The 268,000-nt window shown below is 45.9% G+C and overlaps 2 protein-coding genes and 3 pseudogenes across 5 annotated transcripts in view; 1 reads left to right on the forward strand and 4 right to left on the reverse strand.

Annotated features, from left to right (window-relative positions):
* The window catches only part of LOC134908894 (cytochrome P450 2K6-like), an 81,390-nt pseudogene extending 29,699 nt beyond the window's left edge, over nt 1-51,691 (forward strand).
* A 5,732-nt stretch (nt 51,692-57,423) lies between these two features.
* LOC134913715 (5S ribosomal RNA) lies at nt 57,424-57,541 on the reverse strand (annotated as a pseudogene).
* A 149-nt stretch (nt 57,542-57,690) lies between these two features.
* Nucleotides 57,691-57,808, reverse strand: LOC134912073 (5S ribosomal RNA; annotated as a pseudogene).
* Nucleotides 57,809-101,198: 43,390 nt separating this feature from the next.
* Nucleotides 101,199-212,043, reverse strand: LOC134908895 (cytochrome P450 2K4-like). 4 transcript variants are annotated; one of them, XM_063915118.1, is made up of 11 exons: nt 211,692-212,043; nt 200,481-200,686; nt 194,489-194,562; nt 187,111-187,273; nt 180,056-180,205; nt 156,326-156,486; nt 154,050-154,223; nt 152,373-152,514; nt 113,380-113,564; nt 106,622-106,763; nt 101,199-103,863 (listed from the first exon to the last, which is right to left on the reverse strand). In XM_063915118.1, the coding sequence occupies exons 1-11, from the start codon at nt 211,727-211,729 to the stop codon at nt 103,682-103,684; spliced, it is 1,617 nt and encodes a 538-aa protein (XP_063771188.1). In that variant the 5' UTR covers nt 211,730-212,043; the 3' UTR covers nt 101,199-103,681. The 4 variants fall into 4 exon arrangements, with proteins under 4 accessions (XP_063771188.1, XP_063771190.1, XP_063771189.1 ...); XM_063915120.1 differs by lacking the exons at nt 187,111-187,273; nt 200,481-200,686 and having other exon boundaries at nt 211,692-212,038; XM_063915119.1 differs by lacking the exons at nt 200,481-200,686; nt 211,692-212,043 and having other exon boundaries at nt 194,489-194,737.
* Nucleotides 212,044-259,775: 47,732 nt separating this feature from the next.
* LOC134910834 (cytochrome P450 2K1-like) overlaps nt 259,776-268,000 on the reverse strand; it is a 66,970-nt gene continuing 58,745 nt past the window's right edge. Inside the window, exon 9 of the mRNA XM_063919218.1 lies at nt 259,776-259,837. Within this exon, the coding sequence (XP_063775288.1) occupies nt 259,776-259,837 (62 nt within the window). The remainder of the gene's footprint in view (nt 259,838-268,000) is intronic.

The following is a 268,000-nucleotide window of genomic DNA, read 5'->3' on the forward strand; positions in this document are numbered from 1 at the left end:
ACTTTCCTATCCATTGTGCCAACTGTATTCTTTATTTATCGAACGTCCTAGTGGATACTGGGATGACATTAGTACCATGGGGTATAGATCAGGTCCATTGGAGCCTGACACTTTAAGAAATCAATAGTGTGTGCAGGGTCCTCCCCTCTATGCCCCTCCTGCAGACTCAGTTTAGAAAAATGTGACCAAGGAGCCGGTGCGTTCTGTTGCTCTCCAGAGAGTTTTCCTCAGAATTTGTTAGTTTATTATTTTCAGGCAGCACTGGTTGGCAACTTGGGGAGGGGGGACCGAACCAGCTTCCTATAGAGTTAATGGTTGGTATGCCCAGTGCCCACTGACAGGACACTGAGCTCCTGAGGAACTATTTCTCATGCCTCAGGGTGTGAGCCCACGGCAGCAGCATGCTGCCACCCCTAACAGATACCGAAGTAGACGCGGTGCGGTGAGTACTACACCGGGGTCCCGGTTAGCGGGTCCCCGGTGACAATGACTGCATTAGGGCGCAGCGGTCACTGAGCCTCGAGCTGCGGTGCCCGCTGAAGACCCACACTGGCGCTGAAGTAAAAGGGATTGTGTGCTGGTCCCAATCCTCTCTGTGTCACTCCATTCAGGGCTGTCTGGGGTTATTGTGCTGTTTCACTAATGTGTTGTCACTGCACTGTGTTACTCATTAACTCTGTTTTCTGCTATAAGCATGTCTGGGAAAAAGTCTGTGTGTCCCTCTTGTAACACCAAATTTACATCCTCTTCACAAGGGTATCTCCTGTGTACCCAGTGTTCTCTGCCTTCACAAAGTAGTGGCTTGCAGGAACCTCAGTGGTTAGTATCATTTAAAACAATGATTACTAATATAAATTCAGAGTTAGCTGCTGCAAAGCAAGAAAGGCAGACCCTGAAACAGTCTGTAGATGATTTCTTGGTTAAGACTGCTGACCACAGACAGGCTACTCAGCCCCCTCTGGTGGTCTCTCATAAACGCACACTCCCACAGGTGCTCCAGTCTAACTCTGATACTGAAATACTGGAGCTAGATGAGGGAGAACTGGAGGTGCAAGATGACAATGTTCTGTCTCCGGGCCTTTATTTATTATTTATGCTATTAGAGAAACCCTCAACATACAGGATAAAGAGACAGAACCAGAAGAGGAATTGTTTTTTAATGTGAAGCCAAAATCCTCTGTCACCTTCCCTATCTCAAGGGAATTAAACTCCCTTTCTAAAGAGGCGTGGGTGAATCATGACAAAAATTGTATTACTCCTAAACGGTTATTAAATTCCTTTCCTGCTGAGGATAGGAAAGTTTGGGAAAACCCACCGTCCGTGGATACTTCAGTGTCCAGGCTGTCGCGTAAAATCGTACTGCCTGTACCTGGGGCTATCTCTCTCAAGGACCCAGCTGACCGCAAAATTTAAACTACACTCAAATCAATCTATACTGCAGTGGGCGTAGCCCAATGCCCCACTATTGCTTGTGGCTGGATTTCAAGGGCCATGGTAAAATGGTCTGATAATATAGTAAATGGGTTTGACTCCCTACTTCAGGATGAGATCATTCTACTACTGCAGCATATCCAAAATACTGCAAATTTTACAAGTGAGGCAGTTAAGGAATTATCTCTCATTAATGGTCGTGCCACGGCTATGGCGGTCTCGGCTCGTAGAGCCCTCTAGCTGCGACAATGGTCAGCAGATGCTGATTCCAAAAGAGGTCTTGAGAACCTTTCTTTTACAGGGGATGCCCTGTTTGGAGAAGAACTGAACAAGTGGATATCTCAAGTGACTGCAGGTTAAGTCTACCTACTGTATCTGCCGTCTGCTGCACCTCCTGCTAGACGTCCCTACCCTGGGCCCTCCCTGCAGTCCTTTCGTGTGGCAAAATTCAGAGGCAGAGCCAGAGGTGCGTCCAATGCTGTTAGAGGAACTTGCTGTAAGTCCCATAAACCAGCAGCCGTGGACCAGGCTTTCGGATCCTCATCCACAAAGCCCTGCACGTGACAGTTGGCCCCAGCAGCAAGGTGACTTCCAGGTAGGTGCTCGCCTTCAACACTTTACCCATATATGGGCAAAGTCCTGCCGGGATCCATGGGTGAGGGATCTCATATCCCAAGGATGGTATCTGTTTGGATGGTCACCATGTTATGGTCGACAGTCATTAGGTCGCCCACTATTGGTAGACACGGACAAATGGTCGACACATGAAAATGGTCGACATGGCTTTAAAAAAAAAAAAAAAGATTTTTAACTTTTTCATATTTTACCATCCACATGGACTACGATTGGGAATAGTAACCTGTGCCGAGCGCAGTAGTAGCGAGCGAGGCACCTTGCCTGCAGCATGGTGCGCAAAGTGATTCATGCAAGGGGATGCGGTAAACTAATTGGGATTCCTGGTCATGTTACAGAAAAAATGACACCAAAAACAGGTCAAAAAGCCATGTCGACCTTTTAATGTGCCAACCTGTCATGTGTCGACCATTTGTCAATGTCGATATCGACCAATAGTGGTCGACCTAATGACTGTCGACCTTAACATGGTCGTCCATTCATACCGGAATCCCCAAGGATACCGGCTGGAATTTCAGGAATTACCTCCTCTCAGATACTTCAGGTCGGCCTTACCAGCTTCACCTGTAGCAAGAGTTACCTTGCGAAAAGCCATTCAGAAACTGCTTTCAACAGGAGTTATTGTTCCAGTACCTCCTCTGCTGCACACAAAGGGATTTTACTCAAGTCTCTTTGTGGTTCTGAAGCCGGAAGACTCGGTATGGCCGATCTTGAACCTCAAATCCCTGTTCCTGTATCTTCGTGTATTCAAATTCAAGATGGAATCCATAAGGGCAGTGATCTCCGGTCTGGAGGAGGGGGAGTTCTTGGTATCTCTGGATATCAAGGATGCATACCTTCATATCCCTTTATGGCCCCCTCATCAGGCTTACCTTAGGTTCGCTGTACAGGATCATCACTTCTAGTTTCAGGCCTTAAGCTTTGGTCTCTCCACAGCCCCAAGGGTATTCACAAAAGTCATGGTGGAGATGATGCTGCAATTGCGCAAGATGGGAGTCAACATAGTCCCATACTGAGAAATCTCCTGATAAAGGCAGTGTCCAGGGAACAACTGCTACACAGCATCGAATTGACTACTCGCCTGCTCACGACCATGGATGGATCATAAATTTCCAGACGTCTCACCTGGAACCGTCTCAGTGATTTTAGTTCCTGGGAATGATCCTGGGCATGGTATCTCAGAAGGTATTCCTTCCGATGGTATAACTTTCTCCAAAAGCACGGATCTCCCTGTTATGGTGGCTACAAGTCTCTCACCTTGTAGAGGTCGGACTTTCAGTACCCAGTCACCCTCCTGACAACGGATGCCAGTCTCAGGGGTTGGGGTGCTGTGACCCAGGGGCCCCAGTTCCAGGGCAAGTGGTTGAGTCAGGAATCTGCACTTCCCATAAATGTCCTGGAACTCAGAGCAATTTACAATGCTTTTCTGCAAGCCTCCTATCTCCTTCGGAATCAGGCCATCCAGGGGCAGTCGGGCAACGCCACGGCGGTGGCGTGCATCAAACGACAGGGAGGAACAAGAAGCAGGGCCGCAATGTGAGAGGTGTCAAGGATACTCCTCTTGGCAGAAGCCAACGCAAGCTCCATCTCAGCCATATTCATTCAAGGAGTGGACAACTGGGAAGCGGACTTCCTCAGCAGGCACGACCTCTATCCGGGGGAATGGGGCCTTCACCCTCAGGTGTTTCAACAACTGGTTCACCAGTGGGGCTGTCCGCAGACAGACCTGATGGCTTCTCGTCTCAACAAGAAACTCTGTTGTTACTGTTCCAGAATGAGGGATCCGCAGGCTGCAGCAGTAGACCCTTGACGGCGCCGTGGAACTACCAGTTTGTATACCTGTTTCCTCCAATCCCTCTCATTCCAAGTGTTCTAAAAAGACTCAAAAGAAAGGGATAGCGTTCAGGCAATTCTAATTACCCCGAATTGGCCTTGACTGGCTTGGTACGCGAACCTCCTGACCATGTCTCTGGAGAAACCCTGGCCTCTGCCGCTACTCAAGAACTGTTCGTCTATCCAGACTTATTGCGGCTACGTTTGACGGCTTGGAAGTTGAGAGGGAGATCTTAACTAGAAAAGGTCTCCCATCCAAGGTTATTTCCACTATTATCCAGGCCCGTATGGTGGTCACATCCAAACATTACCACCGTATCTGGAAGAAATAGGTCTCGTGGTGCGAGGGTAGAAAATATTTTACTGCGGAATGTCGACTTGCCCGTTTTCTGCTTTTCCTGCACGCAGGTGTTAATAAGGGCCTACGGTTAGGCTCCATCAAAATTCAGATTTCATCTTGCTCTATCTTCTTCCATAAACAACTAGTGGTACTACCAGAAGTACAGACTTTCCTAAAAAGTGTTCTTCACATTCAGCCACCCTTTGCCCTCCCACGGCTCAGTGGGATCTCAATGTGGTCTTGACCTTTCTCCAGTCGGACTGGTTTGAACCCTTACACAGGGTAGACTTGAAATATCTAACGTGGAAGACAGTCACGTTGCTGGCTTTAGCCCCTGCAAGACGTGTATCAGAATTGGGGGCCTTATCCTGTAAGAGCCCATATTTGATATTTCACGAGGATAGGATGGCGCTTAGGACTCGCCGGCAGTTTTTGCCGAAAGGCGCATCGACTTTTCACATTAATCAATCGATTCCGTTACTGTCGGACACATTGGTTGCTCTAAAGTTCTTAGACGTTATGAGGGCTTTGAGGATTTACGTCAAGAGGATAGCTTGTCACAGGAAGTCTGACTCCCTTTTTGTCCTTTATGACAAAAATTGGTCGTCCTGCCTCTAAGCAGTCCATTGATCGTTGGCTCAGGTTGACCATTCATCAAGCCTATTCTTCGGCAGCATTGCCGTTACTGAATTCTATCCAGGCCCACTCCACAAGGTCGGTGGGTTCTTCCTGGGCAGCTGCCCGGGGGCGTCTCGGCCTTACAGTTGTGCCATGCAGCTACTTGGTCTGGTTCGAAAACATTCGTAAAATTCTACAGGTTCGACACCTTGGCCAGAGATGACCTTCAGTTTGGTCAGGCGGTTTTGCAGGGGTCTCAACACTCTCCCACCCATTCTGAGAGCTTTGGGGCTTCCCCATGGTACTAATGTCACCCCAGCATCCACTAGGACGTTAGAGAAAATAGGAATTTAAAACCTACCGGTTATTCCTTTTCTTGCAGTCCGTAGTGGATACTGGGCGCCCGCCTCATCAGTGCTTCGAGTTCCTGCTTACCTGGTTGTAAGTGTTCTTGGTTGGGTCTGCTGTTGCTGTCCCTGTTTCATGTTTGGTTAGCGTTGCTATCTTTTATTGTAGTTAGCGTTGCCTTCCTCTGTTCTGGTTAGCTCTGCTATCTTTGTTATCGTTCTGTGTTGGTTCGTTACCTTACCGCTTTTTGTGTTTATATCCTTCTCTCAAAGTATGTCCGTCTCCTCGGGCACAGTTTTCCTAGACTGAGTCTGCAGGAGGGGCATAGAGGGGAGGAGCCAGCACACACTATTAATTTCTTAAAGTGCCAGGCTCCAATGGACCCGATCTATACCCATGGTACTAATGTCACCCCAGGATCCACTACGGACTACGAGAAAAGGAATTACTGGTAGGTATTAAATTCCTATTTTCAGTGTTATGCTCAATAAAGACTTGTTTTAAAAACAAACAATGGATATCCTAAAAACCTGGACTGTTAGGGTACCTTGAGGACAGAATTTGGGACCCGCTAATGTTAACTATCCTTTTTAAGTATGAAAATGAATAATTTAAGGAAGTAAATCATTTATTATCCAGTAAAAGAACTGTCCTAACATATTTTCATGTTCTCTATTTTATTTTCTAACACGAGGATTCATGATGGTTTAAGCAGAAGAATTGTATGCAGTGATACATCATTAAGAGGTATGTGGCAACAGAGCCGGATTAACAGTAGGGCACGAGGGGAGGTCACCCAGGGAACCCACCCCCACATAACTACATCCCCATCCTGGGGGCAGTAGCGGATCTTGCCACGGGCAAGCAGGACTTTTGCCTGGGGCGCCGCCTTCCGGAGGGTGCCGGCGCCATCCGGAGGGCGCCACACCATGGCAAGATCCGCTACTGCTGTGCCCGCTGTGTCCCGCTGCCCGCTGTGTCCTTCGTGGAGAGGACCTTTACTGTGCGGTGCGCGATGACTTCATCGCGCACCGCACAGCATTTCAGCGGTGCTACTCTACTGTACAGGAGGCGTAACTGACTAAGCCCCCTGTATGAAGCCACGCCCCTATTTCCCGTCCGGGGCGCAAAAAGGGCTAGAACCGGCCCTGCCTGGGGGCACTAATTTTCAACACATTTGCGTTGCTGGGAGTATACATTTATAATAACAATGGCAGTATATCAATTCAATCATTTTATTGGCAGGTTTTTCCGCAAGTTTGTTGTGACCCCCACTCCCCCCCAACATCGCCACAGACCATAGTTCCATAGTCCAGCACTGTGTGGCAGTAAATTTAAAGTGTGCATTATCATACAGGTTCTCTAGTACAGAAATCAATATTTAAAATGCAGTATTGGGGAAGCATTGCCTTTTCAGATGTGTTACACAAAGTGGCTGACTTGTTTATTTGTACACAAATGAATATGTTTTTAAAGGAAAGCACACGGATTTGCCGGACAAGGCGATGGCATCTGTAGGGGGGCACCATTTAGTATCGCGATCAGAGAATTGGGCTGATTGGGGAGGTTCATTACTGAGTATTTGTCAGAGCATTTATACACCTATATAATGCACTGGGCACTATTCCAAACAGATACAGTATATCTGAAAGCTTGACAGGTTCTTTAAAACAAACACGCAGTGGAATGAGAGGGTTGCACTGAACAGTGTATTTTACCATAATGAGTCACACTACTTTGTATAAATTGGTCAGCTGTCCTGGCATTTTTTTTTATTGATAAATTGACCCTTCCCTCTCAGTCTATTTTTGTTATTGGACCACAATAATAATTGGGCTCATCAAAAAAGGAGTGGTATCCCTAATATATTTATAGTTGTTTTGGATAACACGGGCTCGATATTACCTGGTTGAGGCAGGATACAAGGAATGCGCTTCTTGCTCTTACACCAACCTTCAGCAGCGTGATAGTTTTTTCCTCTCCACACCACAACAGAGAGGCAAAGACTCCCACCCCCAGACACTGTACATGCGCAACCAGTGAAAAGTATAGTGATTTACTCTTGGATTGGGCAAATACAGAAACACTGGTATTATTTCACCCTTTCTGATGTTTGCAGGGGTAGATGCATTGCCAATGTTTGTGCAGTTGGCCATTGGTTTTTGTACTGTGCATGGGTCTGTAACTTTCCACTACACTAACTGAATCAGCTCAGCTTTAATGGGGTCCTCCTTAATACCTCTGTGACTTGCTCTACACTTCCATTCACTTCACCATTGCTTGTGTCAATTCTCCCGACAATGGTCACTCCTATCCTCCCGACAATGGTCACTCCTATCCTCCCGACAATGGTCACTCCTATCCTTCCTCCAGTGGTTACTCCTATCCTCCCTCCAACTGCCACTCCGATCCTCCCAAGAGTGGTCACTCCTAACTTTTGCCTGTTTTATCTTTGAGCTCCTGCAATCCATGCGTTCTGGGGAGTATAGTTTCTGACAGGCGTGGCTCCCTGCAGTCCCAATAGTCATGGCTGAATCGGTTGCTAGTGAAAGTAATACCTGCCAAAATGTTAGGTATCACAAAATCGCAATTTTATTTAACAGTGATCCCAATCAATCAGATCATGCTGTGTGTGTGTAGGGGGAAGGGGGGCTTTAGAGACGAAGGGCCTAATTCAAAGATATATTATACTATACCTAAATTCAATATTTATGCAAATCTGTACATTAGTCACCATGCCCCAAAGCCATAGGGTTTATTGAAATCAAATAGGAGCAGTGACGGCTCCAGAGGTGGGGCTGCAGGTCAGTTCAAAATTCAAATAGTGGAGCCACACCAACTGCCTCCTGTCTGACTGGCAGTTGCTATGGCTCCCCTATTTGAATTTTGAACTGACCTGCAGCCCCACCTCCGGAGCTTTGCAAGGGGTCTCTAAGCCACTAGTAACAACACTGCATAATACTTGTTGACACTGGGGCATGAGTAATGTAGCAATCTGGTAATTACCTTTGTGCCGCTATGTGCTTCTGTTTAGCTCTGTAAATGGCCTCTAACTGGTTTTCTCATTTAGTCTCTTTTCAGGTGTCTTGTTTTCTCATGGCGAAAACTGGAAAGTGATGAGAAGATTTACTATTTCAACACTACGAGATTTTGGGATGGGGAAGAAAATCCTTGAAAATAAGATTATTGAAGAGTCGGACTTTTTAGTACAAAAGTTTCGGTCCTTTGGAGGTTAGTGATTTCTCTGTCCACTCGACAGGGAAGGATTTGACTCTTTGAGCAGTATTCAATTCTTTTCACCCCCTTCCATACCTGTTCTGTTTCTGCTGACGGGTGTGGTATAATCATTTCAGCTCGCTACCCCGTTTGTGTTTTGTCATTTAATAGTTTTCTCATTCTAGGAAAACCATTCGAGAACTCCATGATAGTGAACGCGGCTGTAGCCAATATAATCGTGTCCATAGTAGTCGGCCATCGCTTCAGCTACGAGGATCCAGTATTTCTGAGACTGATGTTTTTGGTAACTGAAAACATACGACTTGCAGGAACTCCTATGGCCATGGTAAGCTCAGTAGGCGTTTAGCTGCCTATTTATCATTATGCAACGATGAAATAGTGACCACTACCACCGATGATACTCAGTGATAGCCAAATTTGATAAATATGAGCATAAAAATCAGCTGGTTTATTTATTGACAGAATTTAGGGTTATCACCCCTTGATAAATAGACACTATATTTTCTATCTCTTGCCTACTGCAATTCCTCTGGACACCATTGTATGCAAGTGGTTCTCAAGAATGGTCCTCATGATCCCAAACTGCTCACGTGTTTCAGGTCACCCAGCAGGAGCACAGGTGTATTCATTACTAACTGACACATTTAAAAAGATCCACAGGTGGAGTTAATTATTTCACTTGTTATTATGTGAGAAGACCTGGAAAACAGCCACTGTTTGGGGTCCTGAAGACCAAGTTTGAGAACCTATGCTCCCAGGTTTTAAGGATATCCATGATTGAGATGGTTAAATTAAATTGACTGAGGTACTAATTAAGTCACCTGTGCTCAAGTATGGCTTACCTTAAAACATGGACTGTAGTGGCGGAGTTTAGGAAACTCTGCTATACACAAATGAGGCCCAGCAGGGCAGGACAAGTCCCTGTGGTAGAGGTTCTCAAACGCGGTCCTCTAGGCACCCCAACGATTCAGATTTTAAGTATATCCATGGCTCAACACAGATGGGTTTTTCAAATTGACTGAGGTGCTAATTATGTCATCTGTGACCAAGCATGGATATATAAACCTGGACCATTGGGGTGCCTTGAGGACTGTGTTTGAGAACCTCTGCCCTATAGGCACTAGGGTTACTTTTTCTGCATTGCCTAGGCCTCTTCCCTGCCCTGATCTCCTATTATCACCTTTTTTTATTCTACATCCAGGGGTGGATTGGGAATTCAAATTGGCCGTGCCAAATACTTTGAAAGATGCCCCATGTGGTAGGTGCAGAATATTTGCAGGTAGGTAGGATCAGATTAACAGGAGGTGGGCCGCCAGTGTGGGTGACGGCATGTAGATGGATGTGGAAGCAAGCCCATGTCAAAGTCAGAAAAATATCTCTATGCACACTACCATATTTGCACCTCATACAGGTCCGTGCTGCGCATGCGTACACTCTCCCGTGCGTGCGCATACTCGCTGTCGCGTGCACCCGCAGGCGCACGATGTGCGCATTTACGGTAGAGTTTATGTGATCGTAGCGTGCGACTCAATCGTTACATATTTTCACTATATAATGTATTTTGTAGATCATGGTCCCTTTGATAGATTCTGAAAGTTTAGTTAATGTAGCATGTTCCTGGACAGAGAGATCCCTCTTTGTATTGTACGAAGGGTCCAACAGGGGTCATACAGTGATGTTTAGTATCCATCGGAAGAGTATTTAATTAGCAATATTCCGGTGTTGGTTTGAAGCGGATTAATCGCTCGTGCGAATAGTTATGGACATAAGAAGTTTATGTCCATTTACTATTATTTGCACTTACTTATCCATGCGGCGGGAAACCTAGTTTCCCACCCACCTGAGCAGTTGGAAATCGTCACAGCCCACCTGTATGAATCAACCTATGACCTTTTGTTATGATGCGAGGAGGAATTCCTGTGTCCAATGAACAATGAGATTGTAGGGACCATTGAATTGTATTGTGTGTGGGGCATAAATAGACAAGCCGATCACATCCAGCTCACTCTTCAACGGTTCTCATTGCTGAAAATCGGGAGCTGGATGTCCAGAGGCGCATGCGATCGTTCCCCTTGTGCGTAAGTTTTCTCCGCAATCATATTGTCTTTCTTGTTATTATGGGCCATATCTCTCTCTCTCTCTCTTCTCCTCTTTCTCTTATTTTCCCTTAAAACGTAATTGTATTGTATTGTATTTCCCGTGTAGTTATCTGGTTAGTTAGTCTATGTTATATTGTAGTGTATGACTTGTATTGTATTAATTCTTTTGCAAGTATAACATTCATAATATATATATAAGGCGTTGGACCCTAAGCACGGTATCTGTGTATTTCTTATAGTGTTAAGTATTCTCAGAGCGTCGGTGACGCTCGAACAGCTTTTAAGTTAATAAGGTTATACTGTGCTGCATTTACACTCTATCACTACACTAAGGTCTTACTGCATAATACACTGTTTATGGTTTAGATATAAAGGTTTAACATTGTGAGCGTCAGCGCCGCTGGTGATCTCCTCGTGGTCCCGAGCGTCCGCTACGCTATAGCGAATCATTACGTTAGTCGGCAGCCAATAGCGTGCCTGCCTGTGATCTCTTGGCCGTGAGCGAACGTGACGCTTAAGCGTCTCGACTACGGCTAAGCGATTGTTACGCAACGTGCGTACCCTTACGGTACTCCATACGTAAATAGCGTACAGTGTTCTTAGACCTCATAAAGGGTATTATATAAGATAAATATTTAGCTTTATCAATTGGCTGCTCGTCCAGTCCTTCACATATCTCTGCTAGGTAATTTCAGCAGACATTATCCATCAGCAAAGGGCGGGAGATCATATTCTTCGCAGTGCTGACGGGATAAGCGTCTGCTTCGCTTAGTAAAGGGTGCTGAAGGAATCCGGGAACCGGAGGTAAGAACAACACACTAGTGTCTTTTAAAACTGTTTATTTCTGTTTTGTATACACGCATATATCTGCATTCCTTTTTCGTGTATATTCATATCACTCTCCTGTTTGCCATTGTATAATTGATAAACGTGCTGAGAAAGATTTGTTGCTATTGGTAGTTAAAGAGTAAAAACGATACATTAAGGGGTAATTTGTAAAACACACGCACAGCTTCGCCTGAGATACAAGGAAAGACCTGTGTGGTGCTTGGTAGATGATTACAGTTAAAGATCATCTACATTGATAAACGTGCTAATTGTATTTTTGTATGGCCAGCGTACACGTGTCTCTAACAAAAGGCTGAGACTCGCGAACGCAACACAAAGGCCGACGCACGCAGCGTATATTACGCAACGGAGCGTCTGGGTACGCCCACCGAAACTCAAATCGCACAATAGCATTGTTTTAGTGGGGGCGGTATAGCATAGCCACGTGATAATAGCACAAATTGATTTCAGTTTTTCCAAAACTTAGTTTAAATACCTTACTTTACTGTAATGCCTCTGGGGACAGCTATCAGACTACGGGAAATTATTTTTCTGATCAGAAAACTATAAGAATGATAGTGGGTTGAAAACGGTATGAGTGTATTGAATCCCGCTTTGTGAACTGAGTGATCTGGGTGATCTTTGGTGGAACGTGATGAGCACGGTCTGAGTGAAAACGTGCAACAGAGTGTGATAAAGTTTTCGTTGTATTACGCTCTGGCTGTTTTGGAGCACAGTAGGGAGACTCCAATGATCCTACCATTTATGGGCAACAAGTGTCTATAAGTGGTACGATTGGACCGCACGGTTGTATGTGTGACCAATAACGCAACGCGATATGAGGTAGTATATCCATGCGTAAATCTTGCCCTCATACGTGTTGTAGGGAGCACATGCAAGCGTGATTTGTGTAAAGAAGGGAATTTTCACTGGTCTCTCAGGAAAATCTCTAGAGATAGGGCCTGTAACGGTTACACGTGTCTGCTAAAAGGGGCGGATTCGTTGTACTCGGAGCAGAAGGAGTTCAGTGGAAGAGCTTTAAGGATTTCCACCGTAGACTTCTGTGTTTGGTGCATTTTAGGAAGTTTTTCTGTGTTAAAAAAGGTCCACAATGGAAGCCAAGTGCACAACACAGGGACGTTCAGCAGTCAGGGTTCAGACTGCAGAGGCTTGCAGACCCCGAGGGTCTGCTCGGTTAGTAATGTGGAGGAGGTATGGTCCCCACACTGAGACCTTTTGTGATGAATGGACACGAATGACTGCGGGGGATAAGGCACCATTTCCCGGGATAGGTAGTTTTGACTTAGAGGTATTGCATAATTTAAGGCGAAGGATCTGTCTCATAAAATCCTGGAAACAACGAGTTAAACATAATGATTGTTTACAGATATGGCTACAGGAAAGTGACATGCAAAGAAATGTAACTTACATACCTAACTTTCATCCTGAGAGGAGAGACATGGCAATGGAGAGGATTATGGTTGCGGAGAAAGGCACAATGGGGTGCGATAAAAGTGCACTTAGTAACTATATTAAGAATGAATGTAACAAACGTAATAAGGTTTATAAAAATGAAAGTGTTAAATGGACAACTATTAACCCATGCAAGTCGCACCCCTTGTTAAACTTTCCTCAGGAACACCAACAAGAAAGTGAGCCCAGCACAATGTCGGAGCCTTTTCCAGCAGCCATCACACAAGACATCCAGGTGGACGCGACCAAATCGGTAAAGACTGTAATCAAACCCCCTAACGGAGGGTCAGGTGAGGTCGTGTCCACAGGTACGTATGGTATTATACATCACACACAAACAAATGTACCTCATATCGTGGAATCAATTCAGAATGACGTTACTGGACTTAATCCTGTCAGGGTAATTGCAGTACCAAATGGGAAAACTGACTCTTCAGGAGTCACTCCTGTCAGGAACATCGCCATGTACTGCCCCTTTTCCCGAACAGAATTAAGAACAATTCTGTCTGAATTTCCTGATCCCAGGAAAGACTTAGTTGCTTGTCAAAAATACATTAGAGTGCTAGGAAACACTGCAGAGCCAAATAACAAAGATTGGAGGACAGTTTTGAGGGCATGTTTACCCCCCGATGTTGATTCATTGAAATTTATCGCTGATTGTAAGCTAGATGAGGAAGTACCACTAACAGACAAGTATAACCAAGATAATGTAAAAAGAATCAATCTACAGTTAGGAGTATATTTTCCTACAGTAGTAAAGTGGAATAAAATCTTTACAATAAAACAAAAAGAAGGTGAATCCGCATCAGAGTATTTTCACCGGGCTCTGCAGGATATGGCTAGGTACACTGGTATAGATGACATTGAAACTAACGTACACCACAGAGAGGTAGCTGTGTCTGTATTAATGGACAGCTTAAAAGACACACTAAAAATTAGGGTACAAACCTCTATACCTCATTGGAGAGGTATCTCGGTGGCTGCATTAAGAGAGTCCGCTATCGAGCATGACCAAAATATCCAAAGAACCAGGGAAGCACAGGGAGAGCGGTTGATGGTACTGAGCATCCAAGCACTAGAGGAGGCATCAAGTCGACCGGAACCCCAGGCCCCTAGCACATGGAGAAAGCCAAGGATTTGTTATCATTGTAGAAGAGAAGGGCATTATGCCAGCAACTGTAATAACCCACATAAAGTCAGACCCCCTAGACCAAGAAATGAGCAAAATTATAACACACACAATTATAATCAGGGATCTTTTAGGAAGAATTTTGGGCCACACCCATGATATGTAGTCAGGAAAGGTGATCATTAGGACTGATGGTAAGCCTGAGGTAACGGTTAATAAATTGGGAGGTCATTCACTGAAGACACAGGAATGACAAGGTGAAACGTTGTAAATGTATTTGTGAAAAAAATTTTTTTTCTCTCTCTCTCCCCATCTCTGACGATTATTGATAGGACTCAAACATTGCATATCTACTTGGTCTTTGCAGAAGTCTACCAAACCCCAGCATGACCTATCCGCATCAATGTATTCTGGCCAGATACAGAGGGTGGAGTATGGAGGTGCTGGTGGGAGGGACTGCGCAAGGAAACCATTGGACATGTAGATATGACAGCCTGATGATCTGACAATGTTTTAAAATGTTTGAAATTTTTTTTTTTTCCCTGTTGTTGTTCTCTGTTGATTTATGTGATATATACATATATGAATTGTTCTCTCTCTCTTTTGTTTTTTTTTTGTTTTCTCTCTTCTTTCTCATGTTTTCATGTTTTAAAGATGGTATGTCACACATCAGTTAGACAAATGGTAATGCAAGATTTTTGCTCCTTACAGAGAGATCGCTGGTTTGGAAGGAATATTGCATCACCGGAATGTTCGGTTGGAAGACTGAGAGACAGCACCTTTGAGATGACGACAGAACAGGAAGAACGACAAAGACTAGAGAACTTAATTATCGTAACAAGTTTCTCTCCCCCTCAAACTGGTTTTCCTGTACCCCCATTACAAATTTCTCCTTTTCTCCTCCTGTAAGATGGACTCGCCTCAAGAGACTGTGATCCGTGTTTTCATGTTGACCCTGATGTTGACCAGAGCAGTCTGTTTCGGTGAGAGTACCAGTGAGGTCGAGAAAGAAGTTTTGACACCAGAAAGGTTCCAATGACTAAGACGGAGGTGTAAATTTCCAATAGCAACACAAGCACCGAACAAAGGCGAGTACCGGAAACAATCTAACAGCCATGTTATTTGTAAACATTTTTTTTTTGGATTGTTAGCTGAAGAAAACTGTATCTGTAGGCTCTGTGATAACGTAGTTGAGGACGGGTGCATTAAGAAATGCCAATCCAGTTTTAATATCCACATGGACCGGCATCCATTGAGTGACTATCACTCCTTAGTGGGTAGTGAGTGTTAAATCAAACAGATTGTTGGGTATGCTCTCAAGTACCTCAAGGTCATAGCAAATCAGGACTAGTACCATTTCCTTTAACGGTAGGGGAGGTACTTGAGCTAAAGGGTGGGAGACCGGTGGACAGGAGGTTTAATATCTCCAGTCCTCCTAGTTTGAAGCTCCACCAATATCATGTGGATAGATCCCTAATATGTTTTAACATTACCAATCCCCGAAAGCCGGGAAGTTGGGAAGTGTCATGGAGCAACCAAACCATGACCTTTTCATATAGAGCAGATAGAATGCCTACAGATACAGAACTTATACGCCACATAGCCAGTAGAGAAAAATCTTTCCGATATAGGTATACCCTAGGAAGTAGGATTACGAGAGTTGGAGAGGTATCACCAGGATACTGCGCACATATCGTACAAACTGATACGTGTACTAAACAAATGGGAGAATTAGGGTTAGGAGATTTCACATGGAAGATGTGTAATATGGTTATGTCCTACTCCGTCCCATATGTTCTCCCCGATGATGCATATTTCATATGCGGGAGGAAGGCGTATAAGTGGCTTGCCCCAAACTCTGAAGGATTGTGTTATATTGGAAAAGTACTGCCTGAAGTAATGACTGTATCACATGCCAAAATGAAAGATATACACCGTGTTGCCCAAGCTCCTTATACTCACACCCATTACGAGCACGTAGTTAAACGGCACCTGATAGAAAGAACAGAGCATCCGGCCTCTGACATGATCCATGAATCCACCGGGATTCAGTTTCTAATCGCATTAGACATCACTCGCACCGCCAGAGGAGTGTTGAATTATAAATACATATCTGCGCTCGCAAATTTGTTAGACAATATCACAGAAATGTATGATGACACGTTTAGGTATACTGGAAGAGAACTTCAAGCTTATAAAACAGAACTGGTTCAGCATAGAATGATTCTCAATTATCTCACGGCAGTGACAGGTGGATATTGTGTCACACTGGCAACGCAGTACGGCGTGAAATGTTGCACATATATTACAAATAGTACCGAGGACCCGGTCGAGGTCATAGACCAAAAGATGGACGATATTCTCCAACTGAAGTGGGAATTTCGCAGGAGACACAATCTCACTCTTGCTGCTGTAGGTAATGAGCTGACTGGTTGGGTGTCATGGTTGAATCCGCGAAATTGGTTCTCTGGTTTAGGAGAATGGGCTCAAGGAGTCATAATGGATGTTGGGAAGTTTCTCCTATGTATCTTAGGTGTTATCATAACGATTGGCTTGATATTTAGATGCGGTCAGGCTTTAACGAAGTGTAAACGAAGTACCAGGGTGATGAGTTTAAGGAGTGAGGAAATTGTAATTCCAATGGATTTGATTTATGACCCAAATGTAGAAACAATGATGTGATGAAAATGCGATTTCTATGGTCCGTTTCTTTCACCTGTTTTTCCGTTTTCTCCAAGGTAAAAAGACCCACTTGGACGAGGAATTTGATGATCCTGTATACAGACAACTGATGGATTAAAGAAGAAGTTTTGACAACCTTATACACAGATATTTGATGAACTTTGCCATAGATCCCCAGTTTCCCTAGAAATTTTAAAATTACGCTAGCCCAACACTTTTGTAAATCTATGGACATTGACAAAGCTTTTTGCCCACACGCCTTTTGGCAAAAGCACAAAGAAGACTGCATTCAACAGACACCGAACAAGACTTCAACCGACAAATGTTCATTTACCTGACATAGAATACCACTGCATTTACCGTAATTATGTCTTTTCTTCATCTCTACAACCTTCAGGTAATTACACACATAGTCGATAGGGAATACAGGCACAGATATCAGCAATCACATATTCCCCCATTCATGTATCATCAACTAAAATGTGCTCCCCATTTGTTACAACCACAGCCGAAAAGAGCTCGGTAAAGTTTGACAGCCCATCCACAGACCCGTACCACGGGATAAGAAGGAATTCAAATGTATACTTCGCAATGCCTCGAAGCTTGATTTAAAACACGTACGGCACGATGATACATGACCCTCAAACACGGATTCATACACACATGCTTCTGCTATCTCACTAGGTCATACCCTTTTCCTACCTTCTCCTCTCCTCCCTTACCCAACCATGGAAATGTATTAACCCCTGACATATATTTTTCTCTTTTTGAAATGTTTTAGAAGGTGGCAGTTATTGTTGACTGCCAAAGGGTGGACTGTCAAAGTCAGAAAAATATCTCTATGCACACTACCATATTTGCACCTCATACAGGTCCGTGCTGCGCATGCGTACACTCTCCCGTGCGTGCGCATACTCGCTGTCGCGTGCACCCGCAGGCGCACGATGTGCGCATTTACGGTAGAGTTTATGTGATCGTAGCGTGCGACTCAATCGTTACATATTTTCACTATATAATGTATTTTGTAGATCATGGTCCCTTTGATAGAGTCTGAAAGTTTAGTTAATGTAGCATGTTCCTGGACAGAGAGATCCCTCTTTGTATTGTACGAAGGGTCCAACAGGGGTCATACAGTGATGTTTAGTATCCATCGGAAGAGTATTTAATTAGCAATATTCCGGTGTTGGTTTGAAGCGGATTAATCGCTCGTGCGAATAGTTATGGACATAAGAAGTTTATGTCCATTTACTATTATTTGCACTTACTTATTCATGCGGCGGGAAACCTAGTTTCCCACCCACCTGAGCAGTTGGAAATCGTCACAGCCCACCTGTATGAATCAACCTATGACCTTTTGTTATGATGCGAGGAGGAATTCCTGTGTCCAATGAACAATGAGATTGTAGGGACCATTGAATTGTATTGTGTGTGGGGCATAAATAGACAAGCCGATCACATCCAGCTCACTCTTCAACGGTTCTCATTGCTGAAAATCGGGAGCTGGATGTCCAGAGGCGCATGCGATCGTTCCCCTTGTGCGTAAGTTTTCTCCGCAATCATATTGTCTTTCTTGTTATTATGGGCCATATCTCTCTCTCTCTCTCTTCTCCTCTTTCTCTTATTTTCCCTTAAAACGTAATTGTATTGTATTGTATTTCCCGTGTAGTTATCTGGTTAGTTAGTCTATGTTATATTGTAGTGTATGACTTGTATTGTATTAATTCTTTTGCAAGTATAACATTCATAATATATATATAAGGCGTTGGACCCTAAGCACGGTATCTGTGTATTTCTTATAGTGTTAAGTATTCTCAGAGCGTCGGTGACGCTCGAACAGCTTTTAAGTTAATAAGGTTATACTGTGCTGCATTTACACTCTATCACTACACTAAGGTCTTACTGCATAATACACTGTTTATGGTTTAGATATAAAGGTTTAACATTGTGAGCGTCAGCGCCGCTGGTGATCTCCTCGTGGTCCCGAGCGTCCGCTACGCTATAGCGAATCATTACGTTACTCGGCAGCCAATAGCGTGCCTGCCTGTGATCTCTTGGCCGTGAGCGAACGTGACGCTTGAGCGTCTTGACTACGGCTAAGCGATTGTTACGCAACGTGCGTACCCTTACGGTACTCCATACGTAAATAGCGTACAGTGTTCTTAGACCTCATAAAGGGTATTATATAAGATAAATATTTAGCTTTATCACCCATCATCCACACTGCTCACATTACTGCAAGGCTTCCCCATACAGTAGGTCAGTGTGTAGAGGAAGATGCCTCCTGACTTTATAGTCTGGATCGCTGAGTTTGTGTGACAGTCCCTTCACAATCAGGATGGTTGTCTGACAGTCTATCTCCTACTTGTTCCTGCTGCTTTTATTACCTGCTAGTGACTTAAACTCAGCTGCTCCTTAGTTGGATTCTGGAGTATTGGGCTCTGTTTGGAAAAGAACTGATAAATTCATCTAAGGAAAAAACAATGTGTTCCCTAATGCACACAGAGTGAAAAATATTACTACATAATAGTCAGATAATACTGAGATCTTAGTTGCGTATATCTGCAGATATAGGGTTAAGCCCCCAGGCCGATCGACAAGGCTTCTCCGTCACTGAGGGTCCCTAATACTAGGTATGGGTTCGGGGTGCAGGACCCCATAACGTCGGCACAGGTCGGCTACCCCAGGTCAGCACACAGGTGAGAGTTAATAAGGGTTAATAAGAACCACAGAAGTGCTATGTAAGTGGTGTGATTAAAATAATACAAAAATATATACGAAGTGATAGGGAAAATCATAAGTGTTAATAAAGTGTTGGGGTGTGCCGACCTGAAGCAGCCCAGCCATACCGACACAGAGGCCACCGCACCCCACACCCACCCCATAAATAATTACAAATATGTCTGGGTTAAATTCCCAGTGTAAGGCCACATGGTAATGGCTCCTACAGCATCTGAGAGCCAGCTTGCCTGGAGATACCCCTAGCTTCTCCTATGGCACTCTGGAGTCAGCAATCCCTCCTAATGCTGACCCATCCATGCCTCAGTCTAAATACAATGCACAAAATGGTAAGCTGCTCAATCAGATAGTGATGTCACTCAGGTGCTAAAAGGGAGGGGTAATTCTGTGTAGGAAAAAACAATGTGTTCCCTAATGCACACCGAGTGAAAAATATTACTACATAATAGTCAGATAATACGGAGATCTTAGTTGCGTATATCTGCAGATATAGGGTTAAGCCCCCAGGCCGATCGACAAGGCTTCTCCGTCACTGGGGGTCCCTAATACTAGGTATGGGTTCGGGGTGCAGGACCCCATAACGTCTGCACAGGTCGGCTACCCCAGGTCAGCGCACAGGTGAGAGTTAATAAGGGTTAATAAAAAGCACAGAAGTGCTATGTAAGTGGTGTGATTAAAATAATACAAAAATATATACAAAGTGATAGGGAAAATCATAAGTGTTAATAAAGTGTTAGGGTGTGCCGACCTGAAGCAGCCCAGCCATACCGACACAGGGGCCACCGCACCCCACACCCACCCCATAAATAATTACAAATATGTCTGGGTTAAATTCCCAGTGTAAGGCCACATGGTAATGGCTCCTACAGCATCTGAGAGCCAGCTTACCTGGAGATACCCCTAGCTTCTCCTATGGCACTCTGGAGTCAGCAATCCCTCCTAATGCTGACCCATCCATGCCTCTCTAAATACAATGCACAAAATGGTAAGCTGCTCAATCAGATAGTGATGTCACTCAGGTGCTAAAAGGAATGGTAATTCTGTGTAGGAAAAAACAATGTGTTCACTAATGCACACCGAATTAAAAATATTACTACATAATAGTCAGATAATACGGAGATCTTAGTTGCGTATATCTGCAGATATAGGGTTAAGCCCCCAGGCCGATCGACAAGGCTTTTCCATCATCTAAGGGAAAGCCCAGCAAGTAACAAACTTTTCGGTCCCCACCTAGCTCCAACATGAAATGAATAGCATTCACAAAAAACAAATAGGCCTTTTTCCCCTAATGTCTCCCAATTTTATATTATGCACCCACATTCCACCACGAACATACTGCAGCCTCATAAAGACTTCTCCACAGTATAGCAACACTTCCCCCTAGGGGTGGACATTGACCATCGATGGTTAGCAACATTTGATTGACTGATGGTGAGTGCATTAACCATCTATGAAATGCCACTGATGGAAAAATGTTTTTGGGCAATCGTATGTGTGAATGTGATCTGTGTATGTGCATAGCCTAACTATCAGGACAGTATAGATGGTGTAATGGTTGGCATTACTGCCTCACAGCACAGTGGTCATAGGTTTGATTCCCACAATGGCCCTAACTGTGTGGAGTTTGTATATTCTCTCTGTACTTGTGTGGGTTTCCTCTGGGTACTCTGGGCTCCTCCCAAAATCCAAAAATATACTGGTAGGTTGTTTGGTTCCTGACAGAAATTAACCCTAGTGTGTAAGTGTGTGCGTGTACTTGTGTGTAGGGCAGACTAGATGGGCCAAGTGGATCTTCTCTGCCATCAACTTCTGTTTCCATCAATGGTCATTTGCTGATGGTGAAAAACTATTGCCCGTCATGGCTCCCTCCATGTTACAGCACTCCCCAGCCCCTCAATATTATAGATCTTAACCACAGCCCCTCCACATTTCAACATTACCCCTCAGCCCCTCCACATTTCAACATTACCCACTAGCCCCTCCATATTTCAGCACTACACCCTATGTCCCTCCACATTTCAGCACTACGTGGTGCCCTGCCATATTTCCCCCAGCTCCCCCACATTTCAGTACTACACCCCCAGCCACTCCTCATTTCAGTGCTACACCCCCAGTCCTTTCATACATCAACACTACACCCCCAGTCACTCCACACTTCTGCACTATACCCCAGCCACACTACATTTTAGTACTATACCCTCAGCCCCTCTACAGTTTAGCACTACACCCTCAGCCCCTCTACAGTTTAGCACTACACCCTCAGCCCCTCCACAGTTTAGCACTACACCCTCAGGCCCTCCACAGTTTAGCACTACACCCTCAGCCCCTCCACAGTTTTTAGCATTACACCCTCAGCCCCTCCACATTTTAACACTTCACCCTCAGCCCCTCCACATTTCAGCACTACACCCTCAGCCCCTCCACATTTTAGCACTAACCCCTGCCCCTGCGAGAAAGACATCACACAGAGGTGGCTTATCCGTGTATAGGGGCTAGTCACCGTGAAGCAAGTGATTATAGTGGCCACCACTACAAGGCCTAGGCTGGCCCATTTACCACAGCGTCCCTTCCTTTTAAAGTTGATGTATTTGCCACAAAGTCAGTAATTGCGCAATGTTTAAAAATGGCGGTAGATTATTGTTTTGGTGTAAACGGTGGCTAGAGTGGTTGAAATGCTATATACTGTACATGAGCTTTTAAGTATTAATGAACCGTTTCTTCCTCCCAGTTGTACAATACCTTCCACTCTGTGATGCGCTGGCTACCGGGTAGTCACAAAACCGTGCGAAAGCACGCTGTAGAGACACAGAAATTTATCAGAGAGACCTTCACAAAGAGCAAGGAGCAGCTGGACGTCAACGATCAGAGAACTCTTATTGACAGTTTTCTCATCAAGCAGCAAGAGGTACTAATGAGTTTTTATTATTATTTGTTCATTTCTTATTTATTTTTGATATGACTATATATGAATAAATAACGGTTATTTATTGCTACTACTGTTATTACTATTACCCTTTATCTATACCCCAACATATAGGGGCGCATCTGCAACCACTCTGCCTCAAGCTGCCTGTATATGCTGTTAATTCGCAAATGGAAGGCCCTGTTTTTATTCTTTGGCGCACGCGCTGTATGCTAATATCGGTGTGGTATGTCCGCTTGTCCAGTTGCGTCTGTCTCGGGTGCTTAGTGCTGTGCTACTGTTATGTATACCGCCCGTTATTTCATAAACTCATGGAGCTGAAGGTACTGTCTGCCCCTTTAGCAGCTCCGCTGTATATGTTCTTGGAACTCAGTCGCCCCCAGGCCTTGTGCAATATTATAGCTTTATAAAGTATTACTAAGCTGCTGCATCCAAATAACATAACGAAGATTAGTATCCGGAAACACAGCGAGAGAATATTGGATGACAAATGGTAAGTGAACATAGATGGCAGGTTAGTCCGTAATCATAGCGGCACATGGCAAACAGGAGGTAGGGTCACATGCTATCGCCAGGGCGGCCGCCAGACAAGGATAAGCAATACTCTGTTATAGATCACACAACAGCACTTGATAAACTCTTAGGGGGTAATTCAGACCTGATCGCTAGGCAGCGATTTTTGCTGCGATCAGATAGTCACCGCGTACAGGGGGAGGGAGAATTAGCTGTGTAAGTGAGCGTTCGGATGTGTAGCAGAGCTGTACAAACTGATTTTGTGCAGTCTCTGCGCAGCCCAGGACTTACTCTGCTGCTGCGATTGTATCCTCCTGATCGGTGGCCGGAGATGACGTCGGACACACTTCCTGAAAACGCCTGATCCCGCCTGCGTTTTTCCGGACACTGTAAAACGGTCAGTTGCCACCCACAGACAGCCTCTTCCTGTCAATCTATCTGATTTTTTGCACCATCCATCGCTGACTGGCGATCCCCCTTGCTGCCGTCTGCCACGCCTGCACATTGTGGCTCAGATGCATGCGCAGTTCAGATCTGATCACACGTTGTGCAAAAACGCACTGCAGCCATCAGGTGTGAATTACCACCCTTAGAACCAGAACCTTTAACTACTGTACATCTACAGCAGTCGTCTTTCCCGTAAAGCTTTATGGGGTTGATGTACTGTATCAAGCAGGGAAAATAGTGCAGAAGTGGGCCAGTGAAGAAGTTGCCCACAGCAACCACATTTTCTACAACGTGATTCATTCCATTAGGTACAAAATGCTCTGTTCCTGAACTTCCTTGCCAGTGGTGGCTCCACAGGTGGGGCTGTAGCATAGTCCAAAATTCAGATGGGGAGACACACCAACTGTCACCCTAAACTGCCAAACATTGCCTGCAGGGACTTATTGGCAGCTGGTGTGGCTCCCCTCAAGCCCGGCGCTACCCGCTCAGCAAAGGGAGGCAGAGCAGGCAGGCGCCAGGCTGGAGAGGCGCTCTCCCTGCTCTGCATCCCCGCTGCTGCACCTGGCCTCCCTACTGCTGCCGGTTGCTGTGCCTGTCACTGTATGACAGGCAGCAGCGCCGGCAGCGTAAAGCCCCCCCCCCCCTCCTGTGACCGTGACTGATCGGACAAAAAGGTGCGGAGCTACACGAGTGGAGGGAGTGGGGCTACATGGGACAAGCAGACTGCAGTGCCACAGAGGAGGACCTGCTGCTCCAGATCCTGCCAGCCAGGAAGAGTAAGTGAGAAAGTCTGTGTGTGTGTGTGTGTGTGTATTTATGTATGTGTGCAGGGGGGCGGAATGTGAATAAACTGCACTTCTGTGGGTGTTACGTGTAAGCGGCGCTACTACTGGGGGCGTTACGTGTAAGCAGTGCTACTACTGGGGGCGTTACGTGTAAGCTGCGCTACTACTGGGGGCGTTACATGTAAGCGGCTCTACTACTGGGGGCATTACGTGTAATTGGCTCTACTACTGGCGGCGTTGTGTAAACTGCGCTACTACTGGGGCCGTTACATGTAAGCGGCGCGACTACTGGGGGCATTATGTGTAAGCGGTGCTACTACTGGGCACGTTATGTGTAAGCGGCGCTACTACTGGGAGCGTTATGTGTAAGCGGCGCTACTACTGGGGGCGTTGTGTGTAAACTGCACTACTACTGAGGTCGTTATGTGTAAGCTGTGCTACTACCGGGGCATTGTGTGTAAGCTGCGATACTACTGGGGCATTATGTGTAAGCTGCACTACTACTGGGGCATTATGTGTAAGCAAAGCTACTACTGTGGCGTTTTAAATGGGGGTACTATTGTGTGGCGACGCCCCTTCCTTGTGAGACCACATCCCTTTTTTGATGCACGCTGTCCCTTTGCAAAGTATGGGAGGGCGCAAATGTATAGTTTGCAGGGGGGCGCCGAACATCCTAGCATCGGTCCTGGCTCCCCTATTTGAATTTCGGACTGTGCTGCAGCCCCACCTCTGCAACTGCCACTGGCAAGGAAATCCAGGAGAAGAGCATTTTGTACCTAATGGAATGGGTCATGTTGGAGGATATGTAACCAATGTATAAACTGCCAGTATGATACAATATGTAAACAATACGGATGGTAGTAATGCGCTAATACACCCAGGAGTGAATGGGTCTCAGTATGGGGTGTGGTATTGAAGGTCGACAGTAAATAGGTCGACAGTGTCTAGGTCGACCACTATTGGTCGACAGTAACTAGGTTGACAGGGTCTCTAGGTCGACAGGCCAAAAGGTCGACATGAGTTTATTTTTTTGGGTGTCGTTTTCTCAATACAGTGAGCGGGAACCCCAATTAGTGGACCGTGTCCCCTCGCATGGCTCGCGGGCTTCGGGCAAGGTTACTATTCCCAATCATGGTCCACGTGGATCGTTGAGTATGGAAAAGTAAAAAAAAAATAAAAAATGTGAAAAACTCGAGTCGACCTAGAGACCTTAATATAGAGAAAATTTGAATGGTTCACCTACGTGGCGCAAGGCTGCCCGTACACTGAAAATATCAACGTAAAAATCACCGTTTTTACAAACACAATATGCAACAAAAAAAGGGGATGATATTAATCTATGTCCAGGGCGCATATGAAACAATCAACATAAAAAATACATCCCTTGTTATTGTGGATGGGTGATTTCCTTCTAATGGAGACAGAGAATGTTCCTGTTCAGAAGGGTCTTCTCTTAATATTTCATGGATTTCTCCCAATTCATGTAAAAGGATAAGGAACTACAAAAAAAAAACGTGTGTAGAGCAATTTCACATGGGTCTAGAGACCCTGTCGGCCTAGTTACTGTCGACCCAATAGTGGTTGACCTAGACAGTGTCGACCTAGTTACTGTCGACCTACAGAACCGGATCCCCTCAGTACAGTATGTTCCTGCAGAGTCCTCTTAGGGAGAACCAGGAAATGTTCTATCCATGTGAGAAACAACTCGGTGGATTTCCAAGAGTAACATAAGACATCCAGATATGCATACACTTGGCTGTATAAATGCTAATTTAAAGGGTTTTAATTGTTAAATTGTGCAACCCCCCTCTTTTAACCATGTGAATATATTTTTAATTTACACTCTGGGGGGTAAATGTACTAAAGGTGGGAGGTTTTTTTTTTTTTAAGAACTGGTGAAGTTGCCCATAGCAACCAATCATATTCTATCTATTATCTTCTAGAAGCAGCTAGATAAGTGTTAAGTATAATCTGATTGGTTGCTATGAGCAACATCACCAGTTCTAAAAAAACTCCCATCTTTAAATTTAAACACCCCCCCCCCTTCCCACCACCGACTCCCATATATATTATTTTGCATAGTTCCAGCACTTACAGTACAATTTTTAGAAATGATCCGTGATCGTAAATATCAAAACTTTACGGAGTGTTATTAAATGGTGGAGATCAAGGTGGACAGTCCCAAAAATACTAACACAAGTGAATTGTGATGGATTCTAAGAATTATTGTTTGGTTGCTATGGGAAACTTCTGCACTGGTCCACTTCTCTCTTTTCACTGCTCCAGAAATCATTGCCTACAAGTTAAAACAAAACCTCCCTTAATCCAACATTTTGGCCTCATTTGAAGATTTCCAACCAGTAGATGCATAATAATGACTAATCCATAATTTGCTTTCATTGTTACAGATGACTTTATTTGATTCCCTTAATGCTGGACATCAGTTCTTGTTGTTCTGAGTTCAGTCTTGAAAAAAAAAAAGATTAATTGCGTTTTATTTTTTAATTTTTTTTTAGGAGAAACCAGAATCTGTTAAATATTTCAATGATGAAAATCTTACAATGATCGTCAGTAACCTGTTTGCTGCAGGGATGGAGACCACCTCAACCACTCTGAGATGGAGTCTCCTGCTCATGATGAAATACCCAGAGATCCAAAGTAAGATCACTAGTCCTGCTTATACGTATACCATGGTACAATGAGATATCTAATAGCATAATAGAGTGTTTCTCAAACTGTGTGCCGTGGCACCCTGGGGTGCTTTGGAACACGTGCAGGGGGTGCTTTGGATTGGTGGTCCAGGTTCACTTCAAATTATTTATGGTCAATGTAATAGGCAAAACCAGTGTTGGGGTCTGTCAAACAGAAGCTACAGTCATCATGTCCCTCACCACACAAGGATGATCTAAATTACTTAATTTAATACTTCTTTCTGAATTTCTCAAAAAAATTAGGGGGTGCCAAGAAAAAACTTCTGATACTCTAGGGTGCCGTTACTCAAAGTTTGGGAACCACTGGCATAATTAATGAAATCAAGTGACCTTGGGGGTCATTCCGACCCGTTCGCACGCATCAGTTTTTCACTACGGTGCGAACGGGTGTGGAATGCGCATGCGCGGCGGCCGCTGTGCGCGACGTTGCCCGGCGACAGGGGCCACCGGGTTATGTTGCGGCTTACGACGGAAGTGATCGCAGCGGCGGCCGCTAAGAAGATTGAGAAGAAGGTGGCGTGGACGGGCGGATCCGGACCGTTGGAGACCGTTTTCGGGGAGTGGTGAGTAAAACGCAGGCGTGTCCAGGACAACGGAGGGCGGAGGAGTGACGTCAAAGCCGGGCCCATCATCGCTGGATCCATCGCACAGGGTAAGTATGTCCAGGGCTAGTCTACTTCTGCTTGATTTCTTTTTTAGCTTAGCAGGGCTGCACAAGCGATCGCAGTCCTGCTAAGCTAAAATACACTCCCCCATAGGCGTGGGCTATTGATCGCAGCAGCAGCTAAAAGTTGCTGGCTGCGATCAACTCGGAACGACCACCCTTATCTCAACATTTGCAAATGTAATTGTCACTAACTCCGATTTATGTAGCAATGCAATTAGAAAAGTGGGAATTACACAGGGTGTGATTTATTTATAGTGTGATATTATTGCACAGTGTTTGCCAATATGTTTCTTTGGGCCTGATTAAGGGCAGAATTCAATTAGCTATGGTAGATTACCACGAGTTAATTGACCCCCCCTGGGGCTCGCCACAAAGCCAGGAGTTATTGGGGATTATTTTTTTTACCTGCTTAGCGATTCAAAAAATTTTTCCCCAATAACTAGCGGGTTAATGAGTGCTGCAAACTTTTCACGGATTCTGTGGAGGATATTCAATTACCCACGATCATTGATCGTGGGTAATTGTCTTGCTGGGGCCTATTCAATTAGTCCCAATAAGATGGCGTAAGACGCTTCTTATCTAGGATTTGTTTCACCTGCCTCAGGCAGGCAAAATAAGATCCCCGCAAGCAGGGCTGTCTCTTCCGAAAACCCACAGGTTTCGCTGAACCTGTGTGTTTTTGGGTGAAAAGGATGTGTTTTTTCCAAGTGAAAAAACATTGAAGAAACATCCGGAAAAGTCAAACATCCGGAAAATTTAATACACCCCTCCTGTGTGTTTAAAGCACTACTTTAATGGAATTTAACAAGGCTATCAGGGAAAATCTGTAGCCCAATTAAATAGCCTCAGGCGTTAAAGCCCACAGTAATTTTCTGTGGGTAATTGAATTCCCCTATATGGGGGTGGGGGGGTATTCAATTACTGCCGAAGAAGCTTTGGGTGATTATTCTTGATGTTTATTTGATGTGTTCCCCCCCCCAAAAAATAAAAATAAAAAAATTATCTTTTCAGGTGAAACAAATCCCTGATAAGCCGCGTTGGTTTATCAGGGCTAATGGTCCCCGGCGAGACAATTGCCCATGATCAATGTTTGTTGGTAACTGAATATCCCCCTATGTGTTGGATGCAGTGACAATGTTGTACACAGTTAACAATGGTGGTCATTCAGAGTTGTTCGCTCATTGACGATTTTTTGCTATGCTGCGATTTGTTGCTGCATGCGCATGCGCTTAGTTATTTAACTAAAAGCTTAGCAGTTTTGCTGTTCTTGCGGCGCTTTTCAGTCGCTCTGCTGATAGGTGAGTGATTGACAGGAAAGGGGCGTTTCTGGGTGGTAACTAAGCGTTTTCCGGGAGTGTGCTAAAAAACGCAGGAGTGTCAGGCAAAAATGCAGGCGTGGCTAGAGAAACGGGGGAGTGGCTGGCCGAACGCAGGGCGTGTTTGTGACGTCAAACCAGGAACTAAACGGACTGAGGTGATCGCAACCTAGGAGTAGGTCTGGAGCTACTCAGAAACTGCAAGAAAATATTTAGTAGCAGTTCTGCTAATCTTTTGTTCGCTATTCTGCTAAGCTAAAATACACTCCCAGAGGGCGGCGGCTTAGCGTGTGCAATGCTGCTAAAAGCAGCTAGCGAGCGAACAACTCGGAATGACCACCATTGTTTTTCTTGTACACTGGCATCTGAGTCGCACCGCGCATGTGTCCCAAGTTTCTCTGTTTAGCGTTGCAGTTCAGATTTAAACGCACGGTAGCAGAAGTGTAGTGAAAATGTATAAAGGGGTCCCTGTGCACTGAGTGGAAGGTGACAGGGAGTGGCTAATCGGACACACGGAGATGTTTCATCTTATGGGAGTGTAGCAGGGGTGTTGCGGTCAGTGGTTGCCTATGGAGATGCAGAATTGTTCACATAGGAGGCCGTATTAAGATGAAAAATCTGCATCTGGTCTGATGCAAAATAGATTTGGACACCAATCTTAACGGAGAGCTTTGTCATTTAGTTACATTATCCTTTATTTTAACAGTCATACCCAGGACCTTCAGCCACATCCTCCTTTATTTAAAGCACTCATTTCTTAATACTTTCATACCCAGGATTTGAACCCATTACCTTCCATATTGCAGTCACACACCTTAGTCATGGAGCTGTTTGCTCCTGTATGGGAAGTATGAGAGTATTTTGAAACATGTGCCTTAAATAAAGGAGTTTGTGACTAAAGGTGCTTAGGGAACGTGAGGGGAAGATGGGGGGGCCAAGTGATGCTGGAGATTAAATAAGAGCAAGCTGCAAGAGAGTAAAACAGGAAATTAGCAGGTGCTACAGAACAGCGCCCCTGCCTTGTGGTGCCCTGTGCCATAGCCGTGTCGTGCCACCCTAGTTATAGCACTGGCCATTTGCATAAAGTCGCAGACGAGACTGATACTGAAGATGCAGACATTGGCACATCTGTGGCCGAAACAGTCAGGCCCCATGTGTCTTACATGCTACTGCATTTTATATATTGGGGGAAGGAAGAGGAAGGGGGGGGGGGGGTTTCTTGCTAAGCCACTCCCCTGTAGTGACATAACCCTAACTCTATTGCTGACCCTTGACCCGAATTCTAATGCTATCCCCAATGTTAACGTTTCCACTGTCAACGTTTCACATGTCAGTATTTTCCAGATGTAGACATTTTAGCTGGTGCGTACAGTATGTTGGGTGTGTTACAATCACTACAGGACATACTGTCAATAGAACACTTTCTCCTGAGAGTACAGCTAATTCTGCCTGTTACCTCCTTTCTTGACTACAGAGAATGTTCAGAATGAAATAGAAAAAGTCATTGGCTCGGCAGAACCTCACGTAGAGCACCGGAAGGAAATGCCCTACACAGACGCCGTGATCCATGAGATTCAGAGATTTGCCAACATAATACCAACTAATATCCCTCATGCCACTGCCCAGGATGTCACCTTCAGGGGGTATTTCTTACCAAAAGTAAGTGACAGATACTGTACACACACACTAGCTGATGTGCCCGGTTTCACTCCGGTAGACCTTAGATATTTACTGTTTCCATTTCCTTCCTTATCTTATTTGCTTAGTTCATTTTATGCCTTTTGGGGTAAAGTAGCATGTAAGAATAAAGATGAAATTAAGATATTTAAACATTTTGTAGTATGAATGAATTGAAGGTGGGTTAGAAGACATGCTTAAACCTTTTTTTTTTTCTCTACTGGAGGATCTCTTAGTAAACCACATTGGTGGTTCTCCCTTCAGGTGCTAGGATCTCCAGGCTGCTGGGTGAGCTCACTTTAGCAGTGAGTACTTTGAAAAGCATATGTTGAGGAAGACCTGCAACTTCTTGAACTTAAAGGGGCACTCTGATGGTATGAGTGGTATGAACATCGACTCCAGACAGCCGGTGAACACTGTGGCCTCGCTCACGTTCCTGTGAAGTGCCTTCACTTGCAGCCTGGTGCCACTACAGAGTTTGGTCAGGTTGAGGTTCCACAGTGACATCACTGGAATTCCCACTTTGAGGAGAAGCTGGTTGGCCAGGAGGGTTGAGGGTGTTGAGAAACTTCATGGGGTAGTGGACTGCATAGAGCAGAGGTTCTCAAACTCGGTCCTCGGGGGCACACACAGTGCATGTTTTGCAGGTCTCCTCACAGAATCGCAAGTGAAATAATTAGCTCCACCTGTGGACCTTTTAAAATGTGTCAGTGAGTAATGAATACACCTGTGCACCTGCTAGGTTACCTGCAAAACATGCACTGTGTGTGCCCCCGAGGATCGAGTTTGAGAACCTCTGGCATAGAGCATTTGCATCAGACTCCTCAGACCTGTACTTCATTGGTGCCCCTTCGAATGACTGAAGTAGAGTGTCATTAATGATGTAGCCTTGTCATTCATGGGGTCAGAATAGCTTGCTCGCACAGCAAGTCCATGTACTTCTTTTTCATATTGGCTATATCCTGGCTGTGAGGTCTGCTAGGGTTGTCACTACTGCGCCTGCAGGGATGGTCATGTTTCCCTCAGACGTGGGATACTCTTCATCCAGAAAGATTGCTCTTCCTTCCCTTTAGTGGTCACCCCACTACGTTCTGGGAGGTCACCTGAGCTATAAACCTAAGCTATAAGTGGTCAGCAAGGAACAGTGAAGCCAGTGAGGGAGTCCAAGCAGTGGCTGACAGTCTGCTGTTCCCCCGCTGCTCTTACCTGTAGGCTCTGTGGCGCTGCCTTGCATAAGAGCTATGCAGTGGGCAGCAGCTAGGAGCCGGTATGGAGAGTAAGGCCATGTGGAATCTGGAGGTGTTGAGGTGCTGGTGATGAGACAGTCGGCGGTTGGCAGTTGTTGGGAGAGGCTGCAGTTGTGTGAGTTCTGGCAGCAATGAGGACTAGAACGGGGGCTGGCTGACTGCTTAGAGACAGGCAGATGCGGCTGAGTGACAACGGGGAAGCAGAGTGCAGGGTCACAGGCAGAGAATCATGTAGCAGGCACCTGATGACAGCCGGGCTGGTGTTTGGAGCTGAAAAGGTGCAATCCAGATTTGCCACTTTAGGGGTATATTAGGGCAAAATCCTGAATTATGTTTTTAGATATTAGTGTGGGACACCTTTTATAAGCCAAAACCAAGTCGATATCTCAACCGGACTAAAAGATATTGAAGAATCCATAAAAATACATTTTACCCCTTTTCAGTTTTCACCCACTTAGGGTTTGAATCTCTAAAAATCCCTGCTTGGTGGGTGCTTACGTGAAGTTAGGATTATACTTCCAGAATTTCATGTTTCTAGGTTCAGGGATTTGGGCTGGGCGTTGATGAGTCGGTCAGGACATTTGTTTTTATATATTAAGATATCTTCATCTCTACATACAGTAGTATAAAATAAAGTCACTGGTAGGCATCTGTCTGTTTGTTCGGGCTAATGTCTAGAACCACTGGATGGATTTTGATGTGATTTACACAATTCTATAGAGCATTTGTTGAAGAAAGGATTAGGTGTATGAAGCAATCTATGACAAAAGGGAGCCGAGCAGTGATGATTTTAGTGTCGCAGGTCTGGTTTTCCACACCAAATACAGAGTTTTAAAGTGACCATTTCAGATTGTAATGAAATCTGGTATATTAATTGATGCCTTTGGAATAAAGATAACTTCAAAATCTTAGGCTGATATGTACACTGGCTTTGAAGTTATATGCCTTTTTAAAGCTACTTTTTTTTTCCAACAAAAAATGTACTATTAACATTTTTTTTATTGCATTTGCAGCTCACCTAATTGAGCAAGAGTTGGGTGATGTCTCATCTTAAACCTCTTTTTATGGGCTGTCACATGACATATAGCACAGTAGTATGTTTCAATAAAAAATTAAACATTTTCAAAACCAACATTTTTTTCTCTCTCAAAAAGCCAAGTTTTTAACATTAACAAAAAAAAATCTCAGAAATTGTTCACACTGTTGTTAATAAATCCCCGAAGTTTTTTATTTTGGTATCATGATGGGATCATCTGCTACAAGAGGTTTCACTTTGGACTTTTTGTTAAAATAATGAAAATGAGAACTATCTAGGCCACAGGTTCTCAAACTCTGTCCTCAGGACCCCACACGGTTCATGTTTTGCAGGTCACCTGTAGATTTTTAAAATGTGACAGTTGGTGATACTAGAGATGAGCGGGTTCGGTTCCTCGGAATCCGAACCCGCCCGAACTTCAGTTTTTTTTACACGGGTCCGAGCGACTCGGATCTTCCCGCCTTGCTCGGTTAACCCGAGCGCGCCCGAACGTCATCATCACGCTGTCGGATTCTCGCGAGGCTCGGATTCTATCGCGAGACTCGGATTCTATATAAGGAGCCGCGCGTCGCCGCCATTTTTCACACGTGCATTGAGATTCATAGGGAGAGGACGTGGCTGGCGTCCTCTCCGTTTATAGAGATTCGAGAAGAGAGTGAGACAGAGAGAGACACAGTAGTAATTTGGGGAGCATTAGGAGGAGTACTACTACTACTAGTACTTGCTGAAGTGATAGAGAGAGATAGTGTGACTGTATTATCTGACTTGTGGGGGAGACACTGACAGTGGGGAGCAGTTAGAGTCTGAGAGCAGGACTCAGGACTCAGGAGTACATATAACGTACAGTGCACACTTTTGCTGCCAGAGTGCCAGCCACACTGCCATTGTTTGTGACCACACTGACCACCAGTATAATATATATTGTGATTGTCTGCTTAGGACTCAGGAGTACTACTTGCAAGTTGCTGATAGTGTGACCAGTGACCTGACCACCAGTTTAATAATCACCACCAGTTTATGAGTTTAATATATATTATATATATATATATATATATATAATTGTATATAATATATATATAATATTGTATACCACCTAGCACCTACCCGTGTTTTTTTTTTTTCTTTCTTCTTTATACATACTACTATAGTAGCTTACTGTAGCAGTCTGCGGTGCTGCTGAGCTGACAGTGTCCAGCAGGTCCGTCATCAGTCATTACATAATAAATATATAATATATATACCTGTCCGGCTGCAGTACTAGTGATATTATATATACATATATATTGATTTCATCTCATTATCATCCAGTCTATATTATCAGCAGACACAGTACGTTAGTCCACGGCTGTAGCTACCTCTGTGTCGGCACTCGGCAGTCCATCCATAATTGTATACCACCTACCCGTGGTTGTTTTTTTTTTCTTTCTTCTTTATACATACTACTATAGTAGCTTACTGTAGCAGTCTGCGGTGCTGCTGAGCTGACAGTGTCCAGCAGGTCCGTCATCAGTCATTACATAATAAATATATAATATATACCTGTCCGGCTGCAGTACTAGTGATATTATATATACATATATATTGATTTCATCTCATTATCATCCAGTCTATATTATCAGCAGACACAGTACGTTAGTCCACGGCTGTAGCTACCTCTGTGTCGGCACTCGGCAGTCCATCCATAATTGTATACCACCTACCCGTGGTTGTTTTTTTTTTCTTTCTTCTTTATACATACTACTATAGTAGCTTACTGTAGCAGTCTGCGGTGCTGCTGAGCTGACAGTGTCTAGCAGGTCCGTCATCAGTCATTACATAATAAATATATAATATATACCTGTCCGGCTGCAGTACTAGTGATATTATATATACATATATATTGATTTCATCTCATTATCATCCAGTCTATATTAGCAGCAGACACAGTACGGTAGTCCACGGCTGTAGCTACCTCTGTGTCGGCACTCGGCAGTCCATCCATAAGTATACTAGTATCCATCCATCTCCATTGTTTACCTGAGGTGCCTTTTAGTTGTGCCTATTAAAATATGGAGAACAAAAATGTTGAGGTTCCAAAATTAGGGAAAGATCAAGATCCACTTCCACCTCGTGCTGAAGCTGCTGCCACTAGTCATGGCCGAGACGATGAAATGCCAGCAACGTCGTCTGCCAAGGCCGATGCCCAATGTCATAGTACAGAGCATGTCAAATCCAAAACACCAAATATCAGTAAAAAAAGGACTCCAAAACCTAAAATAAAATTGTCGGAGGAGAAGCGTAAACTTGCCAATATGCCATTTACCACACGGAGTGGCAAGGAACGGCTGAGGCCCTGGCCTATGTTCATGGCTAGTGGTTCAGCTTCACATGAGGATGGAAGCACTCAGCCTCTCGCTAGAAAAATGAAAAGACTCAAGCTGGCAAAAGCACCGCAAAGAACTGTGCGTTCTTCGAAATCCCAAATCCACAAGGAGAGTCCAATTGTGTCGGTTGCGATGCCTGACCTTCCCAACACTGGACGTGAAGAGCATGCGCCTTCCACCATTTGCACGCCCCCTGCAAGTGCTGGAAGGAGCACCCGCAGTCCAGTTCCTGATAGTCAGATTGAAGATGTCAGTGTTGAAGTACACCAGGATGAGGAGGATATGGGTGTTGCTGGCGCTGGGGAGGAAATTGACCAGGAGGATTCTGCTGGTGAGGTGGTTTGTTTAAGTCAGGCACCCGGGGAGACACCTGTTGTCCGTGGGAGGAATATGGCCATTGACATGCCTGGTGAAAATACCAAAAAAATCAGCTCTTCGGTGTGGAAGTATTTCAACAGAAATGCGGACAACAGGTGTCAAGCCGTGTGTTGCCTTTGTCAAGCTGTAATAAGTAGGGGTAAGGACGTTAACCACCTCGGAACATCCTCCCTTATACGTCACCTGCAGCGCATTCATAATAAGTCAGTGACAAGTTCAAAAACTTTGGGTGACAGCGGAAGCAGTCCACTGACCAGTAAATCCCTTTCTCTTGTAACCAAGCTCACGCAAACCACCCCACCAACTCCCTCAGTGTCAATTTCCTCCTTACCCAGGAATGACAATAGTCCTGCAGGCCATGTCACTGGCAATTCTGACGAGTCCTCTCCTGCCTGGGATTCCTCCGATGCATCCTTGAGTGTAATGCCTACTGCTGCTGGCGCTGCTGTTGTTGCTGCTGGGAGTCGATCGTCATCCCAGAGGGGAAGTCGTAAGCCCACTTGTACTACTTCCAGTAAGCAATTGACTGTCCAACAGTCCTTTGCGAGGAAGATGAAATATCACAGCAGTCATCCTGCTGCAAAGCGGATAACTGAGGCCTTGACAACTATGTTGGTGTTAGACGTGCGTCCGGTATCCGCCGTTAGTTCACAGGGAACTAGATAATTTATTGAGGCAGTGTGCCCCCGTTACCAAATACCATCTAGGTTCCACTTCTCTAGGCAGGCGATACCGAGAATGTACACGGACGTCAGAAAAAGACTCACCAGTGTCCTAAAAAATGCAGTTGTACCCAATGTCCACTTAACCACGGACATGTGGACAAGTGGAGCAGGGCAGGGTCAGGACTATATGACTGTAACAGCCCACTGGGTAGATGTATGGACTCCCGCCGCAAGAACAGCAGTGGCGGCACCAGTAGCAGCATCTCGCAAACGCCAACTCTTTCCTAGGCAGGCTACGCTTTGTATCACCGCTTTCCAGAATACGCACACAGCTGAAAACCTCTTACGGCAACTGAGGAAGATCATCGCGGAATGGCTTACCCCAATTGGACTCTCCTGTGGATTTGTGGCATCGGATAACGCCAGCAATATTGTGTGTGCATTAAATATGGGCAAATTCCAGCACGTCCCATGTTTTGCACACACCTTGAATTTGGTGGTGCAGAATTTTTAAAAAAACGACAGGGGTGTGCAAGAGATGCTGTCGGTGGCCAGAAGAATTGCGGGACACTTTCGGCGTACAGGCACCACGTACAGAAGACTGGAGCACCACCAAAAACAACTGAACCTGCCCTGCCATCATCTGAAGCAAGAAGTGGTAACGAGGTGGAATTCAACCCTCTATATGCTTCAGAGGTTGGAGGAGCAGCAAAAGGCCATTCAAGCCTATACAATTCAGCACGATATAGGAGGTGGAATGCACCTGTCTCAAGCGCAGTGGAGAATGATTTCAACATTGTGCAAGGTTCTGATGCCCTTTGAACTTGCCACACGTGAAGTCAGTTCAGACACTGCCAGCCTGAGTCAGGTCATTCCCCTCATCAGGCTTTTGCAGAAGAAGCTGGAGACATTGAAGGAGGAGCTAACACAGAGCGATTCCGCTAGGCATGTGGGACTTGTGGATGGAGCCCTTAATTCGCTTAACAAGGATTCACGGGTGGTCAATCTGTTGAAATCAGAGCACTACATTTTGGCCACCATGCTCGATCCTAGATTTAAAGCCTACCTTGGATCTCTCTTTCCGGCAGACACAAGTCTGCTGGGGTTCAAAGACCTGCTGGTGAGAAAATTGTCAAGTCAAGCGGAACGCGACCTGTCAACATCTCCTCCTTCACATTCTCCCGCAACTGGGGGTGCGAGGAAAAGGCTCAGAATTCCGAGCCCACCCGCTGGCGGTGATGCAGGGCAGTCTGGAGCGACTGCTGATGCTGACATCTGGTCCGGACTGAAGGACCTGACAACGATTACGGACATGTCGTCTACTGTCACTGCATATGATTCTCTCACCATTGAAAGAATGGTGGAGGATTATATGAGTGACCGCATCCAAGTAGGCACGTCACACAGTCCGTACTTATACTGGCAGGAAAAAGAGGCAATTTGGAGGCCCTTGCACAAACTGGCTTTATTCTACCTAAGTTGCCCTCCCACAAGTGTGTACTCCGAAAGAGTGTTTAGTGCCGCCGCTCACCTTGTCAGCAATCGGCGTACGAGGTTACATCCAGAAAATGTGGAGAAGATGATGTTCATTAAAATGAATTATAATCAATTCCTCCGTGGAGACATTGACCAGCAGCAATTGCCTCCACAAAGTACACAGGGAGCTGAGATGGTGGATTCCAGTGGGGACGAATTGATAATCTGTGAGGAGGGGGATGTACACGGTGATATATCGGAGGATGATGATGAGGTGGACATCTTGCCTCTGTAGAGCCAGTTTGTGCAAGGAGAGATTAATTGCTTCTTTTTAGGTGGGGGTCCAAACCAACCCGTCATTTCAGTCACAGTCGTGTGGCAGACCCTGTCACTGAAATGATGGGTTGGTTAAAGTGTGCATGTCCTGTTTATACAACATAAGGGTGGGTGGGAGGGCCCAAGGACAATTCCATCTTGCACCTCTTTTTTCTTTCATTTTTATTTGCGTCATGTGCTGTTTGGGGAGTGTTTTTTGGAAGGGCCATCCTGCGTGACACTGCAGTGCCACTCCTAGATGGGCCCGGTGTTTGTGTCGGCCACTAGGGTCGCTTATCTTACTCACACAGCTACCTCATTGCGCCTCTTTTTTTCTTTGCGTCATGTGCTGTTTGGGGAGGGTTTTTTGGAAGGGCCATCCTGCGTGACACTGCAGTGCCACTCCTAGATGGGCCCGGTGTTTGTGTCGGCCACTAGGGTCGCTTATCTTACACAGCTACCTCATTGCGCCTCTTTTTTTCTTTGCGTCATGTGCTGTTTGGGGAGGGTTTTTTGGAAGGGACATCCTGCGTGACACTGCAGTGCCACTCCTAGATGGGCCAGGTGTTTGTGTCGGCCACTAGGGTCGCTTATCTTACTCACACAGCTACCTCATTGCGCCTCTTTTTTTCTTTGCGTCATGTGCTGTTTGGGGAGGGTTTTTTGGAAGGGACATCCTGCGTGACACTGCAGTGCCACTCCTAGATGGGCCAGGTGTTTGTGTCGGCCACTAGGGTCGCTTATCTTACTCACACAGCTACCTCATTGCGCCTCTTTTTTTCTTTGCGTCATGTGCTGTTTGGGGAGGGTTTTTTGGAAGGGACATCCTGCGTGACACTGCAGTGCCACTCCTAGATGGGCCAGGTGTTCGTGTCGGCCACTAGGGTCGCTTATCTTACTCTCACAGCTACCTCATTGCGCCTCTTTTTTTTCTTTGCGTCATGTGCTGTTTGGGGAGGGTTTTTTGGAAGGGACATCCTGCGTGACACTGCAGTGCCACTCCTAGATGGGCCCGGTGTTTGTGTTGGCCACTAGGGTCGCTTATCTTACTCACACAGCTACCTCATTGCGCCTCTTTTTTTCTTTGCGTCATGTGCTGTTTGGGGAGGGTTTTTTGGAAGGGACATCCTGCGTGACACTGCAGTGCCACTCCTAGATGGGCCCGGTGTTTGTGTCGGCCACTAGGGTCGCTTATCTTACTCACACAGCTACCTCATTGCGCCTCTTTTTTTCTTTGCGTCATGTGCTGTTTGGGGAGGTTTTTTTGGAAGGGCCATCCTGCGTGACACTGCAGTGCCACTCCTAGATGGGCCAGGTGTTTGTGTCGGCCACTAGGGTCGCTTAGCTTAGTCATCCAGCGACCTCGGTGCAAATTTTAGGACTAAAAATAATATTGTGAGGTGTGAGGTATTCAGAATAGACTGAAAATGAGTGGAAATTATGGTTTTTGAGGTTAATAATACTTTGGGATCAAAATGACCCCCAAATTCTATGATTTAAGCTGTTTTTTAGTGTTTTTTGAAAAAAACACCCGAATCCAAAACACACCCGAATCCGACAAAAAAAATTCAATGAGGTTTTGCCAAAACGCGGTCGAACCCAAAACACGGCCGCGGAACCGAACCCAAAACCAAAACACAAAACCCGAAAAATTTCAAGTGCACATCTCTAGGTGATACACAGTGCAGCTGCCGGGTGACCTGGAAAATGTAAACCGTGTGGGGTAGCGAGATGATTCATAGCCTGTATTACTTGGAGGATCTCAAGGATCATTTCAGTGAAACCCATTCAGTAGTTCTCGAGTTTATCACGAACATGCTATGATAAAAGCACTGGTAAATGTTATAAATTGATAACCAGGAGCATGGTTTGACGGTCATGAGTGAGAGTCGCACGCCATGCCGATCTTCACGCAAATTGCCAATGTTTTTTCCTTCTGTGCATGTGTCCGAGATGCAGCACACGTGAATCCGATTTTGTTCTTACAGAGTCACAGATCAATTTTAGACACACAGTAGCTGAAATGTGAGGAGTTCCTGGGCAATGACTGGGAAATATAGGGTTTAAAAGGAACGTTCCGATGTGTGTATGGGAAATAGGCACTACAATATACCACAATTAATAAACAATCATTTTAAAAAGACAATTAGAACACTTAAAAGACTATAAACATTATTTTATAATAATATGGTTGTTTATTGTGTATTGTTGGAGAGCCGGGATTGTGTCAGTCCAGTGACGATAACAAAAGCAATAGTGCGGAATACATTCTATTCTATTTCAGGTGAGAGAGAGGTAACATGGGGCTGACTAAGAATATCGGAGATGTTGCGTCTTGTGGGTGTGTCGCGGTGTACAAAGACGCTCAACCGCTCACGTAGAAGGCAGTACTTAGGCACGGTAGACTGCGTGCACGGACGCTAATAGTGGACGTCTCAGTCCTTGCACATTGGGGCGTATAGGTGTATACCACGGAAAGGGCTTTGTAATGGCATTAACATAGAGACACAGCTGCGCCAAAGATGCGTGGTAATGCCTACCAGAGATTAGGGGCTTGAGCCAAAGGTGGATGCAAATGCCGTCACAGTTCCAATCCCGTATGCAGAGCATCTGTGAAAATATACTAATGCAGCCATGGGGATTTGTACAGATTGTCTCTGAGGGTAATTCAGACCTGATCGTAGCAGCAAATTTGTTAGCTAATGGGCAAAACCTTGTGCACTGCAAGGGGGGGGGGGGCACATATAATATTTGCAGAGAAAGTTAGATTTGGATGGGTTATTTTGTTTTTGTGCAGGGTAAATACTGGCTGCTTTATTTTTACACTGCAATTTAGATTTCAGTTTGAACACACCCCACCCAAATCTATCTCTCTCTGCACATGTTATATCTGCCCCCCCTGCAGTGCACTTGGTTTTGCCCGTTGGCTAACAAATTTGCTGCTATGATCAGGTCTGAAATACCCCCTCTAATCTGCCGCCTGGAAACTATCAGCAATATCAGTTTGACTTCAGTCTACCGAGCAGCCTTATACCCGAACTCAGATGCCAGGGTCAGTACAACAGCAAACATAGTTGCAGCCGCTGGCTGAGACACACCCAGATAATGCTTGCGATGCGCCCACGTTTGACTAGCCACTCCCCTGTTACCTCCCATAAATGCACACTGGCTGTCAATCACTTTGCAAATAAATCCTCATTGTGACTGGCATCGCTAATTAATTGCCATGTTCCGGAGACTGATTTCACTACTGCACATGCGCGTCAGCCATTTTGGCTGTGATTTTTGCCGCGGCTGCAGCGCCTGACACGGGACTCCAGAAAGGTAAGTATTAAAATATGGGTGAAATGTGTGCGGTGAGGGCCCCCCTGGACCCAGGGCCCAGAATGCAACACTCGCATTGCACCCATTATAGAAACGCCAGGATAAACCATGGACACAGTATGGATCTCTGTAGTGCATCCGCCATATTTTGCCCTAAACAGTACTTTCCTTGAATTTATTTATTGTACCTGCTGTGCTATCACTGAATGAAAATATTTTATAGAATCCCTGAAGTGCTCGGTGCTGGTGGACATTTCTCAGCCATTTTATTTCAAACTTATTGTTTTTGTAGGAATTAAAAACTGCCACTAGATAGCGTACTGTACCTTCAAGCTATGGTAGACACCTCAGAAGAGAACACAATGCACTAGTGGTGTCAAAAGATAGTTTCTGTCACGATCCGGGTATCTGGACGCCATTTCTTACCTATCAGATGCCTCCTAAGGCTGGCTCAGCGCTCCAGGACCGGATCCCATCTGTCATCCTGATGTGCACATTCCCGCATCCTCGCCTGTCTCTCTGGACGCAGTCACAGTAACGCCTTATACATCTGGCATGGCGTCTCCCGCGGCCTCCACCGCCGTCCCTGAGCTTCTGCATTCAGAGTGGCGATTACGTCAGCCGCGGCCTCCGCTGTGTCCGCGTGGTTGGATGTGCATCTGTCAGCCTGGCGTCTCCTGTCTCTGGTGGCCGGCGCCGCCATTACTGTTTTCCAGACCACATGGATTACAATCCAAACTTCCCTCCAAGTGTCTGCATGGGCGCAGCCATCTTGGATTCTGTCAGCTGATCATTCCTACCAATCCATTGTCAGTATTATTAATTTGCATAATTGCCTAGCCAATGCCTTCCTTGCTGCAGGTATAAATAGGTTGTGCCTGAGCAAGGAAGGCGTCAGTGCTTTGGTTGTCAAACCTAGTTCCAGTTTGTCTCTCTTCTGTGAATGTCTTCCAGGTTCCAGCTCCTGTCTCCAGACTTCTGCTATAGAGACCCGCACCAGCATTCCATCTGCGGTGTAGCCTGACTCTCCGATCCATTCTGGACTCACCTGTTTCCAGCTACTACATCACCTGCTTCCAGCTCAGCTTCCAGCAGTGTACAGCTTCTCTTAAAGGGCCGGTGTCCTTTCTGCAGTTTACCACTCTCCACCGGTATTATTATTTCTCCGCTCTCAAACTCTACATTTCATCTATATTGCATCGCTCTCAAGCTCTATTTATTATTTAACTGGTTCCAGCCAGTATCCACTCCGTGCCAACACCTGTCTGGTTCTAACCAGTACCCACAGCAGCATTTTATCTACAGCAGTCCAGCTTTCCCTGGAACACCAGCTGGTACGACCCTGGGCTTTCCTCATTGCTACAGTTGAGCCTGGTAAGGACTTTCCAACTTGCAGATAATAAGAACTGTCTCATACCACCAGAGCTCTGTGGCCCCTGCCATCCTGTAGTACCCAGGAACTGTATTATTATATCTCTGCTGATTTTTATGTTACTTTTTACTGCTACTGTGATGCATGGAGTTTGTTATAAATAAATATCATTGACTTTTACTCAAGTTGTCGTGGTCACGCCTTCAGGCGGTTTCTCTTCATGTTACTTACATGTCCAGGGGTCTGATACAACCTCCCAGGTTCCGGTACATCTCAGCCCCTACAACTGAGGCTGCCTTCCGTCAGCTCAGGCCCTCAGTTGTGACAGTAAGCACTGACCTAATGAATCCAGCCGGAGACCAGGATCAAGCGGCCAGGCCGATGCAAGAACTGGCAGCCCGACTTGAACATCAGGAGGCTGCACAGGGCCACATCATCCGCTGTCTCCAGGATCTCTCTACTCGGCTGGATGGGATTCAGACAACTCTCCGTGGATCAGGCGCATCTGGGGCGTCAACCACAGTGACTCCAACTATAACCCCACCCACCTTACCCGTTTCTGCTCCACGTCTTCATCTTCCAACGCCAGCAAAATTTGACGGATCTCCAAGATTCTGCAGGGGATTTCTCAACCAGTGTGAGATTCAGTTTGAGCTACAACCTGGCAATTTTCCCAGTGACCGTACAAAAATTGCCTACATCATCTCACTTCTCAGTGGCTCAGCCCTTGACTGGGCATCACCGTTATGGGAGAGGTCCGACACCCTGCTATCTTCTTACACTGCATTCGTGTCAACATTCAGGCGCATCTTCGACGAGCCAGGCCGGGTAACTTCAGCTTCGTCTGAGATTCTCCGTTTACGCCAGGGATCACATACTGTAGGACAATATCTTATACAGTTCCAGATCCTGGCATCTGAACTGGCATGGAACGACGAGGCCCTGTATGCTGCATTCTGGCATGGTTTATCCGAGCGTATTAAAGATGAGTTAGCTACCAGAGACTTACCCTCCAAGTTAGATGAGCTAATCTCACTTTGTACAAAAGTTGACTTACGTTTCAGAGAGAGAGCAACTGAGCGTGGAAGATCATCTGCTCCAAAATCTTCTGCTCCTCCTCCTCGCCAACTGTCACCAACTAAAGATGAACCCATGCAAATTGGCCGTTCCCGTTTAACTCCTGCTGAGCGCCGAAGACGTCTCTCTGAGTCTCTCTGTCTGTATTGTGCAGCTCCGTCTCACACTATTAATGCCTGTCCCAAACGTCCGGGAAAACTCCAAATCCTAGCTCGCCAAGGAGAGGGCCGGCTAGGAGTAATGATCTCCTCTCCATCTCCTCAAGATTGTAATCTCCCAGTCTCGCTTCAAGTTGCTCAACGTTATCAGAACGTCATTGCCCTCCTGGATTCCGGAGCAGCTGGGAACTTTATTACCGAAGCCTATGTTAAACGGTGGTCCCTACCCACCGAGAGACTTCCTTCCTCCTTTTCCTTAACTGCCGTGGATGGCAGTAAAATTTTTGATACAGTTATTGCTCTAAGGACTCTACCAGTTCGTCTGAGAGTGGGAGTTCTTCATTCCGAACTTATTTCACTTTTAGTGATTCCAAGAGCCACACATCCTGTGGTCCTGGGCCTTCCATGGCTCCGTCTTCACAATCCTACAATTGATTGGACGACTACGCAAATCCTGGCATGGGGTCCCTCCTGTGCTGAGACATGTTTGTTTAAAGTGTTGCCTGTCTGTTCTTCCTCCCCCAGGTCGTCTGATGTTCCACCTCCTCCATATCAAGATTTCACGGATGTGTTCAGTAAAGCTTCTGCTGATATCCTTCCTCCTCATAGAGAATGGGACTGCCCGATTGATCTCGTTCCAGGGAAGGTTCCACCTCGAGGCCGAACTTATCCGTTGTCTCTGCCCGAGACGCATTCTATGGAGGAATACATTAAAGAGAACCTAGCAAAGGGGTTCATTCGACCTTCTTCTTCTCCAGCCGGCGCAGGCTTCTTTTTTGTAAAAAAGAAAGATGGTGGTCTGCGGCCGTGCATCGACTACAGAGGTTTGAACGACATTACCATCAAGAACCGCTATCCTTTACCCCTGATTACTGAGCTCTTTGACAGAGTTAGCGGAGCTACCATCTTTACAAAGCTGGACTTGAGAGGTGCATACAATCTCATCCGGATCCGTGAGGGTGACGAGTGGAAGACCGCATTTAACACCCGTGACGGACATTATGAGTACCTCGTCATGCCCTTCGGATTGAGCAATGCTCCAGCTGTCTTCCAGTATTTCGTCAATGAGATCTTCAGAGACATTCTATACCGTCATGTCGTGGTCTATCTAGATGATATCCTCATTTTTGCCAACAATTTAGAGGAACATCGTTTTTGGGTAAAGGAGGTTCTGTCCCGTCTCCGTGTCAATCATCTCTATTGCAAATTAGAGAAATGCGTCTTTGAAGTCAAGTCCATTCCGTTTCTAGGGTACATTGTGTCCGGTTCCGGACTAGAGATGGATCCTGAGAAACTACAAGCAATCCAGACTTGTCCGGTACCCTTAACCCTCAAAGGGGTCCAGAGGTTCTTGGGGTTCGCCAATTATTACCGAAAGTTTATACGAGACTTTTCCACCATTGTGGCGCCTATTACTGCTTTCACCAAGAAGGGTGCTAACCCGTCCAAGTGGTCTGAAGAAGCCATGCAAGCTTTTCATCTTTTAAAACAGAGGTTCATCTCTGCGCCTGTCCTGAAACAGCCTGACATCGACTCTCCTTTCATCCTAGAGGTGGATGCCTCCTCCGTTGGAGTAGGAGCGGTGTTATCTCAGAGGGCTAAAGATGGCCATTTACACCCTTGCAGTTTCTTCTCCCGGAAGTTCTCCCCAGCTGAGCGCAACTATGCCATTGGCGCCCAGGAGTTGCTAGCCATCAAGCTCGCTCTAGAAGAGTGGAGGTATCTGTTGGAGGGAGCATCTCATTCAATCACCATACTTACAGACCACAAGAACCTTTTATATTTGAAAGGCGCACAATGTCTCATCCCTCGTCAGGCCAGATGGGCACTTTTCTTTTCCAGGTTCGACTTTAAACTCCAGTTCTGTCCGGGCTCTCAGAATCGCAAGGCCGATGCCCTTTCCCGCTCATGGGAGCAAGAAAATGAGTCAGAGTCTTCAGACAAGCATCCTATTATAAATCCGTTGGCATTCTCCACGGTAGGGATGGACTCTACGCCCCTATCAGGGAAAAGTTTTGTGAAACCGATGCTAAGGAAGAAGCTCATGCATTGGGCCCATGCTTCCCGTTTTGCCGGACATACAGGTATCCAAAAAACCCTGGAGTTTATCTCTAGGTCCTATTGGTGGCCCACTCTGAAAAAGGACGTCTTGGAGTTTATTGCATCTTGCCCAAAGTGTGCTCAACATAAGGTATCCCGCCAGTCGCCTGCGGGGCAACTGGTTCCACTATCTGTTCCCCGTCGACCTTGGACCCATTTGTCGATGGATTTTATTACAGATTTACCCATGTGCAACAAGTTCAATACCATCTGGGTGGTAGTTGACCGGTTCACCAAGATGGCACACTTCATTCCTCTCACCGGTCTTCCGTCAGCTTCCAAGTTGGCTCAAGTATTCATACAAGAGATCTTCCGACTCCACGGTCTTCCTGAAGAAATTATCTCAGATCGAGGAGTTCAATTCACAGCCAAATTCTGGCGAAGTTTATGTCAAGTCCTTCAAGTCAAGCTAAAGTTTTCCACGGCTTACCATCCTCAGACCAATGGTCAAACTGAGAGGGTGAATCAGGACTTGGAGGCCTTCCTCCGCATCTATGTGTCCTCCTCTCAAGATGACTGGGTTCAATTACTTCCCTGGGCCGAGTTCTGTCATAACAACCAGTATCATTCTTCATCTGCTTCAACACCATTCTTCACCAACTTTGGATTCCACCCTAAAGTCCCTGAGTTCCAACCGCTTCCAGCAACTTCTGTTCCCGCAGTGGATATCACCTTGCATCAGTTTGCCAATATCTGGAAGAGCGTACGATCAGCTCTGCTCAAGGCATCGTTCAGGTACAAGAAGTTTGCGGATAAGAAGCGTCGAGCAGTTCCTGCTCTCAAGGTGGGTGATCGGGTATGGTTATCAACGAAGAATTTGAGGTTAAGAGTTCCCAGTATGAAGTTTGCACCTCGCTACATCGGTCCTTTTAAAATTGATCAAGTCATCAATCCTGTTGCTTACAGACTCCAGTTGCCTCCCTTCTTAAAGATACCCAGGACATTCCATGTTTCCCTGTTGAAACCGCTAATCTTGAATCGGTTTCATTCCTCACTTCCTCCAACTCCGAAAGTCCAAACTCAACGAGGCGTTGAGTATGAAGTAGCCAAGATCCTGGACTCACGTCACCGTTACGGTCAACTTCAGTATCTTATTGACTGGAAGGGTTATGGCCCTGAGGAACGTTCATGGACCAATGCTTCTGATGTCCATGCTCCTGCCTTGGTCCGGAGATTCCATTCCAAGTTTCCTCAAAAGCCAAAGAAGTGTCCTGGGGCCACTCCTAAAGGGGGGGTGCTGTCACGATCCGGGTATCTGGACGCCATTTCTTACCTATCAGATGCCTCCTAAGGCTGGCTCAGCGCTCCAGGACCGGATCCCATCTGTCATCCTGATGTGCACATTCCCGCATCCTCGCCTGTCTCTCTGGACGCAGTCACAGTAACGCCTTATACATCTGGCATGGCGTCTCCCGCGGCCTCCACCGCCGTCCCTGAGCTTCTGCATTCAGAGTGGCGATTACGTCAGCCGCGGCCTCCGCTGTGTCCGCGTGGTTGGATGTGCATCTGTCAGCCTGGCGTCTCCTGTCTCCGGTGGCCGGCGCCGCCATTACTGTTTTCCAGACCACATGGATTACAATCCAAACTTCCCTCCAAGTGTCTGCATGGGCGCAGCCATCTTGGATTCTGTCAGCTGATCATTCCTACCAATCCGTTGTCAGTATTATTAATTTGCATAATTGCCTAGCCAATGCCTTCCTTGCTGCAGGTATAAATAGGTTGTGCCTGAGCAAGGAAGGCGTCAGTGCTTTGGTTGTCAAACCTAGTTCCAGTTTGTCTCTCTTCTGTGAATGTCTTCCAGGTTCCAGCTCCTGTCTCCAGACTTCTGCTATAGAGACCCGCACCAGCATTCCATCTGCGGTGTAGCCTGACTCTCCGATCCATTCTGGACTCACCTGTTTCCAGCTACTACATCACCTGCTTCCAGCTCAGCTTCCAGCAGTGTACAGCTTCTCTTAAAGGGCCGGTGTCCTTTCTGCAGTTTACCACTCTCCACCGGTATTATTATTTCTCCGCTCTCAAACTCTACATTTCATCTATATTGCATCGCTCTCAAGCTCTATTTATTATTTAACTGGTTCCAGCCAGTATCCACTCCGTGCCAACACCTGTCTGGTTCTAACCAGTACCCACAGCAGCATTTTATCTACAGCAGTCCAGCTTTCCCTGGAACACCAGCTGGTACGACCCTGGGCTTTCCTCATTGCTACAGTTGAGCCTGGTAAGGACTTTCCAACTTGCAGATAATAAGAACTGTCTCATACCACCAGAGCTCTGTGGCCCCTGCCATCCTGTAGTACCCAGGAACTGTATTATTATTTCTCTGCTGATTTTTATGTTACTTTTTACTGCTACTGTGATGCATGGAGTTTGTTATAAATAAATATCATTGACTTTTACTCAAGTTGTCGTGGTCACGCCTTCAGGCGGTTTCTCTTCATGTTACTTACATGTCCAGGGGTCTGATACAACCTCCCAGGTTCCGGTACATCTCAGCCCCTACAACTGAGGCTGCCTTCCGTCAGCTCAGGCCCTCAGTTGTGACAGTTTCTACAGTACTGGCTCAATCCAGCTGTCCACTGTAGTGGCCTCTATGCATGAAAGGGTTAAATACATTTATATTTCCCTTAATTATATAATTAATGTTTTAACCATACATCTCATTAAGGATGTTTTATTTTATTATACTACAGACTGTGTGATAGTCTTTGTTAACTCCACTAGAAATGTTAAGCTCTGTGCATTTCTTTTAGGGGACGTGCGTCATCCCGTTGCTGACCTCCGTCCTCCGCGATGAGGCTCACTTTGAGAGACCGTACGAGTTCTATCCTCAGCACTTTCTGGACTCTGATGGGCGTTTTATGAAAAATGAGGCATTTCTGCCATTTTCTGCTGGTAATTAAGAAGCCATTTCCATAACACAAAGAAACACTAGAAGTGTAGTTTTCTATTCCATCTACTGTACCTACATAATTATCTCATACTGTAACGCCCCTTGCAACCTCATCCTTTGCTGCCCCAAATTCCAAACTGCTCTGGGAGCAAAATGACTTCAGTCTCCAGCAGTGACAAGTGGGGGGCTTTGACTCAAGGTAAAGTTGACAAATGTCTTGTGACACAGGGGGAGATTTATCAAGCCTTGGAGAGAGGTAAAGTGGAGGAATTGTGGAAAGCTAGCAGTCCGTTTCTAACTGCCAAATAATGAGCACAGTCTATGTAATGACAGAAGCCGATGGGTTCCTTTGAGCAACTTCTCCACTTTATCTCTCTCCAAGGCTTGATGCATCTCCCCGCAAATCTGTCTTCTAACATACTCATTCCATAGTTACTCTACAGAGACATTACTCACCTCGTACATTAGCAAGTCTGCAGCGTTGCCTACATATTACTCTAACCAGGCGTGCTAATGTGCACTGTTGGTGAAACACAAGTCTGTTGTTTCTCTGAAGTAAAAGATAAGCAGGTCACGCTTAATGCTGCCTATTGACCTCTCATTTGGGTACTATTGCCTGCTCTGCCTGTTTCATGTCCCAATCCTGCCTACAAGTCACATTTTAAAATTCAACATGAAGTATTGATATACATTTAGTTACCACGAGCATAGGAAGTGCTGACATTGCAACCCTTAAACTTTGTGTTATAGTGATCTCTTAAAGACTGTAGTTATGAATTGCTGCATTTGGTCTGTAGCAGTTACATTATTATTATACTGGCAAATTATGCAGTAGACGAGAATATAAAAAATAATATAAAAATTTGATAATATTATGGGTGTAGTACAACTATATTATGTTGACAAAGAACGTCAACAGCTCAATGTTGGCAGGACCTTTAATCTAGTCCTAACCCCAGTTGCAGCCTAACTCTAACCCTAACCATAACACTTAATAAATCCTTATTTTACCCTTACTGCAACTTAACCCTAATCTAACAGTAACCGAAAGTGCATCCTAACTCTAATCTAACAGTAACCGAAAGTGCATCCTAACCCTAATCTAACAGGAAACCCAAATTGCATCCTAACCCTAATCTAACAGGAAACCGAAATTGCATCCTAACCCTAATCTAACAGGAAACCTAAATTGCATCCTAACCCTAATCTAACAGTAACCCAAATTTCATCCTAACCCCAATCTAACAGTAACCCAAACTGCATCCTAACCAGGGCCAGACTGCCTATCTGGCACTTCTGTCACACAGACAGCCGGGAAGGCAATGCACCGTGCAGGCTCTGGCTCTCTGGTCTGGCCACTCCCCAGCGCCCCATTCCGTCTCCATGATAATGGAGGTGTGTCGCGATTCCATGCCCCCCTAACTCGCTGCATGCCCCAGTGTGCCACGCACCCCCACTCGTCTCTATGTAAATGGGAGCGCTGACTCGCGGCATGCCCCCGTTGGTAGTGTCTGTGCGCCCCCTTTCACGGCGCGTGTACGCACTTGCATGCCAGGGCCGATTTCAGCCCCCAGTCCGTCCCTGACCCTAATTGAAGCCTAACCCTAAATTCATATGTTGACATTTAGACCTAGTCAATATAATGATGTCCACATTCTGAATGCCGTCAGAGTGACTTTATACAGACATTATATCTTTTTCCGGCAGGTAAAAGAATTTGCGCTGGTGAGAACATGGCTAAAATGGAGCTGTTTCTCTTCTTTACACGGCTGCTGCAGAACTTCACTTTCCAAGCGCCTCCGGGGGTTGAGCTGGACTTAGATGCTGCGGTTGGATTCACCACGCCTCCTAAACGCCATTACATTTGTGCTGTGCCTCGCGCATAAGACCAGAGCCAGAAACTACATTGGATCGAATTCACAGATGGACGCAGAAGCTACAGACGCTGTATTGTACGTAGCGGCTGTGGTAAAATATGCTAATGCCGCAGGAGGCATCTGGTGTAAATAGATGACTCGTGTTGGCTTCTCTGATCTGCTGCTATGTCTGGAGATGCAGCAGCGGATCATCTGCAGGATCATCAGTCATCGGAGTGACCCTCAAGTTATTCAGGGTGGCCGGTGTTTTCATGGTGCGTTCACGGACACAGCCACTGGCCTCTGCACACTTAGAAAATGGGGCAGAAAGCCCTCTGTTTTCTGGAACGCAGGCCGTCACCACTCCCTCCCCCGCCCCCAAATGCCTGCAGCTGTAAATTATGGGAATCATAGGGGGCACGGCGACTTTTGGGTTTGCGTACATTTCTTAATTAGGCCCTTTGTTAGCAGACTTGCTACGGTAATTTCTATCACTCTTGACCAAAACATCACGTACTGTAGCTCCCTGTATGTACAGCTCTTTGTGTGCTTTATAAAGTCTTTGGTGAAAAGCACAGCATGAAATCAGAGAGCTGAAATGAATGATCCATTTCTTTCAATCAGTCTATTAGGATCTATTTGTAAATAAAAAGTACAATTTGAAACAAAAATATATTTTATAATGCTATTTTTGTACAAATCCTATTGGTATATTACTGTACGTATCAAAAAGTAAAAACAAGAAATGCGCAGACACCATCACAATCATTGTATATATTACTTTTACTACAGATGTGACTTACAGTAAGTAATCAAAAGGAGATAATTGTGAATCCTCTTACAAACTAAATCTCAGGAATGTACTGTAACCACGGTTACGCAATACATTTGGCAAAAGTTGCATGAAAATGTGTAAATAAATGAAATGAAATAAATCAAATTCGGACATATTCAGACAATCCCTTTAATAAAAAACATATTTTTTTTTCTTTTGATCAAAGAAAACCTGGCTTATCGTGTCCTAAATGTTTGTTACTGTTTGTGTATCACGTATACAACAATAATTTTTTTCCAGTTTTTAGTTTTTGAGCTGTTTATATAATATTGTAATACTGAATCTCAAAATCATGGTCTTGTGTAAAAAATAGTGATCTTTAGGGCTTGGTCCCACTAACATTATCAGTGTGTAGGCAGTATCTGATACCTCTGACGGCAGCAATTGGTGGCAATGACTCTTTCGCAGTGCGTTCGGTATTTCACATATCTGTGAACAGAAACCGACATAGCATGACGTGAAATGGGGCCAATAGTGAAGACTTCTCATCTGGGCCTGATTAAAAATGGGCATTCCACTTGGAACACTTGTATAAGGTGCCATCTTACCATATCCAGAGGACCGACCTGTGAGGTAACCAATCAGGGCGCACTCTGTCCACAGCAACCAGTAAAACAGAATGGAGGAGTCAGCGCCTGCACATACTGCCAGCATAGGAATGCATGGCACGCCCAATAGAGGTATGGCCAGAGGTTAAAGTGAGCCGGAACGGGGCAGAACTGCGTTCCGTCAGTTCCATTCGGAGCTGGAACGCAGTTCCGGCTCACCTAACCCAGGGAGAAGTCGGACGCCCGCTGAGATTTTGTTGCCAGCGGGCGCCAGCTTCTTCCTCTCAGTGGCTGCTGGAGCTCACTCCTGAGCTCCGGCTTCCAGCTCAGGCAGTGTAAGCGTGTGGCGCTATGGGAGAGACGTCATGACGTCTCCCATAGATCCGAAGAGCGGCCGGCCAGGTGGAGGGCAGCAGTGGTCTGGAAGCAGGAGTGGGGCTGGTGAGTATTGTGTTTTCTCTTACGCCCTAGAGGACACTGGGGTCCACATTAGTACCATGGGGTATAGACTGGGCCACTAGGAGCCACTGGCCCTTTAAGAGTTTAATAGTGTGGGCTGGTTCCTCCCTTTATGCCCCTCCTACCAGACTCCATTTAGAAAATGTGCCTGGAGGAGCCGGTCACAGCTAGGGGAGCTCCTAGAGCTTCTTTTAGTTTTAGTTTTTTCTAAGAGTATTTTAGGCACAGGGAGGCTGCTGGAAACAGCCTCGCTGCTTCGTGAGACTTAGGGGGGGGAGTAGTGTCCAACCCTGAGAGGTTAAGGGCCACTATCTCCGCTGACAGGGCACTGAGCTCCTGAGGGTGATGATCGTTAGCCACCCGAGGCATCCGCTCACTCCCGCAGCATGCCGCCACCCCCTAACAGAGCCAGAAGACTCGTGTGGTGAGTGAGTCACCGGCGTGAATGGCGGCACAAGGGTAGGAGCGCAGTACTAACTGTGCTCCGGAGAGCTTAACGGTACACAGTGTGGCGCTATGAGGGGCGCCCTGAGCCAGTGCAGATACCCAACACTGGTCGGCAAGGCTATCGGGGACCTCGGTAACGCTGCTAGCAGAATCCTCAGGCCAGTATAATCATTTGAAAGTGCGGGAAGAGGCGCCATGTCCAGGGGGTGGAGCTTCTCAGAGCGGACCCAGCAGCATTCAGCTGCATTTTCTTCCGCCAGGTGGGTTATACTGCCTGATTCAGTGCTGTGTGTGTGCTGGCTCCAAGCTGTGTGCTTCTCTGAAGGATGTGCTAAATTTAGCACATCTACGATCATTTACTCTGACATGCGGGGGGATGCCCAGGACAGGGCTAGTCCACCCCGCATGTCAGGCTCATCGCTGCAGCACTGCAATCTGAATTATCCCCTTACTTTGTTTAGCAATTGTAGCTTCCCACTTAGATGGACTCCACTATCCTACACTGCTGCCAAGAAGCCTTATGCCAGGCATTCCCAACCACGGTCCTCAAAACACACCAACAGTGCAGGTTTTAGTGATATCCAGGCTTCAGCACAGATGGTTAAATCAAAATAACTGAGGTGCTAATTAAGTCACCTGTGCTGAAGCCTGGATATCACTGAAACCAGGACTGTTAAAGGCCCTACACACTTAAAGATTATCTGTCCAATCTGGCTGATTGGAAAGAAAATCTGGCAATGGCTGGGAGCAAATGACAATCAACAATTTGTTACCAAAATCAAGAAAATGGACAAAACAGTTCAGATAAATTGGTTTAATGAAACAAACTTAACCAATTTGTCTTAAAGTCCATTTTTGTCTATTGTCCAATGTTTGAGAGCAAATAGTGAATTGCCATTTGCTACCATACATTGCCAGATTTTCTTTCCAATCAGCCAGATTGGACAGATAATCTTTTAGTGTGTAGGGCCCTTTAGTGTGCCTTGAGGACCGCGGTTGGGAATGCCTGCCTTATACCATAGGTCTGCAAACTCGGTCCTCAGGACCCCACACGGTGCATGCTTTGCAGGTCTCCTCACAGAATCACAAGTGAAATAATTAACTCCACCTGCGGACCTTTAAAAATGTGTCAGTGAGTAATTAATACACCTGTGCACCTGCTGGGTTACCAGCAAAATATGCACTGTGTGGGCACCTGAGGACTGAGTTTGCACACCTATGCCTTATACAGTAGGTGAAGTAAACCAATCAGAGTACAAGCCGCAATGGCTTTCTACATTTACCAGTGCTTGTGGATCTTCATTATTATTTAACTTTGAAACAAAGGTTTGTGTTATAGGCTCTACACACTGGCCGATCCGCAGCCGAGCTGCCCGACGGCGGATACGGGCGACCCGGCGGCGGGGAGGTAGTGACGGGGGGAGTGAAGTTTCTTCACTGCCTCCGTCACCCGGCTGCATTGAAGTGCAGGCAAATATGGACGAGATCGTCCATATTGGCCTGCATGTACAGCCGCCGGGGGACCAGCGATGAACGAGCGCAGGGCCGCGCATCGTTCATCGCTGGAGCCTCCACACTGCACGATATGAACGTTCATATCGTGCAGTCATGTCGGCCAGTGTGTAGGGCCCTTTAGAGTACTTCTATTAGACTGCTGCCTTTTCACTGTAAAATTAATCCTAAATACCCTAAATGAAAAATGTGAACTCTTTAAGTAAAATAAAAATACAGCACTGTCACATAAAACAGTGGTTCCCAAAGTGATGATCAAGGAGAACTAACAGTGCAGGTTTTAAAGTTATCTATCGCTCAGCACAGATAGTTAAATCATATTGACTGAGGTATTTATTAAGTGACCTGTAACCAAGCATTAATATAGTTAAAACCTGGACCGTTCGTGATCCTTGAGGACTGAGTTTGGGAACCACTTGCATAAAATATAAAAAAATAAAATAAAAACCATCCAACAAAGAGCTCAATCTTCTTTCCTTCTTCATCTTTATTAAACTGCATTTTAGGAATTGTACTAACAAAATGCAAGTGAGATATCAATGATGCAAAGAAAAGTTATACCACGGTACTGTATGTTCGGGCGCTTGATGTATGAAGCACTCTTGCTAAGCTGCAGCCAAGGATAGGGGGAAATCTCTCCCTCAATAATACAAGATAAAGTGGAAAGGAGGCTGCACTCTGATATTATAAAACAATGGTTGCTAATAGCGATTGCATATAGTTAAAAATAACATTTTAATAAAAATAAACATATACATTTCTGTGTTTTTTTTTGTATTAAAATGTTATTTTTAACTATACGCAATTGCTATTAGCAACCATTGTTTTATAATATCAGAGTGCAGCCTCCTTTCCGCTTTATCTTGAAATTTCAGTGATGAATCAATGCAGTCTTTACTTGTAAACTCCAGTGTCGGAACTTCTTTAATTTTAGCTTTATTTTATCGTCAATCTATATTCTTGACTACTCCTTTTCATTTATTTCTTATTAGATGGTAAGTTCCCCAAAACAAAAAGAAGTAGATAACCTGGCATATATATGCAAGATCTTTATATAAAGGAACACTGTAGTTTCCTTAATGCAGGTACAAGCCCTGTGGACGCTTTGCATTCTGGAGCTTGATAAATTAGACAGCCTTGCAGCCCTGATAGGAAGCTATGGGGGCTACTCCTGCTGTTGGAAGTGGAGGGATATCTGCTGTGGTCCATCCATGGTCCATCCAGGAAATTGTTAATAGTTGTGGGTACTCTACTCTACTTTATCAAATAATATTGCCGGATATACCCCAAAACACTTGTTTTTGGGGTATATCCGGCAATATTAATTGATAAATAGACCCATTGATGTCATTTTATTTTGTTCAATGCTAAGTTAATGTTAGTCAATGTTTTTTTTTTATTATTGCAAACAATTGTAACTTTTAAAATGATCCTGGCTTTTTAATGCTGCTCAGACTTGATGGCTATCTAAATAAATAAATAGACCAAAGATCATGTACTGTAAATAAATGTTTTAATGTGACTGATGTTTTTAGTTAAAACTAGTTACTGATTTATAGCTGCTGTTTGATTTTAAACGAAAGGGCACGTTAACGAAGAGTGTTACAGAAGAGAGAGAACATATTTATAATGTCAAAATAGTTCTGTAACTGTAGGAAGTCCTTTTGAAGTTGGTCGCTGCGTACTACTCACCTCATTTATTCACACATGAGTGCAATTGTATACAACTGGAGTACAATTGGACTCATTCATTATACAGATAAACCAGGAGCCATTACTGATACCTCCTGCTTACATTACTTGTATGGTCTCCTGCTTACATTACTTGTATGGAGACCTTCATTCATCAAACACTGAAACTAAAAGTTTGCAGAGTTTGACTGCAGGAACATATATATGCTATCTTCAAAAAGTATTAGCTTCCGGACCCCCCACTCTTTCCTATTGTGGCATTTTTCTCTACAGTTGAATCAGTATGTCTGGTCTAGGTGGGGTGTTCATTAAATAAGATTCTGAGAGACCGGATGAGTGGAGAGGGTGCAGCCCTGAAATGTTGGGAGAAGATACTGGCGAGACATTTTATTGAGTGTGAAGCCTCCGAGACCTCACCTATTATTATTTCCTTTCGTCAGTACACCGCTCGGGCTTGGCCACCTACCTGGAATGATATCAATGTAGCAGTTTTTCACTCCATCTTGGGCTCCAAACTGGAAAAAGCAAAGTGGCTGAATATGTACAAGTAGCAACCCAAGGTAGGAGGGGAATATCTGATATCACCACCAGTAGAGAACAGTAGTTTGGGCCTGGATTACTACTGGAGGAACATGTTTTTTGTGGAACCGCACTAGTTAAACAATATTACTAACGTACCAAAATAAATTTTAACAATGACATACCAATATACATGCAGTTATTAAGTAGTTCTAGAACTGCTAATGATTGGCGGTGCTCCCAGGAATTTTGTAGGTTATACTACAATTGGAAAGGACAAGAGGAAAAGACAAAAAACCCTTGTTTGGGAGCACTCATTTGAAAAGATAAGGATAATATGTATAGTGAAAGATATTAAGACATAACCTTTATTTTAATCCTTGAATAAAAAGAAATTTTGGACAAAAAATTGGGACTCGTGTGTGTAAAAATCTTGTTTAACCTTTTTAGCAAATGAGGTACAAGATGATAAAGATGGTGAAAATATCAGTGGAGTTGTAAGGGATACCAAATGGTCTCATTGAGATACAGGGTATCCAGAAAATCACTGTACTAGCCTGGATTATGGATATCACTGATAGAGGCAGTATGGGCAAAATTCTGAGTTAGGTCAAGGTAGATCTCAAGGGGAATGCGAGAAGGGTGGAGCAAGGAATGTGATCGAGCTTCCCTTGGTGGAAGGGGTGGGGGGTGGGGGGTTTAATGTGGTGGGGTGGGTAACACTGAGCCCACTGCACCTGGTATTCTCAGGAGGTTTCCCGTCCTAGTACTGGCCAGGCCATGCCTGTTTAGCTTTCGAGATCAGATGTAATCGGGCGTATTCAGGGTAGTATGGCAGTGGGCCGTTATCAATAAGAAATGGAAAAAGAGAGGGAGAGACACTTCTATTTTCTGTACTCTAATGAATCAATACCATGATGGTCTGAGATAGTTTTTCCAGATTAGAGAGTGTGTATAGGGGTTTATAGGATGTAGGTTTCTCCCTTAAAAATGGCCCACTGCACCTGGTATTCTCAGGAGGTTCCCCTTCCAAATACTGACCAGGCCATACCTGCGTAGCTTCCGAGATCGGACAGGATCGGGCGTATTCAGGGTAGTATGGCCGTGGGCCGCTAATAAGGGGGAACAGAGGGTCACACTCTCCTTACTGTGTTTTACATAAATCAGCACAAAAATGGTATGAAATGGTATTTTCAGAAAAGAGTATTAGGCAGAAAAAAATGTGGTTAACAGAAATAAAAAGGATGCACAGTAATGGACTAGTATGTTATGTTCTGCGAGTGCAGGGTTATTTGCTACATTGGAGAAACCCACAATACAATTTTATGAGCTCAAGGCTGGCTCACAGAGAATTTTTAAACACAAAATGTGCAATATTGCTTGCTCCGAGTGCAGGGTTGTTTGCTGAATGGGAGAAACCCACAATACAATTTATGAGCTCAAGGCTGGCTCACAGCTTGCTCCTAGGAAACAAAAATCAGTAAATAAATATAGGTTTTAGAGCTCAGGGCTGGCTCACAAATAGATACATAATTGCATCCTCTTGAGGGCTGACATGACAATACAGAATAATAAAAAGTCTTTTGCACTTAAATGCTGCTATTCATGAAGACCATAAAGAATAGAAAAATAGAAAAAAATATAATACACTAATGTAAAAAGTAAATGGCAGGGCTATAAATGATATCCATAGAGGCATAGGCGGGGAAGTAATAAGATGTAGAAAATAAACAATCTTATTGGTTCTATTTATACTGCTCGTATTGCTATACAATTTAACTGCAGGGAGCAGGTTGTTTGGAGGGGGGGAGAAGTGAGTGAAGTCCTGGGTGATCTACAGTATATTACTGCAGCCGCAATGTGTGCGGCCAGTGTTCTCCAGGGATCCCCCGGCGTTCACCCGCTGACAGTGAAGGACGCGGCCGCCCGCTTCCGGACTGGGCGTTGCCGCGATGACGTCACCGAAGGACGTCTCTCTCGACGTACGTTTCACCTGGGTGGGCTTGGTCACGAGAGCCTCATATGCTATCTTCAAAAAGTATTAGCTTCCGGACCCCCCACTCTTTCCTATTGTGGCATTTTTCTCTACAGTTGAATCAGTATGTCTGGTCTAGGTGGGGTGTTCATTAAATAAGATTCTGAGAGACCGGATGAGTGGAGAGGGTGCAGCCCTGAAATGTTGGGAGAAGATACTGGCGAGACATTTTATTGAGTGTGAAGCCTCCGAGACCTCACCTATTATTATTTCCTTTCGTCAGTACACCGCTCGGGCTTGGCCACCTACCTGGAATGATATCAATGTAGCAGTTTTTCACTCCATCTTGGGCTCCAAACTGGAAAAAGCAAAGTGGCTGAATATGTACAAGTAGCAACCCAAGGTAGGAGGGGAATATCTGATATCACCACCAGTAGAGAACAGTAGTTTGGGCCTGGATTACTACTGGAGGAAACCGTAGTATATGTGCCTGGATTACTACTGAAGGGAACAGTAGTATATATGCCTGGGTTCCATGAGCGGAGAACAGTAGTATACGTGTCTGGGTTACACCTGGAGAAAACAGTACTATCTGTACCTGGGTTTTTCCTGGAGAGGACAGTAGTATATGCTCCTATTAATATGGAGAAAGGGTGATTCACATTTGCGCCAGACTTGTTCCAGTTGTACTATTGGATGAAATTCTTTCTCCTCTCCAATCAAAAGAACCGTAAATCCTCAGGAAAGTTTATATGGAAGAAAGTAAAATAATAAAAAACAAACAAAATAGAAGTGTGATAATATAATAATAGACACTTGATTTATAGCTTCACGTGGGTATGGGAACATTGAATTTAAACAACGCTATTTTCTCACATGAATATGTTACTACTGGAGAGGATAGTAGTATACTGCATGTGTCTGGATTACTCCTAGACCAAACAGTTTATGTGCATAGGTTAGTGCATGTGCCTGGGTTACACCAGGAGAGAGCAGTAGTATGTGCGCCTTGGTTACACCAGGAGAGATCAGTAGTATATGTGCCTGGGTTATACCAGAAGAGAACAGTAGTATATGTGCCTGGGTTAGACCAGAAGAGAGCAGTAGTATGTGTGCCTTGGTTACACCAGGAGAGATCAGTAGTATATGTGCCTGTGTTATACCAGAAGAGACCAGTAGTATATGTGCCTGGGTTACACCAGAAGAGAGCAGTAGTATGTGTGCCTTGGTTATACCAGAAGAGAACAGTAGTATATGTGCCTGGGTTACACCAGAAGAGAACAGTAGTATATGTGCCTGGGTTACATCAGAAGAGAGCAGTAGTATGTGTGCCTTGGTTACACCAGGAGAGATCAGTTGTATATGTGCCTGGGTTACACCAGGAGAGAGCAGTAGTATATGTGCCTGGGTTACACCAGGAGAGAACAGTAGTATGTGCACCTGGGTTACACCAGAAAAGAAGAGTAGTATATGTGCCTGGGTTATACCGGGAGAGAACAGCAGTATATAGCTTCATGGGAACATTAAATTTCCATTAAGCAATTTTTTCACATGAATATATGCTCCTATGTTACTACTGGAGAGGACAGTAGTATACTGCATGTGTCTGGATTACTCTTGGAGCAAATATGATATGTGCCTAGGTTACTTATGGAAAGAACAGTAGTATATGTGCCTGGGTTACACCAGGAGAGAACAGTAGTATATGTGCCTAGGTCACTCCTGGAGAGAACAGTAGTATATGTGCCTGGGTTACTCCTGGAGAGAACAGTAGTATATGTGCCTGTGTTACTCCTGGAGAGAACAGTAGTATATGTGCCTGGGTTACTCCTGGAGAGAACAGTAATATATGTGCCTGGGTTACTCCTGGAGAGAACAGTAGTATATGTGCCTAGGTCACTCCTGGAGAGAACAGTAGTATATGTGCCTAGGTCACTCCTGGAGAGAACAGTAGTATATGTGCCTGGGTTACTCCTGGAGAGAACAGTAGTATATGGGCCTAGGTCACTCCTGGAGAGAACAGTAGTATATGTGCCTGGGTTACTCCTGGAGAGAACAGTAATATATGTGCCTGGGTTACTCCTGGAGAGAACAGTAGTATATGTGCCTGGGTTACTCCTGGAGAGAACAGTAGTATGTGTGCCTGGGTTACTCCTGGAGAGAACAGTAGTACGTGTGCCTGACTTACTCCTGGAGAGAACAGTAGTATGTGTGCCTGAGTTACTCCTGGAGAAAACAGTAGTATGTGTGCCTGGGTTACACCAGGAGAGAACAGTAGTATGTGCGCCTTGGTTACACCAGGAGAGATCAGTAGTATATGTGCCTGGGTTATACCAGAAGAGAACAGTAGTATATGTGCCTGGGTTAGACCAGAAGAGAGCAGTAGTATGTGTGCCTTGGTTACACCAGGAGAGATCAGTAGTATATGTGCCTGTGTTATACCAGAAGAGACCAGTAGTATATGTGCCTGGGTTACACCAGGAGAGAGCAGTAGTATGTGCGCCTTGGTTACACCAGGAGAGAGCAGTAGTATATGTGCCTGGGTTATACCAGAAGAGAACAGTAGTATATGTGCCTGGGTTAGACCAGAAGAGAGCAGTAGTATGTGTGCCTTGGTTACACCAGGAGAGATCAGTAGTATATGTGCCTGTGTTATACCAGAAGAGACCAGTAGTATATGTGCCTGGGTTACACTAGAAGAGAGCAGTAGTATGTGTGCCTTGGTTATACCAGAAGAGAACAGTAGTATATGTGCCTGGGTTACACCAGAAGAGAGCAGTAGTATGTGTGCCTGGGTTATACCAGAAGAGAACAGTAGTATATGTGCCTGGGTTAGACCAGAAGAGAGCAGTAGTATGTGTGCCTTGGTTACACCAGGAGAGATCAGTAGTATATGTGCCTGTGTTATACCAGAAGAGACCAGTAGTATATGTGCCTGGGTTACACCAGAAGAGAGCAGTAGTATGTGTGCCTTGGTTATACCAGAAGAGAACAGTAGTATATGTGCCTGGGTTACACCAGAAGAGAACAGTAGTATATGTGCCTGGGTTACATCAGAAGAGAGCAGTAGTATGTGTGCCTTGGTTACACCAGGAGAGATCAGTAGTATATGTGCCTTGGTTATACCAGAAGAGAACAGTAGTATATGTGCCTGGGTTACACCAGAAGAGAGCAGTAGTATGTGTGCCTTGGTTATACCAGAAGAGAACAGTAGTATATGTGCCTGGGTTACACCAGAAGAGAACAGTAGTATATGTGCCTGGGTTACATCAGAAGAGAACCATAGTATACATGCCTGGGTTACACCAGGAGAGAGCAGTTGTATATGTGCCTGGGTTACACCAGGAGAGAGCAGTAGTATATGTGCCTGGGTTACACCAGGAGAGAACAGTAGTATGTGCACCTGGGTTACACCAGAAAAGAAGAGTAGTATATGTGCCTGGGTTATACCAGGAGAGAACAGCAGTATATAGCTTCATGGGAACATTAAATTTCCATTAAGCAATTTTTTCACATGAATATATGCTCCTATGTTACTACTGGAGAGGACAGTAGTATACTGCATGTGTCTGGATTACTCTTGGAGCAAATATGATATGTGCCTAGGTTACTTATGGAAAGAACAGTAGTATATGTGCCTGGGTTACACCAGGAGAGAACAGTAGTATATGTGCCTAGGTCACTCCTGGAGAGAACAGTAGTATATGTGCCTGTGTTACTCCTGGAGAGAACAGTAGTATATGTGCCTGGGTTACTCCTGGAGAGAACAGTAGTATATGTGCCTGGGTTACTCCTGGAGAGAACAGTAGTATATGTGCCTAGGTCACTCCTGGAGAGAACAGTAGTATATGTGCCTAGGTCACTCCTGGAGAGAACAGTAGTATATGTGCCTGGGTTACTCCTGGAGAGAACAGTAGTATATGTGCCTAGGTCACTCCTGGAGAGAACAGTAGTATATGTGCCTGGGTTACTCCTGGAGAGAACAGTAATATATGTGCCTGGGTTACTCCTGGAGAGAACAGTAGTATATGTGCCTGGGTTACTCCTGGAGAGAACAGTAGTATGTGTGCCTGGGTTACTCCTGGAGAGAACAGTAGTACGTGTGCCTGACTTACTCCTGGAGAGAACAGTAGTATGTGTGCCTGAGTTACTCCTGGAGAAAACAGTAGTATGTGTGCCTGGGTTACACCAGGAGAGAACAGTAGTATGTGTGCCTGAGTTACTCTTGGAGAAAACAGTAGTATGTGTGCCTGGGTTACACCAGGAGAGAACAGTAGTATGTGCGCCTGGGTTACACCAGGAGAGAACAGTAGTATGTGCGCCTGGGTTACACCAGGAGAGCACAGTAGTATATGCGCCTGGGTTACACCAGGAGAGAACAGTAGTATATGCGCCTGGGTTACTCCTGGAGAGAACAGTAGTATATGCTGATAGCTGGGGGTCCCCTTTCTCTATGGGTACCAGATTTTTGAAAATCGTCCCTGGGGAACCAGAGATATCCGACTTCAAAGCAGTGGTCCCCATCTGAGCCTGTTAATTGCTCTTCCTAGCCAGCTATTTCAGGTTCTGTCTGACTTAGAGGGTATATTCCAAAAGATGGGACTCTCCCCATTTGGTGGACACTGGCAGCTACTCTCTACTATGCCCAGAAACAGAGATATCAGCCTTCCAGGAGCTGGTCCCTGCTCCAGCTCCACACGCCTAATATGCAGTTTATATTTCAATTGATGGGTTGCTCTGGCTCCTGAACTCTGATCTCTAAGTCCCCAGTAAAAGGTGGGACTCTCTAGTTTTTTTTTTTTTATCCCATTGAATGCTAACAAATTTATTTCCAGGGACTGGAGATATCTGCAGTCAAGCAAGCTGCCCTCCCACCGGAAAATGCTGAATATTAATCCCACTCCACTATCTACCCCTCCCCTGCATATTAAACACCCCCTACCACCCTGGAAGTCATGTACCGGGGGGCCCTCATTCAGTCCAATGCCCCCTTCTACAGTTTAGTGCTCTCCCTCCCGCCCCATCTCCCACCATCTGTGGAGTAATTAGCAGATATGACTGATCCAGGTCCTACATGCTGAGCGGAAGATAGACCACCCCCTACCGCCTGCGAGATATCACAGCTGCCGCTGATTGCACCCCCTACTGTTGGAGGATGGGTAGGGGCCCAAGTACATTGCTTTACCCAGGGGCCCACACTGCTGTTAACACACCCCTGACTGTATGCATACGTTTTATCTTTCACTCTGATGCTGAAACTGAGAGATAACAGTACTAACATGTACTGTACACAACAGAACAGAGGCACCATTTCCCCCATAAAGGGGTTTATACCCGCACCCTGCCCGGTATCATTTACTGTTCTCAAGCATGTTATATATCGCACAATGGCCCTCATTCCGAGTTGTTCGCTCGCTAGCTGCTTTTAGCACCATTGCACACGCTAAGCTGCCGCCTACTGGGAGTGAATCTTAGCATAGCAGAATTCCGAACGAAAGATTAGCAGAATTGCGAATAGAAATTTCTTAGCAGTTTCTGAGTAGCTCGAAACTTACTCCTCCACTGCGATCAGTTCAGTCAGTTTCGTTCCTGGTTTGACGTCACAAACACACCCAGCGTTCGCCCAGACACTCCCCCGTTTCTTCAGACACTCCCGCGTTTTTCCCAGAAACTGCAGCGTTTTTTCGCACACACCCATAAAACGGCCAGTTTCCGCCCAGAAACACCCACTTCCTGTCAATCACACTCCGATCACCAGAACGATAAAAATCTTCGGTAGGCCGTGAGTAAAATACCAAACTTTTGTGCTAATTTACTTGGCGTAGGCGCACTGCGAACATTGCGCATGCGCAGTTTGCGACTAATCGCTCCGTTGCGAAAAAAACTAACGAGCGAACAACTCGGAATGAGGGCCATTGTATATTTCATAATATCTTTCCAGACTCAAATATAGGGGCCCATTTATTAAACCTTGGAGAGTGATAAATAGCATGGTAATCAAGTACCAGCCAATCAGCTTCTATCTGCCATGTTACAGACTGTGTTTGAAAATGACAGGTAGGAGCTGATTGGTCGGTACTTTATCACCATGCTCTTTCTCACTCTCCAGAGCTTGATAAATCTGGGCAATAGTTTTAAAAATAAATCTTTCAGTATAAGATCTCCTTACTCCTAAATCCTCGGTCACCCTACACTATTGAGTACAGAACCTAACAATTGTCGGTATTTATTTTCTTCCTGACTAAATCTGAGACAGGAACTTGTTATATGAGACAGCAATTACTATAGTAATATATTGTTGTCAAGAGATTCATGTTATTTTGATTGACTGAAAGATAATAGGTATAACGATAAATTATAGGCTTGTCAAATGCTGAATGATTACTCCTGTTACTTCCCTCACTGTATCCAAGAGAAATGTTTAATCTCACAATATTCCCGATATCTAGAGTTGAGCACAATATACAGTTGCTGATAGCAGATACACTTACCGAAAATGGTCATGACACAACTGCATTTTTGTGACTACTCCTCATTAACACCTTCAAACAGTTACTTCCTGTTAATCACTTTTGCAGTGCCATCACAGCTGATGCGCAGTCTTCTGACAACCGCTCACTTACATGGATATTGGTCCCAGTGTGCAAACATTGATTATGCCCTTGGTCCTCAAATTTTGAAAATGTCAGTAGTGGAATTTATTGCTACAGTATGTGATGTCACACCCGGCCACAAGGGTAGTCACCACTGGAGTGTAATCGGGAGGAAGGTTCCTCAACGCTGGAGAAGCTAGGAGGGAATGCTGCAACTTACATTATGAAGAAGCCTGATCGCGGGATTAACCTGTGCCCTGTACTTAAGCCCCACCTCCTGGTGATGTCATCTGTCAGTTACTGGAAGGGCTAGGGGGAAGCGTCACTACAAGAGGGTGTGGGCCCCCGTTGGAATGAAAAGGGCACGGTTAGCATCCAGGAGGTGGCCATTTTAGGTAGGACCACGGGACAGGAGGATAGAGGTCCTTCAGTACCTTGGCATTTGCGGTGGGGTATAGCACTACCATGAGGGCAATATCAGTTTAAATGTGGAATTCCTAATAAGCCCCAGGCTCACTTAGGAAGTAAAAAAAACAACTAGACTAAAGTAGCTCCCCTGGCGCCAATATAATTAGATTTGTTTAATTAACAACATGTATATGTCCCAAATCTGCATGCAGCTCACTATACACAGAGGGACTTCCCAACCCTCTTCAGATATAAGAGAAAACTAAGGGGCCCTACTCACTGGCCGACCCGCCGCCGAGCTGCCCGACGGCGGATACGGCCGACGAGCGACCAGGCGGCGGGGGGGCAGTGACGGGGGGAGTGAAGTTTCTTCACTCCCCCCGTCACGCGGCTGCATTGAAGTGCAGGCAAATATGGACGAGATCGTCCATATTGGCCTGCATGCACAGCCGACGGGAGACCAGCGATGAACGAGCGCGGGGCCGCGCATCGTTCATCGCTGGAGTCTCCACACTGAAAGATATGAACGAGTTCTCGTTCATTTATGAACGAGATCGTTCATATCTTTCAGAAAATCGGCATGTGTGTAGGGCCTATAAGAAAAGAGAAACTACAGACAGCGCTTGCAGATTTCTTATTATAATAAATTTATTAATTAATTTTTATCTCAATGATAGATTTCCACTAATGTTATTATAGTACCAAAACTAAAAAAATCTTTCCCTTGCCTTAACAACAAATTTGCATGTGAAATTACTAAAACCACATTAATACTTCATATTACATATAATAAAACATTCAATGCTCTGCTCCTTACATCAATTTAGCTAACCCTTTTAGTGCTGAAAAGATACAGTAGTTTCAATGGATAATGTTGCATTTAGTTGTTACAAAGTTTACAGCAGCTGAGTCCGTGGTTAGGTTACTTATTTCCACTCGGTTCTCTGCTGAATCCTTTCTTTAGTAGTTGTGATCTTAAGCTGGATGTTTATGACACTAAGTGAGATACACTATAGGTGAAAGGGATTGCATTTAATCACACACAGTCCGTGTAAAATCCAGTAGTTTTTTTCCTTCTTTCTCCCCCTCCTCACTTTAAAGTGACACTGATCCAGTTAGCAGTAGTTTAAACATGCATAGCTTTTTGGAGCAGTGAGGTTAATAAATAAAGTCACAATTTTTACAAAACATGGCCATGTTAGATTTTGATTACCACTCCGCCTCAGGTTATGATTCTGCAGTACTCCCGGCTCTGGTGCTGATTGACCTTTCGTGGTGAGCCTTATCCGGAGATACGTCCAAATTCTTCCTGATGCTCGGCGGTGGTGAATAGAGTTGTCACTGGCAGGTGAAGTGAAGAGACGCGTTTCACTGCCTATGGACATCGGCAGCTTCCACCAGACTGATGGAAGCTGCCGATGTCCATAGGCAATGAAACGCGTCTCTTCACTTCACCTGCCAGTGACAACTCTATTCACCACTGCCGAGCATCAGGAAGAATTTGGACGTATCTCCGATAAGGCTCACCACGAAATGTCAATCAGCACCAGAGCCGGGAGTACTACAGAATCATTAACCTGAGGCGGAGTGGTAATCAAAATCTAACATGGCCATGTTTTGTAAAAATTGTGACTTTATTTATTAACCTCACTGCTCCAAAAAGCTATGCATGTTTAAACTACTGCTAACTGGATCAGTGTCACTTTAAAGTGAGGAGGGGGAGAAAGAAGGAAAAAAACTACTGGATTTTACACGGACTGTGTGTGATTAAATGCAATCCCTTTCACCTATAGTGTATCTCACTTAAACCCTTTCACATCGCACAAATAACCCGGTACCGACACGGCATATTGCCGTGTCGAACCGGGTCAGTGTGCGATGTGAAAGCACACTGGCCGATTTAGCGGGTCGCCTGACCCGGTAAATCAACCCGGTAAAAAAGAAGGGTTTTACCCGGGTTGATTACCGGGTCAGGTGCGGTGTGAATGGGAGCCGTGTCGATGCGACACGGTTCCCATTCACAAGATAGGGAGAGGCGGCGCTGGAGATGAGCTCATCTCCCGACGCCGCCTCCACCCCCGCCCCTGCTGCTGCTGCGCGCTCCGTTGTTATGGCAACCGACCCGGTATATTGCCGGGTCGGAAAGCCAGCAGCGGAGTGCAAATGCCGGATCCCACCCGGTAAGTACACGTTTGTCTTACCGGGTAGGATCCGGCATTTGCAGTCTGAATGCAGCATTAGTGTCATACATATCCAGCTTAAGATCACAACTACTAAAGAAAGGATTCAGCAGAGAACCGAGTGGAAATAAGTAACCTAACCACGGACTCAGCTGCTGTAAACTTTGTAACAACTAAATGCAACATTATCCATTGAAACTACTGTATCTTTTCAGCACTAAAAGGGTTAGCTAAATTGATGTAAGGAGCAGAGCATTGAATGTTTTATTATATGTAATATGAAGTATTAATGTGGTTTTAGTAATTTCACATGCAAATTTGTTGTTAAGGCAAGGGAAAGATTTTTTTAGTTTTGGTACTATAATAACATTAGTGGAAATCTATCATTGAGATAAAAATTAATTAATAAATTTATTATAATAAGAAATCTGCAAGCGCTGTCTGTAGTTTCTCTTTTCTTAGTTTTCACTTAGGAAGTGCTCAGCAGCTAAGAGAAGCCCTTGGGTGTATACAAGAGGGGAGTTGCCTGTCCCACCTCCCCTCCCCCACAGCAAGAAGTATCTGCATTCATCCTCATTTATAAAAAAAAAAAAAAAGGAAGCCCTGTATGTTAAAGAGCCCCCAAAAGTAAAGGGGAAGGCAGTGCAACATTTCTGAGATCAGAAGTGAGAGAGAGAGAGAGACCCCCGGCAGAAGACAAGAAGGGGGAATGCTTTTGGCTGTGGCGTGCCTGCAGTGAGGCGGAAGAGTGCAGTGGAGAGGGCCCCTATACAGTGTGACCCTGCAGCAGACCAATCAGAGATCTCCTGTGAAGTGGAACCCTGTGTGTAAGAGGGTGAGTGCCTTCATGTCATGTATAATGATGGATCCCTGGTTGATATCTCAATAGTGTGGGAGGGGACATTGCAAGATGGCAGTGAGGCTAGAGGGGAGTTCCATGGGAGAGTCTTGAGTAACCATATACTTATGTAGAAGAGCCCAGCAGTGGAAGGGTTAAAGGCCTGCATAAAATGGCCAGACCATCAGATGAAAGGTCCCTATATAGTGGGATATGTAATAGTGGCAGAGCCCCCTGTATATAGAGGACGGTAGTATGCCTGAAGAAGGTGTATGCAGGGTGATGGAAGGAGAGATGGTCCTTGTTTTTTTTTTTTTTATAAATTTCTTTAGTAGACAGCCATAAAGTCACAACAGACGTTGCCAGATATTAAGGTACAAGATTATTCAGCAGTGACATATATTCAAATTCTAGAATGAATAAAATACAGAGAATTGAAGGCTGTACAGTTTTTTTTTTTTTTTTGTAAGAGAAGAAGAAAAATAGAAACATTTCACAACAAATAATGCGAACTCATCTGTGTAGTAATAAAGGTAGTAGCAGTACTAGGGGGGGGGGGGGGAGGGGGGGGGGTTTACGTGTGTGCACCATCTCCCCCAATAATAAGGAACAGTCCAGACAAATGAGTTAAATATCACATCAGTTGAAGGGAAGTAGAGATAGGACAGAGAAAGGAAAAAAATAGAGGAAAGAAAAGAGAAAAGGATAAACATAGAGAGCAAATAAAAAGAACTAGTACCGAGGTACCATAGATGGGCAGTATATGTTGCCGGGGGGGGTGATCAAATCCATATTCTGGGCGAGGAGAGTAGATCATGGGTTTGGAGTGAGTATTGTATTATGTAAAACCCTAATGAGGAGTGTCGATGCTATAAGCAGGGCATCTCAATTAAACCTATCTTTCAGCCCAGCGGTGGTCAAGTAATTGTTCCCACTATCCGGCTAGTCCAATACCATGTTGTGTCTCGGAATACCTTCCAGATACCTTCACGCCTGTCTAGGGGTAAAGTCTCTATATAGGTTCCCCATTTTTTGTGGAAAAGCATCACTCCATTTTCAATTTCAAAAGTGGCCATTCGTCTCTCACAAAACAGTACGTCTAATAAGGCAGATTCCCATTCTCCCACCGATGGAGCAGTTTTATATATCCAATGCCGCAGTATCACCTGTTTCGCTACCGTGACCATCACAGTCAGTAAAGGGATCACAGGAGGAAGGTCAAACCGCGACAGCCAGGGCGAGAAGTCCGCTAACAGCAACGGGCCCACTTCTTCTGGAAGAGGTAATTTAAGTAAACGGAATAAATACTGGAGAATCTTACGCCAGAACCGTTCAATTTTCCCACATAACCAGAGATTGTGTGCAAGGGATGCTCCACTCACTCCACATTTAGGGCAACTGCCCGTCTCACCAGGGCGGAAGTGTTGTCTTTGAGAGGGGGCTATATACATCCTGTTTAGAGTTCTTAAATGTATTTCTTGTAGTGTAGCGGATTTTAGAGCCTTTAGGACCAATTCAGTGTTCGCAGAAATCTCGCCCATCGCGGGTGCCTCCGGGAGCTCCCGCCGCCATGAATCAGAGAGAGGGGACCAAGAGGGGGCTGACACCTCAATCAGGTCACTATAAAGATAACGAATTTTGAATGGATTATGTCTGCAAAACGTGAGAGTGTCGAGTATTGTTCGAGTCGAGGCCTTTTTTCCCAGGGGGTCACCTAGGGAGTTAATGTAGTGGCGCGCTTGGAGATACATAAAGAAATTAGTGTGGGGCAAAGAAAATCTGTCACGTAGTTGCTGAAAGGAGAGCATCTGTCCACCAGGATCAAAGACATCTCTGATAGAATAAATTCCTTTACATTTCCATGTGTAAAAATGGCGATTATCTAAAGAAGAGGGGAAATTAGGGTTGCCCCATAAGGGTATATACGGTGACTCAAAAGGGTTAGTATGGAATAGTTTATGAGTGGAGATCCAGGACCTATAAGTATCCCAAAACAAAATATTAGTCTTAAGCTCCTGGGGTAGTTTAGATAGTGGTGTGTGAAGCAATGCTGCAGGGGAATAAGGGAAAAATAATGCTTCTTCCAATTCCAGGTTCGTAAATAGATCTGACCGGAGCAGCCAGTCTGAGGCGAACTTAAATAGTGCTGCTCTAGCAAACATCGTCACATTGGGCATACTCAGACCACCTTTTCGTTTGTTGACATAAGTTCGGGCTTTGGGCATGCGAGGCTTAGCATTTTTCCAGATAAATTTTGAAAATATTTGCGAGCAGAGTAGGGAGTCTTGTTGTTATGATTCCCGTACTCCAGACCAGAGGAGATCTTATGGCAGAGGTCTGGGTACTGGAAAGATATGCTGGTTATGGGAGCAGGAAAGCCTAGTAACCCCTGGCGCCCTAACTCCGTTGTCTCGCCCGTGTTGTCAGAAATCCCCTGCGAGACTATGGTTGCTTGAGCCCATGGCAGCCGCGTTCGAAGGGCGGATTATGTCTGCCCAACCCCGATGCCCCCTCAGGTCTTAATGGGAGACAAAGGGAAATCCGAGACAGGGTGATAACAAGGGGCCCTCTGACTAAGCAACCAGGCCAGGGGTTACAAGCTATCTAACTTAACCAAAAGTATGTGCGGACAAACCGCCAGGGAAAAGGACAACCAAAAGATCCCCTGATCCGTTACTCCTATCCAGCACCGCTGGATACCAGAGTGGATCTGTGGGAGCGGAATCCTTCGCAAAAAACTCCGGAACACAAAGAAACTAAATAATAAATAGTAAGCGGTCAGGCCGCAACACACGGCTACGCCGCGACTCACGAACACCACAGGATGTTAAAAGGTGCTCGGTCGGACTCCAGGAATAGATGACAAATTCCGAGTACTGGATAACTGAGGACAGGAACAACCGGATTGAGCAGGACTGGAAACTCTCTGTAACAGACTCAGCAAACAGGAAGCTATCACCGGCGTCTGTAAGAAGTCCTGAGAGTGCCTTTATTTGGGAACCCTCCAATCAGGATCCAGACAGGGTAATAAACATCATGCCGTGCAGCTGCATGCTGCACGGCCAGGATACAAATGAACTCATTATCTAGACCTAGCAACGGGGAACGCGGTCCGACAGTGGCGTCCCCGTTGCTATGGTCTGAGCGGCTCCGTGCGCCCGGCGTCTAGCGTTGCTAGGGAGCCGGCGGCTGTGTGCCTGCGGCGTCCCTAGTTGCTAGGCGCCGGGCCGCACTGACGGGCGGACCCTCGGCGCCTAACAGTACCCCCCCCTTGAGGAGGGGTCAAGGAACCCCTAAAGCCAGGTTTCTGAGGAAATTCTCGAAAAAATGCCTTTTTAAGCCTTGGAGCATGGAGATCCTCATCCAGGACCCAAGACCTTTCTTCTGGACCATAACCTCTCCAATGTACCAAAAAATAAAGCCGACCCCGGGACAACTTGGAATCGAGAACCTTCTCCACCAAGAACTCCTGCTGACCCTGTACATCTATTGGTGATTTCCCCTGAGGGATCTTGCGAGGAAATCTACTGGACAAAACATATGGTTTTAACAAGGAGCAATGGAAGGTATTCCCGATCCGTAAAGTTTTTGGTAAACGTAACCGGAAAGCAACTGGGTTGACTTTTTTGATAATATGAAATGGTCCAATAAATTTAGGACCCAATCTGGCTGAGGTTTGTCGAAGTTTAATGTTGCGAGTCGACAACCATACCCTATCTCCAACTTTAAAAGTGCACGGCCGCCGGAGCCTGTCAGAAATTTTTTTCTCCCGAAATGCCGCTTTTCTGAGAGCCAGGTGCACTTTTCTCCAAATGAGTTTGAGATGAGAGGTCAAGGTCAGTGAGGAGACAGAGGAATGTTGAAAAAAGGAATTAGCTCTGGGGTGAAAACCAAAAACTGTAAAAAATGGAGATACATTGGTGGAGGAATGACAGGCATTGTTGTAAGCAAACTCTGCTAACGGAAGAAACTCAGACCAGTCATTTTGGAGTTTGGCCAAGTACAAACGCAAATATTGTTTTAATGATTGATTAACTCGCTCAGTCTGCCCGTTGGATTGGGGATGGTAGCCAGACGTTAAAGATAATTTCATCTTTAATGAGGCACAAAAAGACTTCCAAAATAGTGCAATGAATTGTGGACCCCGATCAGAAACAATATCAGTGGGTAACCCATGGAGTCTGAAAACATGGCGGAGGAACAAGACTGCCAATCCCTGGGCAGATGGCAATCGAGGAAGAGCAATGAAATGGGCCATTTTGCTAAAACGGTCCACTACCACCCATATGACTCGGCATCCGGCTGACAGAGGGAGGTCCACCACAAAATCCATGGAAATATGAGACCATGGCCTAAGAGGAACATTCAAGGGCATAAGTTGACCGATAGGCAAGGAACGGGGAACCTTATGCTGTGCACAGACCTGACAAGAAAAAACAAACTCCTTAATGTCTTTGGAAAGACCAGGCCACCATACCGAGCGGGAAACTAATTCAAAGGTTTTTGCGATCCCCGGATGCCCGGCAACTTTGCTATCGTGAAACTCCGTCAAAACTGTTGCTCTCAGAAACTCGGGGACATAAAGACGACCAACAGGAGTATTTCCAGGAGCTTGATGTTGAAGCTGCTTTAACTGGGTAAAAAAATCTTGTGTGAGGCCTGCCCGAATGACTGAAGACGGAAGTATGGGAGTAACAGGACTGTTGTCTTGAACTGGAAGAAAACTGCGTGACAGGGCATCTGCCTTGGTATTCTTGGAACCTGGCCTGAAGGTGATAATGAACTTGAAACGAGTAAAAAATAAAGCCCAGCGAGCTTGCCGGGCATTCAGCCGTTTAGCTGATTCAATGTATTGAAGATTTTTGTGATCAGTCAAAACTGAAATGGTATGAGTGGCTCCTTCAAGCCAATGCCTCCACTCCTCGAAAGCCCATTTAATAGCCAGTAATTCCCGGTTACCAACATCGTAGTTGGATTCAGCAGACGAGAATTTCCTGGACATAAAGGCACAGGGATGTAATTCTAGGGAATCCGGATCCTTTTGAGATAGGATGGCCCCTACTCCAACCTCCGAGGCATCAACCTCAACAATGAAAGGCAATTCTGGGTTGGGATGTCTGAGGACAGGGGCTGAGACAAAGGCTTGTTTCAAGGCCTGAAAAGATAACTCCGCTTCACGTGACCAGTTGGTAGGATCTGCTCCCTTCTTAGTCAGTGCCACAATGGGAGCAACTAGGTCAGAGAAAGAGTGAATAAATCTTCTATAGTAATTCGCAAACCCTAAAAAGCGCTGAATTGCTTTTAAATTGGTGGGTTGCGCCCAACTAAGGATGGCTTGGAGCTTCTTTGGTTCCATACAGAATCCCCGAGGGAAAATAATGTACCCTAAAAAGGATACCTCCGTGACATGAAATTCACACTTCTCCAGCTTGGCATATAGGTGATTTTCACGTAATTTCTTTAGAACCTGACGCACCTGGGCAACATGTTGTTCTATAGAGTCAGAATATATCAAAATATCGTCTAAGTAGACTACAACGAATTTTCCAAGAAATTCACGGAGCACATCGTTAATGAGATCCTGGAAAACTGCCGGAGCGTTGGACAGGCCAAATGGCATAACCAGATACTCATAGTGGCCTGACTGAGTACTGAATGCCGTTTTCCACTCATCCCCTGACTTGATTCTGATAAGGTTATATGCTCCTCTCAGGTCAATCTTAGAAAAAATCACAGCCGAACGTAGCTGATCAAAGAGGACAGAAATCAGCGGCAAAGGGTAAGTATTCTTTACTGAGATTTTATTCAAGGCTCTAAAGTCAATGCAAGGTCTGAGTGATCCATCCTTCTTCTCCACGAAGAAGAAGCCTGCACTTAAAGGGGATTTAGATGGCCTGATAAATCCTTTCCCTAGGCTTTCTTTAACATACTCATTCATGGCCACAGTTTCAGGTCCGGACAATGCATATAACCTTCCCTTAGGCAAAGTGGCACCTGGAATTAACTCAATAGCACAATCATAAGGCCTATGGGGAGGCAGAATATCCGCATTGCCCTTGGAAAATACATCAACAAAATCCTGGTATTCCACAGGAATGGGTACGGGAATGACAGCAGCTATTCTGATGGGAAGCATAATACATTCCTTATTACAGATGGTACCCCATTGTAAGATCTCCCCCGACTGCCAATCAATGATGGGATTATGAAAGGCCAGCCAAGGGTGACCCAGAACCACAGGAACGGCTGGGCAATGGGTAAGGAAAAACTCAATCTTTTCAGAATGCAGAGCTCCTACTGAAAGTAGAACAGGAGGTGTACAGAGAGAAATAACCCCATTGGACAAGGGACTCCCATCTAAACCATGCATGGTGATACACCTACCCAAGGCTAACTGAGGAATACCTAAGGCCTTGGCCCATGTTAAATCCATAAAGTTCCCTGCAGCTCCACTGTCCACAAAAACCGAGACCGAGGAACAGAGGCTGCCAAAAGAAACCTTAGCTGGAACTAACAGTGAATTATTTGAGGAGATAAGCTGCAGACCAAAGTGAACCCCCTCACAACTCACTTGGTCGAGGCGTTTCCCGACTTGTTCGGACAACTACGGGCGAAATGTCCCTTACCCCCACAGTATAAACAAAGACCAGAATTTTGCCTTCTGGTTCTTTCTTCAGGAGACAGTTTGGAGAGGCCTATCTGCATGGGCTCCTCTATGTCCACAGGAATGGAAAAAACACAAGGAGTAGACCCGACAGATGCTCCTTTTTCAGCCCTCCGCTCTCTGAGACGACGATCAATCTTAATAGAGAGCTCCATGAGTTTATCGAGCGTCTCAGGAGCGGGATACTGAAGGAGACTGTCTTTTATAGACTCGGATAAGCCGAGGCGAAACTGACTGCGCAGGGCTGGGTCATTCCATCCACAGTCGTTCGACCAACGGCGAAACTCCGTACAATAAATCTCTGCGGGATTCCTACCCTGTCTGAGAGCACGCAACTGACTCTCGGCGGATGCCTCTCTATCAGGGTCGTCATACAATAGCCCTAAAGACCCCAGAAAGGCGTCTACAGACAATAAAGCCGGATCGTCTGTCTTTAAACCAAAAGCCCAGGTCTGAGGATCCCCCTGTAGCAAAGAAATAATAATTCCTACCCGCTGAGATTCCGTACCTGAGGAGACTGGTCTTAAACGAAAATACAGTTTACAAGACTCTTTAAAATTAAAAAACTGCTTTCTATCCCCAGAAAAACGGTCAGGCAGATGCATTTTTGGTTCAGGAATGACCCTCGGGGAAGTCCGTAACAGATCTTCCTGTGACCTCACCCGAAGGGACAGATCCTGAACCATCTGAGTAAGCTCTTGAATCTGGCTAACTAAAAGCTGGCCAGGATTTGGCCCAACACCGGTGGGATTCATGAGGCCGACAAAATCTCCCAACTGAACAAGGGAAAAAATTAACTCCTGTTAAATTTTAAATGTTAGTCTGGCCGGTGATAATGTTATGATTCCCGTACTCCAGACCAGAGGAGATCTTATGGCAGAGGTCTGGGTACTGGAAAGATATGCTGGTTATGGGAGCAGGAAAGCCTAGTAACCCCTGGCGCCCTAACTCCGTTGTCTCGCCCGTGTTGTCAGAAATCCCCTGCGAGACTATGGTTGCTTGAGCCCATGGCAGCCGCGTTCGAAGGGCGGATTATGTCTGCCCAACCCCGATGCCCCCTCAGGTCTTAATGGGAGACAAAGGGAAATCCGAGACAGGGTGATAACAAGGGGCCCTCTGACTAAGCAACCAGGCCAGGGGTTACAAGCTATCTAACTTAACCAAAAGTATGTGCGGACAAACCGCCAGGGAAAAGGACAACCAAAAGATCCCCTGATCCGTTACTCCTATCCAGCACCGCTGGATACCAGAGTGGATCTGTGGGAGCGGAATCCTCCGCAAAAAACTCCGGAACACAAAGAAACTAAATAATAAATAGTAAGCGGTCAGGCCGCAACACACGGCTACGCCGCGACTCACGAACACCACAGGATGTTAAAAGGTGCTCGGTCGGACTCCAGGAATAGATGACAAATTCCGAGTACTGGATAACTGAGGACAGGAACAACCGGATTGAGCAGGACTGGAAACTCTCTGTAACAGACTCAGCAAACAGGAAGCTATCACCGGCGTCTGTAAGAAGTCCTGAGAGTGCCTTTATTTGGGAACCCTCCAATCAGGATCCAGACAGGGTAATAAACATCATGCCGTGCAGCTGCATGCTGCACGGCCAGGATACAAATGAACTAATTATCTAGACCTAGCAACGGGGAACGCGGTCCGACAGTGGCGTCCCCGTTGCTATGGTCTGAGCGGCTCCGTGCGCCCGGCGTCTAGCGTTGCTAGGGAGCCGGCGGCTGTGTGCCTGCGGCGTCCCTAGTTGCTAGGCGCCGGGCCGCACTGACGGGCGGACCCTCGGCGCCTAACACTTGTTTAGTAATCGTAACGGGGAGCATCTGGAGCAAATAAGCCAGTTTCGGGAATATAACGGTCTTTATCACCACTATCCTGCCTAGTAGAGAAAGTTTAAGATCTTTCCAGGTTTCTAAGCGTGTTTTAATTTGTTGAATAATGGGTGTATAATTGAATAGATACAGCCAGGAGAGTTCCGAAGGGATATAAATACCTAAGTATTTTAGTTTAGTAGGGGTCAGCGTAAGTTGGGAAGTGAAGTCAGTATAGATGTGGGGGTCTTTTATGTTAGTCAGGGGGAGTAATTCAGATTTATGGGTATTTATGCGGTAACCAGCAAAGGTACTAAAACAGTGTATGGTGTCAAAAATAGCTGGTATCGAAGTACGGGGGTTGGTTACAAATAAAATCATATCATCTGCGAACAATCCAAGTTTAACTTCTCTCTACCCTACCGAGATCCCCGAAAAGGTCGGTAATTGTCTCAGTGCTATAGCCAGTGGTTCCAAGGCAGCCGCAAAAAGCAGAGGAGATAAGGGGCATCCCTGTCTAGTCCCCCTATGAATCATTAAGGGCCGTGATAGATATCTGTTCGTGTAAATTTGTGTAGATGCATTATGATATATAGTGCGTATAACGGCTATAAATCGGTCAGGAAAACCGAAACGTCGGAGTGTCTCAAACAGGTGGTCCCACGTCACCAAATCAAACGCCTTTTCGGCGTCCAATGACAGTAGGAAAGTGGGATCACCTGTCCCCACCTTGCCCAGGGACTGTATAACTGTCAGAACCTTACGGATATTGGGCACCGAGTGTCTGCCTGAGATAAAACCGGTTTGATCTTCATGGATTATTTCAGGCAAGATAGATTTTAGCCGATCCGCCAACAGTTTAGTAAACAGTTTGTAGTCCACATTAAGTAGGGAGATAGGGCGGTAAGAGGACGGGAGTAACGGGTCTCTACCAGGTTTGGGTATAACTCGAAGCAGGGCCGAGTTGAAATACTGTGGGATAGTAAGGTTGGAAAAAATAGAATTAAAAAAGGCCGTTAGAGAGTCCACTATTTTAGGGGAGAGCAATTTAAAGAATTCTCCGGATAAACCATCTGGTCCCGGGGTTTTCAATGGTTTAAGGGTTTTAATAGCTTCTGTCACCTCAGTGACAGTGACAGGGGCCATGAGAGAGTCTGACTGATCTGGGGAGATCTGAGGCAACAGTAATGTTTTCCAGAAGGAGGTTTTAGTAGGTTGATCAATGTCGCTATGTGAGTAGAGATCGGTATAAAAGGAGTGAAAAATATCTGTGATCGCCTTCCCTTCAGATTGTATACCAGAGGAAGGGTCTTTCAGAGCTGTTACATGTTGGGGCCCCTTATCGGATTTAAGCAGATTGGAAAGCATTCGGCTAGGCTTATCCCCATATTGAAAAAATTTATATTTTCCTGCAATAAGGAATTTATTGTCCATTTGTGTCAGAGTATGATCAAACTGGGTCTTAGCGTCCCTATATTTCTGTTTGTTAGGTAACGTGGGTGAGGATTTAAATTTTTGAAATGAGGAAGTGAGTACTGATTGTGCCGCCCTATATGCGGCGTCTTGGTCTCGTCTGTATTTCGCCATGTATGCAATTATGTCCCCTCGTAAAACAGCTTTAGCCGTCTGCCAAAACAAGGCAGGATCAGACGTGTGGGTAGAGTTATTAAGAACGTAAGAGTCCCAGGAAGTCATCAACATAGTTTTAAAGTCTGGAGAAGCCGCCATCTTGGCAGGGAATCTCCAATGTGAATTAGTACCTAAAGTGAGTCTACCTTGTAGCACAATCGATATAGGGGCATGGTCTGAAATGGTTATGGAGTTAATAGCTGCCTCAATAATCCTGGGGGACAGATCAGTGGAAACAAAAAAATAATCAATACGTGAAAAGGAATTATGGGTTGAAGAGTAGTAAGTATATTCCAATTCTACAGGGTTATGAAGACGCCATACATCAATCAGTCCCAGCTGTGCAGACATGTCATCCAGATTGATCCCGGGAAGTCGGGTCCTCTGGGACGAGGCACCCTTCCTGTCCAGGACCAGAGAGGATACCATATTCATATCCCCTCCAACAATAAGGGAGGTATGCGAATATGGGCGGAGAATATTTGTTATTTCTAGATAAAATGATTTATCATAGACAGCCGGGGCATAGACGTTGCACAAGGTCAGTCTGGTGCCCTCCAAAGTTATATTTAGGACAATGTATCTACCTAGGGGGTCAATAATCTGATGATGGATGTCAAACACCACCCCCTTACGGATAAGGATCGCAACCCCTCTCGCCTTAGAGGAGAATGAAGAAAAAGCTACGACTTCTTGTCTAAGCATGGTAAGTTTAGCATGTTCAGTAGGGGTCAGATGTGTCTCCTGGAGCATAGAGACATCCGCTTTTATCTTATTTAAGTAGGTAAGGATACGTCTCCGTTTGATAGGAGAATTAATACCCCTAACATTCCACGGTATTATATTAAGTTGTGACATTTATACCATCGGTAGGAGAATACAGAAGGACCGTACCAGGGCTTGAGATGAGAAGTCTCCTTATATAATTAATCCAGAGTATCGTGAACATAGACAATCCCCACCCCCACCAGCTAGGCATCGTCAGGTAAGAAAGAATAGAGAAGAAGAAAGAAAAAGTCAGAAAGTTGAAAGGAAAGTAAAGATAAAGGTTAAGACAAAAACAATATATGGGAGCGTCCACACCAGCATACATCAGTATATACTGCAATGTAGAAAAAAAAAAAAAAAAGGAATAACAGCATAACCAACAGGCAATACCAAGATAATGAACCTTAAGAAACATCACTATGACCCTTATATAAAGAGAATGGAGTGATTACTAAGCTAACACGGTAGTAGTTAAACCAAATCCACCCCGCAATAAATGGGAAACATCAACTATATCAACCAGCATAATAATATGGACTAAGTTCTGAAATCAGGTTTCAATCGTTAACATCTGCTCTGCTCGGAGAAGACTGGTGTGAGGCCGAGGGCGACCGTATGGGTCCTTCGAGCTCCGTCACAAAGTCCTTAGCTGAGTCCACTGAAGTGAAATCTTTCGGACCTTGCGGAGTGAAAATGCGCAATCGCGCAGGATAAAGGAGGGCAAATCGGATACCACTTTTCACCAGTTGAGAGCATATTGGAGACATTTCCCTTCTGGCTCTAGAGACTTCTGCGGAATAATCCTGGAAGAGAAACAGCCGCTGGCCATCCCATTGAAGTGGGCCTTTGCTTCGCCCCGCAGACCACATCAGTTCTTTATGCCTAAAGTTTAAGCATTTAAAGATAACCGGGCGGGGTCGAGATTGGTTAGAGTCACGTGGCGGACCCAGTCTATGAGCTCGTTCAATTTCCATCGAAGATAGTTTTTCCGGGATACCTAGGAGGTCTGGCAGGTCGGAGAGGAGACATTTTAGAAGATCAGGGCCTTTCAGTGATTCTTTAAGGCCTACAATTCTCAGGTTGTTACGTATCGAACGATTTTCCAGGTCGTCCATCTTCATCATCATATGTTGGCGTGAAGATGTTAAAGATACGACCTGTTCCTTAAGATATTCAATTTCCTTGAAGTTAACTCCAATCCTATTCTCATTCACCGAGATTCTGCGAGTCATAGACCCAAGCTCTGATTTAAGATCTGATACTGCGGTCATAAATTTATCCGCCTGTGCTTGTATTAAAGGTTCCACGGTTTCCTTGATTGCTTTCACTATTTCCGAATAGGAAGGAGGAGTAGGGGGGGGCTTTTGGGGCCATGGTAGGTGATGATTCAACTTCGTCGTCTAAACCGACAGGATTGGAGGACAGTGGCGGAGAGGTGGGGCTCGGTTCCCCGCGTTTGCTTCCACTCCTATATCTTTGTGGTTTTGGTGCAGAAGAACTTAAGAATTTGTCCATAATAATAATTATGAGCTCATGAGGGTCGGATAGATGGGATGGTATGCCTTTGGCTATAAAAGCATGAAGAATTCTACATCACAGCTGCGGGTGGTGCGAGTTCACATATCGCTGCGAAATGTGTCAACTGAGGGGAAACTGAGGGCGGGCGTAGTCCACTAAGTTGTCAGCGGAATGCAATTGTGTTAACCGGTTATAAATTTGATGTCGCCAGCCTATGCGGGAGGGCGAGCAGCTAGATTTAGAGAGCGTGGTAAATATATTCAGTGGTGTAATATTTCAGTTACAACGGCAATCCGGCCAGCGGCATCACCGTATGAGCACGCCAACGGAAGATTAATCAGTAAGTAATGAGATAATCGCACTCACCTCCCACACACGTGGCGACAAGAGGAGGGGGTAGGAGCTGTAATTCACTTTGTGGCAACAGACTGGAGAAACAGCACCGCTTCTGAGAATCAACAGTGATGGTATAGGGGCAATTCCGTCCCACTACAATGTAATCTGGAAGACAACCAGCTCAGAGGAAGGTTTTGATCTGCTGAGGATGAAGGGAAGCAAGGCCTGGTAGGTCTGTGGTGCTTCTGTTATTATTGCAATGAAATAGACCCAGTGTGTCAGGTGGTCTCCCCAGACTTCTAATTTAACTATGGAGCTTATAGGCCTCCTCAATTCCCAGGTTCCCCTCCACCTCACTCAGCGTCAGCAGCTTATATTTTCAGGGGGGAGAGGGGTGCAGGGAGGGCACAGCCGCCTCGCCGTGAGTCCGCGTCTGGCAGGGACAGGTCCTTGTTTAATGGGATGTGCTGCACCTTAGACGTCTCCCATGAGGATTGAGACGATGTACTTCAAATCTGGAGTCCCCTGTATGTGCTGCCATTTCACTGCTGTGTCATATGCGTATCACATTATGCTGGAGGTGTTCGTTTGGAGTGGAAACTATACCTTACCTTTTGTAATCATCAAGCTTAAAGTATACAGCATTTACCATCTGCTGCAAGTATTGTGCTGGAGGAAGTTGGTGAAGTAGAGCTTGTGACTGTTACACTGACTATGCTGGAGGATATGGAGGAGTGTAAATAAAGTTTTTTGTTTTGCATTGTAAGATGGCCTGGCTCCAAACATTTCTTTATTGCACTATACCTGTTGTCAGGTACTTTGTTTTAGGCACCCCTGTATTTGGGGACCCTGCTGGTTATGGACACCAAACCCAAACCATAGCCGAAACAGAAGCAAGCAACCACAAAGGGGTAAGACACACTATATTCCGGTACCCCAAATAAGTGTACCACAGCACCAGCAGGGTCCCACATCATCATGAAAATGTTTTCAGTCATTGCTCTATAACCTGAGAGGCCAGCAAGGCGAGTCAATAGGAGTTTGCCGACTGACTGGTTGTGTAAATGCTGACTTACTTACAGGACTAAAAGAAACACTTTAAAAATACATTCAATACACTTAAAAATGGAGCCGCTGCGGCCGCTGTAATCAATCCTTAGCGTACGTACTTTTTACACAGTTAGCGTACAAAGCCCTGTACCGTGTACGCACTTTGCGTACAAACGCCGCGACGGTCGTACAAAGTACATGTGGTGCGTACACACACAAAGACACGCCGTGAGCACTTTGCAGCTACACGTGTGACTAGATTACACTTATATAACACTAGCAGGGAAAGAGAGACACAACACCAATTTGTATTTCAAAGACTATGTTGGGATCTGACCCACCAACGGTTCTTTACTAGCAGGGGGTTACAATAATAACAATACAATACAATACGAAAATGGCTACAGTCAATGATACATACGTTTTGATTGCCTGCGCTTCCCGGTCCGGTCCTCAGTCATCAAGATAGATGACCTTCAGAGATTGTATATGACCGGGCATGCAGCTGGCTTTTTATACAATAGTCCAAAACCTAACACAATGGAAACTGTAATCTATTCATTCATTGGTCACTGGGATGGTCATTTACAGTACAGAAGAGGTCATAGGTCAGTTTGAATAGGTGGGCGATGTCCGGTCCAGGTGTACTTGCAGATGTTCTCCACTGGGTTCCCGCCGAATATCAGGAGTACAGTATATACAGTTAATATTATTATTCTGCTCCTGCGTATAACTATTCGCAGGAGCGTGTGATCTTCTGCAAACCAACACCGGAATATTGCTCTAAAAATTCCCTACAGCTGGATACCAAACATCACCTAGTTCTGTCCCCTCCTATCCTGTAAAGGTGAATCCCTTTGTTATTATACCCTTTAAGCAAGTGTAACTCGCTGGTGTGGTGCATGTAGACTATGTGTACATTGTGCACTATGTGTATTAAATATGTAATGTGTTTTTATGGCTTTTCCATGCGATTACAAACACTACCGTAATTACTCATACCACGCGCTAACATGCACGACCGCGTGAGTGATCATACGCAATTTGCGAATATGTGCATGCACGGCAGAATAAGTACGCGCACGGAGGCCATCGGTGTGGTGTTTGTATGTGATGTGTGTACTGTAATATTTTCCGACTTTGACAGTCCACCCTTTGGCAGTCATCAATAACTGCCACTCAACTAATAAACAGAAAATATTATCTACACAATATATACAAGTTTGGATGATCGGGGGAGAGCGGTAGGTGGGAAATGTGTAACCTAGTGGGATAGTAAAAAGCATGTATGTATGAATCAATGTCTGAGGGGCATGTATCATCGTGCCGTATATGTTCTAAATAAGCTTTGAGATATTGCGAAGTATACATTAAATCCTTCTCATCCCGTATTAAGGGTCTGTAAATGGGCAAACAAACACTACCGAGCTCTTTTCGGCTTTTAATACCAACAAATGGGGAGCACATTTTGTTGATGATACATGGAGGGGGAACATATGTGAGTGCTAGTATATGTGGATAACACCTGTCGACTATGTGTGCCATTAACTGGAGGTTGCAGAGATGAAGAGAAGACACATATATAAAAATACATTCACATAAACATTGGGTAGGGCTGACGTCTTTTCCGGTTGGATGTTTTCTGGGTAAGGGGGAAACAGAGAAAAATGGTGAAAGAAACAGGCCATGAAATTAATTTGCAATCCTTATCATAACACTGTCTCTATGGATGGATCATAAATCAAATCTGCTGCTGTAACAACATCCTCGCTCCTTAGACTCATCAAATTTGTGCTGCGCTTGCGCCGCGTTAAAATTCGAACACATCTGAATATCAGGCCAATAATTATGATGACTCCCAGGATACAAAGGAGAAACTTCCCCACACTCATAATAACATTCTGTGCCCACTCTCCTAACCCTGAGAACCATTTGCGTGGGTTCAACCATGAGACCCAGCCAGTCAGTTCATTACCCACAGTCGCTAAGGTAAGATTGTGCTTCCTCCTGAACTCCCACTTCAACTGCAAGATCTCGTCCATCTTCTGATCGATGATCTCCGTGGGGTCGTCAGTGCTGTTTGTAATATACGTACAGCACTTCACACCATATTGAGTTTCTAGGGTAACACAGTACCCACCTGTCACGGCTGTAACATAATTAAGGACCATCCTGTGCTGGATCAGTTCCTTCTTGTAGGCTTGTAACTCCCTTCCCGTATACCTGAAGGTGTCATCATACATCTCGGTGATATTGTCTATTAAGTTCGCTAGCGCATGGATGTAACTATAATTTATAGTTCCTCTGGCAGTACGGGTGATATCTAATGTGAGAAGGAACTGAATCCCGGTGGATTCATGGATCAAATCAGAGGCTGCTTGCTCTGCCCTATCTATGAGGTGTCTCTTGATGATGTGTTCATAATGGGTATGAGTATAAGGAGTTTGAGCACTGCGGTGAATGTCTTTCATTTTGTCGTGGGTTATGGTCATGACCTCTGGTAGTACTCTCCCAATATAACACAATCCCTCAGAGCTCGGAGTAAGCCACTTGTACGCTTTCCTCCCACATATGAAATAGGCATCATCTGGGAGAACATAGGGGACAAAATGTAACATCACCATATTGCAAACTTTCCACGTAAAGAAACCAATCCCTAGTTCTCTCAACTGCTCAGTACAAGTATCAGGCTGGATGACATGGGCACAATACCCCTGCGATACCTTTCCAACCCACATGGTTTTGCTTCCACGTGTATACCTGTACCGAAAATACCTCCCACTGTCGGCTATCTTGCGTACAAGATCAGAGTCGATAGGTATCCCATCAGCTCTGTGTGAAAAGGTCATTGTCTGGTTATTCCATGTCACTTCCCAATATCCTGGTTTTCGGTAATTGGAAATATTAAAACACAACAGGGACCTATCTACATGATACTGGTGGAGCTTCAAGCTAGGGGGCCTAGATATATTGAATTTCTTGTCCACCGGTCTCCCACCCCGTAATTCGAGTACCCCATCTATTGCTATAGGGTATGGTACTAATCCTGACTTACTCTGTCATTGAGGTACCTGTGAGCACACCCAGCATTCTGTCTGGTTTAAGACATTCCCCACTAGTGAGTGGTAATCACTCAACGGATGGCGGCCCATGTCAATATTAATGTTGGACTGGCATCTCTGGATGCACCCATCTTCGACTATGTTCTCACAATTTCTACAAATACAATATTCATCAGACAATAACCCCTCACATTGCCTCAGAGCTCCATGACTACCAGAGCGCTTACTGATACCAGCCTTTACTCAAGTGATGTGCTGCTCCTGAGATCCTACAAATCCGTACTCGCCATCGGAACCCATTCCAGATCCCTGCTCGACCTCTCTGGGACCCTCACCAAAACAAATTGTCCTGATAAAAAACAATATTACTAGAAAAACCTGAAACGCAGTCTCTTGAGGTAGATCCATTTCGTTAAGGGAAGAGGAGGGAGATAAGAAGGGGGGAGAAAGAGAAAAAAAAAGCAATGGGAGGTGAAAAAAGTAAACTGGTGCGACAACCGCCTCTGATCTTGTCGTTCTCCGCGCTCAGGTGCCGTCTCAACAGTACTGCCTCTCAGCTTTCCCGGAACAAACACTCTAGTGATACGAGGTTCTCTTTGCCTTGCTCTTTGAACACACAGTTCACTTGAAACACACAGTTCACTTCGAACACACAGTTACCAAACTACACAAACTCGATAAATGTGAGCAATAAACTACTTTGTCATGAGTTCTCTCCGGGTCAGCGACCTTCTTGCAGTGGGATCAGTGGACCCAAGTCTCTCTTTCGGCGACCTTTAGTGCTGTCGTGCTGGTTAACAAGACTTGGTACGGTCCTTCCCACCTGTCTATGAGGCAACCTGAGCGTAAAATTTTTTGAATCATCACATAATCCCCAGGCTCAATGTCATGACAATTACTGTTCGGTAGGTCAGGAATCACCAGCTTTAGATTCCTTTGTTGATTTCTCAGCTGCTGGCTCATCCTAACCAAATATTTCACAGTCACTTCATTATTGCATTTCCAATCATCCTGGGGGTCTATCATTACATGGGGTTGTCGACCAAAAAGAATTTCAAAGGGTGATAAGTTAAGCGGTGACCTGGGAGTGGTTCTGATGCTGTACAACACTAGTGGCAAAGCTTCTGGCCACAACAATCTAGTTTCAGCCATTACTCTACTCAGCTTATTCTTGATAGTGCTGTTCACTCTCTCTACCTTCGCACTCGCCTGTGGTCGGTACGGAGTATGCAGCTTGCTATTATTTCCCATCAGTTTGCACATAACCTGAAAGACTTCACCTGGAAAATGTGTACCCCTATCACTTTCAATCATTCTAGGGATACCATATCTACACACAAATTCCTGCACAATTTTCTTTGCAGTGAACGTAGCAGTATTTGTGGCAGCAGAGAACACTTCTACCCAGTTGGAAAATACATCAATACATACTAACACATATTTCAAATTCCTACAGGGTGGTAACTGTATGAAGTCAATTTGTATTACCTGAAAAGGGCCGTCTGTCGGAGGGATATGGGATGGCTCTGTTCGTATTGTCTTACCAATATTCTTCCTCAAGCAAGCAAGTAAATCATGTCATTGCTCTCTTACCTGCATGAGAAGAGAATCCTGGCGCACACCAGTAGGCTCTTACCAGTTTGCACATACCCTCTTTGCCCAGATGAGTCAGACCGTGTGCCGCCTCAGCTAGACTTGGAAGATATGCTCTGGGGGCCACTGGCTTACCGTGTCCACCTGTCCAAAGTCCTGGGGACTCCTAACCATACCCCTTCGACTTCCATTTTCATTGCAATTTTACTGTCGTGTGCTATCAGTTGTGTGAAGTAAACCGTCTCTGGATAAGAGAAGAGAGGGGAATAATAATTTAAAAAAAAGAAAAATGTCAGGTTTGGCATTCATCCACAGGCTGTCACACCATCATGCATATCGATGTCGGTACACAGTCTCCCTTCCCCAGTATTCTCATTGTCCACCCTTTGTGCATGACCAGGCACACTGCAGTAATACTGGTGTCCTTGTGCTGGATTTGGGCAGAACTCTGTAGGACCGAGTAGGCATGTGGCGTTTGAACTGTAATCGGGTCCATGTATTGTAACCTCCTGTCGGGGAACGTTAGATGAAGAGGAAACTTGTGAAGAAAGAAAAATCACATAGAAGTTGGTGACAGATAAGTTTGTAGAGATAAAGAGGATTTTATAAAATTTGACAACTGGATTGGGCACTATGGGGAATGACTTCTCTACTTGGTCTATTCCCCTTAAAAAAAAATCTATGTGTGTTGAATATCTACTGGGACTATCCCAGCCATCAATCCAGTGTCCTGTCCATCCTAAGTTCATAGGGAACCCGGTATCTGTGAGATCATTTCCTCTACCTGTGATGGACATGAATCTAGAACAGTAAAATGTAACTTTAGTCTTTGTGGGTGACTAGCATACTTTGCACTTCCTGATTGGGAGCACATTATATGTATATCATCTCTTAACAAAGCTCCTGTTAAGTTAATCAGGGGCCATTTCTGCTAGAAAAAGAAGCAAAAGTTTAGAGGCCCCATCTTAACCCCAGCAAGTTTTGTCAAAGGGTAATGTTGCATATATTCCGTTCTTCCCATTAACCGAATATGATTTTTCTATATGGCTCGTGATTCCTTACTATATGTCCCTTGGTCCCGTCTATGTGTTTAATAATGTGGCTTGTGTTTTCTGTCTAGGGGGTCTATATTGACTATGTGTCCTACTACTCCTACAATCTCTGGCAAAATACCCTTCCTTTTTACAAGTGTAACATATTATTAACCTTGGTTTACCATTAGGGGTCTGGGGTTTGGGCTGATGAGTCTTTCCTGTAAGAGCCTGTATACTTACCGTCCTCAACCTCTCCTCCTGTTGTTCTCTGCGCCTAACAATGTTCTTGTGATGCTCAATAGCGCACTCTCTAAGATAAGCTACTGTGACCCCTCTCCAATTAGGCAAAGATGTTTGCACCCTGTCCCTTAATGCCTTATTGAGCCCATCCATTAATACAGAAACAGCCACCTCCCTGTAATTCGCATCGTTCCCTATATCCGATATCCCAATGTATCTAGCCATTATTTGCAAAGCCCGATGGAAATATTCAGATGCCATTTCATTTTCTCTCTGTTTTATGGAGAAAATTTTTCTCCGCTTAACAGTAGTGGGGAAATACAACTCTAGTTGCATGTTAATTCGTTCCACGTTCTCCTGATTGTGTTTGTCAGTCGTAGGACCATCCGACTCTAATTTACAATCAGTAATACATTTTTGGGTGTCAATATTAGGGGGTAGGCACGCTTTCAAAAGTATCCGCCAATCTTTGTTTGCAGATTCATATGCATTACACAGACCCTTTACATACTTCTGACATCTGGCTAAATGCTTCCCGGGATCGGGGAATTCTGAAATGATTAACCGCAGCTCTGATCTGGTCCACGGGCAATACATTGCATTATTCCTGGTGAGGATTACTCCCTGACTATCGGTTCTCCAATTGGGAGTTACTATTTCAAAGACAGGATATAACCCTACCATTTAATTCCTAATCTGTTTACTGTGAGGTGTTGATGTCTTTGTGTAATGGACAGTCTCACACTTACCGATGTCTGTGATCTCACCAGTCCTTTCAGTGGGGGATACTGTTACTGCTCTTACTGGTTGGACAGGGCCCACCTGAATTTCCTGTAAGGCGACTGCCTGGGTGAGGGCTGAGAGTGGGATGGATGCATCATTTTCCTCTGACCTATGACCTTGGAGAGAGTTCAAAACAGGATACAACTTGCAAGGGTTAAGGTTAACACATTGATTCTGTATTTTTCTATCATTTACAGATATACCATTGATTGTAGCCATCTTCTCCCCTTCAACCTGTGTCGGTAATGGTGTGTTCGTGTCCACATTCCTGTTAGGTCTGGAATTTGCTGTGCGAGCCAGTTCCCTTTGCACCTCCCCCTCTTGCTGCCACAAGTTTAAACAATCATTATGTCTGATCTTTCGTTTTCTAGATTTGATCAGGCATATTCTACTACCTACATTCTGCAGTACCTCTGGTTCAAAGCTGCCCATCCTAGGGAATGATGCCCTATCTTTGTCAGTCATACGTACCCATTTGTCACAATAAACTTCAGCGTGTGGACCATATTTCCCACACATAATAAACCTCGCTGACCCCTTGGGCCGTGGATTTCCAGCCTGAACCCTGGCTACCATACGTCTCTTACTTGAGTAACCGGCTCCCATAATTGTGGGCCTTTTCCCACAAACACCAAAATACTCAATGCAAGCAGACGGTGAAAGTCCTCTGAGCGCTCTTCACCCGCTCTCGCCCACGTTGGCCAGTACTACGATACACTGTTGATAGTGGAAGGTAATGTAACCAACCTAGGGCCCCTAACTGGCTTCTATTCACTGGAAGTTTTTAGGAGTGACTTACCTTTTCCAGTGAATATCTACCGTTGGAGATTTTCCTGAGAGGGACCAGCGAAAACTCCCTATGCACTTATACACAAATCACGCTTGCGTATGCTCTACACGGCGCTAATGATACCGTGGTTTTGCGCAAAAAGTTTGCCCAAGGATATCAAGTTGCGTCACGTATCGCACCCACAAACACGCGGTCCAATCGCACAGCGTATAGGTACTTGTTACCTATCCGCTCTACGACCACGAGTCGAATATACAAACTGCGACCCTTCAGCCGGAGCGTAACAAAAAAAACTATATGGGTCACAATTCACAGTTCCCTACCACGCTCCTGTGCAAATCTCTTCACGACTTGCGTACTTTACTATCTATACTAACGTGAGTCAGCCGCCTCACGCCGTCAAGCCTCCACTCACTTGGTGTACCAACGACGGGATCCCGAATTCTGGGGTTAAAATACACTCGCTCTTTCTTTCAACTCACACAAATACACAGCGTTTTTCTGTACAGAAAATTTCCACTCTTTCTGATCGGCAGCTTTACCCCAGAGGCAGTACAGTTTAAACAAACGTCTTATACTAATCTGCTTTTGAAATCAGATAGTTATGTGCTATTGTATTTAAGGTATACTATCCCATCTTTTAATTGAACAAACTATAGTGTAATTTGTACTTAGCGTCCGCACTCTTACGCACCGTGCGTACCTTTTATGCTGCGTGTGCGGTCCTGTACTTTGTCCGGGCCACATGTACAAAACATGCATCCGCAATAAAACAAATCACACAACCTCTATAAATGTGAGCAATAAAACTACTATCGCCCACTAAACACAACCCACACTTGTTCTGTATAACCCTTCATGACTGGGCCAGAACTGCGTTTTGTGTTTTTATAATTATTCCCTTAATATACTATATCAAATTTATCTATATAGCAACCAATGTATCCGATTACACACAGATCTACACTGATCTAAAAATCTATACCTTGTGGCATACAATATGTGAGAGGGTATGCAAAGTATCGGTACCCTTTGATTACGCTTTTGGCGCCAAAAAAAATTACATGTTGGGATCTGACCCACCAACGGCTTTTTACTAGCAGGGGGTTACAATAATAGCAATACAATACAATAAGAAAATGGCTACAGTCAATGAAACATACGTTTTGATCGCCTGCGCTTCCCGGTCCGGTCCTCAGTCATCAAGGTAGATGACCTTCAGAGATTGTATATGACCGGGCATGCAGCTTGGTTTTTATACAATAGTCCAAAACCTAGCACAATGGAAACTGTAATCTATTCATTCATTGGTCACTGGGATTGTCATTTACAGTACAGGAGAGGTCATAGGTCAGTTTGAATAGGTGGGCGATGTCTGGTCCAGGTGCACTTGCAGATGTTCTCCACTGGGTTCCCGCTGAATATCAGGAGTACAGTAAATACAGTTAATATTAATATTCTGCTCCTGCATATAACTATTCGCAGGAGCGTGCGATCTTCTGCAAACCAACACCGGAATATTGCTCTAAAAATACCCTACAGCTGGATACCAAACATCACCTTATAACCTAGTTCTGTCCCCTCCTATCCTGTAAAGGTGAATCCCTTTGTTATTATACCCTTTAAGCAAGTGTAACTCGCTGGTGTGGTGCAGGTAGACTATGTGTACATTGTGCACTATGTGGATTAAATATGTAATGTGTTTTTATGGCTTTTCCATGCGATTACAAACACTACCGTAATTACTCATACCACGCGCTAACACACATTACCGCGTGAGTGATCATACGCAATTTGCGAATATGTGCACGCACGGCAGAATAAGTACGCGCACGGAGGCCATCTGTGTGGTGTTTGTATGTGATGTGTGTACTGTAATATTTTCCGACTTCGACAGTTGAAATTTGGTGCAGAGATGAGTCAATGCCGACTCAGTCACATGCCATGGCTTCTCACATTAGCTTATATTTGCCATCGTGATAGGCTAAGTAGCAGTAAAAAAGACATTCCAAAGGAAGTTGAAAGACTAAGCTCTGAAGAGAAGAAGAGTCACCGCCAGCAAGAAGAAAGGAGATTACACCGGGCAGAAGATAGCAGATGCCAGATAGAAGACAAAAGATGACTTGATCAAAGCAGAAAATGCTCCATGATCAGAAGAAAAAACTCAGCGAATGCAACATGAGAAGGTGCCATTGACCATAAAAGGACAGAAGATGCCATGTTAAGCAGTTGCAGAGGACTGGCCGAAAAGTGTCGAAAGTAAAAAAAAAGCTGACACATCCCTTCACTATCTTCTATCCAGAGCACTTATGTACTATTTGTGTCAATTGGCCGTCCACTTAGGAACCAGGGCATTCACTAGAGCCCTGCTCACCACTTAAAGCTTCTAGATATCCCAAGATGGACATTAGGCCATGGGGCACCACTGTCCATCACATTCATTTTTTTGTTTTCAAACATATTTTTTTATTGAAGCAATATATGCAATAAAAAGCAATATTATGACAGTACAAATCAAATTAGTAAAAATACAAATGCATACCTCTCCAGGAGGGACAGAATGCTCTGCTCCTGGACTTCCCTCTTAATGTATGATTGCCATCACCTGTGCTGGAACACCTTTCTTATCCATTAACCTTTTCAACACGGATGCCGGCAATCATGAATAAGGAGAAAGTCCAGAAGCAGAGCATTGTGTCCCTCCTGGAGAGGGTAATGTTGGGAGGTATGCAAATGTCATAGAGGGAAGCAGTCAATTGACCGGAGAACATACATTGAAATAGTAGGTTGCGGGCAACAGTAAGCAGATATTTAATAATAAACATGAAAGTATGCCTGCAAATATATATAGTCTGTTCAAAACACATAAAGTGATGGGCCTTTGCACATCAATTCCGGTCCCGGACAGGCAGAAGTGATCGCAGCGGCTGAGTAAGTCCCGGGCTGCGCAGAGACTGCACAAAATCAGTTTGTGCGGCTCTGCTACACATGCGATCGCACAATTGCACAGCGAAAATACACTCCCCCTTTAGGCGGCGTCTATCTGATCGCAGGGCTGCGAAAATCGGCTGCTAGCGAACAGGTCTGAATTACCGCCAGGAAGCGTTGTTATTTCTCAGCAGGGATTCTACTGCAACAGTTGATGATATCAATCTTGATGCCAAGATATGACAATCGAATACATGACTCTCTGGTCTTATTGACAGTGATGGGGATGCCAAATTCAACAAAAAAGACCTGCGGTGAAAACATGAGCTCTGCGCAGCGAGGAGAACCATCTGGTCCCACACAGAGGAAATCATCAAGGTAGTGAGGTACCCCCCAATTCCCGTCCCCACAAAATTCACCAATGCAGAAATGAACTAAAGACCTCAAAATAAGCATATGAAATGGAGCAACCAATGGGTAGGCATTTATCGATGATCTTACCTCGTCATAGTCAATTAGGAGGAATATAATAAAAAAGAATCTCGTTGCCAGAGGGTGCCTACTTGTAGTTCCATAAATTCGGTTTGGCTGAGATAATCTGCTGATTACTTTCTATAATATTTTACACATTTTCATACTGTTGCCATCACTATTCACATTCAGTGTGTGGGAGCATAGTCTGACACTGGTGTGCTTCTTAGTGAAGCCAGATAGTAGCCTGCCTGTGAATGAGGTGGCGTTGTGTGCTACATACTGTTTCAGAAAGCACTATACCCACCCAGTGGGCCGTTACAGTCATGTAATCTTTAGTTTGACCAGTACCGCTTGTCCACATATCTGTGGTTAAGTGGATAGTCGGTACAATGGCATGTTCTAGGCATGAATAACTTTTTATTTATTATGCCAGTACAGATGAGGAATTGCTATTCTGGTAAAATGGAATCGAGATGGAATTTGGTAGTGTGGACACATGACCTAATCTAATTAACTAAAACCAGATGCATTGATGCCGGATATTGTATGTAGTAGATCAGTGGTTCCCAAACTTTTCCGAATCATGGCACCCTAGAGGATCAGAATATTTTTCATGGCACCCCTAGGCCGAAAGTTTCCTACTGAGGAATTTAGAAATATAAATTAAATGAAGTCAACTGGGTTTATATGTCATCCTTAGGGTCAGTTGTGTGGTGAGGGACAGGATTCCCTTCTGTTTCTCCACATATGTTATGATTGGCAGCCACTAGCACTGGTTTTGCCTATTACATTGAACATAAATAATTTGAATTGGTCCAGGACCTCCAACCCATGGCACCTCTGCAAGTGTCCCAAGGCCCCCTAGGGTGCCACAGCACACAGTTTGAGAACCACTGATGTAGATCTAATGATGTCATAGCCGCCATGGCTTCAGTGATCCTCTGTGCAACAGGTTGGTTGCTGATATACTTGGACCTTTTCACAGACAATTGTTGCGTGAAACTACTAGTCTTCTTGGTCTCCTTCTGTTAGGAAGATTCACCCCCAGCAGCAGCAGTCCTAGCATACAAGGATATATCTTGGGAATCATGGATTGGATTAGGGTAGTCAGTTTGTCTTTGCAAATTGGATGCATAAGGACTACAGATGTGTATGCTTCTGTTGTTGGTGGGATGTGCATTAGACTAACGGCACAGTGGGGGCACACATATGCATGCACCTGCAATGCATTCACAGTGAATGAGGGCAGGTGGCTGCAGGTGAGTGCCGTGATGCATACATATTGCGGCACTGCTAAGAAACACTGCTATATGCAGGAAAGATAGAAGTAGACACATCTGTACCTCTAATGAGGAGATTGATGATGAAGATGTTAATGGTGAAGAATGCATGTGCTGGCATATATCCATGCTGCCAGTAGTTGATGCTGGTCTGCTTGTTATATATATTTTTCCAGATTTTGATAAATAATTTGAAGGAACTTGCTGCAAATGATGTAAAAGGAAGGAGGTGCTAGATATTTACCGTACTTTCTTCTACTTACTTTGGTACTGCCTTGGATAAATATATTTCCACACCGAAGAGGTGGCCTTTTAGGTCCTTTGCCCATGATAGATGTGCAGCTATGACATGCCGCCACTGGTAGATAACTTACTTCAACACAAACATCATCTTGTGAATTTTATCAACTTGTTCTCATCCAACACATTCATCATCATCATTCTCAGTGTTAGATACACAATTCCCCTTCCCAATCTCCTGTTGCACAGTAACAACTTCCACAGTAGCATCCTTAATTTCTATGTGTAATCATCACCATCATTACTTTTACTACTACAGAAATGGTGGAAGGAGGCTTTTTTTAGAATTATATTGTCAGACTCAGACATAGCACTCGTGGACACCCTTAGACCCTCCTCAGGGATTTGTGAAGTACTGTATATGAACATACAATTTGTTCTTCAGCCTTAGTGTTCTTTTTGTGAACTGATTTGCCTGTGTTTAAGGTGACACATCTACTAGACTCAGAGCAAGACCTTAGTGCATGTTTGGTTACAGTAGATGGATACTGGAGGGAAATGAGGAACTGCTACTATGAAGTGATATTATAAGACTTGATATTTTCTTTTTTAAACCAGAAAAAAAACACATTTTTCAACTTTTATAATTTGTGGGTGCATCTGACAGGACCACAACACCTGTAAGTACAGTATTATATGCTGCCCCTCAAACACATAGTCTTTCCTTTAAATATCTAAATTGGATTAAAACTCTTGAGATTTATTTGGTCAGCTAAGCTTGCAATCACAGTACTAGTCCTCACAGCCCCTAATGAATGATGGGGGTCATTCCGAGTTGACCGTAGCTGTTCTAAATTTAGCACAGCTACGATCATCTTCCCTGACATGCGGGGGGACGCCCAGCACAGAGCTAGCCCGCCCCGCATGTCAGTCCGGTCCCCCCCCACACCAATACAAAAGCATTGCGCTTTTGTATTTGTGGAGTAACTCCCAGCCAGTGCTGCTCCTGCGTCTGGCCAAGAGTTGATTGTCACGCAGCCGCCGCTGCCCGCCCCCCCAACGGTCCGGCCACGCCTGCGTTGGCTGGACCACGCCCCCTAAATGGCAGCTTAACGCCGCCGTCCAGTCCCCTCCCTCCCTTTGACCTCCTCTGCCTGTCAATCAGGCAGAGGCAATCGCTACTGAACCACGGCCTTCGGTTGTCCGTCATGCGCAATTCCAACCCGATCACTGCGCTGCGATAAACTGCAGTGAGCAATCGCGTCGGAATGACTCCCGATAAGCAGTGTAGATGATAGAGATAACCATTGTGAAAACTATTGTATTGCTGATTGCTTGCTAGTGTGTGACCGCCACAGACTAAAGATACCTGCTTACTTTTCCACCCGTCCCACCTGTTCCAACTACCTACAACTCTCTTATACAGTAATTAGATATAATTATAGTAAATATAAAAACTCTTATAATTACAGCACAGCTACAGCCCGCTACAGCCCACAGCCACAACCCTCTCCGGAATCCATATCCCAACTGCGGCATCCCACCCGCCAGAATGTCGGCAGTGGGGAGGGTGCAAAGAGTCCCCTTGCGGGCCTGCTGCGCTCACCACACTGCACTCGCCACAGGATCTTTTCCCACTCTATGGGTGTCATGGACACCCTTGAGTGGGAATAGTCCTGTTTTGCCAGAATTCCGTCCGGCGGCATTGTTGGCTGTCGAGATTCCGTCGACAAATTGAATGGATCCCCCCTCTCCAGGCACTCTCCTGTGTGAGATGCTGCCAGGGGCAGATCTACAGCAAAAGTAATAAAGCTTAAGCTTCAGGGCCTCTAATCCCAGAGGGGCCCTGAAACTAGTGATGAGCGGGTTCAGTTTCTCGGAAACCGAACCCCCCCGAACTTCACCCTTTTTACACGGGTCCGAGCCATACTCGGATTCTCCCGTATGGCTCGGGTAACCCGAGCGCGCCCGAACGTCATCATCCCGCTGTCGGATTCTCGCGAGATTCGGATTCTATATAAGCAGCCGCGCGTCGCCGCCATTTTCACTCGTGCATTGGAAATGTTAGGTACAGGATGTGGCTGGCGTCCTCTCCGTTATTGTTGAACTTGATTGTGCACTATTGCTTAATTGTGGGTAGGGCTGGGGAGCAGCTGTATAATATAGGAGGAGTACAGTGCAGAGTTTTGCTGATCAGTGACCACCAGTTTTATCCGATCTCTGCCTGAAAAAAATGCTCCATATCTGTGCTCAGTGTGCTGCATATATCTGTGCTCACACTGCTTAATTGTGGGGACTGGGGAGCAGCTGTATTATATAGCAGGAGTACAGTGCAGAGTTTTGCTGACAGTGACCACCAGTATACGTTGTCTGCCTGAAAAACACTCCATATCTGTGCTCAGTGTGCTGCATATATCTGTGCTCACACTGCTTAATTGTGGGGACTGGGGAGCAGCTGTATTATATAGCAGGAGTACAGTGCAGAGTTTTGCTGATCAGTGACCACCAGTTATCCGTTCTCTGCCTGAAAAAAATGCTCCATATCTGTGCTCAGTGTGCTGCATATATCTGTGCTCACACTGCTTAATTGTGGGGACTGGGGAGCAGCTGTTTTATATAGCAGGAGTACAGTGCAGAGTTTTGCTGACAGTGACCACCAGTATACGTTGTCTGCCTGAAAAACACTCCATATCTGTGCTCAGTGTGCTGCTTTATTGTGGGGACTGGGGACCACCAGTATAATATTATATAGGAGGAGTACAGTGCAGAGTTTTGCTGACCAGTGACCACCAGTATATAATATATAGCATTACGGTACAGTAGGCCACTGCTGTACCTACCTCTGTGTCGTCATTAAGTATACTATCCATCTACATTCTATACCTGTGGTGCATTTTAGTTTTGCAGTTTGCTGACACAGTGACCACCAGTATACTATATATAGCAGTACGGAAGGCCACTGCTGTACCTACCTCTGTGTCGTCATTCATTAAGTATACTATCCTTCTACATTCTATACCTGTGGTGCATTTTAGTTTTGCAGTTTGCTGACACAGTGACCACCAGTATATATAGCGGTACGGTACGGAAGGCCACTGCTGTACCTACCTCTGTCATTATTAAGTATACTATCCATCTACATTCTATACCTGTGGTGCATTTTAGTTTTGCAGTTTGCTGACACAGTGACCACCAGTATACTATATATAGCAGTACGGAAGGCCACTGCTGTACCTACCTCTGTGTCGTCATTCATTAAGTATACTATCCATCTACATTCTATACCTGTGGTGCATTTTAGTTTTGCAGTTTGCTGACACAGTGACCACCAGTATACTATATATAGCAGTACGGAAGGCCACTGCTGTACCTACCTCTGTGTCTTCATTAAGTATACTATCCATCTACATTCTATACCTGTGGTGCATTTTAGTTTTGCAGTTTGCTGACACAGTGACCACCAGTATACTATATATAGCAGTACGGAAGGCCACTGCTGTACCTACCTCTGTGTCGTCATTCATTAAGTATACTATCCATCTACATTCTATACCTGTGGTGCATTTTAGTTTTGCAGTTTGCTGACACAGTGACCACCAGTATACTATATATAGCAGTACGGAAGGCCACTGCTGTACCTACCTCTGTGTCGTCATTCATTAAGTATACTATCCATCTACAGTCTATACCTGTGGTGCATTTTAGTTTTGCAGTTTGCTGACACAGTGACCACCAGTATACTATATATAGCAGTACGGAAGGCCACTGCTGTACCTACCTCTGTGTGGTCATTCATTAAGTATACTATCCATCTACATTCTATACCTGTGGCGCATTTTAATTTTGCAGTTTGCTGACACAGTGACCACCAGTATACTATATATAGCAGTACGGAAGGCCACTGCTGTACCTACCTCTGTGTCGTCATTAAGTATACTATCCATCTACATTCTATACCTGTGGTGCATTTTAGTTTTGCAGTTTGCTGACACAGTGACCACCAGTATACTATATATAGCAGTACGGAAGGCCACTGCTGTACCTACCTCTGTGTCGTCATTCATTACGTATACTATCCATCTACAGTCTATACCTGTGGTGCATTTTAGTTTTGCAGTTTGCTGACACAGTGACCACCAGTATACTATATATAGCAGTACGGAAGGCCACTGCTGTACTTACCTCTGTGTCGTCATTAAGTATACTATCCATCTACATTCTATACCTGTGGTGCGCCTCTTTTTTTCTTTGCATCATGTGCTGTTTGGGGACAATTTTTTTGAAGTGCCATCCTGCCTGACACTGCAGTGCCACTCCTAGATGGGCCAGGTGTTTGTGTCGGCCACTTGTGTCGCTTAGCTTAGTCACACAGCGATCTTGGTGCGCCTCTTTTTTTCTTTGCATCATGTGCTGTTTGGGGACAATTTCTTGGAAGTGCCATCCTGTCTGACACTGCAGTGCCACTCCTAGATGGGCCAGGTGTTTGTGTCGGCCACTTGTGTCGCTTAGCTTAGCCATCCAGCGACCTCGGTGCAAATTTTAGGACTAAAAATAATATTGTGAGGTGTGAGGTGTTCAGAATAGACTGGAAATGAGTGGAAATTATGGTTATTGAGGTTAATAAAACTATGGGATCAAAATGACCCCCAAATTCTATGATTTAAGCTGTTTTTTAGGGTTTTTTGTAAAAAACACCCGAATCCGACAAAAAAAATTTCGGTGAGGTTTTGCCAAAACACGTCCGAATCCAAAACACGGCCGCGGAACCGAATCCAAAACCAAAACACAAAACCCGAAAAATGTCCGGTGCACATCACTACCTGAAACTACTTTTTATTTTAATGAGTGAATTTTTCAACAAAATCGCTGGAGTTTTTTTAAGTGTGTGTTATTAAAATAAGGTTAAAAACCCAGGTTCTTGCCGTGGTAACCCGGGAGCGGCCCAGTGGAAAAGGGTTTACTCGGATCCAGCTTGCAGGGTTGGTCCTGGGAAGGACACGGGTCGCTGTGTAGTGTAAACAGGTAATCCAGGTTGATGCGGGTGCGACCTGGCGTTTTAGTGTAAAAGCGGTATAAGTGATAGAATCATCAATCGTCACGCTTGTGTACTTAAACAACAAAAATCTGATTTTCACCTCTTATTTTATGTACTGTAGGGTTATACAGTAGCTTGTCACCAATATCACCATGACCAGCAGGCTTCTATTACAGCATAGCTGCTATTAACTTAGATGCGTATTGCTTAATATTGCGGGAGCTGCTGGGAGTTGTAGTCTAGCTCTGTGATTTGCGCTCTGTAAATAGCATGAAACATGTATCCATTAAAACTACAATTCCGGACAGCCTGCTCTTTGTGACATTCCCAGGAATGGCGGAGCCTGAGGAGGAGGATGGGAGCAATGAAAAGTGAGAAGGAGCTTGGGGACAAGGAGATGACTGATTAGGTAATTTTGCTGGTGCTGAGCGGTGTGCGCTGTCCTTGCAAGGCCCTTTGGACTTTGTTGGATATTGCCGTATTGTGGTTTGTTGTGAAAAGGACCCCATAACAGTTCAAGCTTCCGGGCCCCAAAAATGTAGGTTTGTCCCTGGATGGAGTCTTAAGTGAGGGACTTATATGCAATCCAAATCACGAAAGATCCAAGATTTCCAAGAAAATTACGTGTTGCCTTGTTTTGAGAACCGGTATTGGTAGGAGAACCTGACCAAGTGCTTGGTTCTACTTGGAAACCCTAAATTCGGTTCTATCAGATTCTCCAGAATCCGAACCACTCCTATCTAAAAAAAACAACCATAAAATTGTTTTATGAAATGTTAAATTTAACAGAAAATTCTTATTTCTTTTTCAATAATTTCCTATAATCCATCAAATAGAACCACATGGTCCCATTTCTTGTAATGCTGGTGCTTTGGGTATGGCAGTGACCTTTAAGTATATAGGAACACCCTCAGATGGGTGTGCTGGTGCTCCACTTCTAGAGGTGGCGTCCCACCTAAGTAGTGGAATAATGTCCTTGATTTGAATGTGGATATTCCAGAGGGTGTTCCTATATACTTAAAGGTCACTGCCATACCCAAAGCACCAGCATTACTCTTGCCCATTCCCTTCCCAAACCCCCTCCCCTCTCCCCTCTGCATACAGCAGAAGTTGTCACTGCAGATAATAAACACACATTTTTTCTTATTAGTTACTGTGTATTGGTATTGTTTATTTTCAGCACCACAGTAGAAAACATTACCTATTCAGAGTGCATTTATTATCACTGCAGAAAATAAATACACACATTTTCTTATTAGTTATTGTATATTGGTATTGTTTATTTACGGTCAGCACCACAACTGACCATACATTTGTAACAAGCGCACTTGTGAAATTTCTTATATCACTGTTATTGATGTGGAGTTTCTAGAGGTACTCCAATAACAAGTTGCTGCCCAAACGCACCCGAATATCCACACGCACGAGCGCCGGATACTCCGATTATTCAATTAATTTTTTTATATTTTTATTTATTTTATACTACTTATTTATTTTATTTATATTGGTTCGTTTATATTCATTGTGTACACAATATCTTAGTTAACGTTGCAATCATATTGCAAGTAGTGTACACATTGCAAGTACACATAAGCCTTAGAAAAATTTGGGATGGCAACGTAGAGTAATACAGTATGTCCCTCACATGATGTCACTGATAACACAGAATGGGATGCAGACAAAGGGGGTCATCCAGGCCCGGCTACATCAGCCGCCCGCAGCGCAGTTTGCTAATGGCGGCAAACTGCGCATGTACAGCAGCTGCATTGTAGCTGCGTGGCCAGACACATTGCGGTCTCATCCCCGCAATGTTTTTAACAAAGACAGGCGTTTGCAGGACGGCGATGCAGTGTTCGGGGGTGGTGCGGGGCGAACAAGGGCAGGCTGTTTTTGGGGCAGCTGTGTGATGTCACACGCAGCCGCTCCAATCAAACAATGGCAGCAAACCGACTGACATTGCAGCCAGGGGTCAACCTTAGTTCCGATGAGTCCACAATCTAATTGCAGCTGCATCGGGAGGCGGCATCACATATGCTAGGTAGCCTTGCCCTGTGCTGGGCGTCCTGTAGCATTTGAGGAGATGAACGCAGATCTGGCTGCGTATGCAGCGATCTGTGTTCATCTCTGAATAACCCCCAAAATGTTGACAGTTATGATGTTGACTTTGTTGAAATCTCGACAAGCAACATAACCACATTTCCAGATTGTCGACATGTGAAAAGTCAACATTTTGCATAGACCAAAGGGCTAGGGTTAGGCTGCGGCAGCAGAGGGTTAGGGTTAGGCTCTTGAAAGGGAGGTTAGGGTTAGACTTCTGCAACAGAGTGATAGGGGTTAGGCTATGGAAGGGGAAGGCTAGGCTATGGGAGGGGTGGGTTAAGGTTAGGCTATAGAAAGGGAGGGTTAGGTTTAGCCTGCTGCAGCAGAGGGATAGGGTTAGGCTATGGGAGGGGAAGGCTAGGCTATGGGAGGGGAGGGTTAAGGTTAGGCTATGGAAAAGGAGGGTTAGGTTTATACTGCTCAAGCAGAGGGATAGGGTTAGGCTATGGGAGGGGCAGGCTAGGCTATGGGAGGAGAGTGTTAATGTTAGGCCTTAGGAGCAGAAGGTTAGGTTTAGGCTGCAGGAGGGGAGGTTAGGGCTTGGCTATGGGAGGAGAGGGCTAGGGTTAGGCTATGGGAGGGGAGGGTTACAGTTATGCTATACAAAGGAAGGGTTAGGGTTAGACTGCCGCAGCAGAGGAATAAAGTTGGGCTATAGGAAGGGAGGGTTAGGCTACGGGACGGGAGGGTTATGGTTAGGCTCTAGGAGAAGAGCGTTAGGTTTAGGCTATAGGTGGGGAGGATTAGGGCTAGGCTGTGGCAACAGAGGGATACAATTAGCTACAGTAGGGGAGTAGAGGGTTAGGCTACAGTAGAGTAGGGTTAGGGTTATGGTACGGGAGGGGAGGGGAGAGTTAAGGTTAGGCTACGGGAGGGGAGAGTTAAGGTTAGGCTATAGGAGGAAAGAGTTAGGTTTGGGCTATACGTGGAGAGGGTTAGGGCTAGACTGTGGCAACAGAGGGATACAGTTAGGCTACAGTAGGGGAGGAGAGGGTTAGGCTGCAGGAAGGGAGGTTAGGGCTAGGTGATGGGAGTGAAGGGCTAGGGTTAGGCTGCAGGAGGGGAGGGTGAGGGTTACGCTACAGTCGAGTAGGGTTATGGTTATGGTACTGGAGGGGAGTATAGGGTTAGACTATAGAAAAGGTGGGTTAAGGGTATGCACTAGGGGGGAGGGTTAAGGTTAGGGATTCTCAAAGTGCTCATAATCTGACAGCTACTGTAGACCTGGAGAACCCACCAAAACAGGTAAGTCACCACTAGACCACCAGGAATGTTTTGTCCACATTCTAATCATGTCAACGTTTTAACTGTGTAAACATGATGAATGCCAAACATACCAACATTATGGCCATTTTCAAAATGATCATGCCGTTGAATTATATCAAACCCCACAGAATACAGCATTAGTAATATCAGTACTAGTAGAAGTAAGAAATCTTTCAGATGCTATGAAATGAATGAGTCAGGCATTGCATAGGGGATGGGGTGCGATTCTCTCGGAGATAGATGGGAATGATTATGCAGCTATTGATGTGATGGGGAAGATGTAAAGTGTCAGTGATCAGTGATGTCATTGTACTGTAACATTATATCTGATGTCATGAAACATGTGACTTAGTGTTTGGTGCACATGTAATGGATTTTAGAAGCGAGGCACAGCGCATATCATCTGCTTCTTTGGCATGATTGTAAATCCAACTACAGAGGTCAGATCCACATGACTGACGCGAGGGGGTAAGCGGAATGTGAATTTCTGTAACAGGCTTGTAAAGAAGATGAAGAGCTCCATCCTTGCGAGATTCTCCCCAGCACAGGCTCTGCGGCCTAAAACACAGAAGACAAATCACAATATATGTAATAGGGGAGATTTATTTGAGGCATAGTGATTTCAGCAATTAATCCTGCAGATTTAAAGCAGCAATATTTTAAAAGCAAAACCTGTCTTGTTTTGCCTTTTAAATAGTTGTCACTTTAAACCTGCAGACTTAATCGCTGCTTTACAGAAACCACATCTTATATTATACCCCATGGTGTAATAGTTATATTTAATCAATTGTATATATATATATATATATATATATATATATATACATATATTTTTTTTAGATGTTTTATTAAATATAATTACAAACTACCGTCACAGGAATTAATTTTCCGTAAGCAATCATTAAACTTTCTTCTTGCGTAGTGATTCAAGGGCACATTTATCAGTATGACCCTAAAGCCTCCCGGAAACTGTGGCAGCAGATAAACAGTACCGGCGCAATTCTGTATTGCAGTGGTGCGAGGAAGGCTGCTCCGGAAAGAAGCGGTCCCCACTCCCCACAGACCCTAACACTATTGATTCCGCCGCTAATTATTAGCTGTGGAATTTTACACTGCCGGGTATGCGCATTGCTAAAAAACAGTGTCGACATTGTGTGTGTCGACCTTGCCCATGTTGACCTAATGACCTTCCATACCCGTCGACCTAGTCATGTGTCGACCTTCAGTCAGTGTTGACCTACTTACTGTCGACTTTCAGTGGTCGACCTAATGACTGTCAACTTAGACAGGGTTGACCTAAAGACCGGGCTGGAGTGGGCATCGGGATCCTAGGAAGGAGCAGGGCCCTGGGACCCACCTCCACCTGAACATAGCGTAGCATTCCGCAGTCAACCTCCAAAAACTTTCAGTTTGAAAGACAGTCCCCTTACTAGTGCATGGAGACTACGGTAACGAGGAGAGATCCATGATGTCTCCTGTAATACCTGTATAGTGAAAAGTCCCAATACCTAATTCCTACAAAAGAAGGTAAAAGATAAAATTTTCACCTACGCTAAGCAAGGAGGAATGGGCCCAGTGGTGCTCTATTTATCATTAGTGGTTTCCATGTCTGAGATCTGTATCCAGGGCAGCCACCAGGGGGGGACTGCGGGGACTGGAATCCCGGGCCCTTACAGAGAAGGGGGCCCAGTCTTGGCTCCTACCTCCAATACCTGGAGAGTTTCACCAGGCTGCGCAACAACTGCGGGCTGATCAGACTTCTTAAAACAAGCCTTCCCTATGCCTTTTCTCTCCATGAATAATTCCTGCAGGTCCGCAATGATTCCACCTGTATGCAACGTCACAATGTGTGACATCACATAGGGGTGGAGTGGTGCAGCAGAATCTTTTTTTTTGTGTAGTGCGCCCTGTCTATTTTGTCAGTCCCGGGCCCCGCAATTTGTGATGGCAGCCCTGTCTGTATCATAGCATATTCCACCGATAGACCATCCTATTTAGCAATCCATTTCTAATAGCTCCAGCGAATACCTCATTCCTATATTATTTTGTAATAAAGATATTCAAACACATCATACAACGTGCAGAACAGTCCCGATGACCCTGAACTGTGAGACTGCCATTTAAGAATGAACCCCGTCATAAGGCCCCACCAGTATCATGGCAAATTGCCACAAATTGTGGATCTGCAATGAAAGGATGGGGCTACGATGCTGCAATTCATGTGTCCGCAAGTTAGACTGGGGATAAAATGATGCAATTTGTGTCATTTTAGCCCCGCACTCTCTTGTAAGGGGCCGCGATTACTGGCATTAACTCCCCATCCGGCCCACTTCACTAGCAAGTGGGGAAGGATATGGGAGAACCTGCCACTCTTCTGGGGTTGGGGAGACTACCTGAAAAATAGATAGATATACTTAAATTTCATCCATATTCACAGTAGGATGGTTAATAAAAATATTAGAATATATGACTGATCAGTAATTCTTTAGGGGGTAATTCAGACATAATCGCTGGGCAGTGATTTTTGCAGCGCTGCGATCAGATAGTCGCCGCCTACAGGGGGAGGGTATTTTAGCTGTGCAAGTGTGCGATCGCATGTGTAGCAGAGCTGTACAAACAGATTTTGTGCAGTCTCTGCGCAGCCCAGGACTTACTCAGCCGCTGCGATCACATCAGCCTGTCCGGACCGGATTTGACGTCAGACACCCGCCCTTCCAACGCTTGGACACGACTGAGTTTTTTCCAGACACTCCCTGAAAATGGTCAGTTGCCACCCACAAACGCCCTGTTCCTGTCAATCTCCTTGCGATAGCCCGTGCGATCGCTTGTTTCGCACAATCCCGGTGCAGTCGTCCGACGCGCCTGCGCATTGTGGTGCATACACATGCGCAGTTCGGACCTGATCGCAGGCTGTGAGAAAACGCAGCCTAGCGATCAGGTCTGAATTACCCCCTTAGAGTAGTACGCTATCACTTACAGTACAGCGCAATGGCTATAACAGTGCCTCATGCCTCAATACTGCTAATCTGGTTATCTGTTCATGCCACCAGGGGACACAACGGGATGCAGTTAATTTGCCGGCGCACAGGGGCTAATCCCACTCGTGGGTGTCCACAACACGCATAGAGTGGGAATAGACCCGCAAGGGGACTCTTTCCGCTTGCCCCACTGCTGGCATACTGGCGGGCAGGATGCCACTGTTGGGATATTGACAGCCGACGGGAATACGTATGTATTCCGACACCACATACTGCGGTGCCAGTGTTGTAGTAACAGTAATATAATACATCACAAAGGCCGGGCACACAGTACATACCTGCAGAGAATGGCATAAACGCATCTTTCTTGATAAAATTTCCTTTGGCGTCAAGGAAATGATTTGGGTAGAACTCATCAGGTTTCTCAAATTGCGTCTTGTATCTCAGTACAGATGACAGTAATGGGATTATATAGGTTCCCTAGGATGAGAGACACTTGTATATAAAGGCTGCACAGCTGGGACAGTGAGATATCAGCCAGTAACTATCCTGAAAGCTTCTCGTTATTAGCTGGACTATTTCCTGCAAGTCACATGACAGATGTTATTATTGTGTATTTATATAGCACCACCATATTACACAGCGCTGTACAGAGACTGACTAATCAGTCACATCAGTCCCTGCTCCACTGGTGCTTACAGCTAATATTACCTACCACATAAACATACACACACATACACACACAATCAAATTTGTCAGCAACCAGCACCTAATTTACCAACCAGTATATTTCTCTGCTCTAAGAGGATGCCAGGGTTACCAGAGTAAACCGCACACACAATGGGAGAACATGTAAACTCAACACAGACAAGGCCATGGTTGGAATTATTTCCATCATCACCATCCCGATTTTAATACTTAGGGGCACTCTCATTTTAAAGTGTAGAGTCCCAATCTTATACTATATGATGTTGCCCCATGTAATCACCACATAATGACACCCTGCACTAGGGATGACCATCAACCATCAATGGTTTGAAATCATGAGTGGTCTATGACCAATGGTGAATATTTTTACCATCGATGGGAGGAGAACCAAATGGTTTTCCCGCAATCGATGGTAGAGAGCTACCAATTTTTTTTTCTCTCTCCAAGTGTTGGGACACAGAGCTTAGCTCCACCCCCTGACACTTGTGAAGCCCCACCCCAGGCTCTGATTCGCCTGCAGCTCAATCAACATTAATGCAGGGGTGACCATGGGTAGATAAATTAATTGATGGTTCCCTTACAGATGGTTTAACACCATTAAGGTTATGCATCAATGGTGACCATCCCTACCCTACACTACAGAAATAATACCAGATTCTGGACATGGGGAAGGGCCCTAAAAGTGCCCAATCTCCTCCACCCTAGCACTTACAGTCTTAGGGGTAAATTTACTAAGATGGGAGTTCTATTTAAGATGGGATGTTGCCCATAGCAACCAATAAAATTCCAGATATCTTCTAGAAGGTGCTAGATAAATGAGAAATAGAATCTGCTTGGTTGCTATGGGCAACTTCCCATCCTAAATAAAACTCCCATCTTAGTAAATTTACCCCTCAGTGGCATTTTTTATTTTTTAAACAAGGAATTCCAGCGGCTGACTCATTTAATGCAGTAGATTGTCTATTTTTAAAATGAAATAAATTATTGGGTGACCCATATTATTCAGACATATTCTATGCATTTCATTGAAGACTGCTAATTTAAAAAATAAAAATAAAAATACACATTTTCAAGTCCAGATTTTATTATAAAAACCTGCGTGCAATATATGGCTTTTTTTTCTCTGTTTTGGGAAATGTGAATTGATGCCAATTCAACAATTACAAAGTATTTCTTGTTATTGTTTAGGAAATAAAACACATATATTTGTATTTATGTAGCCCATACACTTGAGAGATATCAGGTACTATCCTTCGATTTCGACCGCATCTGTGAGATAAATCGAAGGATTGTATGCACATTTTAGGTACCTCGCGACGCGATGCGCGGGCACGCCGGTCGAATCTTGCGTCTCAAGATAGTATGTGCTGCACTTAATATTTATCATATCGCACTGTGATGTGCGATGGGCACCCGCCGGGAGCGGACAGAGGCCGCTCCCACTCGGCGCCGGCGGTGACGTGCCCACCACGTGATTATCATGCGATCTATCGCATGATCGCATGGTAATTCCTTTGGCAGTTCAGGTGCTGCCAGTGCGTCGTGGGGCATCACACAAGTGTATGGGCACCAATAGTTTGTGTTTTTGCAATTTCAATAAAAATATTTATTTTTTCCTGTCAGGAGCAATAAACAAACTGATTAAGTTTTTTGAAAATCAGACTGATCTGATTTAAAAACAACAAACAAACAAACAAACAAACAAACAAACAAACAAACAAACAAGGTATAATTTGTGTGGGTTCTGCATAAGTAAATTTCTGACATTGATATTGGACTGTTACCAACCAGATAAGTACCACAAAGTGCAGCATTTTCTCACTTTCCTACTTTCGTTATTCAGACGATTTTACTACAAAAGCAGGGGCGTAGCCAGAAGTTTTTGGGCCCCATAGCAACATTTTAAAGATGCCCCGCCGACCCAATTTTTCTAGAGAGACACTTCTCTGCAGAAGATGTTAATTTTATGCCCTAGTTAATATTCTGAACCATAGTAGAGCCTTATTTAATGTTATGCCCCATAGTAGTGCCCTAGTTTTTTTTATGAATCGTAGTAGTTCTTAGTTCACCCTATGTCACATTTCAGAGCTGCCAGTACACATTATGCCGCACAGTACCCTCAATGCACATTATTATATATAGTGCTCCCCGTTCATATTGTGCCTCATTACAGTGCCCCAATTCATAGTATATAACATTAAAATGCCCTCCAGTTCATTGTATACCACACTACAATGAGCTGGTCCAGGGGCAAACCTAGATATAGTGCAGATATAGTGCAGGCCCAGTGGCGTAACTACTGCCCCCGCAGCCCTCGCGGTGGCTTGGGGGCGAGGGGCTGCGGGGGCGCCGCCACTGATTTAGAGCGTCCGCATGTCAATCTGCTGTCTCCTCTCCCTCCCTGCTGTAACGGGACACGGAGGGCACAGCGCACCGCGCGCGCCTCTCCAGTGTCCATCCTGCGTCTCCGTCCGTCTGGTCTAATAATGGAAGTGCCGTTCGTGAGCTCTGATTAGCTCACGAACCGGCACTTCCTTTATTAGACCAGAGAGACGGAGATGCAGGAGGGACATGAGAGAGGCGCGCGCTGTGCCCTCCTTGTCCCTCCTTCACAGCAGCGAGGGGGGGACATGTATGGCACTGAGGGGGCATGTATGGCACAGGGGGCATATATGGCACTGAGGGCATATATGGCACTGAGGGGGCATGTATGGCACAGGGGGCATATATGGCACTGAGGGGGCATGTATGGCACAGGGGACACTGAGGGGGCATATATGGCGCTGAGGGGGCATGTATGGCACAGGGGGCATATATGGCACTGAGGGCATATATGGCACTGAGGGGGCATGTATGGCACAGGGGGCATATATGGCACTGAGGGGGCATGTATGGCACAGGGGGCACTGAGGGGGCATATATGGCACTGAGGGGGCATGTATGGCACAGGGGCACTGAGGGGGCATATATGGCACTGAGGGGGCATATATGGCACAGGGGGCACTGAGGGGGCATATATGGCACTGGGGGGGGGGCACTGAGGGGGTATATATGGCACGGGGGGGGAAGTGTGGGGGCATATATGGCACTGAGGGGGCATATATGGCACTGGGGGGGGTACTGAGGGGGATATATGGCACTGCATGTGTACCTGGCACATGGGGGGGGGGCTATATTTGGCACTGGGGGCACGTGAGCACCTGGCACTGTGGGGGAATATCTGGCACTGGGGGCATATGTGGCACTGGGGAAGCTATATTTGGCACTGGGGGCATGTGAGTACCTGGCACCGTGGGGGAATATGTGGCACTGGGAACATATGTGGCACTGGGAGCACAGCCCTAGCAACAAACACTACCCCCTAGCAACGAGCATGACGCCCAGTGCATGAAACTCCTGGCAACGAGCATGACACCCAGTGCATGAAACACCTGGCAACGAGCATGACACCCTGAGCATGAAAACCCCTGGCACCGTGCATGGAACCAAGAGCATGAAACCCCTGGCAACGAGCAGGTAATTTAAAAGTAATTAGAAGCCTTACTGTAGGACTTAATGTGTAATGGGCATTACGGTGTGTGGCATAATGTATCACGGACATTGCGGTGTGTGTCATAATGTGTCACAGGCATTACGGTGTGTGGCATACTATATCACGTGCATTGTGGTATGTGGTATAATGTCTCAGGGGCATTGCAGTGTGGCATAATGTATAACGGGCATTGCGGTATGTGTCACAGGTATTATGGTGTATGGTATACTATATCACGGGCATTGTGATATGTGGTAAAATGTCTCAGGGTCATTGCAGTGTGTGGCATAATGTATCACGGACATTGCGGTATGTGTCATAATGTGTCGGGCATTACTGTGTGTTGTATACTATATCACGGGCATTGTGGTATGTTGTATAATGTCTCAGGGTCATTGCAGTGTGTGTCATAATGTGTCACAGGCATTGTATGTGCTATAATCTATCAGGGGCATTGCAGTGTGTAGCATAATGTATAACGGGCATTGCGATTCCTGTCGTCATGTGTCACAGGCATTACGGTGTGTGGCATAATGTGTCACAGGCATTACGGTGTGTGGCATAATGTGTCACAGACATTGTATGTGCTATAATGTATCAGGGGCATTGCAGTGTGTAGCATAATGTATAACGGGCTTTGCGATTCCTGTCGTCATGTGTCACAGGCATTACGGTGTGTGGCATAATGTGTCACAGGCATTACGGTGTGTGGCATAATGTGTCACAGGCATTACGGTGTGTGGCATAATGTGTCGGGGGCATTATGGTGTGTGCATATTGTGTCATGTGCATTATTGTGCGTGGAATAATGTCTAAGGGCCATTGCAGTATGTGGCATAATGTATACTGGGCATTACTATAAGGAGGAAAAATGACAAATAATGTAAGGGGCATGAATCAGGATTATTTTTCTTTCCAGTGGTGGCTAACGTCTGGACGTGCAGGTTGCAAAACTGGGGTATAAGGAAGTCTTTTCCTGCAATACCACGCCCCTTTATGCAAAGCCACGCCCATTCCAACAAAGCCACACACCCTTTTTGGCGCCGCGCGCCGAAGGCGCGCACATGTTTGTCCCTTTCATGGTGCCAATTATGGGGGATGGGGGATTGGGAGGGGGGGCGCCGAAGAATTTTTTGGCTTGGGGGAGAAAAACTTCTAGTTACGCCACTGTGCAGGCCCCAAGGAAAAAGTTTGAAAGGACCCCTACGTACCACCCAATGGCGAAAAATTTATATATCACATGTAACTGTGACAGGGAAGGTGGCCCCTCTCAACTCTGGGCCCCATAGCAGCTGTTCTCCCTGCACCTATGGTGGCTACACCCTGTATATAACACATGTAACTGACAGGGAAGGTGGCCCCTCTCAACTCTGGGCCCCATAGCAGCTGTTCTCCCTGCACCTATGGTGGCTACACCCTGTATATAACACGTGTAACTGACAGGGAAGGTGGCCCCTCTCAGCTCTGGGCCCCATAGCATCTGCACTCCTTGCACCTATGGTAGCTACACCCTGTATATAACACATGTAACTGTGACAGGGAAGGTGGCCCCTCTCAGCTCTGGGCCCCATAGCAGCTGCACTGCCTGCACCTATGGTAGCTATGCCCTTGTACAAAAGGAATGTATTACAACATGTAACTTTGACCAAACCTACAGATATATATTTGTGTCATCAGTTTATTCTGCAATTTTGATTAAAAATATTTGACACTGTTACATAGATGACTAGTTTTAATATCATACCTCCCAACATGACCCTCTCCAGGAGGGACAAAATGCTCTGTTCCTGGACCTTTCTCTTCATTTAGGATTGCCGACACCTGTGTTGAACAGGTTAATGGATAAGAAAGGTGTTTCAGCACAGGTGATGGCAATCAGTAATTAAGAGGGAAGTCCAGAAGCAGAGTATTCTGTCCCTCCTGGAGAGGGTCATGTTGGGAGGTATGATACTATGTTTTTCAAAATATATGTGTGAAGCTTTTTTGCAATGTGCATAGTTTTACTTACTCATCTGGTGACTCGTTGGGCCTAATTCAGACCTGTTTGCAGCAGCAAATTTGTTAGCAGTTGGGCAAAACCATGTGCACTGCAGGTGGGGCAGATATAACATGTGCAGAGAGAGTTAGATTTGGGTGGGGTGTGTTTAAACTGAAATCTAAATTGCAGTGTAAAAATAAAGCAGCCAGTATTTACCCTGCACGGATACAATATAACCCACCCAAATCTAACTCTCTCTGCACATGTTACATCTGCCCCACCTGCAGTGCACATGGTTTTGCCCATTTGCTAACAAACGTGCTGCTGCGATCAGGTCTGAATTAGGCCCACTGCAATTTACTCTTAATGAGTTTAAGAAACCTAAATTTCATGAATGATCACAATAACTATAGTATTATTACAGTTAATCTAGAAAAGCAATACTAGACTTGCCACACTATGAAAAATAATTTATAGATTAATTATTGTTCCATGTAGATGAAAGTTTCCAAAAATATAATAATATATCAAATGAAATAATTTATTGTTTTATTTTCTTTTAGAGCTTTTTTTGTGTTTCTGTTTTTCTTTCTTTTGCTATTTCCCTTAAATGAAAGTATATTTTAATTTTGATATCAAGACATGTCCACTTAAATAAATTGCTTAAATAATTAAATCATTTTACATTGAAGTCATATTTCCCATTAGTAACAATAATCTATAAATACATTTAAGGTATCCTCACATTATTAGCTGTCAAAAGAAAGTACAAAGATGAATCATTTGGCTAATAAGGATGCATTGAGCACCGAAACAATTTTGACACAATTTTGCAGATGATGCAAATGTAACCGCAACAAAACATATAAAATACTCACTTTTGGAATAGAATATCCCTTGAAGGTCACATCTGTAGATGTCTCATGGCCCAAACTGAGAGGGAGAATGTCAGCATACCTTTGGATCTCATGTATGACTGCGTATGTAAAAGGCATCTGCCCCCGGTGGCTGTACAAAGGTTGTGCGGATCCAACAACTCTGGAGATCTCATCTTGGACCTTTTCTATAATGGGATATAAATATAGACAGACATGCCTGAAATAAAATCTATTTTGATGGTTCGTATTATAATGCTCACTGAGAGGTGGCTGTGCGAGTGATACCTTCAGGGGCGTGATGAGGGTGTCTGCAGGACCTGAGTTTTTGAAAATGTTTCCCAAATTCCAAGGGAAGAATAATGGTGGTCATTCCGAGTTGTTTGCTCTGTAATTTTCTTCGCATCGCAGCGATTTTCCGCTAACTGCGCATGCGCAATGTTCGCACTGCGACTGCGCCAAGTAAATTTGCTATGCAGTTAGGAATTTTACTCACGGCATTACAAGGTTTTTTCTTAGTTCTGGTGATCGTAATGTGATTGACAGGAAGTGGGTGTTTCTGGGCGGAAACTGGCCGTTTTATGGGAGTGTTTGAAAAAAACGCTACCGTTTCTGGGAAAAACGCGGGAGTGGCTGGAGAAACGGAGGAGTGTCTGGGCGAACGCTCCCTCGTTTCTCCAGCCACTCCCGCGTTTTTCCCAGAAACGGCAGCGTTTTTTCACACACACACATAAAACGGCCAGTTTCCGCCCAGAAACACCCACTTCCTGTCAATCACACTCCGATCACCAGAACGAAGAAAAATCCTTGTAATGCCGTGAGTAAAATACCAAACTTCTTAGCAAATTTACTTGACGCAGCCGCAGTGCGAACATTGCGCATGCACAGTTAGCAGAAAGTCGCACCGATGCGAAGGAAAATAATGAGCGAACAACTCGGAATGAGGGCCAAAGTCAAGGATTTTGGGACTGGGCTTGGAAGCTCCACCAGATCTGGTGATGAAGAAAAGGGTAACTGAGGTACAGTATATTCTGGAGAAGGCTCACTGTTAAGCATTGATATAAGAGAGTGTCCCAGACTCTTGCAGGTATTTACTCAAGAGAGTCTCTGTCCAAGACAGCTGCACATTCAGATGGTGGTGAGCAGGAGAATCAGAAGATTTCTAAACCCCAACCGGTGGCACCTATTATGCTCATTTAGAGTGCTATCTACTTCGGCAAAATTAATGTTAGGCTTGTTTGAAATTCTCTACATAGTACATAGGGGTCTATGGGGGTCATTCCGAGTTGATCGCTAGCTGAAAATGTTCGCTGTGCAGCGATGATGCAAAAAATGACACTTCTGCGCATGCGGCACACTGTGCATGCGTGACGCACTTTCACAACGGCCGATGTAGTTTCACACAAGGTCTAGCGACGCTTTTCAGTCGCACTGCTGGCCGCAGAGTGATTGACAGGAAGTGGGTGTTTCTTGGTGTCAACTGACCGTTTTCAGGGAGTATTCCAAAAAACGCACGCATGCTAGGAAAAACGCAGGCGTGGCTGGGCGAACGCAGGGCGTGTTTGTGACGTCAAAACAGGAACTGAATGGTCTGAAGTGATCGCAAGCGCTGAGTAGGTCTGGAGCTACTGTGAAACTGCACACAATTATTTTGTCGCAGCTCTGCGATCCTTTCGTTCACACTTATGCTAAGCTAAGATACACTCCCAGTGGGAGGCGGCATAGCGTTTGCACAACTGCTAAAAACTGCTAGCGAGCGATCAACTCGGAATGACCCCCTATGTACTAAGCCTTGGTGAGAGATAAAGTAGATGGAGATAAAGTACCAAATAACTACTGTAGCTCCTGACGTTTTTCGAGCACGGCCTGCAACATAGCAGTTAGGAGCTGATTGGCTGGCATTTTATCTTCATTCAATTAATCTCTCTCCAGGGCTTAGTACAGATGGAGCCCTCTTTATCTTTGCCTTTAATAGGATTACCTGAGCCATGGCAGTTGGACTTAATCCCCTGCTGTAATGATTTAGGGGGTAATTCAGACCTGATTGCTCGCTAGGTTTTTTTTGCAGTGCTGCGATCAGATAGTCGCCGCCTATAGGGGAGTGTATTGTAGCTTTGCAAGTGTGCGATCATTTGTGCAGCCGAGCGGTACAAAAAATATTTGTGCAGATTCCGAGTTGTCCAGAACTTACTCAGCCGCTGCGATCACTTCAGCCTGTCCGGGGCCGGAATTAACGTCAGACACCCGCCCTGCAAACACATGGACACGCCTGCGTTTTTCCAAACACACCCAGAAAATGGTCAGTTGACACCCACAAATGCAACGATCCACTTTGTACCCGTGTGACGCATGCACAGTTCTGACCTGATCGCAGCGCTGCGAAAAAACCTAGCGTGCGATCAGGTCTGAATGACCTCCTTAATCCCCTGCTGTATTGTTCTCTCTGTATTTATTATTTATTATTTATTTATTAACAGTTTCTTATATAGCGCAGCATATTCCATTGCGCTTTACAATTAGAACAACAGTAATAGAACAAAACTGGGTAAAAACAGACAGACAGAGGTAGGAAGGCCCTGCTCACAAGCTTACAATCTATAGGGAAATAGGCATAGATACACAAGGATAGATGCTACCTATTGCATAATGGTCCACCAGATTGCTAGGTTCTTAATGGGTTGTATGATGATACCCCACAAAGTTATCCAAGTGTCAGGAGGGTGTGAGACTAAAGAAAGACAAGATATGTGATGTTATGAATATTCTACAGAGGATGTAATTAGATAGGGAAGCACTGAAGGTTATGTGGGTGGGTCTGGAATTTGATAGGCTTGTCTGAAGAGGTGAGTTTTCAGGGAACATTTAAAGGTTTGGAGACTAGAGGCGAGTCTTACTGTGCGTGGGAGGGCATTCCACAGAGTGGGTGAAGCCCGGATAAAGTCCTGTAATTTTGAGTGTGAACAAGTAATGCGTGTGGATGAGAGACGTAGATCTTGTGCAGAGCGGAGAGGTCGGGTAGGGAGATATTTTGAGATGAGTGAAGAGATGTATGTTGGTGCAGTTTGGTTAATAGCCTTGTATGTGAGTAAAAGTATTTTATATTTAATACGGTAGAATACCGGTAACCAATGGAGGGACTGACAGAGCGGATCTGCAGACGATGAACGTCTGGCAAGGAAGATTAGCCTCGCAGCTGCATTCAAAATGGATTGTAGTGGTGAGAGCCTATGTTTGGGAAGACCGGTCAGGAGACTATTACAATAATCAATGCGGGAGATAATGAGAGCATGGATTAGAGTTTTTGCTGTGTCTTGTGTAAGATATGGTCGTATTTTGGATATGTTTCTTAGATGTATGTAACATGATCTTGAGACAGATTGAATGTGGGTAACAAAGGACAGTTCAGAGTCAAGAATGACACCTAGGCAGCGAGCTTGTGGGGTAGGGGTGATTGCAGAGTTCTCAACAGTGATAGAGATATCAGGTTGGAAACTACTATTGGCCGGTGGAAATATAATTAATTCTGTTTTGGAAATATTAAGTTTGAGGTGGCGAGATGTCATCCAAGATGAAATGGCAGAAAGGCATTCAGTGACACGGCCCAATACAGATGGTGACAAATCAGGTGAGGATAGGTAGATTTGAGTATCATCCGCATACAGATGGTACTGAAATCCGAAAGAGTTGATTAGTTTGCCAAGAGATGTGGTATAGATAGAGAAAAGCAGAGGACCTAGGACTGAGCCTTGCGGTACTCCAACTGAGAGAGGTAGCGAAGGAGAGGTGGAATCAGAGAAACGAACACTGAAGGAGCGATTAGATAGGTAGGATGAGAACCAAGAAAGGGCTGTGTCCTGAATACCTAGGGATTGTAGTGTTTGTATGAGAAGAGAGTGGTCAACAGTGTCAAAAGCAGCAGAGAGATCAAGGAGAATAAGTAGAGAGTAATGTCCTTTAGATTTAGCAGTGACCAAATCATTCACTACCTTAGTCAGTGCTGTCTCTGTGGAGTGTTGGGCACGAAATCCTGACTGAAGTGGGTCCAGTAGGCTGTGTGAGTTAAGAAAGTGTGTGAGGCGAGTGTAGGCAAGTCTCTCCAGTAGCTTGGAGGGGCATGGGAGCTGAGAGATGGGACGGTAGTTAGAGAGAGAGTTCGGGTCAGAGTTTTGTTTTTTCAGAATGGGAGTAATCACTGCATGCTTGTATAGAGAAGGAAAGATACCAGTAGACAGGGAGAGATTACAGATTTTCGTTAAGGTTGGGATGAGCACAGTAGACAGAGCTTTACTAATTTGTGAGGGTATAGAGTCAAGGGGAGAGGTATTAGAGTAGGCAGATGAAAAGAGTGCAGATACTTCATCTTCATTTGTAGGATCAAAGGAAGAGAAGGTGTTAGAGGGTTCAGGCAGGGAATTGAGCAGGTCACTTGCTGTGGAAGAGCATACCATTTCATTTCGGATCTTGTCAATCTTGTCCTTGAAATAGGAAGCAAGATCTTGCGCACTGACAGTGGCTGGTGGGTTAGGTGAGGGAGGGACAAGAAGTGATTTAAATGTATTAAAAAGTCGCTTGGGGTTAGAGGCTTGAGCAGAGATGAGAGATTGAAAATATTTTTGTTTGGCAGTGTCCAGAGCAGTACGATAAGAGTGGTAGGTGGTCTTATATGTGAGAAAGTCACTTGAACTACGAGATTTACGCCACTGGCGTTCAGCTTTTCGTGAGAGTTTTTGTAAGTGTCTAGTGTATTTAGAGTGCCACGGTTGACATCTAAGTCTACGTGGAGTGTGATGGGTAGCTGGAGCCACTTCATCAAGTGCTGTTACTAAAGTTTGGTTAAGGTGTGACACAGCAGTCTCTGGAGAGGTGAATGTAGAAATTGGTGAAATTGCAGCTGAGAACAATAGATGAAGGGCTTATGCTAATAAGCCTTGGTGTGCCTAGGTGCAGCAGAGAAGGCTAGATAAGCGGGGCTCCATCTGTACATAGACTCCAAAATGTATCAATTCAGTGGGGATTGGATGCAAACCAGGATGCAGATTACTCCAACGGTGAAAGGATTTATCATAACTGGCCTTAAGCCACAATTTAGAATTCACTAATGCATTTTGTACATTGTTCTTAATGTGGTTTGAACTTTGGTTTGGTAGTAATAATGATGATGTAAGTGCGCTTGGAAAGAAGACATTGAGAGGGAGAGGAAAACCCCTACTTTGGAGTGTTTCTTAAGTTGGGTAGTGTCAGAAACACATCTGAATCATCTCTGGAACAAAGTGTTTTGCAGAACAGACTGCTCTCTCAGCCAGGCCATTTTATTGTAGATAGCAAGGGCTGCAGGTGGTTAGTGTAATGTCCCATTGACTTGTGAAGCTCTGGAATTTGCATGGCATTGTCAGTTGGAGCTGTAACGGCATACCGTGCACAGAGAATACCGGGTGCTCGTTCCTCCTCCAATCACAGATGTCAGTGGCAACAATGTTCCAGTGAAGGCTGTCACAACTGAGGGCCTGAGCTGACGGAAGGCAGCCTCAGTTGTAGGGGCTGAGGTGTACCGGAACCTGGGAGGTTGTATCAGACCCCTGGACATGTAAGTAACATGAAGAGAAACCGCCCGAAGGCGTGACCACGACAACTTGAGTAAAAGTCAATGATATTTATTTATGACAAACTCCATGCATCACAGTAGCAGTAAAAGAAACATAAAAATCAGCAGAGAAATAATAATACAGTTCCTGGGTACTACAGGGTGGCAGGGGCCACAGAGCTCTGGTGGTATGAGACAGTTCTTATTATCTGCAAGTTGGAAAGTCCTTACCAGGCTCAACTGTAGCAATGAGGAAAGCCCAGGGTCGTACCAGCTGGTGTTCCAGGGAAAGCTGGACTGCTGTAGATAAAATGCTGCTGTGGGTACTGGTTAGAACCAGACAGGTGTTGGCACGGAGTGGATACTGGCTGGAACCAGTTAAATAATAAATAAAGCTTGAGAGCGATGCAATATAGATGAAATGTAGAATTTGAGAGCGGAGAAATAATAATACCGGTGGAGAGTGGTAAACTGCAGAAAGGACACCGGCCCTTTAAGAGAAGCTGTACACTGCTGGAAGCTGAGCTGGAAGCAGGTGATGTTGTAGCTGGAAACAGGTGAGTCCAGAATGGATCGGAGAGTCAGGCTACACCGCAGATGGAATGCTGGTGCGGGTCTCTATAGCAGAAGTCTGGAGACAGGAGCTGGAACCTGGAAGACATTCACAGAAGAGAGACAAACTGGAACTAGGTTTGACAACCAAAGCACTGACGCCTTCCTTGCTCAGGCACAAGCTATTTATACCTGCAGCAAGGAAGGCATTGGCTAGGCAATTATGCAAATTAATAATACTGACAACGGATTGGTAGGAAAGATCAGCTGACAGAATCCAAGATGGCTGCGCCCATGCAGACACTTGGAGGGAAGTTTGGATTGTAATCCATGTGGTCTGGAAAACAGTAATGGCGGCGCCGGCCAACGGAGACAGGAGACGCCAGGCTGACAGATGCACATCCAACCACGCGGACACAGCGGAGGCCGCGGCTGACGTAATCGCCACTCTGAATGCAGAAGCTCAGGGACGGCGGCGGAGGCCGCGGGAGACGCCATGCCAGATGTATAAGGCGTTACTGTGACTGCGTCCCCCCCTTTAGGAGTGGCCCCAGGACACTTCTTTGGCTTTTGAGGAAACTTGGAATGGAATCTCCGGACCAAGGCTGGAGCATGGACATCAGAAGCATTGGTCCATGAACGTTCCTCAGGGCCATAACCCTTCCAGTCAATAAGATACTGAAGTTGACCGTAACGGTGACGTGAGTCCAGGATCTTGGCCACTTCATACTCAACGCCTCGTTGAGTTTGGACTTTCGGAGTTGGAGGAAGTGAGGAATGAAACCGATTCAAGATTAGCGGTTTCAACAGGGAAACATGGAATGTCCTGGGTATTTTTAAGAAAGGAGGTAACTGGAGTCTGTAAGCAACAGGATTGATGACTTGATCAATTTTAAAAGGACCGATGAAGCGAGGTGCAAACTTCATACTGGGAACTCTCAACCTCAAATTCTTCGTGGATAACCATACCCGATCACCCACCTTGAGAGCAGGAACTGCTCGACGCTTCTTATCCGCAAACTTCTTGTACCTGAACGATGCCTTGAGCAGAGCTGATCGTACGCTCTTCCAGATATTGGCAAACTGATGCAAGGTGATATCCACTGCGGGAACAGAAGTTGCTGGAAGCGGTTGGAACTCAGGGACTTTAGGGTGGAATCCAAAGTTGGTGAAGAATGGTGTTGAAGAAGATGAAGAATGATACTGGTTGTTATGACAGAACTCGGCCCAGGGAAGTAATTGAACCCAGTCATCTTGAGAGGAGGACACATAGATGCGGAGGAAGGACTCCAAGTCCTGATTCACCCTCTCAGTTTGACCATTGGTCTGAGGATGGTAAGCCGTGGAAAACTTTAGCTTGACTTGGAGGACTTGACATAAACTTCGCCAGAATTTGGCTGTGAATTGAACTCCTCGATCTGAGATAATTTCTTCTGGAAGACCGTGGAGTCGGAAGATCTCTTGTATAAATACTTGAGCCAACTTGGAAGCTGACGGAAGACCGGTGAGAGGAATGAAGTGTGCCATCTTGGTGAACCGGTCAACTACCACCCAGATGGTATTGAACTTGTTGCACATGGGCAAATCTGTAATAAAATCCATCGACAAATGGGTCCATGGTCGACGGGGAACAGATAGTGGAACCAGTTGCCCCGCAGGCGACTGGCGGGATACTTTATGTTGGGCACACTTTGGGCAAGATGCAATAAACTCCAAAACATCCTTTTTCAGAGTTGGCCACCAATAGGACCTAGAGATAAACTCCAGGGTTTTTTGGATACCTGTATGTCCGGCAAAGCGGGAAGCATGGGCCCAATGCATGAGCTTCTTCCTTAGTGTCGGCTTCACAAAACTTTTCCCTGATGGGGGCGTAGAGTCCATCCCTACCATGGAGAATGCCAACGGATTTATAATAGGATGCTTGTCTGAAGACTCTGACTAATTTTCTTGCTCCCATGAGCGGGAAAGGGCATCGGCCTTGCGATTCTGAGAGCCCGGACAGAACTGGAGTTTAAAGTCGAATCTGGAAAAGAAAAGTGCCCATCTGGCCTGACGAGGGTTGAGACATTGTGCGCCTTTTAGATATAGAAGGTTTTTGTGGTCTGTAAGTATAGTAATTGAATGGGAAGCTCCCTCCAACAGATATCTCCACTCCTCTAGAGCGAGCTTGATGGCTAGCAACTCCTGGTCGCCAATGGCATAGTTGCGCTCCGCTGGGGAGAACTTCCGGGAGAAGAAACTGCAAGGATGTAAATGGCCATCTTTAGCCCTCTGGGATAACACCGCTCCTACTCCAACGGAGGAGGCATCCACCTCTAAGATGAAAGGAGAGTCGATGTCAGGCTGTTTCAGGACAGGCGCAGAGATGAACCTCTGTTTCAAAAGATGAAAAGCTTGCATGGCTTCTTCAGACCACTTGGACGGGTTAGCACCCTTCTTGGTGAAAGCAGTAATAGGCGCCACAATGGTGGAAAAGTCTCGTATAAACTTTCGGTAATAATTGGCGAACCCTAAGAACCTCTGGACCCCTTTGAGGGTTAAGGGTACCGGCCAATTCTGGATTGCTTGTAGTTTCTCAGGATCCATCTCTAGTCCGGAACCGGACACAATGTACCCTAGAAACGGAATGGACTTGACTTCAAAGACGCATTTCTCTAATTTGCAGTAGAGATGATTGACACGGAGACGGGACAGGACCTCCTTTACCCAAAAACGATGTTCCTCTAAATTGTTGGCAAAAAAGAGGATATCATCTAGATAGACCACGACATGATGGTATAGAATGTCTCTGAAGATCTCATTGACGAAATGCTGGAAGACAGCTGGAGCATTGCTCAATCCGAAGGGCATGACGAGGTACTCATAATGTCCGTCACGGGTGTTAAATGCGGTCTTCCACTCGTCACCCTCACGGATCCGGATGAGATTGTATGCACCTCTCAAGTCCAGCTTTGTAAAGATGGTAGCTCCGCTAACTCTGTCAAAGAGCTCAGTAATCAGGGGTAAAGGATAGCGGTTCTTGATGGTAATGTCGTTCAAACCTCTGTAGTCGATGCACGGCCGCAGACCACCATCTTTCTTTTTTACAAAGAAGAAGCCTGCGCCGGCTGGAGAAGAAGAAGGTCGAATGAACCCCTTTGCTAGGTTCTCTTTAATGTATTCCTCCATAGAATGCGTCTCAGGCAGAGACAACGGATAAGTTCGGCCTCGAGGTGGAACCTTCCCTGGAACGAGATCAATCGGGCAGTCCCATTCTCTATGAGGAGGAAGGATATCAGCAGAAGCTTTACTGAACACATCCGTGAAATCTTGATATGGAGGAGGTGGAACATCAGACGACCTGGGGGAGGAAGAACAGACAGGCAACACTTTAAACAAACATGTCTCATCACAGGAGGGACCCCATGCCAGGATTTGCGTAGTCGTCCAATCAATTGTAGGATTGTGAAGACGGAGCCATGGAAGGCCCAGGACCACAGGATGTGTGGCTCTTGGAATCACTAAAAGTGAAATAAGTTCGGAATGAAGAACTCCCACTCTCAGACGAACTGGTAGAGTCCTTAGAGCAATAACTGTATCAAAAATTTTGCTGCCATCCACGGCAGTTAAGGAAAAGGAGGAAGGAAGTCTCTCGGTGGGTAGGGACCACCGTTTAACATAGGCTTCGGTAATAAAGTTCCCAGCTGCTCCGGAATCCAGGAGGGCAATGACGTTCTGATAACGTTGAGCAACTTGAAGCGAGACTGGGAGATTACAATCTTGAGGAGATGGAGAGGAGATCATTACTCCTAGCCGGCCCTCTCCTTGGCGAGCTAGGATTTGGAGTTTCCCGGACGTTTGGGACAGGCATTAATAGTGTGAGACGGAGCTGCACAATACAGACAGAGAGACTCAGAGAGACGTCTTCGGCGCTCAGCAGGAGTTAAACGGGAACGGCCAATTTGCATGGGTTCATCTTTAGTTGGTGACAGTTGGTGAGGAGGAGGAGCAGAAGATTTTGGAGCAGATGATCTTCCACGCTCAGTTGCTCTCTCTCTGAAACGTAAGTCAACTTTCGTACAAAGTGAGATTAGCTCATCTAACTTGGAGGGTAAGTCTCTGGTAGCTAACTCATCTTTAATACGCTCGGATAAACCATGCCAGAATGCAGCATACAGGGCCTCGTCGTTCCATGCCAGTTCAGATGCCAGGATCTGGAACTGTATAAGATATTGTCCTACAGTACGTGATCCCTGGCGTAAACGGAGAATCTCAGACGAAGCTGAAGTTACCCGGCCTGGCTCGTCGAAGATGCGCCTGAATGTTGACACGAATGCAGTGTAAGAAGATAGCAGGGTGTCGGACCTCTCCCATAACGGTGATGCCCAGTCAAGGGCTGAGCCACTGAGAAGAGAGATGATGTAGGCAATTTTTGTACGGTCACTGGGAAAATTGCCAGGTTGTAGCTCAAACTGAATCTCACACTGGTTCCCCTGCAGAATCTTGGAGATCCGTCAAATTTTGCTGGCGTTGGAAGATGAAGACGTGGAGCAGAAACGGGTAAGGTGGGTGGGGTTATAGTTGGAGTCACTGTGGTTGACGCCCCAGATGCGCCTGATCCACGGAGAGTTGTCTGAATCCCATCCAGCCGAGTAGAGAGATCCTGGAGACAGCGGATGATGTGGCCCTGTGCAGCCTCCTGATGTTCAAGTCGGGCTGCCAGTTCTTGCATCGGCCTGGCCGCTTGATCCTGGTCTCCGGCTGGATTCATTAGGTCAGTGCTTACTGTCACAACTGAGGGCCTGAGCTGACGGAAGGCAGCCTCAGTTGTAGGGGCTGAGGTGTACCGGAACCTGGGAGGTTGTATCAGACCCCTGGACATGTAAGTAACATGAAGAGAAACCGCCCGAAGGCGTGACCACGACAACTTGAGTAAAAGTCAATGATATTTATTTATGACAAACTCCATGCATCACAGTAGCAGTAAAAGAAACATAAAAATCAGCAGAGAAATAATAATACAGTTCCTGGGTACTACAGGGTGGCAGGGGCCACAGAGCTCTGGTGGTATGAGACAGTTCTTATTATCTGCAAGTTGGAAAGTCCTTACCAGGCTCAACTGTAGCAATGAGGAAAGCCCAGGGTCGTACCAGCTGGTGTTCCAGGGAAAGCTGGACTGCTGTAGATAAAATGCTGCTGTGGGTACTGGTTAGAACCAGACAGGTGTTGGCACGGAGTGGATACTGGCTGGAACCAGTTAAATAATAAATAAAGCTTGAGAGCGATGCAATATAGATGAAATGTAGAATTTGAGAGCGGAGAAATAATAATACCGGTGGAGAGTGGTAAACTGCAGAAAGGACACCGGCCCTTTAAGAGAAGCTGTACACTGCTGGAAGCTGAGCTGGAAGCAGGTGATGTTGTAGCTGGAAACAGGTGAGTCCAGAATGGATCGGAGAGTCAGGCTACACCGCAGATGGAATGCTGGTGCGGGTCTCTATAGCAGAAGTCTGGAGACAGGAGCTGGAACCTGGAAGACATTCACAGAAGAGAGACAAACTGGAACTAGGTTTGACAACCAAAGCACTGACGCTTTCCTTGCTCAGGCACAAGCTATTTATACCTGCAGCAAGGAAGGCATTGGCTAGGCAATTATGCAAATTAATAATACTGACAACGGATTGGTAGGAAAGATCAGCTGACAGAATCCAAGATGGCTGCGCCCATGCAGACACTTGGAGGGAAGTTTGGATTGTAATCCATGTGGTCTGGAAAACAGTAATGGCGGCGCCGGCCACCGGAGACAGGAGACGCCAGGCTGACAGATGCACATCCAACCACGCGGACACAGCGGAGGCCGCGGCTGACGTAATCGCCACTCTGAATGCAGAAGCTCAGGGACGGCGGCGGAGGCCGCGGGAGACGCCATGCCAGATGTATAAGGCGTTACTGTGACTGCGTCCAGAGAGACAGGCGAGGATGCGGGAATGTGCACATCAGGATGACAGATGGGATCCGGTCCTGGAGCGCTGAGCCAGCCTTAGGAGGCATCTGATAGGTAAGAAATGGCGTCCAGATACCCGGATCGTGACAAAGGCATTGGGCACTTAAGCTGTCCTCTCTTCAGTGTGTTCTCTAAAAAAGTGTTTTACACTGGTGGGAACATTGTGAGGCATCAGCGTAGTAGTTCTAGTTCCAGGTGTGATAAATGATCCAAAGATGCAGTATCGGATCACTTGTGTGAGCATCGGCCATTTTGAATAACCCCAGGTTACACAGCATTGCTGGGCTGTTCAGCCTTCTGGGGACAGTAAATCTGCATTGAGAAATGCAAGCACTGGTCTCGGCAATCTTAGAAAATGGGACGACATGACCCTATTTTTGGAAGACTGCCCAGCGCCTTCCCCTCCCTATCCCCAAATGGCTGCAGCCCGTCAATCAGGCTGCAGGCTTAGGAGGCACTGCGTGCAATGATGCAGGAGCCATTCTACACATTTGCAGAACTGGTCCTGTGCATGCGTAGTCCTCCCAACAGTGTTGTACAAAAACCCAATGGAAGAATCAGACCCATTGTCAATAGTGAGGAAGATGACCACTGTTATCATTTAGCTCATTAGTTATCTGCTCGCTAAGGCCATTAGTAGCATGCCAAATCTCCATATTTGATAGCCCAGCTATCAATGCCAACATCCAAATTATTCTCTTTTGTTGGTGCCAAAACAAACCAAGCAATTCTGACACAAAAAGTGACATTCTGTCACTGAAGTGCTTGGTTTGTTAAACTATAAACTTTTTATTAATAAACAACATTAGGATGGAGACTTCCGCTTCCGGTCTCATGCAGGTCGCAGCATAGCTCCGCTGCTCCGTTCAGGACCCACCTAATTAAACCTTACAAGGCTGCCGAACGCCTTCAGTACCTCTCCACCCTGCAGCATAAGAACACACTGAACGCTGATGGAGAAGTATCTTGCTTCCCCGCCCGCCGCCAAGCCGCTGCAGCCCAGACAGGAGAAACACCGTGCTGAGCCCATCATGGCGCCGGACGCTGACACAGCGCCCAGCGTACCAGCACACAAGAAAGCTGCTGCAGCAGCTTCAGAAGACCCTGACTCCCCTCAGGTACGGCGATCCCCGGACTCCCCTGTGACTTATAAAGACATAGTGGAAGCAATCCAAACCACTATGTCTCCCCTACTGACGCAGGCAGTGTCAGATATAACCCTGCAGATACAGAATCTACAGAGCAGGATTTCAGAGGCAGAGAACCATATAGGAGCAATCTCCCATGATATGTCAGATGCACAGTGTCAGATCCTCAGACTTCAGAAAGAAAATCATCAACTTTGGAATAAAGTTGATGATATAGAGAACAGATCACGAAGATGTAATATCAGAATTGTTGGAGTCCCAGAATCCCTAAAAGGGCCGGATATCACATCATTTATAACCATCACCCTCCCGAAACTCCTGAAGATAGAAATGGAATGTAAAGACCTGGTAATTGAAAGAGCCCATAGAGTTGGCCCCCCTCCTAAGCCTCATGATAAAAGACCTAGAGTTATTATTTTTAAATGCCTAAATTACTTGCACAAACTTGCTATCTGGAAAGCTTCTAGAAAGATACCGGATCTCGTATGGGAAGGCAAACGCATACGTCTTTTTCAGGACTTTTCGGTTGAACTAACCAGGGCGAGAAAAGCCTTTTCTCCAATCTGCTCCTCTCTTGTTTCTGAAAAACGAAGATTTGCACTCATGTACCCGGCGCGCCTGCGCATCTTCTACGATGACAAACATTATGACTTTAATTCCCCCGATGATGCACAAGCCTTTCTGAGAGAAGAGCACCGCCAGATGCCAGAAGATATCTCAGACCCACAACCATCACAAAAATAGGACGTTATCCTAATACCTACTTATAGATATGTATCGCCTTCTGCTTTTATTATAAGCAAGTTTAGCAATTTCAAAGTCTGAATCTACCTATATCACTAGTTATGCTTACTCTATGATCGTTACCACCTCTGATGTATGAATACTAAGCCTACGGAAAGTATACTGCACACACACGTATCCCTCCCCCCCCCCCCCCCCTCACTCTCTCTACCCATTCTTTCTACCCCCCCCACCCCCCCCACCCCCCCCTCCCTCCATCCCATTCCAATACACTCCTTAATACAACTCTAAATAAGGTTTTCTACTTCTGACTACATAATCTAAACTCTAGTAGAAGCCCTCCTCTCTGCATACCTCGAGAAATCATACTCCCTGCCTATCACACTGTCTATACCTTTATGGTACAATACACAACTTACATCTATTTCACTCATTAAGAGGTCTATTTTAACACTTTCTAAGGGCTCCTGAACACCTGTTATGTTCCGTTATGCACCACTCTAGTTTACTACACACTTTAATTAGTGTTGTTGTATTATTTATAAGTTTTATCAAGCTGCGGAAGATCTATGCCTTTTGGCAAACGAATATTCTGTTTACCATGTGGTACAAACCCATGGGAAATGTTTTCCATTATGTTTTTGCATTGTCTTGTCTTTCCCTCCCTTTTTGTTCTTTCCCTCTCTGTTCCCCATCTCCACCCAGGTCTACCATCAACAAAGCGGGTACTGTGCTACTGATGCTCCTAACTACCTACCTCTCATGTCATCTTTGAAGATTGGTTCGATAAATGTGGGAGGTTTCAACTCTCCAGCAAAGCGCCGCAAGGTACTGGTTTACTTAAACAGACAACAATTAGACATAGCATTCATACAAGAATCTCACCTCATACCCGAAGAAACAACCAAACTGCAGATGCTCAACTGGAGACTCCTAGCCTCCTCCCCCTTTAACTCCAAATCTAGGGGAGTTGTCATACTGATCTCGAAAAATATTCCATATGATATAGTATCCACTGAGGTAGATCCAGAAAGCCGATATATTATAGTTTCGGTTAAGATTTATTCCACCATATATACTCTATGTTACCTATACGCTCCTAACTCCAAAACCCCATCTTACCTTCATACACTAATTCAGAAACTCCTACCCTTTACCTCATCTAACATGATTCTAGGAGGTGATTTTAATTTAATCTCCCATCCACATTTAGATAAATCCCTACCTGTAGCTTCATCCCACCCCCCAACTAAACAAGGTATTCCTTCCTTTTTATCTATGCTCCAGCTGGTTGACGTTTGGAGAGCCCTCAACCCGACCGAGCGTGAATACACCTGCTTATCCTCTGCTCACAATACCCTTTCCCGTATTGACTATATCACTATATCTAATACTCTCTTTACCCAAGTCACGGACTCAGGTATTGAGCCAATTTTAGTATCAGACCATGCTTTGGTTTGGCTAAAGCTAAAAACTCAAAATGAGGTATCCTCACATAGAACATGGAGATTTCCTGCAAATCTAATCAATTCCCCGAAATTTACCGCTACTCTAAATAAAGCTTGGGAAGATTACCATGAACACAACAAACACCTTATTACCTCGGACCCATCCCTATACTGGATGACAGCGAAAGCAGTCATTAGAGGATCTATCCTTTCCTATGAATCCCAGGTTAAAAAGCGAAATTCTGAATCTTATATCTCACTTCAACAAACACTCACGAACACCTATTCTACCTATACTCAAAACCCATCAAGTACTAATAAGTCCATATACCTGACGGCCAAAATTAAATTTGATGAACTACTACAAGCAATGGCAGATAAATATCAATTTTCATCCAATTTTCGCTATCATAGGTATGGAAATAAAACTAGCAAATTTCTAACCAGTATTTTAAATGGAACTAGACCACCAATGAGAGTTCAACCACTAACACTACCTGACGGGAGTCACTCTTCCTCAAATAAACAAATAACCCAAATTATGAGTGAATATTTCGCCAACATATATTCCAATACTCAGTCCTCTCTTCCCCTCCCCTCCACCACCACCCCACCAGACTTACCTTCTGATACACCCTCCACTACTAATGCATCAACCCCGGATATCCCCCAATCCATTTGGCAAGACTTACCATATCCTCAAGTACCAGAAGATCTAATCCCCTCCCTAACCCGCCCAATCACAGTTGAAGAGGTCAGGCAGAATATTAAGTCCTTGAAACCTGCCAAGGCACCTGGCCCAGATGGATACAGCGGAGAATTTTATAAACTGTTCATAGATCAGGTCTCCCCAATTCTAACGACATTCTACAATTCTATTTTATATAAATGCTCACCTCCCTTGTACTTCAATTCAGCAATAATTAAACTAATTCTAAAGCTGGGGAAAAACCCTGCTCTTCCAGGCTCGTATAGACCCATTTCATTATTAAATTGCGACTATAAACTACTTACAAAAATCCTCGCCACTAGACTAAACCCAATCCTACCAGCGGTGATCCATCCGGACCAGTCAGGATTCATTAAAGGAAGACATTCCGCCACAAACATTCGCAAAGTACTGGCCACACTTCACACTGACAAGATGGGAACAGATGGATCCAATGGAAAAATCATATTGTCAATAGATGCCGAGAAGGCATTCGATCTAGTACAGTGGACCCATCTGTTCCTTACATTAGAACGCTTTGGCTTCCCCCCCACATTCATAAATTTCCTCAAGACAATATACACATTACCAACATCCCAAATAGCCTGCAATGGATTCCTCTCCCTCCCCCTTCTCTATACAGAAAGGAACACGACAGGGATGCCCCCTTTCGCCCCTCTTATTTGCCCTGGCAATAGAACCCCTAGCAATAGCACTTCGCTCAGACCCAAGATTCACAGGTATATATATATATCATCCTTAGAATTAAAGATTTCAGTATTTGCTGATGATATGATTCTCTTCATATCTAACCCGACAGAATCCTTACCAATTATTCTAGCTATTATTAATTCATTCAGCCCCATCTCCGGTTATAAAATTAACATATCAAAATCAGTTATCCTACCCATTCATCCTTTGAATCCCGCACTCAGACATCATCCAGCCCTAGCCCAATTTCAGATACAAACCTCACAAATCACATACTTAGGAATTCAAATCACTAATACTCCCTCTTCACTTTATTCAGTCAACTTTACCCCTCTACTAACAAAAATCCACTCACAACTTAAAACATGGACCAACTTACCGTTATCTCTGTTCGGTAGAACAGCAGTTTTAAAGAGCGTTATATTTACAAAAATATACTATATTTTACAAATGCTACCATGCCTCATTACAAAACATGATATACGCAATCTAGAAAAAGCCTTTTCTTCCTTCCTATGGAATGGCAAAAGGCCGAGAATATCCTTACAAAAACTTTACAAAACAAAAACCTCAGGTGGACTTAACCTTCCAAACTTTACGCTATATGCCCTTACCACTCACGTTCGTTATATTGCAGATTGGCTCATGGAAACCTCCACCTACACGGACAAAACACTAGAACAACAGGTTTTTCGCCCTTTCTCCCCTGGGGCGCTTCTTCAAACGCCAGCCAGGCTCATACCAAAGAAAATATAGAATCACGCATTATTCCGGGATACCTACTCTAGTTGGATTAAAATTAATAAGATTCTCAAATCATCTCATTCTAGAACCCCATTCATCCCACTCTGGGGTAACCCTAGCTTCACTCCATCCATTTTTGACAGCACATTCCACCAATGGTCCGAGAAAGGACTCAATTTGGCAACAAAACTATTCGACCCTGGAGGAACCATACTTCCTTTCTCTTCCCTAAAAGAGACATATACACTCCCTAACACTCAGTTCTACCTCTACCTCCAAGCTAGACACTTTACCCTCTCCTTAATACCAAACAACACTAAGCCCAAGATAACTCACCCTATGGATCCCTTCTTCAACTCTATCTCCAAGAAAACTTTCAAATCCAAGGCACTTTACCTCTTCCTTGCGAATTACAAAACTGATAATCATATTAACATGCTAGCCCATTCATGGAGCACAGATATACCCACAATAACAGCTCATAATCTATTTAACGCCCAGACCCCTAAGATAATGAGCATACTGCAATCGGTATACCTGCAAGAAGTTCACTTCAAATCACTACACAAAATATATATCGCCCCTGCCCAAAGAAGGTACATGTCAAGTATGGAATCGGGGATCTGCCCCAAATGCTCAATGTCCAATGCGAAATACTTTCATTCTATATGGGCCTGCTATAAGATATTGAAATTCTGGCGAAAAGTCCTAGCTTTCCTTGAATTTACAGTTCAAGTGAAGTTAACTCTGAACCCCTTAGCATGTCTATGTCTAAGCTTGGAGAGTTGGAACCTACCCACAACATCCTCACCCCCTTCCTTATCGTCACTCTAACCATGGCAAAGAAACTCATCCTAATACACTGGACTGTTAAATCATCACCTTCAATTCTAGAATTGAAACACAAACTACTACAATTGATTTACTTTGACAAGAGAGAACTTTTCCTCAATCCTGAGATGCAAATAAACAAATTTTCTCAGAAGTGGGGACGATACATCAGTTCTCTAGATGACGAAACTAAAAAAGATATATGGAACAATTTAGCACGTACATAATTTTCCACTTATACCGACTACCAGACACATTCATGCTTAATGTCCTATCTTATTGTATGAAACTTTCTACCCCCCCCCCCCCAGCCTTTTCCATCCTTTCCCCTCCCACTGTCTTCGTCTTATTGTTTGTCCTAATTAACATCATTGATATCCTGTTTACCAGACTATGTTGATATGTTGGTTTCAATTTCCGAAATAACACCGAAACTATGTTATCTAAACAGCAATGATATACTTGACTATGTAAATCCTGTTGCTACCTTACTCACTGTAATATTATATTTCACAGCGGTTCTTTCACCCAAGTCTGTATGTAAGAAATGCTAATGTATATTACTCCTCAAGGATTACTCAGTTTAATAGACAACTCATGTTAATCCGTATATCACTTACATGTTGGGAAAAATCAATAAAATCTTTAAACCAAAAAAACAACATTAGGATGGGTGGGAGATCCCAAGGAGAATTTAAACTGGCATTATTTTAGTTTATAGGATTTTGGTCATTTTGTTGGTCTATCTTCTTTTTTTCTACAGTAAGTTCTCTGCTGCTACTATCCCACTATCTCACAAGTTGCTGTACAACCTAATCAAAATGAAAGATGCCAATTGTCTTTTTCTAAGCATTTCCCTTCTGGATTTTGGCCAACTTGTCAGTGTACCTTATTTTTTAAAATGACAGCCATTGCTGTGCCTCCCTTTGCCTGTATGCCAGTCAGAATAATATTTTTTGAAAATGAGTAGTCTGCCACTGCTGTGCTTCTGTCAATGTGTATGCCAGATGCTTTGCTTTCCTAAAATCAGCAGTAGATGAGATATACTTTGATTCTTAGACTGGCCAAAGCGTTATCCAATAATAGGATAATAAGGTGCATCATGTGCATGCAAAGTTTACTTAACATATTACATGCACAGATTATGTTGTAGAAACATAGAATATGACGGCAGATAAGAACCACTTGGCCCATCTAGTCTGCCCCTTTTTTTTTTTTTACCATATTTTTATCTCAAACCTCATTTGATCCTTATTTCTTTGTAAGGATATCCTTATGTCTATCCCATGCATGTTTAAATTGCTCTACTGTCTTAGCCTCTACCACCTCTGATGGGAGGCTATTCCACTTGTCCACTACCCTTTCTGTGAAGTAATTTCTCCTCAGATTTCTCCTGAACCTCCCCCCTCCAGCCTCAGTGCATGTCCTCGTGTCCTATTGCTTCTCTTCATTTGGAGAATGTTCCCCTCTTGGACTTTGTTAAAACCCTTGATATATTTGAAAGTTTCTATCATGTCCCCCCTTTCCCTTCTCTGCTCCAAACAGGTCTACTACAGTATGCCGGCGCTCAGGATCCCGGTGCCCAGCATACCGGCGCCGGGATCCCGATCGCCGGTATGCCGGCAGAAGGGCGAGGGCAAAAGAGCCCCTTGTGGGCTTGCTGCACTCACAACGCTATTTATTCTCCCTCCAGGTTATGTCGTGGACACCCCAAGAGGGAAAATAGTTGTCTGTATGCCGGGTGTTGGGATTCCGGTGCCGGTATGCTGAGCGCTTGGATCCCAACAGCCGGCATATCCAAACTATACATATTGAGATTTTTTGTCCTGCTGGGTATGTTTTGTGATGTAGGCCATGCACCATTTTAGTTGCCCTCCTTTGTACAGTTGCTAATGTATTAATATCCTTTTGAAGATATGGCCTCCAGAACTGAATACAGTATTCTAGATGAGGCCGTACCAATGACCTATACAGTGGCAATATTACTTCTTTCTTTCTGCTGCTGATTCCTCTCCCAATGCAGCCAAGCATCTGACTAGCCTTCCTCATTGCCTTGTTACATTGCTTATCTGCCTTTATGTCATCTGAAATAGTGACTCCTAGATCCCTTTCCTCCTCAGTAGTTTCCAGTATAGTGCCATTAATACTATATTTAGCTTTAGGATTTTTGAGACCCAAGTGCATGATGTTGCATTTTTTGGCATTAAACTGTAATTGCCATGCTCTTGACCATTCCTTTAGTCTACCTAGAGCCTCAATAATTTGTTTTACCCCACCTGGTGTGTCTACCCTGTTGCATACCTTTGTGTCATCTGCAAAAAGGCATACTTTCCCTTTAATGCCTTTTGCAGTGTCACCAATAATGATATTAAAAAGCACTGGTCCAAGTACAGATCCCTGGCGTACTCCACTGGTAACATTTCCTTCCTGTGAATGCACTCCATTTACCACAACTCTCTGTTTTCTATCTTGCAACCAGGATCTTATCCATTCAATAATCCTAATATCCAATCCCAAACTTCCAAGTTGATTAAGCAGTCTGTGATGTGGAACTGTGTCAAAAGCCTTACTAAAGTCTAGATAAGATATATCCACGGCTCCACTTTTATCCATCACTTTAGTCACACAGTCAAAAATGTCAATAAGATTTATTTGACGTGATCTCCCCCCAGTGAATCCTTGCTGTTTGGAATCCTGTAAATTGCTGGATTTGAGATCATTTGCTACTCTTTCTTTTAAGAGTGTTTCCATCAATTTCCCTACTACTGATGTAAGACTCACTGGTCTGTAGTTGTTTGCCTCTTCCTTGCTTCCACTTTGTGCAGTGGGACTACGTTTGCTCTTTGCCACTCCTCTGGAATTACTCCTGTAGCTAATGACTGGTTGAATAATTCTGTCATTGGTGCTACCACCACCTCTTTAAGTTCTTTTAGTAGTCTTGGATGTATCCCATCTGGCCCCATAGATTTGTCCACTTTCAGCTTTGAGAGTTCTATTAGGACATTTTCCTCTGTGAATGTACTTGTTTCATTTTTCTGACTATCCCTGCAACTTAACTGAGGCCTCTTCTCCCCTCTTTCAGTAGTGGATACTGAGCAAAAATAATCATTAAGATGATCTGCTATTACATTGTCTCCCTCAACAAGACTCCCAGTCTCTGTCTTTAGTTTTATTATTCCGCCTTTTGTTTTTCTCCTTTCGCTTATATACCTAAAAAAAGTTTTGCCTCCTTTACCCACTGACTGGGCCATTTTCTCCTCAGCTTGTGCCTTTGCACATCTGATTACCTTCTTAGTCTCCTTCTGTCTAACAATATATCTCTTTGTCTTCATTATTTTGTGTCTGCTTATATTTCCTACAAGCCATCTTTTTTGCTTTCACAATATTTGCTACTTCTTTCTCAAACCACACTGGCTCCTTTTCCTTGTGTTTTTCCTAACACATTTGATACAAAGGTCTGTTGCCTTTTAGTATTGCACTTTTTAATGTTTCCCACCTCTCCTGCAGTGCTTCCAAGTTCCTCCACTCTGCCAAAGAATCACTTACACATTTTCCCATCCCTACAAAATCGGCCTTCCTAAAAGCCAACATCTTTGTTTTTGTATGGGATGAGTCAGTCTCTGTCTTTATGCTGAACTATACTGCTTGATGATCACTGGATCCAGGTTTTCACCCACTTTTTATTTAGGTCTAATATTACATCTTTCCGAGTGGGCTCCCTCACCAATTGGCGGAGGGATGCTCCCTGAAGTGAATTTAAAATGTCCCTACTTCTAGTTGAACTAGCAACAGACACCTCCCAGTTTACATCAGGAAGATTAAAGTCACCCATGATTATTACCTCTCCTTTTAATGCCATTTTAGTTATGTCCTGAAAAAGGTTCTTCTTCCTGTCCTGGTGGCCTGTATGTCACACCATACGAATAATCAACTTCTCTCCTGTTTCTATGGTCACCCAAAGGGCCTCAGTTTTTTCTTCAGTACTTTGTATTAAGGTAATATTTATGCTTTTTTTTTTTACATACATTGCTACCCCTCCTCCGATTTTTCCTATTCTGTCCTTCCTAAATAAAGTATATCCCGGTATAACTATGTCCCAGTCATGATTTTTTTTTTTTAGAAAAAGTTTTTATTGAGTATTAACTTTTAACAAGATATTCGTAAAGTATGAATTACAGGTATCACACAATTGCACATATCGCAGTCAACAGTTAAATAGCAGTAACAGAATATCTACCTAGATATGACAGCGGGGGTGCGGTAGGTCAAACAAATAGGTATGCCTATGTATGGAGAACCACCAAGAGGTGGTGTTGCGCATCAGGTATGTACCATAGCTAAGGGTGAAGGAATATCTCTTAGTGAAACAATACAGATTATGAGAGAGGAGCATGAAGTAAACGTAGCGATAGAAAAGAGAGCGAAAAAGGGGGGGGGAATTGGGGAGGGGGGGAGGGGATGGTCTGTTGGTCCCAGCCGCCTGGGCATTGCGTCAGGTTAACAGTAATTGGATAAGACATTATAATGACTAATCATTATCTTATATTATCTTATATGGTAGCTAACGGAGGTTCGGCACCAAAATATGTCGTCCAGGGTGACCACGTGGCAGTAAAGTTGTCTGGGGTGTCACGGAGTACCGCAGTAATACGTTCTAGTCTATAGGTTTGCCATATAGCATTTATGGTAGCAGGGATTGTGGGGGGTGACATAGATTTCCAGTTAGCCGCAATTTGGCATTTGGCCGTATTTAGAATATGCTTAGTTAGCTTCTGTTGTTGGCGAGGGGTGTGAGGTATCGGGCGAGAGAGCAGGGAATAGAAAGGTGACATCGGGACCGCTAGGCCAAGGACGTTAAAAATAAGTCTATGGACCCTAGTCCAATATCCCTAAATCCGCGGGCAGTTCCACCAAATGTGCAGCAGGGTTCTGCGTTGACCACATCGACGCCAACATCCATCCGGGCAGGAAGGGTAGATTGAAAGGAGACGCGACGGCACCAGGTACCAACGATAGTATAATTTGTAGGCATTTTCTTTAATTCAGACCGATATGGAGCTCGTGGAGATTTCCTGCCTGATTTCAGACCAATCATCTGGCGTCAGGGTTTCACCCACCTCCCGCTCCCAAGCCGTCTCATGTGACTCTTTCAGGGGCGAATTGTGAGCCAACAAGATTTGATATATAGCTGAGAGCAAGCCTTTAGTTGATCGACAAGTGCAACACAGGGATTCGAAGCTCGATTTACCTCCCATGGGTGGTGATCTGGGGGTAGAGGTAAAAAAGTGGCGTATCTGTAAGAATTGATAAAAGGTTGCGCGAGGGAGGGAGAAACGGGATTGCAAGTCAGCATATGTGGGGAACGTGTGTAGTGGAGCAATGTCCAGAAGGAAGAGTGTGTTATGGCTGGTCCATGAATCAAAAGCCAGATGGTTCTCCCCCGGCGGGAAATCAGGATTGTTCCACAGGGGGGTGAGTAGAGGATGGAAGGAACGTAGCCGATAGAGCCGTGAACAAAGGTCCCAGATGGAAAGGGTAAATCGCACCGTGGGCAACAGAGAGGAAGCGGGGGGGGGGGGGGGGGACTATTCGGCCGACACCAGAGCAGGCTATAGGGGGAATATCTTTGGAGTGTGGTAGCCTCCAAATGTGTCCAGACTCTGTGTCCAGGTTTATCGTGCCAAAGGACACATGTGGTTAGGTGAGCAGCTCTATAGTATTTAAGGAGGTCAGGAACTCCTAGACCCCCCTCTAGGCGGTGCTTTTGAAGAATTCGCATCTTTACTCTGGGCTTCCGCCCTGCCCAGATAAATCTGGTAAGATCTGCCTGAAGGTTTTTGAGAATTGAGGTGGAACGTGAATGGGGAGAGTTTGCCATAGGTATAACAGGCGAGGTAGTAAAGTCATCTTAACGGCCGTCATTCTTCCAAACCAGGACAGGATATATTTGTTCCACTTGGTCATATCATGTTTAATAGAGGATAGCAATCTGGGAAAATTAGCAGCATAAAGACCAGAATAGGACTTAGTTAAATAGATGCCCAGGTATTTGAGTTTATCAGCTTGCCAAGTACATGGGAAGGAGGCCTGTAAGAGCCGAAGATCCGGGTCCGCGACATGCAAGGCTAGGATTTCGGTTTTGTCCGAGTTAAGATTATAATTTGAAAACCGACCGTACGTAGCTATCTCCTTCATCAAATGTGGGAGGGAGGTAGACGGGTCAGTCAGGGTAAGGATGACGTCATCGGCATACAGTGCAATTTTGTGATTTTGGGTTCCCGACATGATACCAGATATATTACGGTTCAGCCGAATTCTAGCCGCCCTCTGGTTCCATAATGAGGGCGAAAAGCAGGGGGGAAAGGGGGCAGCCCTGTCGGGTGCCGTTACGTATGGGTAGAGGGTCGGAGGAAAGGCCATTAATTAAGATGGAGGCTGAGGTATTCTGATATAGCGATGTAACACCTTTATAAAAGGCCCCATGCAAGCCCATATTGAGAAGCGTCTGTTGTAGGAATGGCCAGGCCACCCTGTCGAAGGCCTTTTCTGCGTCGAGGGCCACGACTAGAGTCGAGAGAGACTTATCTTGTGCCAAATGGATAAGGTCGATGAGACGCCTGGTATTATCTGCGGCCTGTCTAGAGGGAATAAAGCCGTCCTGGTCGGGGTGAATGAGGGAGGGCAAAAATGGAGCTAGTCTGTTTGCCAGGATTTTGGCAAAAAGCTTTAGGTCAACGTTTAGGAGCGAAATAGGTCGGTAGTTCTTCATCTCCAGAGGGTCCCTATCTGACTTTGGAATGAGGATAAGATTGGCCCTAGTGGTGGCTGCATCGAATGAACCCCCGTCCAGGACTGAGTTAAACAGAGATTGAAGCATGGGGAGAAAAGGGGTTGTAAATTTTTTATAATACAAAGCAGTAAAGCCATCAGGGCCAGGGGCTGCGGTGCGGCGTAGCTGTTGAATGGCCACTGAAATTTCTTCTGTGGAGATGGGGGCATTAAGTGTCAACACGTCCGATTCGGAAAGCTTAGGCAGTTTTCAAGCGGAAAGATAGTCTCGAAGTTTAGAGACGTGATAAGAATCAGCATCCAAAGTGGAGGGGAGATTGTACAGTGATGTATAATAATCCCGAAATTGGGAAGCCATTCGTGTCGGTTCAAATGTGGTGGAACCGTCAGCACAGCGTAGAGAGACAATGCGATTTTGAGTACGTTTTGCTCTGAGTTTCTGGGCTAGTAAAGTGACAGCCTTGTCTGACTTCTCGTAGAACCTCTGACGTGCCCACAAGAGTGTCTTGACAGCCTTTTTGGTGAGAATCTGGGACAACTGACCCTTAACTGCTAGGAGTTTGGAATATGTTTTCTTTCTGGGGCGGCGTTGATGCAGAAGGGTCAGGGCGGCAAGTTCTGATTCTAAGACTCGGATCCGTTGTGCTTCAATTTTCCTTTGGGCAGCCGAGAGGCTTATGAGGTAGCCTCGAATGGTGGCCTTATGTGCCTCCCATATCAGGGAGGGAGGGATGTCTGGGTCGCATTGTCTGCGTAATAATTAGCTAGCGCGGTGGCAATATCAGCAACAGTGCATTTCTTAAGTAGAAGAGATTCATTTAGGCGCCAGAATCGGGTGGTGGGGGGTGAGGAAGATGAAATCTCAAGCAAAACAGCTGAGTGGTCCGACCAGGAGATGGGGAGCGTCTGGGCACTGAGGAGTTTACGGGTAGTGTCCCGGTCGATGAACACATAGTCTATACGGGTATAGAGGTCGTGAGGCGGGGAGTAGTGAGTAAATCCCCTCGCTGAGGGATACAAAGTTCTCCAACCATCATACGAGTTATAAAGTGATAAATGTGCTTGTAGACGCTTGGCCAGTTTGGCAGGAGTAGAAGCCGTAGAGGCCGGGGCGAGACCTGTCATGGAGTGGGTCCATAGTGACATTACAATCTCCACCAATTATAGTCATGCCTGTCGGGAGACGGGAAAGGCTGTCATAGAAGGCTGTAAAAAGAGAACCCTGCTGTGCATTAGGGGCATATATGGAAGCCAAAATCAGAGGAGCCTGGTTATAGGAACATGAGAGGATAACGTAGCGGCCCTGAGGATCCGAGTCAGTATCGTGAACAGTTATAGGGAGGCCTCGACGAATCATAATGGCGGTTCCCCTGCGTTTGACAGACATGTTTGAATAATAGACGTGTGGAAATTGTTTGCAAGACATGGAGGGGTGTGGGGATTTAAAATGGGTCTCCTGGATCAATACTATATCAGACTTTTGTCTATTAAATAATTGGATGGCCATGGCTCGTTTGGAGGGAGAGTTAAGGCCGTTAGCATTAACTGAGATAACTTTCAAGGTCATGGTGGGGAGAAATGTGGGCGACGCAAAGTGAGGGGCGGGAAGGGACCGGACCGACCATGGGGGTGGAGAGGAGGAAAGGATGGAAAGAGAAAGAGAGAGAAGGGAAAAGAGCCTGTATAAGAATACAGAAGGGAAAAAACCCTTTCCTGTAGAAGCGCCGGGTTTAACATGAAAAGGATAGACGCCGTCCGGGCGCATCCTTCGGTGGGGGGTGTGGACTTGTGACAGAACGATAAGGAAGGTGAGGAGAAGCATAGGGGAGGGAGGGTATAATGGAAGCGACCAAGTGACAGGGGGAATAGAGGAAACTAGCAGAATTGCATTATTGAGACAGATAGGGATAGTGTGAGCGATAGAAACATAATGAGGGGGCGGGATAGAGCATGCAATGATATCAGATACTAAACAGACATCAATCTTACCAGGATATTATGGATAATAACAAATAAACACCAAACTAATCATGGACAAACATGAAAACGAACTTTAGAAGTAAAAAGCTACTTGACTCTCACGTGTAGCCAAGTGGACAGCACCGCCCATGGCGTCACAACCAGTAGGCCACGCGGAGAGTCTGAAGAACAAATGTGAACACATAGCAAACCGAGATATTAGAGTACTCAGAAACCATAGAGATCACATTTAACAAGGGTTATGTCATGTAGTGTCTGAGAACGTTCAAGTGGAGGACCATTCCGGGGCTGGGGCCCTTGGGCTTGAGATTGAGGATGACATCTGATCCCGGATTGACTCAGGGAGATCTTCAAAAATGCCGAAAGTTTTAAGTAAATCAGCTCCTTGCGTCGGGGTCTTGACTGTAAAAGTCTTCCCATTCTTTGTAACCTGCAGTTGGAAAGGGAAGCCCCACTTGTATTTAATGGAATGGGTTTGGAGTACCTTGGTTATGTGAACGAGATCTCTGCGCTTTTTGAGGGTGGAGGGGGCAAGATCCTGGAACAGCTGTAACTGGGAGTCGGCATAAGAGACCGACGGTAACCCTCTGGTCGCCAGCATGATTCGCTCTTTGGTAGCATAGTAATGGAAGCGTATAATTACGTCACGTGGCGGTTGTGTCGGGGGCGGTCTAGATCGGAGGGCCCTGTGGGCACGGTCCAGCTGGAGAAGGGCCTCGGGGACATCTGGAACTAGTTGTAAAAAAAGGTTCTCCAGATACTCGGGGAGAGAGCTAGAGGACACACTTTCAGGGATGTTGCGGACTCGGATATTGTTCCGGCGATTGCGGTTGTCCAAATCTTCTAGGTGGTCTCTGTACGCTTCCATATCTGCCCGAATATCCAAAAGTTTCAGTTCAACCACCGTTTGAAATTGGCAGACGTCATCCACCTTGCGCTCCAGTGTATCCGTGTGGGAGCCCAAGTCGGCTATTTCGGACCTGAACTCAGTTAAAACCGATCTCATTTCTGACTGGATTGTTTTCGTAACAATAACCACAACGTCCTGGGTGGTTAGTGGACTGCTGGAGGTGGCGACGTCAGCAGAATCAAAGCATTGTTCAATTGACGGCGAGTTCCGGGTGGATGAGCCGGCCTTCTCCCAGGCACGCAGGATACTAGGTTTAGGCGTCTGAGAGTTTTTGCGATTCTTTTGTGACATTGTAAACACAGCGCTTCGTATCAATGTAGTAGAATAATGCGATATGTAAGGCAGGGCCCCCTGTCACTTCGTGGTCGTTATGCTTAAGGAGCCATGAGCCCCATATGGTTCACCGAGCGGTGAGAGAGGTTTGGTTCGGAAACAGCGTGCAGGTCACCCCAGCGGTGAGCGCATGGGGTAGGGACGATCTACACCCCAGTAATGTGAGTCCGCAGCTATCCCCGCAATCATCCGCCGGGCTCGGAGCAGCCGAGTGGGCGTAGGCTCCAGAGGAGCGGACACCACAGTGTGTGGGGAGGGCAGCCAGTTGTGTGCAAGGCGGGTCAGGCCCCTATCCCGTCCCGGAGGCTTGTGGAGACCCAGGCAGGGTATCCTGGGCAACGGGGGGTATCTGCGGTTGACCGGGAGGGACCTCTACTCCAGGCTAGATGAAAGCGAAGGGGGAGACAGACTGTGGATGTGGCCCAGCAATGAAGACCTCCCTATCACTGGTCCCGGTTGTGCCAGAAAAGTCTGCTGCTGTGTGCAGCGGGACCCCAATGGGAGCAGGGGACCAGGGATTTAATGCGAGGGGAGGGAGGGGGGCAGATGTTCCCGTGTCTTCAGAGTGCGGGGGTCCCCCCGGCAACCGGCCCAAAGTGCCGTGTTGTGGTAGGCCCGGGAGTTGCGGGCCGCCGGTCCCACTAGGCCGCAGCACGCGGGGGTAAGATGTAGAGATCGCGGGTCCCGCGATAGGCAGCGGGCCACGCGAGGACTCACCCGCTAGGTAGGAGGGCGCCCAGTAGCCGCTCCGGCGGTCAGGAGGCAGAGGGGGTGACCGAGGACCTCAGGAGGATCCAGCAAGATGGCCGCCGCGCGTCTCTCCCGTCGGGCCCGCCAGCAGAAGCTCGTGTCTCTCTGGGTCAGCGAGCAGGGCCGGGATGTCAAGGGCGCTTCCAGGCAGTGCCCGCGGCAGTGGAGGATCCGATGGGCGATCGGTGGGTAAGTCCATGTCTCCGGGGGTCAGCGGCGGCAGCGGGCACAAATCGAGTCCCCGGGCCAGGAGGAGCGAGTGGGCCGCAATCCGCAGGAGCTCCAAATTTGCTCACTCTCGGATAGCTCAGAGAGGGGTAGAGGGTCACCAAACACCCCCTGGGTTCAAGAAAGTGCAGGAGAGGGGTATTTTAATAGCATGTGCTGCAGGAGCTCTCTTCATGCACTTCCACTCTCCTCAGCAGCTAGGCCACGCCCCCCCCAGTCATGATTTTCATTGCACCATGACTCTGTAATTGTCACAATATCTAGATCATCCCTTGTCATTATTGCAGTTAGTTCTGGGATTTTATTTCCTACGCTCCTAACATTTGCACACATAGCTTTTAGAGTTTTTTTGTGCTTTTCCTGTTCCTAGCTATGTTCTTCTCTCTGCCTATGTTTATTCGGTTTTAATCTGAATTATCTTATGTTGCTGTGGCTATGCTTCCTATTCCCTTTGCCTGCAGAAACAATGCCTCTGTGTTGGGGGAGCAGATTGCTTTATTCCTATTTGGTTCACTGTCCCCTAGAGATGAGCGCCTGAAATTTTTCGGGTTTTGTGTTTTGGTTTTGGGTTCGGTTCCGCGGCCGTGTTTTGGGATCGAACGCGTTTTGGCAAAACCTCACCGAATTTTTTTTGTCGGATTCGGGTGTGTTTTGGATTCGGGTGTTTTTTTCAAAAAACACTAAAAAACAGCTTAAATCATAGAATTTGGGGGTCATTTTGATCCCAAAGTATTATTAACCTCAAAAACCATAATTTACACTCATTTTCAGTCTATTCTGAATACCTCACACCTCACAATATTGGCCCTCATTCCGAGTTGATCGCTCGCAAGGCGAATGTAGCAGAGTTACACACGCTAAGCCGCCGCCTACTGGGAGTGAATCTTAGCTTCTTAAAATTGCGACCGACGTACGCGCAATATTGCGATTACAAACGAGTTAGCAGTTTCTGAGTAGCTTCAGACTTACTCTGCCTGTGCGATCAGTTCAGTGCTTTTCGTTCCTGGCTGACGTCATAAACACACCCAGCGTTCGCCCAGGCACTCCCACCGTTTCTCCGGCCACTCCTGCGTTTTTTCCGGAAACGGTAGCGTTTCCAGCCACACGCCCCTAAAACGCCGTGCTTCCGCCCAGTAACACCCATTTCCTGTCAATCACAATGCGAACGTCGGAGCGATGAAAATGCCGTGAGTAAACTTACTTTCTTCATAGTAAAGTTACTTGGCGCAGTCGCAGTGCGAACATTGCGCATGCGCACTAAGAGAATTCTCACTGCGATGCGATGAAAAACTCCGAGCGAACAACTCGGAATGAGGGCCATTATTTTTAGTCCTAAAATTTGCACTGAGGTCGCTGTGTGAGTAAGATAAGCGACCCTAGTGGCCGACACAAACACCGGGCCCATCTAGGAGTGGCACTGCAGTGTCACGCAGGATGTCCCTTCCAAAAAACCCTCCCCAAACAGCACATGACGCAAAGAAAAAAAGAGGCGCAATGAGGTAGCTGTGTGAGTAAGATTAGCGACCCTAGTGGCCGACACAAACACCGGGCCCATCTAGGAGTGGCACTGCAGTGTCACGCAGGATGGCCCTTCCAAAAAACCCTCCCGCAACAGCACATGACGCAAAGAAAAAAAGAGGCGCAATGAGGTAGCTGTGTGAGTAAGATTAGCGACCCTAGTGGCCGACACAAACACCGGGCCCATCTAGGAGTGGCACTGCAGTGTCACGCAGGATGGCCCTTCCAAAAAACCCTCCCCAAACAGCACATGACGCAAAGAAAAAAAGAGGCGCAATGAGGTAGCTGTGTGAGTAAGATTAGCGACCCTAGTGGCCGACACAAACACCGGGCCCATCTAGGAGTGGCACTGCAGTGTCACGCAGGATGGCCCTTCCAAAAAACCCTCCCCAAACAGCACATGACGCAAAGAAAAAAAGAGGCGCAATGAGGTAGCTGTGTGAGTAAGATTAGCGACCCTAGTGGCCGACACAAACACCGGGCCCATCTAGGAGTGGCACTGCAGTGTCACGCAGGATGTCCCTTCCAAAAAACCCTCCCCAAACAGCACATGACGCAAAGAAAAAAAGAGGCGCAATGAGGTAGCTGTGTGAGTAAGATTAGCGACCCTAGTGGCCGACACAAACACCGGGCCCATCTAGGAGTGGCACTGCAGTGTCACGCAGGATGTCCCTTCCAAAAAACCCTCCCCAAACAGCACATGACGCAAAGAAAAAAAGAGGCGCAATGAGGTAGCTGTGTGAGTAAGATTAGCGACCCTAGTGGCCGACACAAACACCGGGCCCATCTAGGAGTGGCACTGCAGTGTCACGCAGGATGTCCCTTCCAAAAAACCCTCCCCAAACAGCACATGACGCAAAGAAAAAAAGAGGCGCAATGAGGTAGCTGACTGTGTGAGTAAGATTAGCGACCCTAGTGGCCGACACAAACACCGGGCCCATCTAGGAGTGGCACTGCAGTGTCACGCAGGATGTCCCTTCCAAAAAAACCCTCCCCAATCAGCACATGATGCAAAGAAAAAGAAAAGAAAAAAGAGGTGCAAGATGGAATTGTCCTTGGGCCCTCCCACCCACCCTTATGTTGTATAAACAAAACAGGACATGCACACTTTAACCAACCCATCATTTCAGTGACAGGGTCTGCCACACGACTGTGACTGATATGACGGGTTGGTTTGGACCCCCCCCAAAAAAGAAGCAATTAATCTCTCCTTGCACAAACTGGCTCTACAGAGGCAAGATGTCCACCTCATCTTCACCCTCCGATATATCACCGTGTACATCCCCCTCCTCACAGATTATCAATTCGTCCCCACTGGAATCCACCATCTCAGCTCCCTGTGTACTTTGTGGAGGCAATTGCTGCTGGTCAATGTCTCCGCGGAGGAATTGATTATAATTCATTTTAATGAACATCATCTTCTCCACATTTTCTGGATGTAACCTCGTACGCCGATTGCTGACAAGGTGAGCGGCGGCACTAAACACTCTTTCGGAGTACACACTTGTGGGAGGGCAACTTAGGTAGAATAAAGCCAGTTTGTGCAAGGGCCTCCAAATTGCCTCTTTTTCCTGCCAGTATAAGTACGGACTGTGTGACGTGCCTACTTGGATGCGGTCACTCATATAATCCTCCACCATTCTATCAATGTTGAGAGAATCATATGCAGTGACAGTAGACGACATGTCCGTAATCGTTGTCAGGTCCTTCAGTCCGGACCAGATGTCAGCATCAGCAGTCGCTCCAGACTGCCCTGCATCACCGCCAGCGGGTGGGCTCGGAATTCTGAGCCTTTTCCTCGCACCCCCAGTTGCGGGAGAATGTGAAGGAGGAGATGTTGACAGGTCGCGTTCCGCTTGACTTGACAATTTTGTCACCAGCAGGTCTTTCAACCCCAGCAGACCTGTGTCTGCCGGAAAGAGAGATCCAAGGTAGGCTTTAAATCTAGGATCGAGCACGGTGGCCAAAATGTAGTGCTCTGATTTCAACAGATTGACCACCCGTGAATCCTTGTTAAGCGAATTAAGGGCTGCATCCACAAGTCCCACATGCCTAGCGGAATCGCTCCCTTTTAGCTCCTTCTTCAATGCCTCCAGCTTCTTCTGCAAAAGCCTGATGAGGGGAATGACCTGACTCAGGCTGGCAGTGTCTGAACTGACTTCACGTGTGGCAAGTTCAAAGGGCATCAGAACCTTGCACAACGTTGAAATCATTCTCCACTGCACTTGAGACAGGTGCATTCCACCTACTATATCGTGCTCAATTGTATAGGCTTGAATGGCCTTTTGCTGCTCCTCCAACCTCTGAAGCATATAGAGGGTTGAATTCCACCTCGTTACCACTTCTTGCTTCAGATGATGGCAGGGCAGGTTCAGTAGTTTTTGGTGGTGCTCCAGTTTTCTGTACGTGGTGCCTGTACGCCGAAAGTGTCCCGCAATTCTTCTGGCCACCGACAGCATCTCTTGCACGCCCCTGTCGTTTTTTAAAAAATTCTGCACCACCAAATTCAAGGTATGTGCAAAACATGGGACGTGCTGGAATTGGCCCAGATTTAATGCACACACAATATTGCTGGCGTTGTCCGATGCCACAAATCCACAGGAGAGTCCAATTGGGGTAAGCCATTCCGCGATGATCTTCCTCAGTTGCCGTAAGAGGTTTTCAGCTGTGTGCGTATTCTGGAAAGCGGTGATACAAAGCGTAGCCTGCCTAGGAAAGAGTTGGCGTTTGCGAGATGCTGCTACTGGTGCCGCCGCTGCTGTTCTTGCGGCGGGAGTCCATACATCTACCCAGTGGGCTGTCACAGTCATATAGTCCTGACCCTGCCCTGCTCCACTTGTCCACATGTCCGTGGTTAAGTGGACATTGGGTACAGCTGCATTTTTTAGGACACTGGTGACTCTTTTTCTGAGGTCTGTGTACATTTTCGGTATCGCCTGCCTAGAGAAATGGAACCTAGATGGTATTTGGTACCGGGGACACAGTACCTCCAACAAGTCTCTAGTTGGCTCTGCAGTAATGATGGATACCGGAACCACGTTTCTCACCACCCAGGATGCCAAGGCCTCAGTTATCCGCTTTGCAGTAGGATGACTGCTGTGATATTTCATCTTCCCCGCAAAGGACTGTTGAACAGTCAATTGCTTACTGGAAGTAGTACAAGTGGGCTTACGACTTCCCCTCTGGGATGACCATCGACTCCCAGCGGCAACAACAGCAGCGCCAGCAGCAGTAGGCGTTACACGCAAGGATGCATCGGAGGAATCCCAGGCAGGAGAGGACTCGTCAGAATTGCCAGTGACATGGCCTGCAGGACTATTGGCATTCCTGGGGAAGGAGGAAATTGACACTGAGGGAGTTGGTGGGGTGGTTTGCGTGAGCTTGGTTACAAGAGGAAGGGATTTACTGGTCAGTGGACTGCTTCCGCTGTCACCCAAAGTTTTTGAACTTGTCACTGACTTATTATGAATGCGCTGCAGGTGACGTATAAGGGAGGATGTTCCGAGGTGGTTAACGTCCTTACCCCTACTTATTACAGCTTGACAAAGGGAACACACGGCTTGACACCTGTTGTCCGCATTTCCGGTGAAATACCTGCACACCGAAGAGCTGATTTTTTTGGTATTTTCACCTGGCATGTCAACGGCCATATTCCTCCCACGGACAACAGGTGTCTCCCCGGGTGCCTGACTTAAACAAACCACCTCACCATCAGAATCCTCCTGGTCAATTTCCTCCCCAGCGCCAGCAACACCCATATCCTCCTCATCCTGGTGTACTTCAACACTGACATCTTCAATCTGACTATCAGGAACTGGACTGCGGGTGCTCCTTCCAGCACTTGCAGGGGGCGTGCAAATGGTGGAAGGCGCATGCTCTACACGTCCAGTGTTGGGAAGGTCAGGCATCGCAACCGACACAATTGGACTCTCCTTGTGGATTTGGGATTTCAAAGAACGCACAGTTCTTTGCGGTGCTTTGCCTTTTGCCAGCTTGAGTCTTTTCAGTTTTCTAGCGAGAGGCTGAGTGCTTCCATCCTCATGTGAAGCTGAACCACTAGCCATGAACATAGGCCAGGGCCTCAGCCGTTCCTTGCCACTCCGTGTGGTAAATGGCATATTGGCAAGTTTACGCTTCTCCTCCGACAATTTTATTTTAGGTTTTGGAGTCCTTTTTTTACTGATATTTGGTGTTTTGGTTTTGACATGCTCTGTACTATGCCATTGGGCATCGGCCTTGGCAGACGACGTTGCTGGCATTTCATCGTCTCGGCCATGACTAGTGGCAGCAGCTTCAGCACGAGGTGGAAGTGGATCTTGATCTTTCCCTAATTTTGGAACCTCAACATTTTTGTTCTCCATATTTTAATAGGCACAACTAAAAGGCACCTCAGGTAAACAATGGAGATGGATGGATTGGATACTAGTATACAATTATGGACGGGCTGCCGAGTGCCGACACAGAGGTAGCCACAGCCGTGAACTACCGCACTGTACTGTGTCTGCTGCTAATATATAGACTGGTTGATAAAGAGATAGTATACTCGTAACTAGTATGTATGTATAAAGAAAGAAAAAAAAAACACGGTTAGGTGGTATATACAATTATGGACGGGCTGCCGAGTGCCGACACAGAGGTAGCCACAGCCGTGAACTACCGCACTGTACTGTGTCTGCTGCTAATATATAGACTGGTTGATAAAGAGATAGTATACTCGTAACTAGTATGTATGTATAAAGAAAGAAAAAAAAACCACGGTTAGGTGGTATATACAATTATGGACGGGCTGCCGAGTGCCGACACAGAGGTAGCCACAGCCGTGAACTACCGCACTGTACTGTGTCTGCTGCTAATATATAGACTGGTTGATAAAGAGATAGTATACTCGTAACTAGTATGTATGTATAAAGAAAGAAAAAAAAACCACGGTTAGGTGGTATATACAATTATGGACGGGCTGCCGAGTGCCGACACAGAGGTAGCCACAGCCGTGAACTACCGCACTGTACTGTGTCTGCTGCTAATATATAGACTGGTTGATAAAGAGATAGTATACTCGTAACTAGTATGTATGTATAAAGAAAGAAAAAAAAACCACGGTTAGGTGGTATATACAATTATGGACGGGCTGCCGAGTGCCGACACAGAGGTAGCCACAGCCGTGAACTACCGCACTGTACTGTGTCTGCTGCTAATATATAGACTGGTTGATAAAGAGATAGTATACTCGTAACTAGTATGTATGTATAAAGAAAGAAAAAAAAACCACGGTTAGGTGGTATATACAATTATGGACGGGCTGCCGAGTGCCGACACAGAGGTAGCCACAGCCGTGAACTACCGCACTGTACTGTGTCTGCTGCTAATATATAGACTGGTTGATAAAGAGATAGTATACTCGTAACTAGTATGTATGTATAAAGAAAGAAAAAAAAACCACGGTTAGGTGGTATATACAATTATGGACGGGCTGCCGAGTGCCGACACAGAGGTAGCCACAGCCGTGAACTACCGCACTGTACTGTGTCTGCTGCTAATATATAGACTGGTTGATAAAGAGATAGTATACTCGTAACTAGTATGTATGTATAAAGAAAGAAAAAAAAACCACGGTTAGGTGGTATATACAATTATGGACGGGCTGCCGAGTGCCGACACAGAGGTAGCCACAGCCGTGAACTACCGCACTGTACTGTGTCTGCTGCTAATATATAGACTGGTTGATAAAGAGATAGTATACTCGTAACTAGTATGTATGTATAAAGAAAGAAAAAAAACCCACGGTTAGGTGGTATATACAATTATGGACGGGCTGCCGAGTGCCGACACAGAGGTAGCCACAGCCGTGAACTACCGCACTGTACTGTGTCTGCTGCTAATATATAGACTGGTTGATAAAGAGATAGTATACTCGTAACTAGTATGTATGTATAAAGAAAGAAAAAAAAACCACGGTTAGGTGGTATATACAATTATGGACGGGCTGCCGAGTGCCGACACAGAGGTAGCCACAGCCGTGAACTACCGCACTGTACTGTGTCTGCTGCTAATATATAGACTGGTTGATAAAGAGATAGTATACTCGTAACTAGTATGTATGTATAAAGAAAGAAAAAAAAACCACGGTTAGGTGGTATATACAATTATGGACGGGCTGCCGAGTGCCGACACAGAGGTAGCCACAGCCGTGAACTACCGCACTGTACTGTGTCTGCTGCTAATATATAGACTGGTTGATAAAGAGATAGTATACTCGTAACTAGTATGTATGTATAAAGAAAGAAAAAAAAACCACGGTTAGGTGGTATATACAATTATGGACGGGCTGCCGAGTGCCGACACAGAGGTAGCCACAGCCGTGAACTACCGCACTGTACTGTGTCTGCTGCTAATATATAGACTGGTTGATAAAGAGATAGTATACTCGTAACTAGTATGTATGTATAAAGAAAGAAAAAAAAACCACGGTTAGGTGGTATATACAATTATGGACGGGCTGCCGAGTGCCGACACAGAGGTAGCCACAGCCGTGAACTACCGCACTGTACTGTGTCTGCTGCTAATATAGACTGGTTGATAAAGAGATAGTATACTACTAATATTATATACTGGTGGTCAGGTCACTGGTCACTAGTCACACTGGCAGTGGCACTCCTGCAGCAAAAGTGTGCACTGTTTAATTTTAATATAATATTATGTACTCCTGGCTCCTGCTATAACCTATAACTGGCACTGCAGTAGTGCTCCCCAGTCTCCCCCACAATTATAAGCTGTGTGAGCTGAGCAGTCAGACAGATATATAATATATATAGATGATGCAGCACACTGGCCTGAGCCTGAGCAGTGCACACAGATATGGTATGTGACTGACTGAGTCACTGTGTGTATCGCTTTTTTCAGGCAGAGAACGGATATATTAAATAAACTGCACTGTGTGTCTGGTGGTCACTCACTATATAATATATTATGTACTCCTGGCTCCTGCTATAACCTATAACTGGCACTGCAGTAGTGCTCCCCAGTCTCCCCCACAATTATAAGCTGTGTGAGCTGAGCAGTCAGACAGATATATAATATTATATATAGATAATAGATGATGCAGCACACTGGCCTGAGCCTGAGCAGTGCACACAGATATGGTATGTGACTGAGTCACTGTGTGCTGTGTATCGCTTTTTTCAGGCAGAGAACGGATTATAAATAAAAGTGGTGGTCACTGGTCACTATCAGCAAAACTCTGCACTGTACACTACTGAGTACTCCTAATGCTCCCCAAAATTAGTAAATCAAGTGTCTAAACGGAGAGGACGCCAGCCACGTCCTCTCCCTATCAATCTCAATGCACGTGTGAAAATGGCGGCGACGCGCGGCTCCTTATATAGAATCCGAGTCTCGCGATAGAATCCGAGCCTCGCGAGAATCCGACAGCGTCATGATGACGTTCGGGCGCGCTCGGGTTAACCGAGCAAGGCGGGAAGATCCGAGTCGCTCGGACCCGTGAAAAAAAACATGAAGTTCTGGCGGGTTCGGATTCAGAGAAACCGAACCCGCTCATCTCTACTGTCCCCCTCTGTTAGTTTAAATAGTTCTTGATAAAGCATACAAACTGTTCAGTTAGTATTCTCGTTCCACTTGAAGATGGGTGAAGGCCCTCACTTTTGTATAAGCTCCTATCTTGCCAGATGGTGTGACTATGGCCTATAAATCCAAAGTTCTCCTCATTGCACCATGTCCTTGGCCAAACATTGAAGTTTCTGATGCAATGAGTTATGTCTTCCCCTCTGTGTACTGGCAATACATCTGAAAAGGTTACAGTGGTTGCCACCTGCTTCAGAGCAGTCCCTAACTTCCTAAATTCATCTTTTATGGCCATAAGTTCAGCATTAGCCAGGTCATTTGTCCCTAGGTGGACAATGACATCCACCTCCCCATCTTTTCTTACTGCCTTCACAATTCTTAGCATGCGCTCTTTATCCCTTGGAGCTGTGGCTGGAACATATCATTAATTGTGTTAAGGTTAATTAAGAATCGCTGTACCTTGGATTTTTGGATATTGTACCATCAGCAGAAGACCCCAGGAAAGTGTTGATGATGTTGTCTCCATTCCTGCCGAAAACAGGTTTCTAACCACTGCTTTTAGATTATCATTGTGGAAATATCTCTGTGAGTTCTCTGCCTCCTGCAAATCACAGTCATAGCACAGGGTGAGCTTTTAGCACCCAATAGTAATACAGCACATTGCAGCTCATTTGTATTGAAAGGGTCACAAAAAGAAAACGGCTTTACTGTAGGTGCTTGCAATGAAGGGCGAGGAGGGGTACGTCACACCATAAAGTATGTTCACCAGATGGGTTCCCAAGCTCCTAACAACATACTGAAAACTGTTATTTCCACTGAAAAAGTGTCAGACTGGTATAGGGTCAAACTGGTTGTAGGAAAATCCCCCAGTGGTCCTCACTGTCCGGAATCCTCCTCTAGAGGCCAGGTAGTGGCTTAACAAGGGTGGGGCAACTTGGACATTATTAAGCATGTAATAATATGGGATGTTATCGCATGACCGGCAGTTGGGAGACCAATGGTCACCATACCGACCACGGGATCCTGGCAATAAGATGGCTGAGGGGGAAGGTGGGTCAAATGCAATGAAGCCCCTTGCAGACTTGCAGCGCTCGCCACGCTGCAACACAGGTTCTATTCCCACTCTATGGATGTCGTGGACACCCACGAGTGGGAACAGTCCCTGTCAGTCGGCATGCCGACTGTTGGGATTGTGATGGGGACGGGATGTAGGTACCTACATACCAATAACACAAATATGGTGGCTTTGAAAAATATCATATATTTCCATAAACTTGTTAATAGAAACAAACTTGTACAGTAACTCTATTTAAATATAGCTGCCTGGGTATATATAGTGGGTTTATATTAAAACTAGCTGCTGAACCCGGCTTTGCTCGGGCGCCCTTTCACCCACAGCACTGTCACGACCAAGGGAAAACGTTCTCCTAGGCATTGTATAATGAAGCGGTGAACAGTGCAGGGGACCCCTCCCCATGGAGCCCCTCCCACAACCCCCTGATGACGGATCCTGATGAAGGCCTAAAAGCTGCCTGGGAAAATGACTTACTCAATAGTGAAAGCCGCATCGCAATTGGTTCAGTGGTCTCAGAGTTTATCGCAATCAAACAAACAAACGTTCTCATTTGTAAGATGTACAGTATACATTGTAATGGAAACATATTGAAACACTCTATATATGTATCAGTAATATATATTGTAGATATTGCCCAGTTCCGTATACACATTGATTATACAGTAAAAGGGTAAAATAGATACTTAGATATTGATACTGAATTGCATCCAATGTCAATGTCCAACGGGGATCAGGATGAAATACCTACAATCAAAATCCCGACGGTCAAAATACCAACAACAATTGACCGATGGTCAAAATACCGACAAGGTCAAATTACCGACATTTAAATGTCGACACAGTAAAAAAATGGCATTTACAATGTTGACAGGTCAAAAAGTCAACATGAGTGTTTCATTATTTTTTTGTGTGTATGTCAACATAGGTATCACTTATATTTGGTACGGGTCCACGTGGATTACATATGTGTTTATTTATATACAGTATGTATCTCTGGAAAGAAATGTTATTTGGAGTCCACCCCCCCCCCCCCCTCCCAATGACAGTGTGTGTTACCGTACCTCTTTTTGTCGTACGAGGAATGCATCAATGAAACTTCTCTGATCATTCGCATCTAAGTCCTGTAGATGCTTCACAAACGTCTGTGTTATAAATTCCAGGAGCTCTTCCACATTTTTTACAATAGTTTTGTGACTGCCGGGGAGGAATCCCAGGATTGGATAAATATTATATAGCTGTAAATACAAAGTACAGATAATGTAAGGAAATGACTGAAAAGTGACAGTACCAGAATAACTGGTACTTTATCTCTTTACACTTTATCTCTCTCTATGCCCAGTATTCTAGATCACATTGACTACGTCAGGGCAGAGCACCAGGCTTTCGGGCTGGACTAGCCATTCTGGGATTTGCTAGAAGTGCCAGATGGTCAGTATTTCCCTGGTGGGGGAAATGTATCAAGCAGTGTAAAGAGTGGATAAGTGGACACGTAGAGAAGTTGTAACTAATAAACTTTATAGTGACATTTATCAAGTAGATTCTATGTCTCAGATCAGCTTTCTGGCAAATTAAACATATCCAAAACTAAACTCATAATTTTCCCTCTGGCTGTTCCCCCAAAACTGCCCTCTGGGTGTTATCCTTTAAATCATCTCTGACCCTCACCCCCACCCTCCCAAATTCACATGATATCTCAATTTAGGCCATTTCCACCTCTGCAGCATCTCTAAGATCAGTCTCTTTCTTATCCCAGACACCAGCAAAACCTTTATCCATGCATCTCATTTCCTTTCCTTTCCAATCACTCAGCACCCCCTCTACAACCTTCTTCATAGGCTCCTCAGCCCCCTCGGAAACCAGTTCAAACTTCCGACCTTCACTTAGTAACCCTGGCCTTTCATACAGTACATCTCCAACCTCATTTGTGTCCAGACTCTCTCAAGATTCCTCTGGTCTTCCTCCTATGTTTGCTCTCCCTATCGCACCACACTCCTCTGGAACTTACTCCCTTGTCATGTTCTCCTCTTCTCCCCAGTTGATCCACCAACTGTTCAGTGCTCCCTTTAGCAGGGTTGGATTAAGAGAGGAGCGGGCTTGTTTGCAGCTTCCGAGCTGACCCCATTCTTTTTCCATTGCACAGTGGTGAGTAGACTCCGGCACTGAGCCATAGACTACTGTACATCTGCGGGTATCACCTCTGCTAATCAACTTTCCTAACTGTTTGTGAGGAAGGAACGTGCAGCGAGATAAGGACACTACACAGAATTATAGGGATTCGGTTTGATATGTCGATGGATGGGATGCCGGCGGTCAGAATACCGACAGCAGCATCCCATCAATCAGAATCCCGACAAGCCCCCAAGAAAGTACTCTAACCCTCCTCTACCCCAACCCTAACCCTAACCCACCCTTCCCCACTGCCTAAACCTAACCATCCATGCTTGGTGCCCCTTGTAAGTGCCTAACCCTAACCCCTCCCCATCCCTGTACCCTAACCTACACCCCCTTCTAATACCTTAACCTAACCTACCACCGCCTGGGGCAGGACGCGAGCACGTCCCGCTAAAAGTATGTTCGGGATTCCAGGTGTTGGTATTTTGATGCCGGGATCCTGAGCACCATCAGTATTTTGATGCCAGCATTATGCAGCCAATCGGGATTCTGGCGTTGGTATTTTGACCGTCGGGTCAACCATTCACCTACTTCTTCTATATAAATTATTTGTAATGCTTCTCACATAGAGGCAGATGTACTAAGCCTTGAAGAAAGAAAAGTGGAGAGAAATAAAACACTGATCAGCTTCTAATGCTTGGTACACACTAGCTGGTATATTGGCCATTCAATTAAACGTCCGATATATTACACACACATCGGCCGGTGTGTATCAGCGATGTATCTGTGAATGACATACAGTAGTTCATAGACATATCATATCGGCCTTGCAGCACAGCCAATGGCTGATACAGTATATCTGCATATATATTGGTGCATTGCGCTGTGTATACGAAAACCACCGGTACACTTGTCTTTTTTCCAAACACAGCTGTAACATGGTAGCTAGGAACTGATTGGCTGGTACTTCACTTCTCTTGCCAAGGCTTGGTACATCTGCCTCACTTTCAGTACAAGATTGGACAATTCAAATACTACTGTACTTCGATCTCTGTAATCTGTATTTCTATTACTTCCGTGTGCAAGTTTTCATGGTGCAGCGGATGTTGTGTGTAAAGACGCACCGAGATGGATTTGCACCAATGGAAGTGGACGTCTCCCACTGTCTCTTGCTGCAGCGCACTGAGGTACCTTCCTATCTCTATTATAATGATAATAACATTACCGAAACCATCTGTGTTCCTAAAAGCTGAATATTTTCATTGACCAAGTCTAGTAGTCTCTTAAATTGTGGGTCTTCGTAGCTCAAGCGATGTCCCAGTACTATCGCCACAATGATATTGGCCACAGAGGCGTTCAAGATTATGAGGTCATCAAATTGCTTTCCTAAATGAAAAAATAAATAAAAATAATAATAGCATGGAAGCAATGTATTTACACAGTGTAACAAGACGACAACAGAACAGGACAATGAGCTGCTATGCATAATTATAACTTTGGATCTATTTGGAAATTGTTTTGTTTCATTCCCGTCAAGGGCATTGTAACCTAGACCATGTTAAGTTAGGGCACGATCATGTAAATGCAGACCTGGAAAAAGATATGCCTGCTGGGGAGTTTTATATATATATATATATATATATATATATATATATATATATATATATATATACGTCCACTCAACACTTGCTTAATGGCAACGTTTCAGCACACTTTACTAGTGCTTTTGTCAAGCCCAAAACACAGATACAAAACTTGCCAGTATTTAAACCCCCATCAGTGATCAAAGACCAGACGCCAGCACCTGCTTTCAGAAGCAGATACTGCGCCGCATAGGGCATGACGTCACTGTCTCATAACACGCCCCATCAAAACAGCATCGAATACAATTACGATCAATAATCATAAAACACCAAATAGTGAAACAATCAATACACATACAGTATCATACTGTACATGAAACAAGACAATATGATATGAGAAAGGACAAGGAAAGAGTTCCGTCATCCGGCACAGCTGAAATACTTAACAATTACAGATACAAATGTATCTTATGCTGGTGATCAAACGAACTGCAAATAAACACAAGACTGCAAACACTTTAAATGGACTAGACCATCACATCCTTTTAAACAACAAGAGAAATGATCTAAAAGACTGACCAAGGGTCTCATTTAACCAGCGCCGTAACTAGACATTTTAGCTCTGTGTGCCAGAAATTGCATCAGCGCCCCCCCTTTATGTAAAATAGGGGCAGTGCGCGTCGTAGGCGCGCAAAATTATATAGGGGCGTAGCTTCACTGGGAAGGGGTGTGGCCACAACATAATACCAATTCATATTACAGTGCACAGTAGTTTCCATTATTCAAATTACACCGCACAATAGCGCCAATACACCAGGTAGAGCCCTTTTTACACATTACGGCAGACAGCGTCCCCTTTTTACACATTACGGCAGACAGTCCCCCTTTTTTACACATTACGGCAGACAGCGTCCACTGTTTTACACATTACGGCAGACAGAGTCCCCTTTTTACACATTACAGCAGACAGTCTCCCTTTTTACACTTTTACGGCAGACATCGTCCCCTTTTTTACTCATTACGGCAGACAGCGTCCCTTTTTTTACACATTACAGCAGACAGCATCCACTTTTTTACACATTACGACAGACAGCGTCTCCTTTTAAAACATTAAGGCAGACAGCGTCCCTTTTTACACTTTTACGGCAGACAGTGTCCACTTTTTTACACATTACGGCAGACAGCGTCTCCTTTTTAAACATTAAGGCAGACAGCATCCCCCTTTTTACACATTACGGCAGACAGTGTCCACTTTTTTACACATTACGGCAGGCAGCGTCCCCTTTTTAAACATTAAGGCAGACAGCGTCCCCCTTTTTACACATTACGGCAGACAGTGTCCCTTTTTACACATTACGGCAGACAGTGTCCACTTTTTTACTCATTACGGCAGACAGTGTCCCCTTTTTACACATTACTACAGACAGCGACCACTTTTTTACACATTACGGCAGACAGTCCCCCTTTTTACACTTTTACGGCAGACAGCGCCCCCCTTTTTTACACATTATGGCAGACAGCGTCTCCTTTTTAAACATTAAGGCAGACAGAGTCCCCTTTTTACACTTTTACAGCAGACAGCGTCCCCCTTTTTTACACATTATGACAGACAGCGTCTCCTTTTTAAACATTAATGCAGACAGCGTCCCCTTTTTACAGTTTTCCGGCAGATAGTGTCCATTTTTTTACACATTACGGCAGACAGCGTCTCCTCTTTAAACATTAAGGTAGACAGCGTCCACTTTTTTACACATTACGGCAGGCAGCGTCCCCTTTTTAAACATTAATGCAGACAGCGTCCCCTTTTTACACTTTTACGGCAGGCAGCGTCCCCTTTTTTACACATTACGGCAGACAGTGTCCCTTTTTTACACATTACGGCAGGCAGCGTCCCCTTTTTAAACATTAAGGCAGACAGCGTCCCCTTTTTACACTTTTACGGCAGCCAGTCCCCCTTTTTTACACATTACAGCAGACAGTCCCCTTTTTTTACACATTTCGGCAGACAGCGTCCCATTTTTTACACATTACGGCAGACAGTCCCCTTTTTTTTTACACATTACGGCAGACAGCAACTCACACACACACAAACACACACACACACACACACACACACACACACACACACACACACACACACACACACACACAACTCTGACAGGGCACTTACAGAAATCTGCCTGTGTCCCGTTTCCCACCGCCGCTGCTGCTGTCTCTTGCTGGCGGCGCCGCCTTTGTCAAGCTGACGGTGCCGCCTGTGTCCCGTTTCCCTCCACTGCTGCTGCTGTCTCTCGCTGGCGGCGCCGCCTGTGTCAAGCTGACGGCGCCGCCTGTGTCCTGTCACCCACCGCTGCTGCTGCTGTCTCTCGCTGGCGGCACCGCCTGTGTCAAGCTGACGGCGCCGCCTGTATCCCGTCACCCATCTCCGCTGCTGCTGCTAGCGGCAGCGCTGAGATTAGTGTCTGCCAGGGAGAAACATGCGGCACCACCGCCGGCAGTATACACTATGGAGTCTGTGGCCATGCAGGTGTGCTGCCAGATGGTGTGCCCCCAGTGCATTTGCGCTGTGGGCAAGGCACCATCGGCACATACCTAGTTACGGCACTGCATTTAACCACTTAGGAGCCAAGGTGTCAAGTTTTACTATCCATTGGGCTTCTAACATAAGTAATCTGCGGGATCTATCACCACCTCTGACAGAGGGGGGGGGGGGGGTACATGATCGATGATATGATACCTCAGGGGCGATAAATTATGTTTCGCTTCAGCAAAATGTCGTGCAACCAGCTGTTTGCTCAAGCCCGTCGCCAACGCCACCCGAATCACCAATCGGTACTTGGCCATGCGCTCTATGAACGAACAGTCGGTTTTACCCACATACATTTTTGAGCACGGACAAGTGATAGTGTACACCACAAATTTGGTAGTGCAAGTCATATAATGAGAATTTTTTTTATTTCATACCAGAATATGGATGAAAAAATGGGTGCCAGTCTGCATTAAAACTACAAGTAGTACAATGCGGGCGTTTGAATCAGACGTTTCTAGGCTTACCCAGAAACGTGATGTTATGCTTTTTACCCATTTTAGATATATCGGTGTGAACAACGTTGTCTCTTATGCTCCTCCCTCTACGGTAACACGACATGAGAGAAGTATTATGAAGGGGGTTAAGATCTTTATCAGTAGTCAACAGGGGCCATAATTTCTTAGTTTCTCTATTAATTTCAGAACTCATATGATTAAACGTGTTAACCCATACATGCCTGTTAGTATTTCCAAAAGATTTATTTTTAGTGCTCAACCTCTCTGGGGACAAAGCCAACACTTTCTCCTTAGCTTTAATTAGTTCTGTCTGGTCATAGCCACGTTCAAGAAATTTTTCAACATTACGTTAATTTGTCTGATACCCTCAGATCTATCAGAAAAAAATTGTAGCCGCTCTCAAAAACTGGAAATAGGGTAATGCGCTCTTCAATGGGGCTGGATGCGCACTACTTGCTAATAAAAAGTTGTTCCTATCCATGAGCTTACTCTACAAAGGCATAGAAAGCGCCCCTCCAGTCTTTGTAATTGTCACATCAAGAAAATTGACTATTGTCAGTATCAATCGTAAAAGTAAAATTTAACCGGACTATTAGACAAATTGTGAGTCTCAATAATTTGTGTGAATTTGTACTCAGAACCTCCCCACACAATCAACAGTCATCTATGTAATGAAAAAAAGCCAAGATCTTATTAGCAATTTCAACCCTATTATAGAAGATGTCATGTTCCACGGCAAACATAAATGCGTTAGGTACGAAGGGGGCACATTGGACCCCATTGCACACCCGGATGTCTGTAAATAATAAGCTCCATCATGAAAAAAAATTATTCCGTGTTAACACCAACTCCAATAAGGTCAAAAAGAAATCAATGCTAGGCCTTGTACAATCAGAATCAGAATCAGCTGTATTGGCCAAGTATACTTGCACATACTAGGAATTTGCTTTCGGTTTACAGTGCCGCATACACAAAGGGAACAAGTAAACAAGGGGGTGGGAATGTGCAGTCTTCAGAAAAAAGAACCATAGGGAACAGAGTGTTCATTACGTGCAGAAGAATAGAGTAACTGGGTGGTCTACCAGGGGGTCGGTTGGTCAGGAGTTCAGCAGATGGACTGCATGAGGAAAGAAGCTTTTGATGCTTCTGTTGGTTCTGGTGAGAATGGCGCTGTATCATCTGCCGAATGGCAGCAGGTTGAGCATGCCATGGCCAGGGTGAAGCGGGTCCTGAACTATCCTAGTCACCCGTTTTTTTGTTCTAGACAGATACAGATCAAGGACAAGGGAAAGGTTTAATCCGATGATCTTCTCTGCAGACCTGACCACTTTTTGGAGCATGCGCTTATCTCTCTCGCTGGTGGAACTATAACAGACGATTATCAAGGAGCACAGTACAGAATCTACAATTGTGGAGTAGAAGAGGAGCAGGAGCTTTTGTAGGATGTTGAACTTCTTAAGTTGCCTTAGGAAGAACAGCCTCTGCTGCACCTTTCCGATGATGGCCTCAGCATTGAGCCCCCATTTGAGGTCTCGGGAGATTGTGGTTCCCATGAACTTGAAGGAATCCACTAGTGACACTATGCTGTCGGCTATGATTAGTGGGGGAACTCCAACTGTCTTCTTCCTTAAGTCCACTACCATCTCAACAGTTTTAAGTGGGTTGAGCTCGAGGTTTTTGCAACTTCACCACTGGGCCAGCCAGTCCACTTCTTATCTGTATGCTGATTTGTCCCCATCCTTTATGAGGCCAATGACGGTGGTGTCATCAGCCAATTTTATGATCTTAACTGACTGAGGAGCAGTCGTTGGTATACAGAGAGAAGAGCAGGGGTGAGAGGACACAGCCCAAGTACTGGTGGACAGTGCTTGGGAGGAGAATTCTCCCGCTTTGACCACCTGTTTTCTATCTGTCAGGATGTTTACAATCCAGGAGTAGGTAGCTTTCGGGACCCCTTGGTGGTGAAGTTTGGGGTAGAGGACGATTGTATTGAAGGCCGAACTGAAGTCGATGAACAGGACCCTCGCATAGGTACCGGGCATGTCCAGATGCTGCAGAATGTACTGCAGGCCCAGGTTGACAGCATCCTTAACGCACCGATTCGCTCAATAGGGGAACTGAAGGGGGTCTAGTTGTGGGTTATTAGTAAGTAGAATTTTCAACGCTTGAATACCAGAAGCATGAGACATACAGGTATAAAGATTACAAACGTCCACTGAACAAAGAAGACACTCAGGTGGAAGTTGTGGCAATTTAGACAATGCAGTTAACAAACTACTAGTATCCTTAAGATAGGTAGGGCATGTCTGTACACAAGGCTGAATAAGTGCATCTAGAAATGTTGAAATGGGTTGATTAAATGAACCAAAAGCCGCTATGATTGGTCATCCCGGAGGCTGTACAGGATTCTTATGCAGTTTGGGAATCATATAAACAGAGGTCTAATAGGATATGTCACTTCCAAAGCCTTTTTAACCTCAGTAAATATTAAACCCTGTGTATGAGCCTCATTTACAACCAAATTTAGTTATTTTTCAAAAGTATCCATTGGATCTCCTGAAAGTCTTCTATATATATTAGGGTCAGGAAGTTGTCACATTTTATAATCAGCCAAATTAATTATCACTCTAGCTCCGCCTTTGTCTGCTTGGCGTATAACTATATCGGAAGCCAAGTCCTTTAAAGCCTTCTTTTCATCAACAAATTCCAGAATTTAGGTTTCTGAACCGCTGGCTTTTCCTGTATTTTAATATCAAGCATCCGCGTAAACATTTTCAGTGGTGCATTGTTGCTGACTGGATCAAAACTAGACTTTTGTTGTAAAGCCTGCAGCTGAGGCGGTATTGTCAAGGATTTAAGCGTTTTTTCTGCAAAAAATTCTTTTAATTTGACACTCAAACTTCCATTGTAAATTATTAAATGGCACCGTAGGTATGAATGATAACCCCTTGCTTAATACTGCTGTTTCAAAAGAAGACAAAGTTCTATCAGACAAGTTAAAGATTAGTTTTTTCTGCCTTTTGGAGGCTTGGCAGCTCTTCCTTTGCTTCTCGTTTTGTTTACTTCTCCGGATGAACTTTGTTCTGGATCTAAAAAACGCGCCCTGGTGCGTCTCCCTATAGGGGATCCACTCATACCTTGTTTTCTACCTGTATGTGTAGCATCACTATCGCTACCAGTGGTGCCAGTATCATCAGATGTATCAAACTGTGATTTCTTAAGAGTTCTTCTAAATAAAGGCCTCTGATCATCTCGCTGGTAGGCTCCGGTGAGCCATGCATAAACCCGCTGTTGGGCATAATCCAAATTCACCTTCTTATGTTTTTCATTATTTTGTTTATGCAATCAGATTATTATTGAAACAAGACAGCAAAATGTCATGACTGAGGTTTTGTGAACCCGGTGTTAGTGAAGTCTGTGCGGGCGACTGGAGGATTATATGAATACTACCACTGACCTGGTTTGGGAGTGTTGTGGACTCTGGGTTTCTTCCGATGACTGGGAAGAGGAACCGCAGCAGAGATGGGCGAATCTAGGTTCTCCTCATGCAGGATTAGGTCGGCAGACAGGAGGCACGTGTGGACGCTGAAGGTCTCCTGAAAGACAGAACTGGAAAGGCGCTGATGAATCAGTGAAGATACCAGGTACAACTGTGCTAAAGTGCACTGGGTGCTTGGAGACACTGAGATGCTTGGAGACAATAAGGTGCTAGGAGGCGCGGAGGCGCTTGGAGACACTGAGGTACTAGGAGGCACAGAAGTGCTTGGACGCACTGAGGTGCTTGGAGGTACTGGGGTGCGTAGAGACACTGGGGTGCGTAGAGACACTGGGGTGCGTAGAGACACTGGGGTGCTGGAAGCACGGAGGTGCTGAGGCACGGGGGTGCTGGAGGCATGAGGTGCTGGAGGCACGAGGTGCTGAGGCACAGGGGTGCTGGAGGCACGAGGTGCTGGAGGCACGGAGATGCTGGAGGCACGAGGTGCTGAGTCACGGAGATGCTGGAAGCACGAGGTGCTGAGGCACGGAGGTGCAGAGGCACAGAGGTACTGAAAGCATGGAGGTACTGGAGGCACAAGGTGCTGAGTCACGGAGATGCTGGAAGCACGGAGGTGCTGAGGCACGGGGTACTGGAGGCACGAGGTGCTGAGTCACGGAGATGCTGGAGGCACGGGGGTGCAGAGGCACGGGGATGCTGAGGCACGGAGGTGCAGAGGCACGGGGATGCTGAGGCACGGAGTCCTCAGGTATACGGGAGCTCTGGAGATCACAACTTTAGGGAGCTCAGCTTTAAGGCTCACACATAGCTGTGTGTGACACGAGGAACTGGCCCAGTTTCTAACTCAGTCTCCCAACTTATACTTCCTGGTCCTTGGTGATTGGTGAGCAGGATTAGGTGATGCAGAGAGTCTCAGACTGGCAGAGGATTGGACAACTCTGGTTCAGGTGAACAGTCACTGTCATGTGACTACTCTAGACTAGGCTGTGATGTAGAATGAGGCCTAGTAGGCCGAGAGAACACTGAAGCCTGAACTTCAGATTACTGAATTCAGCCTCACACAGGAGATCACCACAGGTGGAGCTAATTAACTATTACCTTTCAGGGAACTCAGGAAAACTCATAGTGCTGACAAGCTGTTTAACTCAGTGAGTAAAAGACACAGGATCCGGGACAGATGGCAGGGGTAAGTCACCAAATATGAAACCTACAGTCAGGATTGTGACAGTATCCCCCTCTTCAAGGGTGGACTCCGGACACCCGTCTTGAATCCTAGGGGAACATGATGAATAACTTGTACACAAAGCTTCTAAAAAGTGGAAACCAGAGGGTCCAGAAACAAAACTTAAGCTGGATTCTTTAAAAGTCTTCCTGATCTTCATCTTCAGAACAGGTAGACCATCCATCATAGACAAGACTGGAATTTCCTTCATCAGAAAGGACTGAGGAATAAACTGTAGAAGGTTCCTCTCCTCGTTTTGTAGTGCAAGAAGATTGTGCTTTCGAAGCTAGCACTCCACTGAGGCTTAAATTAAATCTTGTTCTATAACGAGGACTTTTCATACAGAGACCTGTAGAGCTTTTTGGTGACTCTGAAACCTCTTCATGCGTGGAAGCATAATAGGAAGGAACAGCACCTCCCAGGAAAGGAGTAGCATCATAAACTGGATCAAATTCAGAGTCTGAGTCCAAGTCTAACGGAAAATACGAATCTCCTTTAGATACACAGTTTGAAAATGACCAAGAAGTGCACAGTAACTTTGAATTCTTTGGCAGAGAACTTAGTATTGAGCTAGGAGAGACTCCTACATGACCAACCTGAATGGTCGGATTCTTACGGAAGGAGATACTTGGATTATCTTTGGCAGGACTGCACAAACTTACTTTTGTATCAGACTGTTGTAGTTTGAATGAAGACGAACTGAGATTCTTTTTGGAGCATGATCTTTTAACTGAGTCAGATTCCGAGGACTTTGGAGTAAATTCTTTAAAGACTGCATTACTAAAAGTCTGTAAATCATGGAACACAGGATCATTCCTCTCAAAAAGCATGTTGGCCCACTCCAAAGCTCTTCCTCTGAATGCCAGGAACAGATATCGAGTAACGTTGGAAGGAGTTACTGCACCTGAAGGATCAGACTCCATCAGAGAGAGAAACTGTTCAACCAGAGCGGCATATTGCAATAAATCTCCATCAAAGTAAATAGGTGATAAACCATCAGACGAAAACTTAGAGGCTGGAACTGGAGAAATCTTTGGCTGGACGAGTAGTACTGGATTGGATCCGAGGATACTTGAATTGGCTGGAGCCAAAGGAGACTGACCAGGCTGGTCCTGGAGTATCGCTGGACCGGATGGAATCGGGACGGACAGACCAAGCAGGACCTGGGGTATCGCTGGACCTGCTGGAACCAGGACGGACTGACCAGATGGAGCCTGGACTATTGCTGGACCGGCAGGAGCCCCCTCTTCACGGGGCTGAACTGAGGCAGGAGCCCCCTCTTCACGGGGCTGGGCTGAGGCAGGAGCCCCCTCTTCACGGGGCTGGGCTGAGGCAGGAGCCCCCTCTTCACGGGGCTGGGCTGAAACAAGAGCCCCCACTTCACGGGGCTGGGCTGCACTCTGTAGACTCTCTGGCTGGGCAGCACTCTGTAGACTCTCTGGCTGGGCAGCACTCTGTAGACTCTCTGGCTGGGCAGCGCTCTGTAGACTCTCTGGCTGGGCAGCGCTCTGTAGACTCTCTGGCTGGGCAGTACTCTGTAGACTCTCTGGCTGGGCAGCACTCTGTAGACTCTCTGGCTGGGCAGCACTCTGTAGACTCTCTGGCTGGGCAGCGCTCTGTAGTCTCTCTGGCTGGACAGCGCTCTGTAGTCTCTCTTGTTGGGCAGCGCTCTGTAGTCTCTCTGGCTGGGCAGTGCTCTGTAGTCTCTCTGGCTGGGCAGCACTCTGAAGACTCTCTGGCTGGGCAGCGCTCTGAAGACTCTCTGAACCCCTCACTGGGGCTGAAGACACGGACGCCCCTCCTTGGGCTGAAGACACGGACGCCCCCCCTTGGGCTGAAGACACGGACGCCCCTCCTTGGGCTGAAGACACGGATGCCCCTCCTTGGGCTGAAGACACGGACGCCCCTCCTTGGGCTAAAGACACGGACGCCCCTCCTTCGGCTAAAGACACGGACTCCTCTGACACGGACTCCTCTAAATGGCTTCAACATTCTTCTCTGGACACCCAACTTGGGATAAGGTCTTTTAATCACCGGCACCCAGTCATAAATTTGAGTCTCTTTCAGAGTAGCCATCTTGATATCCCTGTCAGCAGTAGCAGGATCGGCTACTGTGGATGACTTGTAGACATGAGCACTGTGATACTGAGATTTGTCACCATTCCCTGGCTTACGAAGAATGCAGTCTTTAACAAAATGACCAGAATTTCCACAGTAAAGACAGAGGTGTAGCTCCCTACGCCGCTGACGTTCAGCTTCAGAGAGTTTGGGCCGTAGATAGCTCTGATGAACAACTTTTCCTTGCACAGAGGAAGAGACTCTATTAACTGGATGGGACAAAATAGGATCAACAACGTGGGTAGTATTCCTGAAGAGATCAGGCATCGCAGAAAGAATACTAGACAAAAGTTTTTGTAACTGTAATAACATCTGGTAGAAAATCTGCAGTTGGTCAGGAGTCTTAGTGCAGAAGGTCAGAGAATCTCTGGAGAACGAATTCCGCTGCAGACACTGTGCCAATTGATGCTGAGTTGACTCCAGACCTTCCAAGCGTCCTGCAATATTGCTTAGGAGGTCCTGCATCAGACAAACACTTTCAGCCGGGTCCATGTGGCCAGTTTCTACTGTCATGACTGAGGTTTCGTGAACCCGGTGTTAGTGAAGTCTGTGCGGGCGACTGGAGGATTATATGAATACTACCACTGACCTGGTTTGGGAGTGTTGTGGACTCGGGGTTTCTTCCGGTGACTGGGAAGAGGACCCGCAGCAGAGATGGGCGAATCTAGGTTCTCCTCATGCAGGATTAGGTCGGCAGACAGGAGGCACGTGTGGACGCTGAAGGTCTCCTGAAAGACAGAACTGGAAAGGCGCTGATGAATCAGTGAAGATACCAGGTACAACTGCGCTAAAGTGCACTGGGTGCTTGGAGACACTGAGATGCTTGGAGACACTAAGGTGCTAGGAGGCGCGGAGGCGCTTGGAGACACTGAGGTACTAGGAGGCACGGAAGTGCTTGGACGCACTGAGGTGCTTGGAGGTACTGGGGTGCGTAGAGACACTGGGGTGCGTAGAGACACTGGGGTGCGTAGAGACACTGGGGTGCTGGAAGCACGGAGGTGCTGAGGCATGGAGGTACTGAGGCACGGGGGTGCTGGAGGCACGAGGTGCTGAGGCACAGGGGTGCTGGAGGCACGAAGATGCTGGAGGCACGAGGTGCTGATTCACGGAGATGCTGGAAGCACGAGATGCTGAGGCACGGAGGTGCAGAGGCACAGAGGTACTGAAAGCAAGAAGGTACTGGAGGCACGAGGTGCTGAGTCACGGAGATGCTGGAAGCACGGAGGTGCTGAGGCACGGGGTACTGGAGGCATGAGGTGCTGAGTCACGGAGATGCTGGAGGCACGGAGATGCTGGAGGCACGAGGTGCAGAGGCATGGGGGTGCAGAGGCATGGGGGTGCAGAGGCACTGAGGTGCAGAGGCATGGGGATGCTGAGGCATGGGGGTGCAGAGGCACGGGGGTGAAGAGGCACGGAGGCCACAGGGATACGGGAGCTCTGGAGATCACAACTTTAGGGAGCTCAGCTTTAAGGCTCACACATAGCTGTGTGTGACACGAGGAACTGGCTCAGTTTCTAACTCAGTCTCCCAACTTATACTTCCTGGTCCTTGGTGATTGGTGAGCAGGATTAGGTGATGCAGAGAGTCTCAGACTGGCAGAGGATTGACATCTCTGGTTCAGGTGAACAGTCACTGTCATGTGACTACTCTAGACTGGGCTGTGATGTAGAATGAGGCCTAGTAGGCCGAGAGAACACTGAAGCCTGAACTTCAGATTACTGAATTCAGCCTCACACAGGAGATCACCACAGGTGGAGCTTATTAACTATTGCCTTTCAGGGAACTCAGGAAAACTCATAGTGCTGACAAGCTGTTTAACTCAGTGAGTAAAAGACACAGGATCTGGGACAGATGGCAGGGGTAAGTCACCAAATATGAAACCTACAGTAAGGATTGTGACACAAAACATACAAATCAGTACAGATATCTGAACTGTGATATAATAGCAAAGAGTATAAATGTCTAAAGATAAAGGACATACGCATAGCCCAAAGTACAATATGATTAGACAGATTTGAAACATCAGATAGACATACCATTCCACTTTGCTGCATATATAAAACATCAATGTAAATCAATATCAATATGAAAATGGAAAAAGACCAGAAGAGTAGAAAGTAGAAAATAGCCAAGAGGACAAAGGAAGAAAGAAGAGATACTTATGTCATCCTTGGGGTCATAACAGGAGGAAGGGGGGGTGGGGGGTGGGGGGGCATAGTCTGAGGTCTCGTTAAAGCATATCCATGCATGTGTACCAGGTGGTATTAGTCAGAAGAAGAGAATTTGATGAGGACATAAGGTCTTCCATTAGCATATATTGGTCTATTCTCCGGAACCACTGGAAGATAGGAGGATGGGTGGAGGATCTCTAGAAACACAATACGGTTGCCCTTGCAGCATTCATTAAATGTCGAAATAATGATTTTGTAAACTGCGACATGGGCATATCCATGAGATTAAGCAGCCAAAACTCTGGGGTATCTGGCAAAGAATGACCAGTGATTATCATTGATAACCTCCTGATTGCCTGCCAATAGTTTGTCAGTTCTGGGCATAGCCACCAGATATGGAGTGGAAAACCCCGTTCCCGATTACATCGCCAGCAGAGATCAGATAATGGGGCCAATTCAGCAGAATTTGCTATCCTTTTGCACGCATGCTGGGGCCCGCCCATATTTGAAAGTTTGCTTTAAACCTAGGAAGAAGGGGGAGGAAATTAATCTTAAATAGATTACTAGTATTTGAGGATAAAAGAACCCCTAGATATTTGATATGGGAGGGATGCCAAAGGAACTGAAAAGAATCCTTAAGACCAGCAACAGTACTCTCAGGTGTTGAGATATTAAGGGCAACCGATTTAGTATAGTTAATTTTAAAATTAGATACAAGGCTAAATCTGTGAAACTCATGCATAAGAGCAGGGAGAGAAGTCACAGGTTCAGCAATTGTGGTTAGGAGATCATCCGCAAATAGTGCAAACTTGTAATCATGATCTCCCACCTCTACACCCATAATATCTCTGTTGGCTCGATTGCCCTTGCCAAAGCCTCCATGCACAATACAAAAATCACAGGTGATAGGGGGCAACCTTGACATGTACCAGTGCGTATCATAAAAGAATTTGAAAGGTCCCTCGTTAATCCGAACCCTTGTAGAAGGGAAGCGATATAGAGCAAGTATGCCGTGTGGACAGTGAGAACCCAATCCCATGCACTGGAGAAGACCTTCCATGAACTGCCAGTCAATCCTATCGAAGGCCTTCTCCGCATCAGTGGACAAAAGAATCACATGCTGTTTCCCTCTTTTGACATGGTGAATAAGGTCAATGATTTTAGACGTGTTGTCTTTGGTCTCCCTTCCCCTAACAAATCCTACTTGATTATCATGTATCAAACAGGGAAGAAGAGAACTCAGTCGAGTAGATAATAGTTTGGCAAACAATGTTACATCATTATTTAGCAAGGAGATAGGTCTGTAGCTAGCACACTGATTGGGATCCTTACCCTCTTTGGGAATTCTAGTAATGTGAGTTTCAAGAGCTTAACGGGAGAACCCATACTTTTCAGAAACTGCATTGCAAGCCCTCAGGAAAAGTGGCATGAGAGAAGTGCAAAATGTTTTATAGTATCTCACAGGGAAGCCATCTGGTTCTGGACTCTTCCCAATTGGCGTAGCTGACAGCGCCCCTTCCAATGCCTCAATAGAAAACGGTTGTAAAAAAAAAGGACAAGTCTTCTTCTGTTAACTGTGGCAAATTGACAGGAGAAATAGTTTTCAATTGCCTCTCGATGATTAGGAAGAGCACTGGGAGCTTGGTCTTTTTATAAATTGTGTAAATTTTTATAGAAGTCTTGAAAGGCTGCAGCAATCTGAGGAAAAGAATGGGCTTTATTAATGGGCGTGGAATCACGCACTGAGTGAATATAGGATTGCAATAGTTGAGCTCGTAGAGCCCTAGCGTGCATGGAACCGGGTTTATTGTCCCATAAATAGTATTTATGTCTACATTTATTCATATCTAATTTAATTTTATTTTGGAGAAATATTTTAAGGGCAAGTCTGGCAGCGGTAAGTTCTTGTAGGACAGTCGCATCTAAAGAGGATTTATGGGCTAATTCTAGAGACCTAACATGGCATAAGAGTTGCTGTCGCTGGGCTTATCTCTCCTTTTTCAATTGGGACCCCAACTGTATACACTTGCCCCTAATCACGCATTTGTGCTCTTCCCAAATTATTATAGTAGACACATCTGGCGTCACATTAAGAGAGACATAGTCATCAATGGCTTCAAGTTTAAAATGAGAGTCGTGCAACAGAAGTTTATTAAGTCTCCATGTCCACGGTCAGGGAGATGGGTCGGGAGTGCTGATAGTGGCATAAACAGGACCATGGTCAGACTACGAGATATAGCCAATTCGGCTATGTGGGAAATTATGTAAATATCTGTGATCAACAAGAAAGTAATCTATATGGGAATACATGTGAGGGGCAGAAAATAAAGTATAATCTTTAACCGAAGGATGGTGAATCCTCCAGCGGTCTATCAACTGATATTAATGGAGCAGTTGTTGTATCCTCTGGTGATCTCTCGTTAGAGTACGAGAAGTCCAGAAGGGCAGTCTAGACCAGGTTCTAAAAACCAATTAAAATCCCTGCCCAGTACCAAAAGTCCATCTCCCAGTGGCTCAAAGAGGTGTAAGATCTTGCTAAGAAGCTGCCGTTGGTTCCGATTAGGAAAGTAAACATTAACGAAGGTATACATCTGGTAAAAGAGCTTGCATTTTAACACCTGGCATCTACCTTCTATTAAAACATGATGAGAAAACTCAGAGACAGGTAGGTGGCAGGAAAGGACTATTGCTACTCCCAAGGATTTACTTAGGGGGTTATTACTGCAGAATACCTGAGGGTAGTAGTAATTTCCAAGTTCAGGGGATGCTAAGTACTTGAAATGCATCTCTTGCACAAAGACCACATCTACCTTGTCAGAGCGCAACTCACGTAATGAAGTGGGCTGCTTTTCGGGGATATTCAGACCTTTCACATTAAAGAACACAACTTAATATCCATGAGGGTCAGGAGGAGAATCAATGCGGAGGAAGCATCAAAGAGAGAACCCAATTGTACAAGATCCCACCCAGGATGGCCTTCCCAGAGAAAGACGGCACTGTTAGGTTCCTGGTGCTCAGAACAAGGGAGATGTTGCGTAGTGAGTCCAGAGCACCAGAACGTGACGCTGAAATAAGGTGTGGTGTGGAAATAGCCCCTAGCACCCTACCTCCATTGTTTCACCCGTGTGGTCAGTTCACGCCTGAGTGACTATGGTTTCTTGGGCCCACGGCAGCCGCGTTTTAAGGGCGGATTAGGTCTGCCCAACTCCGATGCCCCCAGGTCTTAGAGTGAGACAAGGCGTGAACCGAGACAGGATAATAACAAGGGGACCTCTAACTAAAACAAACAGAAGGCTAGGGGCTACTAACAACCCTAAACCTAAATATATGTGCGGCACGCCGCCAAAGGAAAAGAACAACAAAGGAAATGCTGTCCACACGCCGACACAATACTTTTGTGTACCGGCGGTGACAGCATAAGCAGAACCCCCTGCAAAACACCAGTAACAAATATAACCAAAGAATACAGTGGCCTAGGCTGACGGACGCGGCAAAGCCGCTACTCATGGAACCGGTACAAATACTGGCAAATGGACAGGAACCCCCAATGTAGCCGACACAGACTCTCAGAACCGGAGGACAGGAAGAATCCCAAACGACAGACCGGTGGACACCAAGAAGCCAGATACTCGACCAGGCACAGACAAAGCCACAGGACTTCTGGACAGGAACGCTTCACGGCAGGACATGGGATCAAACACTGGAACCGACACATGAACCAACACTGGAACCGACACTGGAATCGACACTGGAAGCAGCTAGACAGACACTGCTAGACAGGAGCTCAGGAACTGGCAGGGACTAGCTCAGAACTCAGGAACTATCACCAGCGTCTGTGTATTGCACTGAGCCAGAATATAACAGAGAGTCCTAATTAATTATGTCGTGCAGCTGCCCTGCTGCACAACTGAGAGGTGCAATTAACAGACAGGTGAGGCTGAACACATGGGAGCAAGCTGCAATTACACAGACTCACCACTGGCAGCAAACAAGAGTCTTCTTAACCCAGAGCAACGGGAAATCCTGGCCTGCAAGACAACTATAAACATAAAATAGGAATGGACCACTACCTGTAGTTCATAACAGTACCCTCTCCTTAAGGGTGGGCTCCGAACACCCCATGACACCCACGGGGAACAGAAACAGAAGTATAACATAAAATACATAACCAAAATGCAAAACAGGAATGAGACACACTGGTCTAACAGGCAAGAAAACAGAAACAAGCTGTGGCAACAGCTAATAACAAGCCCCCCCCCTTGACGGTGGCCACTGGACACAAGACAAGGGGGAATTTTTTTTTTATAACAAGGCAAGAGTCAATAATTATTTCTTTTTCTACTTCTTATTTTTACAAAGTTCTTGAGGTCTGACCAAGGTAATTCCCCAAACATTGTCTGAACTGATGGTACCTCCCAGCAAGGCTGGGTTCAAATCAGAGATTGGTTTCTTAACCTTGGGAGCTGAACTTTCAAGCAAAGTACTACTATTAGAAGAAGACAGAAAAGCACATCATCAGACCAATATATGCTAATGGAAGACCTTACGTCCTCATCAAATTCTCTTCTTCTGACTACTACCACCTGGTACACATGGATATGCTTTAACGAGACCTCAGACTATGGCCCCCCCCCCCCCCCCTCCTCCTGTTATGACCCCAAGGATGACATAGGTATCTCTTCTTTCTTCCTTTGTCCTCTTGGCTATTTTCTACTTTCTACTCTTCTGGTCTTTTTCCATTTTCATATTGATATTGATTTACATTGATGTTTTATATATGCAGCAAAGTGGAATGGTATGTCTTTCTGATGTTTCAAATCTGTCTAATCATATTGTACTTTGGGCTATGCGTATGTCCTTTATCTTTAGACATTTATACTTTTTGCTATTATATCACAGTTGAGATACCTGTACTGATTTGTATGTTTTGCTGCCTTGTTTCAATAAAAATCTGATTGCATAAACAAAATAATGAAAAACATAAGAAGGTGGATATGGATTATGCCCAACAGCGGGTTTATGCATGGCTTACCGGAGCCTACCAGCGAGATGATCAGAGGCCTTTATTTGGGAGAACACTAAAGAAATCACAGACACATCGAACTCTGGACATCGGGTACCGCTCCAGGACTCTGGGCATCGGGTACCGCTCCAGGACTCTGGGCATCGGGTACCGCTCCAGGACTCTGGGCATCGGGTACCGCTCCAGGACTCTGGGCATTGGGTACCGCTCCAGGACTCTGGGCATCGGGCACCGCTCCAGGACTCTGGGCATCGGGCACCGCTCCAGGACTCTGGGCATCGGGCACCGCTCCAGGACGCTGGGCATTGGGCACTGCTCCAGGACCCTGGGCATTGGGCACTGCTCCAGGACCCTGGGCATCGGGCACCACTCCAGAACCCTGGGCATCGGGCACCACTCCAAGACCCTGGGCTTAGGGCACCACTCCAGGGCCCTGGGCATCGGGCACCACTCCAGGGGTTTGCAACTCTGCTTCAACAGGAAAATAAAGAGAGGAGAGAAACATTCTCCTTTGGTTCCTGAATCTATAATGGGGCTCCCTAGCCCAAGGACCCCAATTATAGGACAGAGTGCTTTTTAGTGTGGGTTGTGTGACAAGTACCTCTGCCATAGTACAGACAGGAGTAGGTCTTGTATCCTGACTCAACTTGGCCAGAGGACAGGACTTGTCGCCACACTTTGGCTTGCGCAACTCACAGGTCTGCAGATAGTGGCCTAGCCCCCACAATATAGGCATAAATCTAAGTTTCTGCGACACAGACGCTCCTCTTCAGAGAGCCTGGGCCGCAGAAAACTTTTAAACTTTTTCTCTCCAACTGAACCTTAGGATTCTCTTGTCACCATATTGTGAGCAAGAGTCTCTTTAGAGGTAGATGAACTCTCAACCCCACTCCCCCAGGGTACCCCGGCCAGGGGTCACTAGTTGGATTTTTGATGCCACGGCCGCAGGGCACTATATAAAAGTGACCCCCGGCTGTGGCATTATCTGTCCAGCTAGTGGAGCCCGGTGCTGGTTTTAAAAATACGGGGGACCCCTACTCTTTTTGTCCCCCGTATTTTTGGAACCAGGACCAGACGCAGAGCCCGATGCTGGTTGCTTAAATATGGGGGAACCCCTGTCAATTTTTTCCCCATATTTTTGCAACCAGGATCGGCTCAAAGAGCCCGAGGCTGGTTATGCTTAGGAGAGGGGACCCCACGCAATTTTTTGGGGGGATTTTACAGTGTTTAATTTAAAAAAAAAAAAAAAAAAATGAACCCCAGCACGGATCACACAGATCCGGCCGAGATTCATTGTAAAAAAGTCGGCAGTGTTTTGCTAATCACTGCCGTAAAAATTAAAAAAAAAACACGAATGACATCGACATCGGAACAAAAGAAAAACCCGAATACGACAGCTTAGTAAATCCGTCGTAACAAATTCAAAAAGTTGCAGTTTTACACTTTCGATGTCATTCGTGATTATTCTCCCACCAAATCGGGAGAATTACGAATGTTAGTAAATATACCCCTGAGAGAGAAATGGACATTGCACAGAAAAAACTTAACGATTTTGAAGTGATCCATTTTCCTACGTTAATTTCTGATAAACAGTGTGACTGGAGTTCTAAACTTAGTTCCCAGATTGAATTGTACAAAAATGAACTGATTACATTTAAAAATGAAAAATGTAAGAAGGTGGATATGGATTATGACCAACAGCGGGTCTATGCATGGCTCACAGGAGCCTACCAGCAAGATGATCGGAAGTCTTTATTTAGAAGAACTCTTGAGAAATCACAGTTTGATACATCTGATGATACTGGCACCACTGGTAGCGATAGTGATGCTACACATACAGGTAGAAAATAAGGTATGAGTGGAGGAGACGCATCAGGGTGCGTTTTTTTAGATCGAGACAAAAGTTCAGCTGGTGAAGTAAACAAAACAAGAGGCAAAGTAAGAGCTGCCAAGCCTCCAAAAGGCAGGAAAAACTAATCTTTAACTTGTCTGATAGAACTTTGTCTTCTTTTGAAACAGCAGTATTAAGCAAGAGGTTATCATTCATACCTACGGTGCCATTTAATAATTTACAATGGAAGTTTGAGTGTCAAATTAAATAAATTTTTTGCAGATAAACCGCTTAAATCCTTGACAATACCGCCTCAGCTGCAGGCTTTACAACAAAAGTCTAGTTTTGATCCAGTCAGCAACAATTCACCACTGAAAATATTTACGCGGATGCTTGATATTAAAATACAGGAAAATCCAGCAGTTAAGAAACCTAAATTCTGGAATTTGTCTTTTGATGAAAAGAAGGCTTTAACGGACTTGGCTTCCTATGACGATACAGTTATACGCCAAGCAGTTAAAGGCGGAGCTATAGTGATACTTAATTTGGCTGATTATGAAATGGAGGCAGAGCGACAACTTCTTGACCCTAATATACATAGAAGACTTTCAGGAGATCGGGTAGATACTTTTAAAAAAGAACTCGATTTGGTTGTGAGTGAGGCTCATACACAGAGTTTAATATCTACTGAGGTTAAAAAGGCTTTAGGATATCTATTAGACCTCTGTTTTATATGATTCCCAAACTGCATAAGAATCCTGTACAGCCTCCGGGACGACCAATCATAGCGGCTTCTGGTTCATTATATCAACCTGTTTCAACATTTCTAGATGCGCTTATTCAGCCTTGTGTACAGGCATGCCCTACCTATCTTAAGGATACTAGTAGTTTGTTAACTGCATTGTCTAAATTGCCACAACCTCCACCTGAGTGTCTTCTTTGTTCAGTGGACCTTTGTAATCTTTATACCTGTATCTCTCCTGCTTCTGGTATTCAAGCTATGAAAATGTTACTTACTAATAAACCTTTTGTACAAGGGGCCTTTTTGACCTTATTGGAGTTGATGTTAACACAGAATTTTTTTTTCATGATGGAGCTTATTATTTACAGACATTTGGGTGTGCGATGGGGTCCAATGTGGCCCCATCGTATGCTGACGCGTTTATGTTTGCCGTGGCATCTTCTTTAATAGATCTTGGCTTTTTTTTTCTTTTTTTGAAATTCTTTATTTAGACGTGGTTAAACATGGTATAGAAACATTGTATAAACGAAAGGGACCGGAGGCCAACAGAGCCTACGTCCAGCATAAACCACAGATTTTCAGATAAACAACAGGGTTAGTCTAAAAGGACAGAGCAGTAACATTCCAATAAGGAGTTCAGGGGGGAGGGGAGGAGGAAGGGGAGAAAAAAAAAGGGGGGGGGACACCACGGTATCATCTGTGTTCAATGTATATCCTGGAAATGGTAGGAAGAAGAAAAAGGGGGAGAAGGGGGATCAAGGGGGAGAAAGAAGAAGAGTAGAAAAAAGGAAAAGGGGAGGAGAGTGAGAGGGAGAAAGAGATGGGGGAGAAAAACATAGGGGGAAAAGCAGCAGGCAGTGTCCATGGGTCTGCGGAGTAAGCTAGGGGCAAGGGTGGGGGGTCGGGTCTCTACGTTCAGCAGCGAGCCACGGGGCCCAGACCTGTTCAGAGATGCGGCCCCGGTCGTGGAGATAGTATGTGATTTTTTCCATTGAGGCAATGTGCCATATTTTGGTTTTAAGGGACTGGAGAGAGGGTGGTGAGGGGTTCTTCCAATTAAGAGCTATCAGCGATTTTGCCGCCGCCAGGATGTGTGAGGTCAGTTTCTGGGAAAATTTATTGAGTAGATCTTGGCTTTTTTTCATTACATAGATGACGTGTTGATTGTGTGGGGAGGTTCTGAGTATGAATTCACACAAATTATTGAGACTCACAATTTGTCTAATAGCCCGGTTAAATTTACTTTAACGATTGATACTAACAAAGTCAATTTTCTTGATGTGACAATTACAAAGACTGGAGGGGCGCTTTCTATGCCTTTGTAGAGTAAGCTCATGGACAGGAACAACTTTTTATTAGCCAGTAGTGCGCATCCAGCAACGTTGAAGAGCGCATTACCCTATTCCCAGTTTTTGAGAGCAGCTAGAATTTCTTCTGATAGATCTGAGGGTATCAGACAAATTGACGTAATGTTGTGTAAATTTCTTGAATGTTGCTATGACCAGACGGCACTAATTAAAGCTATGGAGAAAGTGATGTCTTTGTTCCCAGAGGAGTTGAGCACTAAAAAGAAATCTGTTGGAAATATTAACAGGCATGTATGGGTTAACACGTTTAATCACATGAGCTCTGAAATTAATAGAGAAGCTAAGAAATTATGGCCCCTGTTGACTACTGTCAAAGATCTTAAACCCCTCCATAATACATCTCTCATGTCATGTTACCATAGAGTGAGGAGCATAAGAGACTACGTTGTTTACCCATCTTAAATGGGTAAAAAGCATAACACCACGTTTCTGGGTAAGCCTAGAAACGGTTGTTTCAAACGCCCACATTGTACTACTTGTAGTTTTATGCAGACTGGCACCCATTTTTTCCATCCATATTCTGGTATGAAATTTAAAATTTCTCATTATCTGACTTGCACTGCCAAATTTGTGGTGTGCACTATCACTTGTCCGTGCTTTTTATGTGGGTACATTTATTTGGCTAAAACCGACTGTTCGCTCAAAGAGCGCATGACCAAGCACCGATTGGTGATTCGGGTGGCGTTGGTGATGGGCTTGAGCGAACAGCTGGTTGCACGCCATTATGCTGAAGCAAAACATAATTTATCGCCCCTGAGATATCGTATCATCGATCATGTAAACCCCCCCCCCCTTGTCAGAGGTGGGGATAGATCCCGTAGATTACTTATGTTAGAAGCCCAATGGATAGTGAAACTTGACACATTGGCTCCTAAGGGGTTAAATGAGACCCTTGGTCTCCAGTATTTTAGATCATGTCTCTTGTTGTTTAAAAGAATGTGACGGTCTAGTCCATTTAAAGTATTTGCAGTTTTGTGTTTATTTGCAGTTCATTTGGTCCTCAGCATAAGATTCATTTGTACTGCTTCTGTAATTGTTATCAGTGTTTCAGCTGTGTTGGATGAAGGAACTCTTTCCTTATCCTTTTTCATATCAGGTTTTTATCCATGTATTGTCTTGTTTCATGTATGATATGTGTATTGATTGTTTGACCATTTGGTGTTTTATGATTATCGATTGTTGTTGTATTCAATGCTGTTTTGATAGGGCGTGTTATGAGACAGTAACGTCATCTCCTGTGCGGCACAGTGTTTGCCGCCAGAAGCAGGCGTCTGGTGTTTAGTAAGTTTTATATCTGTGTCTTGGGCTTGACAAAAGCACTAGTAAAGTGTGCTGAAACGTTGCTGTTAAGCAAGTGTTGAGTGGCGTTATTTGTTCGGAGTGCCACCATTTGGACAGTTTTCAATGAGAGGACTGCAACTGAGTCTATCTTTGGAGGGCACCTGCCTCTATCTATCTATCTATCTATCTATCTATCTATCTATCTATCTATCTATCTATCTATCTATCTAGCTGTTCGTGAGACCCCACCAACACTAATTGAAGCTGACTTCTTTGCTTGTCATAGGATATGCTTGCGTGGTGTACTCTACAGATGTGTCGTCGTACTCTGTTGTTCAAGTCACGGCAATGAGCCTCTTTTGGTGCGCCAGGTCCCAGCCACACGAGCTTCTTTCTCTCTCTTAAAATATGCATCTTATAAGTAAAATAAAACAGCTGACAGTGACAAAACTACTCTGCTAGTGCTAGACCACACTGATCAATGGGGTGTGCGACATTTGTGCATCTGTGTGTGACCGAGTCTGTGCCTGTGTAGGAAGTGCTACTATGCAGCAGCTGCAGCTTTTTCCTCACACTAACTTCAGCTGTGATTCATCTGCGGCTTTGTGCGGGTGTAAAACTAATACCTGTGCGGTTACAGACGCAGGCCAGAGTCTGCAGTGCCCTGTGAGTGGTGTGCCGCTGTGTCTGTGATAGATTTAAAGGCAGGCTACACGTCACGGAGTGTCCTAGTCCCAGCAGGTGTCTCTGGCTGTATAGACGCTAGTTGTACGAGGACACATTTGTACATATTTCTTATTTTAGCATACAAAAGACCAGTCGTTTCTGCTGTAGTAGAGATGTGTTAGCAGCTGGAATGGTACCAAATAACACATGCATTTGTCATATGTAATGGAATGGCTTGCAAGTTTGGCACAAGTGGGGTGTAAGTGTCTGTCGGTGCAGAGCGGAACACGTCCTGTACTCTGTATTTGTGTGATGAGCTTTTTTCAGGTATAATGTAAGCTGATTTTGCTGCGTACTCTGCATCTGTTTCCATACATGGAGGCTCTATGACAATCATACAGTACTGTACCTTTAAAGGTTGCAAAATAGTCATTTAGGTGGACACTTTCTTCGGCAATCTTATCTTCAATCGTACTTTTCCCCATCCCGAAGTCACGTAATGTGGTTATTGTAAATCTTCTCATTACTTTCCAGTTTTCGCCGTGTGTGAAACTGACTCCTGAAATATTCAAATGTTTCATCATTTATTTTATTACAGACATTCGCACATACAGTACGTCATTCTGAGCAAAGACAACAATAATACAACAATAGGAATGAAAAAAAATAAAATAATGAAAAAGGAAATTGAGCAAAATAACAACGAATTTAAGCCAATTAATGAGGCCTGAGTGAAAGTGAGTTCCGTGTCTTTGCAAGCATACAGTGTGCAGGTTTGCTTCATATTTATCATGACGTCCTTAAGTTGATCCATTTTTCCAGTCACTGCTGAAGCACCTGGTGGCCGGGCAGTGCATGACAGATGTTAGTGGGCTCCCCAGGCAAGTGACGCCCCATCATCAGCTTGCCCCGTATGCAAGAAGAGCTCTGTTGTCGCTCACTGTGTAAAGAGTCTACTGAGATTTTCTGAAGAGAAGAGATGGACCCGCCTCTTTCCTCTTTTAAGCCATCCACCCACCACACCGAAAGCTCCAGGTACTGTGAAGATCTGACTGTGGGGAGACCAGGTAAGTGACCTGTGTGTGCATGTCTTTGTTCCTAGGCCCAACAGTTGTTAGCCAGCCGCCAGGGTATTGTCAACCCCCAGATTCTTGTTCTCACCCAGGGCACAGGCAGCCATCTCAGGGCCCTGCCCCAGTCCACCGCCAAGTTCTAGGCTCATACGCCAAGCCTCTTAAATCTTTGGCTTAAGACCCTGCCAGACCTAACTATGCAGCAACCCTAACTAGGACTCCAACCGAGCTCCCTAGGCCCTGCCACAGGCCTCAGTCACAAGCCTCATTGACCAGTCACATACCTGTACTTGTCCGTTTATTGCCATTTACTTTATTATTATTATTATCCTTTATTTATATGGCGCCACAAGGGATCCGCCACGCCCATTACACAGTACATAATAAAATGAGCAAACAAGAAAACCGCACTTACAGTACAGGACAAAATAGGACAGGTATAGAAAACCCGGGGTTAGGTGCCATCAAAGGGAGTATGGAGTATAAGTTAGTGTAAGTAAGAAAAGGAAAGGCACATGAGGAAAGAAGTCTCTGCTCTTGTGTGCTTACAATCTAAAAGGTGAGGGGCTAACAGACCGGGGTGACACAGATGGGGTAGACAGTGAGCATAGACAAGAGGGTTAGGAGGAGAGTTGGCTGGGTTTGGTGAAGAAGTGGGTCTTGAGAGCCCGTTTGAAGTTTTGTAGAGAGGTGGAGAGTCGGATGGGGAGAGGTAGAGCATTCCAAAGATAGGGAGCAGCACATGAAAAATCTTGTTGGTAGGAGTGGGAGGAAGTAATTAGTTGGCAGAAGAAACGGCGTGCATTAGCAGAGCGAAGAGGACGGGTGGAATGTAAAGAGAGATAAGGTCAGAGATGTAAGAGGGAGAAGAGTGGGTGAGGGCTTTGTAGGTGAGTGTGAGAAGCTTGAATTGGATTCTGAATGGGAAGGGTAGCCAGTGAAGGTCCTGCAAGAGAGGGGATGTGGATGTAGTATGTTTGGTGAGGAAGATGAGACGGGCAGCAGCATTGGGGATAGATTGGAGTGGAGAGAGGCATTTTTGAGGGAGGCCAGATAGGAGGAGATTGCAGTAGTCTAATCTGGAGATGACCAGTTAGTGAATGAGGGTCTTAGTAGCATCCTGGGTGAGAAAAGGTCTGATCCTGGAGATGTTTTTGAGATGGAAATGGCAGGTTTGTGAGAGGTACTGAATGTGTGGTTTGAAGGAGAGGGAGGAGTCAAGGATTACTCCAAGACAGCGCACTTGGGGGCTAGAGGCGATAGTTGTGCTATCAATGGATAATGAAATTGTGGGAGGTGAGGTTGTGCGGGAGGGAGGGAAGATGATCAGCTCAGTCTTAGACATGTTAAGCTTAAGAAAGCGCTGGGACATCCAGGAGGAGATAGCACAGAGACAGTTGGAGATACGAGTGAGGAGAGCAGGGGAGAGGTCAGTGGAGGAAAGGTATATTTGAGAGGTAGATTCACTTAATAGTGCTCCACTATGCTGTAGAATTCTGGGTTTGTACAGTAGAACAACCTTGTACTCGTTCAGTCCTGTGACCTCAGAAGGAGGCTGGACTCACTGCATCATATGACTATTTCTTGAGGCAAAGATTATGAACCTTCTTGTTCATGCACTTATATAGGGCTCTAACAGTTTTTTTTTAAAATTAATTAGCGTAAAACCGTCTGCTCCACGGCTCTTTTATGATGTGCCTGTATATAACAGCTGTCACACCTGATCCACAGTCAGGATGAGCTTTTCAGCATATCCAGGGAGAAGGACAGCATTTTCTTCCCAGCTACAGATCTCTGCTGTCAGTTACCGGGGTATGGCAGCTCCAGGAGCGATACATGAACACAATGTGACCGGGATCACAGAGACAAACTCCAGCCAGCACAAAACAGGAAGTCCCGGTCACCTGCGGCTCACAGTCTCTCCATACCAGCTTCGAATGGTCAGCAGTGTGGTAACCTTCGATGGTTACCATCGATGTAGATATGGCAAGTGGCTATCGATGGATACCAAATATGACAATTGATAGTTCCACCAACCGATGGTTATCCCCATTCTTTGACTGACTGGCCCGTAGGCCAATCAGAACCTGGGAGTGGGGCTTAGTGGGTGTCGGGAGTGGAGCTATGCTCAGTGTGTTGCCACCGTGTAAAAAAAAATTGGGTTATGCTGTGCTATCAATGGAGGGAAACCATCTGATTCTCCCCCATTGATGGCAAAAGCACTGAGCATTGACCATAAACCATCGATGATCGATGACCATCCCTAACACCAGCTCTGGCTCTTTCTTGAATGCCGATCAGCCGTGGCTGCCTGCATTAATGTTGGACTGTTAGTCCCAGTCAGTGCAGCTCCTGTTTCCGCCGGCTACCTCTGGGTCCTCCTTCTATAACCTCCACTGCACACTGGTCAGTTTCCCGCTGATCACATGGACTGCCTCCTCTCACATAACTCCAGTACTCAAGCCCGGGCCTCCCGCACACTGTAGCTCTGGTTTACATCATATCAAGTTCTTATAGTTTGGTTTATCATACAGAAGCAGCAGGTTTGCTCCCTTGTTTTGGCTATCCCATGTCATGACCTCCAGGTAGGTTATTTTTCCTCTCACTGGCTTTGAAATGGGAGGATAGAGGTGAGGAGCTGACACACGATAATTCTTTCATTTTCCATCACATTTATGGCCTGATGCAGAGCTGCGTGTTGGGAGACTGTTTGCTACCGTCCGTGCTTGAAAATCCCTAAAATGGCTAAAAGTTGTGAGTCTCGGTCTTTGCACATTCACACGCATGGATTTACACCGGGGAGGGGCTTGTAGTGGCGCATGGAGCCACTTGGGTCCCGTTGGAGCCTCAGATGGGTCTGCCTTTATGTAGGTCTGAGCCAGGACTACCAGCTTGGGGCTGCGTCACTTTGGCAGGGACAACTCTGGCAATTCTGGTTGTCTTGGGGGCCTAGTTTATGAGGAACTCTGGGCCCCAGAGTGGAGAGCTTGATGGAGTGCGACCGCTCTGTCCTGCGGCTGAAATAGAGATTATAAACATAGAAACATAGAACATAGAATAGAACATAGAACATAGCATTTGACAGCATCTAGTCTGCCCCTTTTTTTATCATATTTTTACCTCAAACCTTATTTGATCCTTATTTCTTTGTAAACATATCCTTATGTCTATCCCTATGGAGGCTTTTCCACTTGTCCACTACCCTTTCCTTGAAGTCCTTTTTCCTCATATTTCCCCTAAACCTCCCGCCCTCCAGTCTCAGTGCATGTCCTCGTGTTCTAATGCCGCCCATTACATGCGAGTGATTCCCCCACCACCAGCTCCCTTGCGTGCGATAGATTGTACTGTGTGGTGCTTTGATCTATCGTACCTCCGCAATTGCCGGCGGCCGGGATCGACTCATCACATGTGCAGCACATATGATCAGATGATGCGATGTGCCACCCGCGGGGCCGTGCATCGCATCGTATTCACGGCCAAAACATGCACGATGTGCATGCAATGAGTCGAATGACGGGTCGATATTGTGTATTTGTAGATTATATCGACCTGGTGTATGGCCAGGATAATACTTCTCTTCATTTAAAGAATGTTTCCCTCCTGGACTTTGTTAAAACCCTTGACATATATGAAAGTTTCTGCCATGTCCCCCTTTCCCTTCTCTGCTCCAAACTATACATATTGAGATGTTTTAGTCTTTCTGGGTAAGTTTTGTGATGTAGGCCATGCACCATTTTAGTTGCCCTTGTTTGTACAGTCTCTAATGTATTTATATCCTTCTGGAGATATGGCCTCCAGAATTGAACACAGTATTCTAGATGAGGCCGTAAACAGTGACATTATTACTTCTTTCTTTCTGCTGCTGATTCCTCTCCAGTGTTGAAAGTAGGGTGGTACAAGGTGGTACGGAGTACCATTAAGAAATAAGGTGGTGGTATTCAGTACCACCATCCCACCAGTGAGGCATAATTTATAAGGGGCATTTTTAAAATGGTTCAGTGGCATAACTGTGTGTGGCATAATATGTAATAGGCATTACGGTGTGTGGTATAATATGTAGTAGGCATTATGGTGTGTGGCATATTGTATAATAAGCATTATGGTGTGTAGCATAATGTGTAATGGGGGTGTAGTATGGTATGCCGGCGGTTGGGCTCCCGGCGACCAGCGAGCCCGACCGCCGGCATACCAACAGTGTGGCGAGCGCAAATGAGCCCCTTGCGGGCACGGTGGCGCCCTCCAGGGGGGTCGTGGACCCCAATGAGGGAGAATAAGTGTCGGTATGCCGGCTGTCGGGATTCTGGCGCCGGTATACTGAGCGCCGGGATCCCGACAGCCGGCATACTGAAGACCACCCGTGTAATGGGCATTACGGTGTTTGGCATAATGTGTAAGGGGCATTACGGTGTTTGGCATAATGTGTAAGGGGCATTACGGTGTGCGGTATAATATGTAATAGGCATTACGATGTGTGTGGTATAATATATAATAGGCATTATGGTATGTGGCATATTGTGTAATAAGCATTACGGTGTGTGGCATAATGTGTAATGGGCATTTCGATGTTTGGCAGAATGTGTAAGGGGCATTACGATGTGTGGCATAATGTGGCCATGCCCCTATTGTCATGTAGCCACTCCTCTAGTTTTGTGTGACCACGCCCCCTCACAACACGTGATCACACCCATTTTTTACTATCAGTACCTCAAAGTTAAAATTTCTGCTTGCACCACTGTTCCTCTCCCTATGCAACCAAGCATCTGACTAGCCTTCCTCATTGCTTTGTTACATTGCTTACCTGCCTTTAAGTCATCTGAAATAGTGACTCCTAGATCCCGTTCCTCCTCAGTAGTTTCTGGTATAGTGCCATTATTACTATATTTAGCCTTTGGATTTTTGAGACCCAAGTACATGATCTTGCATTTTTTGGCATTAAACTGTAATTGCCACATTCTTGACTATTCCTCTAGTCTACCTTTACTGATTCTACTACTGAACCAACTATTAACCCCTGTCTGTCAGTAAACCAGTAACCCTGTAATTGCATCATCATTCCCATATATTATCCATATTTTCAGTAATGGGAAAAAGCACGAGTGTTAGTTACTGCCTAATTAAGAAGGATTTAGGAAAAGTGACAAGAAAAGAAATTGTCACAATAAGAGCAAGCCTTGTCAATGATGATGGTGTAGGGCAACATTAAATATTTTATGATAAGTTAGATAAGCAACAGGCCCACAGTCAGATTAAAGGGGGAGGGCACAGGGGATACTGTACAACGGGCCCCCCTCTGTCTAACTCTGCCTCTTGTGCAGTAGCGGAATCAGGCAGCAATAATGTGAGGCAGAAAATATGCAGTGCAGGCAGATACACAGGAGTAACCGGATTCACGAGGTACCGATGGAGCTTCCCTACAAGAGGAGAGATAGGATGGGAGAACTGTAAGTGACCAAGGAATTTCAGTTTCTACTCCTCCCTGCCTGGATGACTGGGTTGTGTATAACCTGTTATCTAATGAGAGCATTCAGCTATAGAAAGAGACACGCACACAGAGAGTCCTCCAGTGTCCTGTCCCAGTGTGTAAGTAGTACACAAGCTGCTGCTATTGCAATTTTGCAAGATTTTATTTTTCTACAGTATGTGTATTTTAAGGTTATTTTCTATGTGTATTTTAAGTACCCAGGCATTATTTAAGTATTAGTTTAAATCAAATATACCACTGGTTTAAATTGCATATACTGTACATGCCAATCTAATATACACCCTCCTTCCCCCGGGCTCCCCTGCCTTAAGTGCCCAGCCCCACCCCAAAGCTTAATCCAGCCCTGAACAGTCCTACTTTATGCAGGATAAGACTCGCTGGCTTATCTATAATAGTTGCAAGTTGCAGTGCACACAGGGCCCCTGGGTCCAAGTGGGCCCACAAACCGCACACCCTGCACCTATTTAATTATACTCACCTCTCCATCAGCCCAGCGCTGGCTGCAGAGAGGCAAATAACCCTAGGAAAAATGGCCACCATGGCTATTTTTCTGTGATTTGTGAATGCGGAAATGAGATGTCTCCAGTAACACGGTGAAGGCACCATGTTTCCGGAGACCTGCACATGTGGCACAACTGCACCATTGGAGAGGAGGGGGCCCAATCAGAGACTGCACACGAGTCCCCTCCTCTTCTATAGCGCCTTTGAACAGACTGGTATATATTAACCAGTACATACAGTGCGGGCATGCAATTTCCCTGAGCCTGGGTAATTAGCCCCCACCCCCCCTCACAGCACCCCTGGGTGGGGTCAACATTCTACTTAAAATTGCTTAATTGTGCATTAAAAAATCATTTTGACTAAAACTAAATAATTATAAAAATTATAAATAACTCTAAACTGACTCACCCAGTCCCTTGTACATGTCCTGGAATATTTTAGGTATCCCCCTCTCTCCAAACTCTTCAGCATGATTGACAAGAGCGTCTTTTACGGTCTCATACCCAGCTAGGACCACCATCTTTTTCGTGCCCATCTGAACGCTAAACACCGAGCCGTAGGTCTTTGCAAGCTACAGTATAATACAATGCATTTAACAACAAAAAACCCCGACAAATATAAAAACAACTTACTACGAGAAAAAGCAGCAACACTTTTTTTTTAGCTAGTGATTTAATATTTGTTACAGTAGGTACACCATATTGTTTTCATTAATTATAGAGACAAAGGGTGTTGTTATTATTATTAGCAATGGAAATTTTTTAGCTCAAGACGGAGGCAAAGTCCCAGCCAATCAGCTCCTAACTGCCATGTTACAGGCTGTGTTTGAAAAAAGACACTTAGAAGCTGATTGGCTGGTACTTTATCTCCATCCACTTTATCTCTGTCCAAGGCTTAGTAACTAGACCCCATCAGCTATCCAATTATAGACTTTTTTTCATTCGAAAAATGTCCCATTTTGGTCGAGAACACATGAGATCTGGGTTAAGTTCCTGGACCCATGTGTTATCGTAGCTCAGAGTGCTGGTTCTCTGGGATTATGCTCCGCATGCTTGAGGCACGCAAAGCATAATCCCTGATAAGTGGCGGGTATCAGGGCTAATTGGATAGCCCCTGGCGAATCCATTAGCCGCAAAACATCACAGAGGTTAATTGGATACCGGCCAATGAATTTTATGGCTGAAAGTAACTTATAAGGGGATGCGGTCAAGATGCCGCCTGTCGACATCCCAGCAGTCAAAATACTGATGCCTAAATTCCCGAAAGCATTTAGTATCCTGACATCGGAGCTCCGAATTGGTCAGTATCCTGCTGTCAGAATTCCAACTCCCAGCATCCCGACCATAAGTATTCATGTGATCTTAGGTTTAGGGCCGGGGGGGGGGCTGTTATGTTTAGGCATCACACAAGGGGGACAGGTTAGGCTGGGAGGGGGGTTAGGGTTAGGCTGTGGGGAGGGTGGGTTAGGTACCCCCGGGGGAGGTTATGGTACACTGCGGGGCAGGGAGGGTTAGGTTTAGGCAGTGGGGACAGAGGTTAGGATTAGGCAACTCCGCAAGGGGGTTAGGGTTAGGCATGTTAGCTATGCATGAGTCTGACATTTCTGACACTGTACTCATAGAGAAGCCTCCTTCTACCATTTCTGTACCCTGTGTGGGGATGGGCAGTGCAAGTAAAGATGGTGCCAAGGAAATTGAGGATGCTAGTGTGGAAGTGCAACAGCATGAGGGACATATTTGTGTATCTGATACTAATGAGGATATTGATGATGAGGATGTTAATGAGGATGGTCATTCCGAGTTGTTCGCTCGCTAGCTGCTTTTAGAAGCATTGCAAACGCTAGGGCGCTGCCCTCTAAGAGTGTATCTTTGCTTAGCAGAATTGTGAACGAAAGATTAGCAAAACTGCTACTAAATAATTTGCAGCAGTTTCTGAGTAGCTCCAGACTTACTCCTAGTTTGCAATCAGCTCAGTCTGTTTAGTTCCTGGTTTGACGTCACAAACACTCCCTGCGTTCAGCCAGCCACTCCCCCGTTTCTCCAGCCACTCCTGCATTTTTACCTGGCACGCCTGCGTTTTTTAGCACACTCCCTGAAAACGGCCAGTTACCGCCCAGAAACACCTACTTCCTGTCAATCACACTACGATCCCTCCAGCAATGAAAAAACGTTGGTCGGCCTTGTGTAAATCTACTAAGTTTTGTGTGAAAGTACTTAGCGCATGCGCGATGCGTACCATGAACATGCCTATTTTACACATAATCGCTGCGTTACGAAAATCGGCAACGAGCGAACAACTCGGAATTACCCCCGATGAGGATGTTGTTTGTAGCAAAGTAAGTCAGACACCAGTGGTAGCAGTTCTTGCCCGTGATAAAAAGAAGACTATTTGTCATGCCTGGTATAAGGCCAAAAAAGCCACCTCTTGTGTTTGGAATTATTTTTACCCAAATCCAACTATTGTGAAGGTACTGTATCTGTACCATTTTGTGAGGCCAAAGTTAAAAGAGGTAGGGACATTAACCATCTAGGCACCCCCTTCCTGTGACGTCATTTTCAGTGATTTCATCAAAGTTAATTATCAAAATATAAAAAAAAAGGTAAAATAATAACAAACAGTCCATTATCAGCTACCTGCAGTTTGGACCAACACAAGCAATCCACACTGCCAACAACCTCATCATCAACCTACTCATTAATGATCGGTGGTAGTCCTTCCAAATAATTGGTTTGTGGGGCCCAAACAATCCAAGTACTTCAGCCACATACGTGTCATGGGATACAGTCAATTTACCTAAAATCAAAATCCTGACGACCATTGACCAATGGTCAAAATCCCGATAAAGTAAAAATTCCGACATGGTCAAATACCAACATTTAAAATACAGACAAGGTCAAAATACCGACATTTAAAATGTCGACAAGTAAAAAAGTTGACATGAGTTTTTCATGATTTTTCTTTTAAACCGACTAGCTCATACTTTACCATCTCAGTGGACGTGGATGGGAAATACAATAGTGTGCCGAGCGCAGCGAAGCACCGTACACGAAGCATGGTGAGCCCAGCGAGGCATGCAATGGGGCGCAGTACACTTATATGGTGTCCATGTCAACTTATGTCGACATACACACAAAAATAATGAAAAACTCATGTCGACTTTTTGACTAGTCGACATTTTAAATGTTAGTATTTTGACCTTGTCAGTATTTTAAATGTCAGTATTTTGACCACGTCGGTATTTTCACCATTGGTCAATGGTTGTTGGTATTTTGACCATCGGGATTTTGATTGTAGGTATTTCATACTAAACCCTGAGGCAGTCCCTGTTGCTGAAGTGCTTGGTTTGTTAAACTGTGCATGTCGTTTTTAATATACAACATAAGGGTGGGAGGGCCCAAGGACAATTCCATTTTGCACCACTTTTCATTTCTGCCACTGCTATATATATATATATATATATATATATATACAAAAAAATGTCTAAAACTTGCGCTAAGAATACCAGCAGCAATTTGGAAGAAATCCATGTTAGTGAATTCCTACAGATCATTTATACAAAACAAAAACCAATTGCGCTCAGTACAAAACCTTAAAATATAGTTGTATCCAAATTCTTAATTCCACATAGAATCCACAGAATTTTCTCCACGGTATGTATTGTTTAGTATACCTGTAAAGGCCACAATTAGATACCAAATATGCTTTTTATTAAAAAGTACATATACAGTTAAAATCTCAGTACAGTTTAGGAAATCCGTCAGTCTCAATAGTTGGAACAATCTAGGTATAAACTCGACAGAAGACCGTAACTGATTTGACCCAACGCGTTTCATCAAAGATGACTTCTTCAGGGGTTAACATATGGTATCGCAAAAGAAAAATAAGGAAAAAACTTCACACATGGCAGCATCCATATTTCACATATATAGATGATGAAAATTGATTGAATATGTCCACTCAAATTAAAGGGCAATGACACCAAATAACATAGAGCCCTCTCTCATGTATATTCAGCTCTTAATGCTGAGCCTGATTGAAGACTCTGTAAAGAGTGGTCGGACTCTGAACCTGGTTGCTGTGTGGATTAGTTCTGGAAGCTGCAGATTCAATAGAAAAGTCCTTGTCCAGAGAATATCTATACAGAGTCTTCAATCAGGCTCAGCATAAATAACTGAATATACATGAGAGAGAGCTCTATGTTATTTGGTGTCATTGCCCTTTAATTTGGGTGGACATATTCAATCAATTTTCATCATCTATATATGTGAAATATGGATGCTGCCATGTGTGAAGTTTTTTCCTTATTTTTCTTTTGCGATACCATATGTTAACCCCTGAAGAAGTCATCTTTGATGAAACGCGTTGGGTCAAATCAGTTACGGTCTTCTGTTGAGTTTACACCTATAAAGGTGAAGGTGATTGTTCCAACTATTGAGACTGACGGATTTCCTAAACTGTACTGAGATTTTAACTGTAAAGGTACTTTTTAATAAAAAGCATATTTGGTATCTAATTGTGGCCTTTGGCCATTTTTTGGGTAATCTTTTGGTGTGAGGGTATACTTACAGGTACACGAAACAATACATACCGTGGAGAAAATTCTCTGGATTCTATATGGAATTAAGAATTTGGACACAACTATATTTTAAGGCTATGTACTGAGCGCAATTGGTTTTTGTTTTGTATATATATATATATATATATATATATATATACACATAGATATATATATATATATATATATATATAATTGTAGATTGAGAAATGCAGATGAAGTCTGGCTAATTTTATAAATCTTTACATTATGTGTATGTATTTATTTATTATTAGCGCAACAATTAGTCAGTAGCGGATCTTGCCATGGGCAAGCAGGACTTTTGCCCGGGGCGCTGCCTTCCGGAGGGCGCCGCACCATGGCAAGATCCGCTACTGTGCCCCCCACTGCTGCTGTGTCCCCCGCTGGTCCCCCGCTATGAAGGGAACTAGACGCTACCCGTCTAGATTCCCTTCGTGGAGAGGACCTTTGCTGTGCGGTGCACGATGACGTCATCGCGCACCGCGCAGCATTGTGGGACTGGCACAGATGCTAGGGGTCATAATTGACCTCTAGTGTCTATGCTGTGCTATGGGAGAGACGTCATGACGTCTCTCCCATAGATCCGAGGAGAGGAGCGGCGCCGGCGGAGGTCTGCAGCGGTCGGGAATCAGGAGCGGGGATAGTAAGTATTCATTTATTTATTTATTTTTTCTTTCAGCGGCGCTACTCTACAGGGGGCACAAATGGGGGCGTAACTGACCCCCCCGTAGGAAGCCACGCCCCTATTTATTGCCCAGGGCGCCACAAGGGCTAGAACCGGCCCTGCAATTAGTATAGTAGAAAACAGAGAAATGATTAATACATCTGATAATAAATTAATCAATTTTATTGATTAGTATTTATGTAGTGATTTACTAATCATTTCTCAGTTTTCTTTGTCTTTTGGTAATCACAAATACCTAGGAGCAGCTAGTGCTTAATTAATCAGTATAGGTTCAATGGGGAAAGTCAATTAATTTTGGAGTGCACTGCGTCCGAATGGTGCGATTCAATTGTTGCTCTATTTGGGCTTGAATGCTGTTGGTGCCCAGTTATTTCAGGTGGCCCTCTCCTGAAGGGGAGCAAGCAGAATTGTGTGAAAAGTCAATCTTTTTCCTTGACCAGCGGTATAAAGAAATGGGCACCAAGCGCCAGAACAACAATTGCATATTCCACAGCTAAAGTGACCTGCGATACAGGGTGACGGGCATGTTAAAACTATTAAATCACACCTATTGGATATTGCTAATTTATCTGAGCCTGGAAATTGTTTTATATAGATTTAATTAGTGAAATAAGTGATCACAATAGCTAGCTTGGGTTATAATGCAGTATATGAAGATTAATAGTGATATTATTAGATGTACAATGTATTTCCTTTATGTGGTTGGAAAACTCTTTGGAATCAGTACAAATGATCTTAAATCACAGTGTTATCTCTGTACTGCTCCTCTCTATATACAGTGCATCTGGAAAGTATTCACAGCGCTTCACTTTTTCCACATGTTGTTTTCTTACAGCCTTATTCCAAAATGGAATAAATTCATTTTTTCCCCCTCAAAATTCTACACACAATACCCCATAATGACAACGTGAAAAATGTTTTTGAGATTTTTACAAATGTATAACCCCCCCCTAAGAAATCACATGTACATAAGTATTCACAGCCTTTGCTCAATACTTTGTTGATGCACCTTTGGCAGCAATTACAGCCTCAAGTCTTTTTGACTATGATGCCACAAGCTTGGCACACCTATCTTTGGGCAGTTTTGCCCATTCCTCTTTGCAGCACCTCTCAAGCTACATCAGGTTGGATGGAAAGCGTCGGTGCACAGTCATTTTCAGATCTCACCAGAGATGTTCAATCGGATTAAAATCTGGGCTCTGGCTGGGCCACTCAAGGACATTCACAGCGTTGTCCTGAAGCCACTCCTTTGATATCTTGGCTGTGTGCTTAGGGTCCTTGTCCTACTGAAAGATGAACCGTCGCCCTAGTCTGAGGTCAAGAGCGCTCTGGAGCAGATTTTCATCCAGGATGTCTCTGTAGTCTTTTATTTCCTGCTACTGAAAAACATCCCCACAGCATGATGCTGCCACCACCATGCTTCACTGTAGGGATGGTATTGGCCTGGTGATGAGCATTGCCTGGTTTCCTTCAAACATGACGCCTGGCATTCACACCAAAGAGTTCAATCTTTGTCTCATCAGACCAGATGAGAATTTTGTTTTGTTTCAGACCAGAATTTTGTTTCTCATGGTCTGAGAGTCCCTCAGGTGCATTTTGGCAAACTCCAGGCGGGCTGCCATGTGCTTTTAAATAAGGAGTGGCTTCCGTCTGGCCATTCTACCATACAGGCTTGATTGGTGGATTGCTGCAGATATGGTTGTCCTTCTGGAAGGTTCTCCTCTCTCCACAGAGTAATGCTGTAGCTCTGACAGAGTGACCATCGGGTTCTTGGTCACCTCCCTGACTAGGGCTCTTCTCCCCCGATCGCTCAGTTTATACGGCCGGCCAGCTCTAGGAAGAGACCTGGTGATTCCAAACGTCTTCCATTTATGGATGATGGAGGCCACTGTGCTCATTGGGACCTTCAAAGCAGCAGATATTTTTCTGTACCCTTCCCCAGATTTGTGCCTTGAGACAATCCTGTCTCGGAGGTCTACAGACAATTTCTTTGACTTCATGTTTGGTTTGTGGTCAGACATGCACTGCCAAGTGTGGGACCTTATATAGACAGGTGTGTGCATTTCCAAATCATGTCCAGTCAACTGAATTTACCACAGGTGGACTCCAATTAAGCTGAAGGAACATCTCAAGGATGATCAGTAGAAACAGGATGCACCTGAGCTAAATTTTGAGCTTTATGGCAAAGGCTGTGAATACTTATGTGATTTCTTAACTTTTTATTTTTAATAACTTAGCAAAAATCTAAAAAAAACTTATTTCACGTTGTCATTATGGGGTATTGTGTGTAGAATTTTGAGGGAAAAAATTAATTGATTCCATTTTGGAATAAGGCTGTAACATAACAAAATGTGGAAAAAGTGAAGCGCTGTGAATGCTTTTTGGATACACTGTAGATATTTTATTAACTCACAATGATATTTTAGTATTACATTCTTATATGTATATGGTGCCTTTACAAAGCACCTCCGTATTGTAGCATTATATGTCACATAAACACTTGCTATAGCATGACGTTCTCTTACCTCTATATACGTCTTGTGCGGTTTTCTTAAATCCACGATATGTAAGTTCCCGATCAGCGGCCAACATTTTGGTCCTGGAGGAAAGTTTGCTGAGCTTGTTTTATTCCACTGGTGCAAAATATATAACAGCACTAATATCAGCACAAAGTACGTAGCGACAGAGAGCCCCAAATCCATTGTGTGATCAGCGTACCTGAGAGGGACTGGGTCTGGCACCTGTAAGGCAGCTGTATATAACCCTTGTGTATCACCTTTGTCTCAGTGACACTGTCTGTGTGATGCTGCCAAATAGGAGCACTGGGAAACATCTCACTATAATAACTACTAACATAAGAAGTTTAAAGGGAACGATATCACCAGCAAAAGCTCTAATGCACAAATGAGAAAAGTGACTACAATGAAAATATTACTGATTATGAGTCATTGTGAATTAGACTTAAGGACTTCTTCATATAGTGGTTTGCTTATGAAGCTGTGATATGGCAGGTTTTACTTGAAGGCTGCAGGGCTGTAGACTGTATCCACCACCACTAGCGCATGCAGGGGTGGTTTCCGAGTACCTGGAACCCCCGCCACCGATACATCGACGTAGTGACAGATTTTTAGGGGTGCAGGTGGCTGCGGAGAGATGGAGGAGCAGTGTCAGTGACACTGCAGCTGCCTACTTCTCCTCCTCCTCCTGTTCAAAAAGATGGCGGAGCTGGCAGCTGGCTGGGGCTAGGGGGAGCTGCAGCGGTAGCACACAGCCCATCCCAGGCACTGTAAATCCTGTGAGGCTGGAGAGCTGGCCGGGTCCCGTGACACGCTGTCTTCCCCCCTCAACTCCCGCATGTCCCCCTCTCACCGTCGGCTCCAGGATACTGCTGCTGGCTGCTACATTATTGTGTGTGGGTACTCCAGTGCACGACCCCCAGCCTCACTGGCTACTATTGGTGAGTGGAACCCGCCGGCGGTTGGAGGGCTGGGAGATGCACGGAGCCTGTCAGATGGGCTGGAGGGTGTATGTATGTATGTGTGTATATATATATATATATTTATACACAGTATGTGTGTGTCCGGATTGGCTGCCACTCCCATTCTCAATAAATGATCTACCATGGTGTGCGTCACCATAGTAGTGATAGATAAGCGACAGAATGGCACTCAATGTGTGAGAGAGAGATGGGCGGCACTCCACGGATTTGAAAACAATGTAGAGAGCTACACAAACTTGTGCCGCCCGTCTCTCTCACATGTTGTATGGCTCTTAGTTGATCCAGGGAAAGGCACCCAGGTAGCACAGCGTTCAAGTGGAGTGCCGGTCAAATTGCATTGTGTGTGTGTTTGTATATAAATATATATATATATATATATATATATATACTCTTTGTCACTCAAAAATGAATACTCACAGGTGCCCAAAGGCTACTCCAACATTTTACTTTCTAATGGTTATTATAAAGCGAAACGTTGGATTAACCTGTGGGCACTTGTGAGGCTTCATTTCTGAGAGAAAATGAGTCCATGACTGCTACACATTTCTAAACTGCATATTACATTACTGTTGGAAGGCACCGTGACAGGCTACAGAGTGCCCGCCCCTTTTGTTTGTCTCCACCCCCTCTTTGGATACCCCCCTTCACAAATCCTGCATTTGCCCCTGACCACTCCCCTGTGAGCTCCAAGTCCCCCACTAGCACTGCTGTGCAGCAACCCTCCTCCTGCAGCCATTTTTGATGCTCCCCGCTGCCCTCACTGACTGCTCCTGACCCGTCAGTTCCAGCTCGTTGAGAGCTCCGATTGCAGTAGCCAGCCCAAAAGAGGACCTCCGTCCCATTTGCAGATCTAGAAGAAAATAACAGGGGGCGCACAATGATAAGGGGAAGGAGGAGTGGTCAGCTTGTGCATCACGGCATGCAACTCGTGGTATTCGTGTGTAGCCATGTAATAAATTAGTAGATGAATATTAAAATAGTATATATATATATATATATATATCTCCACTATAATATACACTATAATATAATAATATATATGGGTATTAAATTATTAAATAATAAATATAGTACATAATATAATAAATATTTAGAAAAATAAAATATTTATGTAAGTAATTAATGTGAGATTTCGTATGCTAAAATACATATATATAGTACATTAGGTACAATAATAAAATGTCCTTCTATTGTTATGTGATATAATATAGTTTAATGTAATTTTAAATTCATATAGGTTGTGCTATTTATGGGAATTATTATATGTATACGGTATTGTGTAAAATGAGGCATGCCTGCTTTGAGGTAGTAGTCAGCATATAGGTATAGTGCACATAGTGCACGAGAGAAGTACTCAGCTGACATAACAGACTTACAGTTGAAGTCTGTCAGAGGTCCCCGTGCGCCGCTTCAAGCCCAGTAGAGACAGCCTGCAGGGCGACAAAGCATACAGTCCTCGAGCTGTCATCCACGCGCTGAGGGAGAAACAGTCTGCCGGGCGGGAAGAACAGTTCCCTCGCGCCGCCGATAACACTACCGCGAGCCGCAAGTCTAGGGGGAAGGTGATTGGTGGCAGGGACGGCAGGGGACCAATTAGTGGTCTGTCGGTCAGCGCGAGCCTGATGGTATTAGAAATAAAAGGGGGCTCTTCAGCGCTGACAGACAGACAGGCGATCCCTCGGTGAGTGCAGAGTACCTGGTTGCTTTCTCCGCCACTTCAGAGCTGTAATAGTGAGCGGAGAATAGCTTTAGGGCTGGGGCCGGCGCCAAGCAGCAGCTAGTGCAGAAGTGCGTAGACAGACAGCGCTGTAGAAATCGCTGCCGCCTATCTTAATAGTTGTAAACATTGGCCCTCATTCCGAGTTGTTCGCAGCGGATCATCGCATCGCAAACGGCAAGAAAACCTCAAACTGCGCAAGCGCAAAAGATAGCGATACGACACTTGTGCAGAATTACTATAAGAAAAACTGCTCGTAATACACAAACGAAAACGGGGAGTGACGGAGGCGTGGCAGAGGCACGGCTTCGCAATCCTACGAAATGGGCGTGAAAGTGGGCGGCTAGTGTGGGAGTATGCATCCAGCAGTAGGCGTGTTTTTGGCAAAAATGCGTATCCTATGTTAAAAGTACATAACAAATGTTCGCTATCTTGACGCAGCCGAAGAGTGAGTCTGCAGCTACTCAGCACTTGCGAAGTACTGTTACAAGTGTGTGTCTGCTCTAATTAGCAATTAATTAGCAACTGAATTCACCTGTTGAGCATTTACTCGCAAAACACTGCTCTTACAAAATAATACAAACAGCAATTATATGACCACTTCATATTTGTATTGTTAGCACAAACAAATCTGACACACTCACAAATAATGCACTGTATTTTTTTGATACAAATAAAAATTAACTGATGTTAAATGCATGTTTTAATTATTTGTTTAATAATCTCAAATATGACTAAACAAACTTATAAACTACATCAGCTAAATCTTCTCAACATAGACATATTCCTTTGTACATACCAAATAACATGAGCACCATAAGGCAGCCTACATTTAATGTGACTTAATCTGTTTTTTTGTTTGTTTTGTTTTTGGAATATGTGTCCATATCTAATACTATGGCATGTTGCCCCTAGTAACCCAAGTGGTTTTTTTTTGTGTTTTTTTATATGGTCAATTAAGTGTTGTGCAAGGCATACAGATTTAAAATTACACTATGCAATGTTTGTCTTAATATTCTGATTGTTCCCTTGTTCCACAAATGTCAATATGCCATGTTCAAGTTTACAGGGCACAGTTTTCATGAGTGCATAACCTTTAATAAAACACACAAACAATTGTAAAGTAATTTTTTTTTACTTCAAAAAAAATTCAAAATCAACAACACAACATGGCTACAAATGAGCATCACATACAGAGATGGACATAGCAGCAAGCAGATGGCATTGGGCAAATGCACATAGCAGAACCCAGTACTATGGTAACCCCTTCTTCTGACAAAATATGATGTTTTCAATTAAGTAAGTGAACCCCCAGCCAGACTAAACTTTTAGGGGAACTGAGGTAGATTCCGGAACAAACACACAAACACAAACATACACAGCACGCTAGGAAGAGGAAGATGGCTCAGGTGTAGGCACAAATAACTCACAGGCTACAATTTAAAGAAAACCTTTCACTTTGAGGGAGTTCTACATTCTGGCCACACAAGCCAAAATAAAAAAATACATCGATGCAACATGTAAAACATGGGTGCTGCCCATCTGGAGAGACATCACTTTCTCTTTTTTCCCCCCGCCTGATGATGTTCTTCTTGGCTTGGTCTGCGGAGCGACCTTCGAGTGCCCTGCCCAGTGGGATGTTCTTCCTGGGCAGGGTGAGGGGAGGGAGCCGATGTGGCTGGCTCTCTGCCACTGTGGAATCAAGGGGTTTGCGTGGAGCGCACAGTATGTGTATCTTGTTCAAGGGGGCTGCTGGTATCTGGAGAGTTGTCCAGACTCTAGGGCTAGTGTTATCGTACAGGTTTTGGATACCTGCGCTCACCCTCTATTTGGTGTTTGTATGTGAGAAATGATGTATCTCTATGATCTGTAAATACCTTTATAAGTCACAATGCTTAGTATAACAGATGGTACAATAATTCATATATAATTGATGATATTGTGATTACACATAAATGCCCTTATAGTAACATGCATATTGTGTGAACATCCGATGTATAGGGAAATTAAACACAAGATGAAATAAAATATGGTATTGCAGCTTGATGAATATCCTAAAAAAAAAAGGTCTTGTGAGAAAAGGAGTGTCTTTGTTCCAGATATATAGGAGTCAGTCTTTATCTGAAGGGATTTCCTTTCCCCTCAGTGTGAGTCTAAACAGTGTGCCCAGAGGCGGTTCTTTTGTCAAGGAAGGCTTCCAGCCCTTTCTGCTGAGGAACACCACCGGGGATGGATACAGCGGAAACAGCGCAAGTGACCACATCATCACTCACCACAGAGTGAACAAAGAGAACTAAACATCACATCGTGAGGGTAAGTTGCACCTGGCAGGCCGGGACGCCGGCCTCCCAGAACACGGCCTCCACCTACGATCAATTATTGACAAAAGAACCGCCTCTGGGCACACTGTTTAGACTCACACTGAGGGGAAAGGAAATCCCTTCAGATAAAGACTGACCCCTATATATCTGGAACAAAGACACTCCTTTTCTCACAAGACCTTTTTTTTTTTTTTTTTGTTTAGGATATTCATGAAGCGGCAATACCATATTTTATTTCATCTTGTGTTTAATTTCCCTATACATCGGATGTTCACACAATATGCATGTTACTATAAGGGCATTTATGTGTAATCACAATATCATCAATTATATATGAATTATTGTACCATCTGTTATACTAAGCATTGTGACTTATAAAGGTATTTACAGATCATAGAGATACATCATTTCTCACAAACAAACACCAAATAGAGGGTGAGCGCAGGTATCCAAAACCTGTACGATATCTCTGCCACTGTGGGCAAGGGAGACAGCGATGTCCTGGGGCCCTTGCCGAATGGAATTGGCAAGTTCATGGAAGGAGGAGGCGAGTTGATCTTGTCCCTGCCTGATCTCTGCCAGACCTTGGCAGAGTTGAGCTACACCTTGCTCCACACTGGTTGTGTGCTCAGTGAGCCGGACAGGTATCTGGCTTACCTCCCGAAGCATCCTGTCCTGAAAAGCATTCAGGCTCTCACCATACCTGGCTATTTCAGTCAGGATTTCCGGGATAGCAGAGGGTTGGGTGGGGGGCCCAGTTGGAATCTGGATGGGTGGGATTTGTGGTCCCACACTGCCAGACACACTAGGTCCCTCCACCTCAGCCACATAACCCTCCTGTGACTCTACCTGCTCACCCCCCTGTGCTGTGTTATGTGCAAAGCAAATAGAAGAATGAGTGGAAAAAGAGTAGATAAAAACAATATGAGACTTTTGTATCCAAAAATTTTTTTAAATAAAAAATATGTGTGTAAACTTACCTAGCAAGTCATGTGCATGGAGTATTTCAGGCAGGTCCGTGTCCATATAAGACACCCCAACCCCCTCCTCGTAGCTCACACAGTCCATCGCTATCTCCTCCAGATCTGTGTATTCCACAGTGGCAGCTGGTCCTCCCCCTGTTGCCCTCGAGGCATTCCACTCCGCAGACCTCTTGCCCTTCAGGCGGGATTTGAAGTCGGCCCAACTACATATGTGGGGAAAAATAGGGGCAAGGTAGTGTAAAATTTTGAAAACATGCTTTAATATATAGTACACATGCTATGCATTTGGTTGCTATAGGCAACATCACATCTAAGTTACTTTTTAATAATACTTGGCACAGAAAATGGACTGGCAATATACACTTACCTCTTCGAACTTCCTGCGAGGTGCGGACTATTGAGCCGACTTCATTAATAGAATTAGTGATGTCCCTCCAAATTCTGTCTTTGGTTGCAGCACCCATGTTTTTGGGTCCTCGATGTATTTTTTGCATGGCCTGTGTGACCAAAATCCGTAACTCCCTCTTAGTGAAGGCGGGCTGTCTTTTCTTTTTTTTTGGCAGTAGCCTGTGAGCTATCATCCTGACCTTCATCACCATCTTCCTCTTCACTAGCTGCTTGTGTAGTTTGTGTTTGAGCTGCTAGTCCAGAATCACCCTCAGTTTCCCCACTAGCTATGTCTGGCAGGGGATTCACTCCTAACTCCTGGGTAGCAGAAGAAGGAGTTTGTATAGTACTGGGTCCTGCTATTTCAGAGTCAGCATTGGCAAACTCAAGCATCTGCCTCCGCAGTGATAAGCTTCTGTGTGCTAAAGCTGCCATCTGCTTCTGCACCTCGTCCATCTCTGCTGCCGTTTGCTCACGAGTAGCCATGTTGCTGGTAGCATGTGTGTATGCACGAGTGTTCAGCTATTTATAGGTGCTTGCGTTTTCCGGTGCGGAATTCCGCGCAGGTGTATATTATGCTAATTGGTCCAGTAATTGCTGCACTGGCTATATGAACGCCCTGCATGCAGCCTGTGTGTGGGTGTATGCGGAAAATTACTGAAGCAAGGTGGACATTTCTGAGTGAGCACATTTCTGAGTGAGTTTTGAGAGTATTTTATATTGTTTCGGGACATTTTTTTTATGTAATATTCTCCTTTTCATGTATGTTGTGTAAGATTGTTGTATCCAATGGTTATTTTTAAAAAAAATGTTTTTATTTTATATATATGTGAAGACTAATATGTTTATGATTTTAAGCCATATTGGAATGATATGTGTGTGTTTGTGTGTGTTTGTGTGTGTGTCCGCGGGTGCGAATCACCGCCCATGAGATCTATACAAACTGTCCTGCACATCAATGTACACATATCAATAAAGTTTATTACAGATGACACCATACATTTCCAACCAATCACATGCAACCACAAACTATAAATATAAGCCCATATATGAAAAACGCCATTGCCATGATGCGCGCAGCAGCATTCACGCGCCGCGAGCTGCGCGTCCTGGTGGCAGTTATGGACCGCCGCATAGGCCGCGCAGGGCCCTTTGTCCCAAATAGGGTAAAGCGCGAGGCCTACGCGGAGGTATGCAGCTTATTGAGGACCCGCGTCCGCAGCAGGCGGACCATCATACAGTTGGAGAGACGGTGGAGCGACCTCCGCAGGCGTACGCCGGACCTGTTGGCGGAGCTCCGCCAACAAATCCGTAACCTACGTAGGCGCAGTAAGTAAAATATTACAGTACATAACAGATTTTTGCCATAAACTTTGCCTACTTTCACTAAGTGAGAGTGTGAAAATTAGCACACTTACAATAAACTATTGTAGAATACACATGACAGTGTGTGTGGGTAGGGCAAGCAGTACTGACTGTGTATCAAGGTGCTTCTGCAAAAGTGAATGTTGTTGTGCATAATTGCTACACAGGCTGTCAACTTAACCCAATAGCTTGCTCAGTGGGTTTATTCTTATAATGTGGGTGGTTTTTGGAACTGGTGATGTTGGCTATATCAAACAATCAGATTCTATATATTATCTGATAGAAGCAGCTTAATAAAGTTTACGTATAATCTGATTGGTTGCTATGGGCAACATCACCAGTTTAAACATTTTACAAACTTATTAATGTTACCCCTGTCTCTTTAACATAGGACAGAACAGGGTAATAGGAATATGCTGATGTTAAAATGTATATGCTAAAACCTAAATATTACATATGTCATTCTAGGGCGAACACAACGGCAAGCTGCTGCTGCTGCTGGGAGCCCACACCAGGCCCCTTCTCAGGCCCCCTCCCCCTCTCCAGCCCACTCCCCCTCTCCAGCCCACACCCCCTCTCCAGCCCACTCCCCCTCTCCAGCCCACACCCCCTCTCCAGCCCACTCCCCTCTCCAACCCACTCCCCCTCTCCAGCCCACACCCCCTCTCCAGCCCACTCCCCCTCTCCAGCCACCTCACCCTCTCTGGCCCACACCCCCTCTCCGCCCACCTCACCCTCTCCGGCCCACACCCCCTCTCCGCCCACCTCACCCTCTCCGGCCCACACCCCCTCTCTTTCCCAATCCCCCTCTCCGGCCCAATCCCACTCTCTTTCCCAATCCCCCTCTCCAGCCCAATCCCACTCTCTTTCCCAATCCCCCTCTCCAGCCCAATCCCACTCTCTTTCCCAATTCCCCTCTCTGCCCCCCTCCCCCTCTGTGTCCCAAAAAACCACTCCACCACCCTCACCCTATCATTCACAAACCCCCTCTGTAAGGACCTCCCCCTTCCATACTCTTACACAATTAGACCCTCCTTCCCCCATCCTGCCTCCTTCCCCCATCCAGCACCCATCCCCCATCCAGCCAACCTCACCCATCCAGCCTCCATCCCCCAGCCAGCCACCTTCGCCACCATGTGAATGGGCAGCAGAGGCCCCGGAGCCACTTGAGGGAGGTGGGCAAGTGGCAGAGGAAAGTAAGTTCACACACATTCCTTAATTTTTATTTTGGTTCAAAAACGACACATTCAAATAAATGCAGTGTTGTACTGTGGCCAATCTTTTGTCAAGGTTAAATGCTTGTCTTCTTCATCATGGTATGGATGATGCATTTACATTTGTGTAAGGAACATTATATGTACAGTGTCTACATCTGCAATGTTGAGGATGGCCCCTCTGGGTCGCCAATCACTATGTCGACAGGTTTGGCTGCACAACAGGGTTTGTATGTGATACATTATATGCAAAACATTTAGACCTGAGTGGTACTTTTTGTGTGGTTTTACTTTTACAATTGTGCATGGGTATTGCAAGATTTTCAAATTAAAGTCGCAGGAGTCACTTTGTTAGGCAGGCTAAGGACACAGTGATTTGTGTTGTGAAAGTTACACTCCTACTATTTAGGATTTATACATTTATAAAGCTGTTTGACCTTATGTTTTAAGGCAGGCTTTCATGGAGTGTGGGCATGCTACGATATGTGGTCCTTCTGAAGATGTTGATATGCAGTGTGATGATGCAGGGCCAACCCCAAAAAAGATAAGTTGGCTTCACTCCAGATGTGAATGAATGCCAACATGGTGTTACATTTACTAAGATGGTAGTTCTCTTTAAGATGGGATGTTGCCCATAGCAACCAATAAGATTATACTTGTAATTTTTTATACCCCTTCTACAAGATAATATGTCTTATTTGTTTGGTTGCTATAGTTAACGTCCCATCTTAAATAGAACTTCCATAGTAGTAAATGTACCCCATGGTGTGGTACACTTTAAAAAAAACAAAAAAACAAAACATTGCTGAGCAGGCTTGTGTGTTGTTCTGCTACTGATTTATCCTTAAAACAGCCATGATGTAGTCACTTTGGCATTAAAGTGTGCTTTCTGCCTTGCTTGTATAATAGGTAATGTGAGTAAGTTAGTAATGTTTTCTTTGACTCTTCTTTTCAGATGCTGCAGTTGGAGATCCCAACAGTTTTCCGGCACTTTTCCAGCGCATAAAAGGCCATTTGAGGGCAGTAATTGCCGATATAGAGGCAATGGAGACATTTTTTTAATTTTTACATTTTTATTGGGTTAACAGTTTCATATCTGAATAAAAAATAAATAAAAATAAATAAATACAAAAATTGATTAAGTTAAGCGGATGTTGTGTTTATTTATGCTATAAAGGAACAGCACATTGGCGTGCAGAAATTGGTGACCTTAAACAGTTCACACATCTTACTTTAGAATAATTTTATATAAAAATACACCAACAAAAATTTTAATTAAAAAAACCCGTTAGGAGGTTATGGATTATAAATACATGTGAACACATTTATTCACACACTACACATCTGCACAATACTACAAACATTTGCATTAGACCAGGCACATTTCCCATATCTATATTTGTAAATTTTCCAGATCAATGTTTATGGCCAATTATGCCTACAAAGTTTTCTTCTGGTATTCTTTGAAGACTTAATTGGTCAGGACCATTGTCATTCATTACACTAATTGGATTCGTAATTGAGGAGGGCTTGTGGTCTTTAACTGAAAGGTGTAATTTCACTCAATATAAAAAAAACCCCATTGTTGTGCGTTTTTCCGCAAAAGTGTGCACTTTTAAGAAGAATTTGTAAATCTACGAAAACTTAGTATTTTTACGTTGAGGTTTGTGTTAATGCGATGGTTTCGCATTGCTGCGATGTCATTTGGCGTACGCCCACTTTGTGTAATACTGCGGACGAATTAGCAAAAATACGTTGGAGGCGGATATTCGCAATTTTGCAACATGTTCGCAATTTTGCACATACCTTGTGCGAACGAAAAAAATAGCGAACAACTCGGAATGACCACCATTGGGCGAGCAGGGAGAGGATTGATACTGCTGTGTTCTACATGCGCTGTCTGGTTTCACCTGTCGCCTCTCCTACTGAGCTCTAAATGTTGGGAGAGCGGCGGAGAGACGCTGCCATAATTGCACAAGTATAATAACTTGCCTTATCAATAAAAGTGTCTTCATCTCCTGCAGCCAGATGCTGTAAACCTAAAGGGCCCTACTCACTGGCCGACCCGCCGCCGAGCTGCCCGACGGCGGATACGGCCGACGAGCGACCCGGCGGCGGGGGGGCAGTGACAGGGGGAGAGAAGTTTCTTCACTCCCCCCGTCACGCGGCTGCATTGAAGTGCAGGCAAATATGGACGAGATCGTCCATATTGGCCTGCATGCACAGCCGACGGGAGACCAGCGATGAACGAGCGCGGGGGCGCACATCGTTCATCGCTTAAGTCTCCACACTGAAAGATATGAATGAGTTCTCGTTCATTTATGAACGAGATCGTTCATATCTTTCAAAAAATCGGCCAGTGTGTAGGGCCTATAAGGCAAGAGACTCAGGGGCACCTCAGATGTTAATGCCACTGCAGGAGAGCTGAACCAGGTTGCCGGAAGGTGTAGTCGCAGCAGTTACCAGTTACCAAGCTTCGAACATCATTATCTACTGAATGTAAGCCAAGAGTGACCAGTGCTGAGTGTCCTAGTGTCAGACAAAAAGGGAAGAAAATCGAGAGCTGAGGGAGAGCAGAAGCAGTCTCATCCAGTGCAGCTGTTCAAGAGAGAGAGAGCAGAGGGCACAGCTAATCGTGGACTGGGTGAGAGCTGAACAACTTGCACTAATCAGCAATACTCACAGACACTACAATGCTCAGATAGCTCTCACGGAACAGTGATAATAATTTAACCACAAAATATCGATTGTGGAGAGGGAGTGCAAGGCAGTCAGTTAATCTATCCACAGTAGACCCAGTAACATAATAGTCACAATATAGAGTATCACTTCAGTCTGGCCAGACAAAGTAACTTTCAGACTCTGGTAGCTCAGCCAGACAGTACAGATATATATTGGGTACAGCCAGGAGAGAAACAGTATTGAAACAAATACAAACTTGTCTGGCAAAACAGACAGTACTTTATTCTGAGGAGACCTCACAGACGGCAATTTGAATATTTAGCTGGAACTTTAGGAATACCGACAGCATATCGAAATATTCCTTATTTATGCACATTGAACACAGGGCCGGTGCTCGGGTGTACGTCGCCCACCTGCAAACTATAAGTTTGCGCCCTCCCATACTTTCAAAGGGACAGCGCACATAATACCCCCTGTAGTAGTGACGCTTACACACGTAACGCCCCCTGTACCAGTATCGCTTACACACATAATGCCCCCTGTAGTAGTGACGCTTACACACGTAACGCCCCCTGTACCAGTATCGCTTACACACATAATGCCCCCTGTAGCAGTGACGCTTAAACACGTAACACCCCCTGTACCAGAGACACTTACACACGTAACGCCCCCCTGTACCAGAGACACTTACACACGTGACACCTCCTGTACCAGAGACACTTACACACGTAATGCCCCTGTACCAGAGACACTTACACACGTAACGCCCCCTGTACCAGAGACACTTACACACGTAACGCCCCCTGTACCAGAGACACTTACACACGTAACGCCCCCTGTACCAGAGACACTTACACACGTAACGCCCCCTGTACCAGAGACACTTGCACACGTAATGCCCCCTGTACCAGAGACACTTACACACGTAACGCCCCCTGTACCAGAGAAACTTACACACGTAACACCCCCTGTACCAGAGACACTTACACATGTAACACCCCCTGTACCAGAGACACTTACACACGTAACGCCCCCTGTACCAGTATCGCTTACACACGTAACACCCCTTGTACCAGTGACGCTTACACACGTAACGCCCCCTGTACCAGTATCGCTTACACACGTAACACTCCCCATGTACCAGAGACACTTACACACGTAACGCCCCCTGTACCAGAGACACTTACACACGTAACACCCCCTGTACCAGAGACACTTACACACGTAACACCCCCTGTACCAGAGACACTTACACACATAACGCCCCCTGTACCAGAGACACTTACACACGTAACGCCCCCTGTACCAGAGACACTTACACACGTAACGCCCCCTGTACCAGAGACACTTACACACGTAACGCCCCCTGTACCAGAGACACTTACACACGTAACACCCCCTGAACCAGAGACACTTACTTACGTAACACCCCCTGAACCAGACACACTTACACACATAACGCCCCCTGTACCAGAGACACTTACACACGTAACGCCCCCTGTACCAGAGACACTTACACACGTAACGCCCCCTGTACCAGAGACACTTACACACGTAACACCCCCTGAACCAGAGACACTTACACACGTAACGCCCCCTGTACCAGTATCGCTTACACACGTAACACCCCTTGTACCAGTGACGCTTACACATGTAACACCCCCTGTAGCAGTGACGCTTACACACGTAACACATCCCTGTACCAGTATCGCTTACACACATAATGCCCCCTGTAGTAGTGACGCTTACACACGTAATGCCCCCTGTACCAGTATCGCTTACACACGTAATGCCCCCTGTAGTAGTGACACTTTGACACGTAACGCCCCCTGTAGCAGTGCCGCTTACAAACGTAACGCCCCCTACATCAGTGCCGCTTACACACGTAATGCCCCCTGTAGCAGTGCCGCTTACACACGTAAGGCCCCCGGTAGCCGTGCCGCTTACACACGTAATGCCCCCTGTAGCAGTGCCGCTTACACACGTAATGCCCCCTGTAGCAGTGCCGCTTACACATGTAATGCCCCCTGTACCAGTGCCATTTAAACACATAATGCCCCCTGTAGCAGTGCCGCTTACACATGTAATGCCCCCTGTACCAGTGCCATTTAAACACATAACGCCCCCTGTAGCAGTGACGATTAAACACGTAACGCACCCTGTACCAGTATCGCTTACACACGTAACACCCCTTGTACCAGTGACGCTTACACACGTAACGCCCCCTGTACCAGTATCGCTTACACACGTAACACCCCCCATGTACCAGAGACACTTACACACGTAACGCCCCCTGTACCAGAGACACTTACACACGTAACACCCCCTGTACCAGAGACACTTACACACGTAACACCCCCTGTACCAGTATCGCTTACACACGTAACACCCCTTGTACCAGTGACGCTTACACACGTAATGCCCCCTGTACCAGTATCGCTTACACACGTAACACCCCCCCTGTACCAGAGACACTTACACACGTAACGCCCCCTGTACCAGAGACACTTACACACGTAACCCCCCCTGTACCAGAGACACTTACACACGTAACACCCCCTGTACCAGAGACACTTACACAAGTAACACCCCCTGAACCAGAGACACTTACACACATAACGCCCCCTGTACCAGAGACACTTACACACGTAACGCCCCCTGTACCAGAGACACTTACACACGTAACACCCCCTGTACCAGAGACACTTACACAAGTAACACCCCCTGAACCAGAGACACTTACACACATAACGCCCCCTGTACCAGAGACACTTACACACGTAACGCCCCCTGTACCAGAGACACTTACACACGTAACGCCCCCTGTACCAGAGACACTTACACACGTAACACCCCCTGAACCAGAGACACTTACACACGTAACGCCCCCTGTACCAGTATCGCTTACACACGTAACACCCCTTGTACCAGTGACGCTTACACACGTGACACCCCCTGTAGCAGTGACGCTTACACACGTAACACATCCCTGTACCAGAGACACTTACACACGTAATGACCCCTGTACCAGTATCGCTTACACACATAATGCCCCCCGTAGTAGTGACGCTTACACACGTAACATCAGTGCCGCTTACACACGTAACGCCCCCTGTACCAGTATCGCTTACACACGTAACACCCCCCCTGTACCAGAGACACTTACACACATAACGCCCCCTGTACCAGAGACACTTGCACACGTAACGCCCCCTGTACCAGTATCGCTTACACACGTAACACCCCTTGTACCAGTGACGCTTACACACGTAACACCCCCTGTAGCAGTGACGCTTACACACGTAACGCCCCCTGTACCAGAGACACTTACACACGTAACGCTCCCTGTACCAGTATCGCTTACACACGTAACACCCCTTGTACCAGTGACGCTTACACACGTAACACCCCTTGTACCAGTGACGCTTACACACGTAACGCCCCCTGTACCAGTATCGCTTACACACGTAACACCCCCCATGTACCAGAGACACTTACACACGTAACGCCCCCTGTACCAGAGACACTTACACACGTAACACCCCCTGTACCAGAGACACTTACACACGTAACACCCCCTGTACCAGTATCGCTTACACACGTAACACCCCTTGTACCAGTGACGCTTACACACGTAACGCCCCCTGTACCAGTATCGCTTACACACGTAACACCCCCCCTGTACCAGAGACACTTACACACGTAACGCCCCCTGTACCAGAGACACTTACACACGTAACCCCCCCTGTACCAGAGACACTTACACACGTAACACCCCCTGTACCAGAGACACTTACACAAGTAACACCCCCTGAACCAGAGACACTTACACACATAACGCCCCCTGTACCAGAGACACTTACACACGTAACGCCCCCTGTACCAGAGACACTTACACACGTAACACCCCCTGTACCAGAGACACTTACACAAGTAACACCCCCTGAACCAGAGACACTTACACACATAACGCCCCCGGTACCAGAGACACTTACACACGTAACGCCCCCTGTACCAGAGACACTTACACACGTAACGCCCCCTGTACCAGAGACACTTACACACGTAACACCCCCTGAACCAGAGACACTTACACACGTAACGCCCCCTGTACCAGTATCGCTTACACACGTAACACTCCTTGTACCAGTGACGCTTACACACGTGACACCCCCTGTAGCAGTGACGCTTACACACGTAACACATCCCTGTACCAGAGACACTTACACACGTAATGACCCCTGTACCAGTATCGCTTACACACATAATGCCCCCCGTAGTAGTGACGCTTACACACGTAACATCAGTGCCGCTTAAACACGTAACGCCCCCTGTACCAGTATCGCTTACACACGTAACACCCCCCCTGTACCAGAGACACTTACACACGTAACACCCCCTGTACCAGAGACACTTACACACGTAACGCCCCCTGTACCAGAGACACTTACACACGTAACGCCCCCTGTACCAGTATCGCTTACACACGTAACACCCCTTGTACCAGTGACGCTTACACACGTAACACCCCCTGTAGCAGTGACGCTTACACACGTAACGCCCCCTGTACCAGAGACACTTACACACGTAACGCCCCCTGTACCAGTATCGCTTACACACGTAACACCCCTTGTACCAGTGACGCTTACACACGTAACACCCCTTGTACCAGTGACGCTTACACACGTAACACATCCCTGTACCAGAGACACTTACACACGTAATGACCCCTGTACGAGTATCGCTTACACACATAATGCCCCCCGTAGTAGTGACGCTTACACACGTAATGCCCCCTGTAGCAGTATCGCTTACACACGTAATGCCCCCTGTAGTAGTGACACTTTGACACGTAATGCCCCCTGTAGCAGTGCCGATTACACACGTAACGCCCCCTACATCAGTGCCGCTTACACACGTAATGCCCCCTGTAGCAGTGCCGCTTACACACGTAATGCCCCCTGTAGCAGTGCCTCTTACACACGTAATGCCCCCTGTAGCAGTGCCGCTTACACATGTAATGCCCCCTGTACCAGTGCCATTTAAACACATAATGCCCCCTGTAGCAGTGCCGCTTACACATGTAATGCCCCCTGTACCAGTACCATTTAAACACATAACGCCCCCTGTAGCAGTGACGATTAAACACGTAACGCACCCTGTACCAGTGCAGCTTACACACGTAACGCCCCCTGTACCAGCATACCCTCCAACATTTTACACATAAAAATCGGTACAAATTTGAAAAGGGGGCGTGGCCACGGGTAAAGGGGGCCCTTTTCCTATACTTTTAATGGAAGTTTGGAGAGATAAAAATTGGTACAGGCCATAAAAAAAGGTACTGTACCTGCTAAAAAGGTACAGTTGGAGGGTATATACCAGTGCCACTTACACACATTATGCCGCAATCACACATACACACACAGATACACACACCACACACATACACACACACACACACACACACACACACATACTGTACATACATTACACACATATATACAGTATACACAGATACTGTATACACATACACACACTCACTCTCTTTCCAGACACTTACCTAATGATGTCTGGCTGGCTGGAGCTGTAGCAGCTCATCCATCTGCTGCAGCCTGGTCCAGTCTAGCGCCGCCCCTTATTCCTGTCTATCTCCACCCCCTTTGGCTCCCGCCCGGCCACTGATCTGTCACACAGGGGAGGGGATGGGGGAGAGGAGGGTTTGTGCTGCCGGCGCCTATGGTGAGAGGAGGCTTTGTGCTGCCGGCGCCGCTGCATGTCATAGAGTATAACAGCAGCAGCAGGGACAGCAGCAGCAGCTCAGCACAGGGGTGCAGAGCAGGGGGAACGCCTCTCCAGTCTGGTGCCTCCCTGCGCTGCATCCCTTTGCTGAGCGGCTAGCGCCGGGCCTGATTGAACATTATTGAGGAGAGGCAGAGGATTGTTGTTTAGCCTTTAAAACTATATACACATTTTGGTATTGTTCTTAAAGTCATTCATTTAACAAGCTAGATGTATTTGTAAAAGAAGACGTGTCATGCATGACATTTTGTTTGAGTGACCCGGGCATTCACCTCGGATTGTTCCAATTTTTTATTTATAATCCAAGGTGAATTCAGGTAGCTACCTCAAAGGTAAAAGGTAAAGGTCATTTTTGTATTGCATGCAGGTAAACTATATAGGCCTTGAGGGTAGGATTAGAAGGGAAAGAGTAATTTACAAATGATATTCTATTGTTATAGAACTACCCATGTGATATTATATTACTTCATTCTAATTAAATACTATCACATTTATTTAAACACTAATAAATAGAGTGTGAGTAAATTATTTAGCATATGGAATAGATAAAAATAATTGGCTGTCCCAAGCCAGCCCAGCAAAGTAAAGTAATTAAAACTGAATTTAAGCTTGGGTGGAGGCACAGTATATTGATAGACTAGCAGTGTAATATATACCCATATTATACGTAACCAAGGATAACACGTGGGGTGGGTGCGTGAGGGGCATGTCCTGGCAGGGGATGTGTCCTCACAGGGTTTGCCGTCCGTTGCAAGTCTCAACCCTTATTTGCGTTTTTTGGACACATATACATTTGCCCAGATACTGTGCACTTGCTGGACGGACACAGATGGCAGCAATGTCCAGATACTGCCGTACTTGCTGGTTACACAAAAAGACCAGTAACAAACATGTAGCAACTGTCCACACTCTTCAGTGTTCAAAGTGTTTGTTGGTGTCTGTTACCCCCGGCAACCGCATGTCCTTTACTTTATACTGTGGGAGAGAGATACTCTGCCCTCCAGTCTGATGTGTCCGAAAGTCACGCTGCACTGACGTTTCATATAGAAATAGTGCAAAGCAACTTACTGACCACGTTACAGTGCTGGGGGCAGGGGAATTCTACGGCGTGGACTGACTGAGAAATAAAGTGTGGGGAGAACACTGCACATGTTACGTCTCTGCAGACCCCTTTTTGTTTGCACAGGTATAAGGGACACACACAGGATGACTGGGTCCCCCTCCCTCATGTGCAGACTTTAAGCACAAGCAGTATAGGTGATGTCCGTATTATTTGGAACATAGTAACATAGTAACATAGTATCTAAGGTTGAAAAAAGACAATTGTCCATCGAGTTCAACCTATTTGTGGTCTCCTATGCACGATTATTTTGTAGAAAATTTTGACTGAAGTTGATGACTTCCGTTACGTTTTACCCCTCTTTTTTATAATAACCATAGTGTGTGACTATGCCCCGTAACCCTGGATATCCTTATCCATTAGGAATTTATCTAACCCATTCTTAAAGGTGTTGACTGAGTCTGCCATTAGAACTCCCTCAGACAGGGAATTCCAAACACGTATCGTCCTTCCCGTAAAAAAGCCTTTACGCCGTATTGTGCGGAATCTCCTCTCCTCTAACCTGAGCGAGTGTCCACGAGTTCTCTGTGTTGATCTAACCAAAAACAGGTCCTGCGCAAGATCTGTATAATGTCCCCTTATATATTTGTAAATGTTGATCATGTCCCCTCTTAATCTCCTCTTTTCCAGTGTAAACATGCCTAGTCTTGCAAGCCTTTCCTCGTATTCCAGCATCTCCATACCCTTAATTAGTTTGGTCGCCTGCCTTTGAACCTTTTCTAGCTCCAGGATATCCTTTTTGTAATAAGGTGCCCAGAATTGTACACAGTATTCAAGGTGTGGCCTCACAAGTGATTTATATAACAGGAGTATAATACTCTCGTCCCTAGCATCAATTCCCCGTTTTATGCATGCTAATATCTTATTAGCCTTCTTTGCTGCAGTCCTACTTTGGGTACTACTGCTTAGTTTGCTATCTATGAGGACACCTAAGTCCTTTTCCAGTACAGAATCCCCTAATTTTACCCCATTTAGTAGGTAGGTGTTATTTTTGTTCTTGTTACCACAGTGCATTACCTTACACTTGTCTGTATTGAAGCGCATTCTCCATTTCGCTGCCCAAGCTTCTAATTTAACTAAGTCGTTCTGAAGAGACTCAGCATCCCCCTCCGCATTTATAACTTTACACAATTTGGTATCATCTGCAAAAATTTACACCATGCTCTCTAGACCTTCTGTTAGGTCGTTAATTAAAATATTGAACAATAGCGGTCCTAATACTGAGCCTTGCGGCACACCACTTAGCACTTCAGTCCAAGTTGAAAAAGATCCATTAACCACAACGCGCTGCTCCCTATTATCTAACCAGTTTTTGACCCAAGTGCATATTGTGCTTCCTAGCCCTGATTCTTGTAGCTTGTAGATAAGTCTCATGTGTGGTACAGTATCGAATGCTTTGGCAAAATCTAAAAAGATTACATCCACCTCTTTACCCTGATCTAGGTTTGCGCTTACTGTTTCATAAAAGTCAAGTAAATTGGTTTGACAGGATCTGTCCTTCATAAACCCATGTTGATTCCCTTTAATGACCTTATTGACTTCAAGGAACTTCTAAATACTATCTCTTAGAATACCTTCCAATACTTTCCCCACTATAGATGTAAGACTAACTGGTCTATAATTACCTGGTTCAGCTTTAATTCCCTTTTTGAATATACAGTAGGCACTACTTCCGCTATAAGCCAGTCTTTGGGAACCATACCTGATATTACTAGAGATGAGCGGGTTCAGTTTCTCGGAAACCGAACCCCCCCGAACTTCACCCTTTTTACACGCGTCCGAGGCAAGTTCGAACCTTCCCGCCTTGCTCGGCTAACCCGAGCGCGCCCGAACGTCATCATCCCGCTGTCGGATTCTCGCGAGATTCGGATTCTATATAAGCAGCCGCTCGTCGCCGCCATTTTCACTCGTGCATTGGAGATGATAGGGAGAGGACGTATCTGGCGTCCTCTCCGTTTATTGTTGAAGTTGATTGCTTTATTGCTTAATTGTGGGGAGGACTGGGGAGCAGCTGTTAGGAGGAGTACAGTGCAGAGTTTTGCTGATAAGTGACCACCAGTTTTTATCCGTTCTCTGCCTGAAAAAAACGCTCCATACCATATCTGTGCTCAGTGTGCTGCATAATATATCTGTGCTGAGTGCTCACACTGCTTAATTGTGGGGACTGGGGAGCAGCTGTATTATATAGCAGGAGTACAGTGCAGAGTTTTGCTGACAGTGACCACCAGTATACGTTGTCTGCCTGAAAAACACTCTATATCTGTGCTCAGTGTGCTGCTTTATTGTGGGGACTGGGGACCACCAGTATAATTAATATTATATAGGAGGAGTACAGTGCAGAGTGCACTGCTGTACCTACCTCTGTGTCGTCATCCATTAAGTATACTATCCATCTACATTCTATACCTGTGGTGCATTTTAGTTTTGCAGTTTGCTGACAGTGACCACCAGTATACTATATATAGCAGTACGGTAGGCCACTGCTGTACCTACCTCTGTGTCATCATCCATTAAGTATACTATCCATCTACATTCTATACCTGTGGTGCATTTTAGTTTTGCAGTTTGCTGACACAGTGACCACCAGTATACTATATATAGCAGTACGGTAGGCCACTGCTGTACCTACCTCTGTGTCATCATCCATTAAGTATACTATCCATTTACATTCTATACCTGTGGTGCATTTTAGTTTTGCAGTTTGCTGACACAGTGACCACCAGTATACTATATATAGCAGTACGGTAGGCCACTGCTGTACCTACCTCTGTGTCGTCATCCATTAAGTATACTATCCATCTACATTCTATACCTGTGGTGCATTTTAGTTTTGCAGTTTGCTGACACAGTGACCACCAGTATACTATATATAGCAGTACGGTAGGCCACTGCTGTACCTACCTCTGTGTCGTCATCCATTAAGTATACTATCCATCTACATTCTATACCTGTGGTGCATTTTAGTTTTGCAGTTTGCTGACACAGTGATCACCAGTATACTATATATAGCAGTACGGTAGGCCACTGCTGTACCTACCTCTGTGTCGTCATCCATTAAGTATACTATCCATCTACATTCTATACCTGTGGTGCATTTTAGTTTTGCAGTTTGCTGACACAGTGACCACCAGTATACTATATATAGCAGTACGGTAGGCCACTGCTGTACTTACCTCTGTGTCGTCATTTATTAAGTATACTATCCATCTACATTCTATACCTGTGGTGCATTTTAGTTTTGCAGTTTGCTGACACAGTGACCACCAGTATACTATATATAGCAGTACGGTAGGCCACTGCTGTACCTACCTCTGTGTCATTATTCATTAAGTATACTATCCATCTACATTTTATACCTGTGGTGCATTTTAGTTTTGCAGTTTGCTGACACAGTGACCACCAGTATACTATATATAGCAGTACGGTAGGCCACTGCTGTACCTACCTCTGTGTCGTCATTCATTAAGTATACTATCCATCTACATTCTATACCTGTGGTGCATTTTAGTTTTGCAGTTTGCTGACACAGTGACCACCAGTATACTATATATAGCAGTACGGTAGGCCACTGCTGTACCTACCTCTGTGTCGTCATTCATTAAGTATACTATCCATCTACATTCTATACCTGTGGTGCGCCTCTTTTTTTCTTTGCATCATGTGCTGTTTGGGGACAATTTTTTTGAAGTGCCATCCTGTCTTGATTGACACTGCAGTGCCACTCCTAGATGGGCCAGGTGTTTGTGTCGGCGACTTGTGTCGCTTAGCTTAGCCATCCAGCGACCTCGGTGCAAATTGTAGGAATAAAAAAGCACAGCAAAGAACTGTGCGTTCTTCTAAATCACAAATCCCCAAGGAGAGTCCAATTGTGTCGGTTGCGATGCCTGACCTTCCCAACACTGGACGGGAAGAGCTTAAATCCTTCCACCATTTGCACGCCCCCCTGCAAGTGCAGGAAGGAGCACCCGCAGTCCAGTTCCTGATAGTCAAATTGAAGATGTCACTGTTGAAGTACACCAGGATGAGGATATGGGTGTTGCTGGCGCTGGGGAGGAAATTGACAAGGAGGATTCTGATGGTGAGGTGGTTTGTTTAAGTCAGGCACCCGGGGAGACACCTGTTGTCCGTGGGACGAATATGGCCATTGACATGCCTGGTCAAAATACAAAAAAAATCAGCTCTTCGGTGTGGAATTATTTCAACACAAATGCGGACAACAGGTGTCAAGCCGTGTGTTGCCTTTGTCAAGCTGTAATAAGTAGGGGTAAGGACGTTAACCACCTCGGAACATCCTCCCTTATACGTCACCTGCAGCGCATTCATCATAAGTCAGTGACAAGTTCAAAAACTTTGGGTGACAGCGGAAGCAGTCCACTGACCACTAAATCCCTTCCTCTTGTAACCAAGCTCCTGCAAACCACACCACCAACTCCCTCAGTGTCAATTTCCTCCTTACCCAGGAAAGCCAATAGTCCTGCAGGCCATGTCACTGTCAAGTCTGACGAGTCCTCTCCTGCCTGGGATTCCTCCGATGCATCCTTGAGTGTAATGCCTACTGCTGCTGGCGCTGCTGTTGTTGCTGCTGGGAGTCGATCGTCATCCCAGAGGGGAAGTCGGAAGACCACTTGTACTACTTCCAGTAAGCAATTGACTGTCCAACAGTCCTTTGCGAGGAAGATGAAATATCACAGCAGTCATCCTGCTGCAAAGCAGATAACTCAGGACTTGGCAGCCTGGGCTGTGAGAAACGTGGTTCCGGTATCCATCGTTAATTCAGAGGCAACTATAGACTTGATTGAGGTACTGTGTCCCCGGTACCAAATACCATCTAGGTTCCATTTCTCTAGGCAGGCGATACCGGAAATGTACACAGACCTCAGAAAAAGACTCACCAGTGTCCTAAAAAATGCAGTTGTACCCAATGTCCACTTAACCACGGACATGTGGACAAGTGGAGCAGGGCAGATTCAGGACTATATGACTGTGACAGCCCACTGGGTAGATGTATTGCCTCCCGCAGCAAGAACAGCAGTGGCGGCACCAGTAGCAGCATCTCGCAAACGCCAAGTCGTTCCTAGGCAGGCTACGCTTTGTATCACCGCTTTCCATAAGAGGCACACAGCTGACAACCTCTTACGGGAACTGAGGAAGATCATCGCAGAATGGCTTACCCCAATTGGACTCTCCTGGGGATTTGTGACATCGGACACCGCCAGCAATATTGTGCGTGCATTACACCTGGGCAAATTCCAGCACGTCCCATGTTTTGCACATACATTGAATTTGGTGGTGCAGAATTATTTAAAAAACGACAGGGGCGTGCAAGAGATGCTGTCGGTGGCCCGAAGAATTGCGGGCCACTTTCGGCATTCAGGCACTGCGTACAGAAGACTGGAGCACCACCAAACATTCCTGAACCTGCCCTGCCATCATCTGAAGCAAGAGGTGGTAACGAGGTGGAATTCAACCCTCTATATGCTTCAGAGGATGGAGGAGCAGCAAAAGGCCATTCAAGCCTATACATCTGCCCACGATATAGGCAAAGGAGGGGGAATGCACCTGACTCAAGCGTAGTGGAGAATGATTTCAACGTTGTGCAAGGTTCTGCAACCCTTTGAACTTGCCACACGTGAAGTCAGTTCAGACACTGCCAGCCTGAGTCAGGTCATTCCCCTCATCAGGCTTTTGCAGAAGAAGCTGGAGACATTGAAGGAGGAGCTAAAACAGAGCGATTCCGCTAGGCATGTGGGACTTGTGGATGGAGCTCTTAATTCGCTTAACCAGGATTCACGGGTGGTCAATCTGTTGAAATCAGAGCACTACATTTTGGCCACCGTGCTCGATCCTAGATTTAAAACCTACGTTGTATCTCTCTTTCCGGTAGACACAAGTCTGCAGAGGTTTAAAGACCTGCTGGTGAGAAAATTGTCAAGTCAAGCGGAACGTGACCCGTCAACATCTCCTCCTTCACATTCTCCCGCAACTGGGGGTGCGAGGAAAAGGCTAAGAATTCCGAGCCCACCCGCTGGCGGTGATGCAGGGCAGTCTGGAGCGAGTGCTGACATCTGGTCCGGACTGAAGGACCTGCCAATGATTACTGACATGTCGTCTACTGTCACTGCATATGATTCTCTCACTATGGAAAGAATGGTGGAGGATTATATGAGTGACCGCATCCAAGTAGGCACGTCAGACAGTCCGTACGTATACTGGCAGGAAAAAGAGGCAATTTGGAGGCCCTTGCACAAACTGGCTTTATTCTACCTAAGTTGCCCTCCCTCCAGTGTGTACTCCGAAAGAGTGTTTAGTGCAGCCGCTCACCTTGTCAGCAATCGGCGTACGAGGTTACTTCCAGAAAATGTGGAGAAGATGATGTTCATCAAAATGAATTATAATCAATTCCTCCGTGGAGACATTCACCAGCAGCAATTGCCTCCAGAAAGTACACGGGGACCTGAGATGGTGGATTCCAGTGGGGACGAATTAATAATCTGTGAGGAGGGGGATGTACACAGTGAAAGGGGTGAGGAATCGGAGGATGATGATGAGGTGGACATCTTGCCTCTGTAGAGCCAGTTTGTGCAAGGAGAGATTGATTGCTTCTTTTTTGGTGGGGGCCCAAACCAACCAGTCATTTCAGTCACAGTCGTGTGGCAGACCCGGTCGCTGAAATGATGGGTTCGTTAAAGTGTGCATGTCCTGTTTATACAACATAAAGGTGGGTGGGAGGGCCCAAGGACAATTCCATCTTGCACCTCTTTTTACTTTCATTTTTCTTTGCATCATGTGCTGTTTGGGGACAATTTTTTGGAAGTGCCATCCTGCCTGACACTGCAGTGCCACTCCTAGATGGGCCAGGTGTTTGTGTCGGCCACTTGTGTCGCTTAGCTTAGCCATCCAGCGACCATGGTGCGCCTCTTTTTTTCTTTGCATCATGTGCTGTTTGGGGACAATTTTTTGGAAGTGCCATCCTGTCTTGATTGACACTGCAGTGCCACTCCTAGATGGGCCAGGTGTTTGTGTCGGCCACTTGTGTCGCTTAGCTTAGTCAAACAGCCACCTTGGTGCGCCTCTTTTTTTCTTTGCATCATGTGCTGTTTGGGGACAATTTTTTTGAAGTGCCATCCTGTCTTGATTGACACTGCAGTGCCACTCCTAGATGGGCCAGGTGTTTGTGTCGGCCACTTGTGTCGCTTAGCTTAGTCACACAGCCACCTTGGTGCGCCTCTTTTTTTCTTTGCATCATGTGCTGTTTGGGGACAATTTTTTGGAAGTGCCATCCTGTCTTGATTGACACTGCAGTGCCACTCCTAGATGGGCCAGGTGTTTGTGTTGGCCACTTGTGTTGCTTAGCTTAGTCACACAGCGACCTTGGTGCGCTTCTTTTTTTCTTTGCATCATGTGCTGTTTGGGGACAATTTTTTGGAAGTGCCATCCTGCCTGACACTGCAGTGCCACTCCTAGATGGGCCAGGTGTTTGTGTCGGCCACTTGTGTCGCTTAGCTTAGCCACCCAGCGACCTTGGTGCGCCTCTTTTTTTCTTTGCATCATGTGCTGTTTGGGGACAATTTTTTTGAAGTGCCATCCTGTCTTGATTGACACTGCAGTGCCACTCCTAGATGGGCCAGGTGTTTGTGTCGGCCACTTGTGTCGCTTAGCTTAGTCACACAGCCACCTTGGTACGCCTCTTTATTTCTTTGCATCATGTGCTGTTTGGGGACAATTTTTTTGAAGTGCCATCCTGTCTTGATTGACACTGCAGTGCCACTCCTAGATGGGCCAGGTGTTTGTGTCGGCCACTTGTGTCGCTTAGCTTAGCCATCCAGCGACCTCGGTGCAAATTGTAGGACTGAAAATAATATTGTGAGGTGTGAGGTGTTCAGAATAGACTGGAAATGAGTGGAAATTATGGTAATTGAGGTTAATAATACTATGGGATCAAAATGACCCCCAAATTCTATGATTTAAGCTGTTTTTTAGGGTTTTTTGAAAAAAAACACCCGAATCCGACAAAAAATTTTCGGTGAGGTTTTGCCAAAACGCGTCCGAATCCAAAACACGGCCGCGGAACCGAATCCAAAACCAAAACACAAAACCCGAAAAATGTCTGGTGCACATCACTAGATATTACTGAATCCTTAAAGTTCAAAAATGGCGGTTTTGCAAGTTCAGAGTGAAGCTCCATTAGAACCCTTGGGTGATTACCATTGGGACCTGGTGACTTATTAATCTTTAAATGTTTTAATCGGTCACAGACTACTTCCTCACATAAATAAGTACCTATCAGTGGGATATTCTCATTATTGAGATTATGTGTTAGTCCCTGAATTGGGTCCTCTCTAGTAAATACTGTTGAAAAAAACTCATTTAGTGTGTCCGCTATGTCATTATCATTTTTACTGAAGACTCCCAACTTGTCTTTTAAAGTGCCTATACTCTCCTTCTTTCATCTCTTGCTATTAATGTATTTAAAGAATTTTTTGGGATTCGCTTTGCTTTCCTTTGCTACTAGTTTTTCAGTTTCTACTTTAGCCGCTCTTATTTCCTTTTTGCAAATTTTGTTACATTCCTTATAGTGCTGAAATGACTGCTTCCCCGTCAGATTTGTATTTTTTAAATGCTCTCCTTTTCTTGCCCATAAGTTCCTTTATCTTTTTGTTAAGCCACATCGGTTTATGATTTTTATTCCTTTTTTTGCTGCTCGTAGGAATAAATTTGAGTGTATTTTTAGCTAGCAGGAATGTTAGTACCTCCCATTTCTCCGTAGTATTTTTTCCTAAAAACAAACCTTCCCATTCAATATCCCTGAAAAATACCCTAATCTTTTCAAAATTCGCTTTGCTAAAGTTTAGAGCCCTAGTTGAGCCAGTATAGGGCTGTTTATGAAAACTGATATTGAATGCGACCATATTGTGGTCGCTGTTTCCTATGGGTTCCCCTACTATAATACCTGATACCAAATCCCCATTGTTTGTTAATACCAGGTCTAAGATTGCATTGTACCTAGTTGGTTCCTCAATTAGTTGAACTAAGTAGTTATCATTAAGTGTGTTTAAAAACATATTGCCCCTAGCAGTATCACATGAATCGTTTTTCCAGTTTATCTCTGGATAGTTAAAATCTCCCATCACTACTATGTCTCCTACTCCTGCTGCCCTTTCAATTTGCTTTAGTAATAATTCCTCATCAGATACGTTGATACCAGGCGGCCTATACCATACACCCAATACTATCTTTTTTATTCCTTTTTCCCCGGATGCAATTTCTACCCATAATGTCTCGACAGTGTCTACAGTCCCCTCCTGAATATCTTCCCATATATCAGGTTTTAAAAACGGCTTTACGTAAAGACACACCCCTCCACCCTTTTTATTTAGTCTGTCTCTCCTAAACAGTGTATAGCCCTCTAGATTGACGGTCCAATCATGAGATTCGTCCCACCAAGTTTCAGTAATGCCTATAATATCATACTGTTTGCTTGCTGCAAGTATTTCTAGTTCTCCCATTTTACCAGTAATGCTTCTAGCGTTTACATACATACAACTAAGATAAGTATTTTCCCTTGCGTTAGGGACATCTTTCACCTTATGTAGCAATGATGACCTGTAATCATCATTGGTTAGTGCTTTGGTAAAATCTCTTTTAGTACCCATGTTAGTAACCTTACCGCCTGCTCTTACCCTCCCCCCAACTTCTCCCCCATTTCGTTTACTACCGCCATCCCCACTATTCTCACTGCATGACCGTAGTTTCTAGCTAAACCTTCCCCCCAGGCTCCTAGTTTAAAATCTCCAACCTTCTAACCATCCTTCCCCCCAGCACCGCTGCCCCCTCCTCAGTCAGGTGCAATCCGTCACGACAAAAGAGATGGCGCCTGACTGAGAAGTTCGCCTAGTGTTCCAGGAACACAAACCCCTCTTTCCTGCACCAATCCCTAAGCCACACATTTACCTCCCTAATCTCCCTCTGCCTCCCTGGACTAGCGCGTGGCACGGGTAATATTTCGGAGAATATTACCTTAGATGTCCTTGCCTTAAGTTTCTTTCCTAAGTCCCTATAGTCTATCTTAAGGACATCTCACCTTCTGCTAACTTTGTCGTTGGTGCCAATGTGCACCAAGACCGCCGGGTCTTTCCCAGCCCCTCCCAACAATCTATCTACCCGGTCCGCGATGTGCCGTACCCGAGCACCCGGGAGACAATAGACTGTACGGCGATCACGGTCCCGGTAGCAGATTGCCCTATCTGCCTTCCTGATGATAGAATCCCCTACCACCACCATCTGACTAGGTACCTCACTATCTTTTATCCCAACTGCGCCAGAGGGACCGCTCCTCTGGATGCTAGAGGTAGCAGTCTCCTCCGGCACCGTCATTTCTTCACTATCATCCTCCGATTCCTCGTCCAGTCGGGCAAATTTGTTCGGGTTTGATAGTTTGGAGATGTCGAGCCTCCCCCTCTTTTTCTTCCTTCTAACTGTGACCTAGCTGGCTACCTGATCATCATCCTCTTCTACCAGTGACCCCTCCCGCAACTCCTCCACCGTTCTGTCTAAATTTCGCTCGAGATTGTGAATCTCCCTCACTCGCGTTACGGTTTGCTCTAGATCAGTTACCTGGGCTTCCAGGGCAACCGTTCGCATACACCTCGTGCAGATGTAATCACACTGGGCCGATAGCTCCAGGTGTGCATACATCTTGCACGACATGCACTGAGTGAGGTCCCCAATCACAGCCCCTCCCATATTGTTTGTAAGGTCTAACTCCCTGTTACTGTCAAAGAAAAGAAGCAAAAAGAAAAAGTATAAGACAAGCAATCTCACTTATACAATAATTAAGCTGGCTTATGCTTATCTATCTTTGTGCGGTTCTTGGTCCTTCACTTTTATGCAGCCGTAGTACTCTCTCCTGCGGCACCGATACTCCACTTAGCAGTTGCAGTTGATCCAGCTCACTGCACCTCCTTTTCACTCGGCTTACAGCTCCTGCTAAAAAAAAAAAAAAAAAAATGCCCCTCACCCACGCACAATCACAGCCCCTCTGCTACTCCAAGTAAGAGACCCTCTCACTCACTCACAAGGTCAGCCCCTTGCAGCCTCACCAGAAGTTTAATGGTACTGCAAATATGTGTGTTCCTGATTGTGTATTATAAAACTCACCTTTTTCTGTATTCTAACTCACCTTTTGCTGTTACCAACTCACACTTACAAATCCAAGCAGCACTTTAAAATACAAGCCCTTACAATGAGCAAGCTCCAATGAGTCTAAACACTGATTATATAGGCTCAGCCAGCTGCTTTATTCAGCCCCTCCTCCTCCTGATTACTCACACCTGATCCAACCCCCTCCCCCTGCCTTTCTCCTCACACTTTTTTCCCCCTCCCCCCAAAAACCCCCAGTACAGATACAAAAAAACCCCCAGTATAGATACAAATAATCAGATTAAGATTAACTTTCTCTCACAATATTACTATCTCTATATGTATAGACAGAGAATAATCAGAACTAACCTTTTGCTGTTACCAACTTACACTTACAAATCCAAGCAGCACTTTAAAATACAAGCCCTTACAATGAGCAAGCTCCAATGAGTCTAAACACTGATTATATAGGCTCAGCCAGCTGCTTTAGTCAGCCCCTCCTCCTCCTGATTACTCACACCTGATTCAACCCCCTCCCCCTGACTTTCTCCTCACACTTTTTTTCCCTTCAAAACCCCCCCCAGTACAGATACAAAAAACAAACAAACAGTATAGATACAAATAATCAGGTTCAGATTAACTTTCTCTCACAATATTACTATCTCTATATGGATAGACAGAGAATAATCAGAGCTCACCTTTTGCTGTTACCAACTCACACTTACAAATCCAAGCAGCACTTTAAAATACAAGCCCTTACAATGAGCAAGCTCCAATGAGTCTAAACACTGATTATATAGGCTCAGCCAGCTGCTTTAGTCAGCCCCTCCTCCTCCTGATTACTCACACCTGATTCAACCCCCTCCCCCTGGCTTTCTCCTCACACTTTTTTTCCCCTCCAAACAAAAAAACCCAGTACAGATAAAAAAAAAAAAAACAGTGTAGATACAAACAGTCAGATTCAGATTAACTTTCTCTCACAATATTACTATCTCTATATGGATAGAGAGAGAATAATCAGAACTCACTTTTTGCTGTTACCAACTCACACATACAAATCCAAGCAGCACTTTAAAATACAAGTCCTTACAATGAGCAAGCTCCAATGAGTCTAAACACTGATTATATAGGCTCAACCAGCTGCTTTAGTCAGCCCCTCCTCCTCCTGATTACTCACACCTGATTCAACCCCCTCCCCCTGGCTTTCTCCTCACACTTTTTTCCCCCCTCCAAAAAACAACAACCCAGTACAGATACAAACAAAAAAAACCCAGTATAGATACAAACAATCAGATTCAGATTAACTTTCTCTCACAATATTACTATCTCTATATGGATAGACAGAGAATAATCAGAACTCACTTTTTGCTGTTACCAACTCACACTTACAAATCCAAGCAGCACTTTAAAATACAAGCCCTTACAATGAGCAAGCTCCAATGAGTCTAAACACTGATTATATAGGCTCAGCCAGCTGCTTTAGTCAGCCCCTCCTCCTCCTGATTACTCACACCTGATTCAACCCCCTCCCCCTGGCTTTCTCCTCACACTTTTTTTTCCCCTCCAAAAAACAACAACCCAGTACAGATACAAACAAAAAAAAAACAGTATAGATACAAACAATCAGATTCAGATTAACTTTCTCTCACAATATTACTATCTCTATATGGATAGACAGAGAATAATCAGAACTCACTTTTTGCTGTTACCAACTCACACTTACAAATCCAAGCAGCACTTTAAAATACAAGCCCTTACAATGAGCCTGCCTAAATGCACATGTGGTATCATATGGAGCTGTCCAGTAATAACCTTACATCGAGCCTAATTCATTGCTGATTGCAAAACAACATTTTCCTCTAATGGGCAAAACCATGTGCACTGCAGGTGAGGCAGGTGTAACATGTGCAGAGAGAGTTAGATTTGGGTGGGTTATTTTATTTCTGTGCAGGGTAAATACTGGCTGCTTTATTTTTACACTGCAATTTAGATTCAGTTTGAACACACCCCACCCAAATCTAACTCTCTCTCTGCACATGTTACATCTGACCCCCCGGCAGTGCACATGGTTTTGCCCATTAGAGGAAAATGTTGTTTTGCAATCAACCTTGAATTAGGCCCATAGTCAGTTAATATGTCACAGTGAGGTCCAAAAATTGCAGTCTCTGTACATGTGCAGTCTCTGTCTCTCACAAATCACTCAAGCTGAGAGTAAGGTTGTGTAGACACAGCGCGATGGCGGTACAGCCCGACATTGACAGTTCAACGTGTCCGGAGACTGCTCCCACCAATATAGTCAATGTTGAGCTGCCTGTACAGTCTATTTTTCTTTGCGATGCCGAACCAGCGGTACCGCACATCTGCATCGCAAGGACTATACACACTGTGCAATATGCACTATATTTTCTTACGATTTTAACTATATATTCAAAATCGAAAGAAATATCGCACCATGTGTACACACGTTAAAGGTGCATACATGTGGTGAGATATTGCCTATCTATAATTTTGACTTTGCGATTTCCCCTGAACCCCCCGGATCCCAGAAGCACTGATATTGACTATATTTACGTGAGTTTTTGACTAAGTGACAATTTTGGCTATACTATGTCCTAGAATGTACACAATATAGTAAAGATTGACTTGCCTGCACATTCGCTCTTCCCTTGTAATACTGACCCCGTGGGGCCGCACATCGATATCGCAAACAGTGTACACATGGTGCAATTTGCACTAACTTTCCTTACGATTTTGACTATATAGTCAAAATCTTAAGGTTACATGCACCTCAAGGGACAGTCTGCACTCTACTTGCCAAGTCTAATCAACAGCATATACAAGTGTAAGCAACAGTGGCCCTCATTCCGAGTTGATCGCTCGCTAGCTACTTTTAGCAGCAGTGCAAACGCATAGACGCCGCCCACGGGGGAGTGTATTTTCGCTTTGCAGGAGTGCGAACGCCTGTGCAGCCGCACGGCAGCAAACACATTTTGTGCAGAACAAGACCAGCCCTGCAGTTACTTATTTGTGCGATGCTTGCAGCGACGAAGGTCCCGGTAATGATGTCAGAAACACGCCCTGCAAATGCCCGGCCATGCCTGCGTATTTCCAAACACTCCCAGAAAACAGTCAGTTGCCACCCAGAAACTTCTACTTCCTGTCAATCTCCTTGCATCCGTCAGTGCGACTGAAAGCGACGCTAGAACCTGTGCAAAACCACAAAGCTCTTTGTACTTGTACGACGCGCCTGCGAATTGTGGTGTATACGCATGCGCAGATTAGCCCTGTTCTGCCATAATCGCTGCGCTGCGAAAATCTGTAGTGAGCGATCAACTCGGAATGAACCCCCGTGTTGGTCAAGCAGAAATAGTTTTCAGACTGTCCCCTACTCCCTCCCAGAAAGAGATACTGCAGACATGCTTGAATGCCCCTAGGGCCGGCAATTGCTTATATAGCTATGGTCGGCTCTGCACTTCATTAAACTGCAGGCAAATTACACTCATCTTCAAGATAGATACAGCAGGTAATATATAACCAGGAGCTGGCTAGTGAGCCACACTTAAATAAACACTATACAGTATAGGGCAGGCATGTCCAAACTAGTGATGTGCACTGGAAATTTTTCGGGTTTTGGTTTTGGATTCGGTTCCGCGGCCGTGTTTTGGATTCGGACGCATTTTGGCAAAACCTCCCTGAAAATGTTTTGTCGATTCGGGTGTGTTTTGGATTCGGGTGTTTTTTTTACAAAAAACCCTCAAAAACAGCTTAAATCATAGAATTTGGGGGTCATTTTGATCCCATAGTATTATTAACCTCAATAACCATAATTTCCACTCATTTTCAGTCTATTCTGAACACCTCACACCTCACAATATTATTTTTAGTCCCAAAATTTGCACCAAGGTCGCTGGATGGCTAAGCTAAGCGACCCAAGTGGCCGACACAAACACCTGGCCCATCTAGGAGTGGCACTGCAGTGTCAGACAGGATGGCACTTCAAAAAAATAGTCCCCAAACAGCACATGATGCAAAGAAAAAAAGAGGTGCACCAAGGTCGCTGGATGGCTAAGCTAAGCGACACAAGTGGCCGACACAAACACCTGGCCCATCTAGGAGTGGCACTGCAGTGTCAGGCAGGATGGCACTTCAAAAAAATAGTTCCCAAACAGCACATGATGCAAAGAAAAAAAGAGGCGCACCAAGGTCGCTGTGTGACTAAGCTAAGCGACACAAGTGGCCGACACAAACACCTGGCCCATCTAGGAGTGGCACTGCAGTGTCAGGCAGGATGGCACTTCAAAAAAATAGTCCCCAAATAGCACATGATGCAAATAAAAAAAGAGGCGCACCAAGGTCGCTGTGTGACTAAGCTAAGCGACACAAGTGGCCGACACAAACACCTGGCCCATCTAGGAGTGGCACTGCAGTGTCAGGCAGGATGGCACTTAAAAAAATTTGTCCCCAAACAGCACATGATGCAAAGAAAAATGAAAAAAAAAAAAGAGGTGCAAGATGGAATTGTCCTTGGGCCCTCCCACCCACCCTTATGTTGTTTAAACAGGACATGCACACTTTAACGAACCCATCATTTCAGCGACAGGATCTGCCACACGACTGTGACTGAAATGACTGGTTGGTTTGGGCCCCCACCAAAAAAGAAGCAATCAATCTCTCCTTGCACAAACTGGCTCTACAGAGGCAAGATGTCCTCCTCATCATCATCCTCCGATTACTCACCCCTTTCACTGTGTACATCCCCCTCCTCACAGATTATTAATTCGTCCCCACTGGAATCCACCATCTCAGATCCCTGTATACTTTCTGGAGGCAATTGCTGCTGGTGAATGTCTCCACGGAGGAATTGATTATAATTCATTTTGATGAACATCATCTTCTCCACATTTTCTGGAAGTAACCTCGTACGCCGATTGCTGACAAGTTGAGCAGCTGCACTAAACACTCTTTCGGAGTACACACTGGAGGGAGGGCAGCTTAGGTAGAATAAAGCCAGTTTGTGCAAGGGCCTCCAAATTGCCTCTTTTTCCTGCCAGTATACGTACGGACTGTCTGACGTGCCTACTTGGATGCGGTCACTCATATAATCCTCCACCAGTCTTTCAATGGTGAGAGAATCATATGCAATGACAGTAGACGACATGTCAGTAATCGTTGGCAGGTCCTTCAGTCCAGACCAGATGTCAGCACTCGCTCCAGACTGCCCTGCATCACCGCCAGCGGGTGGGCTCGGAATTCTTAGCCTTTTCCTCGCACCCCCAGTTGCGGGAGAATGTGAAGGAGGAGATGTTGACGGGTCACGTTCCGCTTGACTTGACAATTTTCTCACCAGCAGGTCTTTGAACCTCTGCAGACTTGTGTCTGCCGGAAAGAGAGATACAACGTAGGTTTTAAATCTAGGATCGAGCACGGTGGCCAAAATGTAGTGCTCTGATTTAAACAGATTGACCACCCATGAATCCTGGTTAAGCGAATTAAGGGCTCCATCCAGAAGTCCCACATGCCTAGCGGAATCGCTCTGTTTTAGCTCCTCCTTCAATGTCTCCAGCTTCTTCTGCAAAAGCCTGATGAGGGGAATGACCTGACTCAGGCTGGCAGTGTCTGAACTGACTTCACGTGTGGCAAATTCAAAGGGTTGCAGAACCTTGCACAACGTTGAAATCATTCTCCACTGCGCTTGAGTCAGGTGCATTCCCCCTCCTTTGCCTATATCGTGGGCAGATGTATAGGCATGAATGGCCTTTTGCTGCTCCTCCATCCTCTGAAGCATATAGAGGGTTGAATTCCACCTCGTTACCACCTCTTGCTTCAGATGATGGCAGGGCAGGTTCAGGAATGTTTGGTGGTGCTCCAGTCTTCGGCCCGCGGTGGTGGAATGCCGAAAGTGGCCCGCAATTCTTCGGGCCACCGACAGCATCTCTTGCACGCCCCTGTCGTTTTTTAAATAATTCTGCACCACCAAATTCAATGTATGTGCAAAACATGGGACGTGCTGGAATTTGCCCAGATGTAATGCACGCACAATATTGCTGGCGTTGTCCGATGTCACAAATCCCCAGGAGAGTCCAATTGCGGTAAGCCATTCTGCGATGATGTTCCTCAGTTTCCGTAAGAGGTTGTCAGCTGTGTGCCTCTTATGGAAAGCGGTGATACAAAGCGTAGCCTGCCTAGGAACGACTTGGCGTTTGCGAGATGCTGCTACTGGTGCCGCCGCTGCTGTTCTTGCTGCGAGAGGCAATACATCTACCCAGTGGGCTGTCACAGTCATATAGTCCTGAGTCTGCCCTGCTCCACTTGTCCACATGTCCGTGGTTAAGTGGACATTGGGTACAACTGCATTTTTTAGGACACTGGTGACTCTTTTTCTGACGTCTGTGTACATTTTTGGTATCACCTGCCTAGAGAAATGGAACCTAGATGGTATTTGCTACCGGGGATACAGTACCTCAATCAAGTCTCTAGTTGCCTCTGAATTAACGGTGGATACCGGAACCACGTTTCTCACCGCCCAGGCTGCCAAGGCCTGAGTTATCCGCTTTGCAGCAGGATGACTGCTGTGATATTTCATCTTCCTCGCAAAGGACTGTTGGACAGTCAATTGCTTACTGGAAGTAGTACAAGTGGTCTTCCGACTTCCCCTCTGGGATGACGATCGACTCCCAGCAGCAACAACAGCAGCGCCAGCAGCAGTAGGCGTTACACTCAAGGATGCATCGGAGGAATCCCAGGCAGGAGAGGACTCGTCAGACTTGCCAGTGATATGCAAAAAAAATATATTTGTATCAATTGCTTGATACAAGTTCTGGCGCTATGATTGTGCTGGTTCTCTAAGCTGCTGTTAAGGTGAGAGACAGTCAATCTCTCATATACTGGAAATACAACGTGTAGAACATGAAAACAGCGCTAATAAAGAATCTAAAAAACAGGTGTTTCCTTAAAATAAATTACATACGTTTTAATATTATTCAACATATATATAAAAAAGAAAACTCTCACAGATATGAACCATAAATATATAGAGCCTCTATAGCCAGTCTCTGACCACCGACATTTTGATGTAAATATGCACACCTCTTGGTATTAGTAATGTCCCTGTGACCGGTCACAATATCAACAGGATCCTTAGTTTTAAATATGCAGATGTATCCAATCTTGTGGTATAGTTACCAAAATTGCAGTGGATTGGCCGAGTATCCCACCTAGCGAGGGTCCAGAGGCTGTCTCCGATCCGACGCAGATATTTGGTGGTTTTCCCTCTGTTAATTTTCCACGTCCATAGTTTGAAAATGTCCAAGATGGTAATAACTGCAATGGTATCCTGAAGGTGGCTTTAGGGTGTCTGGGTCAGGGCTGGTTCCCTTACGCGTTTCGCTGGCGTTTGGCAGCTTTATCAAAGGTGCTCTTACTGGGCTCATATGGCTCTTATATAAGAATAACAATTAACAACCTGGAAGCACCTGTTCCTATTTAATTAGGTTTATATACACAAAATCATATTAACTACGTTTCCGAGTGATTTGGCATTCATCTCTAAGTTTAATAACAAATCAGGAGAAATCAAACGGGCATTTAACCATAATTATACCATTCTTAAACAAGACCCTCTGTTAAAAAATGAACTTCCCGCTCAACCAAAAGTTATTTTTAAAAAGAATAGATCTCTTAAAACAATATTAGCACCTAGTATGCTGAAAAGTAAACGAAAATTGGCAGAGAAAACGCTAGAAGGAGATTGGCTGTCCACAAAGCCTAATGGATTTTATAAATGTGGCAAATCTCGATGTACAACATGTAAACATGTAATGAATCGAACAAAAACTGTGAATATAGATAGTGATGGGAACACATCTAATATAAAAAGCTTTATTAATTGTGATACAAGCTGGGTTATTTACTTATTGCAATGTGGATGCAACCTAAGATATATAGGTAGGACAACACGTAATTTGAAGACTAGATTCATGGAACATCGTCGCAATATTATTAACAAGAAGATGGACCATAGCGTACCAAGACACTTCCTGGACTGTCACCAGGGAGATCCGAGTACGCTAAAATTACTCGGTCTTGAACATATCACACAGACTGAAAGAGGTGGGGACAGATATAGTAAGTTATGTAAACAGGAGATATTTTGGACCTTTAAATTAAACTCACTCCATCCTCAGGGTCTGAACGAGGCTTTGGAGCTAAATTCAGTATTATGATCCAAGAATGACATGCCACGTTCTGTTTTCCCTTTCCCCAATCTTTCCCCCATCCCTTTCCCCTTCCCTCTCCTATTCCCCAAATAACAACCCCCCCCCCCCTCCCCCCCTCCCCTAGTCCCTCTCAATTTTTAAAAATGATTCAGGGAATATGGGCTTATGCGGTTCTTCCTACGCATCATCCCTCTTATATCAGATGTCCATAATGGTTATTCCATTTACATTTATTTTTATTTTTAATATACATCAGATATGTCCATATATATATGTGGGCATGTACTTACTTTTGATAATTGCTCAGTTTATAAATAGTTAGGATGGGTTTCTTTATCCCACTATGTCCTTTGGATCCCCTTATCCTAACTTTAATCCTAATTTTAATTTAATGTGTTTTATTTTATAAAAAAAAGTTGAAATCTAACCTATAGAGATATCCACTGCCGCACGGATATCTGGAATGAAAAGGGATATGTAGAATTGTATAGGAGTAGAAAAAATGGGTTTATTTTATATTTTTTTTTTTAGAAAGAGGTCCCTGTCCTTTTAAGAAAAGGTAAACAATATTATGTCACCTAGTACTGATCACGTGTTCGCACGGCTGCACTGTGAGGCACTCCTATACTGTGTAAGTAATTCAGCGGCGATCATATGATGGAATGTTATCATGTGACTTGGAGTTGAACATACGTCCTGCGCCGCCGCAGTGTAGGGTACCTTCACACTGTCCAGGAAACCCGACGATCACGTGATCGGGCCTCAGGATACATCATTATGACGGGCGGTCGAGCCACGGTCACATGACGATATGACGTGGCCGATCCGGAAGTCCTTATAAGGAAATAATACCGGACGTATGATGAGGGACCATCCGATTGAATACAATGATTGGGAGATAAAATCATGTGACCGGGGAATAGTGGGGGTGGTTACCATGGTTACTCAGTAGTTTATGTTGCTGACCAATAGGGATATACGACAAGGACAAACCCACATCACATGATAGAGGTCATGTGATCGGACCCATTCTGACACTTAACTAAAACAATGTTTTTAATACATTTATACATCTCGTTTTTTTATTTATTTATCTACATTAGAAGATGTCTGTCTTTCTGCTGCTATATATGTATAGTTAATATGATTTTGTGTATATAAACCTAATTAAATAGGAACAGGTGCTTCCAGGTTGTTAATTGTTATTCTTATATAAGAGCCATATGAGCCCAGTAAGAGCACCTTTGATAAAGCTGCCAAACGCCAGCGAAACGCGTAAGGGAACCAGCCCTGACCCAGACACCCTAAAGCCACCTTCAGGATACCATTGCAGTTATTACCATCTTGGACATTTTCAACCTATGGACGTGGAAAATTAACAGAGGGAAAACCACCAAACATCTGCGTCGGATCGGAGACAGCCTCTGGACCCTCGCTAGGTGGGATACCCGGCCAATCCACTGCAATTTTGGTAACTATAACACAAGATTGGATACATCTGCATATTTAAAACTAAGGATCCTGTTGATATTGTGACCGGTCACAGGGACATTACTAATACCAAGAGGTGTGCATATTTACATCAAAATGTCGGTGGTCAGAGACTGGCTATAGAGGCTCTATATATTTATGGTTCATATCTGTGAGAGTTTTCTTTTTTATATATATGTTGAATAATATTAAAACGTATGTAATTTATTTTAAGGAAACACCTGTTTTTTAGATTCTTTATTAGCGCTGTTTTCATGTTCTACACGTTGCATTGCCAGTGACATGGCCTGCAGGACTATTGGCTTTCCTGTGTAAGGTGGAAATTGACACTGAGGGAGTTGGTGGTGTGGTTTGCAGGAGCTTGGTTACAAGAGGAAGGGATTTAGTGGTCAGTGGACTGCTTCCGCTGTCATCCAAAGTTTTTGAACTTGTCACTGACTTATGATGAATGCGCTGCAGGTGACGTATAAGGGAGGATGTTCCGAGGTGGTTAACGTCCTTACCCCTACTTATTACAGCTTGACAAAGGCAACACACGGCTTGACACCTGTTGTCCGCATTTGTGTTGAAATAATTCCACACCGAAGAGCTGATTTTTTTTGTATTTTGACCAGGCATGTCAATGGCCATATTCGTCCCACGGACAACAGGTGTCTCCCCGGGTGCCTGACTTAAACAAACCACCTCACCATCAGAATCCTCCTTGTCAATTTCCTCCCCAGCGCCAGCAACACCCATATCCTCATCCTGGTGTACTTCAACAGTGACATCTTCAATTTGACTATCAGGAACTGGACTGCGGGTACTCCTGCCAGCACTTGCAGGGGGCGTGCAAATGGTGGAAGGCGCAAGCTCTTCCCGTCCAGTGTTGGGAAGGTCAGGCATCGCAACCGACACAATTGGACTCTCCTTGGGGATTTGTGATTTAGAAGAACGCACAGTTCTTTGCTGTGCTTTTGCAGCTTAAGTCTTTTCATTTTTCTAGCGAGAGGATGAGTGCTTCCATCCTCATGTGAATCTGAACCACTAGCCATGAACATAGGCCAGGGCCTCAGCCGTTCCTTGCCACTCCGTGTCGTAAATGGCATAGTGGCAAGTTTACGCTTCTCATCAGACGCTTTCAATTTTGATTTTTGGGTCATTTTACTGAACTTTTGTTTTTTGGATTTTACATGCTCTCTACTATGACATTGGGCATCGGCCTTGGTAGACAACGTTGATGGCATTTCATCGTCTCGGCCATGACTAGTGGCAGCAGCTTCAGCACGAGGTGGAAGTGGATCTTGATCTTTCCCTATTTTAACCTCCACATTTTTGTTCTCCATTTTTTTATGTGTGGAATTATATGCCAGTATCAATAGCAATGGCCTACTACTATATATACTGCGCACAACTGAAATGCACCACAGGTATGGATGGATAGTACACTTGACGACACAGAGGTAGGTAGAGCAGTGGCCTACTGTACCGTACTGCTATATATTATATATTGGTGGTCAGCAAACTGTGCAAAACTGAAATGCACCACAGGTATGGATGGATAGTATACTTGACGACACAGAGGTAGGTACAGCAGTGGCCTACTGTACCGTAATGCTATATATTATATACTGGTGGTCAGCAAACTGTGCAAAATAGAAATGCACCACAGGTATGGATGGATAGTATACTTGACGACACAGAGGTAGGTACAGCAGTGGGTCTACTGTACCGTAATGCTATATATTATATACTGGTGGTCAGCAAACTGTGCAAAACCGAAATGCACCACAGGTATGGATGGATAGTATACTTGACGACACAGAGGTAGGTACAGCAGTGGCCTACTGTACCATAATGCTATATATTATATACTGGTGGTCAGCAAACTGTGCAAAACTGAAATGCACCACAGGTATGGATGGATAGTATACTTGACGACACAGAGGTAGGTACAGCAGTGGCCTACTGTACCGTAATGCTATATATTATATACTGGTGGTCAGCAAACTGTGCAAAACTGAAATGCACCACAGGTATGGATGGATAGTATACTTGACGACACAGAGGTAGGTACAGCAGTGGCCTACTGTACCGTAATGCTATATATTATATACTGGTGGTCAGCAAACTGTGCAAAACTGAAATGCACCACAGGTATGGATGGATAGTATACTTGACGACACAGAGGTAGGTACAGCAGTGGCCTACTGTACCGTAATGCTATATATTATATACTGGTGGTCAGCAAACTGTGCAAAACTGAAATGCACCACAGGTATGGATGGATAGTATACTTGACGACACAGAGGTAGGTACAGCAGTGGCCTACTGTACCGTAATGCTATATATTATATACTGGTGGTCAGCAAACTGTGCAAAACTGAAATGCACCACAGGTATGGATGGATAGTATACTTGACGACACAGAGGTAGGTACAGCAGTGGCCTACTGTACCGTAATGCTATATAATATATACTGGTGGTCAGCAAACTGTGCAAAACTGAAATGCACCACAGGTATGGATGGATAGTATACTTGACGACACAGAGGTAGGTACAGCAGTGGCCTACTGTACCGTAATGCTATATATTATATACTGGTGGTCAGCAAACTGTGCAAAACTGAAATGCACCACAGGTATGGATGGATAGTATACTTGACGACACAGAGGTAGGTACAGCAGTGGCCTTCTGTACCGTACTCCTATATATTATATACTGGTGGTCAGCAAAATTATGCACTGTACTCCTACTATATACTACAATGCAGCACAGATATGGAGTGTTTTTCAGGCAGACAACGTATACTGGTGGTCACTGGTCAGCAAAACTCTGCACTGTACTCCTCCTATATAATACAGCTGCTCCCCAGTCCCAACAATTAAGCAGTTTGAGCACAGATATATGCAGCACACTGAGCACAGATATGGAGTGTTTTTCAGGCAGACAACGTATACTGGTGGTCACTGTCAGGAAAACTCTGCACTGTACTCCTCCTATATAATACAGCTGCTCCCCAGTCCCCACAATTAAGCAGTGTGAGCACAGATATATGCAGCACACTGAGCACAGATAAGGAGCGTTTTTTTCAGGCAGAGAACGGATAAAACTGGTGGTCACTGATCAGCAAAACTCTGCACTGTACTCCTCCTATATTAATAATACAGCTGCTCCCCAGTCCCCACAATTAAGATATAAGCAAGCACAAATGTTTGCATCAACAATGAATAAACGGAGAGGACGCCAGCCACGTCCTCTCCCTAACATTTCCAATGCACGAGTGAAAATGGCGGCGAGGCGCGGCTGCTTATATAGAATCCGAATCTCGCGAGAATCCGACAGCGGGATGATGACGTTCGGGCGCGCTCGGGTTAACCGAGCCATACGGGAGAATCTGAGTATGCCTCGGACCCGTGTAAAATGGGTGAAGTTCGGGGGGGTTCGGTTTCCGAGGAACCGAACCCGCTCATCACTAGTCCAAACTGCAGCCCTCCAGCTGTTGTGAAACTACATATCCCAGCATGCCCTGACACAGTTTTGCTGTAAGAGAATGCTAAATCTGTGTCAGGGCATGCTGGAATGTATAGTCTCTCAACAGCTGGAGGGCCACAGTTTGGACATGCCTGGTATAGGGGGTTGTAACATGTGCAGAGAGAGTTAGATTAGGTGGGTTATATTGTTTCTGTGCAGGGTAAATACTGGCTGCTTTATTTTTATACTGTAATTCTGATTTCAGTTTGAACACACCCCAACCAAATCTAACTTTCTCTGCACATGTTCCATCTGCCTCACCTATCAGTAGCCGGGGTATTTCAATAGAGGAGGGGACCCGCGTGCTGCCTCTGTTGAGTGCATGTGGGGTTACAGTAGATGCCTGACTGTGTTTGTCCCTGGCTTTTGCAATAGGCCTTTTAGTTCATGAAAGAGCAGCAACAGGACCACCCCTGGCAAATAAAGGCCATGGTCTGATCCTTTCCTTGCCACTGCATGTGGTGTATGCAGGGCTGCCACCAGAAATTGTGGGGTCCAGGACTGACAAAATAGGCAGCCCCCCCCCCCCCCCCCACCCTCCCAACACACTGCCTGCCGTAATGTGTAAAAAGGGGATGCTGTCTACCGTAATGTGAAAAATAAGATTTTACTCACCGGTAAATCTATTTCTCGTAGTCCGTAGTGGATGCTGGGAACTCCGAAAGGACCATGGGGAATAGCGGCTCCGCAGGAGACTGGGCACAACTAAAGAAAGCTTTTAGGTCACCTGGTGTGCACTGGCTCCTCCCACTATGACCCTCCTCCAAGCCTCAGTTAGGACACTGTGCCCGGACGAGCTGACATAACAAGGAAGGATTTTGAATCCCGGGTAAGACTCCTACCAGCCACACCAATCACACCGTATAACTCGTGATACTATATACCCAGTTTAACAGTATGAAAACAACTGAGCCTCTCAACAGATGGCTCAACAATAACCCTTTAGTTAACAATAACTATGTACAAGTATTGCAGACAATCCGCACTTGGGATGGGCGCCCAGCATCCACTACGGACTACGAGAAATAGATTTACCGGTGAGTAAAATCTTCTTTTCTCTGACGTCCTAGTGGATGCTGGGAACTCCGAAAGGACCATGGGGATTATACCAAAGCTCCCAAACGGGCGGGAGAGTGCGGATGACTCTGCAGCACCGAATGAGAGAACTCAAGGTCCTCCTCAGCCAGGGTATCAAATTTGTAGAATTTTGCAAACGTGTTTGCCCCTGACCAAGTAGCAGCTCGGCAAAGTTGTAAAGCCGAGACCCCTCAGGCAGCCGCCCAAGATGAGCCCACCTTCCTTGTGGAATGGGCTTTTACTGATTTAGGATGCGGCAGTCCAGCCGCAGAATGCGCCAGCTGAATTGTGCTGCAAATCCAGCGAGCAATAGTCTGCTTAGAAGCAGGAGCACCCAGTTTGTTGGGTGCATACAGGATAAATAGCGAGTCAGTTTTCCTGACTCTAGCCGTCCTGGAAACATAAATTTTCAAGGCCCTGACTACGTCCAGTAACTTGGAATCCTCCAAGTCCCTAGTAGCCGCAGGCACCACAATAGGTTGGTTCAAGTGAAAAGCTGATACCACCTTAGGGAGAAACTGGGGACGAGTCCTCAATTCCGCCCTATCCATATGGAAAATCAGATAAGGGCTTTTACATGACAAAGCTGCCAATTCTGACACACGCCAGGCTGAAGCCAAGGCCAATAACATGACCACTTTCCACGTGAGATATTTTAGATCCACGGTTTTAAGTGGCTCAAACCAATGTGATTTTAAGAAACTCAACACCACGTTGAGATCCCAAGGTGCCACTGGAGGCACAAACGGGGGCTGAATATGCAGCACTCCGTTCACAAACGTCTGAACTTCAGGTAGTGAAGCTAGTTCTTTCTGGAAGAAAATCGACAGAGCCGAGATCTGTACCTTAATGGAGCCTAATTTCAGGCCCATAGTCACTCCTGCTTGTAGGAAATGCAGAAATCGACCTAGTTGAAATTCCTCTGTTGGGGCCTTTTTGGCCTCACACCAAGCAACATATTTCCGCCATATGCGGTGATAATGCTTTGCAGTTACATCTTTCCTGGCTTTAATCAGCGTAGGAATGACTTCCTCCGGAATGCCCTTTTCCTTCAGGATCCGGCGTTCAACCGCCATGCCGTCAAACGCAGCCGCGGTAAGTCTTGGAACAGACAGGGCCCCTGCTGCAGCAGGTCCTGTCTGAGCGGCAGAGGCCATGGGTCCTCTGAGATCGTCTCTTGAAGTTCCGGGTACCACGCTCGTCTTGGCCAATCCGGAACCACGAGTATTGTTCTTACTCCTCGTTTTCTTATTATTCTCAGTACCCTTGGTATGAGAGGCAGAGGAGGGAACACATAAACTGACTGGTACACCCACGGTGTCACTAGAGCGTCCACAGCTATCGCCTGAGGGTCCCTTGACCTGGCGCAATATCTCTCTAGTTTTTTGTTTAGGCGGGACGCCATCATGTCCACCTGTGGCCGTTCCCATCGATTTACAATCAGCGTGAAGACTTCTGGATGAAGTCCCCACTCTCCCGGGTGGAGGTCGTGCCTGCTGAGAAAGTCTGCTTCCCAGTTGTCCACTCCCGGAATGAACACTGCTGACAGTGCTAGTACGTGATTTTCCGCCCATCGGAGAATCCTTGTGTCTTCTGCCATTGCCATCCTGCTTCTTGTGCCGCCCTGTCGATTTACATGGGCGACTGCCGGCTGGTGTAGAAGCAGGGATTTTGCCTGACTTAGGGCATTGTAAATGGCCCTTAGTTCCAGAATATTTATGTGTAGGGAAGTCTCCTGACTCGACCATAGTCCTTAAAAGTTTCTTCCCTGTGTGACTGCCCCCCAGCCTCGAAGGCTGGCATCCATGGTCACCAGGACCCAGTCCTGTATGCCGAATCTGCGGCCCTCTAGAAGATGAGCACTCTGCAGCCACCACAGCAGAGACACCCTGGTTCTTGGAGACAGGGTTATTAGGCGATGCATCTGAAGATGCGATCCGGACCATTGGTCCAACAGGTCCCACTGAAAGATTCTGGCATGGAACCTGCCGAAAGGAATTGCTTCGTAAGAAGCCACCATCTTTCCCAGGACCCGCGTGCAGTGATGCACCAATACCTGTTTTGGTTTCAGGAGGTCTCTAACTAGAGATGACAGCTCCTTGGCTTTCTCCTCCGGGAGAAACACTTTTTTCTGGACTGTATCCAGAATCATACCCAGGAACAGTAGACGTGTCGTCGGAACCAGCTGTGATTTTGGAATATTCAGAATCCAACCGTGCTGGTGTAGCACCTCCTGAGATAGTGCTACTCCCACCAACAACTGCTCCTTGGACCTCGCCTTTATTAGGAGATCATCCAAGTACGGGATAATTAAAACTCCCTTTCTTCGAAGGAGTATCATCATTTCCGCCATTACCTTGATAAACACCCTCGGTGCCGTGGAGAGTCCAAACGGCAGCGTCTGGAATTGGTAATGGCAATCCTGTACCACAAATCTGAGGTACTCCTGGTGAGGATAGTAAATGGGGACATGCAGGTAAGCATCCTTGATGTCCAGGGATACCATGTAATCCCCCTCGTCCAGGCTTGCAATAACCGCCCTGAGCGATTCCATCTTGAACTTGAATTTTTTTATGTATGTGTTCAAGGATTTCAAATTTAAAATGGGTCTCACCGAACCGTCCGGTTTCGGTACCACAAACAGTGTGGAATAGTAACCCCGTCCTTGTTGAAGTAGGGGCACCTTGATTATCACCTGCTGGGAGTACAGCTTGTGAATTGCCGCTAGCACAGCCTCCCTGTCTGAAGGAGTAATCGGCAAGGCAGATTTTAGGAACCGGTGGGGTGGAGACGCCTCGAATTCCAGTTTGTACCCTTGAGATACTATTTGCAGGATCCAGGGATCCACCTGTGAGCGAGCCCACTGATCGCTGAAATTTTTGAGGCGGCCCCCCACCGTACCTGGCTCCGCCTGTGGAGCCCCACCATCATGCGGCGGACTTGGAAGAAGCGGGGGAGGACTTTTGCTCCTGGGAACCTGCTGTTTGTTGCAGCCTTTTTCCCCTACCTCTGCCTCTGGACAGAAAGGACCCGCCTTTTCCACGCCTGTTTTTCTGAGTCCGAAAGGACTGTACCTGATAAAACGGCGCCTTTTTAGGCTGTGAGGGAACATGGGGTTAAAATTAGAGATGAGCGGATTCGGTTTTACTCGGTTTTACTCGGTTCTCAAAACCGAATCTTATTGGCTCACGGATGTCACGTGTTTTGGATAGCCAATAAGATTCGGTTTTGAGAACCGAGTAAAACCGAGTAAAACCGAATCCGCTCATCTCTAGTTAAAATGCTGACTTCCCAGCAGTTGCTGTGGAAACTAGGTCCGAGAGACCATCCCCAAATAACTCCTCACCCTTATAAGGCAAAACTTCCATGTGCCTTTTTGAATCTGCATCCCCTGTCCACTGGCGAGTCCATAAGCCTCTCCTAGCAGAAATGGACAATGCACTTATTTTAGATGCCAGCCGGCAGATCTCCCTCTGTGCATCTCTCATGTATAAGACTGAGTCTTTTATATGCTCTATGGTTAGCAGATAGTGTCCCTGTCTAGGGTGTCAATATTTTCTGACAGGGAATCTGACCACGCAGCGGCAGCACTGCACATCCATGCTGACGCAATAGCTGGTCTAAGTATAATGCCTGAGTGTGTATATACAGACTTCAGGATCGCCTCCTGCTTTCTATCAGCAGGTTCCTTGAGGGCGGCCGTATCCGGAGACGGTAGTGCCACCTTTTTAGACAAACGTGTGAGCGCTTTATCCACCCTAGGGGGTGTCTCCCAACGTGACCTATCCTCTGGCGGGAAAGGGAACGCCATTAGTAACTTCTTAGAGATTACCAATCTTTTATCAGGGAAAGCCCACGCTTCTTCACACACTTCATTTAATTCTTCTGATGGGGGAAAAACTACGGGTAGTTTTTTCTCCCCAAACATAATACCCTTTTTAGTGGTACCTGGGTTTATATCAGAAATTTGTAACACCTCTTTCATTGCTTCAATCATGCAACGAATGGCCTTAGTGGACATTAGACTAGACTCATCGTCGTCGACACTGGTGTCAGTATCCGTGTCGACATCCGCGTCTGCCATCTGAGGTAGCGGGCGTTTTAGAGCCCCCGATGGCCTTTGAGACGCCTGGACAGGCACGAGCTGAGAAGCCGGCTGTCCCGCATTTGGCATGTCGTCAAATTTTTTGTGTAAGGAGTCGACACGTGCACGCAATTCCTTCCATAAGTCCATTCACTCAGGTGTCTGCCCCACAGGGGGTGACATCCCTTCTATAGGCATCTGCTCCGCCTCCACATCATTATCCTCATCAAACATGTCGACACAGCCGTACCGACACACCGCACACACACAGGGAATGCTCTAACAGAGGACAGAACCCACAAAAGCCCTTTGGGGAGACAGAGTGAGAGTATGCCAGCACACACCAGAGCGCTATATAATGCAGGGACTAACTGAATTATGTCCCCTATAGCTGCTGTTATATATACTGCGCCTAAATTTAGTGCCCCCCCTCTCTTTTTTACCCTTTTCTGTAGTGTAGAGTAGACTGCAGGGGAGAGCCAGGGAGCTTCCTTCCAGCGGAGCTGTGAGGGAGAAATGGCGCCAGTGTGCTGAAGGAGATAGCTCCGCCCCTTTTTCGCGGACTTTTCTCCCGCTTTTTATGGATTCTGGCAGGGGTAATTATCACATATATAGCCTCTGGGGCTATATATTGTGGTATTTTTGCCAGCCAAGGTGTTTTTATTGCTGCTCAGGGCGCCCCCCCCCTAGCGCCCTGCACCCTCAGTGACCGGAGTGTGAAGTGTGTATGAGGAGCAATGGCGCACAGCTGCAGTACTGTGCGCTACCTTGGTGAAGACTGATGTCTTCTGCCGCCGATTTTCCGGACCTCTTCTTTCTTCTGGCTCTGTAAGGGGGACGGCGGCGCGGCTCCGGGACCGAACACCAAGGCCAGTTCCATGCGGTCGATCCCTCTGGAGCTAATGGTGTCCAGTAGCCTAAGAAGCCCAAGCTAGCTGCAAGCAGGTAGGTTCGCTTCTTCTCCCCTTAGTCCCTCGCTGCAGTGAGCCTGTTGCCAGCAGGTCTCACTGTAAAATAAAAAACCTAATTATATACTTTCTTTTTAGAAGCTCAGGAGAGCCCCTAGTGTGCATCCAACCTCGGCCGGGCACAAAATCTAACTGAGGCTTGGAGGAAGGTCATAGTGGGAGGAGCCAGTGCACACCAGGTGACCTAAAAGCTTTCTTTAGTTGTGCCCAGTCTCCTGCGGAGCCGCTATTCCCCATGGTCCTTTCGGAGTTCCCAGCATCCACTAGGACGTCAGAGAAAAAGAGGAATTTGTCCGCCGTAAGGTGTAAAAGGGTCTCTACCTGGTGTAGTGGTGTTACTGTGCGGCGTAATTTGAAGAATGGAGACTACTGTGCACCATTTTATGAATTGGTATTATTTTGTGGCCACACCCCTTCCCCACAAAGCCACGCCCCTATGCATTTTTGCACTCGCCTTCGGCACGCACTGCCCCTGTTTTGCATGCAGGGCTGGGGCTCCGATGCCGTTTCCTGCACACAGTGCTAAAATGTCTAGTTACGGCACTGTTGCTAGGTATCCATTTCTCTTGCCCTGAGCAGGTCCCCCTCACCAGATCCTCTCCAGGGGTGAGGGGGTGGACTTGGATGGGATGGGGGGGGGGGGGGGGCGGGGGCAAAGCATTTTGTCGCACGTGGGCCCACCGCTCGCTAGTTCCGCCACTGCCCCCAGTGCCAGATACAGAAATGCCCCCACAGTGCCAGATATGCCCCCTGTGCCATATATAACCCCAGTGCCAGATACAGAAATGCCCCCAGTGCCAGATACAGATATGCCCCCAGTGCCAGATATACCCCCAGTGCCAGATATAGAAAAGCCCCCACAGTGCCTGCCAGATATGCCCCCACTGCCAGATATGCCCCCAGTGCCAGATACAGAAATGCCCCCACAGTGCCAGATATGCCCCCAGTGCCATATATAACCCCAGTGCCAGATACAGAAATGCCCCCAGTGCCAGATACAGATTTGCCCCCAGTGCCAGATATACCCCCAGTGCCAGATATAGAAAAGCCCCCACAGTGCCTGCCAGATATGCCCCCACTGCCAGATATGCTCCCAGTGCCAGATACAGAAATGCCCCCCACAGTGCCAGATACAGAAATGCCCCCCAGTGCCAGATATGCCCCCAGTGCCAGATACAGATATGCCCCCAGTGCCAGATACAGATATGCCCCCAGTGCCAGATACAGATATGCCCCCACAGTGCCAGATATGCCCCCAGTGCCAGATGCAGATATGCCCTCAGTGCCAGATATGCCCCCAGTTCCAGATATGCCCCCAGTTCCAGATATGCCCCCACAGTGCCAGATACAGAAATGCCCCCCAGTGCCAGATATGCCCCCAGTGCCAGATACAGATTTGCCCCCAGTGCCAGATACAGAAATGCCCCCAGTGCCAGATACAGATATGCCCCCAGTGCCAAATCCAGATATGCCCCTAGTGCCAGATACAGATATGCCCCCAGTGCCAAATACAGAAATGCCCCCAGTGCCAGATATGCCCCCAGTGCCAGATATACCCCCAGTGCCAGATATGCCCCCAGTGCCAGGTACCCCTGTCCCCACAGTGCCAGATACAGAAATGCCCCCAGTGCCAGATATACCCCCAGTGCCAGATATGCCCCCAGTGCCAGATACAGAAATGCCCCCACAGTGCCAGATACAGAAATGCCCCCAGTGCCAGATACAGATATGCCCCCAATGCCAGATACAGATATGCCCCCAGTGCCAGATACAGAAATGCCCCCACAGTGCCAGATACAGAAATGCCCCCAGTGCCAGATACAGATATGCCCCCAGTGCCAGATACAGATATGCCCCCAGTGCCAGATATACCCCCAGTGCCAGATATAGAAAAGCCCCCACAGTGCCTGCCAGATATGCCCCCACTGCCAGATATGCCCCCAGTGCCAGATACAGAAATGCCCCCACAGTGCCAGATATGCCCCCAGTGCCATATATAACCCCAGTGCCAGATACAGAAATGCCCCCAGTGCCAGATACAGATTTGCCCCCAGTGCCAGATATACCCCCAGTGCCAGATATAGAAAAGCCCCCACAGTGCCTGCCAGATATGCCCCCACTGCCAGATATGCTCCCAGTGCCAGATACAGAAATGCCCCCACAGTGCCAGATACAGAAATGCCCCCCAGTGCCAGATATGCCCCCAGTGCCAGATACAGATATGCCCCTAGTGCCAGATACAGATATGCCCCCAGTGCCAAATACAGATATGCCCCCACAGTGCCAGATATGCCCCCAGTGCCAGATGCAGATATGCCCTCAGTGCCAGATATGCCCCCAGTTCCAGATATGCCCCCAGTTCCAGATATGCCCCCACAGTGCCAGATACAGAAATGCCCCCCAGTGCCAGATATGCCCCCAGTGCCAGATACAGATTTGCCCCCAGTGCCAGATACAGAAATGCCCCCAGTGCCAGATACAGATATGCCCCCAGTGCCAAATCCAGATATGCCCCTAGTGCCAGATACAGATATGCCCCCAGTGCCAAATACAGAAATGCCCCCAGTGCCAGATATGCCCCCAGTGCCAGATATACCCCCAGTGCCAGATATGCCCCCAGTGCCAGGTACCCCTGTCCCCACAGTGCCAGATACAGAAATGCCCCCAGTGCCAGATATACCCCCAGTGCCAGATATGCCCCCAGTGCCAGATACAGAAATGCCCCCACAGTGCCAGATACAGAAATGCCCCCAGTGCCAGATACAGATATGCCCCCAGTGCCAGATATACCCCCAGTGCCAGATATAGAAAAGCCCCCACAGTGCCTGCCAGATATGCCCCCACTGCCAGATATGCCCCCCAGTGCCAGATACAGAAATGCCCCCACAGTGCCAGATATGCCCCCAGTGCCATATATAACCCCAGTGCCAGATACAGAAATGCCCCCAGTGCCAGATACAGATATGCCCCCAGTGCCAGATATACCCCCAGTGCCAGATATAGAAAAGCCCCCACAGTGCCTGCCAGATATGCCCCCACTGCCAGATATGCCCCCAGTGCCAGATACAGAAATGCCCCCACAGTGCCAGATACAGAAATGCCCCCCAGTGCCAGATATGCCCCCAGTGCCAGATACAGATATGCCCCCAGTGCCAGATACAGATATGCCCCCAGTGCCAGATACAGATATGCCCCCAGTGCCAGATACAGATTTGCCCCCAGTGCCAGATACAGAAATGCCCCCAGTGCCAGATATGCCCCCAGTTCCAGATATGCCCCCAGTTCCAGATATGCCCCCAGTGCCAGATGCAGAAATGCCCTCAGTGCCAGATATGCCCCCAGTTCCAGATATGCCCCCAGTTCCAGATACAGAAATGACCCCAGTGCCAGGTATGCCCCCAGTGCTAGATACAGATTTGCCCCCAGTGCCAGATACAGAAATGACCCCAGTGCCAGGTATGCCCCCAGTGCCAGATACAGATTTGCCTCCAGTGCCAGATACAGAAATGCCCCCAGTGCCAGATACAGATATGCCCCCAGTGCCAAATCCAGATATGCCCCTAGTGCCAGATACAGATATGCCCCCAGTGCCAAATACAGAAATGCCCCCAGTGCCAGATATGCCCCCAGTGCCAGATATACCCCCAGTGCCAGATATGCCCCCAGTGCCAGGTACCCCTGTCCCCACAGTGCCAGATACAGAAATGCCCCCAGTGCCAGATATACCCCCAGTGCCAGATATGCCCCCAGTGCCAGATACAGAAATGCCCCCAGTGCCAGATACAGAAATGCCCCCACAGTGCCAGATACAGAAATGCCCCCAGTGCCAAATACAGATATGCCCCTAGTGCCAGATACAGATATGCCCCCAGTGCCAAATACAGAAATGCCCCCAGTGCCAGATATGCCCCCCAGTGCCAGATATACCCCCAGTGCCAGATATGCCCCCAGTGCCAAGTACCCCTGTCCCCACAGTGCCAGATACAGAAATGCCCCCAGTGCCAGATATACCCCCAGTGCCAGATACAGAAATGCCCCCACAGTGCCAGATAAAGAAATGCCCCCCAGTGCCAGATATGCCCCCAGTGCCAGATACAGATATGCTCCAGTGCCAGATACAGATATGCCCCCAGTGCCAGATACAGATATGCCCCCAGTGCCAGATACAGATTTGCCCCCAGTGCCAGATACAGAAATGCCCCCAGTGCCAGATACAGATATGCCCCCAGTGTCAAATACAGATTTGCCCCCAGTGCCAGATACAGAAATGCCCCCAGTGCCAGATACAGATATGCCCCCAGTGCCAAATCCAGATATGCCCCTAGTGCCAGATACAGATATGCCCCCAGTGCCAAATACAGAAATGCCCCCAGTGCCAGATATGCCCCCAGTGCCAGATATACCCCCAGTGCCAGATATGCCCCCAGTGCCAGGTACCCCTGTCCCCACAGTGCCAGATACAGAAATGCCCCCAGTGCCAGATATACCCCCAGTGCCAGATATGCCCCCAGTGCCAGATACAGAAATGCCCCCACAGTGCCAGATACAGAAATGCCCCAGTGCCAGATACAGATATGCCCCCAGTGCCAAATACAGATATGCCCCTAGTGCCAGATACAGATATGCCCCCAGTGCCAAATACAGAAATGCCCCCAGTGCCAGATATGCCCCCAGTGCCAGATATACCCCCAGTGCCAGATATGCCCCCAGTGCCAGGTACCCCTGTCCCCACAGTGCCAGATACAGAAATGCCCCCAGTGCCAGATATACCCCCAGTGCCAGATACAGAAATGCCCCCACAATGCCAGATACAGAAATGCCCCCCAGTGCCAGATATGCCCCCAGTGCCAGAAACAGATATGCTCCAGTGCCAGATACAGATATGCCCCCAGTGCCAGATACAGATATGCCCCCAGTGCCAGATACAGATTTGCCCCCAGTGCCAGATACAGAAATGCCCCCAGTGCCAGATACAGATATGCCCCCAGTGCCAAATACAGATTTGCCCCCAGTGCCAGATACAGAAATGCCCCCAGTGCCAAATACAGATTTGCCCCCAGTGCCAGATACAGATTTCCCCCCAGTGCCAGATACAGAAATGACCCCAGTGCCAGGTATGCCCCCAGTGCCAGATACAGATTTGCCCCCAGTGCCAGATACAGAAATGCCCCCAGTGCCAGATACAGATATGCCCCCAGTGCCAAATCCAGATATGCCCCTAGTGCCAGATACAGATATGCCCCCAGTGCCAAATACAGAAATGCCCCCAGTGCCAGATATGCCCCCAGTGCCAGATATACCCCCAGTGCCAGATATGCCCCCAGTGCCAGGTACCCCTGTCCCCACAGTGCCAGATACAGAAATGCCCCCAGTGCCAGATATACCCCCAGTGCCAGATATGCCCCCAGTGCCAGATACAGAAATGCCCCCAGTGCCAGATACAGAAATGCCCCCACAGTGCCAGATACAGAAATGCCCCCAGTGCCAAATACAGATATGCCCCTAGTGCCAGATACAGATATGCCCCCAGTGCCAAATACAGAAATGCCCCCAGTGCCAGATATGCCCCCCAGTGCCAGATATACCCCCAGTGCCAGATATGCCCCCAGTGCCAAGTACCCCTGTCCCCACAGTGCCAGATACAGAAATGCCCCCAGTGCCAGATATACCCCCAGTGCCAGATACAGAAATGCCCCCACAGTGCCAGATAAAGAAATGCCCCCCAGTGCCAGATATGCCCCCAGTGCCAGATACAGATATGCTCCAGTGCCAGATACAGATATGCCCCCAGTGCCAGATACAGATATGCCCCCAGTGCCAGATACAGATTTGCCCCCAGTGCCAGATACAGAAATGCCCCCAGTGCCAGATACAGATATGCCCCCAGTGTCAAATACAGATTTGCCCCCAGTGCCAGATACAGAAATGCCCCCAGTGCCAGATACAGATATGCCCCCAGTGCCAAATCCAGATATGCCCCTAGTGCCAGATACAGATATGCCCCCAGTGCCAAATACAGAAATGCCCCCAGTGCCAGATATGCCCCCAGTGCCAGATATACCCCCAGTGCCAGATATGCCCCCAGTGCCAGGTACCCCTGTCCCCACAGTGCCAGATACAGAAATGCCCCCAGTGCCAGATATACCCCCAGTGCCAGATATGCCCCCAGTGCCAGATACAGAAATGCCCCCACAGTGCCAGATACAGAAATGCCCCAGTGCCAGATACAGATATGCCCCCAGTGCCAAATACAGATATGCCCCTAGTGCCAGATACAGATATGCCCCCAGTGCCAAATACAGAAATGCCCCCAGTGCCAGATATGCCCCCAGTGCCAGATATACCCCCAGTGCCAGATATGCCCCCAGTGCCAGGTACCCCTGTCCCCACAGTGCCAGATACAGAAATGCCCCCAGTGCCAGATATACCCCCAGTGCCAGATACAGAAATGCCCCCACAATGCCAGATACAGAAATGCCCCCCAGAGCCAGATATGCCCCCAGTGCCAGAAACAGATATGCTCCAGTGCCAGATACAGATATGCCCCCAGTGCCAGATACAGATATGCCCCCAGTGCCAGATACAGATTTGCCCCCAGTGCCAGATACAGAAATGCCCCCAGTGCCAGATACAGATATGCCCCCAGTGCCAAATACAGATTTGCCCCCAGTGCCAGATACAGAAATGCCCCCAGTGCCAGATACAGATATGCCTCCAGTGCCAAATACAGAAATGCCCCCAGTGCCAGATATGCCCCCAGTGCCAGATATACCCCCAGTGCCAGATATGCCCCCAGTGCCAGGTACCCCTGTCCCCACAGTGCCAGATACAGAAATGCCCCCAGTGCCAGATATACCCCCAGTGCCAGATATGCCCCCAGTGCCAGATACAGAAATGCCCCCAGTGCCAGATACAGATATGCCCCCAGTGCCAAATACAGATTTGCCCCCAGTGCCAGATACAGAAATGCCTCCAGTGCCAGATACAGATATGCCCCCAGTGCCAAATACAGAAATGCCCCCAGTGCCAGATATGCCCCCAGTGCCAGATATACCCCCAGTGCCAGATATGCCCCCAGTGCCAGGTACCCCTGTCCCCACAGTGCTAGATACAGAAATGCCCCCAGTGCCAGATATACCCCCAGTGCCAGATATGCCCCCAGTGCCAGATACAGAAATGCCCCCACAGTGCCAGATACAGAAATGCCCCCAGTGCCAGATACAGATATGCCCCCAGTGCCAAATACAGATATGCCCCTAGTGCCAGATACAGATATGCCCCCAGTGCCAAATACAGAAATGCCTCCAGTGCCAGATATGCCCCCAGTGCCATATATACCCCCAGTGCCAGATATGCCCCCAGTGCCAGGTACCCCTGTCCCCACAGTGCCAGATACAGAAATGCCCCCAGTGCCAGATATACCCCCAGTGCCAGATATGCCCCCAGTGCCAGATACAGAAATGCCCCCACAGTGCCAGATACAGAAATGCCCCCAGTGCCAGATACAGATATGCCCCCAGTGCCAAATACAGATATGCCCCTAGTGCCAGATACAGATATGCCCCCAGTGCCAAATACAGAAATGCCCCAGTGCCAGATATGCCCCCAGTGCCAGAAATACCCCCAGTGCCAGATATGCCCCCAGTGCCAGGTACCCCTGTCCCCACAGTGCCAGATACAGAAATGCCCCCAGTGCCAGATATACCCCCAGTGCCAGATACAGAAATGCCCCCACAGTGCCAGATACAGAAATGCCCCCCAGTGCCAGATATGCCCCCAGTGCCAGATACTGATATGCTCCAGTGCCAGATACAGATATGCCCCCAGTGCCAGATACAGATATGCCCCCACAGTGCCTGCCAGATATGCCCCCAGTGCCAGATGCAGAAATGCCCCCAGTGCCAGATATGCCCCCAGTTCCAGATATGTCCCCAGTTCCAGATATGCCCCCCACAGTGCCAAGTACAGGAATGCCCCCCAGTGCCAGATATGCCCCCAGTGTCAAATACAGATATGTCCCCAGTGCCAGATACAGATATGCCCCCAGTGCCAGATACAGATATGCCCCCAGTGCCAGATACAGATATGCCCCCAGTGCCAAATTCAGATATGCCCCCAGTGCCAGATACAGATATGCCCCCAGTGCCAAATACAGAAATGCCCCCAGTGCCAGGTACCCCTGTCCCCACAGTGCCAGATACAGAAATGCCCCCAGTGCCAGATATACCCCCAGTGCCAGATATGCCCCCAGTGCCAGATACAGAAATGCCACCACAGTGCCAGATACAGAAATGCCCCCCAGTGCCAGATATGCCCCTAGTGCCAGATACAGATATGCTCCAGTGCCAGATACAGATATGCCCCCAATGCCAGATACAGATATGCCCCCACAGTGCCTGCCAGATATGCCCCCAGTGCCAGATGCAGAAATGCCCCCAGTGCCAGATATGCCCCCAGTTCCAGATATGCCCCCAGTTCCAGAAACAGAAATGCCCCCCAGTGCCAGATATGCCCCCACAGTGCCAGATACAGAAATGCCCCAGTGCCAGATATGCCCCCAGTGCCAGATATACCCCCAGTGCCAGATGCAGAAATGCCCTCAGTGCCAGATATGCCCCCAGTTCCAGATATGCCCCCACAGTGCCAGATACAGAAATGCCCCCCAGTGCCAGATATGCCCCCAGTACCAAATACAGATATGCCCCCAGTGCCAGATACAGAAATGCCCCCAGTGCCAGATACAGATATGCCCCCATTGCCAAATCCAGATATGCCCCTAGTGCCAGATACAGATATGCCCCCAGTGCCAAATAAAGAAATGCCCCCAGTGCCAGATATGCCCCCAGTGCCAGATATACCCCCAGTGCCAGATATGCCCCAGTGCCAGGTACCCCTGTCCCCACAGTGCCAGATACAGAAATGCCCCCAGTGCCAGATATACCCCCAGTGCCAGATATGCCCCCAGTGCCAGATACAGAAATGCCCCCACAGTGCCAGATACAGAAATGCCCCCAGTGCCAGATACAGATATGCCCCCAGTGCCAAATACAGATATGCCCCTAGTGCCAGATACAGATATGCCCCCAGTGCCAAATACAGAAATGCCCCCAGTGCCAGATATGCCCCCAGTGCCAGATATACCCCCAGTGCCAGATATGCCCCCAGTGCCAGGTACCCCTGTCCCCACAGTGCCAGATACAGAAACGCCCCCCAGTGCCAGATATGCCCCCAGTGCCAGATACAGATATGCTCCAGTGCCAGATACAGATATGCCCCCAGTGCCAGATACAGATATGCCCCCAGTGCCAGATACAGATATGCTCCAGTGCCAGATACAGAAATGCCCCCAGTGCCAGATATGCCCCCAGTTCCAGATATACCCCCCACAGTGCCAGATACAGAAATTCCCCCCAGTGCCAGATATGCCCCCAGTGCCAGATGCAGAAATGCCCCCAGTGCCAGAAATGCCCCCTGTTCCAGATATACCCCCCACAGTGCCAGATACAGAAATGCCCCCCAGTGCCAGATATGCCCCCAGTGCCAGATACAGATATGCCCCCAGTGCCAGATACAGATATGCCCCCAGTGCCAGATGCAGAAATGCCCCCAGTGCCAGATATGCCCCCAGTTCCAGATATACCCCCCACAGTGCCAGATACAGATATGCCCCCCCAGTGCCAGATATGCCCCCAGTGCCAAATACAGATATGTCCCCAGTGCCAGATACAGATATGCCCCCAGTGCCAGATACAGATATGCCCCCAGTGCCAAATACAGATATGCCCTCAGTGCCAGATACAGATATGCCCCTTGTGCCAAATACAGATATGCCCCCAGTGCCAGATACAGATATGCCCCCAGTGCCAAATACAGAATGCCCCCAGTGCCAGATATGCCCCCAGTGCCAGATATGCCCCCAGTGCCAGGTACCCCTGTCCCCACAGTGCCAGATACAGAAATGCCCCCAGTGCCAGATATACCCCCAGTGCCAGATATGCCCCCAGTGCCAGATACAGAAATGCCACCACAGTGCCAGATACAGAAATGCCCCCCAGTGCCAGATACAGATATGCCCCCAGTGCCAGATACAGATATGCCCCCAGTGCCAGATACACATATGTCCCCAATGCCAGATACAGATATGCCCCCACAGTGCCTGCCAGTTATGCCCCAAGTGCCAGATGCAGAAATGCCCCCAGTGCCAGATATGCCCCCAGTTCCAGATATGCCCCCAGTTCCAGATACAGAAATGCCCCCCAGTGCCAGATATGCCCCCAGTGCCAGATACAGAAATGCCCCCAGTGCCAAATACAGATATGCCCCCAGTGCCAGATATACCCCCAGTGCCAGATACAGAAATGCCCCCAGTGCCAGATACAGATATGCCCCCAGTGCCAGATATACCCCCAGTGCCAGATACAGAAATGCCCCCAGTGCCAGATACAGATATGCCCCCAGTGCCAAATACAGAATGCCCCCAGTGCCAGATATACCCCCAGTGCCAGATATGCCCCCAGTGCCAGGTACCCCTGTCCCCACAGTGCCAGATACAGAAATGCCCCCAGTGCCAGATATACCCCCAGTGCCAGATATGCCCCCAGTGCCAGATACAGAAATGCCCCCAGTGCCAGATACAGATATGCCCCCAGTGCCAAATACAGAATGCCCCCAGTGCCAGATATACCCCCAGTGCCAGATATGCCCCCAGTGCCAGGTACCCCTGTCCCCACAGTGCCAGATACAGAAATGCCCCCAGTGCCAGATATACCCCCAGTGCCAGATATGCCCCCAGTGCCAGATACAGAAATGCCCCCAGTGCCAGATACAGATATGCCCCCAGTGCCAGATATACCCCCAGTGCCAGATACAGAAATGCCCCCAGAGCCAGATACAGATATGCCCCCAGTGCCAGATATACCCTTAGTGCCAGATACAGAAATGCCCCCAGTGCCAGATACAGATATGCCCCCAGTGCCAAATACAGAATGCCCCCAGTGCCAGATATACCCCCAGTGCCAGATATGCCCCCAGTGCCAGGTACCCCTGTCCCCACAGTGCCAGATACAGAAATGCCCCCAGTGCCAGATATACCCCCAGTGCCAGATATGCCCCCAGTGCCAGATACAGAAATGCCCCCCAGTGCCAGATATGCCCCCAGTGCCAGATACAGATATGCCCCCAGTGCCAGATATGCCCCCAGTGCCAGATACAGATATGCCCCCAGTGCCAGATATGCCCCCAGTGCCAGATACAGATATGCCCCCAGTGCCAGATACAGATATGCCCCCAGTGCCAGATACAGATATGTCCCCAATGCCAGATACAGATATGCCCCCACAGTGCCTGCCAGATATGCCCCCAGTGCCAGATGCAGAAATGCCCCCAGTGCCAGATATGCCCCCAGTTCCAGATATGCCCCCAGTTCCAGATACAGAAATGCCCCCCAGTGCCAGATATGCCCCCAGTGCCAGATACAGAAATGCCCCCCAGTGCCAGATACAGATATGCCCCCAGTGCCAGATATACCCCCAGTGCCAGATACAGAAATGCCCCCGGTGCCAGATACAGATATGCCCCCAGTGCCAGATATACCCCCAGTGCCAGATACAGATATGCCCCTAGTGCCAGATACAGATATGCCCCCAGTGCCAAATACAGATATGCCCCCACAGTGCCAAATACAGATATGCCCCCAGTGCCAGATACAGATATGCCCCCAGTGCCAGATACAGATATGCCCCCAGTGCCAGATACAGATATGCCCCCCCAGTGCCAGATACAGATATGCCCCCAGTGCCAAATACAGATATGCCCCCACAGTGCCAGATACAGATATGCCCCCAGTGCCAGATACAGATATGCCCCCACAGTGCCAGATACAGATATGCCCCCAGTGCCAGATACAGATATGCCACCAGTGCCAGATACAGATATGCCACCAGTGCCAGATACAGGTATGCCCCTAGTGCCAGATACAGATATGCCCCCAGTGCCAGATACAGATATGCCCCCATTGCCAGATACAGATATACCCCCAGTGCCAGATATGCCCCCAGTGCCAGATATACCCCCAGTGCCAGATATGCCCCCAGTGCCAGATATGCCCCAGTGCCAGGTACACATGTCCTCACAGTGCCCCCCCCTACAGAGAATAATACCTTTTATATTATATTGCCAGCCCCGGGCGCCCTTCTCACAAACACACAAACACAGGCATACTTACTTTTCTGAATCCGTCCTGAGAGTCCTCTCTGCTCTCTCTCTCCCACGCTGTCTGCTGCTGGCCCCCGTCCTGTCCCTAGCTCTTCAGCACCGGTTGGTTCTATATCGGAGGGGCTGAAGGGACCTTGTGACGTATTGAGGGGAGGAGCTACGTTACCAGGGGGAGGAGCTACGGGCGAACAGGGTACCCGAAAAGTACCCCCGCGGGCTCGCTTCGCTCGCCACGCTTCGGGCACGGTGGCTCGTTTCGCTCACCACCTAATTACTAAAAGTAATAGTTGGTGGCGTGGATAGTAGAGGAACTATCCCACTGGCCTAGCTCCTCCCCCTTGCGGTGTAACTCCTCCCCCTTACGGAAAAGGCCCCTTAGCCCACTTGATTCTAGCATCTACCCTTCAGCACCGCGGATCATCTTCACCCGACGCAGCGTCACGTCATAACGTCATGCTGCGCTGCATCCGGATAAAAAAATACTTTATCAAATAGCAAGCTGCTGCTTGCTGATTATGTTTGGCGGCGGCGGCGGCGGTGGCGGTGGCGGAAGCGGGTGGGTGGGTTGGTCGGGCAGCTCGCGGTGATAGCTGGCCCGGCCCGCACTCAGCAGAAGGGGAGCGGTGGCGGCCGGCGGGATATGAAGGGCAGCCGCGTCAGTCTCACCAGTGGCGGCCGCCGCCGGGAATAGCCACGGCTGGCTGTTTGTGCAGCACGGGCCCTCCACTCTGTCAGAGTGGCCGGGCCCGGGACAACTGTACACAGGGCACCCCCTTGATGGCGGCCCTGCGTGTATGTCATGATGGCAATTCTATGTTTTTTGTGCAGTTTTCCCTTCATAGTTAGAGGTGATGTTTTCTTATAGAATGGGTAACAGTCTGTAGACTTGTAGTGCTCTTTCTTAAACTGCCACCACACCAAGTGAACGTACAATGGCCCTCATTCCGAGTTGATCGGTCGCAAGGCGAATTTAGCAGAGTTACACACGCTAAGCCGCCGCCTACTGGGAGTGAATCTTAGCTTCTTAAAATTGCGACCGATGTATGCGCAATATTGCGATTACTAACTACTTAGCAGTTTCAGAGTAGCTTCAGACTTACTCTGCCTGTGCGATCAGTTCAGTGCTTGTCGTTCCTGGTTGACGTCACAAACACACCCAGCGTTCGCCCAGGCACTCCCACCGTTTCTCCGGCCACTCCTGCGTTTTTTCCGGAAACGGTAGCGTTTTCAGCCACACGCCCCTGAAACGCCGTGTTTCCGCCCAGTAACACCCATTTCCTGTCAATCACATTACGATCGCCGGAGCGAAGAAAAAGCCGTGAGTAAAAATACTTTCTTCATAGTAAAGTTACTTGGCGCAGTCGCAGTGCGAACTTTGCGCATGCGTACTAAGCGGATTTTCACTGCGATGCGATGAAAAATACCGAGCGAACAACTCGGAATGAGGGCCAATGAGATAGGGAAATGAGGAACTGCTACCATGAAGTGTTATCATAAGACTGGATATTTTCTTTTTTAAACCAGCAAAATTTTTTATTTCTTCGACTTTTAGAATTTGTGGGTGCATCTGACAGGACCACAACACCCAGCAAGTACAGTATCGTACGCTGCCTCTCAAACACACCGTCTTTCCTTTAAATATCTAAATTGGATTAAAACTCTTTAGATTTATTTAGTCGGCTAAGCTTGCAATCACAGTCCTACTCGCAGCCCCTAATGAACGATAAGCAGTGTAGATAATAGAGGTAACCAATGTGAAAACTATTGTAAGTGCCTGTATTGCTGATTGCTTGCTAGTGTCTGACCGCCACAGACACACAGACTAATGGGCCCTACACATTGGCCGATCCGCCGCAGAGCGGATACGGCCGGCGGGCGACCAGGCGGTGGGGGGGCAGTGACGGGGGGAGTGAAGTTTCTTCACTCCCCCCGTCACACGGCTCTGTAGCAGTACAGGCAAATATGGACGAGATCGTCCATATTGGCCTGCATGCACAGCCAACGGGGCACCAGCGATGAACGAGCGCGGGGCCGCGCATCGTTCATCGCTGGTGCCTCCACACTCACAGATATGAACGGTATCTCATTCATTAATGAACAAGATCATTCATATCTTTCAGTAATGTCGGCCAGTGTGTAGGGCCTATAACTTTTCCACCCGTCCCACCTGTTCCAACTACCTACAACTCTCTTCTACTTAGATATAATTAGATTAAATAAAAAAATATTATAAGTATAGCACAGCTACAGCCCGCTACAACCTACAGCCGCAACCCTCTCCGGAATCAGTATGATTTACTGGCGTGCGGGATGCTGGCTGTCCATATCCCGACAGCGGCATCCTGCCCGCCAAAATGCCGGCAGTGGGGCGAACAAAACGAGTCCCCTTGTGGGCCTGCTGCACCCACCACAGGATCTAACCCCACTCTATGAGTGTCACAGACGGGTTTAGTATGAAATACCTACAATCAAAATCCCGACACGGTCAAAATATCAACATTTAAAGTGTCGACAGGTGAAAAAGTTGACACAAGTTTTTCATTGTTTTTTTGGTGTGGATGTCGACATATAAGTGTACCGTGTACCCACGCATGGCTCGGTGCGCTCGGCACACTATTATATCCCCCTTCCAGTTCCACTAGGATGGTAACATATGAACAAGTTGGTTTTAATGAAAAAAATAATGAAAATCTTATATCGACTTTTTGACCTGTTGACATTTTAAATGTCGGTATTTTGACCTTGTTGGTATTTTAAATGTCGGTATTTTGACCTTGTCAGTATGTTGACCGTCGGTCAATGGTTGTTGGTATTTTGACCATCGGGATTTTGATTGTAGGTACATTGGGGGTCATTCCGACCTGATCGTACGCTAGGTTTTTTCGCTGCAGTGCAATCAGGTCAGAACTGCGCATGCGTATGCACCGCAATTCGCAGGCGCGTCCTACGGGTACAAAGCGGATCGTTGCTGGACGATGGATTTAACAAAGAATCCATTCACACAGCCAATCGCAAGGAGAGTGACAGGAAGAAGACGTTTGTGGATGACAACTGACCGTTTTCTTGGAGTGTTTGGAAAAACGCAGGCGTGTCCAAGCGTTTGCAGGGCGGGTGTCTGACATCAATTCCGGACACGAACAGGCTGAAGTGATCACAGCGGCTGAGTAAGTTCTGGGCAACTCAGGAACTGCACAAAACTTTTTTGTACCGCTCGGCTGCACAAGCGTTCACACACTTGCAAAGCGAAAATACACTTCCCTATGGGCGGCGACTATCTAATCGCAGCGCTACAAAAAATAGCTAGCGAGCGATCAACTCGGAATGACCCCATTGACCGCATCCCATCGTGGACACCCACGAGTGGGAATTGTCCTGTTTTGCCGGGTTTCCGGCTGGCGGCATTGTCGCCGTTGGGATTTCGTCTGCAAATTGGATCCCCCCCTCTCCAGGCACTTTACTGTGTGAGATGGTGCCAGAGGCAGATCTACAGCAGAACTAATAAAGCTTAAGTCTCAGGGCCCCTAATCCCAGAGCTGCTCGGAGTTGTAGTCTAGCTCTGTGATTTGCGCTCTGTAAATAGCGTGAAACATGTGTCCGTTTTAAACTACAATTCCCATCAGCCTGCTCTTTGTGACATTCCCAGGAATGGCGGAGCCTGAGAGGGCCTGTCCTAGGGAGGAGGATGGGAGCAATGAAAAGTGAGAAGGAGCTTGGGGACAAGGAGACGACTAATAAGGTAATTTTGCTGGTGCTGAGTGGTGTGCGCTGTCCTTGTTAAGGCCGCACGGTCCTTTGGACTTTGTTGGATATTGCCCTATTGTTGCTGGTTGCAAAGGGGCCCCTATAATAGTTCAAGCTTCCAGGCCCCAAAAATGTAGGTCTGCCCCTAGATGGCGCCTTAAGTGATGCGGGAGGGACTTATATGCAATCCAAATCACGCAAGATCCGAGATTTCCAGGAAAATTACGTGTTGCCTTGTTTTGAGAACCGATATTGGTGGGAGAACCTGATCCAGTGCTTGGTTCTACTCGGAAACCCCAAGTTCGGTTCTATCAGAATCTACAGAATTCGAACCACTCATCTCATCTAAAAAAAACATACAATTGTTTTATGAAATGTTAAATTTAACAGAAAATTCTTATTTCCTTTCTAATAATTTCTTATAATATAACAAATAGAACCACAACCATTTTTTGGACCTCCGGTTCTGGAGGTGCTCAATGCGAGTAATAATTGGGGAAGTCCTAATCTGAATGTATAATAATATTATTGTAGGCGTAACAAGTTTTACAATGGGCAAAACTAACGTTTTTATCTTTACAACGATTGATCTGGCGGAAACGTCAGGTGCTGCACAAGAAGGAGAGACTATAAGCCTCACTGTGGGCTCCCAGACCAGGCAACACATTGGTTCCTGGTGCTGTCCTTGTTGCTGGGCTTTATTACACTAGTCATGTCTGTAAGGTCCTAGAGGTTCTCTCACAATCCATATACAGCAAACCAAAATGATAAACCACACACGTCCTCCATACATAGATACAGCATGTATAGCTAATCTTTATTATCACAGATTCTGCACACGCTCTGCTCACCGGAAACAATCAACATAATTTATATTTATATACATTTTTTTTATATTTTTATTTATTTTATACTATTTATTTCAATTATTTATTTATTTTATTTTTATTGATTCATTTATATTAATTGCAAAAAAAAAAAAAAAAACAACAGTTAAAATGATCTGTTCACAGAGGCAGGAACACACCTGTGTGTACTTAATATCTTAGTTAACGTTGCAATCATATTGCAAGTAGTGTACACATTGCAAGTACACAAAAGCCTTACAAAAATTTGGGATGGCAACGTAGAGTAATATGGGGGTCATTCCGAGTTGATCGCTCACTAGCAACTTTTTGCAGTGCTGCGATCAGGTTAAAACTCGGCAAAACTGCACATGCATATGCACCGCAATGCGCAGGCGCATCGTACGGGTACAAAGAGGATCGGTGTTGGACGATGGATTTAATGAAGAATCCATTCGCACAGCCGATCGCAAAGTGATTGACAGAAAGAGGGCGTTCATGGGTGTCAACTGACCATTTTCTGGGAGTGTTTGCAAAAATGCAGTCATGTCCAAGCGTTTGCAGGGTGGGTGTCTGACGTCTATTCCGGGACCAAAAGGACCGAAGTGATCACAGCGGCCGAGTAAGTCCAGAGCTACTCAGAAACTGCACAAACTGTTTTTTGTACCGCTTGGCTGCACATGCGATCGCACACTTGCAAAGCGAAAATACACTCCCCCATAGGCGGCGACTATCTGATCGCAGCGCTGCAAAAAGTTGCTAGCGAGCGATCAACTCAGAATGACCCTCATAGTATGTCCCTACACATGACGTCACTGATAACACAGAATGGGATGTAGACAAAGGGGGTCATTCAGACTCGGCCGCATAAGCGGCCTGCAGCGCAGTTTGCATCCACATACATTGCAGTCGCATCTGATTGTGATTGATAGCGGTGGGCATTTGCAGGGCAGCGACGTGACGTTTGGGGGTGGGGCGGGGCGAACGGGGACGGCAATAAAAAACATGGCAACAGACCGCCTGGCAGCACAGCCAGGGGTCAACCTTAGTACCGATGCATCCGCAATCTAATTGCGGATGCATCGGGAGGCGGCCTCACATATGCTGGTGTCAAAGTCAGAAAAATATCACGCTGCACATTGCCATATATGCACCTCATGCGTGTGCACGCTGCACGAGCATGAGCTCTCCCGTGCGTGCGTATACTCGCGGTCGCGTGCACTCGCGGGTGCGCGGTATGCGCATTTACGGTAGAGTTTGTGTGCGTCTAGCGGGCGATTCAATCATAACATAATTTAGTCATATAATGTATTTTGTAGATTATGGTCCCTTTGATAGAATCTGAAAGTTTAGTTAATATAGCATGTTCGGGGACAAAGAGATTCCTCTTTGTTTGATACGAAGGGTCAGACAGGGGTTACATAGTGGTGTTTAGTATCCATCGGAAGAGAATATAATTAGCAATATTCCGGTGTTGGTTTGAAGGGGATTACTCGCTCGTGCGTATAGTTATGGACATAAGAAGTTTATGGACATTTACTATATTTGCACTTTATTACCCATGCGGCGGGAAACCCAGTTTCCCTCCCACCTGAGCAGTTTGAAATAGTCACAGCCCACCTGTATGAACCGACCTATGACCTTTTGTTATAATGCAGAGACGAATTCCTGTGTCCAATGAACAATAAGAATGTAGGGACCATTGTACTGTACTGTGTGTAAGTGTATATAAAGACAAGCCGATCTGGGCCAGCTCTCTACTCTTCTCAACGGTTCTCATCACTGATAATCGGGAGCTGGATATCCAGAAAGGCGCTTGCGATTGTTCCCCTAGTGCGTAAGTTCTCTGCAACCATATTTATCTCCCATTTGTTGTAAGCCATTCTCTCTCTCCTTCCCCTTAAATGTAATTGTGTCTTTGTTGTATTTTAACGTGTAGTAACTCGGTTAGGTATTTTATGTTAGTTTTGTAGTGTATAACTTGTATTGTGTATTCTTTTGCGATTGAACGTTCATTCATTCCCTTAAAAGGTGTTAGACCTTTAGACCGGTATTTGAGTGTTTATTATATTGCAAAAGGGTTCTCAGAGCCTAAGAGTCGCTCATACAGCTTTTAAACTAACAAGGTTACACTGTGTTGCATTTACACCTTATCACTGCACAAAGGTTTACAATTTAAGTACATTGTTTATGGTATTGTTACAAAGGTTTAACTCTGTGAGCGTCAGCGCCGCTCGTGATCTCCTCGTGGTCTCGAGCGTCCGCTACGCTGATAGCGTATCATTACGGTAACCGGCAGCCTATAGCGTGCTTGCCTTTACGTTTTAAGCCGTGAGCGAACGTGCCGCTCGTGCGTCTCGTCCACGGCTAAGCGTTTGTTACGCTATGTGCGTACTCTTACGGTATTCCATACGCCAATTGCGTACTGTGTTCATTAACCTTTTAGTGTGTTTAATATAGGATATATATTAGGCTTTGTCAATTGGGGACTCGCCCGCTCTTCACATATCTGCACTAGGTAATTTCAGCAGACATTATCGGTCAGCAAAAGGCGGGAGGTAATATTCCTCGTAGTGCTGACCAGATAAGCGTCTGCTTCGCTTAGTAAGGAGTGCTGAAGGAATCCGGAACTGGAAGGTAGGAACAGTACGTTATTGTCTTTTAAAACCTGTTTTAGTTTCTGTTTTGCGAACGTACGCATAAGCACACACACCTGTATTTCGTGTTTAGCATTATTTGTCCGTACCTCATTCTCCTGATTGCCACACACTAGTGATAACGTGTTGAGACATTTGTTGTTATTAATAGTTAGAAGATGAATATTTAAGGGAATAATTGTAAAAGGCACGCACACAGTCTCGCCTAGAATACAAGGGAGATTTGAGTGGTGTTCAGTGAAGGATTACAGTTAAAGATCATTCACATTGATAAGCGTGTAGTGTGTCTGTGGACGTACTTGGTTTGCGTACACGTGTCCTTACAAGGGCAGGGCGTACGCAACGCAAGGGTCGACGCACGGAGCGTATATTACGCAACGGAGCGTACGGATACGCCCACATAATACAAACCGCACGATAGTATCGTTTTAATAGGCGATAAGGAAGTAACGTGAAAATAACGCAAATCTATCTCAAATCCAAAAGTTTAAAGTTAAAAGAAAAAGACTTTCTCTGTTGTAATTCTTCTGGGTTAGACTATTACTGAATGAAAGGAATTCTGTACAGAAATAAGAGTGTTCGAATGTAAGAGTGTGTATATATAAGATTTCTCTTTTATTACGGAAGTGGGAACCATAGGCCAGTAGAAAGAGGTACACCAGCGAGAGTGATAGCGTGGGGTGGCTTGGGAGGCGTCCCTTGTTAATCTCAACATATTTATGAGCAGTAGAGTCTGCTGTACATAACAGACCAGGAGGTCAAGGACCAGGAGGTTCAGGTACAGCAGACTAGAAGTAGAGAGCACAACCGAAGAGGGTTGGTGCGAGACCCATATAGGCCAAAGAAGCTCATTGCTGAAGGAATTCGCAGCCGAAATTTTCGATTCCACTGATCGTTCCGCACATAAGATTAGTTGCTTGTGTGCAGATACGATTGTACCGCATGTGATTGTGTGCATTAGCGTGTCTTGAATTCAGAAGAACGCTACTTGCACATTGTTAACGTGATTTGTGTAATTTTTTATTTTAAGGGAAGTAGCCTGATCACTCAGGGACATTCCAGCGACTGACACTTGCTGGGGAGGGTAAGACACTCCCACACGCCCGAGCAAGTAGACGTACTTAGGGGCCCTAGGTTGGGTACGGAACCTCTGGGAACTTTGGTCGCCGTATTGGCCAGCGTGGGCGGAGTTAAGTGGGCGGGCCTCGTTGCAAAACCCCCACCGCAGCCTTACCCCGGACATCTTGGTTTTTGTAAGGGTTGCCGAAGACCCTGATTTGAAGTCAGAGGTAGTGAAAGCAGCAATGGGGGCCATTTGTTCAGGTAAGGGGCGATCAACCGAGGTTCAGGTTGATTTGAAACCGATCAATCAGGTCGGCAAGGCCATGTGTGAGAAATCAGACCAGGATGGTCATCACACAGAAATGTTATGCAATGAATGGGAAAGGATGACTGTGCATGACGGGGAAAAGTTTCCCCGGGTAGGTAGTTTTAACCCAGAAGTATTACAGAATTTAAGGAGAAGAGTTTGCCTGATTAAATCTTCAAAAAGGCGTATTAGACATTATGATGATTTAAAATTGTGGCAACAGGAAAGTGAAATGCAAAGAAATTTAACTTACATATCTGACTCTCACCTTGGGAAGAGAGACATGGCAATGGAGAGGATTATGGCTGCGGAGAATGGCGCAATGGTGTACGATAAAAATGCACTTAGTAATTGTATTAAGAATGAAAGTAACAAATGTAATAATGTTTATAAAAATGAAAGTGTAAAAAATTACAAATATTAACCTGTGCAAGTCGCACCCCATGTCAAACTTCCCTCAGGACTACAAGCAAGAAAGTGAGCCCAGAACGATGTCGGCACCTTTTTCAGCAGCCACCACACAAGACATCCAGGTGGACGCGACCAATTCGGTAAAGGCAGTAATCGAACCCTCTAACGGAGGGTCAGGTGAGGTCGTGTCCACAGGTACGTACGGTGTTATATATCACGCACAAACAAATGTACCTCATATTGAAGAACCAACACAAGATGATGTCATTGAATTTAGTCCTGTCAGGGTGATCACAGTCCCCAATGGGAAGACTGACGCTCAGGGAACCATTCCCGTCAGGGACAGTGCAATGCGCCGTCCCTGGTCTCGGACAGAATTGAGGTCAATTATGTCTGAATTCCCTGATCCTAGGAAAGATCTAGATGCATGTCAGAGATTTATTAAAGAACTGGGAAACTCCACAGAACCCACCAACAAAGATTGGCGGACAGTGCTGAGGGCATGTTTTCCCTCCAGTGTTGACCCTGCGAAATTTATTGCTGATTGTAAATTAGACACAGAGATACCTTATACGGAGGAACACAATCAGGAATGTATTAAGCAGATCAACCGACAGTTAGAAATATATTTCCCAGCCATTGTCGAGTGGAACAAAATCTTCTCCATAAGACAAAACGAAGGGGAAAGTACTTCTAATTATTTCCACCGGGCACTGCAGGACAGGACTAGGTATACAGGTATAGAAAACATCGAAACAAGTGCACCGCACAGAGAAGTAGCAGTATCTGTGCTAATGGATGGTTTAAAGGAAGTGCTGAGAGCAAGGATACGGACCACCAATCCATACTGGGGAGATAAATCAGTAACTGCATTAAGGGACTCTGCCATTGGGCATGAGCAAAACATCATCAAGCACAGGGAAACAAAGAAGCCCCAGATCCCTGTGGGTAAGCCAAAGGTGAAAAGGTGTTACAACTGCTTAAGGGAAGGTCATGTTGCACGAGATTGTAGGTCTAAAAACACACACAAGGTATATACACCCCCTAGACAACAACATAACCATGGTATCCAAGGAGTCAGGGAAGTACAGGGAAAGCGGTTGATGGTGATGAGCATCCAAGCGTTTGAGGAGGCATCAAATCAACCAAGACCTCAGGTCACTGGCACTTGGAGGAAGCCCAGGGCTTGTTATCTTTGTAAAAGAGAAGGGCATTATGCCAGTAACTGTAACAGCCCACATAAAGTCAGACCCCCTAGACATGAAAATGAGCAAAGTTATGACACACCAAATTATAATCAGGGATCACATAGGAAGAATTTTGGGCCACATCCATGATATGTAGTCAGGAGAGGTGATAATTAGGACTGATGGTAAGCCCGAGGTAACAGTTAATAAATTGGGAGGTCATTCCCTGAAGACACAGGAATGACCGGGTAAAATTTGTAATGTATCTGTAAAATGTTTTTTTCTCTCCCCATCTCTGACGGTTATCGGTAGGACTCAAACATTACATAGCTACTTGGTCTTTGCAGAAGTCTACCAAACCCCAGCATGACCTACCCGCATCAATGTATCCTGGCCAGATACAAAGGGTGGAGTTTGGAAATTCTGGTGGGAGGGACTGCGCAAAGATACCATTGGACATGTAGATGTGACAGCCTGATGGTGAACGGAAGATCTGACAATGTTTTTTTCTCTCCTGAAAAATGTTTGAAAAATGTTTTTTTTTCTGTTGTTGTTTATTGTTGATTTATGTGATGCATATATATATGAACGGTTCTCTCTCTCTCTCGTTGTTTTTTTTATTTTTTTTCTCTCTCTTCTTTCCCATGTTCTCATAACGTTACAGATGGTATGTCACACATTAGTTGGACAAATGGTAATGCAAGATTTATTCTCCTTACAGAAAGAGCGCTGAGCTAGAAGAAATATTGTATCACCAGAATGATAAGAAGACTGAGAGACAGCATCCTTGAGATGACAGCAGAACAAGAAGAACAACAAGACTAGAGAACTAATTATCGTAACAAGTTTCTCTCCCCCTCAAACTGTTTTTCTGTACCCCCATTACAAATTTCTCCTTTTCTCCTCCTGTAAGATGGACCTGCCCCAAGAGACTGTGATATGGATTTTCCTGTTGACCATGATGTTGACCAGAGCAGTCTGTTTCGGTGAGAGTACCAGTGAGGTCGAGAAAGGATCCAGAAAGGTTCTGATGACAGAGACGGAGGCGTAAATTTCCAATAGAAACACAATCACCGAGCAAAGGCGAGTACCAGAAAACGATCTAGCAGCCATGTTATTCGTAAACATTGTAAAGGATTGTTAGCTAAAAAAAAAATTGCATCTGTAGGCATTGTGATAACTTAGTTGAGGATGGGTGCATCAAGAAATGTCAGTCCAGTTTTAATATCCACATGGACCGGCATCCATTGAGTGAGTATCACTCCTTAGTGGGTAAAGTGTTAAATCAGACAGATTGTTGGGTATGCTCTCAAGTACCTCAAGGCCATAGCAAATCAGGGTTAGTACCATTCCCTCTAACTATAGGGGAGGTACTTGAGCTAAGTGGTGGGAGGCCGGTGGACAGGAGGTTTAATATCTCCAGTCCTCCTAGTTTGAAGCTCCACCAATATCATGTGGATAGATCCCTAGTATGTTTTAACATTTCCAATCCCCGAAAACCGGGAAATTGGGAAGTGTCATGGAACAACCAAACCATGACCTTTTCATACAGAGTCGATAGAATGCCTACAGATACAGAACTTATACGCCACATAGCCGGTAGTGGAAAATATTTCCGAAATAGGTATACCTTAGGAAGTAGGATCATGAGAGTTGGAGAAGTATCACCAGGATACTGTGCACATATCGTACAAACAGATACGTGTACTAAACAGATGGGAGAATTAGGGTTAGGAGATTTCATATGGAAAATTTGTAATATGGTAATGTCCTATTCCGTCCCATATGTTCTCCCCGATGATGCATACTTCATATGCGGGAGGAAGGCGTATAAGTGGCTTGCCCCAAACTCAGAAGGGTTATGTTATATTGGAAAAGTACTGCCTGAGGTATTGACCGTATCCCACACTAAAATGAAGAATATTCACCGCAGTGCCCAAGCTCCTTATACTCACACTCATTACGAGCACGTCGTTAAACGGCACCTGATAGAAAGAACAGAGCATCCGGCCTCTGACCTGATCCATGAATCCACCGGG

Source organism: Pseudophryne corroboree, chromosome 4, assembly GCF_028390025.1.
Source record: "Pseudophryne corroboree isolate aPseCor3 chromosome 4, aPseCor3.hap2, whole genome shotgun sequence".
NCBI classification, from domain to species: Eukaryota; Metazoa; Chordata; class Amphibia; order Anura; family Myobatrachidae; genus Pseudophryne; species Pseudophryne corroboree.

Bases quoted from the DNA above. Each gene is read 5' to 3' on its own strand.
- LOC134908895 (XM_063915118.1), bottom strand. From the start codon at position 211,729: ATGAGCTGCTACAGCTCCAGCCAGCCAGACATCATTAG. The intron at 156,487-180,055 runs GTACAGTACTGT...TTTTTCATTTAG, and splicing joins CTATTTTGCAACCTTTAAAG to GAAAGCAATTTGATGACCTC. The intron at 106,764-113,379 runs GTGAGTATTTTA...CTCTCATCCTAG, and splicing joins AGGGATATTCTATTCCAAAA to GGAACCTATATAATCCCATT.